The 288,358-nt window shown below is 44.2% G+C and overlaps 3 protein-coding genes, 1 non-coding gene and 1 pseudogene across 10 annotated transcripts in view; 2 read left to right on the top strand and 3 right to left on the bottom strand.

Annotated features, from left to right (window-relative positions):
- Positions 1-2,868: 2,868 nt before the first annotated feature.
- Positions 2,869-160,281, top strand: myo1ea (myosin IEa). Of its 3 annotated transcripts, XM_078241408.1 has the most exons (29): positions 2,869-3,188; positions 45,491-45,634; positions 56,909-56,998; positions 60,326-60,420; positions 66,840-66,927; positions 68,210-68,299; positions 79,526-79,657; positions 81,687-81,821; positions 83,540-83,672; positions 90,263-90,459; positions 94,439-94,519; positions 95,654-95,740; positions 98,949-99,035; positions 102,557-102,724; positions 108,774-108,859; positions 109,527-109,608; positions 112,408-112,514; positions 116,212-116,310; positions 120,819-120,963; positions 131,343-131,457; positions 134,585-134,754; positions 139,919-140,064; positions 140,503-140,649; positions 141,953-142,110; positions 144,768-144,863; positions 149,784-149,991; positions 153,130-153,165; positions 155,707-155,876; positions 159,252-160,281. In XM_078241408.1, exons 1-29 carry the CDS (start codon positions 3,186-3,188, stop codon positions 159,326-159,328), a joined length of 3,372 nt encoding a protein of 1,123 aa, XP_078097534.1. In that variant the 5' UTR covers positions 2,869-3,185; the 3' UTR covers positions 159,329-160,281. The 3 variants fall into 3 exon arrangements, with proteins under 3 accessions (XP_078097534.1, XP_078097535.1, XP_078097536.1); XM_078241409.1 differs by lacking the exon at positions 153,130-153,165 and having other exon boundaries at positions 3,053-3,188; XM_078241410.1 differs by lacking the exons at positions 153,130-153,165; positions 155,707-155,876; positions 159,252-160,281 and adding an exon at positions 154,963-155,244 and having other exon boundaries at positions 3,053-3,188.
- Positions 160,282-163,591: 3,310 nt separating this feature from the next.
- Positions 163,592-173,241, bottom strand: ccnb2 (cyclin B2). Of its 2 annotated transcripts, XM_078241020.1 has the most exons (9): positions 172,776-173,241; positions 169,597-169,713; positions 169,309-169,515; positions 168,990-169,178; positions 168,071-168,229; positions 166,188-166,421; positions 165,860-166,000; positions 165,085-165,195; positions 163,592-165,004 (listed from the first exon to the last, which is right to left on the bottom strand). In XM_078241020.1, the coding sequence occupies exons 1-9, from the start codon at positions 172,797-172,799 to the stop codon at positions 164,903-164,905; spliced, it is 1,284 nt and encodes a 427-aa protein (XP_078097146.1). In that variant the 5' UTR covers positions 172,800-173,241; the 3' UTR covers positions 163,592-164,902. The 2 variants fall into 2 exon arrangements, with proteins under 2 accessions (XP_078097146.1, XP_078097147.1); XM_078241021.1 differs by lacking the exon at positions 168,071-168,229 and having other exon boundaries at positions 172,776-172,947.
- Positions 173,242-188,891: 15,650 nt separating this feature from the next.
- Positions 188,892-288,358, bottom strand: part of rnf111 (ring finger protein 111) — a 117,408-nt gene continuing 17,941 nt past the window's right edge. For 2 of the 4 annotated variants that reach the window (XM_078241413.1, XM_078241414.1), the window contains exons 2-14: positions 264,522-265,429; positions 237,987-238,113; positions 227,993-228,156; positions 219,524-219,697; positions 212,851-213,161; positions 211,072-211,318; positions 205,054-205,378; positions 202,151-202,276; positions 201,310-201,442; positions 191,769-191,861; positions 191,548-191,643; positions 191,242-191,345; positions 188,892-190,053 (exon numbers count right to left, since the gene is read on the bottom strand). In XM_078241413.1, coding sequence (XP_078097539.1) covers positions 189,936-190,053; positions 191,242-191,345; positions 191,548-191,643; positions 191,769-191,861; positions 201,310-201,442; positions 202,151-202,276; positions 205,054-205,378; positions 211,072-211,318; positions 212,851-213,161; positions 219,524-219,697; positions 227,993-228,156; positions 237,987-238,113; positions 264,522-265,347 — 2,844 coding nt within the window. In that variant the 5' untranslated portion in view covers positions 265,348-265,429 and the 3' untranslated portion in view covers positions 188,892-189,935. Of the gene's footprint in view, positions 190,054-191,241; positions 191,364-191,547; positions 191,644-191,768; positions 191,862-201,309; positions 201,443-202,150; positions 202,277-205,053; positions 205,379-211,071; positions 211,319-212,850; positions 213,162-219,523; positions 219,698-227,992; positions 228,157-237,986; positions 238,114-264,521; positions 265,430-288,358 lie in introns of all 4 variants that reach the window. The other 2 variants (XM_078241412.1, XM_078241411.1) reach the window with 1 other exon arrangement.
- On the top strand, positions 223,285-223,483 carry LOC144511574 (U2 spliceosomal RNA). The gene has a single exon (XR_013500844.1). It is a non-coding gene; the product is annotated as a U2 spliceosomal RNA (small nuclear RNA).
- Positions 232,251-232,452, bottom strand: LOC144511585 (U2 spliceosomal RNA; annotated as a pseudogene).

Below are 288,358 nucleotides of genomic sequence, written 5' to 3' on the forward strand. Positions count from 1 at the left end.
GCAGCTTGATGCAAGAAGGCACCTCATCACCACCTTCTCAAGGGCAATCAGGTGTTATCTTGAGGAGGGGGCTCCTTGGCTCTGGGGGAAAAAATGCACACACAGTGGGAGGAATAACAAAACTGAAAATCTGGAAATACTCAGGAGGTCTGGCAGAATGTGTGGAGAGAGAAACAATAAGATTTCGGTTTCAGCTCTATAACCTTTCATTGATAATTGCACAATGTTGAAGGTAAGAGTTGATGTGAAGTCTTTCAACTTAAAAGCAACGTTTATTTATTTGTCATGTGTAGGCTTACATTAACACTGCAGTGAAGTTACTGTGAAAATCTCCAAGTCGCCACACTCCAGCGCCTGTTTGGGTACACTGAGGGAGAATTTAGCATGGCCAATGTACCTAACCAGCACGTCTTTGGATTGTGGGAGGAAACCAGAGCACCCGGAGGAAACTCATGCAGACACGGGGAGAACATGCAAACTCTACATAGACAGTGACCCAAGCCGGGACCCAATCCCTGGCGCTGTGAGGGAGCACTTCAGCGGTCACGGGCATTCGGCCTCTGATATTCGGGTAAGCGTTCTCCAAGGCGGCCTTCGCGACACACGACAGCGCAGAGTCGCTGAGCAGAAACTGATAGCCAAGTTCCGCACACACGAGGACGGCCTCAACCGGGCTATTGGGTTCATGTCACACTATTTGTAACTCCCACAGTTGCGTGGACCTGCAGAGTTTCACTGGCTGTCTTGTCTGGAGACAATACACATCTTTTTAGCCTGTCTTGATGCTCTCTCCACTCACATTGTTTCGTCTCTTAAAGACTTGATTAGTTGTAAGTATTTGCATTCCAACCATTATTCATGTAAATTGAGTCTGTGTCTTTATAAGCTCTGTTTGTGAACAGAATTCCCACTCACCTGAAGAAGGGGCTTGCAGCTCCGAAAGCTTGTGTGGCTTTTGCTACCAAATAAACCTGTTGGACTTTAACCTGGTGTTGTTAAACTTCTTGCTGTGAGGCAGCAGTGCTAACCACTGTGCCACCGTGCCGTCAAAGTAATAATTCTAATGCAGACTTTCACTTTGTTGAATGTTTTACATGTGAAAGAGGGGAAATAAAGGGAGAATTTTTAAAAAGTCTGGTTTGGGAAGGGTTAAATAAAGAAAAGGTTAGACCTGAAAAAAAACAGAAAAGGCTGGAAAATCTCAGCAGGAACTCTGACAAAGGGTCATCCAGACTCAAATCATTGGCTCTATTCTCTGTCCACAGATGCTGTCAGACCTGCTGAGACTTTTCCAGCATTTTCTGTTTTTGTTTCAGATTCTGCAGTATTTTGCCTTTATCTTAGATCTGAATATATTGGACATGAAATGTTAACCTTAGTTTCTCACTTCAACGGTGCTGCCAGACCTGCTGAGAAATTTCCAGCTGTTTCTGTTTTTATTTCAGTTTTCCAGGGTCTACAATATTTTGCTTTTGTTGATATTGGGAAAAGTTTGATGACTTCAAAGAGTTGGACAGGACTTAGAAATACTTGGGATCTGAACCATATATTCTTTGGTGGAGGAGTTAACAGTACTGGATCTCTGGGGGATTAAAAAAATACCACCTTGTTCAATAAAATCTAAGCACATGTTTATATTCTAAACCCCATCCGCCACGCACAGGGGTCATTGCCTTGCATTTCTATTGACAATTAATATCCTCCAGCAAGCAATTAAACTCCTGGAATGAGGGAAGACGAGTCACATTTCTAGAAAAAACCCATTCCACAGTTTCCATTCTGCACAACAAATAATTAACCCTGGAGAGGGCATGGGTCAAATTCCTTGTTTTATTACAACAAGAGATTGCATTCCTCGATTTTGTTTGTTTATAATTAAACCCACTGTCCCGACCGTGACTGGTTAAACCAGTTGTTTCCCCAGATCTCAGGACTCCCTCTCTAAGCGAGGGGTGGGGTGACAGGTATGTTGTTTTTCTTTGGGGGGTGGGGGGGGGAATCGTGTTCTGATCCAATTATTTTTTTTATTTCCTGATAGCCTTGCCCATTCCCTGTGCCAAGGGCCCTGTTGTTACTCACAGAATTTCCTCTACTTATTCTGGTTAACCCGGGCAGTTCTTTGCATAAGTGTCGCCCCAAATAATGGAAGTGATGCTGGGTCGACCCAGGATCCCCAGACTGATGTCCTATAGGGTGGCATGGTGGCACAGTGGTTAGCACTGCTGCCTCACAGCGCCAGGGACCTGGGTTCAATTCTCGGCTTGGGTCACTGTCTGCGGAGTTTGCACGTTCTCCCCGTGTCTGCGTGGGTTTCTTCCAGGTGCTCTGGTTTCCTCCCAGTCTGAAAGACGTGCTGGTTGGGTGCATTGGCTATGCTAAATTCTCCCTCAATGTACTCAAATAGGTGGCGACTTGGGGATTATCACAGTAACTTCATTGCAGTGTTAATGTAAGCCTACTTGTGACACTAAGAAATTAACTTTATTAGCTTTATAGTAATTAAACATCACATCATTTTATTTTAAACTGAGATAAACTCACAGTGTGAAAGGCAGTGTTAATAAGCCACTCTGTAGCTTACAGGAGTAGTTGTACAATGCAAGTTGCTGTGGGGCTTGTGTTGTTGTGTGGTGTGTGTTTTGAATGGTTTCTGTCCAGAAGCAGCAGGGCAGAGCACACAGCAAACTGACCCTGGCTCCTCCTCAATCCCTTTCCCTCTCCACATTCCCAATGGTGTGACGAGCCGCACTCACAACCCGATTGGCTGCACCATTTCTCCATGTATGGACTGATTGACAGAATTACCGCATTAACCAGACACCTACTCCAACCCCCTCTTCTCTCTCTCTCCCAAATTGTAAGGCACTCGGAGACAGCCCGGAGGAGCTGCAAGCACTGATTCACACCAACCCTCCCCCCCCCCCCCCCCCAAAAAAACTTGACTTTGGGAAGACTTTTTTTTCTCTCTGTCTCACTTCCCCCACCGTCCTCCCTCTCTGGAACATGGATCAGTCCCCAGCCTGTTGATGCCAGCGCCTTACAACCCCCAGCATCGACTGTAGATGGAGTTCATCTCTGCCTCAGAGGCAAGGGATCGCTGGTAGACAGAGCAGACAGTGGCTGGCACCGCCTCGAGTTGGCAAACCCCCTTCCCCGGGCACACGGAGTGAATTGAAGACAACAAAATGGTAAGTTTGTGGGGGAAAAAAGGACAAAACATTCTAACAGTAGTCAATTAGAAATTGCTTAACCTCCCCCCACCCATATTTGCTCTGAACTCAACCCCTTGCTGGAGCTAAATCCAGTTGCAATCGCCTTTAGGTTAGAACAGAAGCGATTGTATCCAGAGCTGGTTTGAAAGATTTGCCCCACTTTGCCCTACAATTTGTTTGAAAGTGGCCGCACTGTGATCGACAGAAGAGGAGCGCCCTCTGGAACAGCACGGAAACATCCACAGGTTGGGGATGGTTCAGTGCAGCGAGCCGGTCTAAAGTTGAATGAATTGAACCGGTTTGAAATAAGCATCCACACTGTGTCAGGGTGTGTGTTTGTTTTCAAACCAATAAATACCTCGTTTTAACACTTTTTTAAAAAAAATTGGAACAAGAAGGAGGTTCGTCCCAGTGCCCAAGTAAAAACCAATCTTCACAAAAGTGAACAACCCCTTCTGAAGGAAGCAGAACTTAGAGAACGAAATGGAAACCTCGGCAAATGTTCTCTCCAAGTCTGCATCAATCCCTGTAGTGGCCACCAATATTCCTACCATGAGGATGTAGATTCCACAACCTTTGTCTGTGTCACCAAGCCAATGTTCCATTTAATAAACTGTTTACAGCTTTGACAAAGGGTCATCTGGATTCGAAACGTCAGCTCTTTTCTCTCCTTGCAGATGCTGCCAGACCTGCTGAGATTTTCCAGCATTTTCTCTTTTGTTTACAGTGATCATCCCCACTGTAAAATAAACTACCAAAGAGATGATGGAATTGATTGCAGAACAATCTATGCATTTGCAGATTCCTGGTTGTGTGTTTTGTTTCCCTCCAGACGTGTTTTTTTTGTTAAGTGGCATTATTGAAATCAGTGAGGACCACAAGAATTTCATTTTACATCACCTTGCTTAGGTTTTGGGTGGACAAGATCGAGTGTCATTAGAAATAGCAAGGTGGAACTCTGTCTGAACCTTGGGTGGCGGTAAATGTTGAGTGTGTAATTTTCCAAGAGGAATGAATGTCTGTCGGTTGAAAGCTTCGACCTAAGCTGGGAGAGAAATCAATCCAGGACTCAGGAGTGCAGGCTCGCCCAAATTAATAGCGAAATGGAGCAAACTCCTAAGTTTGCATGTGTTGAACTTCCCCTGGCATTTTGTCGAGTTGCTGGCTATTGTGTGCGCGATCATACGTAAAAGTAGTAAAATAGTGGTGCAGCCGCAGCTCTGTTGGATAAGCCGGGCCCCACTGCTTATATTGTCTATGTTCGGCACTAGCTGTTATCTTTGTGATTATAAATATCATTCTTTCGCGGTTATCGTTTCTGACTGCCCCCTGTAGAATCAGGGAACCATTTTTGTTCAATTTCCCTAGTTTTTTAAAATGTGATACAAGTCCATGTATATCTGATCAAACAGCTTGAGTAAGTGTAATGTTTTAGTTAAAATTGTGTATAGTTTGAGTATAATAGCTTTGCATTTTTCTAAGACTGTCATTTGTTTTAACAGTATTATTTATATTCCACCCAGCAGCATTTATTTTTCTCATAATGTTGCAACAATTTTGCAACAATTTTAATTGGAATTGGCTCTTATGTGGGGCCAATTAGATGGCCTGCAATGCTCCCTATCTATCAGTGTGTCAGTGCAATGCTTGTATCTCTTAGAAGCCTCACAACACCAGGTTAAAGTCCAACAGGTTTATTTGGTAACACGAGCTTTCAGAGCGCTGCTCCTTCATCAGGTGATGCATTCACCTGATGAAGGAGCAGCGCTCCAAAAGCTCGTGATACCAAATAAACCTGTTGGACTTTAACCTGGTGTTGTGAGACTTCTTACTGTGCCCACCCCTGCCCAACACCGGCATCTCCACACCATGTATCTCTTAGATGCATTCAAGGGGAGACCAGATAGGTACACAAGGGGAAAAAGAAATAGAAGGGTATGTGGAGAAGATGAGCTTATAGAGTCATTAAGGTTTACAATATGGAAACAGGCCCTTCGGCCCAACTTGTCCATGCCGCCTTTTTTTTTAAACCCCTAAGCTAATCCCAATTGTCCGGATTTGGCCCATATCCCTCTATACCCATCTTACCCATTTATCTAAATGATTTTTAAAAGACAAAATTGTACCCGCCTCTACTACTATCTCTGGCAGCTTGTTCCAGACATTCACCACCCTCTGTGTGAAACAATTGCTCCTCTGGACACTTTTGTATCTCTCCCCTCTCACCTTAAACCTATGCCCTCTAGTTTTAGACTCCCCTATCTTTGAGAAAAGATATTGACTATCTAGCTGATCTGTGCCCCTCATTGTTTTATAGACCTCTATAAGATCACCACTCAGCCTCCTACGTTCCAGAGAAAAATGTCCCAGTCTATCCAGCCTCTCCTTATAACTCAAACCATCAAGTCCCGGTAGCATCATAGTAAACCTTTTCTGTACTCTTTCTGGTTTAATAATACCTTTTCTATAATAGGGTGACCAGAACCGCACACAGTATTCCAAGTGTGGCCTTACCAATGTTTTGTACAACTTCAACAAGACGTCCAACTCCTGTATTCAATGTTCTGACCCATGAAACTAAGCATGCCGAATGCCTTTTTCATCATTCTGTCCACCCGTGACTCCACTTTCAAGGAGCTCTGAACCTGTACCTCTAGATCTCTTTGTTCTGTAACTCTCCCCAATGCCCTACCATTAACTGAGTAAGTCCTGCCCTCCTTCAGTCTACCAAAATGCATGACCTCGCATTTGTCTAAATTAAACTCCATCTGCCATTCATCAGCCCACTGGCCCAATTGATCAAGATCCCATTGCAATTGGAGATAACTTTCTTCACTGTCCACTATGCCACCAATCTTGGTGTCATCTGCAAACTTACTAACCATGCCTCCTATATTCTCATCCAAATCATTAAAAGAAATGACAAATAACAGTGGACCCAGCACTGACCCCTGAGGCACACCACTGGTCACAGACCTCCAGTTTGAAAAACAACCCTCTACAACCACCCTCTGCCTTCTGTCAAGAAGCAATTTTGTATCCATTTAAATACCTTACCCTGGATCCCGTGAGATTTAACCTTGTGCAACAACCTACCATGCGGTACCTTGCTGAAGCAAGGTGGGAGGAAGCTTGTGTGGAGGATAAGTCATGATGTGGAGATGCCGGCATTGGACTGGGGTAAACACAGTAAGAAGTTTAACAACACCAGGTTAAAGTACTGTGGAGGATAAGTACCAGCATGGACCAGACCAGTTGGGCCAAATGGCCTGATTATCTACTGTAAATTCCACGTAAGTCTTGAGTGGAATTTAATTAATTTCAAAGATAGTTTCTGTAGCCATTCATCACACTCAACTTTGCAATGCACAGAAAGACTGCCCTAAATAATGAAAGAGCCTATATTTATATAGCACCTTAAATTCTCAGGGCATTTTACAGCCAGTGAAGTACTTTTAAAGTGTACTCACTGTAAGGCAGACGTTATAACAGAGTTGTTAACAATAATGACTACCTGTTAAAATAAATGATTAATTGCATGTGAACCACTTTGGGACAATTCTGTGACATATAAGGAACTATATAAATAGAAGTTCACTCCTTTTTTTTGCCTCTTTTGCTTGCTTTCATCAATTGTACAGGAAGGAAAAAGTAACATCTGCATTTACATATATCATCTTTCATATGAAAATTTCACAAAGCTTTGATGCTCTTTCCAAGTACTACACTGCTGTGTAACCCTGAGATGAATGACCTGCCTACAGTTTTGTATGAAGTGGTAAAATCAGCTAAAACACGCGGAGAACAACTCTCTTCAAAATGTGTGTGGGATTTCAAAAGTCAATCTGCATTCACTGTTCAACGGTTTAAGGGTTTAAACAGCTCCTCTGGAGAACCAAACCTTCAGCAATGTAGCACTGCCTCAGTACTGCGCAGGGGGTGTCAGCCTGGATTACTTGGCTCAAGCTCTGATGTGCAGCATAAACTGCCAACTTCTGACCCAGAAGGAACAGGACTACCAACCAGCTGGGCTAAAGTGACACAAATTAACTTAAATTTAAATTAAACCAACATTGAAAATTTAGCCAAATTGGTGCCCATTTCTACTGTCTGGCTAAAACAGACAAGCGCATCAGTCATAGATAGGCTTTATCCACCAGTAGGTCAACATAAAAGAATCTGCTTTACATTAGGAACAGGCCTCACAGTGGAAGAGTCTGCTCCTCATTTCCAGTCTGTAAAGTGAACTGGTCTTGATGAGGATGAAAGTTTGAAGGAGCAGACTGGAAAACCTTAACATCAATAAGAATAGAAAGAAAGGTAGCAGCGATGATTTCCTCTGAATTTCCTGTTACAGTTATTACCTTTATATTTTGCTGCTGTGATTTTTTTTCCCCACCGGTTGTACATGTACATGTGGTTAGGGTAGCAATCGCCTGCAAACAAAAATAACTCACCTACTATTCGGCACATTTATGGCCTCAATTTATTAGCAGTGCCCGATTGAGAATGATTGGACAGGTTTGCATTTACTGGGGGTGATTTTCCGGCCTCTCCGAGCCTGTCGCAGACCGCGCTGATCCCGGAAGACAGCATACAGGCCTAAAGATCAGCTTCATGCCCGGCACCGAGTTTACAATCATCCCGGTTCCTTTCTAATGGTGCAAACCGCATCGTGCCCAGAAAGGGCGCAAGGCCGATTATCATATTTAAAGTAGCATTTAAATAGGCTTAGCCCATTTGATGCCGAACTCTCCCAGCTCCGCGGGACTGGTGAGAATCACTACTGGTCTGGGCACATGAAGGGAGTCATGAAATGTTGAGGGTCAGGAAGGGGGCATATCGGAGGGGCCATGATGAGGGGGTGGCCATGAAGGGGTTCCCATTGAGAGGGCCCCAATGCCCTGATACCGGTGATTCGTGTTAGGTGGAGAATGCCAATGAGGTAGGGGGGGTGTCTCGATGTCTGTGGTGGGAAAGGGGATCTCATGATTGTAGTCCGGACTGCGCCTGAGAGACCGGCATGGATCGCTCCCGTATTCTCTATGACACTTTTTTAGGAATATTCTGCCCACTGTTTTTACTATTTTTGAGGATGCTAAATGTTAGATACAAGTCTTCAGTATTTTACTGAATGATTGCCTGTGCATCATACTGTTATTACTGTTAACTCTACAACACATTAATAACATAATTCGGCCGGCACAATTCTTAACACAGAATTACCTGGAGAAGCAGTGTAGATTTATCCTATATATAAAAAGTTAACCTTTTTCGTACACCAATTACTTTTTATTACATGCCTTTCGTGTAGGAAAAGAAGATATGAAGCAACTGAAACAGACTTTGGAGAGGTGACTAAAAGGCATCATAAATGCACTTTTTAAAATAGGCTTCTAACGGTAGGCATAGAAGTCGCAAAGCAGTGGGTCAGGAAAATAATTTTAGACTAGGGTTGAGGTTGCTGAAGGCTCTACCATTGTGGTGGAGCAACGAGAGGGTTTTGCCAAATGGCCAGCACTGCAAGATGGGAGGAACTTGGCTGGGATATGAGGCTGTAGGTTGAGTGGAACAATGCTATGGGTGGATTTGAAAAGAAAGGCATAGATTTTATTCAGTAAGTTGAAGCTGGGAAGCCAGTGCAGGTCAGCAAAGGTGGGTGAGTGGGGAGAGCAATTTTGAACAAGTTGTAGCTGACTAGATATTATTGAACTGGAAGCTCTTAATGATGATACTTTCGAGCTAAATTTGAAAGTGTACCTTTCACTGACCTGACCATCCTTCATTAGAACAGTTATTAAAATTCACCAAATCCTTTCAGCATAAACTAACTTATTTTGAAACCACAGTGATCTTTAAATGCTGAAAATAGTTTTTTGATTTGAAAGGAATGGAAATACTTCCATGAATTTAAAGTGGAACATTACAAGACAATACTTTTTTATTTTAGCTTCTTTTTTAATTGTAGATCTTATAAAGAGATTTTTAGTGTGAAAGTCTGTGATGGGCACGATCTCGCCGGCCGTTCACGCCACACTCCCGCTGCAACGAGGTCAGAGAATTTGGTGGCCAGTCAAATCCCTGTTCACTGCGACAGGATGGGAAAATCTCGCCGGCCTGAACAGCCATAACATCCTGACCTTTGTGTTTCTTTTTCAAGCTTCTTATCAAGGACAAAGTAACCCTCTTGAGCAGCACTCCATCCTCCAGCTTAAACATTCACTCCCTCCCCCATCAGTGCAGAGTGTGCACTGTACACAAGATGCACTGCAGTAGTTCCCAAGCATCCTTTGACTGCACTTTCCCAACCAGCAATCTGCACCGCCTGAAAGGACAAGGGCAGCATGGCTCCCCTCCAAGCCACACACCATCCTGACTTGGAACCATCTCACTGTACTTTCACTGTCGCTGGGTCAAAAATGCTCACAGCAACACTGAAGGTGTATTACATTGATGAACTGCAACCGTTCAGGAATGTAATTCACTGTCACCCTTGCAAGGACAGTTAGTGATGGACAACCTGTGCCGCTTGCCAGCAACATCCTATGAAAAAATAAAGATAACTAAATCAAGGGACCTAACACTGGTCACTCGTGGAACTTTCTGAATATCACTAACGCTCACCACCTCACGTCACTATCTTTTCAATATGTAATGAGCGCAGTTATAAATACTGAATGGTCCAATCCCACACTTATCTCTTATTTTCCTACTTTCCTATCTTTTATTTTGCCTGCAGAATTTTCCTAAGGGTAGGGGAGTCTAAAACTAGAGGGCATAGGTTTACGGTAAGAGGCAAGATACAAAAGGGTCCAGAGGGGCAATTTTTTCATACAGAGAGTGGTGAGTGTCTGGTACAAACTGCCTGAGGTAGCAGTAGAGGCGGGTACAATTTTGTCTTTTAAAAAGCATTTAGATAGTTACATGGGTAAGATGGGCATCGAGGGATATGGGCCAAACACAGGCAATTGGGACTAACTTAGTGATTAACAAAGGGGGCAGCATGGACAGGTTGGGCTGAATGGCCTGTTTCCATGCTGTAAACCTCTATAACTCTAATTACAAATGGCCACAGCAGGCTTGGTAAATGAGAGCACTTCCTGGCATTCCAGTAGGTCCTGAAGAAGGGGCTTGGAGCTCCGAAAGCTTGTGTGGCTTTTGCTACCAAATAAACCTGTTGGACTTTAACCTGGTGTTGTTAAACCTCTTACTGCATTCCAGTAGGTCCCAGCTTTGATGGCTGGATTGTGCTGATCATAAGATGACAGTGAAGTACTCCAGGTATCCCTCAGTGTTCATAAGTTGGAAGTAGGGGGGGGAGGGGGATGAGTGTAGAGTCAATTGTACTCAACTCTGATACCCTACTGACACTCACTGTTCAGACAAATCACTATTTTATACACCAGTGATGCTGACACCTATAATACTGTACGTAGAACTGAATGACTTCTAGACAGGTAGAACGAAAACTGGGTGCCAAATAATAGGTTTGTGCATTTTGTTGTAAGAATAATAACACGCTTGACAAAGGCAATGAATTCACCACTGCCTTTATCTTTATCAGGTTTTTGTATCAATCTCTCCAAACTATTTGGTGGCGTTTTATTGCAAATGGGTTTAACAGTATAACAGGATTGTTAACTGGAGTTGTGATCTTATTCTGAAGATAATGTAAGAAGTCTCACAACACCAAGTTAAAGTCCAACAGGTTTTTTTAGTAGCACAAGCTTTCGGAGCATTGCCCCTGCATCAGAGACTCATCTGTTGTGAGACTTACTGTTTAATATTAATATATTTAATATTAATATGTCCCTTTTAGCTGTCCTCACTCATCTGATGAAGGAGCAGCGCTCCGAAAGCTTGTGCCACCAAATAAACCTGTTGGATTTTAACCTGGTTTTGTGAGACTTACTGTGCCCACCCAGTCCAACGCCGGCATCTCCACATCATGAAGATAATGATGCAGGACATCATTAATATGTCCCTTTTAGCTGAAAGGAGATTCTGGAGCTTTTACAGAAAACCCACCAGCCGCACCTGGGTGCGCAGAACTTTGCAAGATTATGGTAGTTAGTGGTTACAATGCTAGTAAAATATCTACTTATTGAAGTCTTACATCTAGTGCATGTTCATCATTCTTCAGATATCATAAGTTTTAAACCAGGCAGTCATTCTGTTCTCCTCAAGGACAGAAACCAGGCAAAATGCAAGCAGCTGACAATCTTACAGAAGGTACCCTTCTCCATTAGCCTCTAATAGACACCAGAATGTGCCTCCTTCTCCACAGGCAGTGTCTGATGATTAGCCTCAAGGAATAGGATCTGTTGCGGTCCAATTACATCACAGGTTTAGCATCTCACCAATACTCAACCTCCGAAGTGTGAGTTCGATGTCAAATCTTGAAGTGACTGAAGCAAGAAAGAACAAGACACCCTCTCCAGATTTTTAAACAACTTATTCTTTTATGAGATATGGGCATCGTTGGCAAGGCCAGTGTTTGTTTGAACGGAGTGGCTCACCAGGCCATTTCAGAACATTCCCCTACGCGTTCTCACTCTCTCTTCAACCTGAAACCAGATTCAGCTTGCGTTTACACAACGCAGGGTCGCTCTGTGGATGCGCAGTTTCACATTTTCGTCAATACTACACTTCACAGAGTGACTGTACCCTTAAACACCATGCGGTCTTGGAATCTAAGCATCACAAATATCTCCCAAAACTCAGGGAATCCATGAACAACAGGAGACCAGCTAGCATTGTTGCCTTTATTTATCATTTTAAAAATGTAACTGCAAAGACACTTTTAGTTTAATTACTGCACTGCTGCCCAAACAATTATGTCTGCTTTGCAGAGATGGGGGGAGGGGGTGGAATTTCAATTAACTGGCTTCAACTTTGCAAAGTTGGCAGTGCGTCCATTGCCAAAGTTAATAATTACACTGCACTGTACCGCACCCCCCCCCCCCCCCCCCCCCCCGCCACACACACACACACACAAACATGGTCCGGTTTTGAGTGTCATCATTAATTAATGGGGTAATGTATGAAGGGAGACTGCTCTTGTGTTCATGTGTGACTGAAGCACACATGATCTTGATTCCTGATCAGAATCTTGAAACTTTAACACTGTACGGTGATCGATCTCACACCTTCCTTGGCTTTAGTGGGTAGCACTCACGACGCCTCTGTGTCAGAATGTTGTGCGTCCAAGTCCCACTTCAGACCTTCGACGCAAGCTCTAGGCTGACAGCCCAGTGCTGAGGAAGTGCTTCACCACCAGAGTTTGTCACCTTTTGGATGAGACTTTAAACCAAGACCTCCATCTGCTCTTGCAAATGGAAGTAAAGGATCCACTGGCACCTTGCGGAGAACAGCAGGGGCTGATGTCCTGTTTTGCATTCAATTTGCATCATCAAACCATGTTATCTGGTCATTGCCACATTACACACAGCACAATCCCACAAACAACAGCTAACTGTCACATTTCCGACATTCTGACAGCATCTACAGTTGAGAAAGTTATTCATAGAATTATAGAAATCCTACAGTACAGAAGGAGGCTATTCGGCCAATCGCGTCTGCATTGACAACAATCCCACCCAGGCCCTATCCCCGTAGTCCCACATATTTACCCTGCTAATCCCCCTAACCTATGCATCCCAGGACACAAAGGGGCAATTTAGCATGGCCAATGCACCTAACCCGCACATCTTTGGAGTCCAGGAGGAAACCGGAGCACCCGGAGGAAACTCACGCAGACACGGGGAGAACGTGCAAACTCCACACAGACAGTGACCTAAGCCGGGAATCGAACCCAGGTCCCTGGATTTGTTGGCTATTAATTACTTTGGAACCGGTCTGTAAGTGGTGCTACATAAATGCAAGCTTTCTCATTTTTTTCTATCTTTCTTAAACAATTTGGTCATCTTAAGAAAAATATATGGAGTTCATATTGCCATTAATCTGTCAATTATGATTAAGAATTTTTAGAATGCATCTATTCAGATTCTGGATATACTTGACGCAATAAATTTGTGAGAGAATTTTTGATCTTAGCATGTCGGGTTTGGGGAATGGAATGTTGTCTCTCCTTTGGGGCTCGTGTGCCTATCAGATGTTTTCATATACAACAGGTGTTAGATGCAAAGCAATGAGGGTGCTTTACTTCCTCAATGTGACAGATTTTTATTGTGCACACCAAGCATCATTTATAGGTGTGAGCCTTGGCTGAATGGTAGCAATATCGCTGCTTGAACCAGAAGGTTTTGGGGGAGGTAATGGAAGCAGAGACAATAGTAACTTTTAAGGGGCATCTGGACAAATACATGATTAGGATGGGAATAGAGGGATATGGTCCCTGGAAGGGTAGGGGGTTTTAGTTAAGTTGGGCAGCATGGTCGGTGAAGGCTTGGAGGGCCGAAGGACTTGTTCCTGTGCTGTAATTTTCTTTGTTCTTTGTTGTGTGTTCAAATTGATGGCAGGGATTTGAGCACATAGTCTAGGGTGACACTTCAGTATAGTCCAGAGGGAGTGTGGTGCTGTCAAATCAGTCACCTTTTAGATAAGACTATAAACCCATTCTTCTCTCTCAGATGGAGGTAAAATATTTGAAGCATCGAAGGAGTGCACTCTCCAGTGCCCGAGACAACATTTCCCCTCCATCAACATCACTGAGATAAATGGTACTTTCAGCATTTCATTGCTTGTCTGCGTGACCTAACAGTGCACAAATTGCATGCTGCATTTTCCACATCACCACAGTGCCGACACTTTGAGAAGGGCGGCAGGGTGGCACAGTGGTTAGCACTGCTGCCTCACAGCGCCAGGGACCCGGGTTCACTTCTGGTCCCGGGTGACTGTCTGTGTGGGGTTTGCACATTTTCCTGTGTGGGTTTCTTCAGGGTGCTCCAGTTTTCCCCCCACAGTCCAAAGATCTCGAATTATGTGCAGGTTATATGGATTGGCCGTTCTGTAAGAAATGTCCCTTAGTGTCAGGGGAATTAAAGGGGTAAAATTGTGGGGTTACAGGGATAAATTCTGGGATTGTTGTCGGTGCAGATTCAATGGGCTGAATGGCCTCCTTCTGCACTGTAGGGATTCTATGATTTAAATTGGTGGTAAAACATTTAAGGAGATGGTGAATGGTGCCACACCAATGCAAGTTCTTTGTCTGGCTGCTTTGTGTGAGACTGTTAATTAAGTGGCCATTTCCTCATGACTTGGGGCAGTGGCGACTTGAAACCATTCTAGGCAGCAGCAGACGGAGAATGTTCTTATCATGCTTTTTGGTCTGTATTTAAGTCCAGGTCCCCGAGCTGAGAGTACAGGGTTGGATTTTCCTACATTTCAAGTATCATGGAAATTAGATGTTAATCATTGCTTCTGAGATGTGCAAGCTTTAATGAATTCCATAACATATTGCAAAGGGTTCATTTCTGTCTGTGTTTAATCGCCACCGTCCTGCAGCAGACTGTGTGTTTTGGGGGTGGGTGGGAGAGGGCTAAAATTGCTGTTTGTGCTTCAATAATTGCCCACTCCCTGTAATGTCTCTTTGTGGCTGTTATCTGCTTGATTTAGTAACTGTGCCTGACGGAGATTATAGCCGATATAAAATAAATGGATCTATGGTGAATGTATAGAAAAGACTACAATCAACAGTCAAAATGTGGGACAAGCCATCCTGGAGGGAACTGTTGGAATTTACATGTCTGGACCCTTGAGGAAAAGACTTTATTAATAAGAAGCTGAGACTGATGAAAGAAGCGTAAAGGAAGGCCAAGAGGAACTGAATGCAAGATGTTGACATTTCAGTGCAGCATCGAGGGACTACCACGCTGTGGGAGGGTGCTCTCCTTGGGGTGGATGTTAAACTATGACCCGTTGAAATAAACAAACTGCATATAAATGCAAATTCTTCCCTCCTTTCCTTCCTGCTAATCTTCTATGAAAGCAAGAAACCTCCCACAACATGACATCCCCTGCTGCCACACAACCAATTAAATACTTTTGAAGCGTAGTCGTTGCAATAGAGGCAAATGCAACACCCAACTTGAACAAATCAAAGTGCAGCAAATAGTGATGAGATAAAAATCCAGTTAATGGAGTTCCACTCGTGACTGTGTTAGTTAAATGTTGGCCGGGCGGACTGGGCAAACTCCCCTGCTCTACTTCGAGTAAGAACATGAGATCTTCATACTTCAGCTGAGCAGAGTTAATGTGTGGAATTTAATGCCCCCCCCTCTCTCCCCCAAACACCTCAGGCAGTAATCTTGCAAGTGAGGGGGCGTCATTTAATTGGATAGGAGGGTACGGGGTGGGGACATCGCCGACTTCCTGCCTCCACCTGAGTAAGTCCAGGATGGGAAAGCTCGTGGATGGCCTTCCTGTCTGAATGCTAATTGAGGTCCTTAAGTGGGTAGTTAATGCCCACATCCCAACAGTGGGCAGGGCAGTTGCCATGCAGAGAGCCCAGAGAGCAAACCCTGTTAAGTTTGTTAGCATGTTTCTACTGGTGGGGAGAGAGGGAGGGGTGTGGGGAGAGAGGGAGGGGTGTGTCCCTCCTTCAGAGATAGGCTGATCGAGGGACCCAACATGAGGAATGGGGACCCCGCTGAAAGCAAGTCCTCAGCCTTTACCTCCCCCATGACCCCACCCTGTGCCGGCCATCCTACCCTCGCTCTTTTTCCCAGCTTCTCCCATTGATCCTCTCCCTCTGGTGGGTGGATTACCCACAGCTGCCACCCGTCTGAGTGGGGAGCTGCCAGCCCCTGATTGGTCAGTAGTTCTCAAAGAGGTGGAATTGCCCCTGAACGGTTACTGCCCTCAGGGTCCTTAATTCTGAGGAAAGTCTGATCTCTGAATCTCACCAACCTTTACAGATGCACCATAGAAAGCATTCTTTCTGGTTGTATCACAGCTTGGTATGGCTCCTGCTCTGCCCAAGACTGCAAGGAACTACAAAGGGTTGTGAATGTAGCCAAATCCATCACGCAAACCAGCCTCCCATTCATTGACTCTGTCTACACTTCCCACTGCCTCAGAAAAACAGCCAGCATAATTAAGGACCCCATGCACCCTGGATATTTTCTCTTCCACCTTCTTCCGTCGGGAAAAAGATACAAAAGTCTGAGGTCACGTACCAACCGACTCAAGAACAGCTTCTTCCCTGCTGCCATCAGAGTTTTGAATGGGCTTACTTTGCATTAAGTTGATCTTTCTCTACACCCTAGCTATGACTGTAAGACTACATTCTACACTCTCTCATTTCCTTCGCTATGAACGGAATGCTTTGTCTGTATAGCGCGCAAGAAACACTACTTTTCACTGTATACTTGTGACAATAATAAATCAAATCAAATCAAATGAATGGCCTGCCCTTAGGGTACTTAATTCCGAGGGAAGCCTGATGCTGGTCTCTTAACCACAGTAAGTAGTCTCACAACACCAGGTTATAAAGTCCAAGAGGTTTATTTGGTAGCACGAGCTTTCGGAGCGCTCCGAAGGTTCTTGTTACCAAATAAACCTCATTGAATCATAGAATCACAGTGCAGAAGGAGGCCATTCAGCCCATTGAGACTGTACCGACCACAATCCCACCCAGGCCCCATCCCCACAACCCCACGTATTTACCCTGCTAATCCCACTGACACTCGAGTCAATTTAGCATGGCCAATCCACCTAACCCACACATCTTTGGACTGCGGGAGGAAACCCACACAGACACGGGGAGAATGTGCAAACTCCACACAGACAGTGACCCAAGGCCAGAATTGAACCTGGGATCCTGGCGCTGTGAGGCTGCAGTGCTAACCACTGTGCCACCCTGCCACCCGTTGGATTTTAACCTCATGTTGCGAGACTACTGTGCATGCCCTAGTCCAACACCGGCAACTCAACATCATGGTCTCTTAACCAGCTGGCATTCACCAAGTGAGGCAAAGTGGGACTTCAGTCTGTTCTCTAACCAGCAGCTGAGATCTCCATTGCAAACAGTAAATTCTTCTCAATGTTTCATCTGACTGAATACCGACAAATGACGGAGGCCCTGGATTTAATTCACTGTTAGCGTTGAGTTAGATGATCTCAATCAGAGCAGCAGAATGTGTGGTCAAAATGTTTAAGGAGGGAAAATTCAGCCAATGTTCACTATCCCTCGTGGATAGTGAGCCTCCTCACTATGAAAATGTAGGTATTTAATGAGGCCAAGATTGGACCTGGCCATGACTCCCCTTTGCTCTGCCATCTATCTCCCACCTTGCCTGCCATTGTCAGATAGGCTGCCCATACTCCGACCAAACCTTGAACGAGCTACATGAGGGCTGATGATAATCGTGGATTACGTACCCTAGCAAGGAATCAGGAAAGACAGGAAGGGAGAAGTTTGGTGAAAGGAAAGTAAGTAGGGATTTTGGGAAATAGCCAATAACTGTAAAGTATTCCTGAAAGCAGAGAATTCATAAGTTGCTGCTAAAGCCACATCATTAACAGAAAATAGTGAAAATTGTTTCTAACTACTTTCATTTGGAGAATAACTTTGTCTAACCTCAGCAGTTTTTGCTTCAGTTGCCTTATTATTTTAATAAAACATATGAGATCATTGAGTACTGGATGCTGGTGACTGTGTAATGTGAGTAACTATAAACTCAACATGAGTAACTGTCTCTGGGAAATGCTGGAATTTCTGCCTTTTTTTTCACTAGTTGAAGTGGGAGGGATTTGGGGAATCTACATTATCAGCAATCTGAGGGACAGCTGCGCTTTATCCTTCATCTAACATTGTGGCACTTCTGGCACATCTGCGTTGCTTACTGTGGTGTATTCTTTAGACTTTCACTTCTAAGTAGTTATTAATGCTGCCTTTGGGGCTGAATGCATATTGTTCTAACTTGAATAGTAAACATTGTAGATTTAACACTTTTAACGTTTTACAGATGGTCATTGGATAGCGATCATGGGTAGGAATATTTGGCTTATTATTCCATCCCCTTGCTCATGGAACTGGGGACAAATGCTATACCTGGTTACACTCAACACAGACTAGAAATTGAACATGACCCCTTCTGGTCTGTATCGCTTAATGCTGATATCTTTACCCACTGGATCATTACAGGAGCTGTCTATTTATCTTTAAGAGATGATGTGAGCCTTGTTTTTTACATTCTTGAGACAGCATAAGACTTTAACTTGACTATGAGTTTTTTTCCCTTTATTTGGCTCTGACCAGTGTTCGAAAACCATATTTATAACCCTCTGCTCATCGAATCATAGAATCCCTACAGTGCAGAAGGAGGCCATTCAGCCCATCGAGCCTGCACCAACAACAATCCCACCCAGGCCCTATCCCCGTAACCCAACGTATTTACCATTCTAATCCCCCTGACACTAAGGGACAACTTAGCAAGGCCAATCAACCTAACCTGCTCATCTTTGGACTGTGGGAGGAAACCGGAGCACCCGGAGGAAACCCATGCAGACACGGGGAGAATGTGCAAACTCCACAGGGACAGTCACCCGAGGCCGGGATCGAACCCGGGTCCCTCGCGCTGTGAGGCAGCAGTGCTAACCACTGTGCCACCGTGCCGCCCTAATTTCCTTTGTGAACCTTATTAAATGTTTATGTCATCAGTTTAAAAAAAACAAGTAGTATCATTACAGAGTGAAGTCATTGAAAAATTCCACAATTCATTATGACCACTGTCAGCAGGTAATCCACCAATGGGACCTCGGAGTAAACCATAACTAATACAAAGACAATTTAAAAAATAAGTCCAATTAATTCATTGGGAACTTTTTAAACTTCTTCATTTTTAAGAGAATTAGCAAAACGTTCCCTGTACCATTAGATCTATAATTTGGACATTGATGAATAGAGCTCTTTGTGTATAGATACACAAACAAGCACGTGGAGCATTCTCTGTAAAAACTCCAGTATGGAGCTTCATTTCATTAATTAGAGAGCAACTTGAAGGTAGCAACATGACTCGAGTCTTCCAGCTCTGCATCATTGTGAGCAGGAAGCAGTACCTGCAGTGTAACCGCATCCAAGGAACAGTGATTGATGATGACTCTTTGCTATTCGAAAGAGAGGGATGCTGCCTGGGCGGAATTTCAAAAGAGCCTCCTGTTTTATTCAGCGGCTATTATACTGCAGCAGGACTGATAGCTTGTGGATTCAAAGGTCAACCAAAAGCCTTTTGATTTGGGCTACAGTTAAATAGCACTTCCTGAATAGGGTAAAATTCAGGTATAGTAGGAAATGTGCCAGATTAATGTGGAAATATAAGGGGGGTCTGTTGAACGCAGGATTTTTCAGTGAAATGCTTTGAATAAGTACTATCGATAGTGATTAAATTTTGTAGAGCATTGGGAAAACAAAGCCTATACAGCAATATTAGAAAATGTCCCCATTTCATTCTTTTGTCATCTGGAAAACAATTGCAAACTTGAGCCAGTATAAAAACATAGAAGATAGGAGCAGGAGGAGGCCATTCAGCCCTTCGAGCCTGCTCCACCATTCATTACAATCATGGCTGATCGTCCAACTCAATAGCCTAATCCTGCTTTTTCCCCATAATTTTTGATCCCGTTCGCCCCAAGTGCGATATCAAGCCCCCTCATATGACATCCATCCTTAAAAACAGTGAACAAATCTACATTGAAATACAACCTTTTGCTGCATTTGTGTCATTTTACTGCGCAATGCTTTTCTTACTTGTTGACCCGTAGGAGATTTTGACTTCAGAAACAGAACAAGAACAGCTGTGATAAAACTTGAAAGGGCAAAGTTATCAAAGTTGCCCTGTGTCACAGAAGAGAAAAGGTGAAGTCCTGTTCAATCAGCGTGCTTCTTGACTTTGTTAAGTGTGATAGATTCCCGGCTTGGGTCACTGTCTGTGCGGAGTTTGCACGTTTTCCCCGTGTCCGTGTGGGTTTCCTCCGGTTTCCTCCCACAGTCCGAAAGACGTGCTGGTTAGGTACATTGGCCATGCTAAATTCTCCCTCAGTGTACCCGAAGAGGGGACTAGGGGATTTTCACAGTAACTTCATTGCAGTGTTAATGCAATAAACTTTAAGACTAGACTGTTTGAACAGGCAATTGCAATCCACATGCGGCAAAGTAAGAGTTAAGAAAGTGATGAAGAAACTTGTACCTAAACTCCATAACTGATTTTTTTTTTCCTTGGGACCAGAGTATGGTTTAGAGTGTTTAAAACAGCATGGATTTCGGCTTCCTGGAGGGACCAGCAACTGCAGTAACTAACCAAATAAGGAACTGGTTACGTTGCTTTAAGTGAAAAAGTGTACTGAGGGGCTAGTCATACTTATGTGAGGTGAAACAAGCCTGTCTTTCATTACTGGCCTGTATGTCCAGCATTGCAAGCAAGCTTGTGGCTGTACATATGCTGTGCAAAATCCTTACAAGGAAACACTTGTTAATTTGTATCAGTGAGCCGAGAGGTTCAAAGAGAGGGAGCCGCAATGTTTTGTCTAAGTTGCAAGAATAAAATCGCTTATTTCCAACAGTTTGGTACATCCACGTGCGGCTGTTTATTCATAGGGCAGCCTGAAAATAAATTCTAAGCAACACGATTAATCTTGCACAGGTCGCTGCAAAAATAAAAGTGAACCCATTTCATCTTAAAAAGCACAAGTTCTTCGAAATGACTGAGGAACATTTTCTTGTGTCTGGGCCTGAGCTTGTTGAATCATCTGGATGCAGTAAATGGAGGACTATGGGGTGTAGAGGAGCACTCACCCATAAGTCAATGGACCAATTTTGCCCTCCCCCCAACTATTTGCTGTGCTCAGCTTATCCAACAAGCCTAGTACAGACTTGGGGGAAAATTTGTCCCCTAACTTTAATGATTTTCACTTCCAGTTCTTCTGCTTTGACTACAGTACTCTTTTTCTCAGCTTTATTAACTCTCCCTCCCAATCCCTGCCCTGTAGACATTTCTCTTCACATTTTAGGCAGCGCAGGGGAAGATTTAAGACGGAGATGAGGAGGAATTTCTCCCCTCAGTGAGTAGTGAATTTTTGGAATGTTTAACCGCAGGGGGCTATCGAGGCTGGGTCGTTAAGTATGATCAAGGCTGAGATGGATAGATTTTTAATCGGTAAGGGAATCGAGGGTTATAGGGATAAGACGGGAAAGTGGAGTTGAGGATTAGCGTAGAAACATACAGAAACATAGAAATTAGGAGCAAGAGTAGGCCATTCGGCCCTTCGAGCCTGCTCCACCATTCACTTTGATCATGGCTGATCATCAAATTCAATATCCTGATCCCCCCTTCCTCCCATATCCCTCGATCCCTTTAGCCCCAAGAGCTATATCTAATTTCTTCTTGAAATCAGACAACGTTTTGGCCTCAACTACTTTCTGTGGTAGTGAATTCCACACATTCACCACCCTCTGGGTGAAGAAATTTCTCCTCACCTCAATTCTAAAAGGTTTACCCCTTTATCCTCAAACTATGACCCCGAGTTCTGGACTCCCCCACCATTGGGAACATTCCTTCTGAATCTACCCTGTCCAACCCTGTTAGAATTTTACAAGTTTCTATGAGACCCCCCCTCACTCTTCTAAACTCCAGTGAATATAATCCTTACTGACTTAGTCTCTCCTCATATGCAGACCTGCATCCCAGGAATCAGCCTGATAAACCTTCGCTTTACTCCCTCTATAGCAAGGACATCTTATCCTCAGATAAGGACACCAAAACTGCACACAATACTCCATGTGTGGCCTCACCAATGCCCTGTACAATTGCAGCAAAACATCCCTATCTCTCTGCTCAAATCCTCTCGCTATGAAGGCCAACATACCATTTGCCTTCTTTACTGTCTGCTGTACCTGCGCGCTTACTTTCAGCGACTGATGCATGAGGACTCGAAGGTCTCGTTGAGTATCCACCTCTCTCAATTTACACCCATTCAAGTAATAATCTGTCTTCCTATTATTGCTACCAAAGTGGATAACCTCACATTTATCCACATTATACTGCATCTGCCATGCATCTGCCCGCACACTCAGCCTGTTCAAATCACGCTGAAGCATCTCTGCATCCTCCTCACAGCTCACCCTCTCACCCAACTTTGTATCACCTGCAAATTTGGAGATAATACATTTAGCTCCCTCTTCCAAATCATTAATATATAATATGAAAGTTGGGGTCCTAGCACAGATCCCTGTGGAACCCCACTAGTCACTGACTGCCAATCAGAAAAGGACCCATTTATGCCAACTCTTTGCTTCCTACCTGCTAACTAGCATTCTGTCTATCTCAAGACATTACCTGCAATCCCATGTGCTTTAACTTTACATAGTAGTCTGTTATGTGAGACCTTGTCGAAAACCTTCTGAAAGTCTAAATAAACCACATCCACCGGTTCTCCTCGGTCAACTCTACCAGTTACAATCCTCAAAAAACTCCAATAGATTCGTCAAGCATGTTTTCCGTGTTGTAAATCCATGCTGACTTTATCTGATTATACCACTGACTTCCAAATGCTGAGTTACAAAATCCTTGATAATGGTCTCCAGCAACTTCCCCAGTACCGATGTTAGGCTCACTGGTCTATAGTTCCCTGTTTTCTCTCTACCTCCCTTTTTGAATAGCGGGCTTACATTAACTACCCTCTAATCTGTAGGAACTATTGCAGAGTCCAAAGAATTTTGGAAAGTAACCACCCAATGGATCTACTATTTCCAGGGCCACTTCCTTAAGTACTCTAGCATATCTGATCAGTCATGATCTTTGAATGGCAAAGCCAACTCAATGGGCCGAATGGCCTACTCCTACGTCTTATTTTGTAAAGATTGTTGGATCTAATTCTGCTTCAGAGCATATGTGTGTGGGCATGTGGTGGGGAAAGGTCTGGGGGCAATCCTACTGCTTCCCCATTGCCCCATCCCTCCCCCCGCTCCACAGTCCAAACTGTTCCAACATTAATGCTGGATTTTTACCGCCACGCCGGTCCCGGAACTGGGATGGGCGTGGCGCGCAGAATAGAATTCTCTGTTGGCCTCAGGCGGGATTTTACGAGCCCCGCCTGCGTGTGGTGGTAAAGTACTAGCCAAACTGTCCAAACTCATAAGAACAAGTTACTTAGAGGTTGCTGAGTCTACGGAAATGAAACGATGCCTCAGCATTTCATCAGTAGCTTCAGAGAAGGAAAGGGGAACATTAGGAGAAAAAGATACAATATTTTTCCATTGACAAAAAGAAGAAGAAAAACTTACATTTATATAGTGGATTTCATGATCATCAGACGCCCCAAAGCACTTCACAACTAAGTAACTGCTTTTGAAGTGTAGCCACTGTTATAACATAGCAAATGACGGTTGCCAATCTGTACCCAGCAAACTCACACAAACAGCAATGCAATAATGACCAAATAATCTACCTTTGTGATGTTTCTTGAGGGAGAAATATTTGCCAGAACATTGGTCATAACTCCCCTCCACTTCTTCGCAATGGTGCCATGAAATATTTTATGTCCACCTGAGAAGGAAGATAGAGCCTTGTTTTAACATTCCAGCTGGAAGACAGCACCTCTGGCAATGCAGCACTCACTCAGTGGTGCACTGGAATATCAGCCTTGCTTTTGGTGCTCAAGTCTGGAGTGGAATTTGAACACACAACATTTTGAATCCCGGGGGAGGTGCTGCCACCTGAGCCAGGGCTGACACCAGCAACATACAGATTACAACAGTAGGGAGGTTATGCTTCAATTGTACAGGACATTGGTGAGACCACATCTGGAGTATTGTGTACAGTGCTGGTCTCCTTATTTATAGGAAAGATGTAAATGTGTTGAAAGCAGATCAGAGAAGGTTTACTAGATCTACACCAGGAATGGATGGGTTGTATTTTTAGGAAAGGTTAGAGAGGTTAGGTTTGTATCCACTGGAGTTTAGAAGAGTAAGCATTGACGTGATCGAATCCTTTAAGATCCTGAGGGTCTTGATAGAGTGGGTGTGGGGAGGATGTTTCCATTTGTTGGAGAATCTTGAACGAGGGGTCATTGTTTAAAATTGAAGGGTCGCTCATTTAAGACAGAGACGAGGAGAAGTTTTCTCTGACAGAGGGTCGTGAGTCTCTGGAACTCTCTTACTTAAAAGGCAGTGGAAGCAGAGTCTTTGAATAGATTTAAGGCAGAGCCCCCCAGGTGAAAAATACTGGGCTGAATTCTCCCAAAAAATCCTAAGTGTTGAACTCGCGGGAAAGCTGGAGTAATTCACGCTGGTTTTCAGTGGGAGTTCAGAGAAGAATCTCCCATACTCTGCACTGCGGAGGCCAACAGTGTGAATATCATTAAATATCAGGGGGTGGGGCCCATTCCCACTGGAGAGGCTGAAATCAGCGCACTGAGTGGGCCACTGCGCATGTGCTGATCTGTCAGTGCCGAGATCGGCGCAGGCGCAGTGGCCCCGCACTGATGGGTTCCTGTTTGCTGGCCAACTCGATCGCTGGCCAGCCCCACGACCACCGCACCCCCCCACCCCCTCATGGCCCGAACGTTGGCCTTCTGACCATCCCTGGGCCCAGCCCTGACCCCACTCCCTCTGTCCTGTCCCGGCCCCACCCCAATCTCCAGCCCCTCACCCCTGATCACTCCCCCCACCGACAATAACCCGCAACTCCCCACACCACCACCACCCCCCCCCCCCCCCCCCCCCCCTCGCGCAGTGCCCGCTCCCTCAGAAGGGTGACCACCCCCCGGCCTGCCTCGACTGCTGGCCTCCCGCCTTCCCCCACCGATCCCTATGCAGAGTGGCAGCTGGACACCCTGCCCCCATCAGGCCCTGCCCCCTGGGCCCTGCCCCCTTGGCACTGCCCCATGCCCGCTAGGCAGTGCCAAGGTGTTCGCTGGGCATTGGCACTTTGTGCCCCAGGCACCACCCAGATGCCAATACCCAGGGGGCACCACCCCCCCACCGCCGACGCTCTGTGAACCAACCATTGTGAAAAGCAATGAATCTGGAGTCCAAAGAAACTTCGAGACACTGGTTGCTTCTGACCGCAGAGGTGCTGCTGATTTTGGGCAGGACACACGTCCCCTGGTGTGGCAGATGCACGGGTAGCGCGTTGATGGTAAAGTGAATGGAGACAGCTTCAGAAAAGGGAAGCTATTTGGGAAAGTGCTTCCAGTGAAGAAGTGAAATTCTTGGTGTTGATAATTCATAGAATCATAAAATCCCTACAGCAGGAGGCCATTCGGCCCATCGAGTCTGCACCAACCACAATCCCACCCAGGCCCTATTCCCACAAACCCACTTATTTACCCTTCTAATCCCCTGACGCTAAGGGGCAATTTAGCATAGTGAATCCACCTAACTTGCACATCTTTGGACTGTGGGAGGAAACCAGAGCACCCGGAGGAAACCCAGGGAGAACGTGCAAACTCCACACAGGCAGTGACCCGAGGCCGGGATAGAACCTGGGTCCCTGGCGCTGTGAAGCAGCAGTGCTAACCACTGTGCCACCGTGCCGCTCCTTGTACTAAGAAACCCGGAATTCAATTTCCCATATTGTGCCGATGGCCAAAGTTCCCAATCAGAGAAGTTTCAGAAATTTCAGGTTAGGCTGTTCACAGTTCTGGTGCTGAGGAGTTATCTGACACCCCCCCCTCTGAGTGGTAAACAGGTACATTTAGGGAGGCTTTCTCAGTGAAAAGCAGCCAATAGAGTGGACATATTAAATGCAGTTGCACACTGGACGCCTGTCATGTGTTCATTGTATCAATTGAGGTTAAGTACATATAGGTGGAGGCCGTTGATTGGGTGGTAACTTGACTGCATATAAAGAAAAAACTTGTCCTTTAAGTAAATTTTGATCAAATTTACTATCACATGGGATCTGGGGGTCGTATACTACTATGGATTGCAAATTGGTTAACAGACAGAAAATAGAGTAGGAATAAATAGGTCATTCTCAGGATGGCAGGCTGTTACTAGTGGGGCCATTCAAGGATCAGAAATGGGGTCATAGCTGTTCACAATCTATATAAATTATTTAAAGTTTAAAGTTTATTTATTAGTCACAAGTAGGCTTACATTAACACTGCAAGGAAATTTCTGTGAAAATCCCCTGTTCGGGGACACGGAGGGAAAATTTAGCATGGCCAATCCACCTAACCTGCATATCTTTCGGACTGTGGGAGGAAACCAGAGCACCCAGAGGAAACCCACGCAGACACGGAGAGAATGTGCAAACTCCACACAGACAGTGACCCAAGCCAGGAATTGAACCCAGGTCCCTGGCGCTGTGAGGCAGCAGTGCTAACCACTGTGCCACCGTACCGTGCCACCCCCTCATCCACATTATTTGGACGTAGGGACCAAATGTAAAATTTTCAGTTTTGCTGATGACTGCGAACTATGTGGGAATGTGAAGAGAAAGCAAGAGGCTTCAAGGGGATTTGGACCGGGCAAGGTAGAGTATAATGTGAATAAGTGTGAAGTTATGCACTTTGGCAGAAAGAAAACCCAGAAAGGCAGAACATTCCTTAAATGGTGAGCGGTTGGGAAGTGTTGATGTCCAAAAGGAACCGAGTCCCTTGGTACTCAGAAGAATGTAAAGAAACACTTGTTAACACAGGAGGAGAGTGGAGTCAGAAGATATATACCTGTAATGTTTTTCACTCTGTGAATACATTTCTTCCAAGTAAAGCCTGGCTTTGGTTTCTTCCTTCACTAGCTAGCTCTCAGGAGTATAACATCATGCGCTTTGTTTTAGCAAATGACTTGCCTCCTGCCTCAGAAAATGACTCATTTTTGTGTCATTTCCAGTAGTTGTATCAATCCTGAATATCTAATTTGTTCCTGTGGCAGCAGTGATGAAAGAATTAGCAATGGTAAAAGGGGAATTGAAGCAGAAGCTAAACTAAGGAAGTTGGAAAACTGACCTGAAAAAGAAATCGCCAATGAATCACTATCAGGTGACCTCGACCTTGTCATTGGAAGGGCGATGGACCTTCAGATCTTACACACTGACCATTTATCCTTTAAATAACATGGAACCATTGTACGCTTTCGGAACATATTTACATTTGTTTGAATGTTAGATTCTAAAACACTGGCAAATGCTGGCGGAACAAAGTAGATACCACAGGATTATACAGTTGCTGTACTGGAATGCAGTCACCCAGAGGAGTGTTATCAGACAAAATTTAACACCAAGGCACTTACAGAGACGTCAGGGAAGATGACTAAAAGCTTGGTCAAAGGTGAAGAAAAGAGTGTCTTAAAGGGGGAAATGTGGTGGGGAAGTGGGGAGATTTAGGGAGAATTCCAGAGCTTGGGAATCTAGTGGTGGATTGATTCAAATCTGGAATGCTTAGGAGACCAGAATTGGGGGAGTGTGCATCTCTCGGGGGTGGTGGGGATTGGAAGAGATGGGGAAGGCAAGTTCATGGAGGGATTTGAATAACACCAGCTCTCCCAGTCTGCTTCTGTCCACAAGACTGAAGTCACTCAGCCCTGGAACCATTCTCAAGTCTTTTTTGCACACTCTCTGAAGCCTTCACATCCTTCCTAAAGCATGGTGCCCAAAACAGGACATATTTCTCCGGTTGAGACCAATCCAGTGGTTTAATATGGATTCATCATAACTTTCTTGCTTTTTCTCTGTTCCTCGATGTAAAATGCCCATGATCCTACCCTGTATGTCTTTTTGACCACTTTCTCACCCTCCCCTACCACTTTCAACAACTTGTGCATGTACAATCTGAGGCCCCTCTGTTCTAGCAGCCCCTTTAGAACAGCACTCTTTATATTGACTCTCCCTGTTCTTCCTGCTAAAATCTTATCATCTCACACGGCTTTGCATTAAATCTTTATCTGCGTTGTGTCTGCAAATTCCACAAGCCAGTGTGCGTCCAAGTTGGTGGTGGTTGTAATCTACCGAGTTATTGCCTGTGGGTGAGAATGAAAGTATGAAAGTTAAAGGACATTGTGCGGTTACGGCTCAGCTGGTAACATCGCAGAGCCAGTCAGCTCCAGTCCCACTCCAGAGAGGACTCGCGATGCCAGATGACATTTCATACAGTTCTGGGGAAGTGATGTCCTTTCAGATGAAACGTTTAAAGCAAGCACTATTGGAAGAGTAAGGGAGTTCTCCCAGATGTCCTGACCAGAACTTTTCTCCTAGTCAATGTCACTACTTTCAACCTGATAAAAGTCTACAAGATTACGAGGGGCATGGACAGAGTGGATAGTCAGAAGCTTTTTCCCAGGGTGGAAGAGTCAATTACTTCGGGGAGCATCGGTTTAAGGTGCGAGGGACAAGGTTTAAAGGAGATGTACGAGGCAAGTTTTTTACACAGAGGATAGTGGGTGCCTGGGACTCGCTGCCAGGGGAGGTAGTGGAAGCAGATACGATAGTGACTTTTAAAGGGAGTTTTGACAAATACATGAATAGGATGGGCAAGGATAGATAGATTTTTGAACAGTAAAGGAATTAAGGGTTATGATGAGCGGGCGAGTAAGTGGAGCTGAGTCCACGATAAGGTCAGCCATGATATTATTGAATGGCGGAGCAGCTCGAGGGGCCAAATGGCCTACGCCTGCTCCTAGCTCTTATGTTCTTATGGGAATAGAGCAATATGGTCCCCGGAAGGGTAGGGGGTTTTAGTTGGGCAGCATGGTCGGTGCAGGCTTGGAAGACCAAAGGGTCTGTTCCTGTGCTGTAATTTTCTTTGTTGTTTGTCCTCTTTGTTCTTAAAGCAGATAACCTGATTGTATTCACATTGCTATTTGATTTTTTTGATTTGATTTTTGATTTGATTTATTATTGTGTGATACAGTGAAAAGTATTGTTTCTTGTGCGCTATACAGACAGAACATACCATTCATACCACAGAGTACATAGGGGAGAAGGAAAGGAGAGTGAGCAGAATATAGTGTTACAATCATAACTAGGGTGTAGAGAAAGATTAACATAAGATAGGTCCGTTCAAAAGTCTGATGGCAACAGGGACGAAGCTGCTTTTGAGTCAGTTGATATGTGATCTCAGACTTTTGTATCTTTTTCCCGACGGAAGAAGGTGGAAGAGAGTATGTCTGGGTGCATGGGGTCCTTGATTATGCTGGCTGCTTTTCTGAGGCAGGGGGAAGTGTAGACAGAGTCAATGGATGGGAGGCTGGTTTGAGTGATGGACTGGGCTACGTTCACAACCCTTTGTGGTTTCTTGCAGTCTTGGTCAGAGCAGGAGCCATAACAAACTGTGATACATCCGGAAAGAATGCTTTCAATGGTGCATCTGTAAACATTGATGAGAGTCGTAGCGGACATGCCGAATTTCCTTAGCCTCCTTTGAAGGTAGAGGCATTGTTGGAACATGCGGTGTGAAAATTGGCTTCCAATAATGACTACACTTCAGCTACACTTAAAATGCTTTGAAACATCCTGTGGATATAAAAAGCATGTTTTTGAAAAAAAATTGCAAGTCCTTTCTCCTTTCCTTAACACAGTTTCATCGTCCAGTATGTGTAAACAGAAACTAATATGTACACATATGCACCTCTGAGAAGCCTGATTGATGCTGTGAATGTTTGCTGTTTACTCGGTTAAGTTTCTGATGCATTTAGTGTACCAGCAACACTCTGTCTCAGGACTGTGCTGTGCTTCTGTCTACACATTACAGAATGAGCAAAATACCACTTTGTACAGTGTCGTTATTGAGCTGAAAATAGAAGATGATGTTGGCAGTCCTTGTTGAGTAAATGCCTGGGTGGAGATGGGGTGACACCCAACTGTTGCACGTTAGCTCTTTGGTTTAACCTATCTGGATAAAGACTGAAGCAAACAAGCCACTGTTTGACGTTTAGATAAGCTGAAACCTCATTGTGTTTCCATTAATAAATAAATCTACCTAATGCCTGTCTGAGAAAAGTGTAGTAACCATTCCGAGTATTAACTCCTTCACTTTGATGTCCCTGTTTAATATTCCCTTCTTCCACATGAGCGTACATTTTCAACTGATGACCAGATTTGTGCAATGGGTATCTATTTTTCTGGGTGAACTTTTCCGAAATCCATCTTCCCAGGTCTTCCTCGGAGCTCTCTGGAAGGTGCTGACTCTAGTTGAAGCGGCGATGACAGCAACTATCATTAAAACAGATGATCTGATTGTTGTCACATTGCTATTTGTTGGAATCTGCAGTGTGAAAATTGGCTGGCGTGTTTCCAATGGTGATTACATAATAGACAGATAAGTGGACAATTTTGATACACTACTGTGGATCACAGTGGTATTTCTGCTATGAAATTGACTTCTATCCATCAAAAGGATGCCCCGGTCAATATCTGATGCATTTACGATGATGTAGTCAAAAGGGGTCAAAACCGGCTTATGTTTTTCAGCGTTGGCTGTGGTAGACTCATAGCTCAGGGGGCAGATGTGCTAGATTAGCATGGCACCAGTGCAATAAAGAACCATGTTGTCTTTTCTAGTACCAGCCCTTAAGAGAAGTGGAGACCTCATTTCCAGATGTTCTTTGTGCCAATCCTATTCATTAATCCAAATCAGACCTGAAGAATTATGCTCTTAATTTCTTTAATAGAGCTTCATTTGAGCTTCATGCCCTGTGCCTGTTTTCAACAACTTAACTTTGGCAAGCAGCAAGCCCGGGCCCACATTTTTCCAGCATGAACCAATTAAGTGGCTGACGTGGTCCACCCCCCCAGGAGCTCTTGAACCAATCTGAGTCCAACAGCCTCAGCAGCATCATGAGGAACAGGGGTCACTGCTGAGGTGAAGGCAGAACATCTGGGACCTGCTCGGCACGGTGGCTAGCACTGCTGCCTCATAGCACCAGGGACTTGGGTTTGATTCCAGCCTTGGGTGACTGTCTGTGTGGAGTTTGCATATTCTCCCCATATCTGGGTGAGTTTCCTCCGGGTGCTCTGGTTTCCTCCCACACTCCAAAGATGTGCAGGTTAGGTGGATTAGCCATGGCACTGGGTTAGGGGGAGAGGATGGGGGGGATCAGCCTGGGTAAGATGCTCTTTCGGAGAGTCAGTGCAGACTTGATGGGCCAAATGGCCTCTTTCAACACTATAGGGACTTTATGGCTCTAAAGCAGGCTAACAAAATCTTTCAAATAATCACCTGGCCCAGCACTGGGGTAGTCATTAGGATCGCAATGGGTGACTGCCTTCCCTCCGCGTGGTCCTCCTCCCCGTTGCATAAACCTTCCCTCCCAGGCTGCTGCTGGGGGGACAAGTCTATTTAGCCGGTGACCTCCTCACTCAGTGGTGTTGATCTGCCGTTGGCACGATGCCAATGGCACAGGAAGATGGCCTCTAATTGGGCCTTTAAGTATGAAGATTTGTTGTCCCCTAATTGGGCCTTTAAGTATGAAGATCTGTTGCCCCCCGCTCCGTCCTCCTTCCTTTCTGCTGCTGGGACACATCAGAGAGCTGACCTGACATGTCTGCCCACGACTTACTGGCCCATCCCCCGTTCTCAACCATTCAGCCAGTTTTTTGTTTGGGAGCAGAAGAGTTTGGCAGCGAGCTGTGTAACTGCACCGGCTGCAGATTCCTTCACGGGCCGTGAGTGAGGGCACAATTCCAACCATTACAATTGGATGGGAAATGGCTGGTGGTTTTCATAATGAGGTTTGGAAGTTCTCCTGTCTGCTTCTTGTGGCAAAGGGGGCAGTGACTTGTTTCATTCCCACGATCAAACTGAGACATCAAAAGACAGGCGGTGGGGGGGACCGAGATTTGATGATGAATGTGCATTTATGGGAAAGCGCAAGACTTTGCCGCAGCTGTAATGGAGAGCTCTGTAAAAAGAGAACTGCTAGCTCTCCGCCTTGTTACAGTGTGTACAGATACGCTGCATCTGCCTGATTATCAATCGCGTTCCGCTAAAAACAGTTGTGGCTTTGAATTGGCTGGATCAATCAACAATATTTCTGGAAGCTATCAGCCAGACAAACAAAGTAGGTTTGTGAAGTATCTCTAACTTACACTGGCACTTTGCAATGAGTGTACACTTTCTTTGTAACGTTTTATTGCCATTGCTTTACATTGTTCCAATCAACACATCCTTCTTAAGAACACTGTTTGAGAGTGCAGTTACTGCAGTGTTGTGCAAAACTGTGGTTTCTTCTTTAAGTTTGCATTCTAACATCTGCGTAAAGGCTATTGCAGAATAAAACCCTGTTGTGCTTCACTTTTGAAGACCCCTCCCCACCCCCCCCCAATATCGAATCATTTTATTTTTCTATCCACAATTGTCTTGCTTCCTCCTTGCGGTACAGTTGCAAGCGTCTGGATTTTCCTCCGCTAAGCCCATCCATGTGGCTTTAATTCTGTTCAATTAACTGTGAGCCTTCCATCAAGTGCCATGAACCAATTGAGGGCGGCACAGTGGTTAGCACTACTGCCTCACAGCGCCAGGGACCTGGGTTTGATTCCTGGTTTGGGTGACTGTCTGTGCGGAGTCTGCACGTTCTCCCCGTGTCTGCGTGAGCTTCCTCCGGGTGCTCCGGTGTCCTCCCACAGTCCAAAGGATTTGCGGGGCTAGGTGGATTGGCCATGCTAAGTTGACCCTTAGTGTCAGGGGGATTAGCGAGGTCAATACGTGGGGTTATGGGGATAGGGCTTGGGTGGGATTGTTGTCAGTGCAGGCTTGATGGGCCAAATGGTCTCCTTCTGCACTGTAGGGGTTCTATGATTCTATCACCGTGGAGCCGAATCCCTCACCCCTCCCCCTCCAATATCAACACATGCATTTCCAGCAGGAAATCACTGGATGATGATCAATAGTAAAACATATGAATTAGGAACAGAAGGAGGCCACTCGGCCTTTCACACCTGCTGTGTCATTCAATAAGATCACGGCTGATTTAATTTAAACTTCAGCTTCACATTCCTGCCTACCCCCAATAACTTTTCACCCCCTCCTTTATCAAGAAACTGTTGATTTCTGCCTTAAAGATGTTCAAAGACTCTACCTCAGCCACCTTTCGAGGAAGAGAATTCCAAAGTCTCACAACCCTCTTGAGGGAAAAACAAATCCTCACCTCAGTCCTAAATAGACACCCTCTTATTTATAAACAGTGACCCCCAAGTTCTAGATTCTCCCAAAGGAGGAAACATCCTCACTACATTCACCTTGTCGAGCCCCCTCAGGATCTTATCTGCTTCCATCACCCAGATCCCTCTGCATCTCAGAGCTCTGAACTCTCACCATTTAGATTATATTCTTTTTAATTCATCATGACAAAATGGACAACCTCACATTTTTCCACATCATATTCCATTTGCCAGATCTTTGCCCACTCACCAAACCTGTCTATATCCTAATGTAGCCTCCTCATGTCCACTTCACAATTTACTTAGGGTGGCACAAGGGGGGGGCATAGTGGTTAGCATTGCTGCCTCACAGCGCCAGGGACCCAGATTTGCTTCCAGCCTTGGGTGACTGTGTGGAGTTTGCACGTTCTCCCCATGTCTGCGTGGGTTTCCTCCGGTTTCCTCCCACATTCCAGAGATGTGCAGGTTAGGAGGATTGGCCATGGTGAATGCATGGGGTTATGGGGACAGGGTGAGGGCAGCCTGGGTAAGATGCTCTTTCAGAGAGTCAGTGTAGACTCGATGGGCTGAATGGCCTCTTTCTGCACTGTAGGGATTCTACGATTCTACTTTCCTACCTCGCCTTGTGCCGTTAGGAAAGTTAGCAACTATACCATCAGTCCCTTCATTAAAATAATTTATATAAATTGTGAAAAGTTGAGGCACTGATCCCAGTAGCACACCAGAAAATGACCCATTTATGCCTGCTGTGTTTCCGGTTAGCTAGCCAATCTTCTATCCATGCCAGTATATTGCCCGCCACACCATGAGCCTTTATTTTCTGCAATAAGCTTTGATGAGGCACCTCACCAAATGTCTTCTGAAAGTCTAAGTACAGTACATCCACTGGTTCCCTTTTATCCACAGCACCCATTACATCTTCAAAGTACTCTAATAAAGAACCCAGGGCATCAGTACTGATTGTGACACCTATGATGTTGGCATTGTGATGTCACTGGACTAGTAATCCAGAGGCCCGGGCTAATGCTCTGGGGACATGGGTTCAAATCCCGCCATGGAATTCAAATCCAATTAATAAATCTGGATTTGAAAGTTAGTATCAAAATGGAGACCGAGATTGTTGTAAAAATGTATCTAGTTTACTAATGTCCTTCAGGGGACGAAATTTGCTATTCTCACCTGATCTGGCCTACATGTGACTCCAGACCGACAGCAATGTGTTTGACTCTTAACTGCCCTCAGAAATAGCCTAGCAAGCCAATCAGTTGTGCCCATCCACGACAGAAGACCAGATAGATTGCAATGGCTCAAGAAAGTGACTTACCACTGTCTTCTCTGGGGCAGTTAGGAATGGGAAAGCAATGTTGACCTTGCCAGTGGTGCCCACATCCCATGAAAATAATATCAAAAAACTGCCATGCCAGATCACAAAATGGCAAGCAACAACTATGATCCATGCAAGAAGGAGACGCCTTGCCCAGCAAAATGTGTTTATGGTGGCATAATGGTTTGCAGTGCTGCCTCACAATGCCAGGGACCCGGATTCAATTCTCGGCTTGGGTCACCGTCAGCGCGGAGTTTGCACGTTCTGCCCGTGTCAACGTGGGTTTCCTCCGGGTGCTCCGGCTTCCTCCTACAGTCCGAAAGACGTGCTGGTTAGGTGCATTGGCCATGTTAAATTTTCCCTCAGTGTATCCAAACAGGCACTGGAGTGTGGCGACTGGGGGATTTTCACAGTAACTTCATTGCAGTGTTAATGTAAGCCTACTTGGTGACACTAATAAATAAATAAGCTTTCAATAAAAGATCTGGGATGGAACTCGGGGCAGTCCTGGCCAGTGAAGTTTAACCAATTGTTGGTTAAACTTAGTAAACAATTGTAATTAGAAACTCTGCAACATTGTATCCCAATAACCTGTGTATCAGAATTCTGTCAGGGGTTTGGTCAAATCAATTGAATTCCAGTTGTGAAGTTGTACGAACTAAGGAATAGCATGATGGGAAAATTGGTCAGCTATTTGGAACAATATAAGCAAAGCTGACTCCACATAACTTTAAGACTGTATGAATAAATAAAACAAGATAAGGTCAGGGATGAAGGAGTCACCGACCTTTTTCTGTTCCATCAAAGGACAAGATAAGGGTATGAATGATGAGACAAAGAGTTCTAGGAGGTCAGCAAGTTATGACATGATTAATGACATTGCTTATGATTCTGTTACTAATTGAATTCCTGAATATGCTCTGGTCACGCAAACTGATAATGATTATGTATAAATACTGAACTGATTCTTTGTGTAATTGCAGACTTGAGGAGGAATTAGCAAGTTGTACCAACTGCTCTCTGAACTCAAGTTTTCAGCCAAAACTGCATGCAGTCTTTTGTAAATAAATACTAGTTGTTTTGTCGGGACGAACTTTGTTGAGTTTTTCTATCACAGTCAAGAAGCAGGAAAGTTTCCACTTCAACACAGTGCTTTGTGTTTTCTTAGTTCTGTGTTCACATTTCGGCATTTTAGATGAGCCACATTCTTGTGCCAATTACTTTGCTGAACCCACCCCTGCTAGTCAAGTTGGAACACATGGATTTCCAGTGGGGAAGTTGTGAATCTTTTAATTTGATCACTCTATTCCAATCCGATGAACACATCATGTACCAACAGCAAAGCAAATGATAGCAGCCTTCGCATTGCATTCCACAGCTGGACTCACACACACCCTTTCCTAATCTCATTAACAGTTCAGCGCCCTTTTGTAATGTTATCTTTTCTGTTGATTTTCATACGTTCTGTGCAGTTGCTTGTGGGACGCCCTGTGTAGCAGCATTACTGCTAGTTCAGTAGCAGTGAGAAAGTGTTGAGGCTAATCCAAGTTTCCACTTTCACTCCAAGTTTTTAAATCATTTTTGTTGTTGGCGACTGAATGTTCTGGTTTCCTGGTGCAGATGTTATGCTATAACTTTACTGGCCTTACAGATGCACATTTCACTCCTCTGCTAATTAGTTTGGTTGTATTGGGGATGATTGCACATCATAGCAAACGATTACTTGTCACGTTGGATAGAAGTTAATGCCCTCCCCTGAGGTGAGTTTGGAGATGGGCCATTTAATCTGGTGGGTTTGTGTTGGGTGGGGACCCAGCCATTTCTGCCCTGATTAAGTCAGGGACAGGAAAGCGAATGGATGTCCACCTGCCCTACCACCATCCCCGCCCTTCCCTCACTAACCTGTGTCCTGGGATTCTTTGCTGATCCCACGCTTCTGGTGGATGCATTGCTGGAAGCTACCATTACTCCTCGAGGTGTTGCCTGCAATGGAGAGCTACAGGCTTCTGATTAACCAGATGGAGTGGGGTGGAGGGGGGGGGGGGGGGGGGGAGGTGTTGGCTTGTGGTATTTCCACCTTCACGATCCTTGATCCTGGGTAAGACCGATCCCCATTGGGCACTTTATGAACGGTTTCAAAGGCATTTAATAAAGCCGGTCTTCCCCAAGAGGAGGTGACGTGGGGCTACGACCATCTCTCCATCCAAAGATGTGCGGGTTAGGTGGATTGGCCATGCTAAATTGACCCTACTGTCAAGGGAATTAGCAGGGTAAATGTGTGGCATTGCGGGAATAGGGCCTGGGTGGGATTGTGGTCGTTACAGACTCAATGGGCCGAATGACCTCCTTCTGTACTGTCGGGATTCTACGGTGGGAAGAACCCCATTGGCTGGAATAAATTCTAACCATTGAATTTGCACTGCCTATTGGTTGATCATTTGAAAACCTCTTTGGTACTTAATCATCATTTCATCGCTAAACCAATCATCTCGTCACTAAATCATCAGCTCATCGCTTGTGGCTATTCCTATGGATGAATGTATTGGAAGAAGCGAACTTTTGTTGCAATCCCACCTAATCTGATTGGCAACAATAAAAATCCGACGGCGGCATTTTCCGGCCACGCTCGCCCCAAGACTGGAAAATCCCACCTGAGGTCAACGGACCTTCACATGGTCCTCCCTCGCTCGCTACAATTCCCGCCAGGGAATATTCCACCCCTAGTGTTTCAGGATAAGAGGAAATCCTGCAGAAGTATCATTGGCCTTACTGTTTAGCTCATACTGTTTAACTCAATGGCACCTGTACCTTCCAAGCTTGTTTACCAATGTTGGAGTATTTGGCAGAGCAATATAAATCTCCTTTGCAATTTGGTTTGAATTTGGGACAGTAAAAGTCAGATGGAGGATAAGTAAGACTTTAGGGCTATTTGCTGATAGCGCGTTAGCCATGCTCCTTAGTATTGGTGAGGAATGTGCATACAAGTTTGAAGTCTTTTTCATGAATGGAAAAACTGCTGGACTTGTCAACAAGAAGATACTCTGTTCGTTGTCTGGGTTTCAATTATAGAAGGAGAGGCCACGGAAGTCTAGGTTTGTTAAAATTCAGTCTAGACTCCTGTGCATGATTCTTGGGGAATAGACACTGTTGTATTAGCACTCGATTTATTATTTGATGCTACGGTTTATTGGTTTTCCTGCCGTGTTCTTGCTGTACACAATCCCAATGGTTTCCACTTGTCTCCACACTCATTGCTCTATTCCAACATTACACATGAGCAATAACCTCTGACCTTGTATCCTAATTATATAACTCTACAGGTAGCTCCTGTTAGCCTCTATCTCCCTTCAGTCTTCAGGAGTTTATCTCAACAAAATCCTTCGGGATATTTTACACCACATGCCTCACCTTGATGCTTCAGCTTGGGAGTGTGTGGGTGGCAATGAACTCTTGGATGATGAGCTCTGGAACCGGTCACAGGACAGGCCAGATGTAACTGTCCCTTCTGATTTTTTACTCCCTTTTCTCCATGGGTTTGATACCGCAGCTTAGACAGTCAACAAGGTTTGGATGTACTGAGCAGAACGTGCATTGAACCAATGTTTTTACCTCACTCCATGGCTTTCAGTAAGTGTTTTAGTGCTAACCAGCCATCCAAAAAGAAGGAAGTTGCATGTATTCTAACAGGACTAGACAGGGTAGATGCAGGGGAGGATGTTTTCGATGGTGGGGGAGTTCAGAACCAGGGGTCACAGTCTGTAGGTTCGGGGTAGACCATTTAGGACAGAGATGAGGAGACATTTCTTCACCCAAAGAGTGGTGAGCCTGTGGAATTCATTACCGCAGAAAGTAGTTGATGCCAAAACATTAAATGTATTCAAGAGGCGGATAGATATAACACTTGCGGCAAATGGGATCAAAGGTTATGGGAAGAAAGCAGGTTTAGGCTATTGAGTTGGGGGATCAGCCATGATCGTAATGAATGCTGGAGCAGGCTCAAAGGGCCAAATGGCCTCCTCCTGCTCCTATCTTCTATGTATCCAATGCAAGCGTGGATGTTCCAATGTGATGTACAACCGGTGAAGCACTTCTGAAATGCAGTCAGTATTGTCAATTTTCACATTACCATGTCCCGTGAGCAGCAAGGAGGTAAATGACCAGAAAATCTGATTGTAGTGGTGCTGGGTTAAGAGGTAAATGTTTGGCCTGGGCCAGGGCACCAGGAGAAGTCACTTAGCTCTTCAAAATAGTGGGATCTTTCTTTGCAGCCCCCAAACTGGGGAATTGGACTTTATGTTTCAAGAGGAAGCAGCTTTGAGGCAGGACCAAGATGGCAGACGTTACAAGCTGGACTATTCTTCAGGACGAGGCCTTGCTTTGAAAGGAGTGTTTCTCTTTCAAAGTTACTGATGGTTTTTTTTTTTAAGGTTCTCTTTTTCAGGAAAACTCCCACACGGCGGCTGCTGCTTTTGTTGCGTTAAGCTCAACATCTGCTGCAGTCCGAACCGCCACAAAAGGCTTTTTCATTTATTTTAATAGTTGTCAATGTCTGTGGGGAGGGGGGGTTGGGTCGGGGAGGGTGGGGGACTGGAGGTGGTGGTAAGATTGGTGACTAAATACTGTAACTCAACCTGTGTGCGATCTCAAGGCATCCCATCTCGAATACACAACCCTGTTATATTCGATACTTATTTAATTCCTTTATTCCTCCCTCGTGAAAGCTTCCCTCCCGACAGGACTCAGTGCCTCTCTGCCTTTGTCTCCCAATCTAATTTCAGTGATTATTGAAGTTTAACAAATGAATTATATCAGAAAGACTCCCAAAGGACAAAAATGTAAGCCCCCATGCGTTTGAACAAAAGTGCCTGATTTAAATTAAGTTTTATTCTGGAGAGCTTGGAAAGTGCCTTCCTCTGTTAATTTATCAAGAGGAGGAAAGGTCAGCGGTTTAAGGAGACTGCATTTTCATTAGCACATCGTAGGAGCGTTGCTTATAATCTGCTGAGAGTCCCCACGGTGCTTGATGGGGGAAATGCTCTGCCCGAACACAACTCCTTTTGCACTGGTTAAATCAGAAAATGCAAGCTCTGTGATTAAATCAAAAACATGACTATTTCCTTTGCCACGGCATTGGTTCTCTGTTCTCCTTATATGGGAAAGGAATTTTCAAAAGCAGCTGACTGGCCGGGGATCCAAAGTTGTGCTGGAAATTCCTTGGGTATTGCAAATTGTAAGGATTGGGAATAAAGGGGGGTCCCGGACAATAGGAGCCGTCAGTAAATGGAACGCATTAGTTTGCAAAATAAGGCAGATGATTCAGCGCTGTGGCCGGGCTGACAAACAGTTTTGTGTTGTTCTGTTGGTCACCCTGATATAGTCCTCATCATACTTAGCACTTTACTGTGAGAAACGCATACGAATAAATCCACTCACATTATGGTTGCCGCAGCACCTTATTTTTGACTAGGGATTTTTCCTGAAGACCTTTGCTGTCCTCCTTGTGAGCTATTTGCCCAAAGTCTTGATGATGGTCTGTTGCCCGTGCAAGTGAAGCCAGGTTCCATCTTCCTGTTGAAGTTTCTGGCCTCCTCCTGCTGCCGCTCACTTAGTTAAGCTGGCGAAATACAGGACTTTGATGGTGTGCCATTGAATGGCATGATATCCCACACTTGTTCAGTTGGGAAGTGTACAATGTGGAGAATCCAGGCACTGACACTAGCTGCTATCCTCCTATCTGAGAAGAATCCATTACCCTTGCTCCATGGAGTAGATATATCCAAAATAATAATGCATTGATACAGCATGTTTTTTAGGATGAATCATCTGGAAGTGCTTTTACATGTTGAACTATTTTCAAAATGCAATGTCTACTGTCTTATGGGCAAATCCATTGACCCACCCATCAGTTTAGGACTACATTTGAATGGATAGATGTGATGAGATGGGCGGCACAGTGGTTAGCACTGCTGCCTCACAGCTCCAGGGATCCGGGTTCGATTCCCGGCTTGGATCACTGTCTGTGTGGAGTCTGCATGTTCTCCCCATGTCTGTGTCGGTTTCCTCCGGGTGCTCCGGTTTCCCCCCACAGTCCAAAGATGTGCGGGTTAGGTGGATTGGCCATGCTAAATTGTCCCTTAGTGTTAGGGGGGCGAGCTAGGATAAATGCGCGGGGTTATGAGGATGGGGACTAGGTGGGATTGTGGTCGGTGTAGACTCAATGGGCCGAATGGCCTCCTTCTGCACTGTAGGATTTTATGACTCTATGAGAAACATCTCCTCTCCAGCCTCCGCAGTAAGGAGCGTTGATCTGGGGAGACTGAGGAGGAAGGAGAATCTCATTGAGTGCATTTGGGCAACTTCATAGAAACTGACCGTAAAAGATAAGAACCATTGTGGATTCTAACTTTCGTGGTCCATCTACAAGCTAATATTTCAGAGGCTTGGGTGTGCATTCTGTTTTTTTCTGTCTGAGGTCATTGCATGTTGGCCTCAAGCTTGGGCTTATTCCAATACTTTTCGCCTGGAATAAGTGCCAGCATCCACAGACAGACCTCTGCACTGATACTGGATCTTGTGCTTGGACTATCTGGGCTAGCATTGCCCCAGGTCAAAAGCTGTCTAAATACAATATGGTTGACTCAACCCCTGCTCGAAATCTCCCCAAACCAGTGGGAAATATTATCCTAACAAACCAATTCATGCAGGCCAAATACTATCAAAAAGTCAGATCATAGACAAATGTAAAATAAATGATCTAAAAAGAAAATTATCGCTGCGTTAAAGATTGTTTTCTTGATGACTTAAGATCCTCTGTGGTGCAGTTATGTAACGAGCACAAACCTTCAGATTTTCTGAACCCTGCCTTTGTGAAACCTGTACATGTGTTGGAACCGGCTGAACTAAACCACCAGATGCATAGAAACTCGAAGCAGGAATTGGCCATTCGGCCCTTCGATCCTGCTCCACCATTCATTTTGATCATGGCTGCTCATCAAATTCAATATCCTGATCCCCCCTTCCCCCCATATCCCTCGATCTTTTAGCCCCAAGAGCGATATCTAATTTCTTCTTGAAATCACACAATGGTTTGGCCTCAACTACTTTCTGTGGTAGTGAATTCCACACATTCACCACCCTCTGGGTGAAAAAAATTCTCCTCACCTCAGTTCTAAAAGGTTTACCCCTTATCCTCAAAATATGACCCCTAGTTCTGGACTCCCCCACCATTGGGGAACATTCTTTCTGAGTCCGCCCTGTCTAACCCGGTTAGAATTTTATAAGTTTTTATGAGATCCCCTCTCACTCTTCTAAACTCCAGTGAATATAATCCTAACCGATTTAGTCTCTTCTCATATGACAGAACTCGTTCTCCCCGTGTCTGCGTGGGTTTCCTCCGGGTGCTCCGGTTTCCTCCCACAGTCTAACGGACATGCTGGTTAGGTGCATTGATCCGAATAAGCGCCGGAGTGTGGCGACTAGAGGAATTTCGCAGTAACTTCATTGCAATGTTAATGTAAGCCTTACTTGTGACTAATAAATAAACTTTAACTTTAAGACCTGCCATCCCAAGAATCAGCCTGGTAAACCCTCACTGTACACCCTCTACCTGCATTTATTCCCAGGTTCTGGCCACAGAACGTTAGGCCTTAGTAAAATTCTTTAATTCCTTTCAAAGAGCCAACACTAAGAGGATGGGCTGAATGGCCTCCTTCTGTGCTCTGAGATTCCATGAGAACTATCACTCAGGAATCGGAATTAAGGCACAATGCAAGGAACTGGATTGGTTATTGGCCATTGGCAGGAATCTCCAACATCTGTTTAAACCATCTGGCTAGCTTTTGAAAGATGAAGCATGTTTTTGATAGTTCAGTCATTCAGAATAATAGCACAGTGACAATCTGTGTGTGCGAAACTATTAAAAGCCTAAGACATTTGGGAACCAGCCTGGGCCTGTTCTGTGGCTATTTATAATCTAAGACATAAACAAAAGGCAAACCCATTCATTGCAGTGTCAGACTCAGATGGCATACTCTATCCTTTCCAAATGCAATAAAGATCACTGCCACAAAAGTCATGACTACATCTTTTTAATACTAGGGATGATTACTGCTGAAATATACAGCGTAGAGATTTTTATGATTTGAAACAAGGTTGATCTTCTGATCCATCGCAATACCCCAAGGAGTATTGATGTTTGTACTCACCCAACACTCCGATCTGGTAGATGAAAGTTCCTCTCCTTTGGCTAAGTGAGACAGGTTTCAGCATTATTTGTCCAGTTTCTATTGATTTAACATAAGCCAGCACAAAACAGGATTTATGATCCAAGGGCTCCTTGTTCAGTCTCTGTGGTATAGTAGCTGATGAGCGCTGTACTTAACTTCAAAGTGGCGATATTTTTACAAAGCTGATGTGTATATGCCCGCACTTATTGGACAGAATTAAATGCCCACTCTGTGGCAGGTTTGGTTAAGGGGGGCATTTAATTGGGCAAGAGAGTGACAGATGAGGATCTGCCACCTTTCTGTCTCTGCCCCAGTTAAGTCTGGGGTGGGAAGGTTCATGGATGGTCTTCCCTCTCTGCTGCCAATTGAGGGCCTTAGTTGGACAATTAAAGCCCAGCAAAGGACCTCATATCGCCACTGCTGATATTGACCCAGTGGCGGGCGGAAGACTCGCCACAGGAGAAGCCCGAATAGCAAACACCTGTCGGGGTTACTGGGGGCTGGGAGTGCCTTGCCCAAAGGGCGGCACGGTAGCACAGTGGTTAGCACTGCTGCTTCACAGCTCCAGGGTCCCGGGTTCGATTCCCGGCTCGGGTCACTGTCTGTGTGGAGTTTGCACATTCTCCTCGTGTTTGCGTGGGTTTCCTCCGGGTGCTCCGGTTTCCTCCCACAGTCTAAAGATGTGCGGGTTAGGTTGATTGGCCAGGTTAAAAATTGCCCCTTAGAGTCCTGAGATGCGTAGGTTAGAGGGATTAGCGGGTAAATATGTGGGGGTAGGACCTGGGTGGGATTGTGGTCGGTGCAGACTCAATGGGCCGAATGGCCTCCTTCTGCACTGTAGGGTTTCTATGAAAGGAACTCAATGTGTGATCGGGGGACCCGGGAAGGGAGGCACTAAAAGCCAACCTTCTGTCCTTGCTGTCATTCCCCCTTTCCCCATGATACCTCCCCCCCATCTCCCCAAACCTATGGCCTGGGCCCCTCCCTGGTGGTGCAGCAGAGCAATGAAGGGCTGCCAAGCTCTGACCAGGTGGACCTGTGTCTCCGTGGTCCTTGATCTTGGAGAAGGCTCGCTGCTGCCCAGTTAAATTGCAGCATTGGGCCTTTGATGGTTCTCTAACTGGCAGACGAGACCCTTGTTGCCTACATTAGATTCTGCCTATTGTTTCCCAAATTCCGTCTCCAGGCAGAATGTGGAACCATGGCACCTTTCAGCCACTTACCTGCGACCCCGGAGTAACCCAGTATATCTGAGGGACACTCGACCCTGACATGAACATTTTTCACTGAAGTATTTATAGCTTATGAAGAATGTTTCTAAAATGTGTTTAAGACCATACTTACCGCTTGGTAGCACAGTGGTTAGCACTGATGCTTCACAGCGCCAGGGACCTGGGTTTGAATCCCAGCTTGGGTCACTGTCTGTGTGGAGTTTGCACGTTCTCCCCGTGTCTGCATGGGTTTCCTCCGGGTGCTCCAGCATTCTGAAAGACGTGCTGGTTAGGGTGCATTGACCCGAACAGGCGCCGGAGTGTGGTGACTAGGGGATAACTTCATTGCAGTGTTAATGTAAGCCTTACTTGTGACTAATGAATAAACTTTTTAACTTTACAATTGAAATCAGTAACGTAAGATTTAAAGACATGTACCTAAATTAATGAGAAATAGTTTTAAAATGAGCATTAGGAAAGATGTTATTTCCTCGGTGATAAATGTTCAGAATAATTTGCTACGGAGGGAATAGCAACAAAAGCATTTCTGATTATCAAACTGAGGTTTTACAGGTAGAGGCTGGGTACTGGAGGGAAGGGTTAATGGGGAAATTATTGTTTCTCATTCTTGATTATTCTGGTTTATAGATTCAAATGTTCCAAGTTTTTCTTTAATTTATTCGTGCGTTATGGGCATCATTGGCTGAGCCAGCATTTATTGTCCATCCTTAATTGCCCTTTAACTGAGTAGAATCATAGAATCCCTACAGTGCAGGAGGAGGCCATTTGGCCCATCGGGTTTGCACTGACCACAATCCCACCCAGGCCCTCTCTAACCTGTGCATCCCGGGACACGAAGGGGCAATTTAGCATGGCTAATGCACCTGACCCGCACATCTTTGGAGTGTGGGAGGAAACCGGAGCACCTCGGAGGAAACCCTTGCAGACACGGGGAGAACATGCAAATTCCACATGGATAGTGGCCCAAGCTGGGAATCGAATCGAATCCAGGTCCCCTGGAGCTGTGAGGCAGCAGTGCTAGCCACTGTGCTTGCTATTTTAAGAGTCAACCACATTGCTGTGGGTCTGGAGTCACATGTAGGCCAGACCAGGTAAGGGTGGTAGATTTCCTTCCCTAAATGGAAGGACATTAGCGAACCAGATGGGTTTTTACAACAGTCGACAATGGTTTCATGGTCATCATTAGACTTTTAATTACAGATTTCTATTGAATTCGAATTCCACCATTTGCAGTGGTGGGATTCGAACCCAGGTCCCCAGAGTATTACCCTGCGTCTCTGGATTGCTAATCCAGTGAACAATACCACTGCCTCCCAGTTCCAACAACAAAAGTTACACTGAGTGCACCATTACAGCTGCGGAGTTAAAAGCAAACGAGTTGTAGGAAAGAGTGGCAGCCTGGTTCATGAGCTTCTTCTCACCCCTTTCTCTTTTTCTCTAGGGAAGTAAAGGCCACTACAGGTATCACTGGCAGAGTCACAATGTCAAACAGAGTGGAGTGGATGACATGGTGCTTCTCACGAAGATCACAGAAGATGGCATTGTCGACAACCTGAAGAAGCGATACATGGATGACTATATTTTTGTATCCTTTCGAAGCCTGGCGTACAAACCCAGGTGGAGAACCAGAGTAAGAAGACAAGCAGGTTTGGGACGTCTCGATCACTTTGTGCATTGTAGAATTGATTAACAATGACCGTAAGCATGTCCCCAAGTCATTGCTGCCCATCGATAACCTTTCGTCAGCACCGATCATGCAGCACTCCCTTCCTGCTTTTGACTGGCCTTCGAATCGAAAGGCTAAGTTATGGCGAAGATTTGTTTTTCTTGGCTGTAAAGAAAAACTGCTCTGTTTAAAATGGTAACCACGTGAGCTGAGATTCCAGTTATTGCATAAATATTTGCCCTTAAATCTGTGCCTAGACCAAACATTTTCCTCCCCAAATAAACCAGGAAAGCAAATCTTCAGGTGGGGGAAGGGGTGAGGGTGGTTCTTGCAGCTCACAGAATGTCCTTGAAGCGTTGTGTGTCCCTGGTGTTTCCATCACGATAAAACGGCACTGGGACATTGAGCAGACAGAGTAACAACATTACAAAAATCTTGACTGGAACACCTTTTCGAAGCCACTCTCTTGACTGTTTCGTTTCTGACTCATCCCAGAAATAGATTTTGATACAAAGTTGTTGACTAGCTCATGTAAAATTGCTATCTTTACTATATTCACTCAGACCAGCATTCAAAATGTATCCAGATTTCTCCCCTGGGAACAAATTTGATTTGCGTTGCTCTTCTTTTCCCTCCTCCGTTCAGTTTAATGCAGCTCCAATCCCGATGGAAGGAAATGATTTCCAATGTACATCTTGTAATGGGGAGAAAGCTGCGATTATCTGGCTCATGTGGCTAAGGCTCTTGTTAATCTGCAAGGTCAGCTGGTGAATAGTTGCATTCTGCAACACACCAATTCCAATCTTTATTCTGTACCAAGCTCAACTTTCTCAACTGTGGAGCAGCTTAGACTCCACTGGATTTTTAAAAATACATTTGCAGGACATGGGCGCCACTGGCCGGCCAGCATTTATTGCCCATCCCTAGTTGCCTGGGGACAATTGAGTCAATCACATTGCTGTGGCTCTGGAGTCACACGTAGGCCAGACCAGGTAAGGATGGCCGATTTCCTTCCCTAAAGGACATTAGTGAACCAGATGGGTTTTTCCAACAATCGACAATGGTTTCATAGTCATCGGCAGATTCTTAATTTTATTGAATTCAAATTCCACTATCTGCTGTGGCGGAATTCGAACATTAGCTGAGCATTAGGAGGAGAATATCGACCAGGATTCCCTACTCCTTCCCGTTATCCACGTTGAACACGACTGCATGAGATACCAAAAAGTGTTTTAGGGAACACTACTTAAGTGCAAACTTAACACCTTCAGGAGAAGAAGGGGAAAGGAAATCGGTGAGGGGGGGGAAAGTATGATCAATATAGCTCCTCATTCTGTAACCCATTGTTAACCGTCGAACATTCAGTTCCTTATCAACAAGATAAGTGTGGATGAAGAAGATTGTTTGGTCTTTTTCAATTCATCAATTAAGTATTCCGCCTTTCCCCTCACCGTGATATCCGATGGGCTCTTAACAGATTAGTCTGTTTTCTTGCTGAGGCTGGAATTAACTTAACAAGAACAAAGTTAGTATTTTCTAGTTAATTGGTTCTAAGGTGCTTTGGAATGTTCTAAGCTTGTGAAAGATGATTTATAAATGCAAGTCCTGTATTTGTTGATTACGGTGATTTCTGGTCACTGCTCTGTGAACAGTGCTGATGATGCTCGCTGCCAGTTTGAACTTGTTTCTCTGCCCTCATTTTTGGTCCCAACCCCAAGTACCAATCACTGGTTTAAAAGTGAGGGGCTGGTGATCTACCCCAAGCCTGAATTGGTTGCTCAGAGGTCGTCAGAGATGTTCACTTCTTTTTTATTCATGAGCCAGCATTTGTTCCCCATCCCTAGTTGCCCTTGAACTCAGTGGCTCGCTGGGCCATTTCAGAGGGCGGTTGAGAGTCAACCACATTGTTGTGGCTCTGGAGTCACATGTAGGCCAGACCAGGTAAGGCAGATTTCCTTCCCTAAAGAACATTAGTGAACCAAATGGGTTTTTACAACAATCAACAATGCTTTCATGGTTGTCAGTGGATTCTTAATTCCAGATTCTTAATTCTGGCGGCACAGTGGTTAGCACTGCTGCTTCACAGCTCCAGGGACCTGGGTTCGATTCCCGGCTTGGGTCACTGTCTGTGTGGAGTTTGCACATTCTCCTCGTGTCTGCGTGGGTTTCCTCCGGGTGCTCCGGTTTCCTCCCACAGTCCAAAAATGTGCGGGTTAGGTTGATTGGCCATGCTAAAATTGCCCCTTAGTGTCCTGGGATGTGTAGATTAGAGGGATTAGTGGGTAAAATATGTAGGGATATGGGGGTAGGGCCTGGGTGGGATTGTGGTCGGTGCAGACTCGATGGGCCGAATGGCCTCTTTCTGTACTGTAGGGTTTCTATGATTCTTTCTATGAGATATTTTTTATTGAATTCAAATTCCACCATCTGCCATGGTGGGATTCGAACCCGGGTCCCCAGAACATTAGCTGAGTTTCTAGATTAATAGTCTGGCAATAATACCACTAGGCCATCAGCTCCCCGGATGCTGACACTGCAGTTTTCACACTTGCTGTGGGAATTGACTTTCCACAGTGGCAGCGGGAAACGTAGAAGATAGGAAAAGGAGGAGGCCGTTCGGCCCTTCGAGCCTGCTCCGCCATTCATCACGATCATGGCTGATCATCCAACTCAATAGCCTAATTCTGCTTTCTCCCCATAACCTTTGATCCCATTCGCCCCAAGAGCTATATCCAGCCGCCTCTTGAATACATTCAATGTTTTGGCAAAAATCAAAGTGGAGAATGTGAGCAGGAAAATGTGTGCAGTGCCCAGAGCTCATTGCAAATCTATATTGGTAACTTGGCAGTGTGTGGGCAGAGGGACGTCAATCTGAGGCATTTAGAGGGTGCTTTTTTCTTGCTATTATTTTGTGTTTTTAACACTAATTCAGTGGATCGGAAATGACATGCATGTTAATATTGAGACAAGCGATATCTGTCTGAGTTCAAAGAGGTAAGCCAAGGATTGGTCAGTGGCCATGGTAGGGGTGCGAGGTGACTGTATTGAAGTGGGGTACAGCTTTCTTGGCCCGTCTGCCAACTAAATTAAATTTCTGCTTCTACGTTTTTACTTTTATCGTTTTCAGCAGTGCTGTTGTAAGTTAGAGGTATTTATAAGGTTAGTTCGCTGGCTGACACTGCAGTTCTTCTTTCAGTCAGAAGTTCCTGTGGTTATTGGAGAGGAGAACATGCTGCCTGTGAACGGAATGGGATGATTCAAGCTTGTGGGAAAATGCCGATTTGAAAACATTTTGTTTCTTGTGAATCTTGAAATGCTTCCATTCAGCAAAATTTAAGCGTTCAGATTAGCCGAAAGATTTTAATCCCTTTCTGCGACCCAGAGATTAAGGAGTGATCCTCATTGTGCTGAGTTGAGTTAACAAAGCTGGTCTGCTCCCTGTCTGTGCTGAATAACCTCACATTGGCTCCTGTGTGATCAGCTTACTCATTTTTATGTAAGCTTTGAAAGGCCAGCACATTGAATGGGCTGGCAGACTGGGAGAATAAAGGCAGGGACACGTGAAATAATGTTGCCAGGCTGTGTCTCTGCTGCCAGGGATTACAGCACTGGGGCCATTGAAAGTATTGTTTGTGGGATGGCAGAGATTTTGTCACACAAGCCAAACGCAGTCCCTGCTGAAAAGGGCCCTGGCATGATCTTAATTTGTATCTAAATAGATTTTAGGTAAACATTCCGGGAATTTCATTGACCCGTCACTGGGTTGGTTTTTTTTGTATTACATCACTTCCTGTAATTTGGAAGTCCATTTCAGCATTAACACTTGTGTGTTCACCCTCGTTGCCCCTTTCCTGAAGGCTCTGCCCCCCCTGGATGGCAGGGCCAGCTGGGGGCACTCTCGTCCCTGAGTCACAAGGTCCTGGATGGGTTCATGTCCCACTCCAGAGCACACAAACCAAGGCTGGCACTCCAGTGCGGCACCGAGGGAGTGCTGCGCTGTCGGGAAGTGTTGTCCTCCAGATGAAACTGAGGCTCCAACTGTCTGCTTGGGGGTTTGTAAAAGATTGCGTGGAGCCATTTCTAAGAAAGTCTGGGGAGTTCTCCCTGCCAATAACTATTCCTCAGTCAAGATCACAACAAATTGGGCGGCACGGTGGCACAGTGATTAGCACTGCTGCCTCACAGCGCCAGGGACCTGGGTTCGACTCCCGGCTTGGGTCACTGTCTGTGTGGAGTTTGTATGTTCTCCCCGTGTCTGCGTGGGTTTCCTCCGGGTGCTCCGGTTTCCTCCCACAGCTCAAAGATGTGTGGCCTAGGTTGATTGACCCTAGTGTCAGGGGGTTAGCAGGGTAAATATGTGGGGTTACAGGAATAGGGTCGGGTAGGATTGTGGTCGGTGCAGACTCGATGGGCTGAATGGCCTCCTTCTGCACTGTAGGGATTCAGTGATTCTAAGTTGTTACCTTGTCATTATTCCTGTTCGTGGAAATCTGCTGTGTGCAAATTGGCTGCCGTGTTTCCTATGTTACATTAGTGACTATACTTCAAAGGTAGTTAATGAGCTGTAAAGTGCTTTGAGACATCCGTTAGTCATGCTATATAAATGCCAGTCTTTCTGGATACAGCTTCACAGGTGCAGCAGCATTTTAGGGCCTTGCTATTCCTTTCTTGAGTCCTGTCACAGACTGTTCACCCATGGAGATCCTCACCCCTGAGTCTCCTTTTGCCCAATGTCTAATCTTGAGAATGTTGGATAGTGAGCAGGGACCAGAATCCCCACTCTTTCTTCTCCCCGTCCCTCACCCAGGAAGTCATGCCCAGCCCATGATGAACAGGGATTAAACCTGGGAACATCCTGGCTTTGGACCTTCAAACTCGTCTACAGTGGATTTACAACCAAACCATACAAGTGATTCACATAATTATTTTGAGATGGTTTCCTTCTGCTGGTACAAATTGGTCTCCACTCTACCATATTGTACAGTGTGGCATTAGACACCCAACTCTTTCCTGGTGAATCAAACCGGGTCATCCTGGTGGCCAGTATAGGATGGCATGGGCACACCTGGCAACCCAGTTGGTTTCCTTAAATTCATTCACGGGATGTAATTGGATTTGCTTTGATTTGATTTATTGTTGTCACATGTATTAGTATACAATGAAAAGTATTGTTTTTTGTCTGCTATACAGACAAAGCATACTGTACATAGAGAAGGAAAGGAGAGGGTGCAGAATGTAGTGTTACAGTCATAGCTAGGGTGTAGAGACAGATCAACTTAGTGCAAGGTAGGTCCATTCAAAAGTCTGATGGCAACAGGGAAGAAGCTGTTCTTGAGAAGGTTGGTACGTGACCTCAGACTTTTGTGTCTTTTTCCCAATGGAAGAAGGTGGAAGAGAGAATGTCCGGGGTGCATGGGCATCGCTGGTTGGGCCAGCATTGGCATTTAAGTGTTAACCACACTACTGTGTGGTCTGGGGTCACATGTAGGCCAGACCAGGTGAGGGACAGCGGATTTCCTTCCCTAAAGGGACATTAGTGAACCAGATGGGTTTTTACCTCAATAAGCAATGGTCCATTTGACTTTTAATTCCCGATTTTTATTGAATTTAAATTTCACTAAATGCCATGGTGGGATCTGAACCCTAGAACCTGCCCTGGGTCGTGAATTACTAGTCCAGTGATGATACCACTGCGCCACCAACTCCCTCAACTAACACATTATCTGGTCACTATCACATTGCTTCTGTGTGAAACCGGGATGCCGGTTCCCACAATGCAACAAAAGCACTCCTTTTGGCTGTCAATTACTGAGGGATGTCCTGAAAGGTGCAAGTTTGTTTTTTAGCTGGAGGGCTTGATGAAAAGGACAACCAGAAATCAGCAATGCAGTGGGTCGTTTTTACGAGGCGAGGCTGAAGGGCAGTGGTGGGCAACCTGCGGCTTGGGGGGGGTGGGGGGGGGGGGGGGGCACTTGCAGTCCATCTAGGCTCTGAGTGCAGCCCATGAGATGTTGTGTTGACCATTGCCCAGGCGCAGGGCATCCGAGTAGCTTTTTTCCTACTGGTATGGCTGAAATGATACACATGTAAAGCAAGGGTAAGTGAAGTGAGATGCGTGCTGATTGCTCACAACATTGACAAGAGAGCCTTGTACTCCCTCGGCATCCAAAATGGAACCATTTCTTTTGTTTTTACCATTTGAAGTTGAGAGTTCTGGAAATATATAAATGATTAAGCATTTTCTGTAACTCGTTATGCAATATTCGGCGTGTATTAAATGTATTTACTTTTATTCATGGGGTCATGGTTAGTGAACAAGCCCGATTTCAATCTTGTTGCCCACCGAGATGTAGGAGGCCCGTTCATGCAGCCCACTCACTAGCCTAGGTTTTTCTAAATTCATTCGTGGGACATGGGCGTCACTGGCTGGCCAGCATTGATTGTCCATCCCTAGTTGCCCTTGTTCAGAGGGCAATTGAGAATCAACCACATTGCTGTAGCTCTGAAGTCACATATAGGCCAGACCGGGGTATGGACGGCAGATTTCACTAAAGGACATTGGTGAACCAGATGGGTTTTTCCGACAACCAACAATGGTTTCATGGTCATCAGTAGATTCTTAATTCCAGATATCGCTGTTGCAGGGTATGAGTGCAGGTTGGTGATGACCCCATAACATTGTAGACTAATACTCGTGAATCATTCCAAAGGCAGAACTTCGCGAAAGGAACCCGGTATACCCGTCTCTTTCTAGATTAAAATGTAACTGGGGTGCCCCGTACTAATATTGGCTCTCTCAGAGGTTAAGGGAACAACACTGCCTTTATTTACAGAAGCATTGGACTTTGAGAAAGAAAAACATGAAACCAATTTGTACTGAATTATCCTGCAGACGAGTTTTGAGACTATTTGCAAAAGGGAAAAAATGCTGTTTCCTTTAAATTGCAGTGTTGTAATTTCAGAAGTAGAGTTCCTGGCAGGCAGAATGGTTACATTGGACTAGAATACGTCTCAAACAGTATTTGTTCACTAGTTTAGAAGCAAGAGTACTTCTTACTGAATACACTTTTTAATATCGCCGTGAGATTTACTTTGCACTGACTCTCTTTTCTTTAAGGGCGAAATAAGCTAATAGGGTTGTTCTTTTGGAAATGGCATTGAAATTGTGGGTGGAATTTCATGTAGGCAACCAGAGTTACGTGTCGCCTTTTTCAGGAAGACCTGTGCATCAAGTGCCAATGGGACACTTACCTGGGCAGCTGCGAGCCTTCCCCAGGACCTTAGGGGCAGAAGTTCAGTTCACCAAGAACTGCCTGCCAATTGGCAACAGCTAACGGGTGGCTGCTGACAGTAATGCACCCACCTGAGGCCCAGGATCACCAAAGAACCCAGGCCGCAGGTGAATAGTGGGTTTTTAAAAATTCATTCATGGGGTGTGGGTGTCGCTGGCAAGACCCGCATAGGTTGCCCATCCCTAGTTGCCCTTGGGAAAGTGGTAGTGAGCTGCCTTCTTGAACCGCTGGAGTCCATGTGGCATGATTGATCCACACTGTTCTTAGGGAGGGAGTTCCAGGATTTTGACCCAGTGACAGTGAGGGAACGGTGATATTTTTCCAAATCAGGATAGTGAGTGACTTGGAAGGGGAACTTCCAGGTGGTGGTGTTTCCCATGTGTCTGCTGCCCTTGTCCTTCTAGGTGGTAACAGTCGTGGGTTTAATAGTTGCTGCCTAAGGAGTTTTTGTGAGTTCCAGCAGTGTTGGGAAAAGGATCACAGGGTGGGGGTCCAAAGGGGACGGAGATCGACAGCAAAGGCAGGGTGGTGGCTGTAAAAGGGCCCGCCCCGCCCCCATTCCTGATGCTGTGACCCTTGACCCTGTGCCTTTGAATGAGGGGCCACCCTGCCCGCGAGCAACCCCAAAAGAATTTTCTTCTCAGGCCTCCTGCGTGGTGAGTCTCCCACCCAGCGCTGAATCAATATGTGCAATGGTGGAATGAAGGTTTGCTTTGATTGGCCACTTAAGGGCAGCCATGAACCTTCCTGTCCCAGACTTAAATCAGGGGGGGAAGGTGGCAAGTACCCACTGGCCACCCTCTTGCCCGATAATATGACCCCACTCTCCAAGCCCACAATTGGAGAGGGTAATTCTGCTCTGTACCATGTACATCAACAAGCTTTGGATATGCGTTCCTGAGCTTTCAGAATGTTTGGATTCCACATTGAAACCATTATTAACTCTTAAAGAGATCAGTTGAATACTGAGTGCAGTATTATAGTTTGGGTATGAAGGCTTCAGCGAGTGGACAGTACAGACTCAGTGGGATGTAGTCTGCTGTGATGATGCACTCGTAAGAAAAATCACTTGGAGAGACATGGAACGATAGTGACAGAGTTTAGAGTGACATTGGGAGGATAGTCAAAGACCTTCCCCAGAGTTCAAGGGTAGCAGACTGAAGGTTAAATATAAAGTTTAGAACAGAAAGCAGGGGAGACGGTGGATTGTGTGGCTGTTAAATTCCCTTCTTCCCAGATCAAAACAGAAACTACGCTAAAACTGAAGATTAAATTGGATGGATGAACAAAGGAAAAGGAATTGGAGGGATATGGAAATCAGCGTGGAGGATAAATCCCAACATCGGATTGTTGGGCCTTGTTTCTGTAACCTCTCTATGTCTGCTAGATAGCAGCTCTTTTAAAAATTATTGCTAATACCCATTGTTTGTGTGTGGGGTGGGGGGAGGGTGGTTGTGGGAAGGGGGGGGTTTGTTCTAATCAGAGATAATGTTCCATTTCAATGAAAGCTTTTATTTTAATGCCTGGGGGAAACGTGACTGTTCTCATTGAATAGAGTTCAGCTGGTATGAAGATAACATTCTGAATATAAATAGTTGATGCTAATCCTAAAATTAGGTTGCAGCCATAAATCCTTTCCTGATACGTTTCCTTGTGTATGCACTGTGCATTTAGTTTGATTGTTAAATTCCCTTCTTCCAGGATTAGAGCAGAAACTGTGCTAAAACTAATGATTAAATTGGAAGGTGAACAAAGGAAAAGGAGTTGGAGGGATCTGGAGATCAGGCTGGCTAAACACGATAAGCGTGGAGGATAAATACCAGCATCGGATTGTTGGACCGAATGGCTTGTTTCCGTAACCTCTCTGTTTCAGCTAGATGGCAGAAAGTGTCCTAAATCTACAGGTACAAGGCAAGATGGTGGTGCTGGTTGTGACTATCTGTGGCTATTTGTTATCATTATTGCCGTTTGGTGGTGCATCCTGTAGCTCCTTGCATATCATTGACTGCCAGCATACCTGCTTCATATTGAATTGTTGTCAGATAACCTCCTGCAAGTCACTCCAACCAGGCCACAGCCAGTCTACAAAATAACGGTTTCCAAGTACAGTCATATTTGACCCGAAACGTTAACTCTGTTTCTCCTCCCACAGATATTGCCAGACCTGCTGAGTTTTTGCAACACTTTCTAGTTTTATACAAAATAACCAGAGGTAACCTACATTGAAGGGAAGAAACATTTTAAGGGACAAAGTGAACTTTAATTTGTGAAGTTTCTCTGTTGGAACTTCTTCTCAAGGCGTCACGGTGGCACAGTGGTTAGCACTGCTGCCTCACAGCGCCAGGGACCCGGGTTCAATTTCAGCCTTGGTTCACTGTCTGTGTGGAGCCTGCATATTCTCCCCATGCCTGTGTGGGTTTTTTCTGGGTGCTCCTGTTTCCTCCCACAGTCCAAAAATGTGCGGGTTAGGTTGATTGGCCGTGCTAAATTAACCCTAGTGTCAGGGGGATTAGTAGGGTAAATATGTGGGGTTACAGGAGTAGGGCCTATCCTTCAGTGTTTGCGTACATGGGGATCGGTTAGCTCTGTTGGCTGGTTGGCTGGTTTGTGATGCAGAACGATGCCAACAGCGTGGGTTCAATTCCCGTACCGGCTGAGGTTATTTATGAAGGCCCCGCCTTCTCAACCTTGCCCCTTGCCCGAGTTGTGGTGATCCTCAGATTAAATCACCACCAGTCATAGAACATAGAACAGTACAGCACAGAACAGGCCCTTCGGCCCACGATGCTGTGCCGAGCTTTGTCTGAAACCAAGATCAAGCTATCCCACTCCCTATCATCCTGGTGTGCTCCATGTGCCTATCCAATAACCGCTTAAATGTTCCTAAAGTGTCTGACTCCACTATCACTGCAGGCAGTCCATTCCACACCCCAACCACTCTCTGCGTAAAGAACCTACCTCTGATATCCGTCCTGTATCTCCCACCACGAACCCTATAGTTATGCCCCCTTGTAATAGCTCCATCCACCCGAGGAAATATTCTTTGAACGTTCACTCTATCTATCCCCTTCATCATTTTATAAACCTCTATTAAGTCTCCCCTCAGCCTCCTCTGCTCCAGAGAGAACAGCCCTAGCTCCCTCAACCTTTCCTCATAAGACCTACCCTCCAAAGCCAGTCAGTTCTCCACTTTGAGCCGAGGTCACCTGGGACGATGGTGACTTTGCCTTTTATTTGCCTTTATACCACAGCCAACATCATGTAATGAAAAGTGATATAAATCCTTTGGAGAGGGATTGGATAAGTATTTGAATCATAGAATCCCTACAGTGCAGAAAGAGGCCATTCGGCCCACCAAGTCTGCACTGACCACAATCCCACCCAGGCCCTATTCCCGTAACCCCACATATTTACGCTCCTAATCCCCTGACACTAGGGTAAATTTAGCATGGCCAATCAACCTAACGCGCACATCTTTGGACTGTGGGAGGAAACCGGAGCACCCGGAGGAAACCCACGCAGACACGGGGAGAATGTGCAAACTCCACACAGACGGTAACCCGATGCTGGAATCAAACGTGGGTCCCTGGCTCTGTGAGGCAGTAGTGCTAGCCACTGTGCCACCATCCGCTGGGAATGGCATTCCGATTATAGCAAAGCATAAAATTACCCAGCAGATTTACTGCTCTTGTCAAATTCAGAACCATAAATATATAAATGGTCAGTTTATTATCCCCTCAATAGAAAATGTTGAACTAAGAAACCTGTTGTAAACTTCAGATTTTCCAAGGTGACGCCTTTCATTCCAAGGCTTGAAAAAGGTTTCTGTTTACCCCTCTGTCACTATTTCTATATTGATCTTAATGTCTTGTCTTAATATGTTGAACCTTAACCTGTGCAGACATATATCGGGCCTGTGCTTATCTCGGTGAACCCATTCAAACAAATGCCATACTTTGGAGAAAAGGAAATCGAAATGTACCAAGGAGCAGTGAGTATACTTCACCCGGGGGGGAAAGACTGAGATTTGGGGGACGATTAACAATAACCAAGGCAGATCTCACCCAGCTGCTCACTCGATGGATGTTCCACCTGTTGTGGCCGCGAGCGCACACTGGCCAATAGGATCAGGGTCTCACCAAGACTGTACTAAATGCATCACAATTGGCTACAGTGCCCCGGGGGAGGAGGAAGAGAGGAGGGGTGGGGGGGGGGGGAAGGGGGAGGGGGTGAGGGGGGGGGAAGGGGGAGGGGGTGAGGGGGGGGGGAGGGGGAGGGGGTGGGGGGGGGAGGAAAGGGGGTGGGGGGAAAGGGGGTGGGGGGGAAAGGGGGAGAGAGTGGGGGTGGGGGGAAGGGGGTGGGGGTGGGGGGAGGAGTGGGGGTGGGGGGAGGAAAGGGGGTGGGGGTAGGGGGGAAGGGGCGGAGGGTGGGGGGAGGAAAGGGGGTGGGGATGAGGGGAAGGGGGAGAGGGTGGGGGGGGAAGGAGGTGGGGGGGAAGGGGGAGGGGGTGGGGGAAGGAAAGGGGGTGGGGATGAGGGGGAAGGGGAGGGTGTGGGGGTGGGGGGAACTGTGGGGTGGGGGGTGAGGAGGGAGGGTGGGGGGGGGGGGGGGGGAATCAGTGCCAGTTCCTGCTGCTGATCACCCTCCAATAATCTGTGAAAGAACAAAGAAAATTACAGCACAGGAACAGGCCCTTCAGCCCTCCAAGCCTGCACCGACCATACTGCCCAACAGAACTAAAACCCCCTACCCTTCCGGGGACCATATCCCACTATTCCCATCTTATTCATGTATTTGTCCAGTCTCCCCTTAAAACTCACTATCATGTCTGCTTCCATTACCTCCCCCGGCAGCGAGTTCCAGGCACCCACCACCCTCTGTGTAAAACAACTTGCCTCGTACACCTCCTTTAAACCTTGCCCCTCGCACCTTAAATGAGAGGCACGGTTTAAAGGAGATGTACGAGGCAAGTTTTTGAAATGCAATTGTACTTTAGTACAGCGCAGAAGTAGATGCACATGGGGATATTTCTGCTTTTCATCGTGAAGATTTTTTTGCCTGTACATTATACATGATTATGACTTGTCAATACATAATCTCCCATCCAACCATATGCCTCACGTGGTTGTATGGTTACTGATTTGCATCACACTTGAATAATAGTCACTTGAGTGAGTAAGAGAGAGGGCTATCAACATTCATGAAATCGTTACTCCATCTCAAGGATGAGAGAAAATAGTCAAATTAATGTTAAAACAGTTGAAATGCTGTCCTGAAAAGGGAAAACTGTTGTTCTCTCTGACCTGCAATACATGTTGGAATGAGCTTGATAATGAGCAAACATCTCCAGGTAAATATTTGAAGAGGAAAATCTTGCAGGGAGATGGGGAAAAGCAAGGGGTGAAACTAATTGGATATCCTTTCAAAGGGCTGGCACAGGCCCAATGGGCCGAATTGCCCCCTTCTGTGCTGTACTAAAGTGCAACTACATTTCAAAGTGTTTTTTGTGACACTTCAAAGTAAATAAAGAGCGTTGTTTTCAAGTATAGATGTGGCATAATAAATCTGATGCTTGTCTCAGGGGCAGATGCATCATTGAACATTGAACTCTTGAATGACATAGGGATATTAACCTGTCAATGTTTAACAGTCTTATGCAAAGTATCGCTGTATAAGGTTTTACTTTTATTGATCTTTACAGGAAGCCAGCATCTTTTCCCAAAGGTAGGGGAATCTAAAGCTAGAGGGCATAGGTTTAAGGTGAGACGGGAGAGATACAAAAGGGTTCAGAGGGGCAATTTTTTCACACAGAGAGTAGTGAGTGTCTGGAACAAGCTGCCAGAGGCTGTAATAGAGGCTGGTACAATTTTGTCTTTTAAAAAGCATTTAGACATGGGTAAGATGGGTACAGAGGGACATGGGCCAAACGCGGGTAATTGGGACTAGCTTAATGGTAAAAACTGGGTGGTATGGACAAGTTGGGCCGAATGGCCTATTTCCACGCTGTAAACCTCTATGACTCGATGACTAAAGGCTGTGACAATAATATTTTATGCTTATAAAGCAGAGATTAACCATGTTTAGGCAGCAACACACAACATCTAATGGATCATATAGCTTCTATTCCAGTGAGGAGAATTGCACACTCGTGAGTCTCAAAGTTCTTTTCTTCCTCTCTCTCTTCCTCTTGGGTCTTCATCTCCGCGTCTTTTGCCAATTTTTATACTTTTCCATTCAGGGCCCTACTTCAAGCCTAAACCAACCCTACATCTCCACATGCATCCATTTCTAACTTTGTCAATCGCTTATCATTGCACATCTTCACATGTTCCCCCTAACCCTGACAATCTGTAACCTTGTCTTATTTTTATCTCTGTATTGTACCATTTCAATTTGCTCAAGCACTTTTCTGTCACTTGACATATTTTCCCATCAGACACCCAAGAACAGAGGTTTCCTAAAATCTGGCACCTTCTTCACTGTTTTTAGTGGAGCATTGAAATGAATGGATTAATGCCTTGTTAAAATAGTGGAGAGGATATAAATTAAAAGATTGTGGGAAGCATTTTCTAGCCTTTCCCATTGGCAGATCTTCCAGTCCCGCCGAAGGCGACCCCCCCCCCCTCCCCCCAGTCGGTGGGGCCGGCAAGACATACAAAATGCCATAGACTTCGGTGGGACTGGAAGATTCCACTGGAGGCCAATGGCAGACCGCGTTCGCTGCCGGAATTCAGTGCGGGAGGGGTGCGGAAAATCCCAGCCTGTGCCTTTTTACCCACAATGCAATCGCAAGGGACCAGTGTTCTTGACCTTTGATATAGATATAGCACTTGAGGCGAATGGGATCAGTGGTTGCGGGGGGAAAGCAGGATTAGCCTACTGAGTTGGACGATCAGCTATGGTCGTGATGAATGGTGGAGCCAGGCTCAAAGGGCAGAATGACCTCCTCCTGCTCCTATCTTCTTTGTTTGACGTAAAGATTTCGTTGTGCGGAATTTAATGCCTCCCTCGATGGCGACATTGGAGGCACAGGAATTTGCAGGTTGGGACCCAGCTCCAATCCTACCTCACCAAAAAACACTTTGAAATGCGGTTGTACTTTAATCTGCTTGATTAAGTCTGAGATTGGAAGGCATGGCGTGCCATTAAGTTCCCTTGTTTCTGGATCTCACTTTCCTACAACCCCATGGTACTTAGCCCACTCTCTCCAAATTTATTTGTTGGTCACCTGTTGTCATGGGGATAGTCTATAGTTTGGATTTGTGACTCTGCTACCTCCATTCTGTCGCTAACGTTACCTGTTTTCCTCACACTCCAGGCCCCCTATGAAAATCCACCTCACATCTATGCTCTGGCAGATAACATGTATCGGAACATGATTATTGATGGGGAAAATCAATGTGTCATCATCAGGTAATGAAAGTTGTGTATTTTATTGAAGCCGGGTTGAATGTTCCTGGGGAAATTCCTCTCATTTCCTCTTTCTTTTCTGGTTTCCTACTGACCATGTCACAAAAATGATCGGCAGGAGGATTTTATAGCTTCTTTGCGGCCTTTCCTTTTAAATGACTCATTGTTATTGCCATAACCCAGCACTTAGCAGCTGCAGTACACATTGAGCTTCATTGCAGTAATGTAATCGCTGCAAACTGTGGAGAATGACTTTGCCCCTTTGCCTAATGTAGGAACGCAATAGTAATGTATAATCAATTAAAATGCTTGCACTTCTTGGTTGCTTTGTTACTATCCTTAATGCCAAAGAGCTATTTCAATCTTTTCCTATCTCCCTTTTCATGGACTTTGATTAATTATGCAAAGCATTAATTGCTGCGCTACCCCAGTGAGTTCAGCAGTCTGTATTTGGATGGACGATCTCTCCCTAGCTTTCGTTCAGGTCGAATCAAATTGCTTTTATACCAGAGCAGTTCTTGCGATCTGTGTCCGCCTGTCTTTACATCTGGCCCCTTCATCGTGGCGGCAACTCAGCAGCCCCAGCTTGCCTGCACTCACATTCTCACGATACCGCAGGATTGAGCCAGTGCCAGAGGGGCAAGTGCAAGACCCCTGTTTTTGCGTCGTCCCCCCCCTCCCCACCCTTTTATAAATGCTAGTCATCCATAATGAAAGACATGTTGGCGCTGGATCCCATCCATCTGTGCAGAGTGGCACTGTGTGACATCGGAGAAATTGTGTGCGCATTAATTATAATGACAGTGTGTGCATTGTTCTGAAGTCCCAGGGAAGCTCATCCGGTTGCAAGGTTACTTGAAATTGGAGCCACCAACGTTTTTAACATGTTCCCAGTGTGACTCTCTCTTAAACACACACACACACACAGAGAAACCTTCGTGCATGTCCATATAAAACCAGTTCTGGTGTTGCGTATCTGTTTACTGCATTCTTGTGGAAGTGGACTGAATAATAAAGAATGTAACCCAAAAACCTATAAAATTCCACACTGTTGACTAAAAAAGGATGGGAAGTTGTGTGAGGAACAATAACAGGATAACTGTTCATGAATGATGTGTGGATGGTGCGTCGAGGCTATTTTTTAAATGTAATCCTTTTTAAAAGCAGACCTTTCTCCTATTCCTTTTTCCTCTTCTTTCGCACTTCAGTAAAATGAAAGGTTACTTTCGTATTGATTTAAATCACAGTGGCACAGTGGTTAAGCACTGCTGCCTCACAGCGCCAGAGACCCGGGTTCGATTCCCGGCTTGGGTCACTGTCTGTGTGGAGTTTGCATGTTCTCCCCGTGTCTGCGTGGGTTTCCTCCAGTTTCCTCCCACAGTCCAAAGATGTGCAGGTTAGGTTGATAGGCCATGCTAAATTGCCCCTTAGTGTCAGGGGGATTAGCAGGGGAAATATGTGGGGTTGCGGGGATAGGGTCTTGGTGGGATTGTTGTCGGCGCAGGCTCGATGGGCCGAATGGCCTCCTTCTGCACTGTAGGCATTCTGTGAAATGCTTCTGAGGTTTAAAAGCATCGGGTGAGATCTTCCAGCTGTTGATGCTGGTGGAATCCTCCGGTTGCACTGATGGCGTTCCCCTGCTGTGGGTTTCCCGGCAGTGGGGTGGATTCATTCGGGAATCCCATTGATGTATCAGGACCAGAAGATTCCGCCATTGGCCAAAAGCAGTTGCCTCTCACTGCCAAGAAACTGGGGATGGGGGCACAAAATCACACAATGCAGAAGAGGCCCTTCAGCCCATCATGTCTGCACTGACAGGTGAGGAAACCTAATCCCATTTACCAGTATTTTAGCCTTGAATGTTATGACGTGCCAAGTGCATCAAAAGGATGAGGCAACCCGCCTCCACCACCCTCCCAGGCAGTGCATTCTAGACTGTCACCACCCTCTGGGTAAAAACCTTTTCCTCACATCCCCCTAAACCTCCTGCCCCTCACTTTGAATTTATGTTCCCTCGTGACTGACCCTTCAACTAAGGGGAACAGCAGCTCTTTATCCACTCTGTCCATGGCCCTCATAATCTTGTACACCTCGATCAGGTCGCCCCTCAGTCTTCTCTGCTCCAACAAAAACAACCCAAGCCTATCCAACCTCTCTTTATAACTTAAATGTTCCATCCCAGGCAGCATCCTGGTGAATCTCCTCTGCACCCCCTCCAGTGCAATCACATCCTTCCTATAACGTGGCGACCAGAACTGCACACAGTACTCCAGCTGTGGCCTCATCAAAGTTCTATATAACTCCACATGACATCCCTGTTTTTGTAATCTATACCTCTATTGATAAAGGCAAGTGTCCCATATGCCTTTTTCACCACCCTGCCAACATGCCCTTCTGCAGGAAGGTGGGATTAGCAGCTGCACCTGGGTGTCTTGGGCTGGCATGGACAAGATGGGCCACATAGCATCCTCCAGTGCTGTACCTTTTCTATGGTCCCTTCTACCTTCGGAGACCCATGGACAAAGACTCCAAGGTCCCTTTGTTCCTCAGAAGTGTCATTCTTTAATTGAATACTTCCTTGTCAAATTACTCCTTCCAAAGTGTAAATAGAGTCATAGAGGTTTACAACATGGAAACAGGCCCTTTGGCCCAACTTGTCCATGTCGCCCTTTGTTTTTAAAACCCCTAAGCTAATCCCAATTGCCCGCATTTGGCCCATATCCCTCTACACCCATCGTACCCATGTAACTCTCTAAATGCTTTTTAAAAAACAAAATTGTACCTGCCTCTACTGCTACCTCTGGCAGCTTGTTCCAGACACTCACCACCCTCTGTGTGAAAAAATTGCCCCTCTGGACACTTTTGTATCTCTCCCCTCTCACCTTAAACCTATGCCCTCTAGTTTTAGACTCCCCTACCTTTGGGAGAAGCCATTGACTTTCTAGCTGATCTGTGCCCCTCATTATTTTATAGACCTCTATAAGATCACCCCTCAGCCTCCTACGCTCCAGAGACAAAAATCCCAGTCTATCCAGCCTCTCCTTATAACACAATCCATCAGGTCCCGGTAGCATCCTAGTAAATCTTTTCTGCACTCTTTCTAGTTTAATAATATCCTTTCTATAATAGGGTGACCAGAATTGCACACAGTATTCCAAGTGTGGCCTTACCAATGTCTTGTACAACTTCAACAAGACATTCCAACTCCTGTATTCAGTGTTCTGACCGATGAAACCAAGCATGCCGAATGCCTTCTTCACCACTCTGTCCACTCTGAAGAAGAATCCACTTTCAAGGAGCTATGAACATGTACCCCTAGATCACTTTGTTCTGTAACTCTCCCCAACACCCTACCATCACACCAATGATGAACAATAGGGGACCCAGCATAGATCCCTGTGGTACACCATTGAACACTGGCTTCCAGTCACTAAAGCAGCCTTCTGTCATCACCCTCTGTCCCCTGCAACTAAACCAATTTTGAATCCACCTAATCAAATTACCCTGTATCCCATGTCCATTTGCCTTCTTTTCAACCCTCTTTGAAAAATCCAGTCCAACATTTCAAGTCAATGATTTTTCATCAGATAATTGCATGTTACTGTTGTAAAAGAAAGAAGCTGATGTGATGGATGTGATTCTGAAGGAGAGAATCCATCTCCCCTTGGAGAGGCAAGGTTTGACCAGGAATAGTCAACGTGGCTTTGTCAGAGGGAGGTCATGCCTAACAAATCTGATTGAATATTTATGAGGAGGTGACCAGGTGTGTAGATGAGGGGAGTGCAGTTGATGTAGTTTATATGTCAAAGGCTTTGCTGAAATCAAAACTGTCCTGGAGGCATCTCTGGGACCATAACTTTCCAAGCCCAACCTGGTGATCCTCTGATAATCCAGCCCATTTGCTCTGTTCCCCTCTCCACAGACGCTGCCCGACAAGCTGCGTATTTTCACCAATTTCTATTTTTATTTTGAGATTTCCAGCCTCCGCAGTGTTGGCCTTTTGTATTGATGTGGTTATGGGGCGCTTTTGACATTGATAAATGTCCAGCGGCTCTTCAGAGAGGCTTGATCAGGCAATAATGGAGAGCAAAGGGGATATTAGAAAGGGAGGAAGGGCAGAACCAGATGAGAGGGAACCAAGTATCAGCCTGAGGGCCAGGAAGAGAAGTTGGATGGTCAACAGCAATGCAAAGCGTTAAAGAAAAGGCAATTGCTCTGCATAAGTGAAAGTCTGATGGATATCAATCTGGTAAAGTTAATGTTTATTAATTAATAAGTTTAATTGATTTAACCACTCATCCTTGTTGTGGGGATCGTTCCAAAATTCAATGCAGGTAATAATTATTTCCAATTCACCGCAATGAATGGAGTAATCAGTGCTATTTTCTGTCTGGTTCTTCCATGCAAATATCAAGCATTCCATACTTTCTATTTACACTAATCTCTCCCACCCATTTGTGCTTTGTTTGACTTCATTTAATTGATTTCCTGTCAATCAAGTTTTTCAGGTTTCTAAAGTCCTGCTTGTTCTACTCCAAAAGCCTACAAGTTTATTAGCCACCTCAGAATCATAGAATCTCTACAGTGCAGAAGGAGGTTATTCAGCACATCGAGTCAGCACCAACTATCCGACAGATCATCCTACCCAAGCCCTATCCCCATAACCCCACGTGTTTATCCCGCTAATCCCTCTGAACCCACACATCCTGGGACGCTAAGGGGCAATGTGGAATGGGCAATCCACCTAACCTGCTCATCCATGGACTTGCATCATCCTTCTCAATTTATTTATTAATGTCACAAGTAGGCTTACATTAACATGGCAATGAAGTTACTGTAAAAATCCCTCTGGCGCCTGTTCAGGTACACTGAGGGAGAATTTAACATGGCCAATGCACCTAACTAGCACGTCTTTTAGCCTGTGGGAGGAAACCGGAGCACCCAGAGGAAACGCAAGCAGACACGGAGAGAACGTGTAGACTCCACACGGACAGTCACCCGGGTCCCTGGCGCTGTGAGGCAGCAGTGCCAGCCATTGTGCCACCGTGCCACCCTCACCTCATTCTGCAGATACCGTCGAGGCTATGATCATGTTTCTATTCACGATTATTATTCACTATTATGATGCCATAAGAGACTGGATTTGACAGAGCTCTGATTGCCTTTTGGGTGGACTGATAGAGGAAAGGGTGAGAACAGGAAGTCGTGTTCTGAACTTCAGGATGTGTTAGTGGTGTTCAATCATCTCATTCAGGAACTCGTATTAGGCACGAGTCTGGAGCTGTTTACATTGGAAAGATTTCTTAAACTGTTTTATTTTTATGTGAAACATCAAATAAAACATGAAAAAGAAATCACACCCAGCATTTTGAGGACCGTCAGACCCTTAACAGATAAATTATTTGTGCAAACCATAAAACTTCCGAACTAGCTGAAAACCAGAATAGAAAGCATTTAAATCACGGTTCTGCTGTTTATCAAGTTGAATAACTGAGAAGCTTAGACTGATATAAAGCTTTATTCATGTCAACAATCAGTAAATTATTTTTTGAAGCATATCCAGCATTATCTTGAAATACCCAGATTCTCTTCTGGTAAGAGACTTGAGAACTCACCATCCAATGGCTCATTTCCAGAACACTATAATGTACCATTATCACAGCAATGATGATATCTGTGTAATGAAGTAAGAAATGCATTACAAAAATATAGTGAAATGTACCGTTTTTGCAGTTTTGGTCCAATAATTCTTTGTTCCAATAAGGAGGAAGAATAGATGGTAGTGAAATCCCTCCCCATTCGACACACGTGAACGTCACTTAATGATGTGGCTGTGGGCTTTACTGTAAAGTTAGCTCTCTATGACCATTTGGCCTCACCATCGAAGGGAATGCACAGTTTCCGCAAGATGTTGTCTTGGCATTTCTTTCCTTTTGGTGGTGCTTCAAATGGCACATAGCCATGGTACACGAACTCTTCATTTCTTTTCTCTCTTTGCAGTCTGTTTGCACTATGAATGTGGAGATGCCGGCGTTGGACTGGGGTAGACACAGTAAGTAGTCTCACAACACCAGGTTAAAGTCCAACAGGTTTATTTGGTAGCACAAGCTTTCGGAGCGCTGCTCCTTCATCAGGTGAGTGGCTCCTGAGCTGCACTCACCTGATGAAGGAGCAGCGCTCCGAAAGCTCATGCTACCAAATAAATCTATTGAACTTTAACCCGGTGTTGCGAGACTACTTACTGTGCTTGCACTATCTCTGCCTTACAACAAAAATCTCAGGTCACCATAGTGCCGTCAGGTGTAATCATTGATCACGTTTTATTGCAGAAGCGATGGCGGATTGCCCAGCACAGACGCGTGTTGCAGCGGGCAGTGTAACTACAAAGATTTACCTTTCCTCTTTTGTTTTTTCGCTTCCAGCGGCGAAAGTGGGGCTGGAAAGACGGTGGCTGCAAAATACATCATGGGTTACGTTTCCAGAGTTTCTGGTGGTGGACCCAAAGTACAGGTAAAGTTCCATCGTTTTAGAGCAAGATCTACGTTATCAATGTTTTCTTTTGCTGTCTCGTGCAGATGTCGAAAGTATAAGTTTGCCAAATATGCTGCAGTTGGAATGCACCCAAAATTTGATCTGGCTTCTGTTGATTTCCTCCTGCCCCATTAAGATAGGGCGGACTTCTCCCAAGCCCCTGCCGGCGGCTTCGATGGCTGGCACAATGGGAGAATATGGCGGGAGGGTCAGAAATTGGTTTCACGTGGCGTGAACTTGCAACAGGATCTTCCATTGGTGCCCGCCATGGCAGGTTGGAAAATCTTCCAGAGGCTGGTGTGAGCCACATCTGCATCCCGTTAATGGGACACAGAGGAAGGCCTGACCCCCCCTCCCCACGCCAGATTCTCTGTGATGCCGCTGGGAAAACACACCGGCGTGAAACATGTTGGGAATAACGTGACGTGCAGATGTCGGGACTCATCTCAATGCCTGCGGCTGCCTCCAGAGTACAGGTCGCCAGCCAACCCTGGACCCTGGAACACTCCTGGGTGCATCTGCAGATGGACCTTCCAGATCAGGTGTCCTGGAGGGGATCAGAATGTTCCTGGAAATCCATCTTCGTTTGCAGGAGGTCCACATGCTTTCTTCAGTTGTGGGTCAGTAACTTTGGGAGCCTTTTCAAAATGGCACCCAGACATGACATGACGATGGACTGTGCGCCATCCAGGCCTACCCCGCCACTGAATACGGTGTGAAAGACCCGGGTGCATCATTAATGAGATCGGGATCAGAAGATTTGTCGTGTTTTCCTGCCAGCTCTGTGTTCCCACCCCCAACACAGGAATTAGTCTCAAATTGGGAGATTTCCACCCAAAGCTTTGGTGGGAGTTCAGATCATGTAAGTTATTAAGTCCATAGTCATAGAGGTTTAGAGCATGGAAACAGACCCTATTCCCAACTTGTCCATGTTGACAAGTGTTTGAATCCATCAAGGATGTTGACAAATATTAACGCAACAGCCAATAATTCCAAAATGTCCTAGGACAAGAATTCTTGAATACTCAATAACAAAGCTGCCTATGGTTCATTGATGTGGTTCCTACACTTCCTGTGGTATCATCCAGCTGGTCAAGGTAAAGTTTATTTCAAGGTAACAAGCACGAAGAACTTCAGACAGAATTTTATGAAGGTAGAGGGAAATATTTTTTTATCGACCAATGCAGTAAACTTTCACATTAGGTTATGATGCAGTAATTTATCATTCCTTTTTAAGGAGGGTGTGTTTTCTCTTTTACAGCATATAAAGGACATCATTCTTCAATCAAATCCACTTCTAGAAGCATTTGGAAATGCTAAGACAGTGAGAAACAACAACTCCAGCAGATTTGTGAGTTCTAGAGGCTATGTCCTGTTTTGACTGTTAATATCCTGTGGGTTTGGCTGGGGAACTTTTACGGAAAGTCTTCATCTTGAGTAATGTTTCATAGTTATTTTTGGTTTGATGTTTTTCCCTCAAGTGCTGAATTTCCTTTGTAGTTTTCAGCAAGTGCGCATGGTTCTTGTTATATTTCATCTTCACATATTACTCACTGTGAATTCTTGGCCAAACCAGCTATCAGTGTGCATCATTGCATTGCAGACTGAGTCTGTGACCTTTACCCTATGACCGGCAGTCTAACCAAGTGACTTCTCCCCTAAGACCAGCAACCAAACCGAGTGGCCTTTACCCTATGACTAGCAGTCTAACCAAGTGACCTTTCCCTTAGGACTGGCAACCAAATAGGCACGGGTAGAAATGGCTGTTAGTGTTGTACAATTACATCTCTGATCAGAATTTCTCCAACTAAGTACATTTTCCTAAATCCTGGGGTGGGATTTTATGCTCCCTCCCCTGCACGGCGCGTTTTCTAGCGACAGAGGCAGCTCATGTTTGCTCATCTCATGCTCTTTGTTCGTTGAGGGTATCAGAAACTACTGCAATGGATTAAAATGAACTAGGTCTTGGTTAAACATTTAAGTATCAGTCAATATAAAACAGTTGAGAGACGACAAACCCTCTGCTTTTAACCTTTATCATTGAATCATTATATTTGTATTTGGCGAGACAATTTATCAAGTTTCTGGCAAATGTCGTCATTGTAAGGCTTAGAGGGTGAACAATGTAAAGCAAAGCAATCTGACATCGGTAAAGTCAAATGGAAATTATACTTTTCTAACCCTGCCAGGAGGTGTACTTACCTTGTTTACATTTCAGTACCAAATAATTATCTAGGTCCAACATGAATGAAAGGCCACAACTGTTAGCTAAACATTGTGTCATCTGAGCAGATCTTTTTGCTCTGGGAGAGTTTTTTAATATATATTCTCCCCTTCCATGCTAAAGGCTGTATAGATGGTGGCAGACTATACAAATATGTGGGGGAAATCAGCAGCCGCTCCCCACCGCCCCCTTCTCTTCCCCAGCCCAGGTGTATGTAAGAGGAATATTGGGGCAGCACGGTGGCACAGTGGTTAGCACTGCTGCCTCACAGCGCCAGGGACCCGGGTTCGATTCCCAGCTTGGTCACTGTCTGTGTGGAGTTTGCACATTCTCCCTGTGTCTGCGAGGGTTTCCTCCGGGTGCTCCGGTTTCCTCCCACAGTTCAAAGACGTGCATTGGCCATGTTAAATTCTCCCTCGGTGTACCTGAACAGGCAGTGGAGTGTGGTGACTTGGGGGTTTTCACAGTAACTTCATTGCAGTGTTAATGTAAGCCTACTTGTGACTAATAAATTAACTTTTAGCAAGTTGAACCTGGGACCTTTCATGTCTGTACAACAAACCACTTAACATGAGACAACCGGAGGAGTTGAGACTAACACTCCCTCCTATTACATGCCAATTTCTGTTTCGCTCTTATTCTTTTGCTGTTGAGGGGACAAATAAAATTGCCTCTTTCAACATCGTCTCCTGAACTCTGACTCGTTTCCTGGCAGTACAGTATAAATGTTTTTTTTTTAACCAGTCCTTAGTTGCACTCTTTTTCTTTGATTTGATTTGTTTATTATTGTTACGTGGTGGGATGCAGTGAAAAGTATTGTTTCTTACGCGGTATACAAGCAAAACATACTGTTCATGGAGTACATATGGGAGAAGGAAAGGATAGGGTGCAGAATTTCGCGTTGCAGTTACAGATAGGGTGAAGGGAAAGATCAACTTAGTCATAGAGTCATAGAGGTTTTACAGCATGGAAACAGGCCCTTCAGCCCAACTTGTCCATGCCGCCCTTTTTTTCTAAACCCCTAAGCTAATCCCAATTGCCCCCATTTGGCCCACATCCCTCTATACCCATCTTACCCATGTAACTATCTAAATGCTTTTTAAAAGACAAAATTGTACCCACCTCTACTACTATCTCTGGCAGCTTGTTCCAGACACTCGCCCCCCCTGTGTGAAACAATTGCCCCTCTGGATCCTTTTGTGTCTCTCCCCTCTCACCTTAAACCTACGCCCTCTAGTTTTATACTCCCCTACCTTTGGGAAAATTTTTCTCTCAGCTTGGCAAAGGAGTCAGGAGTCGGAGCATGCATTGATATACTTAATATTAAGTATTAAGCAAGCACTTAATATAAGAGATTTCAAAAGAGCCTCATTAGAAAGTTTAGAAGAGTTAGAATTCAGTTTTAAAAGTGCAAAACGGGAATAAAAGATGAAATTAGAGGGGCCAGCTCGCAAGAAGTTGCCTCTCTCCAGCGCCATCCTTTTTGTTTCTGAATTGGCTCTCACGAGGCTTTTGAATGAAAGAACAAAGTGTAATATCTTTATTTCTCTTTTTTCACCTCGCGCTGTCTTCCATGCAATGCAGTCTGAGCCAGGTCTGAGGTAAGGGACCTCACTGGCGAACACGAGTCAACTCGTTGGGTTTTCGCAACAGTCGGCAGCATTCATTATCGTTTCTGTGGCACCGGCCCACAAATTACCCGTCCCATTGAATTCGGGTTTCGCCACTCGCCGAGATGGTTACGAAGCTGAGTTAACAACCCAGAACATAATAGGAGACTCCACTTCCACGCTTTGTGGCAGACTCTTCTGTGCCCTCGGGGCGACAAAGGGTTGGGCAATAAACATTGCCTTACCCGGATCGCCCACATCCTCGAGAACAAGTACAATTAAATTGAAGAAACAGGGCAAGCAAGCGCAGCGAAAACATCGAATTCCTACAGTGCAGAAAGAGGCCATTTGGCCCATTGAGTCTGCACCGACCACAATCCCACCCAGGTCCTATCCCCATAACCCCACCTATTTACCCTGCTAATTCTCCTGACACTATGGTGCAATTTAGCATGGTTAATCCACCTAACCCGCACAGCTTTGGACTGTTTGTTTATTTATTTATTATTAGTGTCGCATGTAGGCTTATATTAATACTGCAATGAAGTTACTGTGAAAACCTCCGACTCACCACACTCCGGCACCTGTTCAGGTACACTGAGGGAAAATTCAGCATGGCCAATCCTCCTAATCGGCACGTCTTTCGGACTGTGGGAGGAAACCAGAGCACCCGAAGGAAACCCACGCAGACACGAGGAGAACGTGCAAATTCCGCACAGACAGTGACCTAAGCCAGGAATCGAACTCGGGTCCCCGGCGCTGTGAGGCAGCAGTGCTAACCACTGTGCCATTGCGCCCCGCTCTGAGTTTGAGTTGTTCAGCCACCGGATCCATAGAGAGTGCGACCCTGGCTTTTCAGAGCGTACACCACATCCGTGGCAGTGACCGTCTTGCGCTTGGCGTGTTCAGTGTAGGTGACTGCATCCCTGATCACATTCTCCAGGCAAATCTTCAGCGCCCCGTGAGTCTCCTCAAAGATCAAACCCCCGAGATCTGCTTGACTCTGCCATGGCGAGAGGAGCGGCGGATTGCTGGTTTGATGATGTCCTGGATATTATCACAAAGCATGTTTTGGTGCCGCTTTGCTCCACCTTTACTCAGTCCTTTGTTCCTTCCCCTCTGATGTGGAGATGCCGGCGTTGGATTGGGGTAAACACAGTAAGAAGTCTCACAACACCAGGTTAAAGTCCAACAGGTTTATTTGGTAGCAAAAGCCACTAGCTTTCGGAGCGCTGCTCCTTCGTCAGGTGAGTGGGAGTTCTGTTCACAAACAGGGCATATAAAGACACAAACTCAATTTACAAAATAATGGTTGGAATGCGAGTCTTTACAGGTAATCAAGTCTTAAAGGTACAGACAATGTGAGTGGAGAGAGCATTAAGCACAGGTTAAAGAGATGTGTATTGTCTCCAGTCAGGACAGTTAGTGAGATTTTGCAAGCCCAGGCAAGTCGTGGGGGTTACAGATAATGTGACATGAACCCAAGATCCCGGTTGAGGCCGTCCTCATGTGTGCGGAACTTGGCTATCAGTCTCTGCTCAGCGACTCTGCGCTGTGTGTCATGAAGGCCGCCTTGGAGAACGCTTCCCCGAAGATCAGAAGCCGAATGCCCGTGGCCGCAGAAGTGTTCCCCAACAGGAAGAGAACACTCTTGCCTGGTGATTGTCGAGCGGTGTTCATTCATCCGTTGTCATAGCGTCTGCATGGTCTCTCCAATGTACCATGCCTCGGGACATCCTTTCCTGCAGCGTATCAGGTAGACAACGTTGGCCGAGTTGCAAGAGTATGTACCGTGTACCTGGTGGATGGTATTCTCACGTGAGATGATGACATCCGTGTCGATGATCCGGCACATCTTGCAGAGGTTGCTGTGGCAGGGTTGTGTGGTGTTGTGGTCACTGTTCTCCTGGGGGCTGGTAGTTTGCTGCGGACAATGGTCTGTTTGAGGTTGTGCGGTTGTTTGAAGGCAAGAAGTGGGGGTGTGGGGATGGCCTTGGCGAGATGTTCGTCTTCATCAATGACATGTTGAAGGCTCCGGAGAAGATGTCGTAGCTTCGCCGCTCCGGGGAAGTACTGGACGATGAAGGGTACTCTGTCCGCCGTGTCCTGTGTTTGTCTTCTGAGGAGGTCGGTGCGGTTTTTCGCTGTGGCGTGTCGGAACTGTCGATCAATGAGTCGAGCGCCATATCCTGTTCTTATGAGGGCATCTTTCAGGGTCTGGAGGTGTCTGTTGTGATCCTCCTCATCCGAGCAGATCCTGTGTATACGGAGGGCTTGTCCGTAGGGGATGGCTTCTTTAACGTGTTTAGGGTTGCTCCACTTCTCCAGCTTCCACCCTAAACACGTTAAAGAAGCCATCCCCTACGGACAAGCCCTCCGTATACACAGGATCTGCTCAGATGAGGAGGATCACAACAGACACCTCCAGACGCTGAAAGATGCCCTCATAAGAACAGGATATGATGCTCGACTCATCGATCGACAGTTCCGACGCGCCACAGCGAAAAACCGCACCGACCTCCTCAGAAGACAAACATGGGACACGGCGGACAGAGTACCCTTCGTCGTCCAGTACTTCCCCGGAGCGGAGAAGCTACGACATCCTCTCCGGAGCCTTCAACATGTCATTGATGAAGACGAACATCTCGCCAAGGCCATCCCCACACCCCCACTTCTTGCCTTCAGACAACCACACAACCTCAAACAGACCATTGTCCGCAGCAAACTACCCAGCCTTCAGGAGAACAGTGACCACAACACCACACAACCCTACCATAGCAACCCCTGCAAGACGTGCCGGATCATCGACACGGATGCTATCATCTCACGTGAGAACACCATCCACCAGGTACACGGTACATACACTTGCAACTCGGCCAACGTTGTCTACCTGATACGCTGCAGGAAAGGATGTCCCGAGGCATGGTACATTGGGGAGACCATGCAGACGCTACGACAACGGATGAATGACCACTCGACAATCACCAGGCAAGGGTGTTCTCTTCCTGTTGGGGAACACTTCAGCGGTCACGGGCATTCGGCCTCTGATCTTCGGGTAAGCGTTCTCCAAGGCGGCCTTCACGATACACGGCAACGCAGAGTCGCTGAGCAGAGACTGATAGCCAAGTTCCGCACACATGAGGATGGCCTCAACCGGGATCTTGGGTTCATGTCACACTATCTGTAACCCCCAATACTTGCCTGGGCTTTCAAAATCTCACTAACTGTCCTGTCTGGAGACAATACACACCTCTTTAACCTGTGCTTAACGCTCTCTCCACTCACATTGTCTGTACCTTTAAGACTTGATTACCTGTAAAGATTCACATTCCAACCATTATTTTGTAAATTGAGTTTGTGTCTTTATATGCCCTGTTTGTGAACAGAACTCCCACTTACCTGACGAAGGAGCAGCGCTCCGAAAGCTAGTGGATTTTGCTACCAAATAAACCTGTTGGACTTTAACCTGGTGTTGTAAGGCTTCTTACTATCCTTCCCCTCTGCCAAACCTGAAGATTCTTCACGCAGATCACTACGCAATAAATCTGCAGGGTTAGTATTTGGGTTTCAGCAACAAGGTGAGAGGCAATGCCAGAAATGACATGAGGAGCATGGAGTAGAAGCTTGTCTTGGATTAAATGGTCTCCACGTTATAACCTGCATTTTTCTAACACGCTGGTTCCCCAAAATCACTTTCAAATAAAGTATTTGTTATTACAATGGATACAGGAACTCCAGAAACAACAGTATATTTCGAAAAAGGAAATAAAGTTCAAATGCAAATGAGGTTTTTAGCCGTTTCTCTGTGTTTGTTGCTGTCAAGCAGTCAAAGGTCGAGCATGTACTGAGCACATCCTCATAGAATCCCTAAAGTGCAGAAGGAGGCCATTCAGCCCATCGAGTCTGCACCGACCACAATCCCACCCAAGCCCCATCCTCATAATCCCATATATTTACCCTAGCTAGTCCCCCTGACACTAAGGGGCAATTTTAGCACGGCCAATCAACCTGACCCGCACACCTTTGGACTGTGGGAGGAAGCCGGAGCACCCGGAGGAAACCCACGCAGGGACGGGGAGAACGTGCAAACTCCACACAGACAGTGACCCGAGCCGAATTGAACCCGGGTCCCTGGCGCTGTGAGGCAGCAGTGCCAACCACTGTGCCGCCTGGGACGGTGTAACTCTTGTGTAAGTCAGTCACCTACACAAAGAATTGAGAAATGGCAGGTCTGGCCGGTGGAGTTGGAAACCTCTCCCAGCTTCCTTAAGATCAGAAACTAAAGTTAGAAAGTCAAAAATGGTAGGTTTCGGCGTGTGGGAGACGGATGAATCCTCTGTCAGGAATTCTATAATTTTATTACACAGTGTTACGTCTTTAATTATTGGAAGCCTAAATAAAAGGAAGGAATATCGCAACAGAATGTACAAGGAAGAGGAAAAGGAGGAATAAAACTTTTTTAAAAAGTAACAGGAATGGTTAAAAAGGTTGGCGAACTTGTGCGATTAATTGGAGAGCTTGCAAAATTAAACACAAAAGTAGCCAACTCGATATGTGTTCTCTATAGACAGGGTGAAAGTAATCTTGTTTGCAGGAGGATTGGCTGTCATAAAACATCTTTTGCAGTTTATATTCTTGTTTGGATCGGATTTACTTGATGTTGAGATTGTGCTAAATTGAGCCATTTTGTACATTGAGTTGTTGAAAGGTTCCTGGAGGTTGCCGGGCTTGCTCTCATGAAAGTTATGTAATAAATTTATGTTATTTTATTTATTTATAAATTTATTTTATGTAAGTCCTTTGCAAGTCGTGAGAAAGTTTGCAATAAGGGACAAGATACTCATTGTTCACTTGTTGCAGAACAGGCTTCATTTAAACATTTTTTAAAAGTTTATTTATTAGTCACAAGTGGTCTTACATCAACACTGCCGTGTGTGAAAATCCTCTAGTCGCCACACTCTGGCGCCTGTTCGGGTACACTGAGGGAGAATTCAGCATGGCCAACGCATCTAACTAGCACATCTTTGGACTGTGGGAGGAAGCTGGAGCACCCAGAGGAAACCCACGTAGACATGGGGAGAACATGCAAACTCCACACAGACAGTGACCCAAGCCGGGAATCGAACCCGGGCCCCTGCAGCTGTGAGGCAGCAGTGCTAACCACTGTGCCACCCCAACAATTTCCAACATGTGAGAAGACACTAAGGCGAGTAGATAGTAGATGCTTCTCGAGATGATAGAAGAGATGGACGCTTTTGCATTTGTCCTAACAGCCAACCTCAGGGCAATGTTAGTGCAGATCTTGGAGGAGATTATTTATGTTCTTAGTCTGTGCTGATCCTAATGGGACAGAAAATGCCACACAATGTTTTTTGAACTGTGACTTTGTTTAAATGCTAGTTTGAGTTCAGTCAGAAGATTACAGTTCAGAATCGGGCCGTCAAGCCCATTCATTATTCTTGAAGACCAAATCATGAACTTCCTCCTCCTCATCTTTCTCATTTCAATCCCTATGTGAATCTATTAATAGCTCCGTACGACTCCGACTTTCCTTGAAATAGGCTCTCTCTTAAAGCTAGCAACTAATTCAACTTTCTGATTTCTCTGGCAAACTGTTTTACACTTGGTCCAATGCCCAAAGAAAAAGTAAAAATGCTCTTACTTCTAATCTAGCCCAAGAGAGTTGCGCTGTGAATGTCTGGGCTCACTGTCCAAAATAAATGGCCTGCCTTCCTCAACCACCTTTTCACAGTTGTAAAAATCAGTAACGTCAATCATCTTCTCTCTACTGAGAAGGTGCTTGTACATACACCTGTCAAACATACTACACCTGTTTTCAGTAGGTGCTGGGTGACAGGAACTCTGTGCCGACCTGTCTAAGTCCAGGACTTCTGTTTGGCTCCAAGGTTATCCTTTATCACTGGGACAGGCCTAATCATTTCAAATGTGGCTGAGGGAAGGAAATAAACTTTTTATTAGCAGCCTGGGGGCAAATTGCCAGGAAGGAAAGGAAAACAGTATTAAAACTAAAAATGGATGATAAAGGTACAAAGTCCTCTCCAGGCTGACGTTGCCAAATGTAGAAGGAAAAGACTTTTAACACTTTGAGCTTCTCCAGATTTTTCTTTCTTGTCGAACACACTTTTTAACAAAGCCAAATTTTGTGCACAATCCTGTCATCTAGGATGTCGTTCCCTGGTTAATGGGTGAATTATTTGGGGAATGTTAAACTGGGAACATAAATGGAGCAAGGGCTTACTTACCCTTTCTCTGCTTCTGGTTGGCCGACTGGGAATATACTTCATTGGGACCTCATCCAGGCCTTGATGCTTGAGTAAGGGAGTTGTAACTGATGCCCTACAAGAAAGCCTGGGCCTGCCCCAGGTTCCCTCAACCCAACACAGCCCTCCTTACCACTTACTGTGAGCTAAGAACTGTCAATCCTTGGAGGCAGCCTCCAAGCCCCCATACAGTTTTAACGGTCAGGCCAGCTAGGTTTGATGAGAAAGTTGGGAAGTGACGTAACCGGGTCTGGTTATTAAAATTAGTCCTACTCCTGATGCCAAATGATGCTGAGACTCGCTTCGCCGCATTCTCACCCAGCAGGAAAAATCGACCCCATTGTCCCTGGATCGCTCTTCGGATTTCCAACGCTTACCCAGGCAACTTCAGAAGCTGATTAATGTCAGTCATTGTACACACTTCCCTAGCAGGCCAGGTGCTAAACAGATTTATTCACATACTGTCATTTATAGCAGGAAGCAATAAGTTGTTGAAGCAAGTCAAAAGTGACAGCTTTGAACCAGTTCATGAATGGATTCAACAGACAAACCTATCGGTCAAGTCCCTGTGAATAGTTGCATTTGCAGATATACACATGCTTCCTGGAGTAACTGCTGGACGCTTACCAGGTACAATCCCCTCAGAGTTCCATCGACATCTTTCCCATGGAGCTATTGTCTCAATGTCTATCACGGCTCGGTTGAAGTTACAAGTTTAACTCGTATATCAGGAAGTGGGAAGTTGAATCTGGAAGTTGAATCTGGTGGGTGTGTAGCAGGGGTCCGATTAGCAACTGCTTGTAATTACCCCCACGACGCCGACTTTTCCAAATCCCTCTGCTACATTGCCCCATCACTCAAATACCCCCTGACAATAATCGGCACATGCAGCTTGGTGATATGAATTGTTAATAATACACGTAATACCTGAATAGAACGTGAATGTGTTTATGCAACTCAATTCACTGGGCAACCACAAACTTACTCACTGACCGCTTCCCTGGTATGAAATAGCTGAAACTGATTTTTACTTCTACCTGTGGCGTAACCGAATCAATCTAATGTTTGGGATTTTCATTGGCTAAAAAGCTACCCTTGGTTTTACAGTCCTTCCATTGAGTGGCTTCCATCCCCAAACATTGCAGTGGCCAAAGGGGGATTAAACAAAGGATTTAAAATGTTGGGTTTTTTTGGGGGGGTGGAGGGATTGGTTGGCAAACTTATGAAAAAGAAAATTGAAACTGAAAGATTTAAAATCGATCAGCAAATTAATTTGAAAGAAGTGATTTGCAAAAAGAGCAAATGTGATGTGAGAACGAAAACCTATTTCACACAGCGAGTGGTTTGGGACTGGAGTGCGCTGCCTGGAAGTGTGGTGGAGGCAGGTTCAATCGAAGCATTCAAGAGGGTGTTAGATGATTACTTGAGTAGAGAAACAAAGTGAGGGATATGGGGAAAAGGCAGGAGAATGGCGCTAATTCATGATGCTCGTTTGGAGACATGATGGGCCGAATGGCCTCCTTCTGCCCTGTAACGATTCTGTGAACATGCAGAAGCTGCCCGAGAGGTCAAGCAGATATGTTCACATTTTAATTAAAATGAACTAACCTAGTTGTACAGGGTTAGCATTACAGCTCATTGGAGCAGATTTAATACTGTAATACTCGTGCTTCTTTTCAGTGTTGCTGGGTGTTACCTAAAACCTTATAAAACTAAAACATTCCAGGAAGCTGACTGGTTTTGCAGGCTTTTGATGGTGAATTAAAGGGCTGATCCTACAATCAGGCAGATTTCACGATCAGCTTCTCTCCGCAGGAAGCCTCACTCGAAGGAAACTCTGGGCAAGGAATCACTGACGTGCAGAGCCTGATTTTCCATATTCTTAAATGAATAGATTGGGAAAAGCAGGAACCGCAAGCCGGGATTTCCCAGAGTGTGCTCCCTGTGATTGTCCAAGAGAGAAATTGGCCAATAAATCTACAACTCCCCTGAACTCCTTTCTGTTCCTTTGTAAATGGTTAACCTGTAGTAACACTGAAACATCTGACTGTGCTGCAAACTATAAATTCCGATGCCAGAGCAATTTTAGTTCAAGTGTAAACACTAATTTTTTAAAAGACAAGTTTTGAGGCGTACCAGGAAAATTACTGTTGATTAAGTTTGGTGATGTACATTTATTTGCTCCCTCCTCAGACTTAGACATTATTCCATACCCTATAGCTAAGGAGGGAACTTATTTAGCCATTTAAATTTGACTTTCTAAATTAAGCGGGTCCAATAAAAAGTTAAATATATATGTGATGATTGTTGGTAAAACACAGCAGTGGTAACTGTGCAGTGATATAAAAGTGCATGGAATTCTACAGCTCTGATGCACCAGTTAAATTCTTCGCCGTGTAATTCACGGCTTGTTCTATTTGTGCAGTTTTCTCTGTTATTAAAAATATGACTGATCTCTGCAGGGGAAATACTTTGAAATCCAGTTCAGTCCAGGTGGGGAGCCAGATGGTGGAAAAATCTCCAACTTCCTACTGGAGAAATCCCGAGTTGTAACACGGAATCCTGGAGAACGAAGCTTCCACATTTTTTACCAGGTTAATAGCCAAGCTTTTATTCCTTTTCCCCGAGAGTGAGAATGTTTGACTCAAATTGTGGGTGATCTAGGGAGACACGGGGCTGACTTCTCCGACATGTCTGCAATGCGAATGGTGGAAAGTGCAGGTATCCAGCCATTCTCCACTCTCAAGATATGTTTAAGGATGCTTCATGACATTGTACCTTTAAAAAAAACCCACAACTAGTAAATGACGTGCTCCAAATTCACTCATAGGCAAAGACTATCATACAAATGAGCTGAAACATTAAAATATATATATATATAAACATTTGGCCTACTTTAGCTGCTAATTACGTATTATTACGGTATCCTGAACAGGCTGGGCTTCCCGCAGATGGAATTTAATGTGGGGAAGTGTGCTTTGATTTGATTTATTATTGTCACATGTATTGGGATGCAGTGAAAAGTATTGTTTCTTGCGTGCTGTACAGATATATTGGCCTTGCAGGGAGTGCAGAGAAGGTTCACCAGGTTGATACCAGAGATGAGGGGTGTTGATTATGAGGAGAGACTGAGCAGATTGGGTTTGTACTCGTTGGAATTTAGAAGGCTGAGGGGGGATCTTATAGAGACCTATAAGATAATGAAGGGGCTGGATAGGGTAGAGGTGGAGAGATTCTTTCCACTTAGAAAGGAAGCTAGAACTAGAGGGCACAGCCTCAAAATAAAGGGGGGTCAGTTTAGGACAGAGTTGAGGAGGAACTTCTTCTCTCAGAGGGTGGTGAATCTCTGGAATTCTCTGCCCACTGAAGTGGTGGAGGCTACCTCGTTGAATATGTTTAAATCACGGATATATGGATTCCTGATCGGTAAGGGAATTAGGGGTTATAGGGATCAGGCGGGTAAGTGGAACTGATCCACTTCAGATCAGCCATGATCTTATTGAATGGCGGGGCAGGCTCAAGGGGCTAGATGGCCTACTCCTGCTCCTATTTCTTATGTTCTTATGTACAGACAAAGCATACCATTCATTGAGTACATAGGGGAGAAGAAAAAGAGAGGGTGCAGAATATAGTGTGACAGTCACAGCTACGGTGTACAGAAAGATTAGCTTAATATAAATTAGGTCCATTCAAAAGTCTGATGGCCACAGGGAAGAAGCTGTTCTTGAGTCGGTTGGTGCATGACCTCAGACATTTGGTGCGTGGGGTCCTTGATTATGCTGACTGCTTTTCCGAGGCAGCAGGAAGAATGTGCAAACTCCACGCAGGGGCAAATGTGCAAACTCCACACAGACACAAGCCAGGATTTGAACCCGGGTCCCTGGCGCTGTGAGGCAGCAGTGCTAACCACCATGCCGCCCCCAGGAAATATTACTACAATTGTGAAACTACACCTGGTGTACTGTGCAGTTTTGCGCTCCATCTTCAAGGAAGGATATACTTGCATTGGAGGCAGTACAGCGAAGTGAGAGGCTGAGTAACTTAGACTTAGAGTCTCTGGAGTTTAGAAGTATGAGAGGTTATCTCATTAATGAAAGTAAGAAGATTCTGAAGGGACTTGACAGGGTTTCACCTGTCCGGGGAATCTGGAACACAGGGTCACAATCTCCGGATAAAGGGGCAATTATTTGGGACTGAGATAAGGAGAAATTTCTTCATCTGAATCTTTGGAATTCTCCACCCCAGAGATATTGTGGATGTTGAGTATATTCGAGGCTGAGAGAGACAGATTTTTGATCTTTCAGGGAATCAAGAGAAATGGGGAAGAGGACGGGAAAGTGGGGTTGAGGTCGAAGATCAGAGATCGCATTGAGTGGTGGAGCAGGCTTGAGGGCTGGTAGTCCTGCTCCTATTTTTTAGGTTCATATTCATTTATACATGGAGGATTGGACACTAAAGAAGAAGATAGTCTTTGTACGATTAAGCAGTTGGGTTTGCACTGTTATTAACATAATTTGCTTTGCTAGTATTCCAATTGCCTAGTTGTGTAATTATGGAACTGAAGTTGAGGCACATGTTGACTTTTGTTGAAACTCGGCCTCATTAGTTTTGTTTTTCTTCCAGCTTATTGAAGGAGCATCCACAGACCAAAAATCCAACTTGGGAATCACCAACCTGGACTACTATTTTTACCTCAATCAATCCGGTTCCTACAAAGTGGATGACATTAATGACCGGAAGGATTTTCAAGAAACTTTGGTGAGGTTTTATTTTGACTTCACATTGCCAGCCATCTCACATTGTATTGACTTAAAACATCCCTCTGGTTAGATCTGTGTTGTCCATTAGTTGAATGGGTAAATGCCCCTCATGGTGTGGTACTGTGCCCTGCAAACTGACATTTGTCAGGTTCCATCAGAGTTGATGCTATATAATATGGCCCCTCATTGTTTAAAAGTTTAAAAATTTATTTATTAGTGTCAGAAGTAGGCTTACATTAACACAGCAATGAAGTAAGTGTGAAAATCGCCTCGTCGCCACACACCGGCGCCAGTTCTGAGGGAGAATTTAGCATGGCCGATGCACCTAACCAGCACGTCTTTCGGACTGTGGGAGGAAACTAGAGCACCCAGAGGAAACCCACGCAGACACGGGGAGAATGTGCATTCTCCGCACAGACAATGACTCTAGCCGGGAATCGAACCTGGGTCCCTGGTGCTGTGAGACAGCCGTGCTAACCACTGTGCCACCGTGTTTGCAAAGCTTCTTCTCTTTTTAAAATTGGAGGCTCAGTCAAACAAAGCCTGCAATACCTTTCTGGAAAACCAAAACCAACTGGCCAATCTCTTGATTCTTCTACAAGATCCTGGGATATTTATCTCCTTCAGTCACTTTCAGAAAGGAATGGAATTTTCATGAGTTCTTCACTTGTAGGCTTTCCTGTAAATACTCGTAAAGTCCAAAGACATGCTGGTTAGGTTCATTGGCCATGCTAAATTTTCCCTCAGTGTACCCGAAAAGGCGCCAGAGTGTGGCGACTCGGGGATTTTCACAGTAACTTCATTGCAGTGTTAATGTAAGCCTACTTGTGACTAATAAATAAAAACTTTTAAAAAACGTTTTGCTTAGGGAAGGTGATGGCCTAGTGGTATTATCGCTAGACCATTAATCCAGAAACTCAGCTAATGTTCTGGGGACCCAGGTTCAAATCCCGCCACAGCAGATGGTGGAATTTGAATTCAATAAAAAATTATCTGGAATTAAGAATCTACTGATGACCATGAAACCATTGTCGGAAAAACCCATCTGGTTCCTTTAGGGAAGGAAATCTGCCGTCCTTACTCGATCTGGCCTACATGTGACTCCAGAAACGGGCGGCACGGTAGCACAGTGGTTAGCACTGCTGCTTCACAGCTCCAGGGTCCCGGGTTCGATTCCCGGCTCGGGTCACTGTCTGTGTGGAGTTTGCACATTCTCCTCGTGTCTGCGTGGGTTTCCTCCGGGTGCTCCGGTTTCCTCCCACAGTCCAAAGATGTGCGGGTTAGGTTGATTGGCCAGGTTAAAAATTGCCCCTTAGAGTCGTGAGATGCGTAGGTTAGTGGGATTAGCGGGTAAACATGTGGGGGTACGGCCTGGGTGGGATTGTGGTCGTTGCAGACTCGATGGGCCGAATGGCCTCCTTCTGCACTGTAGGGTTTCTATGATTTCTATGATGAGAAGCTGATTGTGGTTGATTCTCAGCTGCCCTCGGGCAACTAGGGATGGGCAATAAATGCTGGCCAGCCAGTGACGCCCATGTCCCACGAATAAAAAAAAATTCAACAGACCATAAATTGTAAACCAGCAGCGAGCCAAAAGATTCTCCACATCACTCGCCTCCTCGGATATTTGGAAGCTTTACCAGCAACTTAAGGAGCCAATCGGTCTGTTTTGCACGTGTGGATGTTACATGATTTTCAATGATATTTTGTTTGCAGCACGCTATGAATGTGATTGGAATCTTTGCGGATGAACAGGCTATGGTTCTACAGATTGTGGCTGGCGTGCTTCACATGGGGAACCTCAGTTTTAAAGAGGTTGGCAACTATGCTGCTGTAGAAAGCGAAGAATGTGAGTACTTTGTTTCTGAATCGTACTGGAGTCGGAGATGCAATGGTAAATCTGTGCAAGACCACAGCTGGAGGAGCACGTGCAGTTTTGGGCTCCATCCTATAGGAAGAGTAACCCGCCTACTGTTTTATTCACAAGCCTATTAGAGGAAACCATTGTAGTAACTGAGCTGGTAAAGGATGTTCCTGTTTGCAAACAGGAAAACGCTAGGGATAAATCAGGAAAAGATTAAATGATGCAAACATTGGCTAGATCCATTGTGGCTGCCACTAACTCCTTATAATCCTTCTAATGATGTGATTGGAGCACAAATTGGAGATAGCAATGTGCCTCCAACAGTCTTGTAGAAAATTTAAAGTTTATTTATGAGTCACAAGTAGGCTTACATTAACACTGCAATGAAGTTACTGTGAAAATCCCCTAGTCGCCACACTCCGGCGCCTGTTTGGGTTCACTGAGGGAGAATTTAGCACGGCCAACACACCCTAACTAGCACATCTTTCGGATTGTGGGAGGAAACCAGAGCACCCAGAGGAAACCCACGCAGACACGGGGAGAATGTGCAAAGTCCGCACAGACAGTGACCCAAGCCGGGAATCGAACCCGGGTCCCTGGCACTGTGAGGCAGCGGTGCTAACCGTGCTGCTCACGAGGGCTCCTCATAATATTTCTGCAGCAGATGTAATGGAAAGGAATGAATGAAGTTGTTATTGTTGACTCGGACCTGTCCGATTCTAAGAACGTTGTACAGCAGAATGAATGTGAAATCGGTTTTAAATTGTCAGGCCCAGATGAGTAGAGGGAGTGCAGCTTCACCGGGTATTGCCTCATGTAGAGAAAGAGCTGGAAATATTGGTTCAAAGGAAAGGGGGGGATTTGATGGTGTTTATAAGGAAACAAAAATTGGATGGGTCCAGGGAGATGGAGCAAACTGTTTCGAGTGATTGAGTGATTCAGGAATAAGGGACATTTATTGCGAGTGGAGGAGAGGAAAGGTTTCTAGAAAAGAGTTACGAGGAATGTATCATCAAGTTAGCAATTGAACCAGAAACCATGGTAACATTTAACAATAGTTTTGGTAATTCATGTGGGGCAGAATTTAGGTTCTTCCCATTGGTGGGCTTGTGAGAGTGGGGAGGGGGGTGTTGTTGGCTATAAAGTCTTCAGGTGATCTTTCCACTGGACCCTCTCCCAGCTCAATCTCTCTGCAATTTAGACTGTCCTGCCCACCCCTGCTCCAATCCAGGCCCACAAGTGGCCAATGAATGATCACTTAAGGGCCGTTTCTCACCCAGCCTCAATATCTCGGCTTGCAGGGGTAAGTCAGGGGAAGGAGGCTGGGGGAAAACCCCAAAATGTGACTCTGTTCACCCTCAAGCAGTTCGCGGATGCTGGGAAGGGAAACTCCACCATTCAGAAAATCCTGGCCGTGGATACAGCCTGGGACTGTGCGGAGAATAACTATCAACATGGAACTGCTTGGGCCAAACAACCCACTTCTATGTTGTAAGTTCTATGTAAACATTAGCAAAATCATCACTGACGCTGAGATTTAACCACACTGCTTCTACATTCCTGGAACCATTCATGCATAACTTCTCCTGCACTGGTCCGCACCATGGTTGTGGTATTCAGATTCCGGGACTTGCCTGTGACACATGGCTTAGTGTGGCTTTGACCATCTTGCCACTCCCTAGCAACCTTCCAATGTTCGTGCCAAATATTGAGGTAGATTCTGACTGCGTGATGGTGTAAACGGATGAGAGAAAATAGTACTGCCCGTTTTATATCTCTTCCGGCTTTCATTTCCACCTTCACCTCCACCAGGAGAGAGGAAGCAGCTGCCAATTCCCTATCACCCATTTTACACTCGCACAATGTCAAGGTCACTTCAATCGTACATCAGCGAGTAATTCCTCAATCAAAATCGGAGGAGGTGGTGGGCCTAAGTTGGGTTTTTCTATTCCTGAATTCCTGGGGAGGTCTAGTGGCATTATCACCAGACTATTAATTCAGAAACTCAGCTAATGTTCTGCGGACCCGGCTTCGAATCCCGCCATGGCCGATGGTGGAATTTGAATTCAATAAAAAATATCTGGAATTAAGAAGCTACTGATGACCATGAAACCATTGTCGATTGTCGGAAAAACCCATCTGGTTCAGTAATGTCCTTTCGGGAAAGAAATCTGCCGTCCTAACCTGGTCTGGCCTACATGTGACTCCAGAGCGACAGCTATGTGGTTGACTCTCAACTGCCCTCGAGCAACTAGGGATGGACAATAAATGCGGCCCAGCCAGTGGCACCCATGTCCCATGAATGTGTTACTCATTGAAGGCAGCGATTTGAAACTGTTCTCCCCTCTGAAGTTTAGTATCCATTGTTAAAACAGTGAGGTAAAATTTCCTCTGGACAGAACGATAATCAGATGGGTTCTACGATAGGTGATTGACATCTCTTGGCTACTGTCCAAGGTTAGAATTACAGTCCAAGGTTAGAATTTACTCCAGTGCATCTAATTAACCTGGAGTCTCCTTTGAAGATTTGGAAAGGCTGGTCTTCCATTCCACTTTGGTTTACTGCACTATACTGTACTAGCAATAAATAGACCTCTTGAAACAATAAACAAACTTCAGATGGGTACTGTCGGTTAGTGCACTGAACATTCCTTCTTTCCTCAGGAAGTGTTTGATTTCCTGTTCCTTCTCTCATGCGCGGTTTCCCCTTGTTTGGACACATAGCCGTATTCTGTTCCGTTGTGGACCATTTTGCAGCATTCCCTAATTAATTATGGAGCATTTTGCCCCCCCCCCCCGGGATTTTAGCACCTGCCTGCAGCAGTCTACATCCTGTTCTGAAACATCTGCGCGACCAGCGCTGCCAAAACCCACCAGCTTCACTCTAATTTAAAGCAGCGCTCCTTCAACTGACTGCAAACACCCTGTGACTGGCCTGTGACCAATATTCACCATCTACTGAAAAAAAAAATCCTCCCTGAATTCCCAGCAGTGTGAATTCCCAGAGCTCCTGACAGATTCCCATAAAACAGGATGCCTCTGGTTGGTCTGTAAGCGTTCATTTTGGGAGGATTAAAGTTGGTTTTTGAATGCTGTCCAAAGGTACAAGAAGGATATGGGGCTGGATTTATCCCCACCCACCCCAGAGGGGAGGCTGGTAAAATACAGTGCCTGACCTTCCCACCACCTTCCCGCCCACCCCTGACTTGCCTCCTATTTCATGTTCAAGGGGAGACATTAGGCAGCCCACCTACCCTCGGGCCTGTTGAGGCCTTTACACCACTAATAATGGCTACTTCAGGGCCTCATTCTATCTCTGCTGCTATTTTACCTATGATGGCGGGGAGGCCCAGACCAAGTGGGAAGCCCCATAGCTTATACGATGTGGGCTGGTTTTGGGCAGGAAAGAGGAGGGAACCTCCTTTTTGGAGGTGGAGGGTGCTTAGTCCCCTGTGCCTATGGGGGGCAACCCTGTCAAGTCATACTCCACTTTAACACACCTCCTGGTGTTTCAGCCCTGGTCCCCTCACCCACTCCTCCTCCCCCTCGCTGGGGTCTGCCAGCCAGGCCCACAATATCCTGGACTGACCTGGCAATCCGCTTCTTCTGTGGGGGAGCTGCCTGTAATCCCAGCAATGCCCGCTGTTTGAACTTGGCACTGCTAGGACCACAGAACTGCTGGCCAATCTGATTGCTGGCATCTCTCTAAGAATCATAGAATCCCTACAGTGCAGAAGGAGGCCATTCGGCCCATCGAGTCTGCATCGACTTTCCGACAGAACATTGTACACAGACCCACCCTCCTGTCCTATCCCCATGCCTTTACCCTGCTAATCCCCCTAACCTACTCATCTTGGAATACTAAGGGGCAATTAGCATGGCCAATCGAACTAACCTGCATATCTTTGGACTCTGAGAGGAAAACGGAGCACTCGGAAGAAACCCACGCAGACACAGGGAGAACGTGCAAACTCCACACAGACAGTGATCCGAGGCTGGAATTGAAACCGGGACCCTGGCACTGTGAGGCAGCTGTGCTAACCACTTTGCCACCATGCCAGAATTCTATGATTCTACATCCTGTTGATGATTGAAGGATTGAAATCAAACCAGAGGCAAGCGATCTGCTCAGGTGGTGAATATATAAATGATACCACCATGTGGAGCATCCATGTTGGCACCAGATCCTTTCAGTGCTTGTACTGTGTCAGCTGTGTGAGTTAGTGCTAGCACTGCAGGTCCGCTGTGATGAAGGGTTTAAGTCCCTGTCCAGAGGCATGAACGCAAGTTAAGGCTTACACACCCAATGCAATGGAGAATTGTCCTGTGTGCCCTGGTCAATATTTATCCTTCAATCATCATCACTACGACAGATTATTTAGTCATGCTCATAGAATCCCGACAGTGCAAAAGGAGACCATTCAGCCCATCGAGTCTGCGCCAACTCTCACCCAGGCCCTATCCCTATAACCCCACGCATTTACCCCACTAATTCCCCTAACCTATATATCTTGGGACACTAAGGGGCAATTCAGTGTGGCCAATCCACCTAACCTGCAAATCTTTGGACTGTGGGAGGAAACCAGAGAACCCAGAGGAAACCCACGCAGACACGGGGAGAACGTGCAAACTCCACACAGTCAGTGACTCGGGGCCGGAATTGAACCCGGATCCCTGGCACTGTGAGGCGGCAGTGCTAACCACTGTGCCACTGTGCCATTGATCACATGGCTGTTTGTGGGATCGTGCTGTGAACTGGTATCTTCCTTACATTTCAACAGTTGGTATAGTTCAACGATGCTTTATTAGATTCAAAGCAGTTTGGGATGTGCTAAGGTCAGGCACTACATAAACGCAGGCTCTTTTTAATCATTGGAGACACAGCACACCATTTCAAATCTCCCGGCACACCGTATTTTCAATCTAATACAACTGCATTTAATTCTTAAGTGGCTTCAATCCAAATCCAAATTGGACTATAATTCATTTAATGAGCAACACGTGAATTGTCCCTTTAAAGAGTGCAAGTGGTGAGGCCCAGAGCTGTGAGCGCGGTTCTCCAGCAGTCTGTGAATTCTAATCACTCCTCGGTAATTAAGTTCATCTGTGGCTGAGAGTCAGAAGCTTTGAAAGGTTGAGATTGCCAATCCGATCCTTGAAGGCAGGAATTGCCAGAATCCAAGCACCCCGGGATTGCCAAATAACGAGAAGTGCCAGGAATTGTACCTTCGGCAGATTGAGGCTGATGAGATTGTGATTGTTGAGCTTTTGTGTACTGGAGGACGTGATTTCCCCCAATTATCTGCTCGCTTGGCTGGATGACACAAGCTCAGGGAGGCACCAATAGACCCTCCTGGTACCACACCCAAGCTGCATCCTTCAAGTGTGAGCCCATCCAGTTAGTGTAAGCCATGCCCAACGCCCACGCGTAGCCGTTAGTCTAGACAGGAACCATTGGTTGGATCAGCTCAGAGCAATGGGACACTAAGGCCCCATCTCCACCACAGCCATAGCAAGGTTCTCGAGGTTCAGTCGGATCGAGCGTGAGCTTCCACACAGACCATTCCGTATGTGCACTGGACTAATCATGGAGCTGTTTTCTGATAGCTCATGTTACATTTCACAAGGTCTTTCCTTGTTGTTATTCTTTATAAATCACTGGTTAGGCCCCGGTTGGATTACTGTGTCCAATCCTGTGCACCCACACTTGTAGGACAGATGTCAAGGTCTTTGAGAGCGTGCGGAGGAGATTTACTGGAATGGTGCCAGAGATGATGGTCTTCGCTTATGTGGAGAGACTGATAAAGCAGGAATTGTTCTCCTTAGAGCAGAGAACATTGGGGGAAATTTAATACAGATGGACAGAACTTTTGAAGGGCTTTCATCGAATCATTAAGGAGAAACTGTTTCCATTGGCAAGATGGTCAATAACTAGAGGGCATGGATTTAAGGTAATTGGCAAAAGAGCTAGCTGATATGAGAAGAATTTTGTAGTGCAGTGAGTTATAATCTGGAATTCACTGCCTCAAATGGTGGTGGAAGCAGATTCAATAGTAATTTTCAAAAGGGAATTGAATATACAATTGAGAATGTGCAAGGTTATGGGGAAAGAGCAGGCGAGTGGGACTAATTTAATAGCTCTTTCATAGGGCTAGGACAGGAACAATGGGCTGAATGGCCACCTTCTGTGCTATATGGTTCAATGTATCCCATAGAATCCCTATAATGCAGAAGGAGGCCATTCGGCCCATCGAGCCTGCACTGACTCTCCAAAAGAGCATCTTACCCAAGCTAATTTAGCATGGCCAATCCACCTAACCTGCACATCTTTGGACTGTGGGAGGAAACCAGAGCACCCGGAGGAAATCCATGCAGATGTAGGGGAAGAATGTGCAGACAGTCACTCAAGGCCAGAATCGAACCTGGGTCCTTGGCGCTGTGAGGCAGCAGTGATAACCACTGTGCCACCCTGCTGTCCCCAGCGATGATGATAATTTGAGTGCACCCGCTAACTATCGAGTGAACAGAACTTCTCAATTGAGCTAACAAATGACTCTAACGTATTTGCCCCACAGTCCTGGCATTCCCAGCTTTCCTACTCGGCATCGATCAAGAGCGATTGAAGGAAAAGTTGACAAGCCGAAAAATGGACAGCAAATGGGGAGGAAGGTCTGAAAGCATCAACGTAACATTAAATGTGGAGCAGGCCTGTTACACGAGGGACGCACTTTCCAAGGCTCTTCACTCACGCATCTTTGACTATTTGGTAGATGTAAGTACAGTGGGAACCTTTGTCTCTGCACAGAGACTAATGTGGCTTCTAATGATCAGAAAATTAGATCATCCTGTTAAATATTCAAAGAGACAGTAGCCTTGTATGTTGGCACGGTTCAACATTGCTTCCCTGGTGGGCCAGTGTAGCCGCTTTGAGACATCCTTGCCACTGTAAATCAGCAAATAGGCTGTTAAAAAGTGCTTGAAATGTTGGGTGAACAGCAATGAACATTGAATAGAATCTCTACCGTACATAAGGAGGCCCATTGAGCCTGCACTGACAACAATCCCACCCAGGCCCTATCCCTGTAACCCCACGTAGTCATCCTGCTAATCCCCCTGACACTAAGGTGTGTCCACACCCAGGCCCTATCCCCCTAAACCCACGAGTTACCCTGCTAATGCCCCGAGGCTGGAATTGATCCCGGGTCCCTGGCGCTGTGAGGCAGCAGTGCTAACCGCTGTGCCACCGTGCCACCCTTGTAGTAAGTTTTTATATATAGGTTACTAATGCATCTGTGAGTGTATTTATTTCACACAGACAGACACCCAAGGAAGTGCTTTGAACAAAGAGGAACCCCCCAGACTGTTCTTTCTCTCCAGCTGAATCCCAGAAACTAATTGAAGTGCTTTTTATTGGACTGCGTTCTTTTGTATTTTATTTGCCCACCCAACAATTGCGGAAGTTTTTTTTAACCACATGTGCTCTGTTGTTACTGCCACACAAGTAAGCTTGTTAGACAGCACTCTGACAAGAACAATACTCTCTTCACTAAGTTTCTCATGGTGCCAAGCACCTCATTGACATAAAAAAATACTCATCAGAAACAGAAGAGGGAATGCAATGAACAATCAGGTTCCTGCAAATAAGTGTATAATATTTGATTTTGAATCTAATATGTTAGGACCTGGACAGCAGTTACAGGAATATAGGAGCAGGAGTAGGCCATTCAGCCCCTCAAGCCTGCTCCCCCATTTGACTAGATCATCTGTCAACCTCAATGCCATTCTCCCGCACTATCCCATATCCCTTGATATCTTTAATATCTAAAAACCTATCAATCTCTGTCTTAAGTGTACTCAATGACTGAATCTCTGAGGTAGAGAATTCCAAAGATTCACTACCCTCTGAGTGAAAAGATTCCTCCTCATCTCAGTCTTAAATGGCTTGCCCCATATCCTGAGACTGTGTCCCCCTGGTTCTAGACAACACGCAACACCACCACCCGCCAACCCCCCCCCCCACCCCCAAATTAGTGGACGTACACTAATGTTTTCTCATCAATATCTTTCCCTTCCCTCCAGAAAGTGCAGCATCTAGCTGGGTATCCCATCCTTGTCCTCATCCACACCCCATCTCCTCCGCATCCACACCCACCTTCACTCCCCCAAACCCCCTCACTCTTCATGTGTGAGCCTAGACCACAGGCGTCAGCAGACTACCGAGCCAAGGATGTGTTACAGCTGACCCCCGCCAAGGATGTGTTACAGCTGACCCCCGCCAGGGATGTGTTGCGCTGACCTCATTCCTGTCTGTAGTCAATGCCCAAACTGCTCACTTTCCAGTTTGTGTCACTGGATCCCAGTCAGATCACTTTCCTCCTTCAGCTGCTGGGATCAGCTAACTCCAAGGCAGACTGACCCTTCTGAATAATTTCTTGGAAGATGTTTAACTGATTTTCTTTTCTGGAGGGAGAGGTTGTAGGATCGAAGCTTAATCTTATTGGCCAACGTTCCCATTTATTTAACACTGTCTCTTGCCAATGCAAGATGGCTGCCAAGACCAGTCTGCACATTCGCATTGGTGGTCCACGCGTGCGGAGGAATCCAGTGACATCTCTCTGCTGCACCCAGTCTGTCAGTACCACCTGCACATGTGTCAATGGCCTCACCACACAAGCACGGTAACCCTCTCCTCCTCACCCCAACCCCTCCTTCACCTCACCTCATCCCCTCAACCTCCTCAAACCATCCCACTTATTCTCCTCAACCCAACCCCCTCCCTTCTCCTCATCCCATCCTTGTTCTCATCCACAACACATCCCCACCGCATCTTCACTCCTTCTCCCTCCTCAACCTTACTGCATTGTCCTCCCCTTCACCCCTTCTCATTCCCCTTCTCCTCCTCACCCTAACCGCCTCCTCCTTATCCTCATGCCCTCCTTACCCTCATCCTCTCCTCCTTACCCTCGTCCCCTCTTCCTCCTCCTCCCTCCTCAACCTTACTGCATTGTCCTCCCCTTCACCCCTTCTCATTCCCCTTCTCTTCCTCACCCTCATCCCCTCCTCCTTACCCTCATCCCCTCTTCCTCCTTCTCCCTCCTCATCCTTACCGCATTGTCCTCCCCCCTCCGTCCCTCTCTCTGTCCACTTCATCCCCTCTCATTCCCCTTCTCCTCACCCCATTCCCTCCTCCTTTTCACCCTATCCCCTTCCCCTCCTCACCCTAACCCCTTCCTCCTTACCCTCAGTCCCTCTTCCTCTCCCCATCCCCCTCCTTACCCTCAGATCCATCCTTCTCCTCTTCACCCATCCCCCTCCTCCTCCTCACTCCCATAACCCTCCACCTTACTCCATCACCCTCTTGCCCCCCTACTCTTCCTCACTCCATCTCCCTTCCTTCCCTTCACTCCGTCAAACCCCCTCCTCCGTAAGCTCCTCGCCGGGCTTCCATTCAGAGTGACGCAATGAAGTAGAACACTAGAACTGAGCGTGTGTGATATTGGTAACAAAGCCAACCTTTCTTTCGTTTTAAACTCCTCTTGTGACCGAGTGAACATCATAAGCAGTGAAGGAGTCAAATGGAGTTGGGAGATTTTCTGAGGGGGTGTTCTTGTGTCCAGTATTTAGAGCACTTTGATTGAACATGTGGCTGCCTCTGCCCATTCACACCAATTTTTTATTAGCAATGACAGCTCTGGGTCAATGTTCTGCCAAGCAAGTCATGCAAGTTAATAGTTTGATTCAGTTTGCGAGTTACCTGATTTCCATTGGGTTGAGAGTGGGAATGCAGCATTCTCACCCCCCGATGCCCCTTGCAGTTCAACAGCTGTCTGCATGGACTGAGATTCATGCATGAGTAGGAAGGAATGGTTGTATAGATTCATGTACCTCTAGAGAGAAAATATGGGGCCAGTGCGGACGGGAAGCCAAATAACTTGTACCGATAGCAGTCCAAAGATGTGCGGGTTAGGTTGATTGGCCATGCTAAAATTGCCCCTTAGTGTCCTGAGATGCGTAGGTTAGAGGGATTAGTGGATAAAATATGTAGGGATATGGGGATAGGGCCTGGGTGGGATTGTGGTCGGTGCAGACTTGATGGGCCGAATGGCCTCTTTCTGTACTGTAGGGTTTCTTTCTACGGTTTCTAGCTTATTAATATTCCTTACGTAATACAGTTTGCCTATCGTAGAATCCCTAAAGTGCAGGAGGAGGCCATTCGGCCCATCAAGCCTGCACCAACAACAATCCCTCCCAGACTCTATCCCAATAACTCCATGTATTTACCCTGCTAATCCCGCTGACACCAAGGGGGAATTGAACATGGCCAATCCACCTAACCTGCACATCTTTGGACTTATATTAATGACTCTGCTGATAACTTTGTTCCTTGTAGCCTCCTCCGAGCAAGATTCCATTAGGATGGCCTCAACATTACCCGTTTCAAACAAAAGCTTTTAAATCAGTAGAAGATTGCTAAAGGGTGTTTGTCATCTGTTAACATTTTTAATGGCGCCTCGTGATTAGCTTTTAAACGTTTTTATTCAGATGTGTAAAGGTTGAAGCTGAACTGTATGATGATGTCTGTACATTCACTTTGAAATTCCATTCTACGCTATATTGTCGAAGATGATTTTTATTAATACCAGACCGAGGAATTTCATACCAAAGTGGTAACTAAACTGTACAACGACATTTCAACTCCAAAATATTTTCCCGCAACATGTGTAGTCACAGTTATTTTGTATTTTTTCCAGTCTATTAACAAAGCCATGGAGAAAGACCATGAGGAGTACAACATTGGCGTCCTAGACATCTACGGCTTTGAGATTTTCCAAGTACGGCTTTAGTTTATTGGTTTCGAACTGCTTTAGTACCATTTATTTATACATTTCTGGTCATGTTAATTTCAACATCAAACAGAAATGAAATCACCCAAATGACTTCTAATTCTTCTTGGAAGTGTTTCAATGCACTTTAGTGAAAGATATGTTCTTTAAAGTACTTGTATCTGTTGTGAATTCCAATAAATGCTGGCATTACCTCTTAGGGCAGGAAACTATTAATGATATTAGTAGATGAACACTTGGTGCATTTGTGTGATATCCCTTTATTTCCCCCTTTTTTAAACGCGGGAGTTTTTTTTATTCATTCATGGGCCATGGGCCTCGCTGACTGGGCCAGCATTTATTGCTCATCCCTACTTGCCCTTGGAGGGCAGTTGAGAGTCAACCACATTGCTGTGGCTCTGGAGTCACATGTAGGCCAGACCAGGTAAGGACAGCAGATTTCCTTCCCTAAAGGACATTAGTGAACCAGATGGGTTTTTACAACAATCAACAATGGTCAGTAGATTCTTAATTCCAGATTTTTTTTACTGAATTCAAATTTTACCATCTGCCGTGGCAGGATTTGAACCCGGATCCCCAGAACATTAGCTGAGCTTCTGGATTAATACTCTAGCCACTTGGCCATCACCTCCCCAAGTTTCACTAGTTTTTTTTATTCATTCGTGGGACATGGGCGCCCCTGGCTGGCCAGCATTTATTGCCCAACCCTAGTTGTGCCCTTGAGAAGGTGATGGTGAGCTGCCTTCTTGAATCGCTGCTGTCCATTGGCTGTGGGTTGACCCACAATGCCGTCAGGGAGGGAATTCCAGGATTTTGACCCAACGACTGCAAAGGAACGGCGATATGTTTCCAACTCAGGATGGCGAGTGGCTTGGAGGGGAACTTGCAGGTGGTGGTGTTCCCATGTATCTGCTGCCCTTGTCCTTTTAAATGGAAGTGGTCATGGGTTTAGAAGGTGGGTTTAAATGGGTTAATGCCACTTCTAAAGCAACAGAGAATTGCTGGACCCAGACCTGCTGCTTGACCCGTCAGTATAACTAATGCTCATTTCTAAGCCTCACTGAAAGCTCTTGTATGCTGCCACTGTCTCCATTTTTAAGATGTTCTCCTCTGTATTTGCAGAAAAATGGCTTTGAGCAGTTTTGCATCAACTTTGTGAATGAGAAGCTGCAGCAGATATTTATTGAGCTCACTCTGAAAGCTGAGCAGGTACGGCCGACTGTTCTAATTTATTTATCGAGTTTAAAGAAGCCCATTCGCTTAGACGGACCCTTTTATTCAAACGAATTCATTACAATGTCAGGCTGCGTTTCCATATAACTTATTCATGCCCTCTGGTACGCTCCAGAAATATATCCAAGACATTTGCATTTTTATAATGAAGGTGCAGCAGCTAGCTTGGGAGATAAGCCCTTGAATGATGTGGTACTGTTCCAGGCTCACGAGGCTAAATAGCCCACTTCTGTTCCCACATCCCCCATTATTTAATCTGTAATCCTATTTCATGTAAGGGTTTGGCTATTGGAATATACTTTTGTTTTGCTTGGCTGTATAGTTGAAGCGTGACTGATACCGGAAACTTGGAGAATGAAGGTTCATCTATTTATATAAGATCACCTGGACGAGCGGATTATATTACAGCCCTTAACTATTTTATACCCGACGCTTACTTTCCACAAAACAGGCAGCTTTACTTCTGTGCGTACCAGTTATGTGCAACTTTATAGAAAAACTAGATTCTCTCTCATCTGTTTCGGTTTAATTCTTGTCCATTTTCTATGCAAGGAAGATTAGCACAAATTTTCATACACGCACGCACCCTGTTATTATTTTGGATTACCGGCACCCGCAAGATTTTGGATAAAAGCAAACTACTGCGGATGCTGGAATCTGAAACCAAAAGAGAAAACGCTGGAAAATCTCAGCAGGTCTGGCAGCGTCTGTAAGGAGAGAAAAGAGCTGATGTTTCGAGTCCAGATGACCCTTTGTCAAAGCTAAAAGGCACAGAAAGTGGGAGATATTTATTTTGACCATTTACACCCTTTTATTCTCTCTATGGGCTGCCATTAGCAGCCTTTCCCCTGGTTTCTGTCGCCATGACTCATCTTTCATTCCCTCCCCCTGCAGTATAAATATCTCCCACTTTCGATGCCTTTTAGCTTTGACAAAGGGTCGTCTGGACTCAAAACTTCAGCTCTCTTCTCCTTACAGATGCTGCCAGACCTGCTGAGATTTTACAGCATTTTCTCTTTTGGGATCTGCAAGATTTTGCACTTTACGAAATGTGTAGTCTGGAAACAACTGTTGGAATAGCTACAGACAAATACTTAATATATTCACACAATGGGGCGGCACGGTAGCACAGTGGTTAGCACTGCTGCTTCACAGCTCCAGGGACCTGGGTTCAGTTCCCGGCTCGGGTCACTGTCTGTGTGGAGTTTGCATATTCTTCCTGTGTCTGCGTGGGTTTCCTCCGGGTGCTCCGGTTTCCTCCCACAGTCCAAAGATGTGCAGGTTAGGTTAATTGGCCATGCTAAATTGCCCCTTAGTGTCCCGGGATGCATAGGTTAGAGGGATTAGCGAGTAAATATGTGGGGATATGGGGGTAGGGCCTGGGTGGGATTGTGGTCGGTGCAGACTCGATGGGCCGAATGGCCTCTTTCTGCACTGTAGGGTTTCTATGATTCTAATGTCCAATATTTGTCCAATGGTAGCATTAACCCATTTATTTAAAATGATCATATAAATGTATTCAACTTTCATCCATGATTAATTCTAGCCTGAAATATCTAATAATATAATTAGTTTTGGAGTTTATGATGTAACTGGAAGATTTTGGGTGACAGAGCACTCCTTAAAACTTTTATCCATTCAACATTCATGTTGACTTTAAAGCAAGTTTTAAAAAATAATTGTAACTAGTGTTCAATATAAGCACTTCAATTAGATCAGAACTTTCTAATTTTCAGGAAATAAACCCATTCTGTCATCATAAGTCCACAACTAAGATACAGACTATTTTCTTCATTTAACTAGCTAAGGAACAACAAGGTTATACAGTATTCTGTCTGCCACTGACGCAATTATTTGATTACATATCTCATAGAATTATAGTATCACTACAGTGCAGAAGAGGCCATTTGGCCCATCAAGTCTACACCGATCCACCGATAGGGTGGATAGTAAGAGCCTTTTTCCTCGGATGGTGATGGCTAACACGAGGGGATATAGCTTTAAATTGAGGGGTGAGAGATATAGGACAGATGTTAGAGGTAGGTTCTTTACTCAGAGAGTAGTAAGGACGTGGAATGCCCTGCCTGCAGCAGTAGTGGACTCGTCAACATTAAGAGCATTCAAATGGTTATTGGATAAACATATGGATGATATTGGAATAGTGTAGATTAGAGGGGCTTTAGATTGGTTTCACTGGTCGGCGCAACATCGAGGGCCGAAGGGCCTGTACTGCGCTGTAATGTTCTATGTTCTCTGACAGAATATCTTAACAGGCCCTCTCCCCCATGTCCCCGTAAACTCACACACTTCCCATGGCTAAACCATCTTATATACACATCTTGGGACACTAAGGGGCAATTTAACAAGGCCAATCCACGTAACCTGCACATCTTTGAACTGTGGGAGGGAACCAGAGCACCCGGAGGAAACCCACGCAGACATGAGGAGAACATGCAAACTCCACATAGACAGTGAACCGAAGCCAGAAGGTCCCTAGCGAGGTGGGCAGCAGTGCTAACCACTGTGCCACCACTGGTGTCCGGAGGTGATGGCTGGAATTTTACCGGCCCGCCCGCCACGAGAATCGGAGCGGGCGGGGGCGGAGCATGGGAAAGTCCGTTGACCTTGGGCGGGATTTTATGGTCTCAGGATGAGCGAGGCTGGAAAACCCCACCCGATGAGTTTTCTCAGTTTTAACTGGTATTTACAAAGACCAAGACACCAAGCAATCCTCTGACTCAATGAACTTCTGAAAACTGTATTGGACGAAGGACTTCCATACAAATGACTGATATTCTCTGGACACTTCTGTGAATTAGCAAGTCAAAATAGTTTTTTTTACAGTTATAATTGATGAAAGTCAATTTTTAATTTGCATTATTTTATCAGAAGGCCATATAAAAAGAAATAATGCAGTAATGTTGCCTGTTCAATCCAAGAAGCAGCTTTGGTTTTTGTTATACTTAGCACTAGAAGGTTTCACCTTGATGAGAAAGACATTTATAAATATATCCTTGAGACTCAACACTTAGACAAAATTGGGGGGTTGCAGTCCTGCAACATCGGACACAGTGTTTCAATGAGTTCTGTTGCTATTCAGTGTCCTTTATTTCAGCTGCATTGCAACTAATATCTTTTCAGGCTGAATGAGTCATCTGTTATTGTGTAATTCCCATCTCCTTAGGAAGAATATGTGCAAGAGGGAATCAAATGGACCGCAATCGACTATTTCAACAACAAAGTAGTCTGTGACCTTATAGAGAACAAAGTTGTAAGTATTGGAACTGAGTCTTGTATATGTTCAGGGTGATGTCCAAATATATTAAACCGCATCTTCTTCAATGCTTCATTGTTCAGCAGCAAACACCATAGTGTGGCTTATATTAAAAAAAAGGACAACTGCTTTTTCCTTCAATCAGTTGTTGATTTTTCTTGAGGTTTCCAATAAGATACTTCCCTTGCACTTTGATCCAGTTGCACAGTTACTCCTGCGTAAGATGTCAACATTTAAGAAAAGCTCCTTAATCTTCCTTTTAACCTTTCTCATGTTATGTGGGATCTTTCTCTGCAATGCTGGTATACCCTTCATATCAGCCATCATTTGTTTCTCTTTACTCCTCTTCCTTAATCTATTTTACAATGATAAATCTCCTGGCTATTTTTGATCATGTAACCTTTTCCGATTGTTATTGGCTTTTTATTGGCTACTGGTTATTAGATCCTGGTAGCCAAGCGCCTACTGCTGTGGTAACTGCTGTTTTTTAGTTTTGAGTGCTGTGACTGGTCCATGGGAGAACTGTGACTGGAAAATAAATCTACCATTGGTCTGTGGTTACTGTCTAACTTTAACCAAGGAAGAACTTTGTAGTGATATAGGTGACACCACATTTTTAAACAATTATTTCACGGGATGTGGACTTTGCTGGCTCGACCAGCATCTTTGGCCCATCCCTAGTTGCCCTTGTAAACGTAATGACAAGCTTCTTTCTTGAACCGCTGCAGTCCCTAAGGTGTAGGTACACCCACAGTGCTGTTAGACAGGGAGTTGCAGGATATTGACTCAGTGACAGTGACAAAACAGCGATATATTTCCAAGTCAGGATGATGAGGGAAACCTGCAGATAGTAGTGTTCCCAGATATCTATTGCTGTTGTCCTTCGAGATGGGAGTGGTCATGGGTTTGGAAAGTGCTGCCTAAGGAACCTTGGTGAGTTCCTGCAGTGGCATGGCTGCCACTGTTCATTTTTGTTATTCATGGGACATGGGCGTTGCTGGCTGGTCAACATTTATTGCTCAACCCTAGTTGCCCTTGGAGGGCAGTCAAGAGTCAACCACATTGCTGTGGCTCTGGAGTCACATGTAGACCAGACCAGGTAAGGACGCCAGATTCCTTCCCTAAAGGACATTAGTGAACCAGATGGGGTTTTCCATTGACAATTGACAATGGTTTCATGGCTATCTTAATTCCAGGTATTTTTTATTGAATTCAACTTCCAACACCTGCCGTGGCGGGATTCGAACCCAGATCCCCAGAACATTAGCTGAGGACTAATAGTCTAGCGATAATACCACTAGGCCATCACCACTCGTGGTGGAGGGATTGAATGTTTTTTGGAATGAAGTGAGCTGCTTTGTCCTGGATGGAGTCGGGCTTCTTGAATGTTGTTGGAGGTGCACTCATCCAGGCAAGTGTTGAGTATTCCATCACACTCCTGACTTGTATGTTGTGTACGGTGGAAAGGCTTTGGGGAGTCAGGAGGTGAGTTACTCGCTACCTGAAGCAGAAGAAGGATAACCATACGGAATTATCATTAGGAGGGAAAATGAACTAAAATGTATTTGTATAACTCTTAGTGGCGCATACAAAAACAGACGAGTTGAAAGTGATGGTAAGTAGGAGACTAATAGACATCCTGGTAATTACTGAAACCTAACTAAGGAAGAGAATGAGTGGGGTACAAATTTACGAGGCTCTGTTTACTTACGGCAGGGAGGTGGCATGGTTTATCACTGAGAGGAAGGAACTGGAAACTGGCACAAAGCCCATTTGGGTGGATCTGAAAGATAGAAAAGGGATAAAGTTAATAGCAGGAAGATGCCAAAAGGTCACCACATCGCAATGGTTGGATTACTGCAAAGGGAGGTTGAAACAGTTGCTATTACAGCTGTAACGGGAAATTTTACCCATCCTGACATGGACTGGGACTTCATCTGTACTCATAAAGGTTTACTGAATTCTGTCAAGAGTCTATCCTCAAAGAGCAAATGAGGAAGCGATCAAATAAGGAAAACCAGAGAAAATGAAGTTTGCGTCACGGTGGCACAGCACTACTGCCTCACAGCGCCAGGGATCCAGGTTCGAATCCGGCCTCAGGTGACTGTCTGTGTGGAGTTTGCACGTTCTCCCCGTGTCTGCGTGGGTTTCTTCCGGGTGCTCCGGTTTCCTTCCACAGGTCAAAGATGTGTAGGTTAGGTAGATTGGCCATGCTAAATTGTCTCTTAGTGTCCCAAGATGCGTAGGTTAGTGGGATTAGCGGGGTGAATATGTGGAGTTACGGAGATAGGGCAGAAAGGAGGGCATGGGTGGGATGCTCTGTCAGAGAGGCAGTGCAGACTAGATGGGCCAAATGGCTTCCTTCTGCACTGTAGGGATTCTATGATTCCAAGTTCAAGAAGCTGGAAAGATGAGCAGATGAGAAGAATAAGGTGGAAAATATAAAAGATAAAGTGTTGTTTGTCAGGAGCCAATGATGGATACTGAGGGGAATAGGAGTATTTACCAATATCGATGGTGTCTGTAATTATGGAACAGGCAGAATAACAAAACTTTATTTCATGGCTCATCTTGCCCATGAAGAGTGAGGAACTCCTGAGTTGAAAGGGGTACATAAAAGAGGGAGCAGTCTGCTAAACCTTGCCATCACAAAGTCAGTCATGGTAGAAAGGAAGCAGGGTACATTAATGCCAATGGATCCAGTGGTGGAGTTGCCCTCGAGAAGGTCACAAATACCTTCAATGCTGACAGGAATCAGTTAACATGCCAAAGAGGCAAATGTGTCAGCCATCTTTAGAGAAGAGGCACAGGATGTGGGCAAAATCAATTGAGATCTTGATGAGGGATGTTATGAGGGATCATCGAGAATGACAATTAGTGATTAGAGAGAGCCAGCAGTCTCAGAATTTTCAGGCATTTGGAGAGATTGAAGAAAATCCTTCTGGTGGACACATGGTTCAAAGACTAGAGGGTTTAAAGTATAATATCAAGAGGAAATTTGAAATTCAGGCTACTTTTTAGTAAAAGGTGATAGATTTGTGAAACGCATTTAAAAAGACTGTGGCAGGGTTTGATTCATTCATAGGACATGGCATCATTGGCTGCTCAGCATTTATTGCCCATCCCTAGTTGCCGTTGGAGGGCGATTAAGAGTCAACCACATTGCTGTGGCTCTGGAGTCACATGTAGGCCAGACCAGGTAAGGACAGCAGATTTCCTTCCCTAAAGGATATTAGTGAACCAGATGAGTTTTTCCAACAATCGACTATGGTCATCAGTAGATTCTTAATTCCAGATATTTTTTTATTGAATTTAAATTCCACCATCTGCTGTGGCGGGATTCGAACCCGGGTCCCCAGGACATTAGCTGAATTAATAGTCGAGCGATAATACCACTAGGCCATAGCCTAACCATGAGCTGCAGATAGTATCAAATATGTACCATTTTGATAAGTAATGCTGGCCATTAAACTGTTTGGTCATTTTGTTATGTTATAAGAGTGTGTATTTATTCACAGAATCCACCCGGCATTTTGAGTATTTTGGATGACGTCTGTGCGACAATGCACGCTACGGGGGAAGGGGCAGATCAGACACTGCTGCAGAAGTTACAGATGCAAATTGGAACCCATGAGCACTTCAACAGCTGGAACCAGGGTTTCATCATTCATCATTATGCCGGCAAGGTAACTAAACACGGTGGCAATTGGAATCACTGTCCAATGTTTACTCCAAGTCTTTAGACAGATGCTACCTGAGTGCCTCTCGTGTTGCTGTGACCAGAATTAGGCACCATTTCACTGATGTCCAGATATTGAGAATCATGGATAAAGGTCTAAGCCTCAAGGTCAGGCCCATCAAAACCCGGGGGGGAAGAAAGATGAGAATAAACATGATGTTGCGGATTAGGTCACAGCAAGTCTGGGATTTCAAACCAGGAACTCCCGCTTTATCCCAAATAATTTCCGATTAAAACTAGGTTCAGACAGTGCAAACGCTGCTGTCAAATTCATGAGAGACATTGTACAAGTTTATTAATTTATTCTCATACTTGGTTAGTTTGTAGTTTGCACAGCCCTGATGTGTAAATGTTTTTTTCGCTCTCTTCCCCCAAATTGGCATCTTCTGAAGGTGAGCAGACCTCCTTATCAATGAAGAAGTTAGGTATGCAAACTATAAAGAATTAGCATTTACAAGTAAGTTCCAGACACCCAAACTTCTTGAAGAAGCATCAGGCCTGTAGCTGCGTGAGGGGCTAATCCATGTGTGCAAATTAATGAAGGAGTCCATTTACTTAATCTTGCTGGAAAGAAAGACACGTTGCTGAAGCTTTTCATCTTGCACTCATCCGGACAAATGCAAGAATAACAAATTACAAAGGAGCACAACAGTGTATACTAAAGGAGAAGAGGGTTGGCAATTCGACTTTGATTGGGTGAGGTATTGTCATGGTAAAAGTGAGGGGCTGTAGGCTCCCCTTGCATCCGGGTAATTCAATAAAGGGCAAGGATGGAAGGTATCTCTTTTGTTTGTGGTAGACCGGACACATTTTAAGTTCAAAAGTGGCAGCCTTTCACCCATCAACGAGTCTGCATGATACAGACAATGATATAACCAGGATAGCAGGATAACTTTGACACTATTTCTGTTTTGAGCTTGCCATTTACAAAATTGGTGGTCAGGCAAATCTTATAGCAGATGGAGCTATATGAATCCCAACGTATCATCTGGGGGTGGAACGATGGCACAGTGGTTAGCACTGCTCCCTCACAGTGGCAGGGACCCAGGTTCGATTCCCGGCTTGGGTAATTGTTTGTGTGGAGGTTGCACATTCTCCCCATGTCTGCGTGGGTTTCCTCTGGGTGCTCAGATTTCCTCCCACAGCCCAAAAGACGTGCTGGTAAGGTGCATTGACCCGAACAGGTGCCGGAGTGTGGCGACTTGGGGAATTTCACAGTAACTTCATTGCAGTGTTAATGTAAGCCTTACTTGTGACTAATAAATAAAGCTTTAACCTTAACGTATAAGAAATGTGCACATGATAGGAGGTTAGGGCTCATCTAATCAAAGACAATTTTCTTGTGCAAACCAATAGAAATATTAGCCAGCGCTGGAATTAGAGGGGATGCCACGCCTACACCATCTATTTGTCATTAAAACTGAACTTGATAGTGTGAATTGCTACGTTCATAATGTAAGAATATGAGATTCCGAAAATGACAGTGCACCTAGACTGCTATATGTATCAAAAATGTGGATATTTCTTAAAAACCTAGGGTGGATTTTTCCGACCACGCTCGCCCCAAAGCCGGAAAATCCCGCCCGAGGTCAGCGGACCGTTGCATGTTCCATGTCCGGCCGGCTACGATTCCCATGGCGAGCGGGACGGTAAAATTCCACCCCTACACTTGCCATTATCTAACCATGACTCCCTGTTCTTTACCTTTCCTACCACAACACTACTCTGCACCAGGCCTTACCACTTGTGTGGTAAGTTATAAAACAACATGGGCGGGATTCTCCGACCGCGCTCGCCCAAAAACCGGAGATTCCCCCGCCCGACTTCAATGGACCTTTACATGTTCCACCGCCCCCCCCCCCCCCCCCCCCCCCCCCCCCCCCACCCAGCCGCCAGAATTCCAATGGAGAGTGGGAGAATTCCGGTGCATATGTCCGAAATTGTACTACCTGCTTGCCTCTTGTATTGCATTGTTCTGATTCGAATGCTTCCTTTTACTCTCTCATATAGTAAGTGATTGTTGCCTTATCAGGGTGTACAGATGGTCCAGTCCCCGACGAATGAATTTATTGGCAATCAGTATTTACCAGAAAAGTTTTTCGAAATTGTTGAAGAACCACACAAGCTCTGAGTGGGGGAATTCCAGAGCCATTGTGCATCCGGCAGACGGGATAATGCAAAAACTACTTATTAATGCAGCCCAATCCTGATAACCATCTAGCTTTGTTTGTGAAGAAATTTTCCGCTTGGATCATGAGGACCAGAAGCAGCCAGTCTCATTTCTCATTTAGCCAGCAGTGCCCCACCTAATCAAAAACAGGAAATGCTCCGCAGTTAAAGCTCAACAGCTGAGTATTGCGCAGCCCACTAGCACAGAAGGTTTCAAGGTCAAGGTTTGATGGACTGGACACTGGATGGAAAGCATCTCCCCCGTCACCTCCTCCCGTTTTCCCAATTCTCAAATGGGTAACGTTCCAGCGAAGGACAAAGAAAATGCCTCAAAGACACTCTCGGCTGCAGAGACACGAATGACTGGGAGGACCTCGCTACTAATCGTACAAAATGGCGACAACCTATCTACCAGGCTGCATCACGCTTTGAGCCACAATGATTAGATGGAGCACCGGCAGAGAGGGAAAGATCCGGCACTCCAGATCCCCTACCTCATGGGGACATCCTGTCCCATGTGCCCAAAGGCCTGAGGGTCAAGAGTTGCCTGTTCGGTCACATGAAGAAACCTGCGACCTTGAGTAAATGCCATCCTCAAATCGAGGGACAGCGACGATACCGACTGGCAGCACTTTTCAGATCCTCGGGTCTCCCACGCCTCGTTACCACTGTCAGTGAGAACGGAAAATTTGGCGTACAGCCGAATCTCCACACCGGCGAGACTGGAGAATATCAGCCGTGGGCGAGGTTGGAGAAATCCAACCACTATCAGCCTCCACTGCCTCCGGAATTAAGCTAGAATCTCCATCCCAATTTGGTAGCGTGTTCTTTTATCTCTTCATTCTTCCTTTCTCCAATCGACCTTCAGTGATGTTCTGATACTTAATACCTGAACGGATTACTGCTGCAAGAACGATTTAAGGGCCAATAATTGGTTCCATGATTCGGAACATTGGTTCAAGGCACAGGTGGAGCCCCCTCTCCCCCTGACGGTGCACTTGCACCTACATTAGAATGTATCTGCCTATAGAGCACAATGGTATTACGAAGGGTAAAGAAAGGCTCTATATGATCATAGAATGGCCCAAAGTGCTCTATAACCAATTAAGTATTTTTTAAGCGGAAATCTGAAATTAGAAGAAAATCACCTCCCGAATCAACAAAGAACAATACAGCACAGGAACAGGCCCTTCGGCCCTCCAAGCCCGCGCCGCTCCCCGGTCCAGGATTGAATCCTGAATCCAGGATCCCCGCCCAATTTTCCAGCCTATCTACATCCTAATATCCTATCCACCGAGCTGTCCCTCACAGCTACGATGCTTTGTTCATCACAACCTATTAACTCACCCCCACCCCCCCATTCCAGACCATGTGATCTCCAGGGAGAGGCGAAAACCCAGAGTGAAAAACCCCAGGGCCAATATGGGGAAAGAAAATCTGGGAAATTCCTCTCCAACCCCCTGAGGCGATCGAAACGAGTCCAGGAGATCACACTGGCCCTGATCGGAAAATGCTTCCCAACCCTATTCATTTCCACTTCTGCTTTACGAACACCATCTGAATTCCCTGCCCCCGAGACAGGTTCCCAACTATCCGCAGTCTCGCTCTGTACTGGCACCAGCAAGATGATCATAGAATGAAGCCTTGAAACGAGAAACAAAGAACAATTAGCCCGCGCCGCTCCCTGGTCCAAACTAGACCACTCTTTTGTATCCCTCCATTCCCACTCCGTTCATATAGCTGTCTAGATATATATTCCCAGCGCATACATCACACGGATCCTTATGAAATGATGCAAACCTGAACGTTTCCTTTACACTTGGCTCAGTAATTCTCTACCTAGGGGTGTCTAAAAAGTGATTGGATAAATTGTAATCGTAGAATAAGAGGAGTTGAGTACATTAGAATTTCATTGGGTTAGAGTGAGAGGGATGCTGTTTAATGCATTATGATTCTATACAGAGGACGGCACGGTGGCGCAGTGGTCAGCACTGCTGCATCACAGCGCCAGGGACTCGGGTTCAATTCTGGCCTCGTTTTCTCCCCGTGTCTGCGTGGGTTTCCTCCGGGTGCTCTAGTTTCCTCCCACAGTCCAAAGATGTTCGGGTTAGGTTGATTGACCATGCTAAATTGACCCTAGTGTCAGGGAGATTAGCAGAGTAAATATGTGGGGTTATGGGAATAGGGCTTGTGATTGGTGCAGACTCGATGGGCCGAATGGCCTCCTTCTGCACTGTACGGACTCTATGGTTCTAATCTATGGTTCATAGTGGAAATGTGAAGTGATTTGCTAATATGTAGCATTGTTATTATTAGGTATATATACTGAATATATAGGTAATGGAAGGAGGTTACCTATTCTATAAATTTCAATACTCATATCCACCTTCTAGAATAAAGCGATGTCAGACTCATTTATAATTTATACTTGGGTCAGTTCGTGTTTGTTTGTCTTCTACAACTTGCATTTATGAAGCGTCTTTATAAACAGCATAATAAAACATCCTGAGGTCCTTCGTAGGTGCATTATCAAAATGAAATAGAGCAGATAAACAAAGAACAGTACAGCACAGGAAACAGGCCCCTGGGACCTCCAAAAGAGGCCAAAAGCTTGGTTTGAGAGAGAGGTTTTAAACACCATGTTAGAGAGAGGTTTAGGCCAGGAATTCCGGAGCTTAAGGCTCAGACTGCTGAGGACACTGCCACCAATACTGAAGCAATTCAAACTTGGGTGTGCTCAAGGGATCAGGGTTAGAGGAGTGTGCGTATCTCGGAGGGTTGGGAGGTGGAAGGTGATGACACAGAAAAGGAGTGAAGAGGTCAAGGGAGCGATTTGAAAACAAGGATGGGAATTTTTTAATCTAGGTGTTGCTTAACTGGGAGCCAGTGTAGGCAAGCAAGCACAGGGGTGATAGATAAATGGGACCGGGTGAGAGTTAAGACACAGGCAAAAGAGTTTTGGGTGAGGGTGGAGGATTGGAGGTCGAGCTGGGGTAGTGGAGACCGGAGGCACCGACCAACATCATCGATGAGGCTTCAGCAGCAGAGGAGCTGAACAGGGAGAGGTTGGACAGTGTTGTTGAGGCAGTCTTGGTAATGGTGCGTATGTGTGATCTAAAGCTCATCTTGAGGTCGAACACGACACCAAGGCAGTGAACAGTCTGCTTCAGCGTAGCCAGGGAGAGGGATGGAGCCAGTGGCCAGGAATCCGAGACTGACCATAATTCGTGTGATCGTCCCAAGGTTTAGTGAGAGGAAATTTATGCTCATTCATCGCTAGACGTCAGAAAAGCCGTCTCAACATTTCAGAGACAGTAGACGGATTGAGAGAGAGAGATGGTGGTAAAGGTACCATCAGTGTACGTGTGGATGTTGATGCAATCATAGAATCCCTACAGTGCAGAAGGAGGCTATTTGGCCCATCGAGCCTGCACCGACAACAATCCCACCCAGGCCCTTTCCCTGTAACCCCGCCTATCTACCCTGCTAATCCACCCGACACAATTTAGCATGGCCAATCCACCTGACCCGCAATCTTTGGACTGTGGGAGGAAACTGGAGCATCCGGAGGAAACCCACTCAGACACTGGGAGAATATACAAAACACCACACTAACAGTCACCCAAGGCTGGAATTGAACCCGGCTCCCTGGCACTGTGAGGCGGCAGTGCTAACCACTGTACCACCGTGCCGCCCCTTTCAGAAGATGTTGCTGAGGGCTAGGATTGTAACCATCAACTGAGATGGTTTTTTTTTAAAGTGTTGCTGCAAAAATCACTGGGCTGGAAGATAGAGTTCAAATCTTTCGATTTTCTTTTGGTGTCCAGGTTTCCTATAACGTGGAGGGGTTCTGCGAACGAAATCGAGATGTTCTTTTCACGGATCTAATTGAACTCATGCAGAGCAGTGAGTTGTAAGTGAAAGAGAAACTATTTGTATGAAAGCAAAATACTGCGGACGCTGGAATCTGAAACAGAAAATGCTGGAAAATCTCAGCAGGTCTGACAGCATCTGTGGAGAGAGAGAATAGAGCCAACGTTTCGAGTCTGGATGACCCAGATGGCTCTGGCGAAGAGTCATCGAAACGTTGGCTCTATTCTCTCTTTCCACAGGGGGAGGCACGGTGGCACAGTGGTTAGCACTGCTGCTTCACAGCTCCAGGGACCTGGGTTCGAATCCCAGCTCGGGTTGCTGTCTGTGTGGAGTTTGCACATTCTCCCCGTGTCTGCGTGGGTTTCCTCCGGGTGCTCCGGTTTCCTCCCACAGTCCAAAGATGTGTGCGCTAGGTTGATTGGCCGTGCTAAATTGCCCCTTAGTGTCCTGGGATGCATGGGTTAGTGGGTAAATATGTAGGGATATGTGGATAGGGCCTGGGTGGGATTGTGATTGGTGCAGACTCAATGGGCCGAATGGCCTCTTTCTGCACTGTAGGATTCTATGAGACCTGCTGAGATTTTCCAGCATTGTCAGTTTTTTTTGTTTGAGAAGCTACTTGTCAATGTGCATGGATTGTTTTGAGCTGATTGTGTGAAGCGCTGGCGTTGCTTGCATGTTTAATTGTATTTGTTGCTGCTTCACAGCCCTTTCATCCGTGCACTTTTCCCCGAAAGTCTACAAGCAGAAAAGAAAGGTCGGCCCACAACTGCAGGCAGCAAAATTAAGGTACTGAGAGTCACCAGAGTTCCTCACTAACTCTTCTTTGAGGATGCCAGCCATTGTTTAGCTTTAGCAACACATGTACCACGCTGAGCTGAGATAGAGCTCGATTCCCTCGCCTTTTCAATCCCATTCACAATGGTGTAATGACTTTAATCAGGCAATTGATGTGGGCCTGTTAGAATATAAACTCGCTAATTAAGAGCCTTCCATTTGATGTGTGTGTCAGCTGCGTTTAATTTTTTTGACCTAAGTTAATTTGATTTCATTTATTTGGTTGGATAACAAAAGATGTCCCTGATTAAGGGCCAAATTGATAAGCCAATCAGGGAGTCTCTTGCTTTGTATTTAACCAGGCGTGTCAGTTCCTCTGGGACTCCGAGTGTAGGCTGCTGACTGAAAGCACTCTGTATGCTGCTGTCAGACTTGTAAATAAAGGTATTTTGGTGAAGGGACGTCTGCCTCTGAGGGCTTATTACTAATGGGACAGTTCAGGACACCTGATGAAGAAGCGGCGCTCCGAAAGCTTGTGATTCCAAATAAACCTGTTGGACTTTAATCTGGTGTTGTGAGACTTCTTATTATGGTGGATGGTACTGTTACTGATCCAGTAACCCAGACTAATTCCCTGGAGGTGACGCCAAATTTTCTCATCCCAGCCGTGACGATGCCCGCCAATGTGGGGCCAAAGGTCCCCACCCCATGCGTTCAAATCCCACTGCGGCAGCTGGGGAAATCTAAATTCAATTAATAAAACCTGGGATAAAATACAAGCCTCATTGTTAATAATCATTAAACTATCGGATTGTTGTTAAAACCCATCTGGTTCACTCATGTGTCCTTCAGGGAAGGAAATCTGCAGCCCTTAGCTGGTCTGGCCTACCTATATGTGAGTCCAGACCATCAGCAATGTGGGTGACTCCTAACTGCCCTTTGAAATGCCCACACAGTTCAAGGACTATTAGAGATGACCTTGCCACCAATGCCCACATCCCAGGAAAGATTGTAAAATAAAAACCTTGTAATTCAATTGTATTATTGTTGACGATTGGCAAGTGGAGGCAAGGCTGTTCCTTCAGTAAGACAAAGAAATTCGAGAGTGGTTCTATTTTTGTAGGCTCCTTGCACTGTGGAAGCAGGGAAAGTTGGGAACTGGGAAAGGGAAACTGGGAAAGGGGTGGCACGGTGGCACAGTGGTTAGCACTGCGGCTTCACAGCGCAAGGGACTCAGGTTCGATTCCCAGCTTGGGTCACTGTCTGTGCGGAGTTTGCACATTCTCCCCGTGTCTCTGTGGGTTTCCTCCGGGTGCTCCAGTTTCCTCCCACAGTCTGAAAGACTTGCTGGTTAGGTGCATTGACCCGAACAGGCGCCGTAGTGTGGCGACTAGGGGAATTTCACAGTAACTTCATTGTAGTGGCAATGTAAGTCTTACTTGTGACTAATAAATAAAGAAACTTTAAAGTCCGACCTCCTAATTATATTTTCTTGTTGTTAAGGGCGAGGAAATAGAGCTGTGTCTCAATTCAGTTTGCCATCCTACCATTGAGTAAACCGTGTAAGCAAATTGTGCAGCAAGATTGCGAAAGGCAGTGACGATCAGGACACAAGCCACAAGATTCCCTCGGGCGAGATATGGCTCCATTAGCCACCTGTAACAAAAAGCCACAACAACAAGAGGTGGAACAGTGCACAAAAAGAACACCTCCAGCCTTGTCCAGTGAACCCTGGCTGCAATTAAACTCGCTCAAGCTTTGAAAAACACCGGGCTTGTTCATTCCACCCGGTTCTGTGACAACGTCATCAATTTCAATATCGTCAGTTTTTTTCCAGTAGTTGCCGGCTGGGTGCGAATTTATTCGTACACCACACAGGAATGCACCCATTGGTCTGTTTCTCCACATAATGGTTGTGGCGTTCCTCATGGGCAGACTGGCGCATTGTTAGTGTTCACTTATGATGTGGAGATGCCGGCATTGGACTGGGGTGGGCACAGTAAGAAATCTCACAACACCAGGTTAAAGTCCAACAGGTTTATTTGGAATCGCAAGCTTTCTGAGCGCTGTTCCTTGAAGGAGCAGCGCTCCGAAAGCTTGTGATTCCAAATAAAGCTGTTGGACTTTAACCTGGGTGTTGTGAGACTTCTTAGTGTTTACTTACTCAGAGAAAGCAGCTATGTCTGTCTTCAAGATCAATGTTCAGGTAATAATTCAGAGGATTATTGGAACAAATTGTTTCTATAGATTGACAGGTAAATCCTTGATTCCTGCAGAATCCTTGGGGCAGAAGTCAGGTATTTGACAGGAAAAAGATGAGCTCCCTTCCTTCTACACTTCTGACAGAAGGTTGGTTTAGCTCAGTCGGCTGGGCAAGCAGAGCGATGCTGACGGCGTGGGTTCAATTCCTGTCCCGGCTGATGTTATTCATGAAGGTCCCGCCTTCTCGACCTCGCCGCCCACCTGAGGTGTCATGGTCCTCAGGTTAAAATCACCACCAGTCAGCTCTCTCTCCCCCCAAGGGGAGAGCAGCCGATGGTCATCTGAAACTATGACGACTTTACCTTTATACTTCCGGCAATTTGAAGTGTGACATCTGATGTGCAATTAGCATGCATCAGCTGTGTATATAAGGTTGATAGATAAATCACTGGGTATGTTTCACTGCATTGGCCAATACCCATCAGTGTTTAAGATCCATAGCATGGACACCTATGTCACCGACCCCTTGATAGACATCTTTGGATTCTTGGCTCCATCCTTAAACAGTTGTAGCGTTTTCTGATCATTCTTTTACTTTGCCTCTTTCAGAAACAGGCCAATGACCTTGTGGGAACCCTGATGAAGTGTACGCCACACTATATCCGCTGTATCAAACCCAATGAAACCAAGAAGCCCAGGGACTGGGAGGAGAGCAGGTAACATTGCCTACAGGGAGGTTAAAATGGCTGACCAGGTCATCGCATCAATCTCCAAATCAGTAACCCCTTCAATATTCTTTTATTCTTCCTGCTTCTCTGAAGATTCTAAACTGTGCAAGGGTCCAAGTCCACAACTTCTAGCTCCCATTCAAGTGTCAACAGATTTCTTGATCGTGGGCTGTCCCCAGCATACCCTGATCGTGGTCTGACACCTATAGTCACGTATGTTCCAGCACAAGTCATTGGATAGTATAATAACTCCAGGAGCCAGCTGTTAAAGGAAAGGTGCTTTATTGCACAAAATAAAGTAAAGCACAAACCATAAGCCTGTGGTGAACACAAACAGGTGCCAACCGGGACAATACAATAATGGACCCACTCCGGGGCCTGCTTTATAAAGGGCTCAGCATTCGAGCTCCACCTGGTAAGGTAATCACCAATCACCAGGGAGCTCAAATACTACAAGTCCTACAGAGGTTCAGGGATTTCCCCGTGCAAGTCCTGGGGGTTATCGCAGAGGGTCGTCAGGAGCAGGGAGCCTGGCGAAGTGCACCACTTAGCAACTTGAGATCAGTTGTAACAAGCCGATTGCCATCTCAGCGGAGGTCAACAAACTCGAGCTCAGATTGTGGTTTGAACCGTGTTGAAATGTAGTTGTTGACTGCCAAAGTTCTTCCCACTTTTATTGCCCCTGCGCACGTGACATTTATCACAGAAGAATAGGCTGTGCAAGGCTGCCGTGTCCCTGTGAAGCTACGCAGCTCTGTGGGAACGTTGGGCTTCAGGCCTTCCTGGCGTGTTGATTGTTAGTGGTACAAATACTGCTGCTTTCAGTCAACATGAGTGCCAGCTGTGACTCAGCAAAGGTGCACAAACTTTCCGCTAGATGTCGCTGTGATGTGGTGGGTGTTGATTCCAAAGCACTTGAGAGTGGAACTGTTCAGAACATCCTTAAAAAAACGTAGACTTCTCTGCAAGGCCTTCCTTCAGTAATTGCAGGTAACGTTATATCCTAAATATATAACCAACCTCTGTACTCCGGAGTCCAGTACCGGGAGGTTATGAGGCTGCTCTGTCAGAACACACGAAGCTGGAACTGGAGCTGGCCATTCCACCCTTTGAGGCTTCTCCACAATTCATGGTACCACAATTCCCGCACTTCCCCCCCCACATCCCTTCATTTCCCTTGTGCCGAAAAATCCATCAACCGCTGTCTTCAACATATCCAAAGTGTGGACATCCAATGGCTTCTGGGAGCAGAGAATTCCAAGTATACTGGCCGGAATTTTATCGCCTTGTCCTCCCCAGAATTGGGGCGGGCGAGGCTCACAGAATGGAATTCTCCGTTGGCCCCGGGCAGCGACTCTTGGCCGAGCGAGGTCATAAAATTCCAGCCGCTCAGTCCTTTGAAGATATTTCTACTCATCTCAGCCCTGAAATGGCCAACCCCTTATTCCAATTCTGTGATCCCAATTTCTTGATTCCCCAGTCAGGGAAAACCAGCCCCAAGACCGGAAAATCCCACCCAAGGTCAGCGGACCTTTGCGTGGTCCGTGTCTCGCCTGCTACGATTCCCATGGTGGTCCGGATGGGAAAGATCCAGCCATTGCCTCAGCATCCACCCGATCAAGCCCCTTAAGATTTTTTAATTTTCGATTACATCACCTCTCATTGTTCTAAACGCCGAGGGAATATAGACCTAGTCCACTCAGTCTCTTCTCATGTGCCAAACCCCTCATCCCAGGAACCAGCCTAGTGAACCTTTGTGGCATTCCTGCCAGGGCAGCAATGTCCTTCCTTAGGTAAGGAGATGAAAACTGCACACACTACTCCAGGTGTGGCCTTGCCAATATCAAATGTAGCTATGTAGGGTGACACGGTGGCACAGTGGTTAGCACTGCCACCTCACAGCGCCAGGGACCTGGTTCGATTCCCGGCTTGGGTTACTGTCTGTGTGGAGTTTGCACGTTCTCCCCGTGTCTGGGCGGGTTTCCTCCGGGTGCTCCGGTTTCCTCCCACAGTCCAAAAGACGTGCTGGTTAGGTGCATCCGCCATGCTAAATTCTCCCTCAGTGTGCCCAGACAGGTGCCGGAGTGTGGCGACTAGGGGATTTTCACAGTAACTTCATTGCAGTGTTAATGTAAGCCTACTTGTGACACTAATAAATGAACTTTAACTTCAAATTTTTTCAAGATATGTACATGTCTATCATGTAACCAGAGAGAATTGCATCAACCCAGAAAGCAAGGCAGAAGGTGGCCCTAACCCTTTAATGTCCCACTGTCTTAGAAGGCATGTTTAAAAGGGAGGTAATCGTTAAAAAAAACTATTATTACAATTTATTCCTTCATGCTGCTGTATCGATAGACTGGCTCCTTTTTTAAGAATGGTGTACATGTTCAAATGCATTATAATTGTCATCAGAAACAAGACAGCAATGATGCAGAGGAAAACCCATCACCAGCCTTTGAATCTATTGTAGTCATTTGGGTCTTAAAATGAGGCCATGGAAAAAAGTTTTGTGTGTTTGAAATTTCTTCCTCTGTTACTTTCGGCCCATCATTGTAAACAGGTTAACTTAGCCTCTGTAATAAATAGAATCAAGCATAGAATCCCTACAGTGCAGAAAGAGGCCATTCAGCCCATCGAGTCTGCACCGATACTCCGACGAACCATTTTACCCAGGCCCTATCCCCGTGGTCCCAGGTATTTACCCTGCTAACCTACACATCTTGGGACACTAAGGAGCAATTTAGGATTGCCAATTCACCTAACCTGCCTGCACATCTTTGGACTGTGAGAGAACAATTTCAGGTAAACTTGATACGCATTTGTATGTAATGGAAGAGCATGTATTGATACAGCATCATTCACATCTTCAGAGAATCTCAAAGTGCCCCACATACAATTAAATACATTTAAAGTTCGGTCACTATTGCAATGTCAATGTTGCAGCTAGTTCTGATGTAGCAAGTTCCCCACAAAAAAAAAGATAGATACTTAGGTAGTGGTTGAAGGATAAGTACTGTTCAGGACACCTCCCCTGCTCATCTTCGAATACCATAGGCAGACAGTACCTCAGTTAATATCACTTCTGAAAGTCCAGCAGCGTAGCAGAAAGTCTCCCTCAGGTTTAGTGCTCAGTTCACTGGGGTAAGGGGTTGAACCCACAAACTTCTGACTCAGAAACAAGATGGCTACCATGGAGTCAAGGCAGCACCAATTGGTGTCCCGTGGCGTAATAGCCCTGGAATTTTTCAGGAGAGTAATATTCTTTGATTTATGATCATAAAAATAGGACATTTAGAAATAGGCAGCTAACGATTTCATTCCAACTAAAATATTGGCAGCATTTTATGTACGTTGTTTTTACCTATAATAGCTCCAGACTGTGAAGAAACTGTGCTTTTATTGCAGAAAATAAACAATAACCACAAGCCTGTGGTGAACACAACAGGTCCCAACCGGGACTAAAATGTTAATGGACCCTCTCAGGGTCTTGCTTTATACAGGGCTCCCTATACAAACTCCACCTGGTTGGCTAATTATCAATTCCCAGGGAGCTCATATTCAACTAGCCCAACTGGGAGGTCAGTTAGTGATTCCCCATGCAGATCATGGGGGTTATCACATTACCAAAATGAAATACATCTTCCTTCTGTTCTACCATTAATGTTTGTCATTTTCTTTTTAGAGTTAAACACCAAGTGGAGTATTTGGGTTTAAAGGAAAACATCAGAGTTCGACGAGCAGGCTACGCTTACAGACGAGCTTTTAAGAAATTCTTGCAAAGGTGAGACTTACCGTGGGAGTCACATTTTGCTCGCTGTTCGCTGCCTGTTTGATTTGATTTGATTTATTATTGTCACATGTATTAACATACAGTGAAAAGTATTGTTTCTTGCGCGCTATACAGACAAAGCATACCGTTCATAGAGAAGGAAAGGAGGGGGTACAGAATGTAGTGTTACAGTCATAGAGAAAGATCAACTTAATATAAGGTAGGTCCATTCAAACGCCTGACAGCAGCAGGGAAGAAACTGTTCTTGAGTCAGTTGGTATATGACCTCAAGAATTATGCTGGCTGCTTTGCCGAGGCAGCGGGAGGTGTAGACAGAGTCAATGGATGGGAGGCTGGTTTGTGTGATGGATTGGGCTACATTCATGACCTTTTGTAGTTTTTTTGTGGTCTTGGGCAGAGTAGATGCCATACCAAGTTGTGATACAATCAGAAAGAATGCTTTCTATGGTGCATCTGTAAAAGCTGGTGAGAGTCATAGCGGACATGACAAATTTCCTTACTCGTCTGAGAAAGTAGAGGTGTTGGTGGGATTTCTTAACTATAATGACGGCATGGGGGGACCAGGACAAGTTTTGGTGATCTGGACACCTAAAAACCTGAAGCTTTCGACCATTACTACTTCATCCCCGTTGATGTAGACAGGGGCATGTTCTCCTTTACGCTTCCTGAAGTCGATGACAATCTCCATTTTGTTGACATTGAGGGAGAGATTATTGTCGTAGCATTGGTCACTTTGTAGTACCTCCCTCAAATGGACACCTTGTGAGTTGAAACAGTGAATTCACTATAGGTACAATTACAGCTAAGCCCAACTCTGTCCATGCCTGATAGCCCCATAAGCGTACTTTCCAGTGGTCAGAAAGAAAGGAACCTGCTTTCGCATCTTCGGGATGTCCCAGAGTGCTTTAAAACCAGTGGATTGCAGTCACTGTTGTTAAGAGCAGCAGATGTGCCACACAGCCAGGTCCAGAAATAGCAATGGAGTTGGTTGTCAGGTAATCTGTCCTTGCTGGGCTTGGTTGAGGAAGGAACATTGACCAGGAGAACATTCAAAGAACAATTTCCTCCTCTGCCATCATGCCCTTTGCATCCACCTGCTTGCAGAATGAGCCTTGTTTGACAATCTGAAAAACAGCACCTCTGACAATGCAGCACCCTCTCAATACTGCGCTGAAGTCCTCAGATATATATTTTGAATTCGCAGTATGTTTTGAACCCATAGCCAGAGGTGAAAGCTCTACCAATTAAGCTAGGTTAACGAGAAGTACTAACCTAAGGCTGCCGAGGCCAACTGTAACATTGTCCATTTTGACATTAGCTGATTAAGCTCATATTGTTGAACTTGAGAATCTCTTGGTCCGTGTGACTCTGAACTGAAAGGCCAGATTAGGTCCATTGTGTAAAGAATGATATGACACGTGTCTGTTAAACCCCGGCCATGGACAAGAACCGGTTCCAATGAATACAATTATTTTACCAGTATGTTTTTTACTGCTGAATGCACAGAAAAGGATGGCAGGTCTGCCAGCATCTAGGGAAGAGAAACAGAGTTAATAGGCAGGTTTCCCCGGCCATTCACTCCAGCGGGATTCTCTGCTCCCGCTGCAGTGAACAGAGGTTTGTGGCTGTTTACCCGATTCTCCATCCTCTCTGGCAGCGGCGGTGGGGCGTGACCGGCCAGAGAATTCCGGGCAACGTTTTGAGTTCTTAGACTCTTTGTCAGAATTGATGATTGCCCCGAAACCAGAAAATTCCACCCGAGATCAACGGACCTTTCCATGGTCTGCCCTCGCCTGCTCTGATTTCTGTGGCAGGCGGGATGGCAAAATTCCGGCCAATATCTCACAGATCTCATTCTGGTCTGACACTGAGATAAATCCTACATTGTGAAATTTATACCCTCATGTTTAGTGTAAATAAAAATCGCCAACTTTATTAAGCCTGACAAGGTTTGGACAGGTAACCGTTTGATCAACTTCAAATGCGACTAAGTTGCATTTATTCTTGTGATTTGGATGATTGTATTAAAGTGCTAAGCACAAATATTAGGCTCTGTATTTAGCGGGTCTAATTGAGTCAAATGTCTGTAACTTGGTCCTTTCCATTCAATCCAGAGTAGGAACTATTGTTAATTTCCTCATTGTGTAACATCACCGTGACATTTTTGATTTTGTACCAGCCAGTTGTTAAAAATGGCCATTGACTAAACTAAAGCTATAGTTTGTTATTTCAATGTGTTTTTGTTCGCAGTGTTTCTTTTAAAATGTGACTGTTCTCTCTTTTAAGTAATTCGAGCAAAAACTCTTTGTTCTTTTAGTTCCTGCTGCTCTACGAAGAGTTCCACAGACATGAAGTCCTTGTATTTCTTGTGCTGTGATTCAAAATAGCATTCTGCTATCGAAGGGCAAGTGAAGAGTGTTGCCATTCGCTTTGCCTGAGTTTTTCTTTTAATGAATGGCCAATGATGTTGAGAAGATAGGTTTAGTACTTCACTAAATTCTAAGAATACTCTTAACTTTACGGGACTGTTTGAACCGGTCGGGAGACTGATATACTGTAAATTCTGATTGCCTTATTCTCCAGTTTGGGTCTTAATCACCATTTTTAAACCTCTTTTCTTCCAAATAAATTTGATTAGCAGTGTTAACCTGAAGCCTGTGTATAATTGATCTGTTGGTGTATAGCCAGCTGAATCCTTGATTTGAGTTTTCTATGTGTATCATAGAATCTCTACAGTGCATCAAGCCTGCACTGACTACAATCCCACCCAGGCCTCATTCCTGTAACCCCACATCTTTACCCTGCTAATCCCCTGACACTGATTGGCCAATCAACCTAACCCGCATATCTTTGGACTGTGGGAGGAAACCGGAGCACTCGGAGGAAACCCACGCAGACACGGGGAGAATGTGAAAACTCCACACAGACAGTGACCCGAGGCCGGAATTGAACCCGGGTCCCTGGCGCTGTGAGGCAGCAGTGCTAACCACTGTGCCACCCTGCCGTGTGAACCGTGTAAATGAGTGTAGGAGTGTAGCAGGATTCTACATTTTATACGTTCCTGAATTCTGGACGGGTAGAAAACAAAAAGAAGCAGATTTCAAAAACTGTTGTTGAACATGAGAATTATGTGAAAGAACATGGTTGGCACGGTAGCACAATGGTTAGCACTGCTGCCTCACAGCACCAGGGACCCGGATTCAATTCCAAGCATGAGTGACTATCTGTGTGGAGTTTGCACGTTCTCCTTATGTCTGCGTGGGTTTCCTCCAAGCTCCGGTTTCCTCTCACAAGTCCAAGGATGTGCAGATTAGGTGAATTGGCCATGCTAAATTCTCCCTTAGATGTGTAAGTTAAGAGGATTGATGATTACGGGTGAGATGCTCTGTCAGAGAGTTGGTGCAGACTTGATGGGCCGAATGGCCTCCTTCTGCACTGTAGGGATTCTATTCCACGAACTTGAATCCGTAACAGATACAAAATATACAGTACAAATGATTATGACTGCTAAATCGAGTAAAAAAGTTCCGAGCAAATCAACCAAATCAAATTATGAATGGAATACTTTGATTTTATCTCGCAGCCTTTCAATGAATAACTGTTTAGTTGAATTTTTTTGTTTAATTCTGTTTTTGAGATTAATTATCCATGGGTTACACTTCTTTTGTTTCTTTGTTGGATGAATTGTAACAACAAAACCTAAAGCATAGACTGATAAAGCACAAAGGGCCTCCATTCAGCCCATCGGGTCTGTGCTAGCTCTTTGGCAGAGCTATCCAATTGATCCCAATGCCTGTTCTTTCCAGGTAGCCCTGATTTTTTTCCCTCCTTCACTCTGTTGAATGATACCACTGAATGTATTTCCACCACCCTTTCATACTGTTTTTGAAAAAAAAATTCTTCCTCATCTTAAATATGTGCCCTTGGGTCACTGATCCCTCTGCCACTGGAAACAATCATTCCTTATTTTACTCTATAAAAACCATTTATACTTTTGAACTCCTCTAGCATATTCTCCCTTAACCCTCTCTGTTCAAAGGGGAATAACCCCAACTTGTCTAGTCTCTCCACCTGACTCTCATCCCTGGTACCATTCTGCTGTAAGTGCAAAAGAAACTTAGAATCATAGAACCCTACAGTGCAGAAGGAGGCCATTCAGCCCATCGAGTTTGCATCTCCTCTTCGACAAAGCATCCCACCTAGGCCCTATCCCCACAACCCCACGTATTTACCCCACTAATCCCTCTAATCCACATTGGGATTTAGAGCGCATTTTTATAAATAAAAATTTCTAACGGGTTACAAAGCCAGAAATCTTTTATAGTTTGCTTAATTTCCAAAATATTGATCCATAGGTTGGACATGGTAAGTAGCATCTGTTACTTTTTATTTTATCTTGAACAAAAACTGTTTCGTTCCAAGGCTGAGCAAATTAAAGTTGCTTTTGTTTCTTTTTTAATTCATTCTACCATTCTGTGTGGAACCTCACCTTGCTGTAGGTACGCCATTCTGACTAAAGAGACATGGCCTTCGTGGAGAGGAGAGGTGAAGCAGGGAGTTGTCCACCTCCTGAGATCAGTCAACATGGACCAGGATCAGCACCAACTGGGGAAAACCAAAATCTTCATCAAAGCCCCTGAGTCTGTACGTCAGCTTTTTGTACTTCATCTCCTGTTTCTAGTTAGTGATTGTTAGAATGTAACCGGTGACCGCTTTGTCCTGGATGTATTGTGAGCAATGGTAACAAGCTGTAAGAGTCAGCTGACCCAGTAAACCATGGAACCAATTACAGAATGATGTGATGATCAGCTGACCAGCTGTCTCACCATAAATAAGAACCCGTTGGGAATTGTGGGGGAACTTGGATTGGCCCAGGGCGAGGCCCCAAGTTTGGAGTTATGAAGTTTCTTTGATTTCTCAATTGGAGTAAGTTTTGTTATATGTTTATTGTCTGCATTTGAAGAGTTCCTTCTGGAGAAACAGTGATCCGGGGTGGGATGTTTGCTCTCTCTGGTGGTGAGCTTGAAGGCGGGAAGTGCATTTACTTAGGCAGAGCCGTGACATACTTGAAACCCACTGCCTTCCTGCTCCCACCAGGACTAAGTTCTAGACTGAAAGGCCCAAGGTTGTATTCCCATTGTCAATTTTTTTTAACTTGTTCAGGGGATGTGGGCGTCGATGGCTGGACCAGCACTTACTGCCCATCCCTGAGGGCATCGAAGAGTCAACCACATTGCTGTGGGTCTGTAGGCCAGACCAGGTAAAGGTGGCTGATTTCCTTCCCTGAAGGACATTAGTGAACCAGATGGGTTTTCACGACAATTGACAATAGTTTCATGGTCTTCAGTCGCCTTTTAATTCCAGGTTTTTATTGAATTCAAATTTCACCATCTGCCGTGGTGGGATTTGAACCCAGGTCCCCTGGATCTAGAGCTAGATCCCCTGGGTCTCTGGGTTACTAGTCCAGTGACAATACCACTACGCCACTGCCTCTCCTATTTGAGGTCCTTTAGGGGCCAACTAATAACCACTTTAGGGCCTCATCCTGCTGCCTTTGGGGTTAACCCAGCTTCAGGCTGGGCTGTCGCCATGTGGCGGGCACAACACGTAAACCTGCATGGGTCGCTTGTCATCTTTGGTGGGGGAGAGGGGTCACTCGATCAAAGGCAATCAGCACCCTCATCGAGAGACTGGACATCAGGAAGGTGGGGTGGCCTCTGACAGCAACCTCCGGCCCCTCTGGGCCCCTGTCCCCACAATCCACCCCTGCCTGTGGAAACCCCTCCTTAGCATTACTTACCTGCAGCGACCTTGGGATTCGGAGGGGGGGGGCCTTCTGGCAGCTGCCACAGCATCACCCCCCCCCCCCCCTTCCTCAGTGATACTGCTGAGCAGGAACGTCTACCCCTGGGGTCTTGATCCCAGAGGAAAGCCCACCGCTGGCATTGCCACTGCCTGATTGCCATGTAGTTCATTCCTGGAAGGAAGTCTCTTCCCAGCTCTCTAGCCGGCAGGTGAGACTCCCATCACCAGAGTGTGACATCCACCCTGATTCCTTTGCCGAAGGACTTCATTTGAAAGGCCAGTTCCGTCCATGGTGCCTTTGTTCCAAGTCAGTAAACCTTTCGGGGTGGTTTCTGCTCTGCTCCAAACAAACAAGTGTAGTGTTCCTTAAATGATCTCTCCCTTTGGGCTTGTGGTGTTATTATTTCACTGGGCTTCCCTTTCTCCCGCAACATGCGACCCAGTAAACTGGATCATTCTTTCCTTAATTTCTATTTGTTTGTCCTTCCAACTGGAATAAATTCTTGCGACAGAATTCATGCGTGGAGTGAGAATGGGGTTTTAGTGGGGAGCATTCAGAAAGTGAAGTGTTAAACTGGTACAAGTTTATTCACACAATCTTCCATTAGCTTGCTCCTCTCGGGATAGACACAACTCTGCTCTGACGGTGACCGAGGTTTTTTATTTGAACTTGGTCTGGAATGTGGGTGGATCTTGTCCACCTCCCCCGCCCCAGAGTAAATGAGGGGGGCAGATTGCAAGCTCTGGAGCTGCGACCTTGAGTTTGGACTGAGGTTGTTCTTGGCTCCAGACTCGAAACCAAGGATTGTCGAGTTGGCCAAAAGGCAGTAAATTGTGATTGCCGCTGCCAAGTTCCTGCAGCTCCCCAGGGATCGACTGCCGATCCTCACTGGCACCATGCCCTCTCAGGATGCAGAGGGAAAAAAAGATTTGATTTGATTTATTATTGTCACATGGATTAGCATACAGTGAAAAGTATTGTTTCTTGCGCGCTGTACAGACGAAACATACCGTTCATAGAGAAGGAAACGAGAGAGTGCAGAATGTAGTGTTACAGTCATAACTAGGGTGTAGAGAAAGATCAACTTAGTGCAGGGTAGGTCCATTCCCTGACGACAGCAGGGAAGAAGCTGTTCTTGAGTCGGTTGGTGCGTGACCTCAGACTTTGTATCTTTTTCCCGACGGGAGAAGGTGGAAGAGAGTATGTCCGGGGTGCGTGGGGTCCTTAATTATGCTGGCTGCTTTGCCGAGGCAGCAGGAAGTGTAGACAGAGTCAATGGATGGGAGGTTGGTTTGCCTGATGGATTGGGCTACATTCACGACCTTTGGTAGTTTCTTGTGGTCTTGGGCAGAGCAGGAGTCATATCAAGCTGTGATACAACCAGGAAGAATGCTTTCTATGGTGCATCTGAGTGTCACAGGAGCCATTCTGGAGTGTAAGTGATCCTCCAAACCCCTCCACATTCAGTCTGTCAATTTGGAAGGTTGCATGTTGAACTGCCCTCAGTCAGTGGCTTGTCAGGAGGCTCAGGGCTATGTTGACTGTGTGTGAATGTGTGGATCATTTCTAACAAGGAATTCAGTGAATTCTGGAAGACTTGCAATTTTATGCCACCTCATGGGGCATGAGTGCCTCTACTTTCTTTTAAATTCATTCGTGGGACATGGGCGTCGCTGGCTTGGCCAGCTCTTATTGCCCATCCCTAGTTGCCCTTGAGAAGGTGGTGGTGAGCTGCCTTCTCGAATCGCTGCAGTCCACGTGCTGTGGGTTGACCCACAATGCCGTTAGGGAGGGAATTCCAGAATTTTGACCCAGCGAAGAGTTATCTACTGGCAATGCACTCTTATCAAGAACTCTTCCAGAGTTACTTTCCTTCCGAGAGAAACAAAGAGAAGCTCCATATCCCCAACAATAATCCTGCAAAATTTCAGAATATCTGTCCACTTCCACATGTATTTAATTTAGTCCCATCCTAGTGTAACTGCGCTTCCGTCTTCCAGTTTCCTGACCACTGCAGTACCAGAATTATTGTATCCCAAGAATTATTTGAACTTCCCATCCCTGCAACCACTGCCAACCGGATATCAATGACTCGTTCAAACTCTGAGAGGAATTCATTCCTGAGTTTGCTTCAGATTCAGAAATCCATCATTCCGGCATCCCTTTTTTTTTTAAAGAAAAAGATTTTTTTCAGCATTGATTTAGTGATGGGGCAGCACGGTGGCCAGTGGTTAGCACTGTACAAAACTCTGGTGCGGCCGCATTTGGAGTATTGCGTACAGTTCTGGTCGCCGTATTATAGGAAAGATGTGGAAGTGTTGGAAAGGGTGCAGAGGAGATTTACCAGGATGTCGCCTGGTACGGTGGGAAAATCGTATGAATAAAGGCTGAGGGGCTTGAGGTTGTTTTCGTTAGAGAGAAGAAGGTTAAGAGGTGACTTAATAGAGGCATACAAGATGATCAGAGGATTAGATAGAGTGGATAGTGAGAGCCTTTTTCCTCGGATGGTGATGGCTAGCACGAGGGGACATAGCTTTAAATTGAGGGGTGAGAGATATAGGATGGATGTTAGAGGTAGGTTCTTTACTCAGAGTAGTAAGGGCGTGGAATGCCCTGCCTGCAGCAGTAGTGGACTCGTCAACATTAAGAGCATTCAAATGGTTATTGGATAAACATATGGATGATATTGGAATAGTGTAGATTAGAGGGGCTTTAGATTGGTTCCACTGGTCGGCGCAACATCGAGGGCCGAAGGGCCTGTACTGCGCTGTAATGTTCTATGTTCTATGTTCTGCCGCTTCACAGCGCCAGGGACCCGGGTTCGATTCCCGACTTGGGTCACTGTCTGTGTGGAGTCTGCACGTTCTCCCCGTGTCTGCGTGGGTTTCCTCCAGGTGCTCCGGTTTCCTCTCATGTCCTGGTTAGGTGCATTGGCCGTGCTAAATTCTCCCTCGGTGTACCTGAACACGCGTGTGGCGACTAGGGGATTTTCACAGTAACTTCATTGCAGTGTTAATGTAAGCCTACCGTTGACACGAATAAATAAACTTTAAAATTTTGATGGGCATCATCACAATTAAGCACAAAATACGTTAAGGTTGGGGGATTTAAAAATGGGCACTGCCGGTGATCGAATTCAATGAGTGAATTCTACTTTACCAGTTGGGACCTGTTTGGGCCAAGGGCCGAATTCACGCTGGGCTTTGCAGTTCAGGTGTCAAACCACTTGCTGCTGGGAGTTCAACCTTTGGGTCTGCAGTTAAATCCGATTTGACCTTGACCCACTTTGTAAACCATGGTTATTGTCCACATTCCTGAGGTGTGAAAGACAGTGGCCGGAATTCTCTGGCCGTTCTCGCTGGTGGTCTTCTGCTCCCGTCACTGGTGGACCCACACCGTGGGTTTCCTGGTGGGGGGGAGGGTGCGTAGAACGGGACACCGTGTTGACGGACTAGAAGTTCCCACCGCTGGTCAATGGCGGGCTGCCCCCACTGCCATAGGGGGCATGGAAAATCCCGCCCAGTGTACGAGAATGCTCTGATTCTGCCCCGCTTTTAAATGGGGTTTGATGACTCCGTCTTCAACAGTTCCACTGGGAGCAGGTTCCACATTTCTCCAAGAGCAGGACTCAGCAACCCGTGACTCCATTACAGAAATGCACATGGTCAACTTTTAAGCCTCCTCTATCGTGTTGCTTTATTTTACAGAAATGAATGTCTTATTTGCGGCTTTCAATACCTCTGTGTGATTCTTCAATATCTTGTTTGTGGCTCCTCCCCATCTTTGCAGTTGTTTAAAGTTTCTTTATTTAATAGTGTCACAAGTAGGCTCACATTAACACTGCAATGAAGTTACTGTGAAAATCCCCTCATCGCCAGGCTTCCTCCCATAGTCCGAAAGATGTGCGGGTTCGGTGGATTTGGCCGTGGAAAATTGCCAATTGTCGTTTCAAAAAGACCAACCAGCAGGCGGGATCTTTTGGCCTCACTCGTCCCGAAACTGTAAAATCCCACCCCAAGGTCAACGCACCTTTCCGTGGTCCGTCCCCTCGCCCGCTCCGATTCCCGTGGCGGGTGGGACGGTTAAGTTTCAGCCCTCCTGTCCCATTTGTAGCACTCCTTTGGAAGAAAAACGTCCGCTGAGACTAACTAGTTAATGGAATGTGTAACATTAAGACAGAGGGATTAGTAAGGTAAATATGTGGGGTTATAGGGATAGGACCTGGGTGGGATTGTTGTCGGTGTAGGCTCGATGGGCCGAATGGCCTCCTCCTGCACTGAAGGGATTCTATGATTCTATGAAATTTGATTTTGTTTCTCTATTGATCCATAATTTGAATAAACGCGTTTTATTTACTGTAAAGATAAGTTACGCATTCCACCAGAGATAGTTGGCAATTTGTGAAGCATTGGCTTGGAAATATTGGCGGGATGTTCCACGCGCCCCGCAGCGTGTTTCGCGGTGGCGGAGGTCGCCCGCCATTGGCCGGTGGTGGAACCTTCCAGTCCTGGCACTGTCGATGGGTTTTCCCATTGTTCGCACCCTCCACTGTCCGGGAGAGGGTGGGGGGAGCAGTGGGACTGGAAGAACCCGCCAGCAGGAACGGCCAGAAAATTCTGGCCAAAGAATTTTTCTTCATGCAGTTGCCAAGAGATTTTAATTTAGGCAACTTTTTTCTTCCCTAAAAGTGCTCTTCAGGTTTAAAAAAAAAAGGCCCCTCCATCCCAAAGAAAAATTTATCCTGATCTAATATTCCTCCAGACTTGTCAACTGCCAACCTGCTGGTCTACGTTCCCAGAATAATAAACCTCCATTGACGATTGTCTCAGTTTTATACATTTCACTCACCAAGTACTCACAGCAGACGATTTGTAATCCTTTTTCCAAAAAGAGTGCTAAAAATCGGACAGGATGTTCGGTCTTTTTGAAACAACAAGTGAAACTGGTCACAAGTTCACGAAGGAAATGACAGGATGCTGAGAAATGCCAGCATGCATCATCAATGAAAGCTCAAGACAAACTTGAGATAGATCTGCCTGGGCAATGGACCAAAACTGTCTGGACTAACCGCTGTAAAATGGTTTTCCTGGGGCGTCATCCATTACAGAAATGCACATGGTCAACTTTTAAACCTCCTCTATTGTGTTGCTTTATTTTACAGAAATGAATGTCTTATTTGCGGCTTTCAATACCTCTGTGTATTTCAGTGATAATACAAGAGCGTTCTGCATTTCATTTGACCCGAGCTTCGGGGTTTAGAAGTAGCACCCACTCCTCCGATAGCCCTTCTGGGTTAAAGCCCAGCCCGGTGTGCTACTGAACCCAATACACTTGGAGAATTCCAGAGCGGCACGGTGGCACAGCGATTAGCACTGCTGCCTCACAGCGTCAGGGACCCAGGTTCAATTCCGGCCTTGGGCCACTGTCTGCGTGGAGTTTGCACTTTCTCCTGCGTGGGTTTCCTCCGGGTGCTCCGGTTTCCTCCCACGCTCCAAAGATGTGCAGGTTAGGTGGATTAGCCGTGCTAAATTGCCCCTTCGTGTCGGGGGGTTAGCAGGGTGAATACGTGGGGTTGCGGATTGGGATTGTGGTCGGTGTAAGCTCAATGGGCCAAATGGCTTCCTTCTGCACTGTAGGGATTCTATGATTCTAAGTCTCTACTGAGAGGATACAGAAAAGATTTACCAGAATGTTGCCTGGTATGGAGGACATTAGCAATGAGGAGAGATTGGAGAAACTTGGTTTGTTCTCACTGGAACGATGGAGGTTGAGGGGCGACCTGATAGAAGTCTGCAAGATTATGAGGGGCATGGACAGAGTGGATAGTCAGAAGCTTTTTCCCAGAGTGGAAGAGTCAACTACTGGGGGGGCACAGGTTTAAGGTGTGATGGGCAAGGTTTAAAGGAGATGTATGAGACAAGTTTTTTTTATACAGGGTGGTGAGTGCCAGGAACTTGCTGCTGGGAGAGGTAGTGGAAGCAGATACAATAATCACTTTTAAGGGGTGAATTGACAAATACATGAATAGGATGGGAATGGAGGGATATGGTCCCCAGAAGAGTAGGGGGTTTTAGTTCAGTCGGGCAGCATGGTCGGTGCAGGTTTGGAGGGCCAAAGGGCCTGTTCCTGTGCTGTAATTTTCTTTGTTCCTTGTTGATCTGAGCCAGACTAACAGAAGATGACAGTTCACCTTCGCCTCCCCAGGCCCAGGGAGAGAAAATACCGTCCGGGTGTAACACTCCTGATTTATCGCCTCTGGATGAGGAAGAGGTTGGGTCAGCTGTGATGCAGCATTGTATCTTTGGCTGTGTAACATGCTGACACCTGTTCTCTATCTTTACACATAGAAAATGATGCTGGGGCCCAGGTATCCAAGAATAATCAGCATTTGTGGAATTGTGCCTGTTATTTTGAAAAGGACTTTGTTGGTCACTCATAACTTTTGTCTTATGCCAATTTAAATATTGCGTCCAGAAAACTATAGCTTTCCTTGTGTGTTGTAAGTTTAGTGGAGGGATGATGATCATTGAGGGTAAAGATTAGTTCTTCTAATTCTGCTTCTGTACGAATCCAAATATCCCATATGTCAATACATATATAGACGATAATGTTAATACATGACTGCATCACCTACCAAAGGAGTTAGTGAGGGGAGAGATACAAAAGGGTCCAGAGGGGCAGTTTTTTCGCACAGAGGGTGGTGAGTGTCTGGAACGAGCTGCCAGAGGTAGTAGTAGAGGCGGGTACAATTTTGTCTTTTAAAAAGCATTTAGACAGTTACATGGGTAAGATGGGTATAGAGGGATATGGGCCAAATGCGGGTAATTGGGATTAGCTTGGGGGTTTTAAAAAAAAAAGGCGGCATGGACAAGTTGAGCTGAAGGGCCTGTTTCCATGCTGTAAACCTCTATGACTCTAATGGGGTGACACAGTGGTTAGCACTGCTGCCTCACAGAGCCAGGGACCCAAATCAATTCCAACCTCATATGACTGTCTGTGTGGGGTTTGCACATTCTCCCCGTGTCTGCGTGGGTTTCCTCCGGGTGCTCCAGTTTCCGCCCACAGTCCAAATATGTGCAGGTTAGGTGGATTGGCCATTAGTGTCATGGAGATTAGCAAGATAAATATGTGGGGTTACGGGGATAGGGCCTGGGTGGGATTGTTGTCGGTGCAGACTCAATGGGCCAAATGGCCTCCTTCTGTGGTTTCTGTGATTCTATTCTATGAATAGGGGGGCTCTGAAATCAAAAAGCTCCCAAAAATTAGAACAATAGCTCTTGAGAAAATCTCAGGTAATGCCCTCAAGGTGAGGAAGAGAATAGATATTTTGACCCTGGTACCCTTGCACCTTCACACTGGGAGAAATATCTGAATCAAGATAAACATTTACCTAACGGCAGCTTTTTTGATGAAATAAGACCATTTCAACAGCTCATACCAATGGGCGGATTTACATTTCTTCATGTGAGTCCATTTTATCTACAGACACCCAGCAAAGTTGTTGCGTTTCCACGTTCTTCTTATGGACATTTCCTGCCAATCTTTGCCAGTGGACCTCCTTGTGACTGCTTAAAGCACTGGTACATCACCTTGGAAGGAAGTGTACTACACTGTGTCCTGGGCTCAGCACCAGTCAGACCTCCGAGCCTAGGGATTCTTTTCCTCGGGGAAAAGAAGGCTGAGAGGAGATTTGATAGAGATATTCAAAATCATGAGGGGGCCAGTCAGGGTAGGTGGAGAGAAACTGTTCCCAAGGATCGAGAACCAGAGGGCACAGATTTAAGGTAATTGGTAAAAGAATTGAAAACTATAGGAGAAAAAACTTTTTCACACAACGGATGGTTCGGGCCTGGAATGCACTGTCTGAGAGTGTGGTGGAGACAGGTTCAATTGAGGCATTCGAGGGAATTGGATGACTATTCGAAGAGGAACAACCTGCAGGGTTACGGGGAGAAGGCAGAAGAATGGGACTAGGTGCAATGCTCATTTGGAGAGCCGGTGCAGACATGATGGGCTGAACGGGCGGCACGGTAGCACAGTGGTTAGCACTGCTGCTTCACAGCTCCAGGGTCCCGGGTTCGATTCCCGGCTCGGGTCACTGTCTGTGTGGAGTTTGCACATTCTCCTCGTGTCTGCATGGGTTTCCTCCGGGTGCTCCGGTTTCCTCCCACAGTCCAAAGATGTGCGGGTTAGGTTGATTGGCCAGGTTAAAAATTGCCCCTTAGAGTCCTGGGATGTGTAGGTTAGAGGGATTAGCGGGTAAATATGTGGGGGTAGGGCCTGGGTGGGATTGTGGTCGGTGCAGACTCGATGGGCCGAATGGCCTCCTTCTACACTGTAGGGTTTCTATGATGATTGATTTCTATGAATGGCCTCCTCCTGTGCTGTAACAATGCTATGATTCTCTGAGCTCATGTCACAGTGAGAGTCACAGTGCTGGCAGACCAGATTGAGAATGTGTTGGAGAGAAGGCGCAAAGGTTACACCCCATCCCCTCCAATCATCAGCACAGTCCGCTTATACCCCTCTGAGTTTTATCACCTATTGCTAGAATATGGGTGGCACAGTGGTTAGCACTGCTGCCTCACAGCGCCACGGTTCCGGGTTCGATTCCAGCCCTGGGTATGTGGAGTTTGCACATCCTCCCCGTTTTCTCCCACAGTCCAAAGATGTGCAGTCAGGTTAGGTGGATTGGCCATGCTAAATTGCCCCTTGGTGACTCAAGATGTGTAGGTTAGGGGAATTAAAAAAGGTAAAAATTTAAAGTTTATTTATTAGTCACAAGTAAGGCTTACATTGACTCTGCAATGAAGTTCCTGTGAAATTCCCCTAGTCGCCACACTCCGGTGCCTGTTCAGGTCAATGCACCTAACCAGCACATCTTTCAGACTGTGGGAGGAAACCAGAGCACCCGGAGGAAACCCACGCAGACACGGGGAGAATGTGCAAACTCCGCACAGACAGTGACCCAAGCCGGGAATCGAACCCGGGTCCCTGGCGCTGTGAGGCAGCAGTGCTAACCACTGTGCCACCGAATTAGCGGGTAGGTCCGTGGGGTTACGGGGATAGGGCCTGGGTAGGATGCTCTGTTGGAGTGTCGGTACAGACCCAATGGGCCAAATCGCCTCTTCCTTCTGCACTGCAGCGATTCTGCGATAAATTGAAAAGTGAAGTTTGAGCAGATGGATGAAGATCTCAACCTTTCTTTCGCCCACAGCTGTTCTTGCTGGAGGAGATGAGGGAGAGGAAATACGACGGATATGCTCGAGCGATTCAGAAGGCTTGGAGGAAATACGCTGCGAGGAAGAAATATGTCAAAATGAGAGAGGAAGGTAGAGAATTGTGATGTTGTCTTTCTGGACCCGTCTCGCTTACTCTGTATCTGGCCCACCCTAATAACGTGGGAGGGTTTAATTAGCGAGTAACTGAACCGTTTAGGAGCTGAGTATTGCCGGGCTCCAATACCCTGCTGTGCTACACATTATATATGATATGGAGATGCTGGCCTTGGATTGGGGTGGTCACGGTAAGAAATCTCACAAACACCAGGTTAAAGTCCAACAGGTTTATTTGGAATCATGAGCTTTTGGAGTGCTGCTCCTTCATCAGGTGAGTGAGTGGAGACCCTGTAAAGACTCACATTCCAACCATTATCTTGTAATTGTGTCTTTGCCGATATATGCCGTGTTTGTGAACCTACCTCCACACACCCGATGCAGGAGCAGTGCTCCGAAAGCTCGTGATTTCAAATAAACCTGTCAGACTTTAACCTGGTGTTGTGAGACTTCTTACATTGTTATATAAAGTGAGCGGTACCATCACCTCACCAGTCAGTGTCAGTGTTCCTGGTCCACATGCGCCTCCTCCCACCCTCCTTCATCTCGCCCCACCAGTACATCCTCCTAATCAGTTTTTTTTCTTGCTTTTTCTTTAAATGCATCAGTGCCAGTCACCTCAACTCCCTGTGGTTAGTGAGTTCTCCATCCTATCCAGTTACGCAATTAAAATGTTTTTCCTGAATTCCCCATTGTTAGTGTTTATCTTCTACGAACAGAGTGTTCGATAGCGGCACGGTAGCACAGTGGTTAGCACTGCTGCTTCACAGCTCCAGGGACCTGGGTTCGATTCCCGGCTCGGGTCACTGTCTGTGTGGAGTTTGCACATTCTCCTCGTGTCTGCGTGGGTTTCCTCCGGGCGCTCCGGTTTCCTCCCACAGTCCAAAGCTGTGCAGGTTAGGTTGATTGGCCATGCTAAAATTGCCCTTAGTGTCCTGGGATGCGTAGGTTAGAGGGATTAATGGGTAAAATATGTAGGGATATAGGGGTAGGGCCTGGGTGGGATTGTGGTCGGTGCAGACTCGATGGGCCGAATGGCCTCTTTCTGTGCTGTAGGGTTTCTAAGATTCTAAGAGAGACTTGCAAAACATCTGAAATGAAATTAGTCTCTTTCTTGCGACAGTGGGGCCCGTCAGCTCAGCTGGTTAGGTATCTGGTTCAGAATCAGCACCAAGAGTGATTCCTGTTCCAGCTGAGGTAGACTTTAACGTTTCAAAGTTTATTTATTAGCGTCACAAGTAGGCTTACATTAACACTGCAATGAAGTTACTGTGATAATCCCCCAGTCGCCACACTCCAGCGCCTGTTCGGGTACACTGAGGGAGAATTTAGCATGGCCAATGCACCCTAACCAGCACGTCTTTCAGACTGTGGGAGGAAACCGGAGCGCCCAGAGGAAACCCACGCAGACACGGGGGGGACGTGCAAACTCCACATGGACAGTGACCCCAAGCCGGGAATCGAACCTGGGTCCCTGGCGCTGTGAGGAAGCAGTGCTAACCACTGTGCCACCGTGCCTTGGGCCCTGCCTCCTCGCTCTGCCCATGACAGTGGGTTATTGCAAACCCACACTGGGAAAAACACAAGATCATGGAAATAGATGAAGCATTGGCGCGGTGGCGCAGTGGTTAGCACTGCTGCCTCACAGCACCAGGGACCCGGGTTCGATTCCCCGCTTGGGTGACTGTGCTGAGTCTACACATTCTCCCCGTGTCTGCGTGGGTTTCCTCCGGGTGCTCCGGTTTCCTCCACAGTCTGAAAGACATGATGGTTAAGTGCATTGGCCATGCTAAATTCTCCCTCAGTGTACCCGAACAGGTGCCGGAGTGTGACGACTAGGGGATTTTCACAGTAACTTCATTATAGTGTTAATGTAAACCTACTTGTGACTAATAAATAAACCTTAACTTTAATGAGTCAAGGGCATGTGGTGGGCAAAGCACATATAAAGGAAGTACAACATTGCTTCTTTAAATCCTCTTGTCATATCCTTCCCATTTCTATTATCTCCATCTCCCCCACGCCAACTCTCTCTTTTCCACTGCGCTCACCAAGATCCGCCCACCAAATCCACCCGCTGACCAATCAGGCAAACATTTGCATATTATTGTTATAGATATGTGGCAACTAATCCTGAACTTGCCCAGAATGGAAACATCTGCTTTAAGATTACCCTGTTGAATCCTTTCAATATGTTAATCATTTGATTTGATTTATTATTGTCACATGTATCGGGATACAGTGAAAAGTATTGTTTTCTTGCGCGCCATACAGACAAAGCATACCATTCATAGAGTACATAGGGGAGAGGAAAAGGAGAGAGTGCAGAATGTAGTGTTGCAGTTACAGATAGGGTGAAGAGAGAGACCAGCTTAATACATGGTAGGTCCATTCAAAAGTCTGATGGCAGCAGGGAAGAAGCTGTCCTTGAGTCAGTTGTTATGTGTTACCTCTACCCTTAACCAGGGTAGGACTAGGCTTACTAGTAGGTTTAAATCAACACTGCACTGAAGTTACTGTGAAAATCCCCTAGTTGCCACACTCCGGCACCTGTTCGGGTACACTGAGGGAGAATTTAGCACGGCCAATGTACCCTTGACCAACTCGCCCTTGGTGCCCTTGAGTGTGTGGCTGGGTTTGGGAATCAATCGGGGTTTCAATTACTGACTGTAATACAGCAGTCCCTGCTAAATACATACACATTAGATATTGTCTAAATCAGGCTTGTCTGGGTTGCCTCTTTTGGTTGAATAGCCAATTGACTCTCAGTGTGGGCACAGGACGGGCTGTTTGAGCAACCAATCTTAAGCTGAGAGGAAAAACATTGGTACAGAAGGCAGGCTGGAAAGTGAAGCTGCTTCAGTCCAACAACATTCCATTACTTTGAAGAACGCAAAAGAGGTTTAAAACTATTAGTAGGATTCCAAAGAGGCGGCTGGATATAGCACTTGGGGCGAATGGGATCAGAGGTTATGGGGAGAAAGCAGGATTAGGCTGTTGAGTTGGACGATCAGCCGTGATCGTGATGAATGGCGGAGCAGGTTCGAAGGGCCGAATGGCCTCCTCCTGCTCCTATCTTCTATGTTTCTGTGTACTCTGAACAGAAGCTGTTCTTTCTGCCCAGCGTCTGATCTGCTGCTCAATAAAAAGGAGAGGCGGAGAAACAGCATCAACAGGAACTTTGTCGGTGATTACATTGGAATGGACGATCGACCGGAGCTACGGCAGTTCGTTGGGAAAAGGGAGAAGGTTGAGTTTGCAGACACTGTCACTAAGTACGATCGAAGGTTTAAGGTACGTCTGATTTCAACTAACTCCACCCGGTCTATATTTGTTTATTGAATCAGTTGATTTATAAGCTGACTTATGAAATGTAAGTTTGTCCTTTCTCAATAGTGACGACACTGCGAGAGAGGAAAGCCTGCCATCATTCTTCATTATCCACCAATTTTTATTTCCCACCACAGACAAGTATTTTTTTAAAATGTATTTATTAGTGTCGCAAGTAGGCTTACATTAACACTGCAATGAACTGTAAAACTCCCCTAGTCGCCACACTCCGGGAGAATTCAGCACGGCCAATGCACCCTAACCAGCACGTCTTCCGGACCGTGGGAGGAAACCGGAGCACCCGGAGGAAACCCACGCAGACACGGAGAGAATGTGCACTCTCCACACAGACGGTGACCCAAGCCAGGAATCGAACCCAGGTCCCTGGAGCTGTGAGGCAGCTGTGCGAACCACTGTGCTACCATGCGAGTTGGTCTTCATTTTGCTGAATAATTGAGGTTTGCCTCTAATATTTAGAATGGATGCGTCCAGTAGATTGCTCTCAATAAAAATCAACAGGTAGAAAAGTTTTTATCGCTGTACTATGAATACCTCACCATCACCATGAAGACATGGCAAGGTCTGCTACACTCAGAGGAGCAGGACTGATCGAGTAACTTGTACGAGAGCACCCCCTGCAGCCCAGTCCAGACTCTGCAGTATGTCGAGGCAGTCCAGAACTGTATTGAAGTGTGAGAACCAGAAGGATGCTGGTGTGATGCCATGACTTACCATCGAACCCCTACAATGCAGAAGGAGGCCATCCAGCCCATCGAGTCTGTACTGACTGTATGAAAGAGCATACCAGCCAGGCCCTCCCCTTCGCCTTATCCTCATAACCCGCACATTTACCATATCTAATCCACCTAACCTACATACCATAAGACATAGGAGCGGAAGTAAGGCCATTCGGCCTTGCCTTTGGAGACTAAGGGGCAATTTAGCACGGCCAATCCTGACTTCTGAAGTGATTTATCACAAAAAGCAAATTAAATTTATTGAATGTTGCTGGTAACTGAAATCCTACTCCAAAGAACATACGTGAGTGGTTTAACCGGACTCCATTCATTATTGAGCTCTCCTTGTCTTTTGTTCCCTCACCAATCTCCTCTCTCCAATGGCTTTTTGCTTTGCTGCAATGCCACACACACCGGGCATCACTGGTACCTTGCCCCACAGGGGTGGCATAGTGGTTAGCACTGCTGCCTCACAGTGCCAGGGACCCGGGTTCAGTTCCCGGCTTGGGTCACTGTTTGTGTGGAGTTTGCACGTTCTCCCCATCTCTGCATGGGTTTCCTCTGGGTGGTCCGGTTTCCTCCCTCAGTCCGAAAGACGTGCTGGTTAGGTGCGTTGGCCATGCTAAATTCTCCCTCAGTGTACCCGAACAGGCGCCAGAGTGTGGCAACTAGGGGATTTTCACGGTAACTTCATTGCAGTGTTGATGTAAGCCTATTGTAACACTAATAAATAAACTTTAAAAAGTGGGTATCTTTCACATGTAAACTGTAAAGGTCGGTGTCATTAGGCCACTCCTCCCACCGGGGGTCAGAGTTCAACTCATATCCCATCTGTGCCTGCACTTTGAACAGAGGGTCACAGGGTGTTGAAGCCCAGGTTCTTAAGCCAGGTTTGCTGAGGCCAATTGTGGCATAGACTGGGCGTTGAACCAGCGATCACTGGGCCATTGGAATGAATCAATCACCCACCAGACAAACTGCACCTCCCAGTTTTTTTTTTGAAATGCATAATTTATGGACAACCACTTTTGCAACTACGGTCATTCAGTAATCTGTGATTGGCCACATTATCATTGCAAAATAAATCCTGCAAGATTTATGAAGTAAGAGTAAGATTCCCAGTGATTCAGACAGATGTTATCCTTATCTCTGCTGTGTTTGCTGTTATCAGTTGGCATTGGTCTAGAGGACGTGACAATGACCTCAATAACTGTGGGTTTATCCGGGAAAGAGAGGAAATCAGACATGGCCTCCCTCCATGGACCTCTCAGGGACAAAAGTGGGGACTTATGCTTGGAGCCCAAAGAAGTAGGGGAGATCCTAAATGAATACTTTGCGTCGGTATTCACAAAGGAGAGGGATGTGTTGACTGGGAGTGTCTCTGAGGGGAGTGTTGAACCGTTGGAGAAAATCTCCATTACAAAGGAGGAAGTGTTAGGTTTGTTAGAGAATATAAAGACTGACAAATCCCCAGGGCCTGATGGAATCTATCCAAGGCTGCTCAGGGAGACGAGAGGTGAAATCGTTGGGCCTCTGACGCAAATCTTTGTCTCGTCACTGGACGCAGGTGAGGTCCCAGAGGATTGGAGGATAGCCAATGTGGTCCCGTTATTTAAGAAGGGTAGGAAGGATAACCCGGGTAGTTATAGGCCGGTGAGCTTGACGTCCGTGGTGGGGAAGTTGTTGGAGAAGATTCTTAGAGATAGGATGTACGCGCATTTAGAAAGGAATAAACTCATTAACGATAGTCAACATGGTTTTGTGAGAGGGAGGTCATGCCTCACTAACCTGGTGGTGTTTTTTGAAGAAGTGAGCAAAATGGTTGACGAAGGAAGGGCCGTGGATGTTGTCTATATGGACTTTAGTAAAGCGTTTGACAAAGTCCCTCATGGTAGGCTAGTGAAAAAGGTTGGATCCCATGGGATAAAGGGGGAGGTGGCTAGATGGGTGGAGAACTGGCTTGGTCATAGAAGACAGAGGGTGGTAGTGGAAGGGTCTTTTTCCGGCTGGAGGCCTGTGACTAGTGGTGTACCGCAGGGCTCTGTATTGGGACCTCTGCTGTTTGTGATTTATATAAATGATCTGGAAGAAGGAGTAACTGGGGTGATCAGTAAGTTTGCGGACGACACAAAACTGGCAGGACTTGCAGATAGTGAGGAACATTGTCAGAGGCTACAGAAGGATATAGATAGGCTGGAAATTTGGGCAAGGAAATGGCAGATGGAGTTCAATCCTGATAAATGCGAAGTGATGCATTTTGGTGGGAATAATGTAGGGAGGAGCTACACGATAAATGGAAGAACCATAAAGGGTGTAGAGACGCAGAGGGTCCTGGGTGTGCAAGTCCACAGATCTTTGAAGGTGACGTCACAGGTGGAGAAGGTGGTGAAGAAGGCATATGGCATGCTTGCCTTTATAGGACGGGGCATAGAGTATAAAAGTTGGGGTCTGATGTTGCAGATGTATAGAACGTTGGTTCGGCCGCATTTGGAATACTGCGTCCAGTTCTGGTCGCCACACTACCAGAAGGACGTGGAGGCTTTGGAGAGAGTACAGAGGAGGTTTACCAGGATGTTGCCTGGTATGGAGGGGCTTGGTTATGAGGAGAGATTGGGGAAACTGGGGTTGTTCTCCTTGGAAAGATGGAGGATGAGGGGAGACTTAATAGAGGTGTATAAAATTATGAAAGGCATAGATAGGGTGAACGGTGGGAAGCTTTTCCCCGGGTCGGTGGTGACGTTCACGAGGGGTCATAGGTTCAAGATGAAGGGGGGGAGGTTTAACACAGATATCAGAAGGACATATTTCACACAGAGGGTCGTGGGGGCCTGGAATGTGTTGCCGGGCAAGGTGGTGGAGGCGGACACACTGGGAACGTTTAAGACTTATCTAGACAGCTATATGAACGGAGTGGGAATGGAGGGATACAAAAGAGTGGTCTAGTTTGGACCAGGGAGCGGCGCGGGCTAATTGTTCCTTGTTTCTCGTTTCAAGGCTTCATTCTATGATCATCTTGCTGGTGCCAGTACAGAGCGAGACTGCGGATAGTTGGGAACCTGTCTCGGGGGCAGGGAATTCATATGGTGTTCGTGGAAGTGGAAATGACTAGGGTTGGGAAGCATTTTCCGATCAGGGCCATTGTGATCTCCTGGACTCGTTTCGATCGCCTCAGGGGGTCGGAGAGGAATTTCCCAGATTTTTTTTCTCCATATTGGCCTGGGGTTTTCACTCTGGGTTTTCGCCTCTCCCTGGAGATCACATGGTCTGGAATAGGGGGGTGGGGGTGAGTTAATAGGTTGTAATGAACAAAGCATCGTAGCTGTGAGGGACAGCTCGGTGGATAGGATATTGGTATGTAGATAGGCTGGAAAATTGGGCGGGGATCCTGGATTCAGGATTCAATCCTGGACCGGGGAGCGGCGCGGGCTTGGAGGGCCGAAGGGCCTGTTCCTGTGCTGTATTGTTCTTTGTTCTTTGTTTGTTCCTGATCGCCCCCTGGTGACTGTTCCTACAAAGAGCTCGGGGATGATTCTGAATTTTTTTATTCAATTATGGGATGTCACTGGCTGGGCCAGCATTTATTGCCTTCCCCTAACTGCCCTCCATTTCAGAGGGCATTTGAGAGTCATTCACACTGTTGTGGATCTGTAGGAGGCCAGCCCTGAGTAAGGACGGCAGATTTCCTTCCCTAAAGAACATCAGTGAACCGGGTTTTTCCAACAATTGACAATGGTTTCATGGTCATCTTTAGACTTTTAATTCCAGATTTTCTTTTTATTGAATTCAAATTTCACTGTCTGCTGTGGTGGGATTTGAACCCAGGTCCCCAGGTTTTGCCTGGGGTCTCTAAATACTAGTCCAGTGACAGTGCCACTACGCCACTGACTCCCTCCCTCCACCAAATGCTCTCTGGCTGAAGAAAACCCTCTATCCAAGCACAAAGCAGAGGTTACCACGCTGAAAACCAGCACTGCGCAAGTTCTGTGCACACACAGTTTATCTCTGTTGGCTGGTAAGTGATGCAGAGCGACACCAACAGCGTGGGTTCAATTCCCGTACCGCCTGAGGTTATTCACAAAGGCCTCGCCTTCTCAACCTTGCCCCTCACCTGAGGTGTGGTGATCTTCAGGTTAAATCACCAGCAATCAGCTCTCCCCCTCAAAGGGAAGAGCAGCCTACGGTCACCTGGAATTATGGTGTCTTAACTTTTACTCACTATTACACTCCACTACTCAGGAAAACTCCTCCCCCTCCCCCGGGAGAGATTCCCCGCTCTAGGCCTTGATTGGTTGTTCAGACCACGTGACCCTTACTCGGCAAGGTTGCTCTTAAAGGGGCAAACACCGCGGCATAGCGTTTCATTGACAGATTCTTATGTGTTCCATTTTCAGAGTGTGAAGCGCGACCTTGTGCTCACCCCGAAGTTTGTGTACCTCATTGGACGAGAAAAAGTAAAAGATGGTCCAATGAAAGGCCAGGTGAAAGAGGTGTTGAAGAGGAAGATTGAGTTGGAGCGGATTCTCACCGTTTCGTTGAGGTAAACCCCAGTCCCTGAGCAACCACTCTTTCTCAGAATTCACTGCTGTGTGCGCACCAACTCTCTCAGCGCGTTGCCTGCCAGCTCTGTACCGACTCTTGCAGCTTAGACCATTGACCCCACTGTTAACATCACAGCCACAAGACTTGGGTTAGATTCTGTGGTGGCATCTTGGCTCAGTTGGTTGAAGATTGTGTATTCATATCGCCCACCATTGCTCTAAGCTGAGTGCTGCATTGCTGGAGGTGCTTCGGTTGAATAGAAGGAGAAGGATGGATCCAGCCGACCTGTTTAGATCCCATGGCACGATTCAAAGGAGACTGCTTCAGCTCATTCACACCGCTTTACCTTCAGTTAACGTTATTGAGAATGGGATTGAACTGGTGACATTTATTGTCAGCTTGTTTAATTACAGTCCAGCTTCTTTTCATTATGCAGCACATTTCAAGATGACTTCTTCATCCTCCATGAACAGGAGTATGACAGTCTGCTGGAATCTGTCTTCAAGACGGAATTCCTCAGTCTCTTGTCTAAGCGATATGAAGACAGAATGCAAAGAAAGCTACCTCTGAGATTCAGTAACACGTGAGTACCCCTCCCCACACATACACACACACACACACACCACACACACGCAAACCGCACACACACACGCACCACACACACGCAAACCGCACACACATACACAAACACATACCACACACATGCAAACCACACACAGACACGCACCATACACCCACATACACCACACACACACCACACACACGCAAACCGCACACACACACACCACACCACACACACGCAAACCGTACACACACACACACCACACACACACACACGCAAACCGCACACACATACGCACCACACACACGCAAACCGCACACACATACACACACACACCACACACACGCAGACCGCACACACATACGCACCACACACACGCAAACCGCACACACATACACACACACACCACACACACGCGCAAACCGCACACACACACACACGCACCACACACACGCAAACCGCACACACATACACAAACACACACCACACACACGCAGACCGCACACACATACGCACCACACACACGCAAACCGCACACACATACACACACACACCACACACACGCAAACCGCACACACACACACACACGCACCACACACACGCAAACCGCACACACATACACAAACACATACCACACACATGCAAACCACACACAGACACACACCATACACCCACATACATACACACACACCACACACATATGTACACACATACATGCTTACAGACACACACATACATACATGTACATACACATCCATATATAAATGTGGGGCGGCACAGTGGGTTAGCACTGCTGCCTCACAGCGCCAGGGACCCGGGTTCAATTCCGGCCTCGGGTCGCTGTCTGTGTGGAGTTTGCACGTGCTCCCCGTATCTGCGTGGGTTTTCTGCGGGTGCTCCGGCTTCTTCCCACAGTCCAAAAGATGTGCGGGTTAGGTTGATTGGCCATGCTAGATTGCCCCTTAGTGCAGGGGGATTAACAGAGTAAATATGTAGGGGTATGGGGATAGAGCCTGGGTGGGATTGTAGTCAGTGCAGACTCGATGGGCCGAATGGCCTCCTTCTGCACTTTAGGAATTCTATGAAATCCGAACTAGTCGTAAAAAGTATCTTTGCCATGTGTTTATATCCTTCAATGTGTGAAACCAGTAGATCTGGTTATTTGTATCACTGTCTATGAGAGCAACATTACAACAGTAACCCCACTCCAAGAAATACATCATTGGCTTTAAAACACCTTGGGGACATCAAGAAGCCGGGGAAGGCGCTACATAAATGCAGGCGTGTTCGTTCAGTTTGACACTTATTTTTACCTGTTACTCAGACTCGAAATGAAAGTCAGGAAGGATAACTGGGGTCCGTGGAGTGCTGGGAGCTCTCGACAAGTACAGTTTGTCCAAGGCACTGGGCAGGTTGCAGTGCTAAAACCCAGCAGCAAAACCTTGCAGGTCAACATTGGCCCTGGCTTACCGAAGAACTCACGTAAGTGGCTCATTCCCTACACTTTACCCTCTGTGTGAGCTTCCAGTCATTCTGTTCATGAGCACCAGTACAGAAATGATGGGCCGAACGGCTTCCTTCTGCCCCGGAACAATTCTGTGATTCCTGCCCTGCCCGATACACGAAATGCTAATATCTGGTTTTGGTGGCGTACAGGAAAAGTCTAATTGTTATTCTCCATGAATTTTACCATTATCAGCTAACCTCGGAAACAATTGTGGGCAGCACAGCGGTTAGCACTGCTGCCTCACAGTGCCAGGGACCCGGATTCAATTCCCGACTTGGGTCACTGTCTGTGCGGAGACTGCACGTTCTCCCCGTGTCTGCGTGGGTTTCCTCCGGGTGCTCCGGTTTCCTCCCACAGTCTGAAAGGCGTGCTGGTTAGGGTGCATTGGCCAATGCTAAGTTCTTCCTCAGTGTACCCGAACAGGCACCGGAGTATAGCGACCGCATATGGGGATTCTATAATGAAGAACTTATCATTTTATCCCCCTTCCCACAGTTAGTTTGTGTTACAGAGCAGAATCCTTCATTTCAACCCCTGGCTTGTTGTAAATTTGCTGAGTGTGATGGTGAAGGCGATGGGGAGGCCATTCAGCCCGTCAACCTTGCTGCACCATTCAAAACGATGCTGGTTGGTCTTGGGCTTCAACTCCACTTCCTGTGAACCCAGATTCCCTGAGAGATCACAAATCCATCTGCCTCCGCCTTAAATATATTTAACCCTCTGGGTAGGCAATTCCAAAGACTCTCAATCCTTTGAGTGAAGTAATTTCTCCACATCACGGTGGCACAGTGGTTAGCACTGCTGCCTCACAGCGCCAGGGATCCGGGTTCAATTCCGGCCACGGGTCACTGTCTGTGTGGAGTTTGCACGTTCTCCCCATGTCCGCGTGGGTTTCCTCCCACAATATAAAGGGCTAGGTGGATTGGCCATGCTAAATTGACCCTAGTGTCAGGGGATTAGCAGGGTAAATATGTGGGGTTGCGAGGATAGTGGTGGGTGGGATTGTGGTCGGTGCAGACCCGATGGGCCGAATGATCTCGTTCTGCACTGTAGGTATTCTATGATCAGTCCTATATGATCAGCCCCTCACCCTGAGTCTGTGCCCCCGTGCTAACCTTTTGTTGAAATAATGTTTTTCTGAAGTCATCGGAGTTCACTAACTGACGGGACTCAGTCTCCACACCCGAGAGTATTCTGCCATTCTGAAACTGTTTAATGGGGGAACTATACCAACGTTAGCAGCTGTGCCGAGGGGATCAATCCCTCAAGTTTATCAGAATGGGAAAAGAAATGTATTATCAATGTAACAGTGAAGGATCAGCTGGCAATGCTGTGTATGAAAGAATATATAACTATAAATAATACTGAATTCATGTAAAGAACTTTCTCAATGTTAGAGTTGTATTAAAGTATGTGAAATCAACAGTTACCACCAGTAACGATGCTAAAGCATCGGTAGCACAGTGGTTAGCACTGCTGCTTCACAGCTCCATGGGACTTGGGTTCGATTCCCCACTTGGATCACCATCTGTGTGGAGTTTGCACATTCTCCTCGTGTCTGCGTGGGTTCCCTCCGGGTGCTCCGGTTTCCTCCCACAGTCCAAAGATGTGCGGGTTAGGTTGATTGGCTATGCGAAAAAAAAATTGCCCTTAGTGTCGTAGGATACGTAGGTTAGAGGGATTAGCGGGTAAATATGTAGGAATATGGGGGTAGGGCCTGGGTGGGATTGTGGTCGGTGCAGACTCGATGGGCTGAATGGCCTCTTTCTGTACTGTAGGGTTTCTACTAAAGGAGATTCTTATGTGTGAGTATCTGTCAGTGTGTGTCGGACCACGTGTCTGACACTTTGTAGTGTGTGCATGCGTGTCACTGTGTGTGTGTCACTGTGTTTGCATGTGTCACTGTATGTATGTGTGTGTGCGCGCGCCACTGTGTATGCGCGCGCCACTGTGTATGCGCGCGCCACTGTGTATGCGCGCGCCACTGTGTGTGCGCGCGCCACTGTGTGTGCGCGCGCCACTGTGTGTGCGCGCGCCACTGTGTGTGCGCGCGCCACTGTGTGTGCGCGCGCCACTGTGTGTGCGCGCGCCACTGTGTGTGCGCGCGCCACTGTGTGTGCGTGTGCGCGTGTATGATGTGTGTTTGAGAGACATGGGGTGTGTGTGTGTGACACGGTGTGTGTTGTGTGCGTGTGTGTGACACGGTGTGTTGTGTGCGTGACACGGTGTGTGTGAGAGGCAAGATGTGGGTGTGTGACTGTGTATATGACTGTGTGTGTTAATGTGTGTGTTAATGTGCGTGCATGAAATAGTTCTCAGCTAACATAGTACAGGCCAAGTACCAGTTATGGAGCCTGGTGAAACTGGATTGACCATCTACCGGGAACACTCTTGGAGGGATTGGGTCGCTCAGTTTAATACTGTGCATAATTATATATTTTCCACTAAATATCGATGAGATGAAAATATTTCTTTAGCAATCCCACCCTGTTTCTAAGAAGCAATTAGGCCAACATTTATGACCACCTGATTAATCTTTATTTGGACTCTTTCTCCAAATGTTGACCATCTGATGGTGACGGTGGATATTTGCTGCATGAATTTCTACAATTTTGTACCTTTTTTATTCTAGGGCCCACAAGAAGGGACTTGACACAAATAAGGCAACAATCGACTAGGCCTCAAACCACAGCGTTCCCATCTCGAGCTGCTCCCCCGCCTCCAGCAGGTAAATCACTTGAGGTCAAAGGTTGAAATGTGTTAATTTATGAACATTTTTAATTAATGAATATTAAAATTAGATTTAAGATTACAATTCTCACATCTGATCATCAGATGGAGAAAATCTAAGAAAACAGATAGAAAGACAGAGGAAAGGGGTTGCCAAGACTCCAGGATTAACCTGTGCTTCCAGCAATGGAAGATCAATCTCTTGGACAATGTTGTAAAAAATTGTAGGGTAAAATCTAGAGGTTTTTAAAATTTTAATAAATTGGGATGTGGGGAAAGACACTGCTTTGATCTAGCCCAGAATGATCCAATTGGGTGATGACAAATTTAAAGTTTATTTATTAGTGTCACAAGTAGGTTTACATTAACACTGCGATGAAGTTACTGGGAGAATACCCTAGTTGCCACACTCCGGCACCTGTTCAGGTACACTGAGGAAGAATTTAGCATGGCCAATGCACCTAACCAGCACGTCTTTCAGACTGTGGGAGGAAACTGGAGCACCCGGAGGAAACCCACGCAGACACGGGGAGAACGTGCAGACTCCGCACAGACAGTGACCCAAGCCAGGAATCGAACCTGGGTCCTTAGCGCCCTGAAGGAGCAGTGCTAACTACTGTGTCACTGTGCTGCCCCCTAACCATTGACATAACCATTGTCCAAAGATGTGTGGGTTAGGTTGATTGGCCATGTTAAATTGACCCTAGTGTCAGGCGGATTGGTGGGGGTAAATGCATGAGGTTATGGGAATAGGGTCTGGGTAGGATTGGGGTCAGTGCAGACTCGATGGACCGAATGACCTCCTTCTGTACTGTACGGATGCTATGATTCTATGATAATAATGCATATCCTGGTGAGGATTGATGTCATGATGTGGAGATGCTGGCGTTGGACTGGGGTAAACACAGTAAGATGTTTAACAACACCAGGTTAAAGTCCAACAGGTTTATTTGGTAGCAAAAGCCACACAAGCTTTTGGAGCCTTAAGCCCCTTCTTCAGGTGAGTGGGAATTCTGTTCACAAACAGGGCATATAAAGACACAAACTCAATTGAGTTTGTGAACAGAATTCTCACTCACCTGAAGAAGGGGCTTAAGGCTTCGAAAGCTTGTGTGGCTTTTGCTACCAAATAAACCTGTTGGACTTTAACCTGGTGTTGTTAAAACTCTTACGAGGATTGATGTGCCAGATACTCAACAGCGGGCGAGGAGGGGTGGGGTGTTTAGTGGTAGGAGGTCCGAGTGACCTGCATTGGCAACCCAAAGACATCCTGTTCCCTCCAATGGGCCAGTGCAAAGACTGAACTCTGTGTGACCTGGTCTTTAGCCAGCCTATTGGAAGGGAGCAGTTGTTCATGAGAGCGGGACTGGGCCACGTTGAGACTGAACAGCCTGGTGATATTTGCTGCCTGGGGCTTCTCGTCAAGGGCAATTGGAGACCCACGGTAATGTTCATTAAAATAATATCATGCCTTCAGCAGAGAAATGGGAACAGTTATGGGGAAAGGGGGGGTGAAAAGTTAAATAAATTCCAGGCAATTTATAAAATGGGGTTTCTATGGATCAATCAGAGCGTGCTTTGATTACAATTATTAAAAGACTTTAAAACTAAAAACTGCAGGTTTCCACACAAACGATCCGGGGAGGCAGTGGCGTAGTGGTATTGTCACTGGACAAGGAATCCAGATAATCTGGAGATCCAGGTTCAAATCCCAACGTGGCAGATAGTGAAAAATAAACTTCTGGAATTAAAAGTCTAATGATGGCCATGAAATTATTATTGTAAAATCCCAGTCACTAATGCCTTTTAGGGAAAGAAATTTGCCATCCCCACCTGGTCCGGCCTACATGTGACTTCAGCAATGTGTGGTTGCCAATAAATGCTGGCCCAGCCAGCGATGCCCACATCCCATGAATGAATTTAAAAAAAGATTAAGGCAAGTGTTCTCACAGATTAACGTTGCCTTTGGAGGACATTCCAAAAGTGGCAAAATCTAAGAAAATGTTGACAATTCCACTCATTCAAAGCAGAGCTGGCAACAGAATCATAGAATTCGACCCATCGAGTGCACCAACCACAGTCCCACCCAGGTCCTATCCCCATAACCCCACACATTTACCCTAGCTAGTCCCCCCTGACACAAAGGGGCAATTTAGCATGGCCAATCCACCTAACCCGCACATTTTTGGACTGTGGGAGGAAACCGGAGCACCCAGAGGAAACCCACGCAGACACGGAGAGAATATGTAAACTCCATACAGACCCAAGCCGGGAATCGAACCCGGATCCCTGGCACTAACCACTGTGCTGCTCAGTGGGAAATTAGATTCTGATTCTCCCCTCCCTCGATCTAGGCTAAGTAATGCCCCTGCTTACCACCCTGTCTCAGATCAGCTCATTTAGGACATACCCCCTCATGACCCCTATACGCCCTTGGCACTGCTTTATGGGCACTGCCAGTGTGCCAGGCTGGCACTGCAAGGTAGGCACTGTCCAGCCATGTCCCCAAGCACCCAGGGGATTCGATGGCCTCCGAGCCACTGTGGCCAAAGCGCTTGGTCTCTGTTTGTGGAGACGGTAGTGATTCTCGCTGGGTTCCCGGGGGCTGGAGAATCCCAGGAGCCGGGAGAATCCAGCCTCTAAATGACTCCGCAGATTTAAAGATAGATTAAATACAGATTACAACCGGGTGCGGTGGCTGGGAGGATTGCAGTGGGGTTTTGCTCCAGCGCTGAACACACTAGACCCCTCGGCAGCGATTCTCCGACCCCGCTCTGCTCCAATGCGATCTGCACCGAGCACAATGAGGCTGGAAAGTCTCGGCCTAATCTCAGCACACAAAGCAGGTAAAGAGGTTCTAACATCACCTCTCAGCCCCAACTCCAGGGAAAAGAGACAAGGGAGGGATAAAGAGAAAACAATCAGGTGGAGAACAGGACTGATTAAATGACAAAACTGATACGGAAAATATATTACAGAGCATAGTGTCAAAGTAGATAGTAAGTTGAATTGGAGGAAGCAGTGAACAGATGCAGTGGCCAAGGGACATACACAGTGGCACGACCTTGGAAAGTTAAAATCCTTTCACGGAGACCCTCCAGTCATAAACTCTTCTCCAAAGGTAGGGTTCTGAAGACTGTGGAGGAACAGAGAGATCTTGGGGTCCATATCCACAGATCTCTAAAGGTTGCCACTCAAGTGGATAGAGCTGTGAAGAAGGCCTATAGTGTGTTAGCTTTTATTAACAGGGGGTTGGAGTTTAAGAGCCGTGGGGTTATGCTGCAACTGTACAGGACCTTGGTGAGACCACATTTGGAATATTGTGTGCAGTTCTGGTCACCTCACTATAAGAAGGATGTGGAAGCGCTGGAAAGAGTGCAGAGGAGATTTACCAGGATGCTGCCTGGTTTGGAGGGTAGATCTTATGAGGAAAGGTTGAGGGAGCTAGGGCTGTTCTCTCTGGAGCAGAGGAGGCTGAGGGGAGACTTAATAGAGGTTTATAAAATGATGAAGGGGATAGATAGAGTGAACGTTCAAAGACTATTTCCTCGGATGGATGGAGCTATTACAAGGGGGCATAACTATAGGGTTCATGGTGGGAGATATAGGAAGGATATCAGAGATAGGTTCTTTACGCAGAGAGTGGCTGGGGTGTGGAATGGACTGCCTGCAGTGATAGTAGAGTCAGACACTTTAGGAACATTTAAGCGGTTATTGGATAGGCACATGGAGCACAGCAGGATGATAGGGAGTGGGATAGCTTGATCTTGGTTTCAGATAAAGCTGGGCACAACATCGTGGGCCGAAGGGCCTGTTCTGTGCTGTATTGTTCTAAGTTCTATAGCTGTAGTTTTTGGATGTCTCGCCTAGTACAGCTGTCTTAGGAGAGCAGACTTAAGGTACAGAGGTCTTTGGAAACAGGGAGAAAGAGTGTTTGATGGGCAGGTCTGTCTTGACGAAACCTGCTCTCAAAGAATTTTGATGATAAATGGTGGCACAGTGGTTGGCACTGCTGCCTCACATCGATTCCCAGCTTGAGTCACTGTCTGTGCGAAGTCTGCGCATTCTCCCCGTGTCTGCATGGGTTTCCTCCGGATGCTCCGGTTTCCTCCGAAAGACGTGCTGGTTAGGGTGCATTGGCCGTGCTAAATTTTCCCTCAGTGTCACCCGGACAGGTGCTGGAGTGTGGCGACTCGGGGATTTTCACAGTAACTTCATTGCCGTTTTAATGTAAGCTGACTTGTTACACTAACTAAATAAATAAATAAGAAAGTATAGTGCGTCGTGGACAATGAGAATCATCCGTATCTCGGTATTACTGCTGGTCGTGTTCAAAGAGAAGGCCCCAGTCCTGTGGGTTCAGGGCAGGTCAATTCCTGAACTTGTTTGTGTCTTCCTCTGGCAGAAGCTTTTAACAAAAGTCAGATGCATGGGTGAGGATATACCCTCTGGATGAAACTTCACTGCCTGATTATCTTAATGCATTGGAATTGTTTTGAACATGTATTTTAATTAGAGTTAGATTTCTGTGTTTGAGTAATTTTATTTCTTTTACATGTCATTTTGTAACAGATGAGTGATGAATTACCATATGGACAATGAAGCAGACAGTGGTGTAGTGGGAATGTCACCAAACTAGTATTCCGGAGACCCAGGTTAATGCTCTGGGGGCCAGGGTTCAAATCCCACCACGGCAGCTGGTGGAATTTACAATACAATATGTTCTATATATGGTCCAATACTGTATAGAATAATATTCTATATATGGGCCTATACTGTATGTTAGTACTATTCTATATATAATCCTAGACTCTATCAATAATGGTCCCATACTGTACTATATATGGTCAATACAGCACTAATTATTGTTTGTTTCAAATAACTAAAACAGATCCCCTCTCGATTTTGTTGTTCAAAGGTTCCCACCAGAATGGAGTAATAAAGGGTCCCCATAACAGCCCTCAATGGCCACCTTTAAACTCCCGACCCAGTCAGAGAATACCCTACCAGGGCACCACACCAGACCGTCCATCGCTGCCAAGGCCAGGCTCCAACTTCAAAGACAAGAATGCCCGCGTTCAGCATAACCTGGACTTCCTGAAAGTTCCCGAGCAGGGTGCTGCAGGGTAAGGGGAGCTCCACGGAGTCTGGCTGCTTTTGTTGGGTCGATACATCTCTCGAGGTAGTCAGTGATTGACTGAGGAATTGCAGCTCCAGTCCTTGGATGTGGGCTGGAGTTCCACCTGGAGGAAGGACTTGGAGATCTCAATGCTTTGAAATTTCTGGATGCTCGAACGGTGCTTTTCTGTGAGGGATAATCTAACAACCTTGAGTTATAAGGAGAGGCTGGATAGGCTGGGACTTTTTTCCCTGGAGTGTAGGAGGCTGAGGGGTGACCTTATAGAGATTTATAAAATCATGAGGGGCACAGATTAGCTAGATAGTCAACATCTTTTCCCAAAGGTAGGGGAGTCTAAAACTAGAGGCATAGGTTTAAGATGAGAGGGGAGAGATACAAAGGGTCCAGAGGGGCAATTCTTTCACTCAGAGGGTGGCGAGTGTCTAGAACGAGCTGCCGGAGGTAGTAGTAGAGGCGGGTACAATTTTGTCTTTTAAAAGGCATTTAGACAGTCACATGGGTAAGATGGGTATAGAGGGATATGGGCTAAATGCGGGCAATTGGGACTAGCTTAGTGGTTAAAACTGGGCGGCGTGGACAAGTTGGTCCGAAGGGCCTGTTTCCATGATGTAAACCTCTATGACCCTATAGCAACTGTGGCTGAGTTTGTTAATGGCACCGGTAGCCAGAAGAGGAAAATGCTCGGGGTTATGGGGATAGGGCGGAGGAGAGGGTCTGGGTGAGATGCTCCTTTGGAGAGTCAGTGCAGACTTGATGGGCCGAATGGCCTCGTTCTACACTTTCTAAGTATATGAGTGAACTTGTCCTGCACACTGAGGTGCACCTTGCCTGGAAATCTCCGGTAGAGCTTGTTTCACTTTGTTGAGATGTGTGAGTTGAGCGGCTGTCCAACATGGGAGTATGAAATGGTATTTTGTTTCTTTTAAATTTAAAACAAAATGTGGAAGCGTAGAGATCCTAAACACACACATCCTGAAACTCTCTGGTAAGAATAATGAGCCGAGAGCTGCTCTCCCCAGGCGACCATCATGACCAAGGCCTCATCCTAACCTCACTCCACACCCACAAATGTACATTCCAGCAAAAGGTCATGGAATGGGGTATCCGGAGTGGAAATCGGGCCCAATTCCCTTTTACCGTCCCTATTGTCTGGATTCTTAAACACTGTTTTATTTGATTGGCCGTGCAAAATTGCCCCTTAGTGTCAGCAGGACTGGCAGGTTAAATACATGGGGTTACAGGGTTAGGGCCTGGGTGGGATTGTTGTCAGTACAGGCTCGATGGGCCAAATGGCCTCCTTCATCACTGTAGGGATTCTATGGTTCGATGAAAATTACCACAGCTACCTGTGATGGTTGTCCCTTTAAGGATCCATTGGCAGAGCAAGGATCATGGGACGTGGGGAACGAATTGGGGAACAGGGTGGGGAATCACCCTGGCGGACTCGGGTTCCTGTTCCAGAACCTTCTCAGGAGCTGAATGAAGCCTCTGTATTGTAGTTACATGTATGCCGTTGTTACTTACCTCCCCAGCGAACTGGAATTATTACACTACCTCAGTACAGATCAGGGATCTGAAGACAATATTGGAATTTGCAAATAGGTTTGCTGGTGGTGCAGCTGAAATAGTTTTGGCAATTGAACAACAATCGAACTGTTGAGTTTTGCGTCGTTTCCCCCGGGTGTGAACCCTCTATGTATGTTTAGCCGGATTCTTAGGGTGAGTGACAGGTTGTAGGGGAGGTCGGTGTGACAAGTGGGAAAGGTCTGCCCTCTGCTGGCCAGTCCTGAAGCTGCAGCAGTACCTGGAGGAGATTGTAAGTAGTCTCACAACACCAGGTTAAAGTCCAACAGGTTTATTTGGTAGCACGAGCTTTCGGAGCGCTGCCCCATTCATCAGGTGAGTGAAGAGTTCAGGTTCACAAACAGGGCATATATAGACACAGACTCAATTACAAGATAATGGTTGGAATGCGAGTCTTAACAGGTAATCAAGTCTTTACAGGTAGAGACAATGTGAGTGGAGAGAGGGTTAAGTACAGGTTAAAGAGGTGTGAATTGTCACCAGCCAGGACAGTTAGTGAGATTTTGCAAGCCCAGGCAAGTCATGGGGGTTACAGATAGAGTGGCATGAACCCAAAGAGATTGAGAAGCTGTAAGTGAGTGAAAGTAAACTCCAGGATAGCTCGGTGGTAAAGTGGTTAGCGTTGTTGCCTCACAGCTCCAGGGACCTGGGTTCAATTCCGGCCTCCGTTGACCGTCTGTGTGAAGTTGGCACATTCTCCCCGTGTCTGCGTGGGTTTCCTCCGGGTGCTCCGGTTTCCTCCCACAGTCCAAAGATGTGCGGGGTAGGTGGATTGGCCATGATAAATTGCCCCTTAGTGTCAGGGAGATTAGCAGGGTAAATATGTGGGGTTATGGGGATAGGGGATTATTGTCAGCGCAAGCTTGATGGGACAAATGGCCTCTTTCTGCACTGTAGGGATTCTATTCTATTCTATTCTGTTCAGGCACTGAAGTTGCAAGAAACTCTGCATTAAATGAATCCAAGCAGTAACTGTGATGCCAGATTCTTTAACAAAAGGAAACTTTGCCTCACACCTAAGTTGTTGTGCTAACTTATAGAACTTGCATTATTCTATTCAGCAGGGATCTAATAAAGGAAGAAGCTGGAGTCAGTGTGTCTTCAACTTGGGACAAAAACAGAAAATGCTGGAAAATCTCAGCAGGTCTGACAGCATCTGTGGAGAGAGAGAGAATAGAGCCAACGTTTCGAGTCAGCCCAAAGGGTCATCCAGACTCGAAACGTTGGCTCCTTTCTCTCTCTCTCTCTCCGCGGATGCCGTCAGACTTTCCAGCATTGTCTGTTTTCGTTCCAGGTTCCAGCATCCGCAGTATTTTGCTTTTTGTCTTCAATTTGGGTTTACTTACAACAAAAAAAAACAAGTGTAACTTCTCCCTTCCACTCCTTCTCTGTCTTTAATGTCGGCATTAACCTTTCCCCAGTTAGCATCAGCTGCTCTTATTCATAGCCAGAACGTGCACTGAGTTGTGACAGCATTTGTAGCATTCATGTTTATAGCAGGTGTGTATAAATTACTGTTAAAATCTCTTCCTTTTCATAGTAAACGCGCTGGAATGACACGGCCAAACGGAGGAAAGTGAGTCAAGAATCATTCTGTTGGGTGGTGGTTCCGGTTCTGTTGCTGCTGCATTTAGTGCAGCTAGATTATGTTAAATTAGTATTTAGAAGCATGTAGTAGGTTTGATGGCTTATCACTAGTCGTAGTTCTAACTGTGATATAGGAGGCCATTCTAACCTCGTCAATCATGACTGTGGTGGTGGGAGAATGATATTTCTGCTAATGAGACTTCATCATACACTGATCATTGAAAACAATCACCATTTAGAGCATCACTTCCAGTAGGTTGAGTTGGTGCACTGATCTGAGTTATATTGTACCGCACTGTTTCCTGTCCGGAATTACTACTGCAAAGACCTTTCTAAAAGGGGCAGCACGGTGGTTGGCACTGCTGCCTCACAGCGCCAGGGACCCGGGTTCAGTTCTGGCCTCTGTCTGTGCGCACGTTCTCCCCGTTTCTGCGTGGGTTTCCTCCCACACTCCAGCGTTCTGCAGGTTCGGTGGATTGACCAACGCTAAATTGCCCCCAGGGGCGGGGTTTTATGGCCTCGTTCGTCCCTGAAACCATAAAATCCCGCCCGAGGTCATGGGGCCTTTCCATGTTCCGCCCCTGAGTGGGATTGTGGCCGGTGCAGGCTTGATGGGCCGAATGGCCTCCTTCTGCACTGTAGGGATTCTATGATTCCCCTGGCAGGTGGGCCGGTAGAATTCAGGCTTTAGTGTCGGGGGGACTAGCAGGGTAAATACGTGGGGTTACGGGGAGAGGGCTTGGGTGGGATTGTGGTCGGTGCAGACTCGATGGGCCGAATGGTCTCCTTCTGCACTGTAAGGATTCTATGATTAAAAGAAAACATAAAATGTTAACTATTGAAAAGGTACAGGGTAGATGCGTGTGTATATCAGAATGCACCCCACCAGCTCAATGGATTTCTAAATCATAAACCTACCACTGAAATCGAGGCTTAAGACTGAGAAAGTAAAGAGGGAGAAACTGTTTCCACTGTCAGGTAACCAGAAGACACAGATAATTGGACAACAAGTTGTTACGATCAGGACAGCAGTGTCTGAGAGAAGGGTGGAAGCAGATTCAAGTGAAACTTGCAAAGGAGAATTGGATATCTACGGGAAAAGGAAATAAATTGCAGGAAAGCAGGAGGAGGTTGCGACTAATTGGAAAGCTTTCAAAGGACTGGCGTAGGGACATGATGGGCACCTCCTGGGCTGAGTGATTCTCTGAAGGTTCCGTCTTCCCTGGGATTTGGGGGTTAGTCGGGGGGGGGGAAGAGCCAATGTATCTCTTCTGGGTTATTGGAGGGAGCTTACGCTGCATGGGCGGGACGTTACGACCTCGCTCGGGCGAGACTGGAAATTGCCTCCCGAGGTCAATGGAGATTTCCGTTGTCGGACCCTCGCCAGCGTCGGTTCTGGGCGGGCGAGGCGGTAGAGTTCCAGCCCATGTGGCTGATCATGTCGGGTACAAGAACTTGCGCCAAGTCAGGGACATATGCTGGGAGAGCGATGATTAACTAAACTACAGAAGCTGGAAAGGTCTGGACCAAACTCTTCAATAGAACGACTATTTCTCAATTTGTTTCTTTGTAAACTTTCAGGATTCTGAAGGGGATTAACCAAGTTAGATCTAGACAAATCGTGGCAAAGGGTTCAAACACCAAGGGACAAATTTAATAAGTAGGATGTGAGGAATATTGAAACGGAAGGGGGGGGGGGGGAGCGATATAGAAGAAAGGTGTGTTTGACTTGAAGAGCATATTGAGAAGGAGGGGCTGGGATTGAAGGCGTGTCTTCCATCGACAGAGGAAGCTCCCCGTTGGCCGGATCTTCCAGTCCCGCCGATACCTACGGCATTTTGTGTGGCTCGCCCGTCCAGCTGCCAGGGAGCCTGCCACGGTGGGTCACCTTCGACGGAACCAGAAGATCCTGCCGGTGGGAAGGGCCGGAAAATCCCTGTGGAAGAGTATAAATAAGCTTGTTGTGTGATTCTGGAGAAAGGATTCAGGGGGTAAGAGTGATAATGGGGTCAGTCAAGAGGATATGAGCGTATTTGGCCTAAAGGGCATTCCATATTCCTGATATTTCTTCCATTGTAATGTTTGGAAGTTGAAATTATTCCCTGTCCCCCAGACATTGATGCTGATTGTCTTCCACGGGAGTGTCCAAACTACCTGTCATGACCATCCGTAACCCTGGCAAACAACTCGGCTCTCTCTGTGCCTCACTTACTGGGCTCACCGTGATTTAAAGCTTGGCTGTTCTGCGGGCTGCCTTTCGCTCTGCCTTGGAGCAGCAGCATGGTGTATTTGCAAACGGACGGTCAAGTTTATTCCAACTTCAGACATGACCTGTAAAGCCCCGAGCCGTGATCATGGGTCACTGCCAAAGTCAAACGATGTTTTGGGCACTCCTGATGGACAGTTTTTCACCCTCTGACCTTTCCTAGTGCTGAAATGTGAGGAGTAAGAGATGCGTGCAGTGTGAACCAGCCACGGAGGTTCAACGTCTAGACCCAGCAAGTTACAGTAACTCTCTCTCTTCCTTCAGTGCACACAGACATACAGCGAATCGTCCACCCCCTGCGGGAGGGCGACCGAAACCACAACCCAAACCCAAGCCTCAGGTACCCCAGTGCAAAGCTCTGTACGCGTACGATGCTCAGGACACCGATGAGCTTAGCTTCAATGCTGATGATGTTATAGAAATAGTTAAGGAAGGTAAGTAGTATTTTTTTTAAAAATACAATTAATGCTCCCTTTCTCTTTGCACATTCAACAGGATTAAATATAACTGGAAAATTCAAATCACACTCTCTAACCTCCAGTTAACAGGTGGCACAGTGGTTAGCACCGCTGCCTCACAGCGCCAGGGACCCGGGGTTCAGTTCCGGCCTCGGCTCACTGTCTGTGTGGAGTTTGCACATTCTCCCCGTGTCTGCGTGGGTTTCCTCCGGGTGCTCCGGTTTCCTCCCACAGTCCAAAGATGTGCGGGTTAGGTTGATTGGCCATGCTAAAATTAATCCTAGAGTGATTAGCAGGGTAAACATGAGGGGCTCACAGGAATAGGGCCTGGGTGCGATTGTGGTCGGTGCAGATTCGATGGGCCGATTGGCCTCCTTCTGCACTGGAGGGATTCTAGGATTCTATGATGCAGATTAAGTGGCTTGTGTTATCGACATTGGAGTTTTCCACTAAACATTTGTACGGCCACATCTTGCAATTTTTTTAAAAATGGCTTTGAAAACAATGTATCAGTGTGAACTTGCTGTTCTCACTCACTGGTATCACCTAAAAGTGTGTTTTGTTCTCTATTATTGGCACGGTGACATAGTGGTTAGCACTGCTACCTCACAGCACCAGGGACCCGGGTTCAATTCCGGCCTTCGATGACTGTCTGTGTGGAGTTTTGCACGTTCTCTCCGCATGGGTTTCCTCCGGGTGCTCCGTTGTTCCTCCCACACTCCAAAGATGTGCAGGTTGGGTGGATTGGCCATGCTAAATTGCCCCGTTAGCGGGATAAATACATGGGGTTATGGGGATATTGCATGGGCTGGGCCCAGGTACGATGTTCTGTTGAAGAGTTGGTGCAGACCTGATGGGCCGAATGGCCTCCTTCTGCACTGTCAGGATTCTATGATCTCTCTTTCTTAATCACATCTTCCCAATCTTCATTTTTTTTTCTTTACATCATTTAAATCAAATGCATTTTTCCTACATTGTGCTTCCTGGTTTTCATGTGTGTCACAGTCAGGATTCTTCAATCTGATTGGTTGGTTGAAGAGCCTCTACGTTTCTCTCAGATCCTCTATAGAGGGCACCACGCTGGAACGGACACCAGATTAGAGAAAAGCAACACTCGAAACCCCCAAAAAGCCTTGTGGGGGGAGAGAGCATCAAACCTTCGACACTAACTGCAAAACCCAGGCCTTTGCAACTGCCACTATTATCAAGATCAGAGAGGCTTCAGACTGTGGTTTCATGTCATAGATGCTGCAATGTGATTCAGATTGGTGTTAATTTTTAATAACGTGTTGGTGTAATGACACGCAAATAAGTGCTGCAGTGGTTTCCATGGAACTACAAGCGCAGCACAATTTCCACCTCACTCGGCATGTATACACGTGCACTGAGGTGGTAATTATTCTCCCCCCTGTCATTTTCTCATTGCAAGCATTTTGATTTGTCTCTGCTTTACATTGAGACGGCCAGGATTATTGCTGCTTCAAATCTCCCATTTCCTGTTCTTCCTAAAGCTAACGTTTATTTAGTAGTCACAAATGAGGCTTACATTAACACTGCAGTGAAGTTACTGTGAAATTCCCCTAGTCGCCACACTCTGGCACCTGTTCAGGTCAATGCACCCTAACCAGCATGTCTTTCAGATTGTGGGAGGAAACCGGAGCACCCGGAAGAAATCCACGCAGGCACGGGGAGAATGTGCAAACTCCACACAGACAATGACCTGAGCTGGGAATTGAACCCGGGTCCCTGGCGCTGTAAGGCAGCAGTGCTAACCACTGTGCTACCATGCTGCCCGAGCTCCAGATGGACCGTCTAACCTGCTCTTTCTTCTCTCTTCACCCTCACAGTGTTGGGTTGAGGACTTCTCACACCATCTGCTGCTCCTGTTTGTTACTTTGGCAAACCTCCCATCCAAAACCGAGTAATGCAGATGAGAAAGAATGGGTTAGAAATTAATTTTGGGCTGATGAACAGACCATTTTGTATTTTTCCAGTACTTGTCCATGAAGGAAGAGAAAGATGAAATGGAGTGGCAAGCAAGCAAGCAAGCTGCCACCTTGATCACTTCACTGGTTCTTAACCAGCCAAAGCTCATTATGCCACAGTTACTAAATCCTGTGGAGATGGAGCCAACCTTTCGAGTCAGCATAACCCTTCGTCGGAGCGCTGCAAACATTGGTTCTATTCTCTCTCCACAGGGTGGCACAGTGGTTAGCACTGCTGCCTCACAGCACCAGGGACCTGGGTTCAATTCCCACATGGGTCACTGTCTGTGTGGAGTTTGCACATTCTTCCCATGTCTGTGTGGGTTTTCTCTGGGTGCTCTGGTTTCCTCCCACAGATGTGCATTGCCCATGCTAAATTGCCCCATAGTGTCCCGGGGGATGCGTAGGTTAGCAGGATTGGTGGGGTAAATATGTGGGATTACGGGGATAGGGCCTGGGTGGGATTGTTGTCGGTGCAGACTCGATGGGCTGAATGGCCTCCACCTGCACTGTGAGGATTCTACGCTGTCAGACCTGCTGAGATTTTCCAGCATTTTCTGTTTTTGTTTCCGATTCCAGCATCCGCAGTATTGTGCCTTTAACTTATTAACATCTTCTTCTTTTCAGTTTTTTTTAATCCGAGCTTAACTTCGACAACTCATTTACATTTTGAAGTGTCTCCCTTGCTCTTCTCAATCCCGGCAGCCCTTGGCACTCTTCAAAGAAAAGCAGGCAATGCCTTCAGTGTCCCAGCCAACATTCATCCCTCAACCACGAACACTAAAGCAGGCTAACTTGGTTAGTCAACTTGCCGCTGTTTATGGGACCTTGCTGGGCAGAAATTGGCTGCTGCAGTTTTCCACAGAAGTGACTGCAACAGTAATTCAGTGGTTGTAAGGAGCTAGAGATGCAGATCGTTGCTCTGTTTCAATCAGCTGTCCTTGTCAATAATCTATCTTTCCGAATGCCATATTTGCCCAGAGAGAGTGTACACCCCAAGGAGCTCAACGTTAATTAAGATTCTCAAGACGTGTGTGGCACTAAATTGGATGCAACCTTATTGCGTTATACAAAAGATTGAATCATTCCAAATCAGGGTCAGGTTAGGGGGATTAGCGGGGTAGAAATATGGGGTTTCAGGGATAGGAGAGTCGGTGCTGGACTGAACAGCCTCCTTCTGCCCTGTAAATATTCTATGATTGTCCCCATGAGTCACAGAGCTTCTTGAATATCCACAATCACGTCTTTTATAGACAATATTCTCATTGAATGCATACATTTTGATTTGGTTAATGTTTGCAACTTCTAAATTAAGATGTCAATCTATCAGGGAAAGTTGCGTCTAAATTCTCTCTTTGCGTTGTAGATCCCTCAGGCTGGTGGACGGGTCGACTGCGAGGAAAGCAAGGATTGTTCCCCAACAACTATGTTGCCAAGATATAAAACCCCCGTTACTATGAAACATCTATAGTCGAACCAAATGGAAGTATCACAATCCTATCCGTGATGCTGCGATGGTCAGAGGGCATACATACCGTGTAGGATGTTTGCAAATATATAATTCCACAAACAAAATCTGTAGTCTGAAGCACCACAACAGCTGTGTTAGTGCAGCAGGAACTGTAATTTATTGTATTTATGCTTTTGTCTCCTCCTGACTAAAAAGTGTGGAACGAGAATGTTGCATTTAACTTGGACCGAAAGATACCTGTGTGTAGGTTTTCTCATTCTAGCTTGAAGTGCCTTTTGTCAAATAATGCGCAGTAGACTTTTATATAACATTTCTTCGTGACTTGGTCCATCTGCAGGAATAATAGTGACGAAAGGTAGAACTTGTGCCTCCAAATCAGGAACAATACTGAACTTTGCTGCTCCGTCACTCATGTGGTGTACGCGACACCCAAAGGAAAGGGTGTGTTCTGTTTTTAAGATAATTTAAAACTATCAGACTTTCTACCAGTCACCCAGAGGGGCTTTGTCGCCCTCACCGGTGAGCAGTGTGAAGATTCACAGAGAAACCCTCTTCTCAGTACTGTATAAATGTAACATTTGCATTTTAAAGTGCCTTTTAATTAAATGCATAAATGTGGCTGGTCCATATCAAGTGCTGTATCTGATGTAAAGTTGAGGTAAATAAGAGAGAGTGTTCTGGTCTTTTTCCTTTACTGTACATTATGAAACTATGAATAATCCTACAAAAAGGTAATGTCTAACAGTTGTATATTGATATACTCTCACTCTATGCTTTTAGGTTATGGAATTAGAGTGTAGAAGCATTGTCAAATAACTTACTCCTGCATTTGGCCAATGTGTTAAATTTTATAAATTTATATATGGGCAAAAATTTAAGTGTATTAGGATTCCTGGATTGACAATAAATGTATTCAATATAATGTATCTGGAATTATTTCTCATTCATTCATAATGAAGGGTTTCTCAAACATGGGTGTGACTTAAACATATCTAAAAAGTCTCCAGAAGGTATCATTTGTTTATTCACCCCTTTTCCACTTGGGGGTTTGTTTATAAGTTTATTTATTAGTGTCACAAAACACTGCCAAGACGTTACTGTGAAAATCCCCTAGTCACCACACTCCAGTGCCTGTTTGGATACACAGATAATTTAGCATGGCCAATGTACCTAACCAGCATGTCTTTGTTTTTGATTTGATTTATTTATTATTGTCACATGTATTAGTATACAGTATAAAGCATACTGTTCATAGAGAAGGAAAGGAGAGGGTGCAGAATGTAGTGTTACAGTCGTAGCTGGGGCGTAGAGAAAGATCAACTTAATGCAAGGTAGGTCCATTCAAAAGTCTGACGGCAGCAGGGAAGAACCTGTTTTTGAGTCGGTTGGTACAGCTCAGACTTTTGTATCTTTTTCCCAGTGGAAGAATGACCAGGGCATGTGGGGTCCTTAATTATGCTGGCTGCTTTGCCGAGGCACCAGGAAGTGTAGACAGAGTCAGTGGATGAGAGGCGGGTTTGAGTGATGGCCTGGGCTTCATTCACAACCTTTTGTAGTTTCTTGCAGTCTTGGACAGAGCAGGGGCCATACCAAGCTGTGATAGACCATAGAAAGCATTCTTTCTGGTTGTATCTGTAAAAGTTGGTGAGAGTTGTAGCAGACATGCCAAATTTCCTTAGTCTCCTGAGAAAGTAGAGGCGTTGGTGGGCTTTCTTAACTATAGCGTCCACGTGGAGGGACCAGGACAGGTTGTTGGTGATCTGGACAACTAGAAACTTGAAGCTCTCGACCATTTCTACTTCGCCCCCATTGACGTAGACAGGGGCATGTTCTCCACTACGCTTCCTGAAGTCAATGACTATGAAGGAAGGGAAAGATCAAAGCATAACAAGCAAGCAGCCACCTTGATCACTGGTTCTTAACCAGCCAAAGCTTATGATGCCACAGTTACTAAATGCAGACATTATTCCGCTAACTGTTGCAATATCGCACCTGAACCTTTTTAATGTAATGCTTTATTGAAACTTAACCTGAGCCACCCCAGGGTTGTAGGGCAGAGCAAGTGTTTCCCCACAGGGTAGAGAGGTATCAAAAGAGGAGAGAGCGTAGGTAGGTAAAGGCATGGCCAGCAATTGATGGGAAGCACTTAAAAATGATGGTAGGGCCAACTACTAAATTCAACTATGAATATTGTGTAGTATACAAGCAAGTCTGCATTTGCATCATGATGCAAAAAGTGAGATTTCATAACAAAATGTCAATTTTAAACCTTTTTTGGGACCAATGATGAGATGGGACAGTCTTCTCTCGTTAGGTACAAGGTGAGCTAAGCAAGTTTACAAAAAGATAGAGGATGTACACATTAAAAAAAAACTGGTGGATGGCACAGTGGTTAGCACTGCTACCTCACTGCTCCAGGGATTTGGGTTCAATTCCCACCTTGGGTCACTGTCTGTGCAGTTTGCATTTTCTCCCCGTGTCTGCGTGGGTTTCCTCCGGGCGCTCCGGTTTCCTCCCACAGTCTGAAAGACGTGCTGGTTAGGTGCATTGACCTGAACAGGCACCAGAATGTGGCAACTAGGGGAATTTCACTAACTTCATTGCAGTGTTAATGTAAGCCTTACTTGTGGCTAATAAACTTTAACTAGAATTCAGTGAAATAAAATCAGAATTGGCTGATTCTGGAATCAGCAAAACATCTAAATGGACCATATTGAAGAGTCTAAACATGCCAAATTATTGATAAATTTATGAAATAGTTGGGCAATGTAATATTCTGAAGATGCTCAAGTTAATGATCAAAATAATGGCATCTGTCGAAGTGAAGTTTTGTTATGAGCTAGCACTTGGGCATTTGTTGCTTTATATGTAACTGAGAGACTCCACTTTTGCACAGGCAAGTTGTTTTTGTGGTAATGTAAATTTAGGACAGGTGTTACACATCCTGAAGGAGAAAAAGGTGGAAACGTCTGCAAAACAAGTGAAACTAATTGATTCAATTTTAACTATTCTCCTTGCAACAGTCAAATTACAATTGGCTTCACTATGGCTATAGCCTCGGGTGTCTGATGCAGTCTAAAGTCAAGTGGGTCAGTTTACAGTTGGGATGGTCTATAAATATTCAAGCAAATTAAAGACCAATTGCTTGAACAATTATTAGATTGGAGGTAAATTCCCAGCAAATGCAGCAATACCACAGCTCCTCACTCAAATTCAGTGTAGGCAATCACTACCTTTAGTTTATGAATACAAAAGTTAATTTTATAAATTGTTCCAACTATCCCACTAATTTTTTCTCTACAATGCAACTCATCATTCACTCATGTCCTAGCTCTTCAACCAGTTTGTGGTGATCTCCAGGATTTATCCAACACCCACTTCCTCCCCATCCCCTTGATTCCCCAAATCAAAATCCAGGTCATAGAAATCATAGAAACCCTACAGTGCAGAAAGAGGCCATTCGGCCCATCGAGTCTGCACCGACCACAATGCCACCCAGGCCCTACCCCCATATCCACCCTCTAATCCCTCAAACCTACACATCTCAGTACACTAAGGGACAATTTTTTTAGCATGGCCAATCAACCTAACCCACACATCTTTGAACAGTGGGAGGAAACCTGAGCACCCGGAGGAAACCCACGCAGACACGAGGAGAACGTGCAAACTCCACACAGACATTGACCCAAGCTGGGAATCGAACCCAGGTCCCTGGAGCTGTGAAGCAGCAGTGCTAACCACTGTGCTACCGTGCCGCCCATACTTCGTCTAAGTCCAGACTTAGTTTGATGCCATTGCTTAAAGGATAAAAGGTGGAGGATCTTCCCCTTCTTAAATTAGTGGGTGGTCCTCAATACTACTTACAGAAAGGTGAATCCAATTGCTCATGTGACTTTTTCCTTTTCTAAAAGGCAGCAGCACCTCAACCTGTTTCTGATCTGCCAGTACCCATGCTGGTCATTGAAAATCATCCTAAAATGCATAACTGGCTGGTCTGGGACAGGAATTACATTTACAGCGGTCAGTGACTAATAGCAATATCCCAGTTGTTCAGAGAAGTGTCACATCATTGGCTTTCTGCTCAGATATTGCAAGAATTTGTTCTTACTGGGATGCAGAGCCTCACATCCATAGCTTAGGAGATACTCACGGAATAATTCCTTTTTAAATTCTGTATGCGACTGCTAATCTTGTATTTGACTTTCAAATTACTACTTCGGTCACCATGTATATTTGCAAATAATTTTATTTACACTTCATTGTTGAGGAAACTGGATTGAAATTACTGTAAAAATATCTGTGGAGCAGCCAAGTGTCAGCTGCTTTGATACAATGTTAGTGCAACATCCTCAGATCAGTTTAAAAAGTCACCTCCAGTAAAACCACATTGCATTCAAGTTTAAACATCACAGCTTTAGGACCTGATGGAAGTTTACAAAAACATTAAGCAGTGATTGTCAGTGGTGTGGGAGCATTAGAAAAGCAATATGGAATTAATAACTAGGGTTTTTTAAAAAAAATCTCATGGCTTATTATGTTGGCAAGGCAGTGAAACATTAATAAATCCAGGATTATGCAGAGATAGTTATATAAATTATTCATTTGCTAGGGCTTGACTGCAATACACCAGAGCTTCTTCCCCTCAAAAACCACCCTTTGGTACATACCCCGTCAAGCAACTGTACACATTGTATTCTACTTGGAAATGGCACTCTGGCCTTGCTCGACGCCAGATCCACATCCTGCTGGAGTCAAATAACCAAGTACCCAGTATCAAGAATTTAAATTAAATCTTCCGTGCCTTGGATTATTGCAGCACAACTTAAATTAAATCTTACCTACACTCCTGAACACAAGGATATTTCAAGGTAAGTATTGTACTCGTTTAGAGGACTGACTGGCTAATTACACCCAGTAAATGTTTGGGTCCATGAGAGCTCAGTTACTTGATGCCTAAACTAACAGTCTTAACCAACGTCAAGTAATTGACATTTGAGGGAGTTTGATAAAGCTTTAGCTCTAACCTCAGTCTAACATGCAGGTAGAGAAAGAAACAGGAAGACAGAAAATAAGTGGAACTTTCCTCAAGTATTGTAAAATAGGAAAAGCAACTTTCTGCATTACGGGAACATCACTAATAGGATCAGTGGATTTAAATTAAAAGGAAAAAAATTTGCATTGCAACAAGTTTTAGATCAGACAGAAAAGAGACTAAAATATACATGAAAATCTAAAAGAAAATGCACCTGGCTGGTTGGGTCTCCATTGCCCCAAACCCTTGGGTCAATGTCATAGACAGGACCAGCCTGGACTAAAGTCCCTCCAAGAGTGTGTGTTACGGGAGCTGCAATTTAAGATTAAGCAGGCTGGAGTGGCAGTTTAAAAACAAACTGGGACAGAAAAGTTTAAGGTTAAAATCCAATTGCATACAATTTGGTACTGAACACGCAACAACTTTTCAAAGGCTGGACCTGTGTAATAGCAGCAATTTTCCCCATTTAAAAATCTGCAAAAGTGCAAAAATGTCCACGTCGCTCTTTGCAAAGTTACAACAAGGAAGAGGCCAGTTGTTGGATAAGTGCCGACTTCAGTTGAGGGATGGTGCTGATTTTCAGTAGTTTAGGACTTGAGTATTTGTTCTTTACAGCCTAAGAAAGAATGACATGCCATTAAAAACTGTTGCAACATGATGCTGTCAAGACAAATCTCAACACCAGGTATTACTTACAACATGCTTTGTAAGGCCTTTATTCATTTTCACCACATTCTTTGCCATGTGCTTCATAGTCAAATGCAAGGCTTCCTCAGTGTACCCAGTATAGTATTGTTGAATTACTGTCTGAGACACAAAAAAAGACAAGATTTTATATGTCAAGATAGAATGAAGAACCATCCACTTTCCCTTTCCAAGGCCAAGTGATTTATGGAAGCCAGGGGATTGCAGTTGGGGGAGAAGGGAAATTGTAGCGCTACTGTATCTGACTAGATCAGCAGAAAATAAAGATCAAGACATTTGTATCATTTAATTTTATTCAAATTCCATACTTCAATTCCCTCACTGGTCAGTCTTGAAGTCAAATGCAGCCAATATGCACAGTGGCACTGCTGTCTCACACCGCCAGGGACCCAGGTTCGATTCCCAGCTTGGGTCAATGTGCAGAGTTTGCATGTTCTCCCCATGTCTGCGTGGGTTTCCTCCGGGTGCTCCAATTCTCTTCCCCCTCCCCCCCCCAACACAGTCCAAAGGTGTGTGGGTTAGGTGGATTGGCCATGTTAAAATTGCCCCTTAGTGTCAGGCAGACTAGCTGGGATTGTGACCAGTGCAGGCTCGATGGGCCAAATGGCCTCCTTCTGCACTGTAGGATTCTATGTTGTGCAGTACTTGTGGGAAATTTACTAACTGAATATTTTTGCTACATTTAGTTCAACTCTACACTGTTTGCATGTATTTCTTGCAAATACTGTAGGAGATCAGGACTCAAGATTAAGCAGTTTTTACTTACCCATTTACATTGACCCAAGACTCTGAAAGACAGGCAAAGTGCAGCGGCAGCAATTTCAGAAGGGTGGATATGCACCATGCTGTAGTCTATAACTGTTAGCTCCATGAGATACTTGGCAAGAGTATATTTCTCAGCATCAACCTGTTGTTTATTTTTTAAAAATCAGTTAAATTAGTGGCGTCTTCCATCTCTCAAACTTTCAAATATAAAATGCAAAATTACAGACGCAGGCTAAATGTTCAATTTACTGGAATCTGTAAATTCGGAAAGCTCAGAGTTGCCACAAATGGTTTTCCTAGCAAATTGATTTTACTGATTCCACACTTACATCAGTCTTTGAAGCTCGTCTTAGGAAGTGTAGTGGAAGGGGACGGCCCAGTTTAAAGTCAAGCTCTTTAAGAATAAGTACTTCCATTTGCCGGATCTGGCTCTTGGTGTAAGCATTGTCAGTGATGTAAACAAAATCTCCGATAGCCGGTGGATACATTTCTTCGTACTTGGAAGCGAGCAGCATGGCAGTCACAGCAACTAACTGGAGCTTCTTGCGAGAGACTGGCTGGTTCTGAAATGAGAATTTATTCCCTTGAATGAGAAGCAAATCTGCATGTGGTTGTGGGAAGAGTAGCAAAGGATTAATTTCATAGAATGAATGAAATCACTCCAATATTGTAACATTTTTAATTCCACAACAAGCAGCAATTGCAGCATGTTGGTCAACTCAGAATTCCCTTCAGCAATACGGAGAAGGATGAAGAGGATAAACTCCCGCTCTCTTTCCCCCATCCCTGAATTAAGGCATTTAATTTTCCAATTGGGCAGAATTCTGCTAATACCCTTCAGTACATCACCTAGTGAGGATTACCCATTCTGGATCTTAGACCCATCACCACAAGGTTATATATACACACACACACAGGGTCACACAAGGGGATACCCTTGCCTGGATAGGAGAGAAACCTTGGGCCCATTTCCCATTAGCTGATCAAATTGCAGTATTATTTTGGATTTTTGAGAAAAATGCTAATAGTAAAAAAAAATTTAGAGATGGTTACACAAACCTACACAGAAATAAACCCAGATAGCGACAGACTGGAGTTGGAGGTTTGAATACCAAAGCTGTGCAGAGTGGACAACCCATTACAAAAAAGCCTTGAGATTGCATTCTTGATATTGTTCTGCAAATTAAAATTGCATCAAGTGATAATTTTTTCATTCTTCAACACAATTGGCCTATGAATGCTAATCCGTTTTATTCCAAACATCAAGTCAGTCCACCCCCTGCAATGGAAGGGATATTGTGACAGCCGAACTCAAATGCCCAGGTCTGGTTTCTGTACAAGTAGATCATCTGAACAAGACATTGGAGTCAACTTCCATACAAAAGCAAGCACTTAATCATAGAAGTCATCATAGAAATCATAGAAACCCTACAGTACAGAAAGAGGCCATTCGGCCCATCGAGTCTGCACCGACCACAATCCCACCCAGGCCCTACCCCCATATATTTACCCACTAATCCCTCTAACCTACACATCTCAGGACACTACAGGCAATTTTTTTTTTTTAAGCATGGCCAATCAACCTAACCCGCACATCTTTGGACTGTGGGAGGAAACCGGAGCACCCGGAGGAAACCCACGCAGACACGAGGAGAATGTGCAAACTCCACACAGACAGTGACCCGAGCTGGGAATCGAACCCGGGTCCCCTAGAGCTGTGAAGCAGCAGTGCTAACCACTGTGCTACTGTGCCGCCCTGTGCAGAAGATACAATAGCAAGGAAAGGTGCAGAAAGACACCCTTTTCAGCGCACCTGACCACCAATCACCCTAGATTCTGTCATTAGGAAACTGGTTTGAACTGGGGTCGACACCATTTCTTCACATCAGGAAAAAAAAAGAACCAAAGCTTCCAGGGAGAAAGTACAAAAAGCCTAGTGAGTGAGTTGGGTGGATTGGCCATGTGGACACTTGCAAATGCAGTTTAAGTTACAGATCCCAAAGATAGTCCTGTGTTTCTGGTTATACAGCAGAAAGAGGGCACAGTATCCGGAGTGTCCCACCTACAAACATCACCTCCCAAATTTGTGGCAGAGTCTAGGGATCCAGGATTGGACTATTCAGCCACTGCAGAACCCACCTCCCAGAGAGAGAGCAAGACATCCTCAACGCTGAAGGACTGCCAAAGTGCTAGAGTAGTTAAAGGCACTCACTTGCAAAAACCGATCCATTATAGCCAGGGTCATGTAGAGAGTTTCTTGCAGCAGGTGGAATTTTGAATGAACTTGAATCAGCCAGTCAACCAGGATTGCACGCATTCGCTCATTTATTTCTTGCCCTTCAAGGTAATGAGGCCTGATTGCTTGCTCCATCTGGATGTGGAATAAAATGGTCAAACATCATGACTGACTTTTAAGTGCTTGAAATAGTGAATCATAGAATCCCTATAGTGTAGGAGGCAGCCATTTGGCCCCATCAAGTCTGCACCAACCCTCTGAAGAGCATCCCACCCTGCATGGCCAATGCACCAACTACACAAGGGAGCAATTCAATTTGGCCAATCCACCCAACCCACACACTAGGGGCAATTCAGCAGGGCCAATCCACCCAACTTGTACATCTTTGAAGGTGGCAAGCTTTAATTTAAATGGGTTCATTTCTCAACGCGAGAAACCACCTTCCCCTCCTTTACCAGAGGACTAGGCAAAGGGAAGCTAAATGTTTCGCAGTTCGTGCTGAAAAGGAGGGGACATCCACTTTCTCTATTCACACTTGGTTCAGGGTTCCACATGAAAGCTTCTTCAAATAAACTGTGGCAATTTTATTCTGCTAAATTAATTACTCAAAGCTGACCTTTCTAGCAAGGGTTGGAGTTTAAATAGCTGTCTGAACTGCGACAAAAAAATCCCATTAGAAAAGTTTTCGTAAAGAATCAATTGCAATTCAATGCATGTTGGAATCTAAAACTAACTGGTTCACTGTCTGAAGGAAACCATTTCCAGAGTTACAAATTGAAATGGCAGCGAGGACAATTTGCAAATCCAAAATTTCAAATTTAGGACTAATTAAGTATTAGAAATTGAATATCTATCAAGTTCAGGGAACAAGCTTCAGCTGCCGGAGTGTACACACCTCCAATTGCCGCAAGTATTTGTAGATGTCTTTTATATACTGACTACACATCTGAGGATTGTCAGCATCCTGAGCATCGAGGTCTTCCACCTCCAGCAAGGCTTCCGAAAAAGCGTGACACAAGTCTTCCTCTTTCGTAGAGACATCCTCGGTCATCGAGACATCCATAGGTGTTGGAGAGAGGGGGGCCTTTTAAGTAGAACAGAGCAATGAAAAACATTTGCTTTTCTCTTTCTTATAAAGTGGAAAATAAAAATTGTATTCAGGAGCATAGGAATTAGGAGCGGGAATCAGCTATTCAGCCATCTGTAATACAGACCTGTGGGATGGGCTCTTGAACGACTGGCTTAGTCTCTGGAACAGTTCGTTTCATCCCTTGAGCCACTAGCTTCACCTCTCGAGCTACCGGCCTCAGCTGGTGAGCCACTGGTTTTGTGACTTGTTGCGGCAAAATGCGACCTTTTGGTTTGGTTGCCACTGGTTTCGATACCACTGGTATAGGCGCCACATTGGCCATTTGTTTCTTCTGCAGAGACAATAGCAGTTTATTTATTGCCTCGTCAGATAAATTAGTCAGTAAAATGTTCAGTTGAAAGACCGTCTTTACCTGTTCTGCTCGGGTCATCATGCGATTGGCCAAGTCTCCAAAGGCAGGTCTTCGGGTGGCAGCTGTCACCTTGGTCAAGGGCTTGACTGGCTCCATATTTTCCATATTTCGAAGAGTCTTCGAAGATAAAAAGTATACGCTACTTAATGACTAGGCATGAACTAATACAGATTCCCAACTTTGGATACTCTCTCCCAAATTGAAGAATTGGCTCAGGACATTACCATACTTTCGCCACATCTGTCACTCCCCCAAATCTGCCTCAGCTACACTCAACCCTCTCCCTACTGTTTCCCCACGCCACTTGGTTAAGGGTGAAACTAAGCAAGGACAACCCCACTAATGCAAGGTGCCATGGTCGACCAGAAAGGTTGCAGAATTCAGGGGAGGGATAAGGACATTGTCTTACTGTGGTGCATGTTTCAAGTTGATTAGGGCCAATTTGGGCAGAAATCGGATTGGAAGAATTCAAACAGCTGGATGCTAAAAGAGCAATGAGGTAACAAGGACAGGGCACCATGGTGTCTTTCAGTAGCAAGGGGAGAGATTTGTGCTCTCCTTCTGATCCTTGAGCAGTGCAAGGATTTGGTCCAAAAGTATTTCACATGTTGCAGCCAGATACAAGCTGGTCCAAAATCATCCAGAATGAAGATGGAATAGGATTGGGAGAAAGATCAGCCAAGATCTGAATGAATGGCAGAGCAGGCTCAAAAAGCTGAATTTGCCAACTTCTGCTCCTAATTCCTAAAGAGTAGGATTCTTGCTGAGGACTCGAGGAAATCAAAGGTGAGGGTGTGGTTGACATGACTGTGGTTTGTGATAAATGGAGGAGTGAAAAGCTGGTCTGCTCAGAAGTTTTGTTTTACAGCATTTACTAATGCTTCAACGTGTCATTGTTTCCAAAACATTATAGGCAGTAGGTCTTCTGCAAGAGTGGCACAGCTAGACTTTGCATTGGAACTTTGCACCCTTTATTTCCCAAGATAAAAGGACACGTTACAGGAGAATTGTGAATGGACAATAATCAACATGTACGAGATGCATTCTGCATATTTACTGGGAGTTTGAGTGTTTTTGCTCCTTTGTTTCTAATGAATGGACCAAACGCGCTCAGTATGCAGCAAGATAATAGTTACCTGAGGGTAAGCTTTTTTCACTCTGAGGGTTGAACGAGCTGCTAGTGGTAGTAGTAGAGACGGGTAGAATTTTGTTTTAAAAAGCATTAGACAGTTACATGGTTAAGATGGGTATAGAGGGATATGGGCCAAATGTGGGCAATTGAGACTAGCTTAGTGGTAAAAACTGGGCGGCATGGACAAGTTGGGCAAAAGGGCCTGTTTCCATGCTGTAAACCTCTATGACTCTATGAAGTTCATCAGATATAGGAACAGAATTAGGCCATTTGGCCCATTGAATGGTGGAGCAGACTCAATCATGGCTGATACGCTCATCCCCATAACCCTCCAACCCATTACCAATTAAAAATCTGTCTAGCTCCTCAAATTTACTCACTGTCCTAGCATCCACCGCACTTTGGGGTAGCAAATGCCACAGATTCACAACCCTTTGGGAGTAGTTTCTCCTCCAACTGTTTTAAGTTTGCTACCCCTTATCTTCAGACTATGACCTCTCGTACTAGAATGCCCCACCAATGGAAATCATAGAATGAAATCATAGAAACTCTACAGTGCAGAAGGAGGCCATTCGGCCCATCAAGTCTGCACCGACCACAATCCCACCCAGGCCCTACCCCCACATATTTACCTGCTAATCCCTCTAACCTACGCATCTCAGGACTCTAAGGGGCAATTTTTAACCTGGCCAATCAACCTAACCCACACATCTTTGGACTGTGGGAGGAAACCGGAGCACCCGGAGGAAACCCACACAGACACGAGGAGAATGTGCAAACTCCACACAGACAGTGACCCGAGCTGGGAATCGAACCCAGGACCCTGGAGCTGTGAAGCAGCAGTGCTAACCAATGTGCCACCGTGCCGCCCCGCATCCACTCCACGTCTACTTTATCCATACCCTTTATCTCATATACCTCAATTTGATCTTCCCTCATTCTAAATTCCAGAGACTTCAGAGTTACGGGTGGGGTGGTGGTGGTGCAGGAAGTCCAACAGGATAGAGAGTGTCCTCTTCCCCCAGTGATAGATACAGAGGGAAATGGAGTTAAGACAAAAGGGGGGGAGCCACAGTCGATAGGAGACGACAAGTTGTGTCATTTGATAAGCTATAAACCCCGATTAGCCAGAGGCAACAGTGAGCCTAGGTTTCAGACAAAGCAATCAAATCATTCCCAATATAAACTGTGGACACCAATGTTCAACACCCAATTTAGTTTCAATTTCTGAAATACTTCTGGACATTTTCCTACAGAGATGTTATGCGTGTACAGGACAAAAACAAACGCCATTCGGCCCAGCCAGTATGTGCTACATGTTCCAGTTCAATTAAAGACAACGCTAAACATTATCAACTCACACTGAACTGAAAAAAGACTTGGCCAGGGAAATAGCCAGGAAACTGGGACAAAGTGTAGCCCACACAGGGAGACGCAAAAACACCAAATCTACAAGGAGCGACTGAACCGCTCGGCGCTGGGATTTCTAATCTGATGAAATGTGTAAGATACTGAAGTCCCGGAAACGAGTTAATTAATATTCAACAGGAGCTAGAAACAGATCTTAACTGGCCCATAAATTCCCCCTGCCCCCGGCTGGACATTTCACAGATATTACACTATTTCCCACTACGGGGGGGTGGGGAGAGAGAGAAAAAAAAGTTAATTAACAGTTTGGAAAGGGGACAATATTTTCCATTACAGGGGAAAGAAAAAAAAAGTTCATTACAGGGGGAAGAGGAAAAAAAAAGTTGAACAGTTTGGAAAGTGGATTTCCCATTACAGGAGAGCGAGAGAAAAAAAAGTTTATTACAGGGGGAGAGGGGAGAGAGAGAGAGGAGTTTATCATTCACAGTTTGGAGAGGGGACAATATTCTCAATTACAGGGGGGGGGAGAGAGAAAGTTTATTACAGGGGAGAGGAAAGAGAGAGAGAAGTTCATGGCGAGTTTGGGGGGGGGGGGAAAGAATGGGGGAAAGAGTGGGGGAACCATGTGTCCATCTCTCTCCCTGCCCGCGACAGTAAAACTGAACCGAGTGAAACTTACAACATTGCGGCGGCTGAGAGCCATTGCGGAGGATGGGGACACAGGAGACTGGGGAGCCCGGCTCTCACACACTGAGGGAGGGAGCTGGGGCCGGCAGGTTGTCCCGGAGCTGGGCTGGACTGGGAGCGGAGCTGCTGGATCTCTCTCTCTCTCTGGTGCACTGGGCTGGGAGTCTCGGTGCTGGTGCGCTGAGCTGAGCTGGGAGCGGAGCCGCGGTCTCTGTATCTCTCTCTCTGGTGCACTGGGCTGTGTCTCTCTCTGGGTCTCTGTCTCCGGTGCACTGGGCTCGGTGTCTCTCTGGGTCTCCGGTGCGCTGGGCTCTGTGTCTCTCTGGGTCTCCGGTGCGCTGGGCTCTGTGTCTCTCTGGGTCTCCGGTGCGCTGGGCTCTGTGTCTCTCTGGGTCTCCGGTGCGCTGGGCTCTGTGTCTCTCTGGGTCTCCGGTGCGCTGGGCTCGGAGTCTCGGTCTGTCTCTGGGTCGCTCTCGGTCTCCGCGAATCTTTCAAATGTTCTCTCTCACCCTCTCATTGGCCAGGCTCTGAGGGGATGCCCTCTCCCCATTGGCCACTGGCCCGCACTCTGGAATGCGTTTCCATAGAGACGCCTCATTCGGAATCAGAACTTTAAATTCCATCACCCACAAAACTCACAGAAACTTATTCAACTCACCAGAGTCACAGAGAAACACACCAGAGTCAGAGAGACATACCAGAGTTGCACAGAGACACACAGAGGCACATGCCAGAGTCAGAGAAACTCACCAGAGTCACACAGAAACACACCAGAATCACACAGAAACATACCAGAATCATACAGAAACATACCAGAATCACAGAAAGATACCAGAATCATACAGAAACATACCAGAATCACACAGAAACTCACCAGAATCATACAGAAACATACCAGAATCACAGAAAGATACCAGAATCATACAGAAACATATCAGAATCACAGAAACATACCAGAATCACACAGAAACTCACCAGAATCATACAGAAACATACCAGAATCATACAGAAACATACCAGAATCACACAGAAACATACCAGAGTCACACAGAAACTCACCAGAATCATACAGAAACATACCAGAATCACAGAAAGATACCAGAATCATACAGAAACATATCAGAATCACACAGAAAGATACCATAATCACACAGAAACATACCAGAATCACACAGAAACATACCAGAATCACACAGAAACTCACCAGAATCACACAGAAACACACCAGAGTCACACAGAAACACCTCCAAGCTAACACTATTGTTAAGAAAGCCCACCAACACTCGACTTTCTCAGGAGGCCAAGGAAATTTGGCATGTCCTGACCAATTTTTACAGATGCACCATAGAAAGCATTCCCCCTGATATTCTCCCTGTGGGAGAGACTAGAACTGGGGAAAGCAGTTTAAAAATAAGGGCCGAAATTTTCCAGCCCTTCCTGCCGGTGGATTCTTGGAATCTTCCAGCCCCACTGATGGCAACTCTCTCTCCCCCCGCCCCCCCCCCCCCCCCCCCCCATGCACAGCAGGTTTCCCAGCAGCAGAAGGTGCAAATCACAGAAAAAGCCATTGCCACTGTCAGGACTGGACATCTCGCTACCTGTCAATACTGGGACACCTCCACAAAATACACCCTGGGGGTGAGGGACACCTCCACAAAATACACCCTGGGGGTGAGGGGTTCAAAATCCCAACAAAGGAGTCTCCCGTTTAAGACAGAGATAAGGAGAATATTTCTTCCTCACAGAGGGTCGTGAGTGCATGGAATTCTCTTCCCCAGAGAGCAGTGGAGTGGGGGCATTGAATACCTTTGGGGCAAATAAGATTCATGACTAACAAGGGAGTTAAAGGTTATTAGAGGTAGGCAAGACTGTGGAGTTGGCGCAGTGATCAGATCAGCCCTGATCTTGTTGAATGGCAGAGCAAACTTGAGGGGCTGAATGGCCTACTGCTGTTCCTAATTTGGATGTTCATACGTGTGGATTTCAGAGTCACTCCCGCCACCACTGACCCATAATATCCCTATGAAGGAGAGAAGCTGCATTTGTGTAGTCCCTATTATAACTTTAGGACATCTCATAGAATCTCTACAGTGCAGATGGAGGCCATTCGGCCCATTGAGTCTGCACCGACAACAATCCCACCTAGGCCCTATCCCCATAACCCCACATATTTACCCCACTAATCCCCCTAACCTACGCATCCCGGGACACCAAGGGGCAATTTAACATGGCCAATACACCTAACCCGCGCATCTTTGGAGTGTGGGAGGAAACCCGAGCACCCGGAGGAAACCTACGCAGACACTGGGAGAACGTGCAAACTTCACACAGACAGTGACCCAAGCCGGGAATCGAACCAGGTCCTTGGAGCTAGCTGGGAGGCAGCAGTGCTAACCACTCTGCCACCATGCCTCCCTAAGTGTTTTAAAACCAACGATGTTGTTTTGAAGTCAAGTCACTGTTGTATCATAGGAAATGCAGCAGCTAATTTGTGCACAGCAAGCTCCCGTAAACAGTAATGGCCAGTTCATTTGCTTTTTTTTATGATGTTGATTGAGGGATAAATGTTGACCAGAACACATTGAATAACTCCCTTGTTCGAAACAGTGCCATGAGATTGTTTACACCCACCTCAGAGAGCAGACAAGGCCTGCCTTTAACATCTCTTCTGAAAGACGGCACCTCAAACAATGCAGAACTCCCTCAGTACCGCACTGGAGTAGGAGCCCTGATTTTTGCGTTCAGGTTCTGGAGTGGGAATTGAATTCACAGCCTTGTGAGTCTGCCAGCCAGGTCACAGGTTGCAAACGTACCAGGGTGGATTTTCACTTTACAAAAGCAACATGGCTGGAAATCTGAAACAAAAATGGAACTAGCTGAAAACACTCAGCAGACCAGGCAGCAGGAAGATAACCAGAGGCAAGGGCCCAGATCCAGTGTTCTGATGAGGGTCACCAACCTCAGGCGCTACCTCTGTTTCTCTCTTTGATGAGTGCATGGTGGCACAGTGGTTCGCATTGCTGCCTCACAGCGCCTGGAATCGGGTTTGATTCCGGCCTCAGGTCATTGTCTGTGTGGAGTTAGCACATTCTTCCCGTGTCTGCATGGGTTTCCTCCGGGTGCTCCGGTTTCCTCCCACAGTCTGAAAGACGCGCTGGTTAGGTGCATTGGCTATGCTAAATTCTCCCTCAGTGTACCCGAACAGGCGCCGGAGTGTGGCGACTAGGGGATTTTCACAGTGACTTCACTGCAGTGTTAATGTGAGCCTACTTGTGACATAAATAAATAAACTTTAAACTTATTGGTTGCAGTCTGGAATATATGTGCTACCAGAGTCACTCATAATCCTTTAGCTGCCTTTATCATGGGATCATAGAATCTTACAGTGCAGAAGGACGCCATTCAGCCCATCAAGTCTGCACTGACAACAAACCCACCTAGGCCCTATCCCATAACCCCATGCATTTAACCTAGCCCCTGACACTAAGGGTCAATTTAGCTTGGCCATGCATAGCATGCACCTAGCCTGCACATCTTTGGACTATGGGAGGAAACTGTACGCAGACACGGGGAGAATGTGCAAACTCCCCACAGACAGTCACCCAAGTCACCTGGGATTCGAACCCGGGACCCTGGCGTTGTGAGTCAGCAGTGCTGACCAATGTGCCACCGTGCCGCCTCTTTATTGATTCAACCACCCACTCTAATTTGCTTTCATCTGTGATTTGGATCAGGTTACATTGGGTTTTGATTTCATGCGATTGAACTGAGGTCCTGTCTGCCTTTTTCAATTCTCTATCCAAAGAAGCACAACATGTTCTCCCATTGCCATGTATAACAAAGCTTCCTTAACCATTCTAACCGAAATACACAGCGACCATTTATCTGATGGTCGTAGTCAGATATTATATGAACAATTCTCGCTGCACTCAGAAGCAATGCACTGTGTAAAGTGCTTTGAGATGTTTTGATAAGAAAGGCACAGAAACATACAATTATTATAAGCCTGTCATTCCTTTCGAAAGACTGACATGCCATGACAAAGATTGCTTAATCTGTATCATTTCACAGACCTTTACTTCAATGTGAGAGGAAAAAGAGACAGAGAAAGTGTTGTGCTTGAGAGAAACAGGAGAGACAGCTATCAAGTCATATCAGTCTGATCAGCTGTTACATTATGTGTCAAAAGACAAGTAAAAATGATTTTTTATCCTTTCATATATTTAATAAGATAAATATTGGTTCCCCTGATTATGTGTCTTAAGGCTTATTCGTGCACTCAGCTTTGCAATAGCCTCTTTCTATTACAGAACAGTTGAGGGAAGTGGTTCCACTGGCTCTGAGTTCAGGAACTGTAGACACAATCCTTTGTCTGTTGCAGGGTAGCTTTTCATCAGCTGGCTTTGGTTCAACACCGGCTGGAATTTTACCGGCACGCCCATCCCGATTCTGGGGGCAGGCAAGGCTCGGAGAACAGCAATCTCCGTTGGCCTCGGGCGTGATTGTACGAACCTCGGGCGAACGTGCCAATAAAATTCTGCCCACTGTGCGTGGTCAAAAGCTACAGCCTGACAAGTCTCCAGGTCCAGATGGGGTTTTAAAAGAGGTGGCTAATGAGATAATAGATGTGCCGGTCGGTGTTAATGTCCCAAAATTCTTGAGAATAGAAAGTAGTAAATATTACCCTCTGTTCAAGAAGGGAAGAAGGCAGGAAACAGGAAACTATGGGCTAGTTAGCTTGATGTTTGTCATGGGGAAGGTGTTAGAATTGATCGTTAAAGAGTTATAGCTGAGAACTTAGAGAAACGAAGGGGAACCTGTAGATGTACTGTTCTTGGATTTCCAGAAGGCATTTGAGAAGTTACCACATCAAAGGGTATTGCGGGAAATAAAAGCTCATGGTATAGGGGGTAACACATTAGCCTGGATTGAAGATTGGCTGGCTGACAGAAAACAGAGAGTAGGCATAAATGGGCCTTTGTCTAATTAGCACAATGTGACAAGTGGAGTCCACACAGTAAGAAGTTTAACAACACCAGGTTAAAGTCTAACAGGTTTATTTGGTAGCAAATGCCACTAGCTTTCGGAGCGCTGCCCCTTTGTCAGGTGGAGTGGAGAAATGCTCCGAAAGCTAGTAGCATTTGCTACCAAATAAACCTGTTGGACTTTAACCTGGTGTTGTTAAACTTCTTACTGTGTTTACCCCAGTCCAATACTGGCATCTCCACATCATGACAAGTGGAGTCCCGCAGAGGTCTGTGCTGAGACCTCAACAATTTTTTACAATTTACATCAATGACTTAGATGAGGGGAGCGAAGGCAAGATAACTAAATTTGCAGACGACACAAAGATAGGTAGGAAAGTATGTTGTGAAGAAGAGATAAGGAGATCGTAGACGAATATAGGTAGGTTGAGTGAGTGGGCAAAAATCAGGCAGATGGAGTAGATTGTGGAAACATGTGAAGTCGTTCTCTTTGGCAGGAAGAATAAAAAAGCAGAGTATTGCTTAAATGGAGAATGACTGCAGAATTCTGAGGTGCAGAAGGATCTGGGTGTTCCAGGGCATGTGTCAAAAAAGTTAGTATGCAGGTACAACATGTGATCATGAAGGTTAATGCAATACAATACTATCCTTTATTGTGAGATGAATTGAAAAGTAAGGATGTTATGCTTCTTTTATACAGGACAATGTTGAGACCACTGCCGGAATTTTACCACCTCACCCACCCAAGGCTCATAAAATCCCGTCTGAGGCCAACGGAGAATGCTGTTCTGCGAGACTCGCCCGCCCTGATTCTGGGATGGGCAAGGCGGTAAAATGCCAGCACACGTCTCAAATAGTGTGTGCAGATTTGGCCTCCTTATTTAAGGAATGATGTAAATGCATTGGAGGCGGTTCAGAGGAGGTTTACTAGATTGATACCTGGAATGAGCGGGTTGTCTTATGAGAGAAGGTTGGAAAGGCTGGGCTTGTTTTCACTGAAGTTTTGGAAAGTAAGGGATGACTTGATTGAAGTATGTAAGATTCTGAACGGTCTTGACAAGGTGGATGTGGGAAGGATATTTCCTCTTGTAGGAAAGCCCAGAACTAGGGGGCACAGTTTTAAAATCAGGGGTCACCCTTATACAACAGAGATTAGAACATAGAACATAGAACATAGAAAGCCACAGCACAAACAGGCCCTTCGGCCCACAAGTTGCGCCGATCATATCCCTACCTCTAGGCCTATCAATCCCATTAAATCCCATGTACTCATCCAGAAGTCTCTTAAAAGACCCCAACGAGTTTGCCTCCACCACCACCGACGTCAGCCGATTCCACTCACCCACCACCCTCTGAGTGAAAAACTTACCCCTGACATCTCCTCTGTACCTACCCCCCAGCACCTTAAACCTGTGTCCTCTCGTAGCAACCATTTCAGCCCTTGGAAATAGCCTCTGAGAGTCTACCCTATCCAGACCTCTCAACATCTTGTAAACCTCTATCAGGTCACCTCTCATCCTTCGTCTCTCCAGGGAGAAGAGACCAAGCTCCCTCAACCTATCCTCATAAGGCATGCCCCCCAATCCAGGCAACATCCTTGTAAATCTCCTCTGCACCCTTTCAATGGCTTCAACATCTTTCCTGTAATGAGGTGACCAGAACTGCGCGCAGTACTCCAAGTGGGGTCTAACCAGGGTCCTATAAAGCTGCAGCATTATCTCCCGACTCCTAAACTCAATCCCTCGATTAATGAAGGCTAGTACGCCGTACGCCTTCTTGACCGCATCCTCCACCTGCGAGGCCGATTTAAGAGTCCTATGGACCCGGACCCCAAGGTCCTTCTGATCCTCTACACTGCTAAGAATGGTACCCTTCATATTACTCGACTGAAGATTACTGAAGATTACTCCATTGGAATTGGTGGGTCCCTTAACTGTGTCCATTCCATTGCCCTCATCTCTGCTTGCACCTCTTCCCCTTCCTTCTTATGATAGGGTTCTCCCTGTCCTCAACTTCCACACCACCAGCCTCTGTATTCAATGGATCATTATCTGAGATTAGGTGAAATGTTTTCTCTCAGAGGGTTGTGCGACTTTGGAACTCTGCCACAGAAGATTGTGGAGGCGGGGTTATTGGATATCTTTAAGGCGGAAGTAGATGGATTCTGGTTAGGCAAGGGAATCAAAGCTTATCGGGGATAGATGGAAATGTGGAACTTGAGACACAAACAGATCAGTTGCGATCTTATTGAATGGTGGAGCAGGGTTGAGGGGCTGATTGGCTTCCTTCTGCCCCTATGTTCATCTGATAATAAAAGCGAAAGATGGTATCCATCCCTCTATCTCCACTAGGGCAGTCTGAGGACTCTCCAGTACTTCCCTGAATGGAGACCTAAACAATCTCCATTCACCACCCTACTCCAACATAAAGGCAAAACACCGCGGATGCTGAAAACAGAAAATGCTGGAAAATCTCAGCAGGTCTGACAGCATTGGTGGAGAGAGAATAGAGCCAACGTCTTGAGTTAGGTTTCCAGCATTTTCTGTTTTTGTTACCATCCTGCTCCACCTGGTTAAGCCTGTTAACACATCGAACAACCTCTCCTTTAACTTCACTCACTTCCTTCAGATAAAAGCTGTTGCTCTGGGTCTTCGCGTGGCTCTTCACTTTAGCTGTCTTTGTGCAGGACATATGAAATATTCCTTGCTTCAGTTCTACTCAGGCTTCCTCTCTCGGTCTTTTTCCGATACACTGATAGCATGTCAGTGCGGTTTCCTGCTCTGGCCTCAACTGAAAAATTTCACCTGCTTTGCTTCAAATTTCCACCCTTCTCCCCCTTCACATGACCCAACTCTGACTCTTCTCTTCCCTTCCTCAGCTTCCCTGTCTCTATTTCTGGGAATAGGCTGTCAACAAATATTCACCACCAGCCCACTGACTCCCACGGTTAACTTGTCTACACTTCCTCATGCTCTCCTTTCTGTATGGACTCAGTTCCATTCTCCCCGTTTCTCCATCTCTGTCACATCTGGTCTGACGACACAACCTTCCACAGCAGTGCTTCTGATATGTCTTCCTCTTCACTCGACTGAAGATTACTCCATTGGAATTGGTGGGTCCCTTAACTGTGTCCATTCCATTGCCCTCATCTCTGCTTGCACCTCTTCCCCTTCCTTCTTATGATAGGGTTCTCCCTGTCCTCAACTTCCACACCACCAGCCTCTGTATTCAATGGATCATTATCTGTCATTTCCACCACCTCCAGCATAACATCATCACCAAACACATCTCCCATATCAGCATTCTGAAGAGACCATTCACTCTGCAACACACTGGTCCTTTCCTCAACCACCTTAATGACCCCTCCCTTCCACGGTATCTTTCCATGCAAGCACACGAGATACAACACCGGTCTTTTTACCAGCTCTCACCTCTCAAAGCAGAGCCCCAGCGCTCTTTCAAGTGAAACAGTAATTTACATGTTCTTCTTTCAAACTAGTATACTGTGTTTGCTTCCCATAAAGTTGTCTGCTCCCCATAAAGTTGTCTGCTCTACACTGGGGAAACCAAATGAAAATTAGATGACCACTTTGTGGAACATCTCCATTCAGTCTTCAAGGAGAACATGCCCCTATCTACATCAATAGGGACGAAGTAGAAAGGGTCGAGAGCTTCAAGTTTTTAGGTGCCCAGATCACCAACAACCTGTCCTGGTCCCCCCATGTGGACACTATAGTTAAGAAAGCCCACCAACGCCTCTACTTTCTCAGAAGAGTAAGGAAATTTGGCATGTCAGCTATGACTCTCACCAACTTTTACAGATGCACCATAGAAAGCATTCTTTCTGGTTGTATCACAGCTTGGTATGGCTTCTGCTCTGCCCAAGACTGCAAGGAACTACAAAAGGTCATGAATGTAGCCCAATCCATCACTCAAACACCCTCCCATCCATTGACTCTGTCTACACTTCCCGCTGCCTCGGCAAAGCCGCCAGCATAATTAAGGACTCCATGCACCCCGGACATTCTCTCTTCCACCTTCTTCCTTCGGGAAAAAGATACAAAAGTCTGAGGTCACGTACCAACCGGCTCAAGAACAGCTTCTTCCCTGCTGCAGTCAGACTTTTGAATGGACCTACTTTGCATTAAGTTGATCTTTCTCCACATCCTAGCTATGACTGTAACGCTACATTTTGCACTCTCTCATTTCCTTCTCCATGAACAGTATGTTTTGTCTGTAGAGCACGCAAGAAACAATACTTTTCACTGTATGTTCATACATGTGACAATAAATCAAATCAAATCAAATCAAGTGTGAGTACAAGCTTCCATCTTCCTGTCATTTTAATTCACTACCTCATTCTCATGCCTTCTGGGCTCAACGCCGAGTTCAACAATTTCAGACAGTAACCTCTGCACTTGTTTGGTTCCCTTTCTCTTTGCATGTTTTGGTTCTACTGTCTTGTTTTGCTCTTTCTTGTGGACAGCGAGTGTTCATCATTCTTAACTGTTCACACGTCTGAAAGACGGCTGCTTAGGTGCATTGGGCCGTGCTAAATTCTCCCTCAATGTACCTGAACAGGCGCCGGAGTGTGGCGACTAGGGGATTTTCACAGTAACTTCATTGCAGTGTTAATGTAAGCCTACTTGCGACACTAATAAATAAAAACTTTAAAAATAAATAAACTCATTGGGACATGTCTTTTGTCCGTTTACTTGTCCTGTTACCCGTCCCATTCATCTGCTTGCCTCAACAATCCTGTTATTATTTAACCTCTCCTGTCTTTCCCTCCCCTCCCCGAACACAGACCTTTCCCTATTGTTCTTTTCCCAACCCTTCGCACATTCACTTGCTCAAAACCTATTATATTTGCAACTTTTCCCAGTCCTGATGGGAAAGGTGTGGTCATGAAATGTAAAATTGGCTTAACTCTCTCCATAGGTACTGCCCGACCTGCTGGGTATTTCCAGGTTTTTTTTTAATGTGCATGTTCATACACATACATGCATAGTACACAAGGTGGCATAGTGGTTAGCACTGCTGCCTCACAGCGCCAGGGACCTGGGTTTGATTCCCAGCTTGGGTCACTGTCTGTGCGGAGTCTGCACGTTCTCCTTGTGTCTACATGGGTTTCCTCCGGGTGCTCCGGTTTCCTCCCACAGTCCGGAAAGACGTGCTGGGTAGGTGCATTGGCTATGCTAAATTCTCCCTCAGTGTACTCGAACAGGCAGTGTGTGGCGACTATGAGCTTTTCACAGTAACTTCATTGTAGTGTTAATGCAAGCCTACTTGTGACACTAATAAACTTTAAATGATTTATTATGCAAACACACTAGTACATGTATAGTTTAAAAGTCACAATTCTAGACCAGACTGCCCAGTGCTGCTCAATAGGGAGGGGGGGGTGGAAGCACGCAGGCTACAGAGTACAAAATCACTTTGCCAGTCTGTGCTGTACAAATCAGCAGCCAAACAACATAGCTGCTTCGGAATTCACACTGCAACTTTGCACTTGTTGGCATGAGGGAGAACGCTGCTGCTCGAGATTTAATGAAGATCTTTTTCTGAATAATCTGCATGTCTATGGCCAGGCCCTTTGACAGTGCGGCCGCATTTAGATTGGCTGTTTGGCAGCAAGCATGAAGGCAAAATTAGTCAGCTTTGTGTCTTCAATAAATTCAGGCAGCAGATGGAGTGGAGAGAATTTTAGGGGTTCCTGGTTGTGTTTAGAGTTAATTATGCAATGCATGAAGATAACTGCAGAGATTCTGCCCTCAACGCGGCGAGTGTGGATTAGAATTCAGATCACAACAACTGTGGCGCGGATCGTTCAATCTGTACTTCCCTGCTACTGATATGTTGGGTTGTGAATTTACCCGGCGGATGATGGAGAGAATTAAAAGCAGGGACTGTGGAAATAACACCAGAGTGTTTCTATGGATGGTATTAGTTTGCAGTTACCAAATGAAGAATGTCGTTCAATACATTTCCCAGTGGGTTTTAAAAAAAAAATCAGAGCCTTCACATAGAGGGAGCTCCTCCTATACTGGGTCAGCTTTGAACCAGTTAGTAGTTGAGTTGTACACGCCAGGAATATATCTCCCACACCCCTTGCTGAAATAGCTTAGTTCAGCCTGGGCAGCATCCAGAAATGCTACAATTCAGCAATGCTACAATCCCGTGCTCTTTGGTGGGGTGGGGGGGTGGAATAGGCAAGGTTTGTGCTTCTTATTCTCATGAGTGATCCCATCTCACCAACAATTGGCATTTATGTAGCACCTTTGCAATAGCGTCCTTAATCATAAGGATATGAAATGAGGACACGATGTTGCTTTTGCCTCCTATCGAAGGGCTGTTTTTATTGATTGAAAAATGGGTTGCAACCAGTCCGTTGATTGATGTCCCATAGCGTTGCCATGGTAACATTTCTTCCCGCACGCTGGTTTCTCTGCAGCACATGGGTCTGTTTGGAACAGCTGGCAAGACAAGTTGCAGCATCACCATATATGGGGAATAAACAACGCAGCTCATTATCAATGAGTGATTCCCAAGGACAAAACAATGCACTTCTTGCTTCTAGTTTAACAGTGTCTGAAAAATTAAATATCCAAATGCAGAATCTTCATTTTAAAAAAATTAATCGGTTCATTTCTCTTGCAGAAATTCCACAGCATTAGATCATTTTTTTAAAAAATAACTGATTTTTTTTTCTACACACACACTTGCTTGTGTATTCATTGCAATGTTTGCATTAAAAAATAATCAGGCTTAAAGTAATTGAACCTGTGAAGTAATTCTTTTCTCCAAAGGTTAAAAGTTGCTATCATGTATAGGGAGCCACGCAAAAAAGTGTTCAGTGGTAGATCCATCTCAACCTCCGACTGAGTTCCCCCGCATCACAGATGTCAGTCTTCAGCCAATTCGATTCACTCCTGTTGAGTATTTCTAACATTTTTTGTCCTCTTTCTAGATTTCCAGCATGTGCAGTACCTTCTTTTTGCTCTAGTCCTTTATTTGGTGTTGTTTAGAATTGATAAATTTGTAATATTTAGGAAGAAAAATGTTTATCGATCTATTTTGATTGACCCATCAGCTTAGCATAGATACCATTTTGCCCAAAGGGGCACCTGGATTAAACAGATGATCATGAAGCCTGCTTGGTACTGGGCATCTACAAGGAGGTTGGCAAAACATTGCAAGCTAATCCTCTACATGCCAAAAGTGGATGCCCATTTTACAGCTGAATTTAGGTGACACTAACTTGGTGCCCAATATGGGAATATGCCTTTATATCCAGGGTTCAGTGCCAACCATAGGTGGGTTGCAAAGAAACAGCACCAGCTGCTGAAGCTGTGTATCTCCAACGATGGGACCACTGTTCAATAGGGTAAGTTGCATGTCCATATTGTGACCAGAAGAGTGTCATTTCGCTCAAACATTGAATCCAAACTCAAAGGATCAACCCATGCTCACTAAACCACTTATGAAATTCCAGATAGCTGTTGTTTGCCCAGTATTGACATTTACTTTCATAGAAATAAAATTTATATTTATGTAGGACCTTCCACAACGTCAAGATATCCCGGCATACCTTACAGCCAAGGTTGAATAATAAGCACTGCTGTCATGTAGGAATTTAATTTGGATAATCTCTTTCAAGACACCCCAATAGATATCACATGGATGTGGAGATGCCGGTGTTGGACTGGGGTGGGCACAGTGAGATGCCTCACAACACCAGGTTAAAGTCCAACAGGTTTATTTGGAATCACGAGCTTTCGGAGCAGAGTCCTCACCTGAGGAAGGAGCAGCGCTCCGAAAGCTTGTGATTCCAAATAAACCTGTTGGACTTGTTACTGTAACTTTTGAGTGTCCAGGTGCCTGGCGGACTCACCTGCTGCTCCTTTGATTTGTGCAATAGGATTTTTTATATCCCACCTGAGAAGGCAGATGGGGCCTCCACTTTAGGACATCTGACAGTGCAGCACTCCCTTAGCTTTTCACTGTATCCCAATACATGTGACAATAATAAAATCAAATATGAATCTGCTACAAGTTCAGTGTGTGTTTATGAAGACTTTTTGTGTTTAAACAGAGAAGCCAACAGTATCCTGGTTACAATGCATGTCTTTCAAATTGGAGGTTTAGAGAGAAAATAAACGATGAGATTAACAACCAGAAAACAGTAGTTTCACATAGAACTACAGAGGATATAAGGCACAAAAAGAGGCCATTCAGCCAACCAGTCTGTGCTGGTTTTTATACTCCACTTGAGCCTCCTCCCACCTTTATCGTGTGTATTTTAACAAATCATCAGCAAAATGTTTACACACATCTTTTTGAGGGTGCAAAATTTTCATAGAATCCAACAGTGCAGAAGGCCATTCAGCCCATCGAGACCACAATCCCACCCAGGCCCTATCCCATGCATTTACCCTAGCTAGTCCCCCTGACTCTAAAGGGCAATTAAGCATGGCCGATCCACCCGAGCCGCACATCTTTGGACTGTGGTAGGAAACCGAAGCACTCGGGGGAAACCCACGCAGACACGGGGAGAATGTGCAAACTCCACACAGACAGTGACTCAAGCCGGGAATCGAACCCGGGTTCCTAGCGCTGAGAGGCAGCAGTGCTAACCACTGTGCCGTCCCATCATTTTCTTCATCATCTAGCAAATGTCAGGGTTTTTTTTTTACATTGTGACAAGGGAGGAATTATTTTCAAGAATAGAATGCAAAATTTCAATCCAAAGCTTTGCAGCAAAATGGAATTGAAGATGAAACAATTTTGACACCCACAATTCTCTCACCTCCTGAAGATAGAGACTGTTGCTGGGATACAGGTTCACTGACACTGGGAGCCCTCCTGCAAGCACATGAAAACCTGATTCAAAACGGAGATTGTTAGTGTGCTATTTTACCATGGGGTGAATCAAAACCAAGCTCAGTCCTCTCCTCACACATTATCCACATGTATGCACTTTCCTGAAAAGGCGACTAGGTCACTTGCAATTCAAAGTACTTAATAATTTTCTCCTATTCCTTAGTCCAAAGCTGTTGTAACAGCTCAAATGCTGCACCCCATGAGTTGAATTAACTCCATGTCCGGTGCAACTTGTGGGCTTTTCCATGTTTTCTATGTCCAATACAAATTGTTTTCATTAGAGCAGAGAAGACTGAGGGGCAACCTGATTGAGATGTTCAAGATTATGAGGGAAATGGAGAGTGGATAAGGAGCAGCTGTTCCCCCTCAGTTGAAGGGTCAGTCGTGAGGGGACATGGGTTCAAGGCGAGGGGCAGGAGGTTGAGGGGAATGTAAGGACATTTTTTTTTTTAACCCAGGGGGTGGTGGCAGTCTGGAATGCCTGGGAGGGTGGTGGAGGCGAGTTGCCCCACATCCTTCAAAAAGTACCCAGATGAGCACTTGGCACGCCATAATATTCAAGACCAAGTGCTCAAAGATGGGATTAGGTGGGAGTTCAGGTGTTTCTAATGTGGTCTGTGCAGACTCAATGGGCCGAAGGGCCTCTTCTGCACTGTAGGATTCTATGAAATCAAGAATCCAATCCAATTATGAAAGGTCACCAATCTGAAATATTAATTTTGTTTCTCCCTCCTGCCATAGCTGCTGAATATTTCCAGCACTTTTTGTTTTAAACTCTAGAACTCTTTGGTCTATGTGGCTTCCTGTTACGTGGTGATTTGGCTTTACTAATGTAGGAAGAATGATGGGGAACAGTTGAAAATACTACAATAAAAATAACACACCAATCACAAATTTCTACTCCCTCTGAAGCTGTTCCTTTTGTACTTTGCTCTGGGAATCTGGGACCTTTCCCTTCTGGTTTGTGAGGCTGAGTAAATAGTAGGCTTCTGAGGAAGCTTTATAAAGGTCCTTTCTTTACCACTTATAATGGTGCATCCACAAGTACAGTGTTGTTTTTAAAAGATTAAAAGGGTACTATGGTCATCATCATCAGATTATGTTTAATTGGAGATGTTTGGAATTAAATGCAAATCCCGTCACTTAGATAGTGAAAGACTTGAGGTCTTCAGCATGTCATCCAAGATGTGTAGCAGCTAAAATATTGTCCTGCTAAAAGTGTGTTATTAAATTCCAGCACTTTGATAACCATACATGCAGGTAAATGTTCCAAAACAATAATCTCTTTGGAGGTTACAGGGATCATTGCAGGCTCGATGGGCCGAATGGCCTTCTTCTGCACTGTAGGGATTCTATGATTCTTCGGTCAACTTTAAGGACAAAACGTCTTTAACTAAGGATCCCAGTCAGAGTCTGACCACCAAATGACATTGCACACGAATATCTTACAGCAAACTAGTTTCCGTCTTGCTCAGTAGATGGAACTGAAGCCACACTGGTCTAACGTGGCTTAATCATGTCTCCTGGCAGAAGGCTGATTAGCACCATTGACGGCGCCCATAAAAACATTCACCAGCTGCACTTCAGACCACTGGAGTACAAATAACATCTTGGTTGGGTTAAATTGACACTATGAAATTCATCGTTTAATTTTCAGGGCATCAATAAATAAATCACAGCAAGAGATTTTGCATGCATGTGTGCTGAATCATTGAGAGGCTTTTTATGAATTACTGGCTGTAACATTAATTATATTATGGCTGTAAAATTACATTGTGGAAATATAAATGCTTAATAACCTATCACTATGAAATCCTATCATCTTAATAGAGTTGTTGACTGCTTTAAATAACTGAACAGCTTTAATATAATTGTGAACAAAAGAATTTCACATTAGACCTTTCGATTTTAGTGCCCAAGTGCCATAATTTAAATGTCCGTAGTCTTTATAGCTAAGCCATGCCACACCAGTCCTTCTTACCCAACATTTGGTGTTTTAAAATGGCAGATCTCTGATCACATGACAACGGTCCAGCGTTGAGCAGGTTTTTGACGATTGTTAGTGTAAAGAAATCCACAGTGCTCGCTTCCTCTCCTTGCCACAATTTATGGATCAAAAATTAAACAGGATGTAATCAGAACCATCCACAGCAGGAATATTTAACATGAGGTGTGAAATTTTTGATGCAAGCAGAATTGGAGAAACATTGAATAGAAATGACAAAACAGCCAGCCAATGTTGAGTTAACTATCTTTATTAACTTTAAAACTAAGACCCCCTGAAAAATGCATCCAGGGACCTTTACAAATCTGCGAATGCATGGATACCTGCCATTGGTACTGCATTCCAACACTTCACCTGAATCTTTAACAGCCATCATTCTGCAATCTGCCTTCAAATACATTACCTAGACGTGCTTATCGATGACTTCATACAGAACCTTGTTCTACAATCTGACTAGCTCACCATTACAAATCATCAGATGTGCAAGTATACGCAATACGGCTAATTTAGATAACATTAGTGTTAGAGCTGTTTAATGGCAGCCAAACAGCTAAAATCGTAAAAGGAAAAAAGGAAAGCCAAAATAAATCAAAAACAAAAAAAAAGTGAAGAAAACTAGGAAATAAAAATTTGTGAACCGATTAGTCTTGTAGAATATTGACATTCTTAAAAATTACATCTACCACTGTGCCAAAAATGTATCTTTATTAAAAACCTAAACAGTTTATATGGTTGGATATATACTTCTTGTAATGGCAATTGGTTGGGACAGGATCCCGTTGATTGGTTGTCTGCCGTCTGACAATTAATTTCTACAATACAGCAGCTGTTTCCCTAATCACGGAATGTCTTGATTTTCCTCCTTAATGAACAGATCACAATCTATATACACAATCTATTATAAATGTTTAAATTAAAGTCCAGGGTTAGTGACTGATGACATATTCTATTCCAGTAAAGCAAGGCATCATGAAAATGACTTTGTTTCTATCTAGAGCAGCTAATCTTGCCTGCAAGTCTGAGGACATAAAGCCCGTTATGTGCAAAGAAATGCAATCCAAGGAACCATGCAAAATAAAATGACTTGGAAAAACAAAAAGCCACGTAAAAAGCTTCATAAATACATTAAAATTTAAACTCTATACTGAAATATCATTGTAGGCCTAGCATAAATTGTACTATGTGGCGTAGCCGCACTCTAGGTTCAATGCTTTTGAATCTGCGCAGGTTATTCATGCCATCTTTGGTTGACTGCAGTACAGAGTTACTGAATAAGATGTCAACTATCTGCAGACAGCTGAGCCTCAATGTCCACTCTGCATATGGGGCATTTCTTGTTGGTAGTCAGCCACTGGTCCACACACACTTGATGGAAGAGGTGCATGCAAGGAAGGCGCCTGTATGAATAGAAGAAAAAACAGCATTTTATTAGTTATATATAGATATATACACATTTGTCCAAAAGGGAGTCTCAGCATCAGTATTTAAAACATCTATTGGCCTCTTAAAATGGCATTGTAAGAGCTTTGCCTGAAAAAACCCTGCACCACATAAGCAAATCCAGTCAACCCAGAAATGACACTTTCAGCTAAATTTATTCAGCTTTTCCCATTGCTGTAGATTTAAGAATCCTCCTAATGATTTCCCAAAATAAAGCCTGTCGGCATTTCCTGAAAATATGTTGAGTTTTGATGGTTTGAGTTTTGGTGAGGGGGCGAGTCCTTGTGTGACAAAATAAAAAATACAATTTGATAAGGATAAGAAAATAAAAAGCACTTATTTCAATAAGGCGTGTTACTTTTCTCACATGAACATGACAAAAACAAAAAGCTTTAGCCCCAATATAGCTGTATGTAGCAATCACAGCTGAAAATGGTTACAAATATCTTTACAACAAGACAATCCTATGCTTAGAGATTAAAGTTTATTTATTAGTGTCATAAGTAGGCTTACATTAACACTGCAATGAAGTTACTGTGAAAATCCCCTAGTTGCCACCCTCTGGTGCCTGTTCAGGGACACTGAGGGAGAATTTAGCATAGCTAATGCCCCTGAGCAGCACATCTTTTGGACAGTGGGAGGAAACCGGAGCACCCGGAGGGTACGCCTTCAGGCACAGGGAGATCGTGCGGACTCCACACAGACAATGACCCAAGCCAGGAATTGAACCAGGATCCCTGGCGCTGTGAGGCAGCACTGCTAACCACTGTCCCACTGGGTAATCAGTTTATAGGTAATTGATCCTGCAAACTAGTTTATCAGGTACTTAAGAATTCCATATAAAATTTTTCATCGTTCAAAAACTGATTAATTACTATATCAGAGACTTATAGAAGAATGTATTTATTGACAGAGAGGTAGAGGACTACACAAGATCCAATTTACATCGTATAGCAGTTTATTAACTAGAAAGGCAACTCGCCAATCTACTGCCTTTTGCATCAATGTCTGTTTGACAGTGAATTAAGACTTTGTCCTTTCTTTAAAAGGGAGTAAAAGCCAGTCTGCGGAAAACTGTCCAGACTCTGGAATTATAGCACACGTTTATCCAAATAATGGAATATTTATCTACAAAACAACCTCACCTAACATCTTCTCCTTCTTCTAAAATAGACAGACAGATGGTACACTTTTCCTCAGTGTCATCCTCAATTCCATCCTCTTCTTCCTGTTTGTACTGCAGTTTCCTCTGTAAGTCAGTTATCACCTTGTTACCACAAATTCAAGTTTGTCAGGTGGTTCAACCAGAGAGATCACACAAAGCATTTGCAGTAACAATTTTAACAAATTTGCTAACATTAAAAGTAATTTACAAGATGTTTTAGAACAGTTTAAAAGTTTAATTGTTTCTACAACAAATCAATACTGAAATAACAAGGAAGTGTCTGTACCTTTTTATATTTGTGTGGGTATGTGCATCTCTCAATTGTACCCTGTGAGGCACCTCGATTAACATTGCCCAGTCGTTCTTCTAAATGCAGCAAATCCTGTGGATGAGGAAAAATAGCTTAGCATACACATTTTAATTTGTATATACTCACATTCCTCAAGAGCTAGATTCGTCCACACTTTAATCTAAAAGAGTTACATTTCCCGGTCCTGTAATACCAACCTCATAAGTGGCTCGGAGGCCTGGAAACCTTCCTTCCAGCCTTGAGGAAATGTAGCGGATGTGGGGATAGCCTGCCATGTCTGGTGGTACAGCCTATGCAAGGAAAAAACAGTTCAGGTAATTGAGTTAAAACGTATTACAATAATCTTAAAACTTCCATCTAAAGTCAGGTCTGTAGAGACACTGTCCTTCTACCTAGATATTATTAAAACATTGTGTATGCATGCAACTCTTATCAAACTTCCTAGGTCACGTCTTTTGTCAACATTTTGCACTGAAAGTATCCACGCCAACATTTCAAATGTGAGTGTGTAAATAAATGTCTCATTCTGGCCTGTACCATACAGCAAATATCTTTAGCTTCTCTCACAACTCATGAACATTGGTAATAGAAAGATGCTTGAGGGAATCATTAGCGATACAATATATGATTACTTGGATAGAAAGGGTCACATTAAGGCTTCAAAAATAACAAGAGGTAATGTCTAACAAAGTGGATTGCAGTTTTTGAATAAGTCACCAAGATGGTGGATGAGAGAAATTTCACTGATATTAGCCCGATAGACTTTTGAATAAATAAGCTTTTGAAAAGATGACCCATACGAGGTTTCTCTGTAAGATTGAAGTGTCTGATATGAACAGTAATATATTGAGCTGATTAAGAACTGCCAGAAGACTCTCGGAATTTGAAGATGTTCAGTGATTGCTCATCAGTGACCTTCTACAGACAGCATCATCAGGACCATGACTCAAAAATGGTGTCAATACTCTGACTCCTTTTATTAATGATTGATATCCAGGTTTCCCAAACTGGGTTCCGCTGAACCCTGGGATTCTGTGCAAGGCCAGGCTGTTGTCTAACATTTGAGAACTGCAATGAAGCAGCTCATCCAGAGGCTGGCTTCTCTTTACATTGGCTGCTTATTGGCTATCAACAGTAAGAAGTCTAACAACACCAGGTTAAAGTCCAACAGGTTTATTTGGTAGCAAAAGCCACTAGCTTTCGGAATAGGCTGTTCCTTCGTCAATGCAGTGAGAAGCCAGCAGCCTCTGACTGGACAAGTTGGGGGGCAAGAGAGGGAAGCAGGCGACTGTGGGGCAGGAGGGGGGAAGTGGCTCTTGAGTGAGGCGGATAGTGGGCCATGAGGCAGGTACGAGACCACCAGCATGTGGGAGAAGGGGTGTTGGGGCAAGTGGGTGTGAGCGCGGGTGGGTGCGAGGAGGGGTGTGAAAAACAGGAGGTGAAAGTGTGACAGAGAAAGGGAGTGAGAATCTGAGCAAGAGAGGTGAGTGTGTTGAGGGGGGAAAAAGGGAGAGAGGTTTGTGCGTCGAGACTGAGTGTGGATGTGCGAAAGAGAGGCGAGTGTGTCAGAGAGAGAGAGAAAGCGCTTGACAGAGCAACTGCCTGTGAAAATCAAGCTCTCCAGCAGCTCGCCTCATATTAAATGATTTCTTTTTGTTTCAGATTCCAGCATCTGCAGTATTTTGCTTTTAGAACTGTAAATGAACGTGAGTAAAAGCAGCTGCATCACTCCTCCCATTAAAGATGACAAAAAGGTAAGACTTTACTCGTGGCGTAAGAGAACTTGTTAATTACAATAAATAATAGAAAATACTTCTTTAAATTTGTTTTTGCACCTATTGTGGAAAACATTTTCTTGTGGTTTAACTCTTCAAAAGAAGAAGAATGTTTCTTTGGGGCTCCATCAGTAATCTCGGGAGATCATGGCCAGAACCCAGTTTGGGAAACCCTGATCTAGATGTTGGGGGTAATTATACAAGTGTCAGGACTGTTGACGATGGGGCTCAACTACCTCAGATGGGTTGTGATGCGTCAGAGGTTCATGACTGAAAAATTATGTTTAAATTGAGAAAAGAACATGGACAGGGTCACCACTAAACATACCCAACACTGCCCAGGAAATAGCATTAAAGCAGGTGGAGAAAGGAAGAGATCTGCTTGTTCTAGTGCATAAATCTCTTTAAGGTTCATGAGCAATGGTATGAAGTGAGAGATGGAGCCACCTATGTTGGGTACGTTTATAGGATAATGGCTGTAATGCATACTATTTTGTCCTCGTACAATATCTTGGTTGGAACGTGTCCACTTTTGTGGATGATAGCGAGACTCAGAGAAGGGTGAAGGATAGTCACTAGAGCAACTTCCAGTTGAAAGCATCTTAGTTATGAAGACAGGCCATAAGAGGTGGGATTTTACACTTCTGAAAGCATAGGTTTAAGAGGTGATCTGATCAAGGTTATTAACACAAAGAGGAGAATTGATACTTAGATGTCAGTAGATGGTTATTAGAAAACACTGACCCTCTGGAATTAGATCAGTTTCTGGCTGGGGTGGAAATCTCGACACAAGATATATGCACTGCAGAGAGTTAGCAGGATCAGAAAGTTTTCCTGGACTAGCTTTGATTGCCTTAGAAGGCAATGGTTGGGAAAGGAATTTGACAGATATTTGCCCCAAAGTAGACTGCTTTTCATCTTTTTTTGCCCCTCCTAGTAGGTCACATGGGATTTTGGGATGGGTGCAGAGCGTATACCATACAGGCTGGATGGACCAGAGGGTCCTTTCCTGTCAGTTACCGTTTATAACATCTTATATATATATATTATATATATGTATATATTATATATATATATATTTCAAAAAACTGGATTCACAAACGACTGTGGGAAACTTTAATATAACCAACAGTGCGCACTGTTAATAAATCTCCATTTTGTCACACAGGCTAGCATCTCTTACAGATCTGGTTGGGCATCCCATCTCTTTTTGCCTCGTTCCAAGACTCCCCAGTCCTCTAACGCTACAATATCAAGGTATTTGCCCTCATTTTCAAGCCTTAGCTTTAATGATTTCCTCCGTTCTGCACCTTCTATTTCAGAATCTGCCTTACTGGCTGGGCTCCATTCCTTCCACTCTACCAGCTGTGGCCAATCCTTCAGTTAATATGCCCGCAATTTCGAAAACTCCCTTCCCTCATCCACCTCCCATTTCTTTCAAAAGAAAAGTTGCTACCCTCCCTCAGTCATGCCTTCAAATTTCTCCTGCCCCATTTTCCTCCTCACCATTGAGGGCCTAAGAAATTTTCAAACCTGAACGTTGCCATGGAAATTTAAGCAGTTCATGTGCAATTTTTATCTCGCCAATTCCGTGATGTTGGAACATTGCATTGGTACCTTCCCAATACTGACACTGCCCCACGAGAATTGAGTGTGGAACAAGATTAAAAATATACTAAATATTGAATCACTTTTAGCTTCCTTAAACAGCAGAGGGGTTCACATCGAAAACAGTAACTTATTTGTTCTCTCCACAGTAGCCGACTGACTTGATGTGCGTTTCCGACATTGTTTCGCCTGCAATAATATTCATTTTGTAACTCCCAAGCAGCTTAATTCACTTAATTAGCCAGTAATGGCCAAGATGTTAATCCAGCTACGGGGAGTAGAAACCATACGAAATGAAGCAAAAACTGCAACCGTAAAGCTCATTTCACTGATGTGCCCAGATATCAAATAGTCTGATTGAGATAGCAGAAGGTTACCAATATTTTTATTCTAAAACTATGTATGTGGTCAACCTAGCGTTTTAAAACCAGAAACAAAGATTAAACTACACTTCAAGGTTTGACAATTATGTGCATTATCTGCTTCTGTGGTTTGTGTTGAAAACTCTATTAATTTTTTGCTTAATTCTGGTCTTTATTGAACAATTAAATCCCAAAGAGTTCAGCTGCTTCTATTTTGAATTACCTTCAGCCCTGTGGTTGAACTAATTCCTACCTAGTCATCTGAAATTTCATCAGCTTCTTTTTTCTGAAAGATTAACAAGGTTCTACCAGCCACAGAAGAATTTTCAAATAATATTTAACTTTCCTATTCTGCCGGGGGGGGGGGGGTAAACAGCACACAAGGGGAAAAGCTAGAAGGTGCAGTTTATCTCAAGGTTTCTCCCAGTATTAACACCCAGTCAACCATGACAATCTTATACTTTCTATAAATGTCATTAAAAATATCATTGCCAGGAAGCCATTCGACTACAAGGGTTGAAATTTAACTCTGGACTTTATATGCATTTCAATATGAACTGCACATCTAGAAATGCATAAAAATATGGCGTTCAATTAAAATTCTAAATTAAAAATTATGCTTTTGACAGCAGCTCATCACTTTGCAACTTGGATTTGTTTTTTCCTTCTCCCTGCCACTGTTGAGGGTAAACCAGATTATTTGCAACCCCAGCATCCGACTAGACCCCGAGTTGAGATCACAAACCTCATTTCTTCTCCATCACCAAGGATGGTCATTTCCACCTCAGTCACATCGCCCATCTCCACCCTTGCTTCAGCCCATTAACTATTCAAGCCTCATGCCTGCATCTGTTACCTCAAGACAAAGCTTGTTAGGCTGGCCTGCCTGCCCATAGACTTCAGTTCATCCAAAGCCCTGCTGTCCATATCTAAACTCCCACATGTTTTGTTCACCCATAACCAATTACCCGTATCACCAGTTGTTTTCAACAATGCTTCAAATTTATAATTTTCTTTTTGTGTTCAAATCCCACCATGGGGCTTTGTCCTTTCTTGCCTCAGGGACCTTCTTCACAACTCTGTGCCCCTCCAATCCTCGCCTCTGGTGCATCACCAACTTCCCCTGCCGCACAATTGGTGGCTGTGCTTTGAACGGCTTATGTCCCAAGTTTCAGAATTCTTTCTCTATATCTACCCTCATTTCCTCCTTTAAAATGCTCCTTGAAACGGGATATTTTACCAAGTTCTCGGTTGCCTGTCCTAATATCACAATATTGGTGGGCATAAAATGTTTGTTCCCTAACATCCCTGTGAAGAGCCAGGAGACATTTTGCTCCACTAAAGGCATGGAGGAGGCGGTGGCGCAATGGTCTTGTTGCTGAACCAGTAATCCAGAGACTGTGGCTGGAGGGTAATGCGCTGGGGACCCGAGTTCAAAATTCAATAAAAATCCAGAATTAAAAGTATGATGACCGTGAAACCATTGTTGTTTACTGTGATAACCCATCTGGTTCACAAATTTCCTTTAGGAATGGAAACCTTGTCCTTACCTGGTCTAGCCTACTTGTGACTCCAGACCCACAGAAATGTGGTTGACTCTTAAATGCCTTCTAAAATGGCCTCCCAAACCACTAGGTTGTATCAAATCGCCACAAAGTCAACAAAAAGGAGTGAAACTGACAGGCCATCTGGCATCGACCTAAGCACCGGAAACAACAGCAGCAAACCTAGTCCTATCAATCCTGCAAAGTCCTCCTTATTAACAACTAAGGGCTTGTCTCACAGACTAGTCACGCAACATCTGACATAGTAATATGCATGGAATCATATCCTGCAGGCAACTTCCCAGACACCATCGGCAGAGGTGTCGGGAGGAAATCTCTCAGAGTCCTCAAACTCGACTCTGGACCCTATGAAGTCTCATGGCACGAGGTCAAACATGGGCAAGGAAGCTTCCTGCCGATTACCATGTACTGTCCCCCCCTCAGCTGATGAAACGGTACTCCTCATGCTGAACACTATTGGGAGGAAGTACTGAGTGTGGCAAGGGTGCAGGATGCACTTTGGGTGGGGACTATAATGTCCATCACCAAGAGTAGCTCAGTAGTACCACCACAGACCGAGCAGGCTGGGCCCTAAAGTGGTTAGACTGGGTCTGCGGCAGGTGGTGGGGGAACCAAGAGGAAAAAAAAAATGCTTAACCTCACCCTCACCAACCTGCCTGCCTCAGATGCATCTGTCCATGACCGAATCGGGAGGAGCGATCACCGCACAGCCCTTGTGGAAACAAAGTCCCATCTTCACATTGGATACACCTTCCATAGTGTTGTGTGGCACTATCACCATGCTAAATGGGATAGACTTCAAACAGATCTAGCAATTCAAAACTGAGCATCCATGAGATGCTACGAACCATCAGCTGCAGCAGAATTGCACTCGACCACAATCTGTAACCTCAGGGCCCAGCATATCCCCCACTCTCCCATTACTACCAAGCCAAGGGATCAACCATGGTTCAATGAAGAGTGCAGTAGGGTACACCAGGAGCAACACAGGCATACCCAAAAATGAGGTGTCAACCTGGTGAAGCAACAATACAGGACTACTTGCATGTGAAACAGCTTAAGTAGAAAGAGACAGAACTAAGCAATTCCACAACCAACAGATCAGATCTGAGCTCTGTAGTCCTGCCACATCCAGCCATGAACAATTAAACAACTCACTGGATAGCCCACAAATATCCCCATCCTCAATGATGAAAGAGCCCAGCACATCTGTGCAAAAGATAAGGCTGAAGCATTTGCAACAATCTTCAGCCAGAATATCGAGTGGATGATCCATCTCGGCTTCCTCTAGAGGTCACCAGTACCAAAGATGTCAGTCTTCTGCCAATTCGATTCACTCCACGTGATAGCAAGAAACAGCTGAAGGCACTGGATACCGCAAAGGCTATAGGCCCTGACAATAGTGAAAACTTGTGCTCCAGAACTTGCCATGTGCCTGGCCAAGCTGTTCCAGGGCAGATAAAACAATGGAACTACCCAGCAAAGCGGAAAATTGCCCAGGTATGTCCTATATACAAGAAACAGGACAAATTCAATCCCCATAAGTATTCACTCGATCGGTAAAGGGATCATCGACAGCCTATCGAGCAGAACTTGCTTAGCAATAACCTGTTTGCTGATGCTCACTTTGGGTTCTGCCACGGACATGAAGCTCCTAACTTCATTACAGCTTTGGTTCAAACATGGACGAAACAGCTGAATTCCAGACGTCAGGGGGAGAGTGACTGCTTTTGAAACTAAGGCAGCATTTGACAGAGCGTAGAATCTAGCAAATCTGGAGTCAATGGGAATCGGGGGGAAAACCCTCCACTGGTTGGAGTCAGACCTGACACAAAAGGAAGATAGTTGTGGCGTTTGGAGATCAATCGTCTCAGTTCCAGGACATTACTCCAAGGAACTCTTGCAGTGATGTCCTAGGCTTAACCACCTTCAGCTGCCATATCAATGGCCTTCCTTCCATTGCTAGGTCAGAAGTGGGGTGTTCGCTGATGACTGCACAATGTTCAGCACCATTCGCGGCTCCTCAGATACTGAAGCAGTACATGTCCAAACCTTGCAAAACCTGGTCAGTATCCTGACTTGGGCTGACAAGTGACATTCGTGCCACAGATGTGCCAAGCAATGACTTTCTCCAACAAGAGAGAATCTAATTACAGTCCCTTGACATTTGGTGGTATTACCATTGCTGAATTTCCCACTATTAACATCCTTAGGGTTATTATTGACCAGATACTAAACTAGACCAACCATATAAATACTGTGGTTACAAGAGCAGTAAGAAGTCTCACAACACCAGGTTAAAGTCTAACAGGTTTATTTGGTAGCAAAATCCACTAGCTTTCGGAGCGCTGCTCCTTCGTCAGCTAAGTGGGAGTTCTGTTCACAAACAGGACATATAAAGACACAAACTCAATTTACAAAATAGTGGTTGGAATACGAATCTTTACAGATAATCGAGTCTTAAAAGGTACAGACAATGTGAGTGGAGAGAGCGTTAAGCACAGATTAAAGAGATGTGTATTGTCTCCAGACAGGACAATTAGTGAGATTTTGCAAGCCCAGGCAAGTCGTGGGGGTTACAGATAGTGTGACATGAACCCAAGATCCCGGTTGAGGCTGTCCTCATGTGTGCGGAACTTGGCTATCAGTCTCTGCTCAGCGACTCTACGCTGTCGTGTGTTGTGAAGGCCGCCTTGGAGAACGCTTACTCGAAGATCAGAGGCCGAATGCCCGCGACCGCCGAAGTGTTCCCCAACAGGAAGAGAACACTATTGCCTGGTGATTGTCGAGCGGTGTTCATTCATCCGTTGTCGTAGCGTCTGCATGGTCTCCCCAATGTACCATGCCTCGGGACATCCTTTCCTGCAGCGTATCAGGTAGACAACGTTGGCCGAGTTGCAAGAATATTTACTGTGCACCTGGTGAATGGTGTTCTCACGTGAGATGATGGCATCCGTGTCGATAATCCGGCACGTCTTGCAGAGACTGATAACCTGTTGGACTTTAACCTGGTGTTGTGAGACTTCTTACTGTGTTTACCCCAGTTCAACGCTGGCATCTCCACACCATGGTTACAAGAGCAAGTCAGAGGCTAGTATTCCTGCAGCAAATAACTTACATCCTGGTTCCCCAAAGACGGTCCACCATCGACAGGGCACTAGTCATGAATGTGATAGAATACTCTCCACTTGCCTGGATGAGTGTAGCCCCAACAACACAAGAAGCTCAACACCATCCAGGACAAAGCTTGACTGGCACCCCTTACATAAACGTTCTCTCACACGATAAACAGTGGCAGCAGTGTGCAGTCTACAAGATGCATTGCAGTAACTCACCAAAGCTCCTGAGGCAGCACCTTCCAAACCCATAACTGCTACCATCTACAAGAACAGAGCAGCAGATACCGGGAAACACCACCACCTGGAGGTACCCCTCCAGGTCACTCACCACCCTGATTTGGAAATATAAATCACCATTTCTTCATTTACGCTGGGTCAAAATCCTGAAATTCCCTCCCTAACAGCGTAGTGGGTGTACCTACACCTCAGGGACTGCAGCGGTTCAAGGCAGCAGCTCACCACCACCTTCTCAAGGGCAACTAGGAATGGGCAATAAATGCTGGCCGAGCCAGCGATGCCCACTTCCCGCAAACGAACAAAGAAAAAAGTAAATGCAACTTGCTGTAATTTTGATGTTAATTAAGAAAATAAAATTACTCCACAGACATGCCAATCAGGGTGGAAGTAGCAGCTGAAGTATGTCTTGTAGCATGTCTAAATTGTTCATTTATTTGGGAATCCAGGTCAAACTGGAAGAATCCAATTGGCATGTCCAAGCAATTACAACAACTTAAGTAATCGGAGTGATTCGATGAAAAGCAGAAACTTGAAATGAAGGTTCTATGTTCAAAAGGAAAAGCCTTGTTGAATGGATAACTTTTCCTGATATATAGACGATAGGGTAATTCTTCAAAACATCTTGGCACAGACTGAAGAGAATTTTAAATTGAAAGCACACCCTGGAGTTTACTTATCCTTCAAAGCTTATAGTCTTTTTTATTTCAACTGTTATCTATTAATATGCTTTACAACTGTTTTTCAGCCTGTATTGAAAGCATAATACTGTCTCAAATTAAAAAGAGGTGAGTAATTATATCAAGAACACCGATAATACAACAAACCTCTACATTTTTGACAACAGCATTTATAAATATGCAACCTACACACAAAATATGTACAAGATTAGTATTGAGACTAGGTTTGCCATACCATATACTACCATTCAGGTGGATTTAACCACATGACTATGACCTTTTAAATAGCGCTACGTTGGAGGAGTGACCTTCTGAAAAAGGCGATTGTCATCAACGTGATCCTGATCACAGTTTTGGTAAACTCATCGTGAAATATCATCTATTGTTTTGCTCACCATAAACGGTAGTGCTCCGATTGGGAAATGGTGAAGCCGGGGCGGTGGAGGTGGATGGTAATGAGCCAAGTGAGGGGGAAGGTGACTTGGTGGATATGGTGCTGTAGTCACTCCTGGGTCGATACCCAGATCCCTGCAACATTTAAAGAAAAATTTAATTCTTCACTCAACAGTTTTAAATCTGTACTACGTTTAGTTCAGTATTCATAGCTACAAAGTGCTACATATTATTTAGAAAAAGCAATTAACAACCAACAGGAAAAAACCCATACAAGGAGTAAAATCACCTGTCCAGGATCATGAGTCCAATTTTTGTGTAAACTCCAGAATCTATAGCCTTGCACAAGGCTAATAAATCAAAATGACATGCAGCACAATTTATTTTCGGTTAAAGTGACCAATAAGTAATTTGTAACATTTCTTTAGACCATGAAGCATTTTCACATTCATTAAAGTCCAAAATTAATTTCTGCTGGATAATAAGATTTAAAAGGGGTTTTCAATGTTGCTGTGTATCAAATGCTTCAGCCAACATTTATAATACAAGTGGAAAGGGTGACATGACACAAAAGGCTGTTAGCAATCGAAAACCTAGATTAACATCCCTTTCTGCGTTTATGTAAAAGATGTTCAGTGAATTCAATCACGTCATTACGTACTAATTTCTAAATTCACTCAGATTTATTGGCACCACTAAGATGTTCCTCTAGGTTTAAAAAAAACAAAACCGCATCTTTCCATAGAAATCTAATCTTGGGCTCCGCTGTCGCATACTGCTTAGAAACTAGAGCACAGAATGGTTCCAGGCGCACATCTTAAAACAGGAAAATTCACTACTGACCAGGCTGGCCTCTCCGGTGGCTGTCGAGGATGTGATGACATTGTCTGAGGAACGTGAATATGATGTCCGTGGCCATAATTGGGATGCATACGATGTGGATGTGGAGGAGGTCGCTCATGTGCTCGTCTAGAAAAGAATACAACACAACAGTTAATACATAGAAAATTATATGGTGATAACTCTAATTATACATTTCATCAACAATGCCAGAAAATGAAGAGGCTGTAAATTTCAAAATTAGAACTGTGTAACATATCTGCAGGATTATGGGCGGCACGGTGGCACAGTGGTTAGCACTGCTGCCTCAAAGCTCCAGGGACCCGGGTTCAATTCCGGCCCCTGGTGACTTGTGTGGAATTGGCACGTTCTTCCCGTGTCTGTGTGGGCTTCATCAGGGTCCTCCGGTTTCCTCCCACAGGTCCAAAGATGTGCAGGTTAGGTGGATTGGTCATGCAAAATTGCCCCCAAGTATCCCAAGATGTGTAGGTTAGATGGGATGAGCCATGGTAAATGTATGGGGTTACAGGGATAAGGTAGGAGAGGGGGCCTGGGTAAGATACTCTGCCAGAGAGTTGGTGCAGACTTGATGGGCCAAATGGCCTCTTTGGCACTGGAGGGATTCTATGGTTAAATGGGATACATAAATATTTTATATCAATCAAAGATCAACACAACAGCAAATTTAAATTCTTTTTGCTAAGAACACAATCATGTTGGTTAAATTTGCAGTATTATAGCCATAGGCTTTAAATCCAAGTTAACATTCAGTCTCTACATTAGATCAGGAGGGAAAGTTGCTTTCATACATTTACACTATGCATTTAAGATTCCAGACATTTTGTAAAGAAAAATTATTTAACCGTGGAATGCCACAAACTTAAAAGCTTTTTAATGCATTTTTATTAAACTAACTAGTTTCTGTCCATAATATTTTTTTGATATCTCTGCGAATTTTACCTTTAAGCTTAAATGTCAATAGAATAATCACCTGCCAAGTCTTGTGGCTGGACAGCAAAACATTATCGTTCCGAGGTAGGGTAGGATTTTCCTGCTCCTGTGATGTAGCGCTGGGAGTTGGTGGTGGGGGAAAGGTCCCACCACTGGGTTAATATTTATGGACTTATTAGGGTCGATTCTTTGGCCAGTGGCAGAGCAACTGCCACCCATCAGGTCCCAGCTTTATGTAGCATAAGGTTCCATAGCCGATGGGCCACTTGGAGTGGCCTGTCTGCTCTTAGTTTTAATTTTGTTTGATATCTCTCTGAGGACGGCTCCATGTTAAGGCACCCTCTCGATTTCCAGCCTCGCCCACCTCTCCTGTGACTGGGCCAGCAATATCGGGAGCCAGCCCACCACCTTAATTTAGATGCAGTAAGAAGTCTCACAACACCAGATTAAAGTCCAACAGGTTCATTTGGTATCACGAGCTTTCGGAGCACTGCTCCTTCACCAGCTCTGTCACTCACCTGACGAAGGAGCAGCCCTCCGAAAGCTCGTGATACCAAATAAACCTGTTGGACTTTAACCTGGTGTTGTGAGACTTCTTACTGTGCCCACCCCAGTCTAACACCGGCAACTCCACTTCTTAATTTAGATGGCAAGCCCAAAATTGCTGAGCCGGTCACCCCACTTTGTCCTGTTAACAGAGGCCAAAACCCTATGGTAAAATCCTGTCCTTGCCCTCACCAGCATAAGTTTGGTAGGATGGGTTTTATCATTTGCCCATAGTACGTACTGTCAACACTGAGCCTGGTAAATTTTCCATGATCAAGTTAATTGACAATTTTAGCAGGTTTCCTGAGGTTTTGTTGGCCATTCTTCAAGTTCATCATGGAGGTAAGGGAGGCCAGTAAATGGCTGGGGGTCAGGTGCCTACAGTGACACAAGGTATAGGCAGCCTCACAGAATGACACGTTTGTGCCTCTGAAAATTTTTTAACAGTGGTAGATTTCAGCACTATTCTCAATGATTTTCCTTCCAGGGCGGCATGGTAGCACAGTGGTTAGCACTGCTGCTTCACAGCTCCAGGGTCCCGGGTTCGATTCCCGGCTCGGGTCACTGTCTGTGTGGAGTTTGCACATTCTCCTCGTGTCTGCGTGGGTTTCTTCCGGGTGCTCCGGTTTCCTCCCACAGTCCAAAGATGTGCGGGTTAGGTTGATTGGCCAGGTTAAAAAAAAATTGCCCCTTAGAGTCCTGGGATGTGTAGGTTAGAGGGATTAGCGGATAAATATGTAGGGGTAGGGCCTGGGTGGGATTGTGGTCGGTGCAGACTCGATGGGCCGAATGGCCTCCTTCTGCACTGTAGGGTTTCTATGATTTCTATGATTTCAGTGTAAGCGACTTTGAGAGTCATCTAAATTGCTCTGCATGATATTCTATGCATGGGATATTTAACACAGTAAGGAGTCTCACAACACCAGGTACCTGACGAAGGAGCAGCGCTCCGAAAGCTAGTGGCTTTTGCTACCAAATAAACCTGTTGGACTTTAACCTGGTGTTGTGAGACTTCTTACTGTGTTTACCCCAGTACAACGCTGGCATCTCCACATCATGGGATATTTAATCACATGGTCTTTAGAGGTATGATAGAAAAAGTGTCCAATTTCTTCATACCTGCTGTCAAGTATCTATGTTTTGAATTCGTGAATCTCAAAGTAACACATGGTGTGAAACTGTGTACAACAACAAGACATTGGAAGACACAAACCTGGAGACCATTCAGGTGGCAACATTAACTGCATGGATTTTGGTTTTAAAAAGGTAATCAGTATGAAACAAAGATAATCTAACTTAATTTTTCAAGTAAGTTATGGGAATTTATAAATCACTGGTGTGTAACACAATCATCCAAATATACAAAGAGGTTTGGTACCGCAGCAGACCATGATAAACAGTTGGCTTACGTTGGGTGTTGCATCATTCTTCTTCGCTGTGCCTCCATTCGCTGAAGCATTTCATGGTGATGCAGTCTCTGAGAGGAAGGTGGTGGAGCAGGGATGTGGTGAGGCATCGGTGCTGCTGCTGCAGGAAGATGGTGTGGAGGGGGAGGAGGTGCTGGTGGTACAGTGTGAGTTGAAGGATGTGAGGAAATCTGTGGGTGGAAAGGGTGCACTGGATGGGGAATAGCATACTCTGGCTGGGGAGGCGGTTGCGGTGGAGGGGGAGGATTTCCATGCGCATGTGGGCATGTGGTAGCCTGGTGGTGCAGTGGTCGTGGCAATGGGGCATCTGGAAGGAAACAGTGAATAAAATCAAAATTAGCAGCTAACCTGAAATAGGCACCTTTGAAAAACGCGGAGCATTAAAACTTCAGAAATTATTCCTAATACTAACAAACTAAATAAAATAATCATCTTGATCAAGTTTTGCTCATTATCCCTCCTCTTGAAGAAGTTGGTTCTATGGATGTTTGCAATTTTCTAGTTAATCTTATAATTCATTTGGCCATTTATCATGCATTAGCCTTCAGATTTAGTGTTTGCAAACCACTTGTGGCGTGCACCATAGCTAATGAGATTTTCACCTCCTGTTTTGTGCTCATCAGTGTGAGGGATGTTCATGCCGGGAATGGAACTCCTCGTATTTTAGGCAGCAAATGTCAGTCTCAAACATTAAGGCCAGGGTTTGCTGTGCCCATGCACATTGGGCAGGTTTGGTAGAAAGAATGGAAAATATCATGAGAAGGCCAACAATGCGTTTGCCATCACGTAAAAGCAGGAAGTGACCGTCCCCTCCCACATCAGTGGTGGGCTGCGTTTCCCCACCATTCAATGTCAGGAACCCGACTACGACATTTGCAATTATCAGGTCCATACATCGGAATCATGCCCCCATGTCAAAAAAATGCATCCACGGTGGCGTCATGTCAGAACTGTGATGAACAATTGGCCTCAGAAGGCATGCACCTGGTGAACAGTACTCTGAGGGGAGCTTGGAGGTGAGCAGAGCACTTGCAGTGTGGCTCTGCGTTCAGGGGCTAAGAGGGTGGTGCCGGGGAGTGCACCTGGGTGAAGATTGTTTCCTGGTGCACTCAGTGCGCTAGGGCAGGCTTTATAAAATGGTACCTGGGCCGCAGAAGTGCTGGCGGGCAGGCAGGCAAGTCAGAGGCCTCCGGCCAACGCAGTGAGGAACCGCTGCCTGCGTTGATTTTGCACCAAGTCCTGCACTATATGATGCAAAAAGCCATTGCCATTAGCAGGCTTTTCCTGCCCAGCATTGGACTTATATCAGAGAAAAATCTCACCCCAAGTCTTGTATGGCCCACAGGGAGAATAAAACTCCCCCTACTCTCAACAGTAATGCACTGCTATGACAACGTCTCTATTTTCCAGAAGACGTCACAGAATGGTCCCTGGAGAAAGACCGGTATTTAATGTTATACAAGGGATGATATTGTCATGTAGGTTCATGTCCACTAAGAATTTGGATGAGATTGCCCAAAGATATTTGGGATGGGATTCTTCTAGCTGGAATTGAATCCAAGTCTCAGGAGGTGTAAGTCCAATGTCTAAGCCAATGCATCACTTAGGCACTCTCCACCTTCACCAGAGCTCCATACGCATATGCAAACATTCTGGATCACTGGACTGAAGTTAAAAGCAGAAACTGAGCAATAGTGAAGCTAATTGTAGTTTACACAGATCTGACTGAAAATAGCTAATTCATTAGTAAGCTTTAATTTTACTGAAATACTTTAAGATGATAGCCCCACAAGGCTCATTAAACTAAAAGTTCCAGTTCCAATGCAGCAACTAGCTTCATCATTAAATAGAAACAATCTAAAACAGTGAAGATATTACTCATGTATTGTAGCACTAATAATAGCAAAGTCATTTGACACGGTCTCCTGGGTGCAGAACACCTACTCTTTGCGATACCGTTGCGGAGAGATTCTAAGTGGAGAAAAAAAGCGGCTTCTCCTTGCTAAGAAAAAACACCAAAAAAAGTCTATTTAGCAGATGATTTGAAAATCTTGGCAACATCAAGCGCAGTTGAGAAGAGACAGCAATAGCAATGAACCATGATAGGTTTGTGCCCAGATTAGAACCATCACCATGTTGTTTACAATCACCATCACTTAAGAACCGAAGATCATTTTTTAAAAATCTGGAGCACTGGAAGAGTAACAAGAAGCACCGAGAGTTTGCTTCTCAAAACTAGTTTATTCCCTGAACACAATAGAACCATAGCATCCCTACCGTGCAGAAACAGACCATTTACCCCATTGGGTCTACACCGATTCTCCGAAAGAGCATCTTACCCAGGCGCAACCCCTTGCCCTCTCCTCGTAACCCCACACATTTACCATAGCGAATCCACCTATCCCACACCTATCCACCTAATCTGTACATCTTTGAACTGTGGGAGGAAACACACAGATATGGGGGAGAATGTGCAAACTCCACAGACAGTTACCCAAGGTGGAAATCGAATCCCGAGTTTAATAAGAACTAGGAGCAGGAGTAGGCCATCTGACCCCTCGAGCCTGCTCCGCCATTCAATAAGATGGTGGCTGATCTTTTCGTGGGCTCAGCTCCACTTACCCGCCCGCTGACCATAACCCTTAATTCCTTTACTGTTCAAAAATGTATCTATCCTTGCCTTAAAAACATTCAATGAGGTAGCCTCAACTGCTTCACTGGGTAGGGAATTCCACAGATTCACAACCCTTTGGGTGAAGAAGTTCCTCCTCAACTCAGTCCTACATCTGCTCCCCCTTATTTTGAGGCTATGCCCCCTAGTTCTAGTTTCACCCGCCAGTGGAAACAACTTCCCTGCTTCTATCTTATCTATTCTCTTCATAATCTTATATGTTTCTATAAGATTTCCCCTCATTCTTCTGAATTCCAATGAGTATAGCCCCAGTCTACTCAGTCTCTCCTCATAAGCCAACCCTCTCAACTCCGGAATCAACCTAGTGAATCTCCTCTGCACCCCCTCCAGTGCCAATATATTCTTTCTCAAGTAAGGAGACCAAAACTGTACACAGTACTCCAGGTGTGGCCTCACCAGCACCTTATACAGCTGCAACATAACCTCGCTGTTTTTAAACTCCATCCCTCTAGCAATAAAAGGACACAATTCCATTTGCCTTCTTAATTACCTGCTGCACCTGCAAACCAACTCCTTGAGATTCCTGCACAAGGACACCCAGGTCCCTCTGCACAGCAGCATGCAGCAATTTTTTACCATTTAAATAATAGTCCATTTTGCTGTTATTCCTACCAAAATGGATGACCTCACATTTACCAACATTGTACTCCATCTGCCAGACCCTCGCCCACTCACTTAGACTATCTATATCCCTTTGCAGACTTTCAGCGTCCTCTGCTCACTTTGCTCTGCCACTCATCTTAGTGTCATCTGTGAATTTTGACACACTACACTTGGTCCCCAAATCATCTATGTAAATCGTAAACAATTGCGGTCCCAACACTGATCCCTGAGGCACACCACTAGTCACTGATCGCCAACCAGAAAAACACCCATTTACCACCACTCTTTGCTTTCTGTTAGTTAACCAATCCTCTATCCATGCTAATACATTACCCATAACACCGTGCACCTTTATCTTATGCAGTAGTCTTTGGTGCGGCACCTTGTCAAATGCCTTCTGGAAACCCAGATACACCACATCCACAGGTTCCCCATTGTCCACTGCACATGTAATGTTCTCAAAGAATTCCACCAAATTAGTCAAACATGACCTTCCCTTCATGAACCCATGCTGCGTCTTACCAATGGGACAATTTATATCTTGTTTCTTTCTTGATTATAGATTCAAGCAGTTTCCCTACTACATAAGTTAAGCTAACCAGCCTATAGTTACCCGCCTTTTGTCTATCTCCTTTTTTAAACAGTGGCATCACATTTGCTGTTTTCCAATCTGCGGGAACCACCCCAGAGTCCAGCGAATTTTGGTACATTACTACTAGTGCATTTGCTATTTCTCCCACCATCTCTTTTAGTACCCTGGGATGCATTCCATCAGGACCAGGAGACTTGAGTACCTTTAGCCCCATTAACTAGCCCAACACTACCTCTTTCATGAGAATGATAGTTTCTAGGTCTTCATCTGCCATAGCCTTCCTGTCATCAATTTTTGGCATGTTATTTGTGTCTTCCACTATGAAGACCGACACAAAATACCTGTTCAATGCCTCAGCCATTTTCTCATTTCCAGTTATTACATCCCCCTTCTCATCCTCTAAAGGACCAATGTTTACTTTAGCCACTCTTTCGTTTTATATATTTGTAGAAACTTTTGCTATCTGTTTTTATATTCTGAACTAGTTTACTTTCATAATCCATCTTGCTTTTCTTTATAGCTTTTTTCAGCATTTCTAGCACTGTGAGGCAGCAGTACTAACCACTGTGCAACTGTGCCACCCAGACTAACCTGAATGATTATTCAGATGTGAGTAACTTAAAATTGATTTTAACAGAAACTGTCAGAACAGAAAAATCCATTTAGTTGACTAAAAAAGGTACCTGTGCTAACAAATTTAGGAATCACAGCAAATGTATACATTTACCATCTTGATGCTGAGTTTTAATCAAACATCCAGAAATTTCCTTTGCAGAAATATAACCAGAAAGTGAAGGTTGAGGTGGGATGAAGAGGCAATTTCGATTTTGTTGACACTTTCCTTATGAAGCTTTGGTTCTTCATTATTACTGCCTCTTAAGAGTAGCACTTGGTGTTGCCAAAGTTTTTCAAATCCTTTGCAGAATAGATTTTTTTTCATGCATTTTCCTTACTGAGTAAGCAGAAGCACTTTCTCCCCACAACAATACTGCAAAAATTGGGAGCTCTGCACCTCAGATATTGCGAACAAAGTCCCTTTGCCACCACACAGTGTTAAATGACATTGCGATTTCTGTGCTATAATACATGGAATCAGCACTGTTCCTGTTTTTGGGCACTAGTAGAAAATCTTTCATTAAAAAAGTACAATTTCCCCATAATTATCTCTCCACTGTGGCTGAAGTTTGCGTACAGCACCATTGATGCTGACCACTATCTGGTACTAAAACATGTAAACCCAGATGAAACTAGACAGTGATTATCATCTGGCTGCTTAAACATAGGACATCACAACTGAGCCTATTCACACCTTCACCATAAATTACAAGAAAGATCTATAGCAGTGATTGTAATACTAGGTGTAAGGAAAGCATCACAGTATGTCAATCATGGATCTTTTCATTTCATGATTTTAAAAAACAATCTTTTGTGGCTAGCATGGAGCATTGTGATTGCATCTACATGAAGCATTGCCTTCGTAGCCCCTTGGCTAAGTGGGAATTTATAATGAAGGATCTGAACTACCAGACCAAAAATCTGCACTATTTAGCACTTCTAAATCTAGTTATGGCGATGAGTACCTCTCAAATAATTTGGAAAAGGGCAATATAAAAAAACATTTAAATACGACACGTTAAATAAATGGAATTTATTGAACAACTGCAGATATTTACAAAGCCTGCATCAGACTTTGTAATGCTGACACCAGACACAGGAATTCAATTAAAAATCTGGCAGAACTGTTTCCATTTTTGGGTGTCGTGCAAAGCAACTACGAGGAGGTATGCAGTGGAGAAGCAAATTGACTTTGCATCTAATTTTCCCTCACAGCACAACGTAACTCACTGTGTAATAAATTGCTCAGGAGGGAAAACAATAGTAGTTGTATTTAATTAAATGTAAATACTGCAATTAAAAGTATCTGCAACATCCTTAACTAAACCATCAGCTTCAGGAACGATAAATTTTAGTCACGCACATTAAATGCATATAACTTTTAACACATTTACGGATTTTCTTTTGACCGAACATTAGGCACTTATGCCAGATGGCAACTTGAAAGTGATGGCTATAACCACAAACTGCAAGATGGTATCTGAAAAGTAAGGCTTACAGGTAGGGTGCATATAATGTCGGCAGGAAGCGAGAGGCGGCTGTGGTTGACCTTCAGCCTGTCCTACCATCCCAGAACTATATCCCTCAACAGCCACTGGCTGGCTTGCACCAGCAGTAGCTTGCGCTCCATACACTGCAGTACGCGAGGAAGACCCAGGACAGCAGGGATCAAATGCAGAAGTACCATGGAAACTCCCACTACCATGGTTTCGGACACCACCACTGCTTAAATCAACAGGCAACGTCTGTTCAAAAAGAAAAGTAATGAAATTAACATGCAGATCATTGCAGGCACATCAAATTATAGAACATTTTGTCCATAATTTCACTGGTTGTGCGTGTTCAGTTTCAGTCATTGATGATTTAGAATTTCTACCAAGTATGGTTCCTGGCCTGGCAGAGTAGCAATAACTGATCATGCCCGCTTTCCAAATGCAGAACGAAACTAAAAGCAGTTAACTGACGATAAATTAAAATTCAAATGTACAATCTCTCCGATTTGGGAAAGCTACTCACATGTGTCTTAAACATTCCAACTGCACAAAGACAAAGCACTGTGTAAACATCAGCAGAAACTGCACTGGTTCAGCCAACTACATTCATACTTTTCAAAAGCAAGCAAAAAGACACGGCTGAATCCTTTTAGTGGCTGAGCAATCATGACTACATAATACAAGGTCAGATTTTAGTTATCTTTTCTCTCAAATGCTTCTTTAAGTTTGTCAAATGCAACTTAGCGTTCTGCAAGTCCTGAATGGCTATCCTCAATCAACCCATAGTGTGCTAAGTGTTCATTTTATTCCATATTAGGGTTTGTTAATGCTTATCTGCTACCATTCCTAAGTAGATTGGTCACCACCAACTAACTCAGTATTACTTGCTTACTTTTTTGTCGATGGTCCCTGCTTTTTTTTTTGATTACTTCACCTAGATCTAGAATTTTCTTATTATCTTATGTTTCTTATTTTCTTCCGCTACCCACCATTTTATCTTCATATTGCCTCAAATCCCTTTTGTTTCCCCATTTGATTTTCTGATGCATTAATAATCTGGGCTTTGCTCTATGCCTGTCACATTTTATCCATTTCTATTCTTCCAACAAACTTTAGTCTTTGCTGCATCCACTTCACTTCTTGTTGGAAGTTCTGAGAACAATTTAACTGAAAATGCTTCTGTTAGGCTTTTCTACGGTCTAATGGATTATATTGTAAAGTTCATGAAATATTGTAAAGTTCATGTATAAAAGCTCAGACACAAGTCAACTTAAACTTACTGAAATTTTAATTGCAAAACTATATCCTAAGCGTTTGCTTCTCAAAATGGTGTATTGCTCAACACAAAGAATTATGAGTAATTACACAACGAGAAAGCAATAAGTGGCTTAAATTTGGCTAAATTTAGAACAGAACAACATGTTTGCTTAATTAAACACAAATTCTATTTGCAAAGAACTAAGTTGCACCATACTTATGAATCAAAGCAAGTTTAGCTATTAGCCATCTGAATATTTAATCAAACATTCCAGAACTTTTCCTGGAGGAAAAGTGTGAAACAAGAACAGAGGATGCTGGAAAAACTCAGCAGGTCTGGCAGCATCCGTAAGGTGAGAAACAGAGTTAACGTTTCTAGTCCTTTTGGTTCTTTGGCAGAACAATTATAGTAATTATTAATAATTATGATATTCTTAAAATATCAGAATAATGTTCCTACTTTTTAGGAAGCTCAAACGTTCACTACCCGTTCCCCTTCTCCTGTTAAGTGATAGAAGAATACAAACCTGGTCATGATACTGGCCACCTGCATTTCCATTAGCTCCACAAGGTGCTGGCACTACAGCAGGTCTGTCCAAAGGACAGGTGGATTCAGGAAACGAAGGCATTGATGGCGGCACTGCAGAGTGGGCACCAGGGTGATGCTGAAACTGGTGGTTATGTTGCTGGAGACAGCTTGGATGAGGATGTCCTAATGAGTTGTGGCCTTGCAAAGATCCCCCACATGGTGAATGCTGAGGGCAGCAGGACGGGAGCCTTGGCATTGCCCCAGGACCAGCTTCAGGCACTGTACTTGGCCCAACTCTCCGAGCATCATCTTGGAGAAAAAAGGAACAAAGATAAAACTTTTGGCTGGGAAATTTCTGGTGCTTTTACATCACAACAGGAGTTTTCACAGCAGTGTTCAAATGGAGACCTATCAGAGTTTTGCATCAACTTCCACTATTTATTATTATTCTGTCACTGATGCACATCATGCCTGGAGGCCGAAAAGTAGCACTGTTAAAAAGGGGAAAATCTGGGCAGCAGCTTGTGAAACGTTGGCCATTAGGTTGCTGCATAATTTACATTAAAGCATCACCTCAGCGTCCCATTAATGCAGTTGAATATGCAAAGAAAGGTACATTAATAATAAAAGTGTCATTACTTATAACTTTTTAAATGTCATTTCTAATTACACTGTATTTATACATTTTGTTGCTTCAAGCAAGGGTCTTTAGCAAGAAAGTGAGGTACTTTGGATTAATCTACCTTGTCTAAAGAATCAAACCTGGAGGTTAAAGTTTGAACTTTATTTATTAGTGTCACAAGTAGGCTTACATTAACACTGCAATGAGGTTCCTGTGAAAATCCCCTAGTTGCAACACTCCAGCGCCTGTTCGGGTACGCGGAGGGAAATTTAGCATGGCCAATACACCTAACCGCACATCTTTCGGACTGAGGGAGGAAACCAGAGCACCTGGGGGAAACCCATGCAGGCACGGGGAGAACATGCAGACGCTGCACAGACAGTGACCCAAGCCGGGAATTGAACCTGGGTCCCTGCTGCTGTGAGGCAGCAGTGCTAACCACTGTGCCATCGTGCGACCCATGAGTCTGTACCAATTGGATAATATTTAACAATGTGTTAATCCAGGTCTCATAGGTTTTTCTATGAATATCTAAATATTCCATCTAAACATTCTGTTAGAAAAACAGATTTACCTGGTTGTGTGGTTGAAGAGACGAAATTGAATTACCTTCTATAGTATAGAACTACAGTGGTATAACCCACCACCCAGTGCCCTGCAGACTCAAAATTGAAGCATTTTGGTAATCTCACCCACTAGCTGGAGACGGTGGAAAAAATGTTCATTGATATACATTTAGCTTCATATCACAAATGGTCTACATGTCACTTTCCACCATCAGTCCCCATTACAGTGGCACAGTGGTTAGCTCTGCTGCTTCACAGAGCCAGGGACCCAGGTTCGAATCCTGGCTTGGGTCACTGTCTGCGCGGAGTCTGCACGTTCTGCCCATGTCTGCGTGGGTTTCCTCCGGGTGCTCCAGTTTCCTTCCACAGTCCAAAAGACGTGCTGGTTAGGTGCATTGGCCATGCTAAATTCTCCCTCAGTGTACCCGAACAGGTGCCGGAGTGTGGCAACAAGGGGATTTTCACAGGAACTTCATTGCAGTGTGAATGTAAGCCTGCTTGTGACTAATAAATAAAACTTCAACTTTACCTCTGTGGACTGAGGCTATTCTCAGTCAGTATTTTCCTCCAACCATTGACTGCAGTGAGCATACTCTTATCTCCTGGATATACTCCTTATATTGTATCATAAACAGCAAATACTTCAGCCACCTTTTCACTGCACTCTTATTATTTCCAAACTCCTCTGCCCTGCCCATCTTCAAACATTTTTTTTCAAACCCCATCTCTTCAGTCTTTTACCATTTCTCATTTTCTCCTCCTGGTCTCTTAACTCCCTTGTGAAGTGTCTTTGGATGTTTTATATGAAAGATTTATAAGTGCAAGTTATTCCCTGTGTATTAATTACAGCAACAGTACAATTATAAATATGCCTTTCTCTTATTCCAGCATCTGCACAAAATTCTCACTTGCCTGTAGAATGTAACAAGTGACGCAAAGATGTTTGGAGGTGACCGAATTGGTGGTCAGGAGCAGAAGTTGTGCAAGGGGTTGAAAGGAGGTTTTGCAATAAATTGTCATGTGATTAGTCAGAAAAAATGACAGGCCATTTGAAGACTTCTGAATACAGCTACGATCGTAATAACACACAGGGTCTGAGGATTTTGAATCTCAATGGGCCAATACTTTTTCTGGACCAAAGGCTTGGGTCTTCTCAAGTTAAAGTTCATTTATTAGTATCACAAGTAGGCTTACATTAACACTGCAATGAAGTTATTATGAAAATCCCCTCGTCCCCACACTCCGGCGCCTGTTCGGGTACACTGAGGGAGAATTTAGCATGGCCAATGCACCTAACCAGCATGTCTATTGGACTGAGGGGGGAAACCAGGCCACCATGAGGAAACCCACGCAGACATGGGGAAAATGTGCATTCTCCGCACAGACAGTGACCCAAGCCGGAATTGAACCTGGTCCCTGGCGCTGTGAAGCATCAGTGCTAATCACTGTGCCACCGTGCTGCCCCTATTTCAACTTGATTAGAGCACTATCTACTTTGTTACCAAAAGTAGAGATGTCTGCAAGCAAAATGATATAGCAATAAGCTATATTTTGGATGGCAGGCAGCATTCTGAAAGCAGAGCAAGGTGCAGAGACTTGCTGCATCACCATCAACATTATATTTACAAAGGCAGTGAACCTGGTGCATACAAACCCTTTGTAACAATCTGCAGGTCTCACATTGACAGCAAACCACTTTGGACTTGCTTAACTGTTTCAATAATTTGTCATGTTCAGAATGAATTGCTGTGCACAAGCTGAAGGTCACCATTCAACAGGAAAGAAAACCTTCCTATCAGCAATCAGCATTCCCATGCCAGAAGCACAGTACATTTTCCTCTTCTCTGTCCTAAGACCAAAATATTCTCAAATATCTTCTTATGAATGCTTTCATTTCTCTCCAGTTACATTTTTGGCAGTTTGCTAATTAACTCAACAAATAATTCTTGACATGTCTTGACACCTGGATACTCAATATACGTTCCATTTTACAAGTATCTAGGAATTTTTGACAGAGGTTAACATGGAAACATAGAAGCCATTCGGCCCTTCAAGCCTGCTCCGCCATTTATTTTGATCATGGCTGATTATCAAATTCAATACCCTGATCTCGCTTTCCCCCCATATCCCTTTAGCCCCAAGAGCTGTATCTAATTTCTTCTTGAAATCAGACAACCTTTTGGCCTCAACCACTCCCTGTGGTTGTGAATTCCACAGATTCACCACTCTGGGTGAAAAATTTTCTCCTCATCTCAATCATAGAACCATAGAAAATTACAGCTCAGAAACAGGCCTTTTGGCCCTTCTCGTCTGTGCCGAACCATTTTATGCCTCATCCCACTGACCTGCACTTGGACCATATCCCTCCACACCCCTCTCATCCATGAACCCGTCCAAGTTTTTCTTAAATGTTAAAAGTGACCCCGCATTTACCACTTTATCCGGCAGCTCATTCCACACTCCCACCACTCTCTGCGTGAAGAAGCCCCCTCTAATATTCCCTTTAAACTTTTCTCCTTTCACCCTTAACCCATGCCCTCTGGTTTTTTTCTCCCCTAGCCTCAGCGGAAAAAGCCTGCTTGCATTCACTCTATCTATACCCATCAAAATCTTATACACCTCTATCAAATCTCCCCTCAATCTTCTACGCTCCAGGGAATAAAGTCCCAACCTATTCAATCTCTCTCTGTAACTCAGCTTCTCAAGTCCCGGCAACATCCTTGTGAACCTTCTCTGCACTCTTTCAATCTTATTTACATCCTTCCTGTAACTAGGTGACCAAAACTGTACACAATACTCCAAATTCGGCCTCACCAATGCCTTATATAACCTTACCATAACACTCCAACTTTTATACTCGATACTCCGATTTATAAAGGCCAATGTACCAAAGGCACTCTTTACGACCCTATCCACCTGTGACGTCACTTTTAGGGAATTCTCTACCTGTATTCCCAGGTCCCTCTGTTCAACTGCACTCTTCAGAGTCCTACCATTTACCCTGTACGTTCTTCTTTGGTTTGTCCTTCCAAAGTGCAATATCTCACACTTGTCTGCGTTAAATTCCATTTGCCATTTTTCAGCCCATTTTTCTAGTTGGTCCAAATCCCTCTGCAAGCTTTGAAAACCTTCCTCACTGTCCACTACACCTCCAATCTTTGTATCATCAGCAAACTTGCTGATTCAATTTACCACATTATCATCCAGATCATTGATATAGATGACAAACAACAATGGACCCAACACCGATCCCTGCGGCACACCACTAGTCACAGGCCTCCACTCAGAGAAGCAATCCTCCACAACCACTCTCTGGCTTCTTCCATTGAGCCAGTGTCTTATCCAATTTACTACCTCCCCATGTATACCTAGCGACTGAACCTTCCTAACTAACCTCCCATGAGGGACCTTGTCAAAGGCCTTGCTGAAATCCAGGTAGACAACATCCACCGCCTTCCCTTCATCCATTTTCCTGGTAACCACCTCGAAAAACTCTAATAGATTGGTCAAACATGACCTACCACGCACAAAGCCATGTTGACTCTCCCTAATAAGTCCCTGTCTATCCAAATATTTGTAGATCCTATCCCTTATCACACCTTCCAATAACTTTCCCACCACCGACGTCAAACTTACTGGCCGATAATTTCCCAGATTTCTTTTGGAACCTTTTTTAAACAACGGAACAACATGAGCCACCCTCCAATCATCCGGCACCTCCCCCGTGAATACTGACATTTTAAATATGTCTGCCAGGGCCCCTGCAAGTTCAACACTAGCTTCCCTCAAGGTCCGTGGGAATACCCTGTCCGGTCCTGGGGATTTATCCACTCTGATTTGCCTCAAGACAGCGAGGACCTCCTCCCCTTTAATCTGTAAAGGTTCCACGGCCTCCCTACCAGTTTGCCCTATTTCCGTAGACTCCATGCCCGTTTCCTCAGTAAATACGGATGCAAAAAAACCATTTAGTATCTCCCCCATCTCTTTTGGTCCCATACACAGTCTACCACTCTGGTCTTCAAGAGGACCTCAAACTTTGGATTCCTAGTTCTGGACCCCCTCCCCACCACCGTCAGGAACATTCTTTCGGAATCTACCCTGTCTAACCCTTTTAGAATTTTATAAGTAGGTTAAGACCTATTCTTTTATCTCAAGGTACCGATCAATTAGATGCATCAAATTCATAGCTGCATTGACAAGTTAAATGTTGACAATGGCTAGCCCTCTTAGGGAAAATGGTGGGAATGATATTCAGGGAGTATTTCTATTCAAGGTAAAGCTGAAGCTTCAGATCTCTAGTCTGGCGTTATTAGCTCCACTTATCGCAGTTTAGGGGAGATTCCACTGACCTGACTACAATTTTCAATATTCACATTTTCTTGAAGTCAATCTTTCTTGTCAAATATATTGTTTGGTGATTTACCATAGAAACCCTACAGTGCAGGAGGAGGCCATTCAGCCCATCAAGTCTGCACCAACAACAATCCTACCTCGGCCCTACCCCCGTAACCCCACATATTTACACCGCTAATCCCTCTAACCGATGCATCTCGGAACACTAAGGGGCAACTTAGCATGGCCAATGCACCTCACCCGCACATCTTTGGGCTGTGGGAGGAAACCGGAGCAAACCCACGCAGACATGGGGAGAACGTGCAAACTCCACACAGTGACCCAAGCTGGGAATTGAACCCAGGTCTGTGGAGCTGTGAGGCAGCGGTGCTAACCATTGTGCCACAGTGTATTTGTATTTCATTTGGGCCTTCAGGGAGAGATACACAGAAAAAAGTACTAAGCTAATCAGAGAACAATGCCTTCTCCATGCTACAAGCAAAGAATCCTGGCTACAAGACAGACAGGCTTGCACTGACATAGTGACATTCACAACTTCAGGATGTCTCTAAAAGTACTTCATTGGTTGTAAGGTGTTTAAAGTGTAGTCACTGTTGTAACATGACAAACACAAATTAATTTGCGGCCATTAACGGTAATGTGATAACAACTGAATAGTTTGTTTCTATGATGGCGACTGAAAGATAAATATTGGTCAGAGCACAAGGGGATAACTTCTTGTTCTTCTCCGAAATAGTGCCATGGGATCTTCTGCATTCACCTGAGGTGAACATGTTAAACATGTCATCTGAAATGACCTCTAACACTGCAGCTCTCCCACAGTATCAGACTGGAATGTCAGCCTAATATTTTGTGCTCAAGCTTTTGGCTGATGTGAACCCACAACTTTCTTTCTCAGAGATGATAGTGCTAACAGCTGATCCATCACTGGCATGGGCCAGCAAAGCCATTTTCCTTTGGTTGAAAAACTGGAATATTCATTAAACCAAATAGAGATCAGAAAAATACTGCAATTTAAGTCTGGGTGAGGGGGTAAGTTAGCCATGGGTAACAAAAAACGACCGAGATGCCTATCTTGGAATATGCAATTTTACAAGTTTGTGTTATTTGAAGTCAAATTATGTACACACCGACTATTGGTGGGCCTGCTATACCAATGGTTGTTGGAACTCCTGATGATTCTGTGACAGATGCAGGCTGGGTGGTCGAAGGACCTGGAGTCGTACTTAAGATCTGGCCTGAGGTAGGTACATGACAGACTGGTTGCGATCTAGCAGCAGAAGTAGTTGGCACCACTGTGGGTTCTGTGATCAAAGCACAAATAAAATTATTTCATAGGTTCTTGCATTTTAAAAATGGAGGTAAGTTGAAAAGGTAGGCAAATCCCAGTCTTAAACTTGGGCATCGGCAGCTGTTTCTCAAAGTCAGCACCATGTGCAGCATAGCATTTCAATTACCTACAAGTAACCATGGAGAGGACATACTGCCATTGACAACAAAACATGGGCAAAGGCGCTGACATGCATCTTTGTCCTCAAAGGAAGCTGTCCATAAGAATCCAGCAATCTCTGTGGCATGGATTTCATCTTTCCCGACATTAGTTGTAACCTTGGGCCAAGCCACGGGGATATTGAGGCTTCCAGCAACAGTGATATAATCAAGCAGAGTAAACACCTATCACAACATTGAAGAATTCTCATAGATAGCAAAGCAAGTAGTAAAATACACAAATTTTCCTTCAGGGCGGCACGGTAGCACAGTGGTTAGCACTGCTGCTTCACAACTCCAGGGACCTGGGTTAGATTCCCGGCTTGGGTCACTGTCTGTGGAGTTTGCACATTCTCCTCGTGTCTGCGTGGGTTTCCTCCGGGTGCTCCGGTTTCCTCCCACAGTCCAAAGATGTGCGTGTTAGGTTGATTGGCCAGGTTAAAAATTGCCCCTTAGAGTCCTGAGATGTGTAGGTTAGAGGGATTAGCGGGTAAATATGTGGGGGTAGGGCCTGGGTGGGATTGTGGTCGGTGCAGACTCGATGGGCCGAATGGCCTCCTTCTGCACTGTAGGGTTTCTATGATTTCTATGATTTTTCTATGAATGTTTTGTACACTTTTACAGACAGCAAAGTAAAGATTGAGATATACATTAGAAAGATGAAACAAACTTTAAAATGTTTTGTATTAAAAAATGGGTTAAATAGTAACAGGAAAAAATTATATTAGCCAAATATAAAATCAACTCTACAGAGCCAGAGGAGTTGCTCATTTGTAATTATGACTTAATATGCTGTTAAAAACTCAGGTTACATCGCATTAGCAGGCTGTAGCTTTTTAGCAGTCTGCAATTGTGATATTACAATGTAGAGAAGTTTCTCATCTGCACAATGATTGCCATTAGTGGGACTTCAGCAGTGTACACTTGGGAAGAAGTGTGGAATTATGCACAGCAACTTCTGGAATACTGCGCTTGTGCCGACTCCAGAGGTTGCTGTCAGTTTCAAAGGAGTAATGACAGTGAAGGTTGACAGTTTTGCTGTCCTCACTATTGGAAAATCTGGGCTTCTGCCTGGAAGTAAAGATCAACATCCTGGACCCCAATGGTCTGGGATATTTGAAGCTTCTCACCACAATTGCATCTCTGAATAATTATTCAAAGCTTATTAGACCAAGATACATATAGAAGCTACAATGCTGTCCAGTATCTGATTCATTTTTTAGATTCCTCCATGGGATGTGAGCATTGCTGACAAAGCAGCATTCTTTTGCCCATCTCTAATTGCTCTTGTTATTCAATTCAAGCCTCATTACATATTGTACTTGCAGGACATCACAATTAGTCACATGAAAAAAAATAGGAACATCGAAATTAGAAAAGCTAAGATGTTATTCTACACCTACGCCCTGTAAAGGACACATGCTGGAATGTTTTCCAAGGCATAAACACATTGCACAGTCAAGCTGACGCTGATAAACTGATTTGACCTTGGTTCTCTCAGTTTGATACCATTTCAACCACTTGCTATTTCTGCCTTGCAACACATTCAAGACAGTGTCTTGCGCTGTTAGCATATTGGAACTAAAAATGTTTCTTTGATCTTGTACGCCAGTTGTGAAAGAAAATGCAGTTAGTTTAATCAACACCTCATTTGACAACTTCTGATCAGTCCAGCCCAAGGAACTTTTCATTTGAAATAGTCTGATTTCTGCTTTTGATGTTTCATATTAAGAAACTTGGCAGCTTTTGTGCATTTATTCTCATTTCCATGGTTATTACAGGTCAGGCAAAACATTCAAAATATTATCCATACTAAAAAAAGAATCAGAACTTCAAAAGTGTAAAAATTTGGTTTGCTTCTTATTTTTTCATCTGACAACTAATGGTTTTGATCAAAAAACAAGAAGAAAACACAAGGTAGCCTTTTGATTTCTGCCAGTTACTGCTTTGATTTGGTTCCAGTCTAGCTGGTTCTGCTTCATTCCAGGTCGGTTGAAATGACAGCTCACTCTATTTCTATCAAGGTCCATTTACATTTGTGAGGCAGGAGCAGAACAGCAGGCTACTTTTTTTTTACAAGCGGGACTACACGGCTTGAGATTGTGTCGGAGGAAATGCTTGCAAATTTAGACAGAAATCATCACATGGTTGTCAATTTTCTCATTTCCCAATTCCTGCCCAGTCATCTAGTGTGCAGGGATTCAGGACAGCCCTTACCATTTATGTCAGCTGTCAAATGGGGTAAAAAGAGTAAATCAATAAAGATTTGATTTGATCTCTTGCCTTACAGGCAGGTACATTCCTTCCACTCAGTTTTGTTGCTATGGAGAAATATTGAGATTGGAAGCTATTTTGGGAGAGAAACTGAAGCTTTCTTTTCAGTTCCCAGTCATGCTGCATAATAATGTTCCGCTAGGAAATGCTAGTTTGCCCCCAATTTAAATTAGCATTTATATTCACAGCTGTAGTAATTTTTAAAAAAAACCACGCTGTTAAAAGAAACAACTAAATTATAGAAATTGACAACATTTTTTTCAGTGCAAGTTCTCCTGTATGAAAAAGTTGATGCAATTTGAGTTTTACTAATTGATGATATGGATTCTACAGTGGACAGTGCAAATCAGAAAAATGTCAGTTATTTGGAAAGCCACAAAGGATTTGTGTCTAGATTCATGACAGGGTTCTAGATCTCAACTTTGCTGCAATGGCAAAGCACCAAACATTTTTTCCTACAGGGGAGTTTAACAGACTGTGCATTTCTAGCGAAGGAGGCAGTGGTGTAGCGAGGGAGGCTAAGATGTAGTGATATTGCCACTGGACTAGTAAATCCAGAGAGTCAGGGCAGTGGTTGGTGGACCCGGGTTTGAATCCCACAATGGTAGATGGTGAAATTTGAACATTTCAATAATATTCTGGAATTAAAAGTTCAATGACGATCATGAACCCATGTGGTTCCTTTCGGATCTTACCTGATCTGCCTTATTTGTGACTCCGGACCCACAGCAATGTGGTTGACTCTTAAATGCCCTCTGAAATGGCCGAGCAAGGCACTCAGCTGAAGGGCAATTAGGGATGGGCAATATTGCTGGCTCAGCCAGTGACGCCCACATCCCACAAATTAATAAAAGACAGCCAGCTCCAGAGCAGCCCTATGTAGGCCTCCAAACCTGTCCTCTCAATTAGGCAATATCAAAAAGAGCAGTTTAAGGAAAACAAAAAGCATCATGACCTGTTGTTCAATCTAAATGCTTAGATACACAAGTTGCAATGGACTAGTCAAAACTTCAATGATAAATGGAACATGAGCTTGTCTTAACTATGATTCCCAAACTGGAAGTATGTGCTCTCTTCACAGGAATCGTTCAGAGAAGATTTTGTACAGGTGATTTTGGAAACAACTCAGATCGCTTCTTGGCCTTTTGGCTAAGATCAAGTGTAGTATCGACATGCTGTGCTTGGTTGAAGTCATTAGGTTACATTCTAGCTTCTTCTGAAGCAATTTTTAAAAGCGGCATCTCGGCCTTTTGGCTAAGATGCAAATGAGATCAAGCCTTGGAGGAGGAGCTATGCCTACTCCAATCAGCTTGGATCATGTAGATCAAGCCCAAGACAGGAGTGGAGGCCCTGTCTTGTCCACTTGGATCGGGAATGTCTCAACTTGTTGAGACTCTGAATTGGACTTGATTTGATTGAATTGGAATAAAAATACCAAAAAAAACCAATTCAGATGCATGTAGAAAATGGAAATATTCCCTCCCAAAAAAATCAAACAGGATCTTGGATGGAAATTCAGCTGATCTGAAATTACCCTTATGCTTCAGAGCTTATGTGAGATTCCCCAATGTGCACTTGGAGGAAATGGGTGTGAAATGGGAGTGACTTTAGCACTGTGTTGAAGTGGTTAAAGTAGTGAGTCATAAAATGGAACTGTCCTTCTCCTCCAAAACAAAATCATTATTATAAACTCACTGCATCAAGCAAAGGTCAGTTGCTAGCTGCCTAATAAGAAAAACAGAGTTTGAGAGAACATCCATCCTCAAGGTCAGTGAAAATCAGAATGCTCCAAAACTATCCCAATCCAACATGGCGCCACTTTCTCTCCACTCCTTTTGGTTTTAACACATTGCATGAATGGGGAGGAAATCAAGAACATTTGCTGAAACTTCAAGATAGAAATTGTTTCCATAAGTCAACTCCTTGTAAAATTATGAGGCTACAAATTATGTTCATTCCAGGTGTTGAATTGCCAAAGTGTTTGTCAATGAAAACCTGATTACGTGTTGGATTTATCTCAAGTTAACACTCAAGATAGGCACAAAGTAACAACACTGAAGGTCCAGCCTGCTATTATGTTGGTAGAAATGAGCAACTTTGAACAATTGGCTTATCTCCTGTGTCTCATACAGACACTTGAAGCATTAAGCGTTAAGGGTTTTAACCATAGTGAGTTCACAAGGCTCAGAATATGAACAATTCGCCATCCCCTGTTGTCACAGCGCAAACTCTTTCCCTTAAAAAGAATGTGACATTGCACAAATTCAGTTCAATTTATGACAGGCAGATAGACTGGTCCGGAAAAACGACAAACTCAGTTCTGTGAAATTGTATTTCACAGCAGGCAAATGTGAAAATGCAGGTCAGAACTTTAGAAATCCTCGCACTGCATCACGAAGCTCGTTTGGGTTTCGTATTCTGACCAAAATAACAAATTTCGCAAGTTAATTTGAATTGCAGTGCCATTGTGATGCCAGATATGTAGGCTGTACGTCCCAAAGACAGATGGATCATATCAAATAACGTCCATTTGGCTGTACATAACAGGCAAAGTACTAACTGTACTCAACCAGCCCTTGCTTGCAAAACTCAGAACATAGCGTTCAACATTAGATGTGATTTCATGATTGGACAAGACTTACTAAACAATCCTCAATGTGCTAAGAATTACACTAACAACCTATTAAAGATCATAATTCAGGGTCGCGCGGGGGGGGGGCAGAAAAATGCCAACTACAGTGTGACTCACTTGCGCATGCTACAAGTGCATGTATGCACACATGGGGCCCTGTCCTATGCAGCCTGAAAGAATATGTGCTCCAGGCACAAAGGGTGGGGGGCGGGAGGGAGAAACAGCCATTCCCTAGTTAATTCCTCATGGCAATGCCAACTAGAATCAAATTATTTGGTTTGAATTTAAACAAAAGCTTGGCAGTTAAACATTGACTGGGACATTTCCCATGGCAATGCCTCTACCAATCAGAGTCCACATGCCAACTAATCATCTCCCTCTCCTGATGTAGAGTTTGCACGTTCTCCCCGTGTCTGCATGTCTGGATGCTCCGGTTTCCAAAGATGTGCAGGTTACCTGGATTGGCCATACTATAATGCCCCTTAATATCCCAAGGTGTGTGGGTTAGATGGATTAACTATGGTAAAATTTGTGGGGTTACGGGGATAGGGTGAGCCTGGATAATACACACTGTCAGACAGTTGGTGCAGACTTGATGGGCCGAATAGCCTCCTTCTGCACTGTACGGATTCTACGATGTGGCATATATTGTTGTTCCCTTTGAGATTTGGTACTCTAGCAACTGTGTCCTAACGAGTGCAAGACAAAAAGTTTTGACAGAACATCTCTATTTAAATAATCTTCGGTATTGCTGGATAAAAAAAGCAAAGTCCTTTTTAAAAATCAGGAGATTCTTACATAACTGAAAACAGGCTGGTTATACATTTTCCACACATTTCTTTTCTAACAGTTTACTTGTTAATTTGTCTGGAAATTTACCACAGATTATCTTGTATGCAGAAAGGATTAAAAAAAACAAGCAAACTAGTTGCAAAGATGACGAGCAGAGTTTGCAATTTAGTTTATTTTGAAAAATGTTCTTGGTAATAAATGGATAAAAAGCAAATTAAAACAATACAAGCGCTAAAGTAGCATTGCAAATAGTATTCAGAAGTTGATGAAATCAATTCTTTTTTAAAAAAAAATTAATATAGACACAGGGAATCTCTCCATTCCATTTTTGAGTATTTTCTGCCTCCAGTGGCCATCCCATTGGGCTCCAGCCCCCACTTCCTCAATGTTACTGATTAATGCTATATTTGTCTGCATGAAAGAACTAATGATTCCAATGTCATTATTTAAATCAGCTAACAATAATTGATTACTAAATAATACAATCAATGAATAATATTTGCAAGCAAAGATATTTATCACAGATTTCTATTGATACCTTTTAAGTTTAAGCTTGTTTCTAAGTATCACAAGTAGACTTACATTAACACTGCAATGAGGTTACTGTGAAAATCACCTGGTCGCCATACTCTGGCACCTGTTCGGTTACACTGAGGGAGAATTTAGCATGGACCTAGCACCTATCCTGTGGGAGGAAACTGGAGCACCCAGAGGAAACACATGCCGACATGGGGACAACGTGCAAACTCCACACAGACAGTGACCCAAGCCGGGAATTGAACCTCGCGCTGCGAGGCAGCAGTGCTAACCACTGTGCCACTGTAATATCTGAAGGACAGTTCATCATTTCTTAGACTTAAGGGTTATCTCTTGGATGATAAAAAAGATACCAACTTCAATATAGAGTGCTATCCCAGTTATGTGGAAAAAATAAATCACATCTTTGGCACTTGTTCATTTTTAAAACACAGATTCACTGTATGCAAACTGCAATGTATATATTTCCAAAAGAAAGCTGCAGTTACCTGGTGCACCACACAATGAATTGCTTTTTGAAGTGTCGTCACGTTATGTAGTAAACATGGCAGCCAATATGGCCATGAAAAAAAAATTGGATTTGATTTTTTTTCCGTGGTGCTGATTGAGGGAGGAATATTAGTCAATACCCAGCAAGAACACTTTAAAGACGTTTTTTTGAAAACACAAAACTGAATGAGAAAGAATGGGTTCAAGATCTCAACGGAAAGACAGCACCCCCCAAACAATGCAATATTTTCCGTTGAATGCATTGGAGTGTCAGTCCAGATTATATGCTCAAATTCTGGCACAAGGATGGAATCCATGACCCCCCCAATTCAAAAAGGTCGCTACCAACTCAGCCAAGCTGACACTATTACTCAATGCATTCATCACTCAATGCACAGTATAAAAATATTGCTTAAGAGAAGAAAAGCCTAATTCTATTTCAGGATGATGGCTTGTTAACGTTTCCACAAAAGTAGCCATGCACCACAATTAGTGTGAAGAAATCTGAATTGACTATCTTTGGGCATCTCCTACGCAGAATGCTACTGAGACAAATGAGCCAATAAAGTCTCAGGTTAAGTCTCAGGTCTGGGTTGAGTTTGTTTTTCTTAGTCAGGGCTCCAATGAGATGGTTACAGTTGATTTCAGTGACCCCCCCGGGGCAAAGGCAGTGAAAATTCAGGCAGGATTCCCAATCCTGCTCACTGCAATGGCCAAGAGGAATTGAACATACAAATATTAGTTTGAATCTTATGCAACACCGCCTCACCAAAGCTGAAGATATCAACTTTAGGAGAGCTCAGTTAACAGAGGAAAAATGAAAAACAGGTGGCCTGCTATCCAATCTAGTTTGTAATTTTCAATTTCGCAAACAGCTGCACTTTACAGTAAGAATTTATTTCCCTAAAATATACAGGATAGATTGGCTATTAGGTTAGCTACTGTAGCTAATGCAAGTAGCATGCAGCACTAACTTGGCAACAAGTGATTCAAGAGTCAACTTATACATTTATCATGGTATAAATTCCATCATGATGATAATCAGGAGCACAGAGACTTGGAGAGATCATTACACAGTATCTCGAGGCAAGTCAGGAAATTACCATTACCTTTTCCAAACACCATTAATCCTGGTTTAGCAAGAGACAGCCAACCATATGTTTTATATGCTGAAGTTCAAGTGCAGAATTCCAGGCAATGACATGGAGCAATATATGACCAGGAAAAAGACAATTCTACTTCAATTCACCAAAGCAATTACTAAGTCTATGGCTCCCAAATTCATAATAGGTCCACGAGTGCTGTACGTTTAAAAGGTTTGCCACCCAAGCTTCCAACCAGATTGCAAGACAGCTTCCACTAAGCTTAAGAAACAAAACCCACTTACCATCTTCATCCACAGTAAGGTCTACCACCTCTGCTGTGCTTTGTCTCAACGGCTGGATAACTGTTGATATTCTGTTGCGGCTCCGCTGTTCCTGAGGTCGGTTCTGTGAGCTAGCGCTTTGGCCCCAGTGTACCCTTGAGTGGCCGAGAAGTGTGGTGTAAGACCTGGAAACAAATCAGTGGGGTAATGTTAACTCAATTAATATTGGTTTCCGAATTGGAAACCCGAGCACAGTCACTTGGAACTGTGAATTTCAACTTATTAAGAAAACAAATAGCTGTGTCATCAGGAAAATTAACATTTTCGATAACTGGATTGGAAGATGGATTTTCTATCTCTGTATGGGCTAAAACCATATTTAACAGATACTGGCAGTTGGTTTTAGAAATGGCTCCAAGTAATGCAGTGTCATTGTTCAATTAGTCAGCAAAAGAATGGTGCTATTATAACTTCAGAGGATAGCGTGCGAGTGAAGGAGAAGGAATACTCCATCGAAAGACTAATAGGCACAGAGATGTTATTGATTTTTGAATCACATTGAATTCTAACCCAAAAAGGCTTAGGTTTTGTCATCCCACAATTCATGAATTACCGTTACATCCTCTCAAAGATACCCAAAAAACATGTTCATTTCTGGCTAAATGATCCAGCACCCTGCAATTAATGTGGCTTTTGTACAGAAGTTGGAATCCTATTCCTGTAATTACAAGAACTAACCTTGGCACAAATTAATTTTCAAAGTGTCAAAATTAACACCAAGGTTTGAACATTAGTTTTAATTTCTCATGGATTGAGATACCCTTTGACTGTATCAAAAATTCATCAGGTTTCAGCCCATTAAGTAGTTTATACCAGGCCTGAGTGCAAATTAAAATTGGATCCAGGACCATTCAGGCTGTCAAGAATTAGGTATTTACACTAGAGTTTAGTTTTACTTTCAAGTAAAATCACACAACAGGATACTTTCTATTTGAGGATAATCATGCCATCATCCAAAACAATTACAAAAAAATCTCATTCTTTCTCTCCAAACAGTTCTCTACATTGGCGTACATGTCCTATGGCTTTCTGATTGTATGGCAGCAGAACAATGGGTCCACAAAGTCTACTCTACGTTCTTGTTTCACAATTTTATAATCGCAAATAACCAATAATTTGTTGCTGAAGGAAACAATCAGCATTTTTCAAAAATTCTCGTCTCCTTGCAATTTCGTTTTAGAATTTTCCCCCTTTTCCTTGCAAGGATGTGTACCACAATATGCTCCATAGCTGGCAGGGAAAAAGAGGCTTATCTGCAAGCTCCTCCACAATTGTCATCAATGGTGTTCTATCAGTACACATCAGAACATACAAATTGAGCATGGCAAGCTGTAAAAAGTAAGCAAGCCATTTCTTTTCCCCCCAGGTGTATTGTCCTATATTTGAATACAGATGTCCCTGTCCGAGCCTAATCCTGAACTGTTCAATCTGGATCAAACACCATGCTCCAAAACATCACCGTACAAAACAATGGAGACACTTCCTGCATTGTTTCTAAAGCGTTCAATGCAGGAATTATTTATCCTATGCAAAACTAAATTTAGAAATTTGTGGAAACATCAGAAACCTTTGAGAAATTCTGTGAAGCTACTAATTACCAAGGTTCAATGAATGAATCATTCTGGAACCATAATGATCTTTGACAAAAGCAAATGGGTCACAATCCTGGTTTTAAAAAAAAACAAATTAGTCTTCAACAAAGATGTATGGATCAGGAAAGACCCAGAAATAACTGTTTCAATGGCATTTAGCAATTTGGTAAGAGATGCTGGCTAGGAGGCCAGCACTAATTGGTTTGTACGATAGGAAAAAAACCCGGGAGAAGATCAATTACCTGTCTCCCTGCTCTTATCTCAGTCATTCCATCACCAAAACCATCACACCCATTCTTTTCTCACTTCTAGACTAGATTTCTCCCCTCATCTCCAACCTCCATACAATCCAACTGATCTCATTCATAACTTCTTCCAGGTTTTCCAGTTTCCTCCCACACTCCAAAGATGTGCGGGTTAGGTTGATTGGCCATTCTAAATTGACCCTAGTGTCAGGGGGATTAGCAGGGTAAATGCGTGGGGTTACAGGAATAGGGCCTGGGTGGAACTGTGGTCGGTACAGACTTGATGGGCTGTATGGCCTCCTCCTGCACTGTAGGGATTCTATGATTCCAAAAGCTAGTACACATAAGAAAGGTAGTTGTAAAGGCTGATGGAATGTTGGCTTTTATCTCAGGGGAGCTTAAATACAAAAACAAGGAAGCCACATTTCAGTTCTACAAAGCCTCAGGTCAGATTTTGAGGGGAGATGGTGACATAATGACTCCAGAGGCCCAGGATAATGCTGTGGTTACATGGGTTCACATCCTACCACAACAGCTGCTGGAATTTGAATTCAATTAATAAATCTGGAATTAGAGCTAGATTCAGGAACGATACTATCAATTGTCATAAAAACCTATCTGGTTCACTAATATCCTTTATGGAAGGAAATCACCTATGTGAGGCCCTTATATGGCCTACATGTGACTCCAGGCCCACAGCAGTGCGGTCGACTTGACTGCCCTTGACATGCCTTCTTACAAGCCACTCAGTTCAAGGACAATTAAGAATGGGCAACAAATTCTGGCCTTGCAAACGACTCCCACATCCCAGGAAAGAATAAATAAAACTCCATATGCTCAATCTTGGGTACCAAACCTCAGGAAAAATTATTGACCGTGGAAGTGTGAGCTCAGATTCACCAGAATTATTTCACGGTTTAGAGGGTTGAATTATGACCCCGTCCTCAAAACGTGGCTTGTATTTTCTTGGGACCAGAACATTTGGGGTGATTTAATTAAGATTAAAATGATATTGGGTTTTGATACGGTAGATGCAGAAAAACTATTTCCTCTGGTGTGGGAATCCAGAACAAAAAGTAGATTGAGGTTATTTAGGACTGAAATTAAGAAAGTTTTCCTCATACCAGGGACAATGGACATTTGGAACTCATTCCTTTAAAAAGGCAGTGAATGCCAATTCAATTGAAATTTTAAATTCAAAGATCAACAGATCTTTTTTAGATAAGGATTTCATGGGGCATGGAAGATGAATGGACTCGAGGCACAGATTAGCCTTAATATAAATGAATAGCATAACAGACCTCTGGGGCTAATGGCCTACCCTGTTTCTATGTTCTTTTGCCAAAACAGACAGATGAGATTTTGCATTAAAGAGTAACACTTCCCACAATGTCACAGTCTCTTGGTACTGAGATACAACGTCAGTCCCAGTAATGTTCTGAAGCCCTGGAGTGGTACTTCAACAGATAACTACTGCAACTTGGATGCCAGGATCCAAACCACTGAGTCCAGATTAAATAAAATCAACAGATTTGAACCCCAAGTATGTTTCAGTAGAAATAAAAACTGAACACAAATCGATCTAATGGCAGCTATCTAGAGTTGCAACTTATTTCCATTAGTCCCTCTAAAACATTCAAAAAACAGGCACAAACTTCACAATGAAACACAGACACCGTTGCAGAAGATCAACAAAGGTGGAACCCAAAACTGTTTTCTTCCAGAAACAAAATTTGCACTTGCAAAAAAAGGAGCACTACTTTAATCATTATAGACTCCAAATAGCCTTAGGTCATGCACTTCCTGCAGTGGAGAGGATAGGGCAGGGAGACCTCAATATTGAAATGCCTAACCGTAGTACATTCCTGTTGGCTGTGACAACTGTTCCTTTTCAATTTTAAGCTATTGAACATATTTAGGAGATTGCCCAGAGGAGAACATGGACGCTCATTCATAATATACACCCGTGGAAGACAGAAGCTACGTATCCATCATGACAACCCAAGATCTGACTGAGAAATTGTCGCTTCACATCTTTGTGTCACCTAAATAGACTCCAATAAAGTTCCAAGATATTCCAATGTTCAGCAATTCTTAACTTACTCTTTCAAATTTCCTCTAATTAAAAATGCAGGACCATTCAAATTTAGCCATCTTCAAAATTTAAAATTTTCATTACCAAATTCAGAATATACCGGAGTGTGCTTCTCAGCACAACGCACATGATCTCAGCTAGATTTTAAACAATGTATTTTTTAAAAATACTTTTCCAATTCAATCAAATCAAGTCCAATTCAGAGTCTCAACAAGTTGAGACATTTCCGATCCAGGCTGGCAAGACAGGTCAAGCGACCATTTACCCTGTCCTGGGCCTGATCTACATGAGCCAAGCTGATTGGAGGAGGGAAAGCAATTCCTCCTCCAAGACTTGATCTCATTTGCATCTTAGCCAAAAGGCCGAGATACCGCTTTTAAAAATTGCTTCATATGAAACATATGAAACTGCAATGTAACCTAATGACCTCAACCAAGTGCAGCATCCGCATAACTACACTTGATCTTAGCCAAAAGGCCGAGAATTGAAAAAGTGGACTTATAAATTCACTTGCAACTGCCGATGCTTTTCTCCACTAAAAGTTAAAAGTTGTGTGTACACAGTCCGGACATAGTTACAAGAGCCTGATTCACTTTCCCTGATAGAGGTCCTTGAACCATCCAAATAAACACCTTTTAATGCAGAAAGCAGCACAGTACGTTTTTCCAGCTCTTCAATTCCCTGCCTCTTCTTGAGCCTCCCCGTTCAGAGGGAAAGTCTCTTCCCACTCCACTTGTGCTCATTCCTGGTATGATTACCTTTGAATGAAATATCCCTAAAGGGGCCAAAACCCTTATTTTGGGATTCGGGCACTTGTTAGCCTATGGCTAATATACCTGCCTTCAATACATGGGCTGGAGTTCTCCGGCTGCTCACACTCCGCCGCCGCTGCAAGCGAGGACAGAGGCTTTGGTGCTCAGCCAAACCTCCGTTCACTGCAGTGGGACCAGAGAATCCCACCAGTGTGAACGGCCAGAGAATTCTGGCCATAAGATTTACAAAGACAGAGATGAAAGCCTTAGGTCTGAAGGAGACACCAGAGAAACTGGAGGCACTTTTAATTAGAACAAAGAACCTTAAGAGAATGAGCAGATGTGCTCAAAATTTAGTTAAACCTGACTTGCATGCATTATTGGAAACTATTTCCACTCAGTTAAATTTATACCCTCTGGTCAGCTATTTAAGATCGCCGAGCTAATGAAGGGAAAAATTATACACAGCGTTCTAGGGACAGGGAATGTTCCAGCGGAAGTGGAAGCAGAATCCATAGCTGCTTTTAAAAAGGAAATGGACAAGCGAAGAATAAAAGCAAAAGGTTTTGGGGAAAAGGGACTAAGTGCACAACTCATGCAGATAGTCAGCACAAGTACAATGGGTCATATAACTTGTTCCTGCGCTATAACATTCTACAGTTCAACGGCCAGCTTTCTCCACTTTCACAAGCACATACTGTACTCACTAAATATGGGCTAATCTTCTGCAACCAAGTCATGTATCCAGAAATACATTGCTCACTGCAGTGAAAACATATTTAGCCTTTCTTCCACTTCTTTACCAAATGCTCACACACAAAAGGTGTTGTTTTCGGACCATCACTGCGGAAAACAAAAAGGAGTAGATGCAGCATTAACAAGGGCAGAAGTAAAATGCAATTGTGCCCAAAGTTTACACAGAAATACTCACCCATCTCAAATTCCACTGAAACCTTTAAGGAAGCACAGGCACGGTGCCGGAGGACTGAAGGACAGCTAACATTGTGCAGTTCTTTAAAACGGGAGAAAAGGATAGACCGAGTGATTACAGGCCAGTCAGTCTAACCTTGGTGCTGGGAAAATTGAAAGAGACATGATAAACCCCATTTAGAAGGTTATGGATTAATCAAAGTCATGTCTGATTTTGTTTGATTAATCCATGACCTTAACTCATGGGGGTGGGCCAGGAAAAAGGGGTGGGGTCACATTGGCACGGATTCCTGATGCATTCCCGTTGTTGTGAGAGGTTTCCCCAAGGGCAGGCCAAAATGCTAGCCTCCTACTCCACTGAGGCCGGCAGCCACTTTCAATACCCAAAGGCCCAACTTGGGGTGATTTTTCAGGCCTGTAAATATTTTCCCAGCAGAAAAGCATCCCCTCCTCCGAATTGCACGGTATTATTAATCTAAATTTACTCCTCCAAGGGCACCTTCCTGTGGAGGTACCAGACCTGCCTCAGAAGTATCCACCTCTCCTGGTGTGACAACTTAGGCTTCAGGCCCTCTGACTGGGCTAGATGCATCAAGAGATCGCCCGCCATTCATTTGGATGCTGCCGCCTGTTAAATTGCAACATCAGTCTTTCTACCATCAAATGGGAGCACAGACCCCCAATTGTGATCCTGACTTTGGGGTTCTGAAATCTGCAGGCAAAATCCTGCCCATCGTGCCTTTAAAGTACAGGTGACTTAATCCACCAGGAAACTTCTGAAGGTCGCAGAGAAATAGGAAATTGTAACGTTTCCAGAAAGCTTCAAATGTAGTACAAGGATGTAATTTCTGATTACATTTGCAGTACTTCACTACAGCAAATATATAAAATGTAACGGTTAACTGAAAATTAATAAACAGAAAACGTGGAATGTACTAATGTCCATGGAGTATTGTGTACATTCACGTCTGAAGAATTGTGTACAATTGCTTAAGCCTTCGTTTTGCATGTATTGGCTTAATAAATGTGTTATCAAGGAGAGGAAATAACAAAAGATCATGGAATTGTAGTTTCATAATGGCTGGTCAAATCAAAGTGTACCTTTCTGTACCACACTGAGCTGAATTTGAAGGTATTGAAGCCCACAAACAACATAATGTTATATTCTCGAAAGCTAGTAGTTGAAAGATAAAACTGGAGCCAATCTTTACACACTTGTATTTATGTAGAGTCACACATTACAAGCATACAGCTCCTAACCCAACAACGACAGTTTGTCTGTGACTGGTAATAGTAATTAGTAATAGGGTTTCAGTGAATCAGTTAACTTCCACTATCTGCACATAGTTAAAAATATGTACGAGGGGAAATATACAACGGTGGCACAGCAGCACAGTGGTTAGCACTGCTGCCTCACAGTGCCGGGGACCCAGGTTCAATTCCGGCCTTGGGTAACAGCCTGTGTGGAGTTTGTATGTTCTCCCAGTGTTGCGTGGGTTTCTTCCGGGTGCTCCAGTTTCCTCCCACAGTCCAATAAAGTTAGATGGATTGGCCATGCTAAATTGCCCCTTAGTGTCAGGGGGATTAGCAGGGTAAATATATGGGTTTACAGGTATAGGTCCCGAGTGGGATTGTTGTCAGTGCAAGCTTGATGGGCCGAATGGTCTATTTCTGCACTGCAGGGATTCTATGAACTGTGGTAGATATCTATCCAGTGTGTTAATTTTACATTAAAGATTAGGTTTCAGAAATCAGCTAACATTCAGAGATATCTTATCACATTTTCATGTGAACTGATGAGCTTTGTTCTTTAGCCCGTTGACATTTCTGCCAGTCTGCCCTGTTCAGATCATCAGATCGATGGCCTTCTGGTATTGTAGATGTCTGAAGATCCACCTTAATATTTTAAATCATACAAGGTATTTATCAAGTTTGTAGCCATTTCCAAAACAGCAATCTGAGGGAAATATTTCAAATATAATTGGAAGATGGAGCTAGCCAATTCAGGCATATTGCCTAATTGCGGGCGGAACGGTAGCACAGTGGTTAGCATTGCTGCTTCACAGCTCCAGGGAGCTGGGTTCGATTCCCGGCTTGGGTCACTGTCTGTGTGGAGTTTGCACATTCTCCTCGTGTCTGCGTGGGTTTCCTCCGGGTGCTCCGGTTTCCTCCCACAGTCCAAAGATGTGCAGGTTAGGTTGATTGGCAATGCTAAAATTGCCGCTTTGTGTTCTGAGATGTGTAGGTTAGAGGGATTAGTGAGTAAATGTGTAGGGATATTGGGGTAGGGCCTGGGTGGGATTGTGGTCGGTGCAGACTCGATGGGCCGAATGGCCTGTTTCTGCACTGTAGGATTTCTATGATTTCTATGAAAAAGGTCAAATGATTGAAACCAATGACACTTATGCTGGAACCAGCTGCCACTTACTGTAGTTTGCAAGCTTCTGTGGGTTTGTTGTCCTTGCAAACCCCACAGATGCTTCAACAGTTCTATTCATTGCATTTTTCCAGTTATGCTATTCTTATACAAGGCTTTTGCTTTTAATCGCTTGCCTCTTTGGGCACAAACCCAATACAAAAGTGCAACACACAAAAAAAAAGGCAAACGTACATCAGCGCATTGTTATTGAAACCACCTAGAAGAACAAGGAGTTTGAACCGTAAAGAAAAGCAGCTGCTATAGAGCTCTGCCAAAAATGCAAATCTTTTCAAGTTGGAAACAAACTTGAGCTGCCTGCTACCATCATTCATATTTCTGATGAATAAAAACAGCTGTCCACCTCATCAATTCTTTGCAATCGTTAAAATCTGCCTAAGGTGTAGGAAACCAGTAAGTAACGTTTTGTGTGTGTGATTATGCGTGTGTGGAACTTACCCTTTGCAACGCCACAATGATGTGAGCACTCAGTGACTCTGGTTCCAGCATTATGAAAACATCAAATAAGTTTGACAACGTAACACTTTTTTCTCACTTACTCAAAAGTCAAGGTAATTCTTTAAAAATTCCATCTTGCAAAAATGACAATCTGATGTGTTGCTGTGGTTTTGTTGCCCAGAGGTTAACGGCTCCTATGGTGAATATCCGGGTCCCATTTACAGACCTATCAGCTTTCCCTTGGGGAAATCATAATCTTACACTTCGAGTGTGTTGGTAAATTCACTAATTAGCTTCAGTCATGCCTGTGAAAATTGCCAAAGACTATCGTCCTGTGAAGAGTAAGTCTTCCATTCTCTCTTTCACCAGCAAGAAAGGAGCGAAAGGAGAAAAAATACTTTGGAGAAAAATGAAAATGAGTGAGAGGGTGGAGAGAAAGAATAAAAAGTTAGGAGGACCAGAGAGAAAGAGGATGTGAATGAAAATACTAATAAAATTAAACATTTCTGGATTATCATGAAATATTAGTTTTTTTTCCCTCTCATACTCCAAAAGATGGAAGCATTTATATTTCTTACAATTTATTGCACCAACTGTTTACATATATCATCAAGTGGTCCTCTGTTTTGATTTGAAAACTTTTAATGTCAGCTTAGCTCATGATAGCACTTTGTGAAACAGCTGTCCACCTCACACACCCGAGATCAGGCCTCAGTTTAAACACGTATTTTGAAAGACAGTAACTGCATTTGTGCAGTTCGCCCTCAGTACCGCACCAGAGCATCAGTTGACTCAAAGGTAGAGTGTGACCACAAGAGGCGAGGCTGACAACCATAAAAATATCAGCACATTCAGAACAATTCTGTGACAGAACTCTTCACTGTCACGATGTGGTGAATACTGTTTTGGATTGAGACTCATTATAACCGGAATTCAGGTTTTCTATTCTTCTGAACTAAAGTTAGGGAGACAAGTGACAAAGAAATTGCAAAACTGCTCCATGGTAATTACAGGTGGGGGAGTCCTACTTTCCAAATAACAATGTGTAATGTATTATTTTTACTTCATTTTGCAATCACAAAAATGGTTGATGTAAATTAAATTTCTTCAGAAGTTATATGGGGATTGGTGTGAAAATGCCAGAATAAAGAACATTTAATTGCACCTTTCTCAGGAAGGTTTCAGTTTCAACAGAAATTAAAAAATCATTAATGCATGAAGTTGCCATTTCCTGAAACGTTAAATATCTGAGGGAACATTTCAGCCGTATACAGCATTGCTGCTGTCACAGCACTGCACCTGGCCATTATCACCTCGATGTAAAGGGTTACTACAGGATACAACTGCTCATGGACAAGGCCTTTGTAGAGATCTGGGAATAATTCTTAGAAAGAATTTTGTAAATCAACATTCAAAGGTCAGTGAGTTTTCATCTGCGACAAATTTAATGACATTGAGGTTCTCACCTGCAATTGTCCCCAACAGTGACGATCTCCACTTCACTGTCTGTTGAGGTAACATTGATTTCTTCATTGGCAGTAACCTGGGGAGTTGAGGTGGCCTCAATCACCACAACATCCTCATCAATATTTCCTGGAAACGGCACAAAATTGAAAAAGTCAGCAAAAAGAAACTATCCTGTACAGCAGAGTAAGTTTCAGTTACACCCAGTGTGACCTAAATTCACAACATTATCAGAGACAAGAATACTGCAGGCAGTATGTGCTTATTATGTAGTTAATAACATTAAAATGTACTGTGCTAATCTTATACATGTCATCAATCACAAAACCTTCAACAAAATGCATGCGTTCACCTCCACCCCCCCCCCCGCCCCCATTGGAACATTCTCCTGAAGAAAATTCAAATCTTTGTTGATTTATGAAGCTAAGCTTGTGCACCATAAAGTCAAGTCTGCTGTCGCGACTGCATTGATGAAACAAACCCAGTAGAGATTCAAAATGCAGGGACTCGATGCACAGCTACTTAAAAATTAACTTGGAACAAGGACAACTCAAGATGAGAAAACTCAAGAATTCTGGAAGTCTGAAACAAAAAGAGTCAATTCTGGAATACCCGGTGCACCTCAGAAAGACACGCTAACATCTCAAGGATCACAACTCAAAAAATGTTAATCTGCCATTTCTTTTTCAGATGCTGTTGGGCCCCATTGTACATTTACTTCCACCATTTTCTGCATCATGTCGATGTCAATAATCCACCCACGCCACCGGTGGGTGCTAGTACAAGGAGCGTCGATTTAGCTCAGTTGGCTAGACAGCTGGTTAACGATGCAGAGTGATGGCAACAGCGTGGGTTCAATTCCCGTACTGGCTGAGGTTATTCATGAAGGCTCGCTTTCTCAATCTTGCCTGAGGTGGTTTAAATCGCCAGCAGTCAGTGCCTATGGTCATCTGGGACTCTGGCTACTTTATATTTTACAGTACAAGGAGATCAAATTGTATTTTTCAACATTTATTTGTAGATATTTAAGTTGTAGATACTGGTTTCAATAACATTTGGCTAGTATATTTATAATTTGCTCTCTCCATTTCTCAAGGTCTTGGCCTGTCATAAAGCAAAATTCAATGAGAACACAATATATGCAATACTGAAGCCATTTCAAAATGAATCCACTTGGTTTTGTTTACAAGTATGGGAATGTGGGTACTGTCCAGAGGACAAGTGCAATGATCATGTGCCAAGAATAGTTGGGCATACTCAATTTAATTTCTAGCATTTTCTCTTTTGGTTTCAGATTCCAGCATCCGCTATAATTTGCTTTTATCCTCAATTTGATTTGATTTGTCACGTATCAGTATACAGTGAAAAGTATTGTTTCTTGCAGACGCATACCGTACAAAGGTAAGGAAAGGAGAGAGTTCAGAATGGAGTGTTACAGTCATAGCTAAAGTGCAGAGAAAGATCAACTTAATGCGAGTGGGTTCATTCAAAAGTCTGATGGCACCAGGGAAGAAGTTGTTTTTGAGTCGGTTGGTACGTGTCCTCAGACTTTTGTATCGTTTTTTCCGATGGAAAAAGAAAGTATGTCCGGTCCGGGGTGCGTGGGGTCCTTGATTATGCTAGCTGCTTTTCCGAGGCAGCGGGAAGTATAAACAGTGTCAATGGATGGGAGGCTGGTTTGAGTGATGTATGGGTTTCGTTCACAGCCCTTTGTAGTTTATTGCGGTCTTGGACAGAGCAGGAGTCATACCAAGCCGTGATACATCTGGAACGGATGCTTTCTACCATGCATCTGTAAAGGTTGGAGAGAGTTGTAGTGGGCATGCCAAATTTCCTTGGTCTCCTGAGAAAGTAGAGGCGTTGGTGCGCTTTCTTAACTGTGGCATCCGCATGGAGGGACCAGGACAGATTGTTGGTGATCTGGACAACTAGAAACTCTCGATGATTTCTACTCCATCCCCATTGATGTGGACAGGGGCATGCCCTCCACTATGCCTCCTGAAGTCCATGGCTATCTCCTTGGTTTTGTTGACATTGAGGGAGAGGTTATTGTTGTCGCACCAGTTCACCAGATTCTCTCTTTCCTGTAGTATGTGGCGTCATTGTTTGAGATCCGACCCACGACGGTGGTGTCATCACCAAACTTGAAAATCGTGTTGGAGGGGAATTTGGCCATACAGTCAGGTATATAAGGAGTATAGTAAGGGGCTGAGGACACAGCCTTGCAGAACACCGGTGTTGAGGATGATTGTGAAGGCGGTGATGTTGCCTATCCTTGCTGACTACGGTCTGTGGGTTAGGAAGTCTAGAATGCAGTTGCACAGGGAGGAGCCGAGCCCCTGGCCATAAAGTTTGCAGATGAGTCTTGTAGGAATAATGGCGTTAAAGACTGAGCTGTAGTCTATTAATACAAGTTTGACATAGGTGTCTTTATTATCTAGGTGTTTCAGGGTTGAGCGCAGGGCAAGGGAGATGGCGTTTGCTGTGGAACTGTTGCGGTGATAGGTGAACTGTAGTGGATCCAGGCAGTCTGGGAGGCAGGAAATGATTTGTGCCATGACTAGCCTTTCGAAATGCTTCACAATGATGGATGCCAGAGCCACCGGCTGATAGTCATTAAGGCACGTTTCCTGGCTTTTCTTTGGTACTGGGGTGATAGTTGTCTTCTTGAAGCAGTTGGGACCTTAGATTGGTGTAAATTTAACGCATCTATTTTTTCCCCAAAGGCTTGTTATACCTCAAGTATGAGGGAGTTTGAGTTTATAGCTTTAATAAAAAATACACATTTTTAAAGCAAAGAACAAATTGGGAAATTAAAGTGCTGACAAAATTATACAAATCTAATTTGATGCCTCACCCTGAAATCTGTTACTGTCTTCAACTCCCTTCTTCCTAACCATTTGTCATAATGCTGGGCATAATAATTAAAATCAATCTTTGGTCAGTTACAATTAACACAAGGCAAGTTCAGATACCGCAAAGGCAGTTTGAGAATATGAAAGTTAAGTGAAAACTTTGTGAAAGTGACAATAATTGTTGTAAAACTCCAAGCCTTTATTAATATCCTTTAAGGGAAAAAAACCTACCATCGCCACCCAATGTCACCTACGGTGACTTCAACATGGTTGGATCTCAACTCCCTCTCAAGTTGCCGAGGGAGCCACTCAGTTCAATGAAAAGGCTGAACAGTACTGAGGGAGCAACTTCAGTACATGGTCAGCAGTGTTTTAGGGCAGCTCACCACCACCTTGTCAGTGCAACTAGGACAAGGAAAAGAAATGTTGGCCTTGCCAGCAAAATGTCCTAAAAATGAATAAAAATAAACCAGTTCACAAGGAGGGTTACCAATGCAAACAGACAGCTATATTAATCTCCCAAATCTCTGGCACTTTCTGTTCTCTCATTTTTTTTCTGACCTAATGTTAAATTACAAAATCTGCACACACTTTCTCCTGGGGTGCTACAAGTGATTTGTGGTCTTCACATTAGAAACCTGGCTGAGACATAACACAGACTGGAAATCTAAATTTGAACACAAGACATTCTGGTCTGTATTTTTCAGCAGTTACACATGTTCATCGACCAACTCAGCAATGGAAAGAGCTTTGAGTGGAAAATTCTGACATGACATTATATTGAACTGGCGGAAGAAAGAAAGGTCACTTCAAAATGGTCAAATAATTAGAAATTAAAATGGAAATGGAAATTCAATAATTACAAATAAAAAATATGAGTCACAATTCAAATTATATCAGCTGTTCTCTTTCTAGCCGCTTTCATTTTCTGTTTATTAAGGAGGAAAAAGAATGGTCAAAGCATCCAGAAGAAGCTTGAATCTGATCAGTCTGCATCTCAATTCAATGCTTGGTACAACTGCACTGAACGGCGTTCCCAAAACAAATAGAAGCAGAATGTACTGTTTACACTGCATCATCACATTAGATTCTCCTCAGAAACTGCTAGTTGTCGGCTTTGACCTCAAGATCACCGTCATCCATACAACTGAATTACTCATTGCATTTTAAGAGCTGTTACCCAGTTAATCACTGGTTAGTCATATCTGCTAAATCTTAGTGTTTTAGAAGCCAGCAATTTTGGAATTACTTTTCAAATTAAAGTTTTAGTAACAAAGATTAGGCAACTAAACCCATCCCACTTGCATCAATATTTCTACTAACTTCCTTCACATTTCTGCAAATGCACAACATTTTCAAACACTCAGTTTGCACAATCTCTTCTGGAAATTCATTGTTTTTGTCTTATGATGGTTCATTTTCACTTCAAACCTGGCAATTTGTTTGAACCGACAAAACTACATTCATTCAGCACTTGTTACATAGAATCATAGAATTCCTACAGTGCAGAAGGAGGCCATTCGGCCCATCGAGCCTGCACCAATTCTCCGACAAAACATCTTATCCAGGTCCTATCCCCATTACCACACATATTTACCCTGCTAGCCTACACATCTTGGAACACCAAGGGGCAATTCAGCATGGCCAATCAACTTAACCTGCACATCTTTGTTCTTCAAGATGTTCCAAAACCACAGCCAATTAAAATACTTCTACAGTATCGTCAATATTGTAACATAGGCAAAGTGGCAGCCAGTTCTAGCAGAGCAAGATCCCAAAAAACTGCAGGTGGGTAGGTAATCAGATAATGTATTTGAATCAGTTGGCTGTGGGATAAACACTGGCAAGGACACAGAGAACCCTCTTGTTGGGAAGGGTCTATGGGATGTTTTGTATCCACCTGAACAGGCGCAAGTCTTAATTTAATGTCTTGTCTCAAAGTCAGCACCTGAGACAGTGCAGCACTCCCTCTGTCTTGGACTGAAACGTCAGCCTGAGTGCTGGGACTAAGCTAAAACTGAGGGCGTCTTGACAAATTTTAGCAAAAATAATCGCCAGTGCAATATAAATCAATGGCAAGAGTTACTGATGTGAATTCTATGCCACAGGGACCAGGCCAAAAAGATTTTTTCCAGAACTTCACTGATGGGTTCACAGAATCCTAGAGTGCAGAAGGAGGCCATTCAGCCCATCGAGTCTGCACCAACCACAATGCCACCCAAGCCCTAGCCCCATAACGCCATGCATTTACCGTAGCTAGTCCCCCTGACACTAAGGGGCAATTTAGCATGGCCAATCCACCTAACCCGCACAAGTTTGGACTGTGGGAGGAAACCGGAGCACCTGGAGGAAACCCACGTAGACACGGGGAGAATGTGCAAACTCCACACAGACAGTGACCCAAGCCGGGAATCGAACCTAGGTCCCTGGCGCTGTGAGGCAGCCGTGCTAACCACTGTGCCACCTGGGTTATGGAGTCAGAAATGGTCCTCAACAAATATCTGAAATAACATGAAAATAAATCAGGTGATTCACAATGCCAATACAGTTAACAGTTTAATTGAAGAATAATTGAAGTGAATGGTTTGCAAGCACACAAGGAGGCCAGAATCAGCTACAAGACCATGCTGCTGACAGAATAACATTAAGATAATTTTAAATATTTAGTTGAACGAGTCATTTTGGGGTTGAAAGAAAACTGGATTGAAGGTGGAGCAAAAAAATAAACTATTGGTATCATCGGGACTGAGGTACTGTTCGTTTTTGCAGACTCTGTGAGAAAACTTTGCCAGGGACTAATAATAAGCACGCACTTTCCAGAGAGAAGGTTATTTCAACGGTTTGAGGCTTTGTTAACAGTCCAAGTTTCTGCATCTGTCCTAACATAAAAATTGAAGGTCAGTGGTACTAAAATGAGAATCGATGTCCTGAACCCTACATTCTTCACATTTTAATTCAACGCAAATTTTAAAATGCTATCGTATCAACATTCTTTATAGTAGCTTGTGCAGAATATGATTGCACATGCTGGTGAAACTCATGTGGGTTAAATGTCAGCCTGTCTTTATACTGTTCCTCATTCCTTTAGTTGCTCATTCAATGGAGGAAAAGAAAGTACCTCAGTGATTATTTTTTGGTTCTAGATTGAAAAAGCTATGAAAAGCGAAAGAAGATTTTTGACAAAAAAATCTCCATTTTAGAGTGAGAGAGTTGATAAATAAGTTGCCAATTCAGGATGATCATGAATGGGCAGGAGTTTTTGTTACGTGCACATAACACAATACAGAAACAAAATATTTTTAAACCTGCCAGTGAAATTCACAGCTATAAGTAAAGATTCACTGGCTAGATGCTGTGGGCAGGCCTCAAGGAGAGAGGAATGCAGCATCAGTAGATATAGGCTTTATAACCAAAGCAATTTTTAAGCAGAATGCCAACTTAAAGCTGTTGACTGTCCTACAGAGCAAAGATTTACCATCTCTGAATCCTCTGCAATTCAGAATCCTGCATGCTGTAAGTATTTGCAGGCTCCAAGGCCCACATCAACATTTACACTCAAGAACCTCCTCCCACCGCCTTGCATCTCAGTCCATCAAAATACCCCGCTATTTCTTTGTCCCTTGTGTGCTTAATAAGCTGCCCCTTACACGTACATATGCTAGTCGCTTCCACTGCGGTAGCGAGTTGCACATTCTAACCACTCTCTGAATACGCTATTGGGTTTATTAGTGAGATCTTATATTCATGGCCCCTGGCTCGGGTCTGGCTCGCAAGAATATTTTATAAAAATGCCAATACAGACTTGGTGAAAATGAACCACAAGAATGAGCACAAAAAGGTAAATAGTACAAAGGGCAGTTTACTGAACACACGAGGGACAAATAAATAGCAGGGTTTTTTGATGGACTGAGATGAAAAGGGGTGGGAGGAGGCTCTTGTGGGGTGTAAACATTGCTGTGGGCCTTGGAGTTTGTTTCTGTGCTGCAAGTACTTTGAGCATGCAGGATTGGGATGGAAGCAATGGACTGCAAGTAAGCTTCATTTTTTTTTTAAACCTGCCCTCATCACAATCCATTTTGTCCAAATCAAATTGTCAGCTGGGTGATGCGAGGAAGTGACACAGCTGTATGGTTGCTAAGTCAACAGCACCGCATTGATCATTCCAGCAATACTTTCAGGTTCTGGATGCCCTCATCACAATGCATTTGTCAGCTATTTTTTATTCACACGTGGGACGTGGGTATCTCCAGCTCAGTCAGTATTCGTTGCTTAATTGTCCTTGAACTGAGTGGCATTTCAGAGGACATCTCTGTGGATCTGGAGGCAGATAAGAACTTCAAATTTTCTTCCCTAAAGGTGATAAGTGAACCAGATGGGCTTTTTTACAACAACGGTCATCAATTCCAGACTTTTATTGAATTCAAATTTCACCATCTGCTGCGATGAGATTGAAACCCGGGTCCCCAGAGGATTCCCCAGGGTAACAATACTGCTACACCACTGCCTCCCCTGCTGTGAATACTACCAAGACTTTAACAGTGTCAACATAAGTTCAAATAGATGAAAAGATAGATTTCATCAAAAAATGAGAAAACCTCAGACATTATTCTCCGAATCAGTAACCCAGTGTTCAGCAACCGAGTTAATATAAACGTGCATCTCTCAGAATCATAGAATCCCTGCAGTGTAGAAGGCGGCCGTTCAGCCCATCGAGCATGTACCAACTCAGTATCTTAGCCTGGCTCACACACCCCCACCTGTCTGAACCCCGTAACCCCTAATCCACCTTACCTACACAGCTTGGGACAATAAGGGTCAATTTATCAAGGACAATCCAACTAATCTGCACATCTTTGGGACTGTGGGGGGAATCCGGTGCACCGAGACGAAACCCACACAGACACGGGAGAACATGCAAACAATGTGCAATATCAGAAACTAGTCATAAACACGCATGGTGTGCGATTATTTTACCAAGGTATCATTTTTAATTACCATCTCTGCAAGCTTTTGGGGAAAATTGGCTGTCCAAAGTTCTTCAGCAAGTAGGAGCATCATTCAGCCCACCGTGCCTTGCTGGGTTTTTGAAAGAGCAATTGTGGCTTGGTCTCAACCCCTCTGCTTTGTCTCTGGAACCCTTTACATTAAAAAGAAAAATTCACGGCACGTGGGTGTCATTGGCTAGGCCAACATTTACTGCTCATCTTTCATGAAAATGTGTTTGAATCGAGGGAGGGGCGGTGGGGGGGGTGGGGGGGGGGGGGGGGGGGATCCTAAAATGGCCAAGGAAGTAAATAAATGCCCAAATGAAGCAGAATAATCATTTGGCAGTGCAGAATTTGAGTGTTGCTGAAAAACAACATGGTGTCGAAGCTTTTTGTCTTGTACACAGCAAGACAATTCACAAGAATACCAAATGTAAAATGTACAACAATTTATACCTCATGAGGAGAGAGTGCTGATTGGTTGGCAAATGGGCTGTGATCAGTAGAGCAGCTGCCATGGAGAATGCACGCGTTAACTAAAGCTTTGACATAGTGTCACTTTTTAAAAAAGCAATTTATCAGATTGTGATGAATATGAGGGCAAAATGGAAGGATTATTGCACAAAAATGACAATTTAAAAAAAGTTATATCCAATCAAAAAACAAATTAGTCCAAAGTCTCTATAAGAGAGACATTACAGATCCAAGTTGGGAAGACAGGTTCCCAATTTCCTGTCTTGGGCTTGATCAACAAGATCCAAGCTGACAGGAGCAGGCTTTACACCTCCTCCAGTGCTTGATCTGAGCTTCATCTTAGCCAAAAGGCCTAGATGGTGTTTTAAAATTGGTGAAGCTGTGCCATAGAGGAAATCCTCAAATGGAAATGGTTCTGACAATAGATTGTTATAAGATACAGTGAACCGATAGCACATGTTTGATGTGTCTACCATGTAATGTTTTTAAATAGAGAAATTATTTACCATACATAACAGTGCAACTGCAATGACATAATTCACCACCTGTTTCCAGTCTACTGATATTTGCAATTGTTTTTCATATAATTATACAATAATTTGCATCAAGTCATATGCATAGAAGGAAAAGCAATAACTCAGTACTAAATTGCATGATTAGATCATTTGAATTACGCAACTTTGAATTAACAGTAAATACTCTTCTGGCAAAAGGTCATTGACCTAAAAGGTTAACAATATTTCTCTCTCCATAAATACCAGAAGACCCAAGTATTTCCAGAATTTTCTGTATTGTTTCATACTTCCTGCACTTGTATTTTCCTTTTGTACTTGAATTAACAAAAGCTTCTAATATGGAACATTTGTTTGTTGACTCAGGCCATATAGCATTCTTCTAAAGTAGAAAAAAAAAGGATATTCAGTTTCAGATGATCAGCTATCAAGCAAGGTGCGTTGAACAATTCCTGTAAATACAGCTGCTGTACCGTGCAGTGTGTACCATTAATGGCTGGCTAATGTTCTTCCCTGAACTTTGATGTATTCAGTCGCTACATATTATTTCAGTGAAATATAAAGTTATCCAATAACCAATCATTTCTTTTGGTGTCATATTTAAATAGTTAACAATAGATTCACTATATCCCAGGATTTTCATTGCTCTATCCCATGGCATGTCCAGATGATTATCGCTTTACCGTTAAAATGTGTAAATGCGGATTTTAGGTCAGTGTCTCTCTGGACAGAAGTAGAAATATTTCAGAATAAAACATTTCATCCATTCCATTCCAAAAGGTGATGTGTAAAAAATGTTACTAATTAAGATGACTGAAAACAAGATTTTTTTTCTGTCTTCTATTTGTTATTCTCATGCCCCATGCTTGCACAGCTTTGAAGAGATTGGAAATAAAAATAGATCTGCAAAATATTTGCAGGTTGGTCTGTGGAGTTGATTTATTTACCATAAGCAGGAATGCATTAACAAGACAAAGTAAAATAATGCTTGGTGTTATGCTGAGCAATCATTTCAAGATATATCAACTGGACACTCCTTGCTTCAAAATAACGGGTCGAAAATTCAGAGTGAAAAAAAATATTTTACTAAAGCTGTAGTTTAAAACAATAAATGGAAAGTTGGCTCTTAATTATTTGATCTCCATCATTTATACTGCTTTGATAGTACGTACATCATGTTTGAGCTATTTTTAGAAAGGTTTTCAGTAGAATACTTTCTGTCTGAAGAGATAGATTTTGACTGACTGATCAATATGGGCAGCATGGTGGCACAGTGGTTAGCCCTGCTGCCTCACAGCGCCAGGGACCTAGGTTTGATTCCCAGCTTGGGTCACCATCAGTGTGGAAGTTAGTTGCACATTCTCCCCGTGTCTACGTGGGTTTCTTCCAGGTGCTCCGGTTTCTTCCCACAGTCTGAAAGATATGCTGGTTGGGTTGATTGGCCATGCTAAATTGCCTCTTAGTGTCCTGGGATGCTTGGGTTAGAGGGATTAGTGGGACAAATTAGGTTAGTTGCACTGACCCGAAGTGTAGCAACTAGGGGAAATTTTACAGTAACTTCACTGCAGTGTTAATGTAAGCCTTGTGACTAATAAATAAACTTTAAATATATGGTGTTACGGGGATAGGGCCTGGGTGGGATTGTTGTTGGTATAGACTCAATGGGCCAAATGGCCTCCTGTAGGGTTTCTATGATTCCTATGAACAACAGAAGAATATTGTTTGCTCAGATTTTTAAGCAAGGCCAAGAGCGAATTTAGCACATGCAATATCATTCTCATTCCACTCAGCTGCATTTCTTTATTTCAAATTACAGAATTACTTGTCAGTAGTTATGCATTCTGATTCTAATCCAATATGGAAATCTTACTTTAATACAAAAGGTCACAACATGAAAAATGCTTTGCAAATGTTTTGCGTCCATAAACAAATGCTAGTAATCATTGAACACATAAGGCCACATTCATGTCACCATATTGTAATATAATTAACCCCATTCTTGGTCACCTGGGGGCAAGATCCTATATCTTAATTACAGTTAGAAACCTTTTTTTGGAGGCAATCTTATTGAAACTGCATCTGCATTAGCTGAAGTTACAATCAAAAAGACTCAACAATTTTGCAGAACCTTTTTGATTACTATCTTGATTGACGTGAAAAGCCAAAATTTAGCATTTTTTGAAAGATAGATTCTGCAAACAGGTTTAGATCACATTGATGTTCAGATGCCGGCGTTGGACTGGGATAGGCACAGTAAGTCGTCTCACAACACCAGGTTAAAGTCTCAGGTTTATTTGGCAGCACGAGCTTTTGGAGCGCTGCTCCTTCATCAGGTAAGACTTCTTATTGTGCCGACCCCAGTCCAATGCCAGCATCTCCACATCATGGCGACCACCAACACCGCAAACTGCTGGCTCAAAGTGGAGAGGATCTCCAAGAAGATCGCGCATATCAACCTAGGCTCAGCTGACGAAGGGGCAGCGCTCCGAAAGCTTGTGCTACCAAATAAACTTGTTGGGCTTTAACCTGATGTTTAGAGATATTTTACCACATCACATTGCTGATTGCCAAATGAACTAATTTTGTACTAGAAGTCTATTAACTCTCCAGGATACTCACAATCACATAAAATTAACTATTTCTAGTTTAGAAATTCTTAATATTGGCTGAAGCAAGTCTTGATTAAACCAATGTTTGAATAGGCAACAAAAATGGTCTGAATTAATATCAACATGGGTAAATAGGGTCACAGTTTGATTTTTAAGCAACAATTCTCATGACACACGGACTCCAAATTACCAAGAAACCAAAACATCCATCTATTCCTCAAGGTACCTTGGACTCAAACTTCCATCCTCCAATAATTCAAATTGCAAAGAGAAAGCCAACAGAGGTAGAATGTCGAATTGTTGCTCAGTTGAAACAAAAGATCTTGCAACTGAAGCATACCGCAGAAATTTGGGTCTGTTTAGTAACTTTACAGGTTCAATGGTGCATTTGCATCTATAAGCAGTACGGGCATATCTTTGAATAGGAGTTCCGCCTTTAAGATGCTCCTTAAAATTTACCCGTTTGACCACCATCCTAATACTGTTTTTGCAGCTTAGTGTCAAACTTTGAGAATGCTCCTGTGAAATCATCCTGGGATGTTTTCCTATGTTAAAGGCACAATATTAATGCAAGTTGTTGATTCACATTGTCCTACATCTACTCATACCATGCAGGGACCTGGAGATGTGATTTGAAGAGCCTGTCTGAGGCTTCTGCATTTGCATTCCTTCAAGCTTTGACAGCAAGTAATACAAGATGAGGGGACGCATGGTTTAACACATAACAAGAGGGAATTTAGACATTATTGTGCTCTCCTTTCCCATATAAGTAGGCCATCTTAGTTAACCTAAAGATGAGATTTTCTAACCTTTGCCTTACAATTCTGACCAAAGGCTCTCACACCATTGTCTTCAGCAAAACAGTATTGCAGTTGTCCTGTTTCAAAATCTCTCCAATTTCTCCACATCCCTTTCCTACAGACAAAACTAAAGGTTTTTTCAATACGAGTGAGAGAGAGAGCGGTTTCCCCATACTCAGGCAACTATGGAATTGCTTATAACTTGCAGTCTATGAAGAAACATCAAAACTAGCTCAGTGACATCTTAACAATTTGGCAAATGATCGTGATACTTAAGCAAATTTTTGGAGCTGCAGGCTAACAAATCCCCAGGTCCTGATGGACTTCATCCTAGGGTCTTAGAAGAAGTGGCGGCTAGTGAGATGCATCAGTTTAATTTTCAAAAATTCTCTGGATCCTGGAAAGGCTCCATTAGACTGGACGTGTCTAGTGGAGTGTAAAAGTGCAACCCCTTTTATTCAAAAAGGGAGACAGAAAGCAGGAAGTTACAGCCAGTTAGCTTAACATTTGTCATAGGGAAAAGGTTAGAAGCTATTATTAAAAAAGTGTTATGGCAGAACACTTCGAAAAATTCATGGCAATCAGGCAGTCAACATGGTTTTGCAAAGGGGAAATAGTGTTTTTCCAAGTGCGAAGGCGTTAGCCTAGTGGTATTATCATTGGACTATGAATCCAGAAGCTCAGCTAATCTTCTGGGGACCTGGGTTCAAATCCCGTCACGGCAGATGGTGGAATTTGAATTCAATTTTTAAAATCTGGAAATAAGAATCCACTGATAATCATGAAACCATTGTCGATGGTCGTAAAAACCCAACTGGTTCACTAATGCCCTTTAGAGAAGGAAATCTGCCGTCCTTACGTGGTCTGTCCTACATGTGAGCCACAGCAATGTGTTGACTATCTATTGCCCTCGGGCATCTAGGGATGGGCCAGCCAGCCAGCGATGCCCATGTCCCACGAATGAATAAAAAAAATTTATTGCAGTTATTTGAAAGAGTCCCATGCGCTGTGGATAAAGGGAAATTGGTAAATGTGCGGTACTTCCAGAAGGCAATTGGTAAGATGCCACATCAAAGGCTATTGCGGAAAATGAAGCTCATGTTGTAGGAGGTAACATATTGGCATGGACTGAAGATTAGCTAGATTAGAGTAGGCATAAATGGGCCCTTTTCTGGGGCAGGATGTGGTAAATGGTGTGCCAGGAGCATTAGTGCTGCGGCCTCAACTTTTAAGAATAATTTGGATGAAGGGACCTAAGATTATGGTTGCTAAATTTGCTGATGACACAAAGATAAGTAGCAAAGTAAAGAGGACATAAGGAGGTGACAAAATGACATAGATCGGTTGAGTGGGCAAAGATCTGGCAAATGAAGTATAATGTGAGTAAATGCGAAATTCCCTATTTTGGCAGGAAGAATAAAAACGAAGCATGTTGTCAAAATGGTGAGAGACTGCAGCGCTCTGAATCTCAGAGGGATCTGGGGGTCCTCATACATGAATCACGAAAGGTTAGTACGCAGGTACAGGAAGTAATTACAAACACTCAGAATGTTATCATTTATTTGTGTGGGAAATTGAATCTGAAAAATAGGAGGTCATGCTTCAGTTATACAGGACAAGTACGGTGCACAGTATTGGTCCCCAAGTTAGGAGGGGGTAAATACTTTAGAAGTAGTTCAGAGAAGATTTACTAGACTAACATCAGGAATGGGTGGGTTGTCTTATGAGTAAAGGTTGGACAGGAGAGGATTGTGTTCACTGGAGTTTAGGCAAGAAAGAAGCAACTTGATTGAAACCTTTAGGGAATTGATCGGGTGGATGTGGAGAAAAGGTTTCTTCTTGTGGGAAAATCTAGAACTAGGGTCAACTTTCAAAGATAGGTGTCACCTGTTTAAGAGAGAAATATTTCCTCAGAGGACAGCAGCAGTAGTGTCTTTGAATATTTTGAAGGCATAGGTAGATAGAGATTTGAGATAAACAAGGGGGTGAAAGGTTATCCAGGGTAGGTGGGAGATTACAATCAGATTGGCCATGATCTTATTGAATGACCTCGAGGGGCTGAATGGCCGACTCCTGCTCTTAAACCGTATGTTCGTATATAACTAATCCTCTCAGTTTCACTTCTTGGATCTGGGAGGAATATGTCAAACATTTAAAATCTCTGGAAAAATGGTGAGTTCTCCAAAAACAGTGCGATGGAATTTTTGGCCATTTTGTATCCTTGTTTTCACTTAGCTTTAAATAATGAGTCAAAACCACAGTAAAACAAAGTTAAATTTTTTGTTACAAGTCGGATGACAGCTTGGAGACCAGATGTATAATTTACCACCATAACACCTCTTTAAAAATGGGACAAAGTATTCTGACATGCTAATGTCTTGACTGTGAACTGATGGATTGCTGCAAGAACACGCTGTAATCCCATCAGGGCACACTGCAGAAAGGAAGCTGCTTGCTTCTGATCAGAAAATCAATTGATCAAAGGGTGCTTTAAACAGATGCTAATGATTATTCCCGCTTTCGGCTTTCCCCAAGTCACATGGGGGCTGCTATAATGGTGGGTGAATAGCCAATGATTATTGTGGGTTTCAATAGCCTAAAATTCCCCAGACCAGATGTACATTTACAGCAGTCATCAACACTCAAATGTCCATTTGCTTTTGCATCTATGGATAGTTAGTATTTTCAACCACTGTTATCTCTTTTGATTGCTTTCAAAGCAAGGGCCTCTGCTTTACAGTAATTATAGATGTTAAAAAACACCATGTTGTTGTTAGCAGTTTAGTTTGTCTTTCTGCACAGCACAAGGAACAATTAAAGATTTATGTGCCTACATTTGTACTTATGCATTTTTGTCCGTTTACAATAAAAAGCAAAATTGCAAATTGATCCCGAAAAATCTTCAGTTCAGTAAGAAACAACCAGTTTCTCACCTAACATTTTTTTGATTAACCACGTCGGAGGTGTTTCCAGGCTTCTGGTAATGCAGTGGATTATTCAATATCTCTTCTGTGGAGAGGGTGCTTCTTTTCACCTAGTTAGGGTCAACTTAGACAGTGACAAACAAGATCTCTGCCTTGACGAAGGCAACAGCAGGGTAGTTAATTGGCTAACTGGTTAGAACTAGTTCCCCAAATCATCTCACTGGAATCTGAGCTGGGAAGTCTGGAACATGCGCAAAGCAGGTTGCACAAAGGTGGTATAAATTTGGACAGTAAAGGAGATGTTGCTGTTCTGCCTTTTTACAAAGCGGAATAGTCAAAGAGAGGGAGCTGGAGTTAGCCGGGCCCCTTCTTCCAGGAGGCAGTCACATTCCTTAGCCTAGATACTACAAATTTGATTTGCGGCCAGGGACAGGAGGGTACGGCTGTAACAGAGGAAGATATGGGGATCCAGAAGTTAGTAAAGGAGGAGCCTCAGTCCTTGCAATTGTCCAACAGGCTTGAGGTTCTTGTGTGGATGAAATGAGGGGCTGCAGAAGATGAGTGAACTGACCATGTGGTGCAGAAGACCATTAAAGTGGGATAAGCATAAAGGAATGTAGTTGTAGGTGACTGTATAGTTAGTGAGGTAGAGGCTTTTCTCTGCAGCCAAAAGCATGTGTGTCCAGAGCCTGGGTTAAGCACATCTCCTCAAAGCTGGAGACAGCCTTGTAGTGGGGGGGGAAAGACACAGCTACCAATGACACAGATAGCAGAAACTCTTAGTCCTGAGAGTATGAGCAGCTCGGGAATTTATAAGAAAGCAGAATCACAAAGCTAATAATTTTCGATTGCTACCTGGGCCATGAGAAAATTGGCAAAGGATAAATAGGATCAGAGTTAAATGTGTGGTTCACAGATTGGCGTGGGAGAAATGGGTTTCCATTCATGGGACTCTGGCACTAGTATGGGGGAAAGAGGGAATTGGGACAGCCTTCACCTGAACCACGCTGGGACCAGTGTAGTACCAAATAGTATATCTAAGGCTGCAGGGAAGGCTTTAAACTAAATAGTGGAGACAAAGATTCATGCGAGGGGAGATTTGGAAAGTTAAAGAGAAATGACAAGGCAATCATTCAGAGTAGCAATAACCAGAATGTGACAGGAAGGGACAGAGCATATGAACACACATGTGCATCAACAAGCAAGGTCAGAGTGTGGAAAAATTGAAAAAAGACAGGATTAAAGGTTTGTGAGTGCGTGCAGCATTTGTAACAAGATGGATGAATTAGAACATAGAACATTACAGCGCAGTACAGGCCCTTCGGCCCTCGATGTTGCACCGACCAGTGGATAGCACATTGACAGCACAAAAGAGAAATAAATGAGTATGAAATGTTAGCCATCACGGAGACATGGTTGAAAAGTGACCAAGACTGGGACTTTAATATTCAAGGATATTTGATTTTTGGAAGGAAAGGAAAAGTAGGAATGGCTCTATTAATCAAGAACGATATCAGTACAGTAGTGAGAAATGATTGTGGTCTGGAGGGTCAAAATGTAGAATATGTTTGGGTGGAGATAAGAAATAACAAAGAAAAGTCACTTGTGGGAGCGGCCCCCGACAGCAGCTACACTGTAGGACAGAGTATAAATCAAGAGATAATGGGGGCTTATAAGAAAGATATTGCAATAAACATGGGAGGTTTTAATCTTCATATAGATTGGACAAATCAAATTGGCAAGTTAACCTAAAGGCAAAGCTGTATTCAGAAGTTTCTTAGAACAATACATTCTGGAATGAACCAGGAAACAGGGAGTTTTAGACCTGGTAATGTGCAATGGGACAGGGTTGATTAATGAAGGATCCATTCTTGGCAAGCTTAGCCAGTATCTCATTGAATTTAATAGCAGGTTCAGCCAGGTGAATGGCCTACACCTGCTCCAATTTCTTACAAACCAGATTTTATTTTGGAGAAGATTGCAAGCAAGTTGTCATGGTGGCACAGTAGTTAGCACTGCTGCCTCAGCCCCAGGGGCCTGGCTTCAATTCTGGCCTTGGGTGACTATGTGGAGATGGCACTTTTTCCCCGTGTCTGCGTGGGTTTCCTCCGGGTGCTCCGGTTTCCTCCCGCACTCCAAAGATGAGCAGGTTAGGTGGATTGGCCACGCTAAATTGCCCCTTAGCGTCCCAAGATGTGTAGGTTAGGGGGATGTGCGGGGTTACAGGGATAGGGTGGTGGTGTGGGCCTGAGTAAGATGCTCTGTCGAACAGCTGGTGCAGACTCGATGGGCCGAATGGCCTCCTTCTACACGGTGGGAATTCTAAGTTGGTTCAATTTTGAACGGTACCGTTGTGATGTTAGAGTTGATATTTGTGGGTACATTTTAAAATGACTCAAAATTGACAATGGTCAGTTGCATTTTGGTCATGAAAGATCTTATGCTCTATACATCAACAGCCAAAAGAACAATCAGATACATGAAGGGAAAAATAAATAGGGGAATTCAAGTAAATTGTGCAACTGAGGAGCTCAGTATTGCAATTACAACAAACTAGCAAGAAAATACTTTTGGAATATTTAGTTACAGCGGTAATTTATGTATATGCCATCTGGCTCTCAAATACTTCAAGTCCTGCAAGTGTGCACATCTAATCCTTTGTGCAGAACAAGATAACAGAGCATCTTGTAATCCAAATCTATACAGGTTGTGCCTCTCGTGGAAGCGCTAGTTAATTACTGCTGACGCTTGTGTTTTTCTTCCCTTCTGAGACTCGAGGACAGAGGTTTGACAGACTGCAGGACTTCACCGTACCTATCTCTTGAGAACTTAGAAGCTGGAACCATAAATAATTCTGGCGGTAATACTGAGCAAGGTATAACTATGAAGATTCAATGGACATCAATAAAATTGCCTGGTAAATCTGTCAAACAAGTCAGCCAACTCAACTGTTTCTGTAAATGCTGCAATTTCACTACACTGCATTGTAGCCAGCTCATAAGCTTAGCAAAGGGATGGCACATTCTTGCCAGGGTAAAACATGTCAAGAGGATCAAATTGTAACACTGAAAATAAATCTGATAGAATTTTATAGAAAATAACCCAGATATTTCAAGTGAACATGCAAGTACATATAGTAATACTGGAGGAAAAAACAGATAGGTATTGCTGAGGAAGCAGTCTCAGCTTTAATAAATCAGAGTAGCTCAAGGGATGGGGTGGGAGGAAGTTGCTGAGAGGAGAGAGAAAGAAACCATGTAATGGTCACAATCCTAGCGTATTAAAGGAGGCATTGTTGCTGGTATAATTACTGGCGCTACAAAGCGAATAGCGCATGTTATTTAATGAGCTACAACAGCAAAGGATTTTATTGAAATGAATGCCTTTTTTGAATTTCCTTATTACAAATATTGATTCTTTTGGAGTACAAGTTCAAGGATGCCAGTAGGTTTCTAGTCCTCACCCAAGTGGTCATCGCGGGGAGCATAACATAACAGCCAAAATCAAGCCTAGATTCACATCTAATTACAGACTTGCAAGTAGCGGTCACTGGAGAGCAATTACAAGAATCACCTCTTCCTGACATCCCCTCCTGCACACTAAAGTGAATTGTACAACCACCAACAGGGTCAGCTAGCTGAATACAGATTTAATGTTGGACATTCTGATCTATAATGACTCAGCACCAATATGGATGGTGCGTTTATCCACTATTAAGCTGTGAGCACTTAGTGGACAGATGGAAAACATTATTTGAACTAAATTGCACAAATTGCTAAGGTCAATAGAAAGCCCAAGTGTCTGAGGATTCGAGATTGACACTACACAAGCAGTGGCATACCCAAACATAGAGTTCTATATTCCACTGGAGAATATACAGATCAGAAAGAATTCATAAAATAAGGGAAATAGCTGCAAGTCTCAAAATTCATGGAGTATAAGGAGTAAATGTGTTCTTAGTTGGAAAGGGAAACACAAAATGGAAGGTTTTACAATAATCAATCAAGTACATAAGACGCTAAGAGACTGAAATGGTGGATATCAGCACGTGCCAAAGAAACCATAAGCTTCAAACAATTAGGAGTTAATTTTCAAATGTGTTGCTGGTTAGAGCAGTAGAAGTGGATTCTTGTCCCAAAGAAAATGGAAAAACTGTGATTCAACAGGAAGAAGCGAGATGAGGATTGGCACGAAGGCTGAAGGGAGAGGCAGTAGGGTCCATGCCGACCGGCTTTTTGTCTCAAGATTCTGGGGAATAAAAATGAGCAAACAACCATGACAACAGCAGTTTTGTTTCAGTATGACCAACACTGCAATTCCACACAATGGGCTGGGGGATGAGGTAGCAAAGTGGGATAGTCTGTAAACCAGAGAAGACATATCGATCACCTGTCTACTGAACGGCATATCAAATGTTCCATTGTTACGATTGGACACATTTACAATATTTCCGTTTGGCAATTTACCAGCTAAGCTGAGCAACATTTTGCTGTGTGAAAATCAAAAGTCAGATTAGAATAATGAAATGTATTACTTTGTGGTCGATAAACATTACAATGAAATGCACCTATCTTTGTACGTATACATCTGCCACTTGCATCACAGAATCTGCAGCATACTAACCCATTCCACCAAAAAATCATTTTGTTTAAAAATCTGCAGCAGAAACACCACATGACAAGAGCTCCAGAACTCCACTACGCTTTATGTGAATTATGTTCCTTCATGACCCTTCAGCCCGATACAATTGTAATGCAACTTGTATTCCCGTTCTATTCTAGTCCCTTTAAGGTAATGCCAATGTTTCATTGGCTGTTTTAATTGTCTTTTTGTGATTTCTGAACACGGACCCCTGAAACTCTCTGCTCCTCCATTGTTCTGAGTTTCCTCACCAGTTAGAAAATACTCTGGTTAGGTCCAAAGTGGATGACCTCGCACTTCCCCATATTAAACTCCATCTGCCAGTTTTGGCTCCCTCCCACCATTCAATCGCTTCTCCAAACAAAAGGTGCAGCCTCAGACTCATAGTCCAGGCACAAAATGATGCGCTTTGGAACCTGGCGTGAAGTAGTGATGGGACTGCTTGGACGAGAGGTGAAACGAGCCCAAGGCTGCGTGAGGGCAAAGTCAAGGGAGATCCAAGAGTGATTTGCAATATTAATTTTACTCCGACAACTCAACTAGCTTCAAATAGCTGAACTAATATCTTGGGAACCTAGTAGAGGGGGTGGGGGTTATACAACAAGTCATAATGTCTGACAAGCAAAATTATTTCCTCAAAGAAAATTACTCTGAAGGGCTAGGGTGTTTATTTATTATTGGGCAATCAACTTAATTTAGATGCCAAACCAGCAATTAGTTTAATACTTTTTTCACTGTTTAACCCAAATTATTATAAGCTTCGTAAACTGCCAACACCTATGAAACATTATGTGCTAGCCAGTAATCCTGCGAGGCTCCCAGCTGTTGTTAGCATAGCCGGTATGGCACCCATTTTATTCAGTAATGAGTCACATAACCCATCTGTTAAAATGTGAAAAGACCATAGCGACAACAGATTCAGAAGCATCAAGAGAATTTTCTTTAAAGCTTGTAACAGCTGCAGCATGTGTAGAAATTGCTGGTCCCTGTAATTTGTGCTCAAGTTATTTATGTGCCCTTTCGCTCTTTGACACACACTAGGACTTAAAATAAAAACCTCAAAATGTACCCAAATACAGAAATATTTCTGCATGCTTTGTAGATTATAGCAAAGACACTGATAAGATATTCATTCTGCAGGCACTACAAAAACCTGATTTTGATACAGGAATTCTGTGATGGGATTAAAAATAGTAAAAATAACATTTGTAATTGAATGTGTGCTGAAACTTTTAAGGGCAAAGGAATTATTACAGTAGTCATTTGTGTCTGGTGCAGGAATTTAAATTTGGAAGCATCATTTCAGCCACATTCTATTACTCTGTTTGATGAAAGAAAAATGGTAAAGCAGAGGAATGGAATTTCGTAAAACTAATTTTTAAAGGACTGAAAATGTTAAGTGTTCTGAATCTTCAAATCATCTTGACAACCGAAGGAAAACATTCTGAATTAGACTTCCCTATCCAGAAAAAGATCGTTCATGGCATCACACGGCAATATTTGTTGAACAGTGGACTAGCTGGTTAGGTAGGAATCAATTTTTTTGGAACGCGCTGTACATTAATTTCTGAAACCAATTCTAAACACTTAAATGTAAAAAGTATGTAAATGAATCCACCGCAGGGTGACCAGCTCATTAATTTATGCTAAAACCATCACAGGCCCATCAGTGGAGTTAGTGATTTCACAGACTAACATCAAACGGTCATTTATACCTAATTATTCACCACTGATCATTGGTATCAAGGATATGACAATGCAAAAAAGACAAAGCCTTTACTGCAACGTTCTTGAAAAAAAAGAGAAATATCATTTATGTTGTAGTTTTTTAGGCTAAAAAAGCATCAATTAAGACCGAACCCCTGGTTTGTGGGTCAGATTATATCAAATGATGTTTTTTTTCAATAAAGCTTCTAAATAATTTCAATTTGCTTTGTAGGAACCTCCCTCACATATTCCAAAAGCTCACTTTTGGATGCAACTATTTGACAGTATTTCAATGTCAAAAACGATGTAATTGCAGCTAAATAATCAGCCAAATCATTTCTCAGACACTCCCCATACGAATTGACATATGGATAGATTCCATACTACAAATCAAGTGATGCATGAAGTAATATTCCTTGTTGCACCCTACCCAAGTGTTCACTTATCGGGAAATAAATCCAGACGAACCAACAGTCTTCTGGCACCTCCAAACAAATGTGCAGGTTAAGTGGATTGGCCATGTTAAATTGCCCCTTAGTGTCCAATGATGTGTAGATCAGGTAGATTAGCCATGGTAAGTGCACGGGTTTACGGGGATATGGCACAGGTGGTGGGCCTGGGTGGGATACTCTTTCAGAGAGTTGGTGCAGACCCAATGGACCAGATGGCCTCCTTCTGCAATGCAGGGATTCCATGGTTCCTCCATTGCCCACTTTTTCGAGCGTATCCCAGATAATAAGAGAATCTGGCTATTTGATCGCACTGGGCATCAAAGTTGAGCTTGATCTTGTCCTCCTGACATTCCCATTCGGAATTAGGAGCAGACATGAGTTGGTTTTCTTCCTATCACAGATTACTGAACTCAGAATGGCCCAGGATTGAACTACACCTTCCCAATTTTTATAGCTTAGTACCATGCTGGTGATGCATTTACTCACTAAATTATCTAAGCGCAATACTTGCATTTCATTAATGCAGACATCACATGTTTTTGGTGATTAATTGGGCACCTATCAACCTTGGGATATTTAAATTCTAAGAAGGTGTTTGTTTACAGAGTTTGATTACATTCTTCCTTGGTTACGTCATATTGCAGAGTACATTTCCTGGAAGTTGCAGTTATAGAATTGTTGCAACACAAGCAGGCCATGTATGCTATTTTAATGCAGGGACTTTGGTAGAGTTATTGAATTGGTGGCACTCCCGTTCTTTCCCTCTAGCCTTGTATTTGTTCCCTTTATAGTATTTATCCAGTTGAAAAAGTCACTCATGAATCTGCTTCTGCCCTCTCCTTTCAGACAGTGAATTCCAGATCAAAAAAGCTCATCGTTTCTTCTGCTTCTTCAGTCAAACATTATAAATTGTTAAACCCTGGTGACCAACTTGTCACAGAAAACAGTTTCTCCTTATTTATCAAAACTCTTCCAGATTTTGAGAACCTCTATCAAGTCTCCTCTAACCTTCCGTGCTTTCAGGGGAATAACCGTAACTTCTCCAGGCTCTCCACACAACTAAAATCCCTCATCCCCAGGACCTGTAAATCACTTCTGCACCCTCTGAAGCCTTGACACCCATTCTAAAATGTGGTATCCAGAATTGATCATAGTTGTTCAGCTGAGACCTAAACAGTGTTTTATAGATTTGTACTCTTATGTTTTTATTAATAAAGCCAAGGATCTCAGACTTTTTGAACAACCTTAACTCTTCCTGCCTTCAAAAGTTTGTATGCCTACATTCTAGGTGTGTCTATTCTCAAACCCCCTTTTAAAATTGTTCCATTGAATTTATCTTGCATCGCCTCACTCTATTTATAATTTTACATATGTATCTTAAATTTTATCTGCCATGTGTCTACCCATTTCACTAATTTGCATCCTCCTTTATTCTGTTTCTCTCTTCCACATTGTTTACTATATTTCCAAGTTTTGTGTCATCTGCAGACTTAGAAATTCCACTCTGGATACCAGGTCATACTAGGCCCAAGTCAGTCACTTTTATCCAAAAGGTCTTAATAACAATCCCTAGAGAACACAATTTTATACTTCCTTCGATTCTGAAAAACAATTGTCCACCTTCCTAACCGTAATCTGGGGGTCCAGGCTAATGTACTGGAGACATGGGTTCAGATCCAACCAGGGCAGCTAGTGGAATTTCAATTCAATTCATAAAATATGGAATTGAAGTTCAGTCTCAGTAATGGTCACCATGAAACTATCTTCGTAAAAACCCATCAGGTTCGCTAATGTCCTTTCAGGAAGGAAATCTGCCATCCTTACCTGATTTGACCTATATGCAACTCCACACCCACAGCAATGTGCTTGATTTGACTGCTCTCTGAAATGGCCTAGCAAGTCACTGTTCAAGGGCAATTAGGGATGGGCAATAAACATTGGCCTTGCCAGAGATGCCCACATCCCATGAAAAGATAAAGAAAAAAAAATCCACACTGCCACTTCAATCATTTTAATTTTGCCTTGCCTTTTTTCTATCTCTCCAACTTCCCAACATCCTACAATCCTCCAAGAATTCTAATTGTGGCATCTTATGCATCTTTATTTATTTTATCCCACTATTGTTGGCCAGGCACTCTCAACTATCTAAGCCCTAAAATTACTTCCCTAAACTCTCCAGCTCTTTATCATCCTTTAAGATGATGCTTAAAGCCTCTCTCTTTGACAAAGCTTTTGATCACATGGCTTAATGCCAAATCTTGTCTGATTATGCTTCTGAACAGCACCTCAAATGGTTAATATTTAGTGTCATTAAGTACGAAGTTGATTAATACTAAAATTGGAGCAGCCCCATACAAAAACAATCCAGATTGATGGTAAAATAATTTTTTAAAAACTTGAACTATCACAATAAGGGAATGCACAGATGTTTCTGTCAAATTAAATGGACCTTTTAATGATCAGGTTATTAGCTTAAAATATACCTGCAAACTACTTCCACAGTGGAATGTGGATTTTCATAGATGCTTAAGTTCCACTTTCTATCCTTGAATAATCACAAAAATGCATTTGAGCTTCATAGCAAAGCAGCCCTAGATGCATTATTTTACACTGAGAATGGAAAAATATTTTTTAAACCAATTAACATGTCATTAACTCAATGGCTAAATGCACTGCTTGGCAATGGTGTTGAGAAACAGAAGGGCCTCAGGTCTGATGCCTGAGCTAGGCTCAGTTACCTGATATTAGTCCTCGACACATTACAACTGGTTCAGTGACCTTGGGCTCAGGAAAAGGAAAACAAATTCTACCAAGGTCTGCCAGTCATCATTACACAGTGCCCACTGTGGAAAAGTGCACATTAATGTTTGAATAGGACAATGTGCCCAGCTGTGTTGCTGATACTCAAGAGGAATGGTCAATCGGGTTAGGCACCAGAGAGCTGGTAATGTTCTAGGAGGTTAGCATGAATTATTGATTTCAGAAGGGGAAAAAATTTGCAAAGCAGGAGAAATATGATCAGTTTCACGTACAGACCCTCCATGATAGTTTCCAGGCCTGTAGTTACAGGGTTTGAAAAATAAGTAAGTAGCATCAACAAGCAGCAACAAAATAGTTTGCAGCTCAGATCACACTGTTTAGATGGCTGAAGAGAGATGCACTGCAGTGAAGACATCATGTAGGGGAGGCAGTGATACACGAATTCCACCACAGGGAGAAAACCTGAATGTTGTGGATTCTGGTCAAGAACTGAAAATTGTCAACACATTCAGGCCCTCGGCATTTATTGGATATTGTTTTTTTTAATTGAGCAATGACTGTGTTGGGTTTTTGTCATTCCTGTGTATATATTAAAGTGACACTATTGAAGGCATTACAATTTATAGTGGATATTAGTATTAATCACATCATGGACGTGAATACATTTTATCAATGTTCCTGACACATGCACAGAACCTTGTGATCACATTGTTCAATTATTCCTGTGGTTCTGAACATCCCCTAAAACTAAGATACTATTATTGTACATACAATAAAAACAGGAATTTTGCGACTGAGTGAACAACTCAATTGTGTATGATGCCATGCAACAAAACAGATAAGCACAGTACAATCTGACATGCTTCTTGACTTGGTTTAATGCTACATGTTTTTCCACTTCCCAACTTGATTTTTCCAATGTCCTCCTACGTGGACTCCCATCTTCACATCCTTTGTAAATTCCAACATATCCAAAACTCACCTGTCCGTAACTATCCCACAGCACTATCCCCTGAGATTTTTCAGCTATCTTGCAGGGTTGTGGAACTGGAGGAGATTGGAGATAGGGAAGGGGCGAGGGGATGGAGGGATTTGAAAAGGACGTAAATTTTGAAATCAACATGGTGCTTGATCAGGAACCAAGGCAAAGCAGCGAGCAAAGGGACAATTGCAGAATGGGATTTGGTGCAAGTTAAAACACGGACAGCAGAGTTTTGAATGTCATTAAGTTTATGGAGGGTAGAACTTGGGAGACCAGCTAGAATTGCATTGGAATAGTCAAGTGTAGAGGTAACAAATGCATGATTCAGGGTGTCAGCAACAGATCAGCTGATTTAGGGGTGAAATTGGGTGATGTTACAGAGTTGGAAATATGCAGTATTACTGATTGGGGGAAGTTAAGGATGGGTAATAGATGTTGGCCATGCCTGCAATGCCCACATCTCATGAACGAAAATATAAAAATGCACCAACAGATCGGGTGCAGAGGGTTCCAATTTAAATCGCATAATGCCAATCAGGATGTCCGACATAGTCGTGGTGCTGTGTTATCAGAGAGCTGAAACACTGGAAAGGAAAGATTGGGGAGTGCACAAGCAGCAGATTTCAGGAAACGTCTAAACAAACAAAATCTAGATAGCTTTGCACTAAATAAATGCATATCCATATTGGACATGTGGCTGTACCACAAGTAATGAAAAGACAGTTTGCAATCTTTTAATATATAAAGCTCCTCTTCAGTTTCGACATAGCGTGCAACCTCATGCCCATTATTCTTCAACTTCAAGGAAAAAAATCTTTTAAGAGAAAAGGTTTTACCTGAGGCAACTGTTGTACTATTTTGGTGGCTTTCATTCCTCGACACATACAAATCCTCTTCTTCTTCAGTTGAAGAGCTGGAGGAGGATTCACTACTAAGGTCATTATCGCCTGAACTGCTAGAACTTTGCAGCAAGGCATACTTCCTGCGAGCAATCACTTCCCTTTTCTTCCTCTGCAATAAAATCCGTTCCTTCTGCTTTTGAGTCCGTTGAGAAGGATTGGGTTTTGTAAATTTCTTTCTCTGTTGAGGCCTTCGTAGACTGCTGTTCGGGAGACAAGGTCGCTTGATTAAGATCCCTGATATAGATTCCTGCTCAGACCGAGGCCACTTGTGCATTTTTGAATGAACTGTTCTACTTGTGCTACTCAATACTGCCTGGGAATGTCTGTCTGGAATCTCCTCCTCATCTTCTGAAGTCACTGTGTCAGAGTCACCAAAGTGTAGACTCGAAGAAGGAGATGAAACGCAGTCACTAAAAGAAGAGTCATCTGCATGGTCTTGCGGCTGTACATGAGGCCTTAGACCAACATTACCCTGGCGATCTTTGAAATCAGTGTTCTGAGTTTCTGAGGGACCAGCCTGCTGGCTCTTACGCTTTTTCCTGACAACAATCATTTTCTCCTGTTCTAGTCTGTTCCTATTCATGTCTTTTATCCGCTTTCCAGAATTACAAATATGAGAGTAGTCATTTCCAACCTTACTTGCAATCATTTCAACGTCTGTACTAAAACTTTTTGTTGCCAGGATTGGCTCAGGGTTCATCAATGCCCCCTTTGAACTCTCCTGTCTTTTGGGTGCATCAGGTGTTATCTCAGTCTTCATATCCAGGTTGAATGTCTAGTTTAGAAGAATTACATCCAGAGGTCCGTTAAGGGACTGGGTGAACTTTAACTTGTACTAAGCTCTGAAAAATATAGGAAGAGAAAAAGTTAGTCATGGTCTTACAAATAAACATTCTACTACATATAGCGCCATATACATGTCTGATTCTGAGCATTATGTTGTGTGAAATTGCTGAGGACTCCACTGCCTCTGTCCCCCTGCCTCAAACCTGCTATCATTACCTCTCTGCTCAGAAGAACCAACCTTTAACACCTGCATCCTCACCTTCCCCCACAAAGCCCTTTAACAAGTTATTGGCCCCCAAATTTGTGCGCCCATTTTAACAGGACTCTAACCGTTCCATTCAGGTTCCTGCCCCACCAGAGCAACAATGTAGCTTTCAAAGTCACATATGAAATCTTATGAGTGATGGAAACAAACTCGCCCTTCTATATCGGTTTTCAATCTTTGTACAGTTGATCCCATCATCCTCCTCCAAAGCCTCTGCACTGTCATCCAGCTGAATGGGACTCACTGGCTTCATTTTAGTCTAACTGATTGTAGCCAGAGAATCACTATCAATAATTTTTCTTATCATTCCCACGCTCTGGTATCCTCTAAGCATCTACCCATGGATCCCTCCTACATGCTGTTCTGTGGTGACATTATCTTTTTAAAATTCAGTTAGGGGACGTGGGCATCGCTGGTAAGACCAGCATTTTTTGCCCTTCAGAAGGTGGTGGTGAGCTGTCTTCTTGAATTGTTGCAGTCCATGAGACGTAGGTATGTCCACAGTGCTGTTACGAAAGGAGTTACAGGAATTTGACCCAGCAACATTAAAAGGAAGGATGATGAGTGGCTTGGAGGGGAACTTCCAGGTGGTGGAGCTCCCAGGCATCTGCTGCTCTTGTCTTTCTAGATGGTAGCAGTCACAGGTTTTGAAGTTGCTGCCCAAGGAACCTTGGTAAGTTCCTGCAGTGCATCAAGTAGATGGTACACACTGCTGCTGTTTGTCTGTGGTGGAGAGAGTGAATGTTAACAGAAGGGGTAGCAATTAAGCAGGTTGCTTTGCCCTGGATGGTTTTGAGTGTCCTGAGTGTTGTTGAGCTGCACTCATCCAGGCAAGAGTGTTCCATTACACTCCTGGCTTGTGCCTTGCAATTGATGAACAGGCTTTGGGGAGTCAGGAGGTGAGTTACTTGCTACAGGACTCCTAGCCTTTGACTTGCTCTGGTAGCCACACTATTTATATGGCTAGTCCAGTTAAGTGTCTGGTCAATGGTGACCCCAAGGATGTTGAAAGTGGGCGATTCTGCAATGGTCATGCCATTGAATGTCAAGGGGCAATGGTTATATCTTCTCTTGTTGGAGATGGCCATTGCTTGGCACCTCTGTGGCACAAATGTTACGCGTCAGCTCAAGTCTGGATATTGTCCAGGTCTTACTGCATTTGGATATGAACTGCTTCAGTACTTAAGCAGTCATGAATGGTACTGAATATTGCGTAGTCATCAGCGAACATGCCCACTTCTGACCTTATAATGGAAGGAAGGCCATTGATGGAGCAGCTGAAAATGGTTGGCCTAGGACACTACCCCAAGGACCTCCCACAGTGATGTTCTGTAACCGAAATGACCGACCTCCGGCAACCACAACCATCTTACTTAGTGTCAGATGTGACTCCAACCAGTGGAGATTTTCCCCCAATTCCTATTGACTCCATGTTTTGCGAGAGCTCCTTGATGTCAAGGGCAGTCAGTCTCGACTCACCTCTGGCATTCAGCTCTTTTGTCCATGTTTGAACTAAGGCTGTAATGAGTTCAGGAGCTGAGTGACCCTGGAGGAACCCAAATTGAGCACCCGTGAGCAGGCTATTGGTGAGTAAATGCCGCTTGATAATGCTGCTAACGACCACCTCAATCACTGAGTTGAATTTATCCTGTTTCTTGTGTACAGGACATAGCTGGGCAATTATCCACATTGCCAGGTAGATGCCAGTGTTGTAGCTATACTGGAGCAGCTTGGCTAGGGGTGCGTCAAGTTCTGAAGCACAAGCCTTCTGTACCATTGCCAGAATATTGTCGAGGAATTATGGCATTCATATTATAAAAAGGGTAAGATTTACAAGGTGAACAGAAGAATTGAGAGGATGCAATTACCAGAATGATAAACCAGGCTTTGGTTTTCTTTTCTAGAAAAGGCATGACCTCAAAGAAGTTGCCACATGTAGACAGTGCAAAATTAGGAGTCACAAATATGAAGTAGTCATTAATAAATCCAATAAGGAATGCAGGAGAAACATCTTCACCTACAGAGTGTTAGAATATGGAGCTTCCTACCATGACGTAATTCTGGAGGAAAGGAAAAGAAAAGAACTATATGCTGATAAGAAGAAGCTCATGTAAAACAACACTGGCATAGACTAGATGGACTGAATGGCCATTTCTGTACTGTAAATTCCATGTAATACTATTAGCATCAGTGCTGGAAATGCCAAATTATCAATTGGATGGATTAAAAGGTAATATTTGAGGCAGAGGGCTGCAGATTTAGGCCACATTCCAGGTCTCGAATACACAATCCAGACTGATGCTTGAGTGCAATGTTCTGCTGTTGAAGCTGCTATCTGTGGAAGGGGGCATAAAAGATTCGACAGCATTATTAAGAACAGAGGGGCTCCTCTGGTGTTCTGGTCAACATTCATTATTCAAAGAACAGCACCAAATCAATGATCTGGCTATATGTCTAATTTCTGATTTCAGTTTTCCCTTTTCTCTCGATCACTAATTTGATATGGGACTAGCAATATCAGAAATCAATTATTGGTTAGCTCTGCATTTCAGAATTCCATATCAGTTTATAATCTGCATTCTGTTTCCTCTTCGGATACATTACATCTCGTTAAAATTTCAAAATAACTTTTCCAACAAAAGTATAAAAAAGGTAGAACTAGTCCTACTCGTTAAGCAGTGAAAAAGAATGCATTTGTCCCAGCATCAATATGTCACTGATTAACATAACAATGGTTTTTCAAGCACTCTAATATCCTTCCTAGATCTCATACAAGGACTGATTCTGCCATGTCACGTTCTTTAAGCTGTAACATTCTGTTTCCTGCTTTTAACTATCATCTTTCTTCAAAATTATCCACTTGCAATAGATACGTGCATCAAATCCATTTGTCTCAGCTTGGTTCTGAACAATCATCCACAATTTGGTGCTAATGATGCAAATGGACCGAAGGGCCTGTTTCCATGCTGTAAACCTCTATGACTGTGGCATCAAAATATGAAACAAAAATGGAGCAAAAGGGTATTTGTTTTGGATAATCAGGAAAAGTGACAAACTGCAGTATAAAATTAATGACTACCATGGTTTACCTAGCCATACAAACTGTCCACAGGGTAATAGACAGCATTGTTCAAAATGATTCCCTCATCCTGCTGGCCAAGATGATTTGCAAACTGATTTTATACTAATTTCAAATTCACTAGACTCATACAGTTTGAAATTAATTGCATAATAAGGTAAAATGGAAGGAATAATTTTATAAAACAGTTTCAAATTGGATTCAGACATTTACAACGAAATACTTGCCAAAACTCATCAATACAGTGGTTCATATTTTCCTATGCAATAGTATCAATTATTTTCATGGTACAGGTGCATATAGTATTATTCAGAAATTTGGAGAAGTCGTTATATTAACTGATAACCAAACATGGTTCTTCTGAAGAATTTCAGGCTGAAATACACACACAGTATAATTATAGCTTTGTTCTTTCAAATAGATGACTGTCAGAAGAATGTGTTATGAGCAGGGGTGATGTACCAGTGGCTGCGATGGTAACAATTTGACAATTACAGATTTGTCAAAATAAACATTGGCTTTGTTTTGTTTTGTGACGTAGTGGTGTTAATATGTTAACACTTTATCTGATAATACAGCTTGATTTTGGCAACCAGCCATGCTGCAGGAAAATTGGCCTTTTTGGTAGGGACAGTCCTAGTAATGTGGTGATGCAGAGAAAATAAATTTTGATCTCACCAACCTTGTTTTTGTTATTTCTTTGAATCACGCAAACCTCAAATTCGGCGAAGTTATCAAAAGGACATTCCGATATTCTTCTGCCACTAACATGAGGCACATTAAATTAAATAAGTGACGTTGCTGGCCTTAGCGTATTGTCCTCTAATATGTCTCAGAAAAACAATTAGCAAGCGTGTCAGTGGCAGCACTCTCATCTGAATCAAAAGGTTATGGATTAAAGTCTCACTCTAGGGCATTGAACACAAAAAAATCTAAGTTGACACTTCAGTGCTATACTGAGTGCTGCACTGATGAAAACATTGCCTTTCAAGTGAAGTATTAAACTTGGGGTCATCTGATTCTTCAACCGGATGTAAATGATCACAATGCACTATTTTGAAGAGTGGTGGTGTCCTGCCCAGTGGACTTGGTTGAAACTTCATAGAGTTTAGCAGAACGAGTGGTGATCTAATTTTAACAAAATTCTTAATGAGCTTGACAAAGGAGACTGAGAGAAAACGTTTCAGCCGCTGGGAAATCTCGAACACAGGTCACATTGTTAGAATAAGAGAGGTTGGCCATTTAAGATTGAAATGAGGAGAAATGTAACCACTCAAGGGGTTGTGCATCTTTGGAATTTTCTACATCAGAGAACTGTGGATGCTAAATTGTTGTTTATACTGAAATATAGGTCGACAGATTTTTGGGTACTGTGAATTAAGGGACATATGGATAGTGCAGGAAGGTGACACAAAACTTGGAAATCTTGTGAACTGCAAAGATAGTGATAGACTTTAAGAGGATATAGACAGGCTGGTGCAATGGGTAGATAGCTGGCGAATTAAACTTAATGCAGAGCGGTGTGAAATTATACATTTTGGTCGGATAAATGAGGAGAGGCAATACAAAAAAGAAGTTACAATTCTAATGTAAAATTCTTAAGGGGGAGGAGCAGAGGTATCAAGAGTTACACATGTGCACAAATCATTGAAACATAAAAAAAATAAGAGCAGGCCATTCAGTCATGGCTGATCTTCCACCCACATCACTGCCCCACATTCTCCCCATACCCTTTTAGAGTCTAGAAACCTATGCCCTTCTTAATTACATTGTGAATTGGCCTCCAAAGCCTTCTGTGGTAGAGAATTCCACAGATTCACAAATGGCCTACTCCCAATCCTGAGTGTAGCGCTACTTTTTCTAGACAACACCCAGCCAGAAGGAACAACATCCCTTCATCCACTCTGAGGGCCTGTCAGATTTTTATATGCTTGAATTAGATCCCCTCTCATTCTTCTAAATTTCAGTGAATACAGGGCCAGTGACCCAATCTCTCCTCATATGACAATCTAGCCATCCCAGGAGTCAGCTGGTGAACCTTCACTGCACTCCCTCAATGGCAGGTATATCCTTTTTTAGGTAAGGAAACCAAAACTGCGCACAATACCCCAAATGTGGTCTCACCAAGGCCTTGTACAGCTGCAGTAAAACATCCTTGCTCCCCCCCCCCCCACCCACCAAGTCCTCTTGCAATGAAGACCAGTATACCATTTGTTTTCCGAACCGTTTGTACACATGCATTGTCCAGATCTCTCAGCTCCTTCCCCGTAACAACTTTATATGAGAATTATACATTTTATTTAGCCTCTCCTCATTTCTCCGACCAAAATGTCTAATTTCACACTTCTCTGCACGCTTGCTTTCAGTGACTGGTATGAGGACACCCAGGTCGCTTTTGTACGTCAACATTTCCCAATCACCATGTAAATAATACTCTGATATTCTGTTTCTCTGTCGGAATGTATAACTTCACATTTATCCACATTTTACTGCATCTGACATGTATTTGCCTACTCACTCAACTTATCTAAATCACCTTTAAGCCTCTTAACATCTTCCTCACTATTCAAATTCCCACCAAGTCGTGTGTCATCACAAACTTGGAAATATTACTTTTAATTCCCTCATGTAAATAATTATGCGTAAAGTGAATAGCTAGGCCTAAACACTGATCCCGGGGGGGGGGGGCTAGTCACTGCCTGCCACTTCAAAAAGATCCATTTATTCCCACTCTGTTTCCTGTCCAATAACCAATTCTCAATCCATGTTACCCCCAATCCCATGTGCTTCAATTTTGCAGACTAACCTCTTTTGTGGTGTGGACTTGATCAAAAGTTTTCTCAAAATCCCAAAACAGCACATCTACTGGTTCACCCATAGCTATTGTACTAGTTACATCCTCATTGAAGAGTGGTAAATAAAGCATATGGGATCCTGGGCTTTATAAATAAAGGGTAGGAGTACAAAAACTAGGCAGTTTTAGTGCATCTTTATGAAAACAGCAGCTCAGCCTCAACTGGAGTCTTGTGTCTATTTCTGGACACCACACTTGTGAAGCCATTGGAAAGTGTGCAAAGATTTACAAGTATGGTTCCAAGGTTGAGGGTTCAGAGCTGCTCAGAATCATGAAACATCTGGAAAGATTAGACAGAGAAAAACTATTCCCATAAAGGTTAAGGACATCAATTTAAAGTGAATGGCAAAACAGCCAGAGAACACGCAATGGAAAACTCCTTTTTAAAAACGCAGTGTAACAAACCACGTGAAAATGTGGTGATGGCAGACTTAGTCATAGCTTTCAAAAAGAATTGGATAATCTTCAGGTGAAAATATTTGCAGGGCAACAGAAACTGGGCACATTGCACGAGTGGGACAAGCTGAGTTGCTCTTGCAGAGAATGGTCATAATGGCCATGTGGCCTCCTTTTGTGCTGCAACCATTCTATGAGGTGGAGTTGAGGTAAGACATGATCTTGTTGAATGGTGGAACAAGCTCCAAAGCTCAAATAGCCTATTGTGCTCCTATTTCTTCAACCATGTTCAATATCTATCCCTCAATGAACATTACTAAAACATACATTTAGCTATTATTCCATGACTGATTGCAGAACCTCATTGCTTGCAAACTGTCTGACACATTTCCCACATTACAGCATACTTGAAATGCATTTAATTGACTTATTTTGGGCACCTTGAAGTCGCGAAAGTGTTATATATATTGACATCTGTCTTAAGCTGCCACCACCAGTCCTTCAACCTGATCTTAATGCATTCACAAAGTTCTATGCAAATATAATCCAAGTTTGAAAATGCGACTCTATTGTACTGCTGAGTGCTTACACCCAGCATCACACTCAACTGAAAATCTAACGAAATTGAAAATTATAAAGTTAAGCCAATCTCTGGATGTCTATCTCATGCATTTGTAACCATTGCAAGACTGTGTAAACTTGTACAAGTGAACCCATAGATTACTGTTTCTGTTAAGATTAATATCAACGTTTGGTGGAGACAGCATTCTCTGATCATTATTATGGCCAAGTTCAGGAAATGGATAGATTTGGTTTGAAACACGAGGATGGTGGTATGAAAGATCTACTTTATTGCTGACAGATTTATTGTCAAAGCTAAAGGCATACCACCAAATTGCTCTTCCATATTCCAAGCACAAATTTTCAGCAGTCCTTGCCTGAGAAGTTAGTTAACGTTGAACCAACTTCAACAGAAAAATAATCAGCTGACTGTATCTAAATGAATGAAATCAACATTGCACTCTAAATAAGCACAACCAATCTGAACTGAATTCAGGAGAGCTTCCAGTGCAGTTTTGTCTACTAATATACGTTTCAATCTCCACTCACACACTTTCCATAAGTGATGATAAAACAAGATTAAGAACGTAACAAGACATGAAGTAACAAATCTGTCAAGCAGATCCTGTACATGCTTGACTCATGGCAAATTTTGAACTTTTTCAGGTTTCTACCTTGGTGACTAACACATGCTCACTCTGCTGATGACAACTTTACGATGGGTGTTTGATCAAAGCGTATGCATATTCTCCTTTTACAGGCTCAAGTGTTGAATCAGGAAGAAAGGGCAATTTCTACTATCCTATAGATTTAATTTGCATCGTGACCTTAAATAACAAGTTCCACTGCAATTTCAGAGGTTCTTCGAAGGAAATGCTTCTCAGGTATTTAGTTACGTTATTTGACAATTAATCCAGGGAGTGCAAATTCAAATCCCACGATGGCAGTTTGAGACTCCCAGTTCAGCTTTAAATTTAAAAACCCGATACCAACAGGAGATCATGGAGCTGTCATATTGTTGTAAAATTCAAATAGTTCACTATTGTCTTTTTTAAAATAATTCTTTCGTGGCATGTAGACTTCATTGCCAATGTAGGCATTGTGGAATTGCTACCTCCGATTGCAAAAATCTTATTTGGAATGAAGAACACCAAAGGGCAAAAATTGCTAGTGGAAATTGTGTATAGACCAAACAGTAGTAGTGAGGCTGGGGATGATGTCAAGCTGGAAATTAGAGGTGTGTGCAGTAGGGGCACAGCAGTAATTATGGGTGACTTCAATTTGCATATTGATTGGGCTCACCAAACTGGTAGCAATGCGATGGAGGAGGATTTCTTGGAAAGTATAAGGGATGGTTTTCTCGACCAATATGTCAAAGAACCAACTAGAGAGCAGGCCATCCTGGACTGGGTACTGTGTAATGAGAGAGGATTAATTAGCAACCTTGTGGTGCAGGATCCTTTGGGGAAGAGTGATCATAGTATGGTACAATTCTTCATTAAGATGCAGAGTGACACAGTTAAGTCTGAGACTAGGGTCCGGAACTTGAGGAAAGCTAACTTTGATGGTATGAGATTATGCATTGGCTAGGATAAGCTGGCAAAGGACGCTCGAGAGGTTGACAGTTGATAGGCAATGGCAGACATTTAAAGAACACGGATGAACTTCAACAACTGTACATCCCTGTCTGGTGTAAGAGTAAAATGGGAAAGGTGGTTCATCCGGGGTTAACAAGGGAAATCAGGGATAGTGTTAAAGCCAAAGAGGAAGCATATAAATTGGCCAGAAAAGACAGCAAACCTGAGGACTGGAAAAAAACTTGAAATTCAGCAGAGGACGACAAGGGGTCGAATTTGGAAGGGGGAAATAGAATACGCAAGTAGGCTTGCAGGAAACATAAAAACTGACTGCAAAAGCTTCTATAGATATGTGAAGAGAAAAAGACTGGTGAAGACAAGTGTAGGTCCCTTACAGTTAGAACCAGGTGAATTCATAATGGGCAAAGAGATGGCAGACCAGCTAAACAAATACTTTGGATCTGTCTTCATTAAGGAGGATGCAAATAACCTTACAGAAATACTAGGGGATAGAGGGTCTAGAATGAAGGAGGAACTGAAGGAAATCCTTATTAGTTAGGAAATTGTATTGGAGAAATTGCTGGGATGAAAACCCGCTAAGTCCCCAAGGCCTGATGCTCTGCATGCCTGAGTACGCGAGGAAGTTGGCCTAGAAATAGTGGATGCTTTGGTGATCATTTTCCAGCATTCTATAGACTCTGGAAGAGTTCCAGTGGATTGGAGGGTAGCTAATGTAACCCCACTTTTATAAAAGGAGGAAGAGAGAAAACCGGGAATTATAGACTGGTGAGCCTGACATTGGTGGTGGGGAAAATGCTGGAGTCAATTATTAAGGATGCAATATCTTAGCATTTGGAAAGCGGTGACAGGATTGGTCCAAGTCAGCATGGGTTCACTAAAGGGAAATCGTGCTTGACTAATCTTCTGGAATTTTTTGAAGATGTGATCAGGAGAGTGGACATGGGTGAACCAGTGGATGTTGTGTATCTGGACTTTCAGAAGGCTTTAGACAAGGTCCCACACAAGAGATTAGTAAGCAAAATTAAAGCTCGTGGTATGGGGGTAATGTATTGACATGGATGGAGAACTGGTTGGCAGACAGGAAGCAGAGAGTGGGAATAAATGGGTCCTTTTCAGAGTGGCAGGCAGTGACTAGTGGGGTACTGCAGGGTTCAGTGCTGGGGCCCCAGCTATTCACACCATACATTAATGATTTGGACGAAGGAATTGAACGCAATATCTCCAACTTTGCAGATGGCACTAAGTTGAGTGGCAGTGTGCGCTGCGAGGAGGGTGCCAAGAGGCTGCAGGGTGACTTGGACAGGCTGACTCAGTGGGCAAATATAACAATGTGGATAAAGGTGAGGTTATCGACTTTGGTGGCAAAAACATGAAGGAAGATTGTCTGAATGGTGGCAGTTTAGGAAAAGGGGAAGTGCAACATGACCTGGGTGTCATGGTGGAACAGTCGCTTCAGGTTAGCATGCAGGTCCAGCAGGTGGTGAAGAAAGCTAATGGCATGCTGGCCTTCAGAACAAGAGGATTTGAGTATAGGAGTAAAGATGTCTTGCTGCAGCTATACAGGACCTTGATGAGGCTACATCTTGAGTAGTGTGCGCAGTTTCCTAGTCTGAGGAAGGACAGTATTGCAATTGAGGGAGTTCAGCAGAGATTCACCAGACTGATTCCTGGAATGGCAGGACTGACGTATGAAGAAAGATTGGATCGACTGGGCTTGCACTCACTGGAATTTAGAAGAATGTGAGGGGATCTCATAGAAACATATAAAATCCTGATGGAACTGGACAGGCTAAATGTGGGAAGAATGTTCCCGATGTTGGGGGAAGTCCAGAACTATTCACAGTCTAAGAATAAGGGGTAAGCCATTCAGGAAGAACTTCTTCACTCAGAGTTGTGAACCTGTGGAATTCTCTACCACAGAAAGCTGTTGGGACCAGTTCACTAGATATGTTCAAGAGGGAGCTGGACGTGGTCCTTGCGGCTAAAGGGATCAAGGGGTCTGGCGAGAAAGCGGAAGTGGGATATTGAAAGTGCATGATCGGCCATGATCATATTGAATGGTGGTGCAGGCTTGAAGGGCCGAATGGCCTCCTCCTGCACCTATTTTCTATGTCTATGTAACTCCTCAAAAATGTACAAGAACCACACACAGCTAGCTTAGAATAGATAATGCAAGATGTGGACAGATTTAAATCTTGTTCCCAACTTCTGAAAATGGAAATAAAACTATTCTCAAATTACCCACCTGGCGACAAAGATGGCAAAGTCTTTGTCACGAGCAGCAAGTGTGGGAATGAGAAGGCATCAGCCCTTGACCAAGGGTCTACATTTAAAATGTGACATTTACCTTTCCCCTTTGAGGTGCTGATAGATCCACATTGCATTTCCAAAATTTTAGGTTTCACTCATGAGAACTGTTAAAACCATGAAAGTTCAAGTATACCTTGAGCCTTGTATTGTAATAGGCGTTAAAGGGCGAGTTGAGTTTGCAGACAAACAGCATTTGCTGATAGATTACTAAAGAGAAAGCAGACGTGGGACTGCATTTACTTGGATATAATCCCAGCATTCCACAATCCTTTCTAAATCCAAATGCAAATATGTAAATACATACACACAAAAAGGAAATCTGGTTCGCCTGCTGAGAAATACAGACCGCCAGAAACAATTTATTTCTGCACACTGGCAGCAGGTAAATTTAGGGCACTTCCCTAAATATAAACCTCAACCTTAAGTGCGCCTCCTGCAGTGTGATACTTCCAGCTCACAATCAGCCATTGTACCCCGTCACACCATTACTACAGGCTTGAAACTAGATGTCGATTGCATGCAGCAACATTCCCAACTTGAGCAACATATTTTGTCCCTACGACGTTTGAAGCCTGATCAAGAGGCAAAGAAAGTTGCACACTCCACCGCTCAAAGGATAACCCTTCCAATTTAACTTCCCTTCTCTCTGGGGAGATAGCTGCCTATTCACTCATGGCTTTTTACTGCTGAAATTGTGAAATCAGCAGAGTGGAGCTCGATCTTGCAAACAACCATCATCAAGCCAACTGATGAAAATTACATATTGCAAAAGACAATCCAAACTAGTGTAGTAGTAAGAACAGAAATACAGTGTAAGCAAACAGCAGATCCATCACCATCCGAAAAACGATAGGTTTTGTCTGATGCACTCATTCCTCCGACGAGGAGGATGGAGGAGAAAGAGAGCGCAAACAGTTAAGAATCCAAGCAGCGGATTCCCAGGGAAGCTAGGTGAATTGAATACCCAGAGAACCTGTTCTTCTAAACAAGATGGATGATATACGGCAGTTTATAAAATCCGAGAAATCGGGAAAAGGCATTAAAGAAAGAGAACATGAAAACAGCTAAGCAAGGTGGTAAAAAGGCAAGGGAAAGATGCACAAGTGCTACCAAATAAACATGTTGGACTTTAACCTGGTGTTGAGAGACTACTTACTGTGCCCACCCCAGTCCAACGCCAGCAACTCCACATCAAGAAATATAACAATATGGGGAAGCAGTGCAGGAGAATTTTAAAAGAAACACAGTTTGGAGACACTCAGTTAGCCCAGCAACAACTAAGAAAAGACAGGCTCATGCCCAGGTGCAGACAATTACCTTTCCCATTCCCCACCCATCCTCCTAAACCACAGCCAGGGAGAATCTGTGTTCCTGCAGTGAAACATTCTGAACCGACCGCCTCATTTTGTGCTCACGAGGATCAGCGACAAATTTCGAGTTTCCTCATTCTCCTGAGCATGGACTCCTCAGATGAGGAACTATGCAGGTTCTCTCACTTCTAAAGGTCCTTTCTTTCCTTTAAATTCATAGGCCTTTCACTGTATAACGTATTTTGTACTCCTTATGTGTGAACATACATATGAATGAGGAGTAGGCCATCTGGCTCCTTGAGCCTGCTCCACCACACACTGAGATCATGGCTGATTTGATTGTGGCCTCAAATCCACATTAATCACCACCCCCCCCCCCCCCCCCCCAAACCCTTCATAACTCTGACTTGCTTGTTAGTCAAGATTCTACCTACGTCTGCTTTACAAATGTTTAATAATCCTGCCTCCACTGCTCTCTGGGTAAATGAATTCCAAAAAATCTCAACCCTCAGAGGAAAAGAGTTCTCCTCATTTCCATCTTAAATGGGTGAACCATTATCTTTAAACAGTGTCCCCTGGTTCCAGTCGGGGGGGGGGGGGGGGGGGGGAGGTGTTACAGAGACAGACCATCAAGTCTTTCTGGACAGACGAACTATGGAAGGTCAAAAGAGCTTCCTTCATTTATCTCGTAATCTTGACGATTAGATGGATGATCAAATACTGGATAATATACAACACTGCTGCACACGTGGGAAACATCAACCCCTTCCTTCAGTTCAAAAACAAAGCAAAAAATAATGATAAACGATGCAAGGTTAAATAGATAATATTTTTTGTTTAATTTAGTTTGGGGAAGGGGAAGGGAGGGGCCAAATGAAAAAAAGTTCTTTACGTAATTTGAAGGGAAACTGATTTATACCCAAAATTATCTTTTTTGTTCAGTGTTTTATATTCTGATATGAAGCATTGTTTGAAAATGCACACGCGGCTTGCCTCAGCATCCTTGCTGTATTCATTAATGCATGTGAAACTCCCACAGGAGAAAATACACTTTCAGTGTTATAAAATGTGGTGTAACACATCACATGCATTTGTAGCAGAGCTGAAATAATGGCGCAGCTGTATTTACAAAGCTTACTGCATTGCAAATGATGGTGGAGATCACCTTCCCCTTTCCTCCCAAAACCACTTTGCAACAAAGACCTGGGAACAGATGAAGCAGCTCCCTTCCCAACAACCCCTTTGGCCTTGCCTTCAACCCTCTCCACTTCATTGCCCCACACTGCTGTGGGGCCACCTGCACAACTGACCTAAGACTCGGGGACTTTGAATCTGGGAACTGCTTGTAGTCCCAGTTCTAGCCACGATTGTTGCTTAAGCTGTTGGAACTAGGAGTTGTCAGCCAAACAAACTGCTTGGCAGCTCTCTCCGAGGCAGGACCTCTGCCCAAGTGAGGGTGTGGAACTCTGTCATCTAAAAATTCCTGCCTCTGGCTATAAATCACTATTGTATAATTATGGAAAGAAGCTCAACTAGATGGTGAGGGAATGGTTTGCGTGACAGGTTATTTCTCCATTTATTATTGAGGATGGGAGACTTGCTATCACGAAGGATATGCACGGTTGTAAAATGAAGTGCGGGGCACTTCACTGACTGTTGCACGACGACACGGGTGCACCACTTGGAGGGAAAACAACTTGATCAACAAGATAGCTGGCAAGACCCATGGTGTCAATGCTTAGAGAATAAGAAACTTTAGTGCTCGGAGAGTAACCAACCTAGTCCAGCTGTTGGCCCTAACAACATAATCAGGCGAGTAGTGAGACCGCAGAATCTGTTCTTTAAAACTAGAATTTATGAACTTGGGACATGCCAAAGAGCCTTCCAGTCAATGAATTATTTAAGTGTAATCGCTACAATAATGTAGGTAACCCAGCAGCCAATTTTGGTACGACAAGCTCCACAAAAACAATATAATTACCAGGTCATCTGTTTTAAGGGAGTTGATTGAGGGATAAGTAATAATAGCCAGAAGACGAGGAAACAGTGTCCTACTTGTATTCAAAATCTTTCATGTTGTCATCATGTAAAACACTGTATAAAGTTGTGGTTCATCCATTGAACATCCTTGCTCAAGGCGCCTTTTTCCAAGGAACGTGGATAGCATTAAGAGAATCAGGAAGAATAAGCTTCAAACATAGCCAGTGACAGTTCAAACAGTCAGTGACAGGTCCAACAATCTTGAATCATGGTTTTATCTACTGATGTCAAATGGGGCCTGTGTGGTTCCCCTCATTGCAGTGACCAACTGAAATATGTTCTCCATCTTATGAAAGGCAATTGGGGATGGAAAATAAATGCTGCCCTTGCGAGCGATGCTCACATCCCATAAATATTTTTTTAAAAATTGCAGATCGCACCCATTTACCCAGTTCCCTAATGGACTTGCACTCCGCTGTGTAGAAGATGAAAAAAGTTACCTTATTATAGCAGCAAGTTAAAATCTAAGTAAATAAGCACTGCATTAATGATGGAAGTATCAAAAAAACTCATCACATCTAATTGTAATAAACCAAAAAAGAGATAAATGAGAAACTACTGCACAATAAATGAGAAGGAGCATTCAATGGAATGCAAGGCATCCTGTTAGACATGATTTGCTTTTGAGCTTGTTGCTGCAGAAAGAACACAGGATTCTTGTCCAGAGCAACTACCCAAACTGTTGTGGATTCCTTCAACCATACAGTGCAGTGAAATGGCACCACCATCTTCTGAGAGTTTAACTCAACTGATGATTCTGGGTCGATTTGAGTGTTGCTTTTGACTTATTTGATAAAAACAAATGGGATTTAGCAAAATAATAATATCCTTGCTACCTTGGAAGAGCTGCAAATTTTAATGCAGGCAGGGCAGGCCAGATGGCAGCTGTGCATTCCTTTCATTCCCAACCACCTGGCTTCATTCGCTCGGCAACATGCAAGGACAACGACTAGAACACTGGGGCTTCTGATTCAGAATGCTCATTCCAGCTGATCTATAAACAGATTCCTACCACCTGGATCAAGTGTATGTGAAGAAAACAGAAGGAAAATCACACTCGTTAACCATTCAGGTTCCACTCTACCCCCCAAATTATCTCCCTGTGGGTAAAGTTCAAACACAGTAAGAAGTCTCGCAGCACCAGGTTAAAGTCCAACAGGCCACTAGCAAAGGGGCAAAGGGGCAGCACTCCGAAAGCTAGTGGCTTGTGCTACCAAATAAACCTGTTGGGACTTTAACCTGGTGTTGTGAGGCTTCTTACTGTGTTTACCCCAGTCCAACGCCGGCATCTCCACATCATGGTAAAGGTCAAGCCATATATAAATAACCAGAAAGGTACAGTTACAATCTGCTCAGCTATTCATTCACTGCAACTTCTTAGATCTGGCCTCTCATGTGGACGTGCAAGATTTTGAACACAAACAGGGCAGTGCTTCTTGGTGTTCTGGTTAATATGACATATCACTCAAACAACACCATTGAAACAGATGACCTGGTGATTATCACATTGTTTTTGAGAGAGCTTGCTATGTGCAAACTGGCTGCCAGGTTACCTATGTTACGGTAGTGACTACACTTCATAAATAATTCATTGGCTGGAAGGCCCTTTGGCACGTCGCATGTTCAGAAATCCAAGTCTTACATTCTTCCACTCGAAAGATTTGTTTTAAGTAACATTTTATACCTGCAGATCCTGGCGCCCCAAATTAATTAAGGCTTACCCAAAACAAAAACTACTTTAAAAAGGCACAGCTTTATAAAGGTTCACTTTCTTTATACTGCAAATGCAGTGACTGTTGTTGAAGTAGGCAAACTATTACAATTTGTTAAAAACTTAAATAGAAAGGCAAAGAGTGGTTGTAAATGGGTCTTTTTCAGCATGGAGGTCGGTCACCAGTGGGGTGCCCCAGGGATCTGTTCTGGGACCCTTGCTTTTTGTGATTTTTATAAATGACCTGGATGAGGAAGTGGAAGGATGGGTTGGCAAGTTTGCTGATGACACAAAGGTTGGAGGTGTTGTGGATAGTGTAGAGGGATGTCAGCAGTTGCAACGAGACATAGATAAGATGCAAGACTGGACGGAGAAGTGGCAGATGGACTTCAACCCAGATAAGTGTGTGGTGGTTCATTTTGGCAGGTCGAATAGGATGGAAGAATATAATATTAAGGGTAAGACGCTTGGCAGTGTGGAAGAACAGAGGGATCTTGGGGTCCGGGTTCATAGGACGCTCAAAGCGGCGTCGCAGGCAGAGGCTGTGGTTAAGAAGGCGTATGGAATACTGGCCTTCATCAATAGAGGAATTGAGTTTAGAAATCGGGAGATAATGCTGCAGCTGTATAGGACCCTGGTCAGACCCCACCTGGAGTACTGTGCCCAGTTCTGGTCGCCTCATTACAGAAAGGATGTGGAAGCCATAGAACGGGTGCAGAGGAGATTTACGAGGATGTTGCCGGGATTAAGTGGTATGCCTTATGAGGATAGGTTGAGAGAGCTAGGTCTTTTCTCCTTGGAGAGGCGAAGGATGAGAGGTGACCTGATAGAGGTGTATAAGATGTTGAGAGGTATTGAGAGAGTGGATTCTCAGAGGCTTTTACCCAGGGCTGAAATGGTTGTCACGGGAGGCCACAGGTTTAGGGTGCTGGACAGTAGGTATAGAGGAGATGTTAGGGGTAGGTTTTCACTCAGAGGGTGGTGGGTGCGTGGAATCAGCTGCCGGTAGTGGTGGTGGAAGCGAGTCTTTTAAGAGACTTTTGGATAGGTTCATGGAGGTTAGTAAGTTAGAGGGTTATAGATGAGCCTAGAAGGTAAGGAAATTGTTTGGCGCAACTTGTGGGCCGAAGGGCCTGTTTGTGCTGTAGCTTTTCTATGTTCTAAATAGCACTGCAGTTCTATTGAGTTTGCCATGGAGGCAATCAGGTTGGTACAACAGTAGAGCCATTCACTGCCTTGCTCACAGCCTGCTTGAAAACAACTGAAGACACAATTAATCTAACTGTATAAAAATGAAATATAATTACATAGATTGCAGCAAACTTTTAGACTTAGAAATCATAGAAACCCTACAGTGCAGAAGGAGGCCATTCGGCCCATCGAGTCTGCACCGACCACAATCCCACCCAGGCCCTACCCCCACATATTTACCCACTAATCCCTCTAACCTACGCACCTCAGGACGCTAAGGGGCAATTTTTAACCTGGCCAATCAACCTAACCCGCACATCTTTGGACTTATTAATAACTTTGTTTGAACATTCAAAAGAGCCTGCAAATGTTACGTCTCAGGATGTCCCAAAGTCTGACAATGTATGTTATTTTTATTTGAAGAGCAGCCATTGTTGCAAACTAAGATCCTACATACAGCAGAAATGTTAACGACCCAATCCCTTTGACAGAAGGGATGCAGGACACTGATAGCAGCTCCCGTGCTTTTAGTTTCATGCGTCAGCTCAAAGACAGCACTTTGTGCAATGCAGCATTCCATCAGTACTGCATGGAAATGTCAGCCCAGATTAAGCGCACATAAAATCTGGAGTGGGGTCTAATCCCACAAATTTAAATCGTAAACAAGTGTGTCAGCAGTAGATCAAGATAATATTTACTTTATGGTATAAAACTGAAACATCTTCTGTAAATGTCAGCCATTCTTTTCTGCAATTGCAACTGACTTCACACCCAGCAAAAAAATATTTGGTATACTGTAAAAAAAAAGTTTAATTCCATTTTTACAATCCTTTATGCAAAACAAAATGTTCAAAATTAACGGCAATTATAATGGCTCAAAATTCAGAGTTGTCAGCAATAAACAGTGCTCGCTATTCATTAAGTGTCTATGGGCAGCGGCAAGTGTGGTGGACTGCTCTGTGACAATTAAGAGTCATTAGAAAGCCCTTTAAAGTGTTGCATCTTCTCCAGAGGATCAAGGGCCCATGGGAACAGAGCAAGCAACAGCAAGTCTTATCAGCAAATCAGATTGAACGCAGTAACTTAATGAGGAATTGTTAAATTAGTTAATTCAATATGAAAATCATATTCCAAAACAGAAATAAAAGGGGAAAGATCTGATTGAGATAAAAGGAGTCTGAAAAAGACAAATATAATTATCAATTTCAACATCTCCAACAGTAAATATCGTCTGAAGTTATGAGACTCCACACTTGTACAGGTTAATGTGCAACACCAGAGAGGTTGGTTGCTGGTAGTCAGACTTATTATGCTCTAAATAAAAATGGTTTACACTTGGAATCACAGAATGATACAGAAGAGATGCCATTCAGCCCATCGTACCTAATATTTTCTTGTATGTTTAGTAGCTCAGTGTTGCAACTCCACACCCTTCATGTATTTGAATACCAAGTCTCAAAGCAAATTACCAGTTCCAGTAAAACTTGTGGGGGGCAAAATCAAATAGCAACTTCTTGATTTCATCAGTTAAACAGTATCCATGGGCGCTGGAAGTTGCTATCCGATTTACTCCACAATAATGGCAAGCGTCGATAGCCTCACTTTTATCCTTAATGCCAACTCTAAACACCATACCATAAGATAATTCAGGTTTCCATAAAATTATTCAATGCAAAGGGAGGATACTGGAATTTCCATGGATCAATCTTGGAAAATTTACAACGACCCTAAATGTAAAGGCAGAATGTTAAATTTAAACCAATGGCTACTATCAATCTGGACAATTCCATTTGACTTTGAGAATCCCTCTAAGCTAGACTACGAAATCCCTCAACGTAACGTTATTTGTGGTCACTTGACACATGTACAGTGGCCACACTTAGGCAAAATGATCAAGCTGGGAGAGAGACTTCACCAAAGCCCAACTTAATGAGGACTGCTGCCTCAGCGCCGGGGACCTGGGTTCAATTCCGGCCTCAGGTCACCATCTTGTGTGGAGTTTACACGATCTCTCCGTGTCTGCGTGGGGTTTCCTCCGGGTGCTCCGGTTTCCTCCCACAGTCCAAAGATGCGCGCGTTAGGTGGATTGGCCATGCTAAATTGCCACATACTGTCAGGGGGATTAGCAGTGTAAATCCATGAGGTCAAGGGGATAGGGTCTGGGTGGGATTGTGGTCAGTACAGACTCAATGGGCTGAATGCCCTCCTTCTGTACTGCAAGGATTCTATGAACTACACTCTGACACTTGACATAGTGAAAGTGAATGGGAAACTTGGACAGCAGTTTACCATGGTAAATATTGACAGCAGGACACAAGGTCTGTGGATAGGAAGTTAACACCCTTTGCAAGAATTTTATATGCAAGTTAAAATTTGTGGTAAGCCATAAAAACACATGACACTTAACCTGAGTATCAGCACGACCCAGCAGGAGTCACAAGTAGCAATCAAAAATTGGGGCCACTGGCTGATTTGTTTTTAAACCAAGCCTGACAACACCAAGGCCAGTTCCAGTCCACCTGTGCCACTTCCAGGAAGCATCAACCTACTTAATACAAAGCTGTCTTATATAGTTCAATGTCACAATTTAACAGCAACATGGTTAACAAAACTTCAATTTATCCAAGAAATAGAAATCCATCTATAAAGTCCTGTTCACTGATCTCATCAAAATTCGAAGCATTACAGTTCTTCAGCACATTGAGTAATGCAAGAGTTAATAAATCTGATAAGAGTAATTGCTCTCAACATGGTGAAATACCTAAATAAGCGCGTGCTTTGAAGTTATAAAACTGAACCATTCATTCATTATGCAAGCAAACTAGACATAAGCACACCCATTTCCAAAAAGATACAAGTTGGGAGTATAAAACACCAGCAGGTTTATGCTCGTCAGTTGTCCAACGGCCAAATAGCACAAATGGTGAGGGAGGAGTGTGAAAGGAGTGTGTAAGCACATTTCCTTTGGAATTCAATCAAATAATTCCAATGCGATACATTGGTCAACTGAAGACCAGAACTGAGTCAACTCCCTGGGGTCAACAGCATAGTCTTAGGTTTGACACAACCTACTATGCAAAGGGAATAAATGATGCCTGCATGACAAAAGTTAATTTACCAACAGAAGGTCAGGGAATCAGGATCAATTCTAGTCAGTCAAAACCATGGAAAGAGCCCAAAAGATGGAAGGCTTGAAAGCAACCCACTGTTGAGACACAAGTTTGTGGACAAATGATGGAGTGTGCAAACCCTGACAGCCTGTGCAACTGGCAGAGTGGGTATGTTCGGAGCTGGATGAAATTATGAGATGCTGAGGACAAAAGAAGTTGCAACTTACAACAGAAAGCCTTGCCACACTGATGTTCCAAGGGCTTCGCACACACTGATCACATAACACAAACAAAATGATTTCTCCCTGGGGTGAGCTTCAGTTTATGCATATGACAACCAGCGGCCCCTTTCACTTCCATTAAGGCAGCATTGAAACTGACACCTGTCAGCTGTGCTAGGTCATTCAGCGGGAAAGAGGACTAATGTGCACACCACACCGATCAATCCACCAGGTCGTTGTTTGAGAGCACAGTTATAGCTGGCAATGAGTCATAACCATAACAGTGGAGGGAAATTTATTTTAAAACAATTTGCTTGCAGGTGCACTTGTTACTTATGGCAAAGGGATCTGCACCCTGTTGACCCACAGCTGAGAGCAGCCATTGAAAGCATGTTAAAATCTGCACGAATAATCTGGAGTCTGTTAACCTCCAGCACCGAAAGTGCATTTTGACCCCCCTAAAGCATAAAATGCTTTATTCAAAGATCGAACAATAATACATGTATCTAAGTTATGTGGGGAAGTAGTTTAGAGTAACCGTATTGAAAATGTTATATTGCACTGTTGCTACAAATGACTCCCCCACGTAATTTTGGTACGTGTATTATTTATTTTTGAACGTTATTAAAAAATTGTACAATTTGACAACATTTTTATAAAGGTTTTACTATTTTCAGGTGATCTATGCCCACAACACATTGCTTGCACCCGTTCCAAATGAATGTTGAAGGGAATAAAAACAAGGTGTTTGAACAAAATAATTTGTCTAGAAACCGGAGGTCTTAATGAGATTTCCTTATCTCTTGTATGCATTCTCTGTAGCAAAAGCATTTCTTCAACACATGGCATCCTAGGGGTGCAGCAGATCTTAGGTTTCTACCTCACCTATGGATAACACAGTTGGAGAGCGAGTGAGTGTCACTGGTCACTCTGTCCCAGATGCTATCCTGAAGATCTACCAAAAATACTCAATATTGTCGATCTACCAGTCAACCCGGCTCATTTACAGAACAGGAGGAATTGAGACATCACAAGGGGCTAGGATTACTCCCGCTCGCCTCCGCATAGCGCCACAAGCCAATCCCTTTTGAATAAGACAGCCCACACGTGAACAGCAGTGGGAAACTTAACAGTGCTCAAGTGCAAGTAATCCACATGGTTTTAGTCAGTAAACTCCCACCTTTTTTCATTTCAAACTTTGAACCTGAAATCCAATATTAGTTTTTAACAAACACTATGCCATGCTTGGAATCTCAGCCTTTAGGACCACAGCAGGTAGCAACATAGGAATAAAGCCAAAAACAGCTCATCATAAACTATGGAAGGATTACTAACTCAGGACTAGAAAATAATGGGAAAGATAAAGATTTTGTCCTGCAAAACAAATTGTTTATTTAAAGATAATCTTAACACTGCAATATTAGATCTTCCAATAATCAATGGTTAACTGCACTGCAATGAAATTGCACCAAAACATTCAGATCAGTGCTGTCTGAACTAAGCTCGGGAAAAATACTACAATTTATCCACGGATCTCTGAACTTGGGATAGAACAAAAAATAAAATGTATTTAGGATCCTGCTCCTGATATTTATCCAGCGACTCCTGTTGAACAAGTGTTTGAGTGAATTGGACTGTTTAGAGATTATGGCAAATGGCATGTTTGCCTTTAGTGCAAGGATGCTGGAGTACAAGAATAAGGAAGTATTGTTACAATTGTACAAGGCTTTGGCGAGATCACACACAAGAGTATAGTGCGCAGTTTTGACCTTATATATACACTCGATAGTACAAATTTGACTTGGAGGCAGTGTCGAGAAGGTTCACTAGGCTGATTCCTGGCAGTTTAGAAGAATGACGGGTAATTTTATTAAAATATAGGGATTCCAAGGGGGCTTGACAGGGTAGATGCTGAGAAGTTGTTTCCCCTGGCTGGAGAGTCTTGAACTCGGAAGTAGTCTCTGGAGAAGGGATGAATCATTTAGAACTGAGATGAGGGGGAAATTTCTTCCTTCAGAGGGTAGTGAACATTTGGAATTCTCTACCTTAGAGGACTGTTCAGTTTGTGTGTATAGTCAAGGTTGTGGTGGGATAGATTTTTGGACTCTAATTGGATCAGGTGGGAAAGTGGAATTATGGTCCAAAAAAATCATTGCGATCTTACTGAAAGGTGGTGGGTGTAACAGGCTCCAGGGGCTTTTTGACCTCCTCCTGCTCCCCTTTTTCTTATGTTCTTAGCTTTGACAAGGCAGCTCTGCAATACACCGCTGTCCAGGTTCACAGGGTGGAGGTGAGGGGGTGGAATCACCACTTGAACGATGCATGGCAAAGGCCAATGG

The sequence above is a fragment of the Mustelus asterias genome, chromosome 24 (assembly GCF_964213995.1).
Source record: "Mustelus asterias chromosome 24, sMusAst1.hap1.1, whole genome shotgun sequence".
Taxonomy (NCBI): domain Eukaryota; kingdom Metazoa; phylum Chordata; class Chondrichthyes; order Carcharhiniformes; family Triakidae; genus Mustelus; species Mustelus asterias.

Coding starts and splice junctions, on each gene's coding strand:
- ccnb2 (XM_078241020.1), bottom strand. CDS start 172,799: ATGGCTCTCAGCCGCCGCAATGTT. Junction 169,179..169,308: donor TTCAAGAGCCCATCCCACAG/GTCTGTATTACA, acceptor TCTACTTAAAAG/GCCCCCCTCTCTCCAACACC. Junction 166,001..166,187: donor GACGAGCTTCAAAGACTGAT/GTAAGTGTGGAA, acceptor AATAAACAACAG/GTTGATGCTGAGAAATATAC.
- myo1ea (XM_078241408.1), top strand. Junction 81,822..83,539: donor AGGATTTTCAAGAAACTTTG/GTGAGGTTTTAT, acceptor TTTTGTTTGCAG/CACGCTATGAATGTGATTGG. Junction 116,311..120,818: donor TTTAAGAAATTCTTGCAAAG/GTGAGACTTACC, acceptor ACCTTGCTGTAG/GTACGCCATTCTGACTAAAG.